The 274,198-nt window shown below is 40.8% G+C and overlaps 7 protein-coding genes and 1 non-coding gene across 27 annotated transcripts; 3 read left to right on the top strand and 5 right to left on the bottom strand.

Moving 5' to 3' along the window:
* Positions 1 to 2,218: 2,218 nt before the first annotated feature.
* On the bottom strand, positions 2,219 to 16,381 carry herpud1 (homocysteine-inducible, endoplasmic reticulum stress-inducible, ubiquitin-like domain member 1). Of its 2 annotated transcripts, XM_078257715.1 has the most exons (8): positions 15,954 to 16,370; positions 11,938 to 12,015; positions 9,727 to 9,804; positions 7,091 to 7,299; positions 5,361 to 5,471; positions 4,839 to 5,204; positions 2,854 to 2,959; positions 2,219 to 2,535 (listed from the first exon to the last, which is right to left on the bottom strand). In XM_078257715.1, the coding sequence occupies exons 1-8, from the start codon at positions 16,104 to 16,106 to the stop codon at positions 2,347 to 2,349; spliced, it is 1,290 nt and encodes a 429-aa protein (XP_078113841.1). In that variant the 5' UTR covers positions 16,107 to 16,370; the 3' UTR covers positions 2,219 to 2,346. The 2 variants fall into 2 exon arrangements, with proteins under 2 accessions (XP_078113841.1, XP_078113842.1); XM_078257716.1 differs by lacking the exon at positions 11,938 to 12,015 and having other exon boundaries at positions 15,954 to 16,381.
* A 13,068-nt stretch (positions 16,382 to 29,449) lies between these two features.
* LOC144522544 (BTB/POZ domain-containing protein 10-like) lies at positions 29,450 to 54,564 on the top strand. Of its 2 annotated transcripts, none has more exons than XM_078257714.1 (8): positions 29,450 to 29,595; positions 34,742 to 34,977; positions 35,151 to 35,472; positions 35,957 to 36,059; positions 40,305 to 40,425; positions 42,903 to 43,100; positions 44,963 to 45,073; positions 53,071 to 54,564. In XM_078257714.1, exons 2-8 carry the CDS (start codon positions 34,791 to 34,793, stop codon positions 53,541 to 53,543), a joined length of 1,515 nt encoding a protein of 504 aa, XP_078113840.1. In that variant the 5' UTR covers positions 29,450 to 29,595; positions 34,742 to 34,790; the 3' UTR covers positions 53,544 to 54,564. The 2 variants fall into 2 exon arrangements, with proteins under 2 accessions (XP_078113840.1, XP_078113839.1); XM_078257713.1 differs by lacking the exon at positions 29,450 to 29,595 and adding an exon at positions 30,647 to 31,036.
* Positions 54,565 to 86,301: 31,737 nt separating this feature from the next.
* On the bottom strand, positions 86,302 to 125,447 carry LOC144522543 (basic helix-loop-helix ARNT-like protein 1). Of its 3 annotated transcripts, none has more exons than XM_078257709.1 (20): positions 125,317 to 125,447; positions 116,334 to 116,518; positions 113,856 to 113,919; positions 112,221 to 112,368; positions 111,885 to 111,905; positions 111,649 to 111,681; positions 109,624 to 109,653; positions 108,862 to 109,019; positions 107,956 to 108,035; positions 106,872 to 106,964; positions 105,686 to 105,803; positions 104,178 to 104,327; positions 97,903 to 98,149; positions 96,658 to 96,764; positions 94,888 to 95,038; positions 94,309 to 94,388; positions 94,034 to 94,142; positions 93,093 to 93,186; positions 89,583 to 89,676; positions 86,302 to 89,474 (listed from the first exon to the last, which is right to left on the bottom strand). In XM_078257709.1, exons 3-20 carry the CDS (start codon positions 113,899 to 113,901, stop codon positions 89,317 to 89,319), a joined length of 1,917 nt encoding a protein of 638 aa, XP_078113835.1. In that variant the 5' UTR covers positions 113,902 to 113,919; positions 116,334 to 116,518; positions 125,317 to 125,447; the 3' UTR covers positions 86,302 to 89,316. The 3 variants fall into 3 exon arrangements, with proteins under 3 accessions (XP_078113835.1, XP_078113837.1, XP_078113838.1); XM_078257711.1 differs by lacking the exon at positions 125,317 to 125,447 and adding an exon at positions 124,994 to 125,149; XM_078257712.1 differs by lacking the exons at positions 113,856 to 113,919; positions 116,334 to 116,518; positions 125,317 to 125,447 and having other exon boundaries at positions 112,145 to 112,236.
* LOC144522797 (U6 spliceosomal RNA) lies at positions 102,357 to 102,460 on the bottom strand. The gene has a single exon (XR_013502452.1). It is a non-coding gene; the product is annotated as a U6 spliceosomal RNA (small nuclear RNA).
* A 2,323-nt stretch (positions 125,448 to 127,770) lies between the features above and the next one.
* ppfibp2b (PPFIA binding protein 2b) lies at positions 127,771 to 233,748 on the top strand. Of its 15 annotated transcripts, none has more exons than XM_078257691.1 (28): positions 127,771 to 127,985; positions 152,923 to 153,027; positions 160,992 to 161,200; positions 184,290 to 184,376; positions 185,994 to 186,014; positions 186,816 to 186,929; positions 194,544 to 194,693; positions 203,941 to 204,168; positions 205,233 to 205,325; positions 208,230 to 208,341; positions 210,055 to 210,116; positions 210,255 to 210,330; positions 210,464 to 210,546; positions 210,698 to 210,765; positions 210,849 to 210,914; positions 211,112 to 211,172; positions 211,474 to 211,521; positions 214,252 to 214,417; positions 219,362 to 219,497; positions 220,209 to 220,346; positions 221,138 to 221,288; positions 221,761 to 221,872; positions 221,972 to 222,060; positions 223,581 to 223,703; positions 224,378 to 224,503; positions 224,590 to 224,778; positions 229,156 to 229,221; positions 231,578 to 233,748. In XM_078257691.1, the coding sequence occupies exons 2-28, from the start codon at positions 152,946 to 152,948 to the stop codon at positions 231,833 to 231,835; spliced, it is 3,114 nt and encodes a 1,037-aa protein (XP_078113817.1). In that variant the 5' UTR covers positions 127,771 to 127,985; positions 152,923 to 152,945; the 3' UTR covers positions 231,836 to 233,748. The 15 variants fall into 15 exon arrangements, with proteins under 15 accessions (XP_078113817.1, XP_078113831.1, XP_078113818.1 ...); XM_078257692.1 differs by lacking the exon at positions 127,771 to 127,985 and adding an exon at positions 129,077 to 129,179; XM_078257690.1 differs by lacking the exon at positions 127,771 to 127,985 and adding an exon at positions 143,807 to 143,921.
* Positions 233,749 to 233,838: 90 nt separating this feature from the next.
* On the top strand, positions 233,839 to 236,234 carry rep15 (RAB15 effector protein). 2 transcript variants are annotated; one of them, XM_078257707.1, is made up of 3 exons: positions 233,839 to 234,374; positions 234,691 to 235,023; positions 235,124 to 236,234. In XM_078257707.1, the coding sequence occupies exons 2-3, from the start codon at positions 234,742 to 234,744 to the stop codon at positions 235,667 to 235,669; spliced, it is 828 nt and encodes a 275-aa protein (XP_078113833.1). In that variant the 5' UTR covers positions 233,839 to 234,374; positions 234,691 to 234,741; the 3' UTR covers positions 235,670 to 236,234. The 2 variants fall into 2 exon arrangements, with proteins under 2 accessions (XP_078113833.1, XP_078113834.1); XM_078257708.1 differs by having other exon boundaries at positions 233,839 to 235,023.
* Positions 236,235 to 240,310: 4,076 nt separating this feature from the next.
* poglut3 (protein O-glucosyltransferase 3) lies at positions 240,311 to 246,007 on the bottom strand. Its single transcript, XM_078257706.1, has 6 exons — positions 245,665 to 246,007; positions 244,974 to 245,171; positions 244,019 to 244,302; positions 243,115 to 243,319; positions 242,055 to 242,251; positions 240,311 to 241,198 (listed from the first exon to the last, which is right to left on the bottom strand). The coding sequence occupies exons 1-6, from the start codon at positions 245,900 to 245,902 to the stop codon at positions 240,761 to 240,763; spliced, it is 1,560 nt and encodes a 519-aa protein (XP_078113832.1). The 5' UTR covers positions 245,903 to 246,007; the 3' UTR covers positions 240,311 to 240,760.
* A 1,169-nt stretch (positions 246,008 to 247,176) lies between these two features.
* Positions 247,177 to 255,477, bottom strand: cyb5r2 (cytochrome b5 reductase 2). Its single transcript, XM_078256149.1, has 9 exons — positions 255,173 to 255,477; positions 254,728 to 254,871; positions 253,966 to 254,038; positions 251,942 to 252,048; positions 250,942 to 251,071; positions 250,680 to 250,763; positions 249,597 to 249,682; positions 249,375 to 249,474; positions 247,177 to 247,821 (listed from the first exon to the last, which is right to left on the bottom strand). Exons 1-9 carry the CDS (start codon positions 255,185 to 255,187, stop codon positions 247,649 to 247,651), a joined length of 912 nt encoding a protein of 303 aa, XP_078112275.1. The 5' UTR covers positions 255,188 to 255,477; the 3' UTR covers positions 247,177 to 247,648.
* Positions 255,478 to 274,198: the final 18,721 nt, after the last annotated feature.

The following is a 274,198-nucleotide window of genomic DNA, read 5'->3' as shown; positions in this document are numbered from 1 at the left end:
TGAGAGAGACAACATAAATGTGACTTGAGCAACCTGTCTCAAAGTTGTAAGTCTTCTGGTAGCTGTGCCAAGAGAAATCTCAATCATTCCCAATCTTGCAGAGACAGAGAGCTTCTTCTTCCATATCTAGAGATTGGCATGGTTTTATGTCGGTTAGCCTAATAGCTGGTTTGATTTGCATTGAGAGATGATTTTATGGAAAGTACCCCATGCCAATCTCTAGGTATGGTGAAGGGCATGTGATGATGTGGGGATATTTTAATTCCAAAGGCCAAGGGAACTTTATCAGGATGCACAGTATCCTGGCTCCATGAAATAAGTGGCCCTTAAAAATAAAAATCTGCCTGCCTCTATGGGAATTTAACATAGGGGTGTACTCACTTTTGTTGCCAGCAGTTTAGACATTAATGTCTGTGTGTGGAGTTATTTTGAGGGGACAGCACATTTACACTGTTATGTACTGTTGTACACTTAATACTTACATTGTAGCAAAGTGTAATTTCTTCAGTGTTGTCACATTAAAAGATATGAAATATTTACTAAAATGTGAGGGGTGTACTCACTTTTGTGAGATACTGTATATAATTTCTGAGATCTGCGCGACCTATTCAGAAGACTCAGATCAGTGGTGTAGCCTATGTACATGTTGGGGCGTGACAAAGGTAGAGACTAGAGCCAAATAAGGAGGAGCAACTCGGTGGTTCGTTGAGATTTGCCCGTTTTTAGAGGCAGTTTCAAATTGTGAGAAGAAATAATACTACACAAAAACGCACACACACTCTATATCTTTGTAAATTATGTTATTTTATTACAGGCATTGTGGCATGTGCAACAACTTCGCTGCTATAACTATCCACAGCTAAAACAAGTGCGACCCCAAAACTTCTCGTTGTGGTGTGTGTGTATGTATGTATGTATGTATGTATGTATGTATGTATGTATGTATATATATATATAGCTCAGTTCAGACCAAAGATTCGGGAGGAGACAAAACCATTTTTGAACGCTGCAGGTTGAAGCAAACGCTCAATCAAATGCTTAATAGGAAAATTCACCCAAAACAGAACTGGTAAAGAAAAGTCGTACAATGTTATTTTCAATTTTGTGAATCATGACTTTTGCTCATGATTTTACTTGTCCAGCTGTGTAAACTGAAGTTCCGGTCATGGTCAGTTTCTGCTCAACTGATTTCGGATAGATAATTCAGACAGATTGTTGTCAAAGTCAAACACTGTAACCAATTCAGCTCAAATCCTTTCAGGCTTTCTATGCTTCCAGTCAGAAGCTTGTCTGTCAAACAAGTGAAAACAACAACTGCCCTACTTTTAAAGCTGTAATCAGACCCAGGCTCCATGCATGGACAGTTTGTAAAGACCAAAACAAATCTGTCCCTGGAAAAACAGAATGTAGAGAAGTAAGCTATAAGATAAGTACCGAGTTCTGTCTGTGGGTGAATTTTCACTTCAACGGCCAAAATATATATATATATATATATATATATATATATATATATATATATATATATATATATATATATATATATATATATATATATATATATATATAAAAAAATACTTATACATGTATTGGGGCATCTGTGGCTAAGGTGGTAGAGTGGTCGTCTACCAATTGGAAGGTTGGTAGTCCGATCACTGGCACTGCAGTCTACATGTGGAAGTGTCCTTGGGCAAGACACTGAATCCCGAATTGCTCCCGATGGCGCAGCATCGGGAGCAATTCATGTTAATGGTGCCTGTAATATGTAAAAGCACTTCCAAGTAGTTAAGACTAGAAAAGCAACACATTGTAGTCCATTTATTGTATAAGAGTATTGATCTGGATCACATTAGTTATGAAAACTTAGACAAGCTGATTTTGAATTCTAGAGGATCAGAAAGCCCATGTATATAGATCTCCTCACAGTAAGAATAAGTTAGGCCCAATAGTCCAACAGTGTCAGCTAAAAGGTTTTTGCATTATATCCTCAGCTGCCACCTACTATTGTTTCATAGATAAGGGAACCGTCCAGGTAGCTGTACTTGTCTTACAAAGTCTTATCACAGCAAAAAAAACCTTGGTGTTGTGACCTTAGTTTCCAGTCCACATTTTTGGAAATTCAAAAGGGCTGGCATTGCTTTATTTTACTGGTGTTTTAACTTAGCTCAAGCTACTGTCCTGTTTCAATAGGGAGGTTCCAGTCATTGTTGATATGCACATGTACAATTCCCTTGCTTTTATTTATTCTTGAGTTGACAGCTCCAGAGAATATTGTTCCTCATTGTAAATATAAAAGAAAAAAGTCTGCTGTCTCTATCAATCGTCTTTCCTTGGTGGTCAGTTGGCCGGTCAGTTGGCCATACCCTGAGGTACCTCAGGTATGAGGGAGGAGAAGAAGGTTTTGAAGAAAACCCAGGCCGTCCACATGACTGACACTCTGTGAGGAGGCACTAAAACTGCCATCATTGGTCCTTGTCTGTCCAATCCGTCCAGTGCAGCAGCAGGTTCCTCCCTTTGTCTGTCAGCAAGCTCGTCTACCTGAATAGACGGAAAACAAAGTCATCATATAAATGATGATTCATGGCAGTGGGTTTTGAAAGTGTTTTTCAGCTAAAGTATACTTTTTCAATTCACAGATGCACCTATATTGATTTATTGGGCCTACATTGATTAGATTATATTCTGCGGTGGTATTGTGGTACATACATATGCCCACATACAGGTTATAGACTAGACCTGTAGCCAGAATGTCATGTTATGGAAACAGGCCTTAAATTACTGAGATAAGAGGATGTAAGTTTTATAAAAAAGGTAAATGGAGGTAAATCAGAGCAGAGAATCTGGGAATTTTCTTACTGGATTTGGGTTCCTGTTCTCGTTCTGCTGGACCTCAGGGGGTGGGAGATGGTTGGGTCCTTGGACCTGTACTCGCCTTCTGAAAGGAAACCAACCAACAGTGTGTCTGTGGAGGAGAAAAAAAGTAAGGATTTTTTAATTCATATCAATGTGAAAAAAGTCTTGCAAAAGCTTTTTGTGAACATCAAAAAGCAAGTTCTCGGGTTAAAGTCATCCAACAGTTATAAACTAAAAAGGCCATGAACTATCTTTTGAGGGAAACACTTATTTAAAAGAAATTTAAAAGAAACTTATCTAAAACTAGTAATGTCAAAATTGAGGCAACGTTTAATTTCCTCCACTCGACTACACATAAAGATGTGTAGATTTGCAAACTTTTATTAATTTTCCATTGGTGTCACATCACCTAAACACTGGTTGGGGTCACAAAACAACAGTTTGTCAGTGCAGCTTTTTTAGTATGCAGTGTAGAGCTCAATAATATGATTTGATAAAAAATGATTAAAAAAAACCCCAGTTGAAAAGTCTTTGAGGACACGTGACACTCTATTTGAAAGTGCTCTGATTTTTAGGGGTGAAAGCCCAAGAGGCCTAGGAGTCATGCTTTATTATTATTATTATTATTATTATTAGGGCCTTAGCATGAGTGCCATGGGCCCAACAGTCCCTAGTACTGAAAGTGCGAGGAACCTATTGTTTTGTAAAAGGTTATTTTGTCGCTGCGCAGAGAGGGAAAGTACAATTGTTTGACCACTATTTTAGGGAAGGGATTAGTTAAATAAAAAAGAATAAGCTTTCATGCGACACAAATACTATATAATGTTTTCACAAATGTATTTCTGACAAATTATTCCAGCAGATTATTTAAAGGTTAGAGGGTTCTCTCTTGACCCAGGGTCCGGGACAACTGAACAGCTAATGTTTTCCAATTAATTGACAATTTGTTAGTCTATAAAATGTCCAAGGTGACATCTTCCAATTTTGTTTTGTTAGCGAAAAACATGTCCAAAACCCAAACATATTTCATTTACAATAATAAAACAGCAGATCCTCACACTAGAGATGCTGAAACTATTGTTTGGAATTCTTCCTTGACAACTGATTTCAAAGTTTATGAAAATTGCTGCTGAATATTTTTTGTTAATAAACTTATTTTATTGACTAATCGTTTCACCTCTACTACTGTTACATGGGTTCTACCAGGCTAGTAAGCCAGCAGCACATGAGGACCTCAGTCCAAATTCAAAAAGACAGTCTGAAATCAGCATCAATCACCAAGCAAATGTTTACCCACACATCTTGTTAACTCCACAAAGCCACTATAGCAGGTAACTTACTGTCTGCAAGCTCTCTATTATTCTCAAACATATTTCACAAGACAAGCACTGTAAAATATAGATGTAGATACTTTTAACAATGGGCCACAAAAGTTGGATTTTTACTTTCACCACAACCAATACATTAAACTCTAACTGCTTTCAGTGGTTTGTTCTAATATAAAGCTTTGGTATAACAGGTTTCAAGGGTACACATCGTGAAGGCTGAATAGATGATGAAGGCTTATACATCATCTACTTTGTTTATTAAGTGAAACAGAGCAAGTTAATCATTTATACCAGAGATGCTACTATGCTCCTATTTCTAATGATTTTATACCTACATTTCACAATAAGCAGTAACATGTATGGCGCACTGCTGTTTAAAATCAGACATAGACAGGCTTTAGTGGACAACTCAAACAACCCTGCTTTTGAGTTGTTTTAAATGATTAATATGGTGAATTGAGCATTTGCCCTTGCTTTCGAGACTCTGGTTGAAAACACGAATGTAAGATAAGAGCCAGTAATGTTGAGAGCTCCACAGTGGAGTGCTTCAAAGTAAGTCACTCAACCCACAGCAGTGTAGTGAAGCATTTCAGCCAAGTTTGGTAGTTGGACTTGAAAATGTAAAAAGGTGCAAAGCTGTAAGCAACAGATTAAACTTACAGGTACATGAGGAGTAGGGTGCTCATCACCAGGATAAAGCGACTCAGGTTGGAGTTGAAGTACACAATTACAGCCAAAATGCCGAATCTTGCAGCAGAGTACAACCAGTCCAGCCAATCGCGCTCCATATTCTCCTCGTCCTCCATTACAGGCCCGCCCTGTGCGTTCATCCTCATGTTCTGGTTGGCTTCCCCGGGGTTGATGAAAGCGCCGCCCTGGTTCTGATTTGCTGGCAGGTTGTCGATGGGGTTCTGATTGGCCAAGGGGTTTGGGACAGGCGCTTGGTGGGCGGGAACAGGAGGATACTGGCCAATGGTTGTAACTGGTGCAGAGGGGACAGTGCCTGCTGCGACCAGTGCTGCGTGGCTGTTCAGAAATTAGACAAATATCAAAAGTAACTAGCTGGACAAAGTTGTCAACAGCCATGTCAGACCACAATGAGAGTGTGTGAGGCTAAAATAACTCAACCCTAACACAAACGGAAAAGTAGTAGGATTTAAAAGTTTATAAATGAAAACTCACTATTGCATGTAATACTGTCTAGCGTAGACATGCTGGAGCCACAGTAGCTGTTGAGGGCTGTACAGAGAATAGGTGGGAAAGGCTGGTTGGGTCATCTGTGGTGCTCCAGGCCTGCACGGAATGACAGAATGTTAATGTCTGTTCAACACTGTAACCTTTATACAGTGAAGTCTAAGAGACAGGTTACATAGTAACAACAACAAAATATATCATATCCACTTTTTATTTATACTTCATCTTCTATAGTTATATTAGAAGGGAGTGCAATTTTTTTATTTATTTAACATATCTAATTAGAGTATCTGCTTGTTTGATGTTTGCATTTGTTTGAGTTGCGACATCTTTAGGCAAATTAACTCAAACACGTCATGCTACAACTTTTTTGCTGCGTCATACAAAAGGAAAACTGAAAACTCATAATAAACCGAAAATATTCTTGCACTTCTTAGCGGCTGGGTCCGCGCAGTCTTAACTCGGCTTATAGCCACTCAGTGTGGGATGTTCCCCTCGTCTCCTCAGTTGGCCCTCGCAGTGCGCCGCACCTGGGTCGGCTTAAATCGGATCACCATTCAAATCAATTGTGGACTACAACATCAGGATTTTCCCGGAAACAACATGGTTACAACAGTGGTGTTCCCGATAGCGCCATTGAGCTAAAAGGGACGCTATGTCTCATTCTCAAGAGAGACCTCCCCTTGGCCCCCTGTGGCCACCTATGGGGGAGTTATTCTGAAAGTCAAACATAATTTGAATAGTAAAAACCCACAATACTATATTAATGATGAAATTACTATTCGATTGTTTTTTTTATAAAAAAGGTGTTGGCTGACATTAGCGACTCTCGCCCTTCTCACCTTGGCCTAACGTTATCCACATATGAAAACAAAATACTTTTGTAAGGGCATGTCTGGAGAACAATAAGTTAGCGGGAGTGAGCAACACAAGGCAGTGTGAGATCTTCAGGCACAGAGCTAACATTACAGTAGAGAGACCGATTGACGTTAGTAGAGAGGAAAGGACAGGCTGCGACTGGGAATCTAAAGAAGGATGGACGTACTGTTTTAACATGAATTTAAACTTGGCTTCCACCGAGCGAAAATGCTTATGTTATCATTAGCTCGTTCTTGTTACCTAACTGCGTCGCGAGTTATAGGGAGCTGGGAGCTTCTTGGAGACAGCTAATGCTAACCTTAGCTGCCCTTCAGCTGTCAGTCCGCTTCAACTTCACACATTAACTTCTAATAGTTGTATTCTCAGTAACGTGACAATCTGCAAGCAACAGGTTGCTTATAAACCACTAAAATAGTAGACTGACAGCAACGTTTGGCTTAGTTATCAATGCCATTAGGATGGTGGCTAACACTAATGTTACTCCGTTTAGGACGATCATTTCGGCTGTGCTTTCTAACATGCTGTCATTGTGCTAACCGAGCATCGTTAGCCTTTATATATTTGTATTATAGAGAAAGATTGACAGCTCTACTACAGAGTAACTTTTTCAGGCCATGCCTAAAGCCCTGATTAAGTGTGATTTGAAGTAAGAAAACAGCTTTGTTTTTAATTTAATAACAATGTATGTTGACATCAAATTTCTTTCAGTTGTTAAAAAAAGTAAAAAAAAAAAAAATATATATATATCCTAAACAGATCTGTACTGCTAAAATTTGATGTGTGGTGATGCTAATGAAACTAAATAAAATAAAAACATAATTTCTTGCATTATGACCTACATTCCAGGAGCAGACCATGAAGGAGTTCCTGGTGGAGAGGCTGGGGTATGCGTGTGAGCTGGAGCAGCAGCTGAAGAGGTCTGTCTCCTCTGTCTCAGCTTCGGTGTGCTGGAACTCTGGACTATGGTGGAGGGGCTGCCGGGACTGGGTGAAGCAGAGGCTGCCATGGTCCTCGGACTGGAGGGCCGTGGCTGTTCGGTCTCTTTTGTCTGCAAAGGCAAGAAGAATTTGTTTAAAATTTGAGCAATATCTGTTACCCAGCACTACAGCAAATCCAAAGTCTGTAGAGAGGAGTTTTTACTAAATGGGTGTACGGCCCTCTGCCACAGTGAATAATGACTTTCGTCCCATAGCTTTGACTTCTATCGTAATGAAATGCCTTGAGAAATTTGTAGTGTCCCAGCTTAAGGCAGAGGTTGAGCCAGTGTTAGACACGCAGCAATTTGCCTATAAACATGAACACAGTACTGAAGATGCTATCCTCTGCATTTCGAATCTTACCTCTAAACACCTTGAGGATACAAAAGCCTATACTAGAATATTATTTCTCGATTTTAGTTCAGCGTTTTAAACCGTACAAACCCTATCTGCTTTTACAGAAACGGAATGATATGCATGTTAACCCTGCCCTAATCCCTGCCCTGATCAAACGGTCATTTTTAACTAACAGGACACAACAGGTGATAGTCAGTGTTACGCTGTCAGAGGTCAAACATAGCAACACAGGGGTTCCACAAGTTTCTGTGGAATCACCCATACTTCTCACATTGTACACCAATGACTGCAGGAAAGCAGTCTGGCTATCACCAGACCAAGCTCAATCTTTTAAGATTGAACATTAGTCTGGGGAGTCTGCTCTGTTTTTTTTACTGCACAAGAGGCGTGATCAACGGGCATAGTTCAAATGACTCTGTACGCAATTGGATAGTCCTTCAACCAATCAGAGCAACGATCCGGGTGACGTAGCAGCGACAGTGGCATCAACGGGTTGCTGCTTGGTCGCTTCTCGCCGGCAGATCGGGCTGGGTTTACCCATTCTAGCACGAAAGTTCATCCAAATAATTAGATTATAAAATTTGCAGACGATACAGCAATTCTGAGCCTTCTCCAGAAGGACATAAACCCTTCTGTGTACCACGATGAGATAGACACTTTTATCAAGTGGTGTTACACTAACCATCTTATATGTCACAAAAACACAGGAGCTGGTCCTTGACCCAAGGCAAGTGATTGACCATGAGCCAGTAGTCATAAAAAAAATAAAAAAGAATCAGGAAATCACCCAGGTAACATCTTAGGTGTCCATATAGACAATCTTCTCTGCTGGAAAACACACATTGGCCACCTACGCAATAGACTACAGCAGAGATTATACTTTCTAAGGCGACTGAGACTGTATGGAGTAAGCAGCCAGAACATGCTCGTGTTCTACCGGGCGATTCTGGAGAGCGTTATCAGATATGGAATCACAGCATGGTTTGGCAACTTAACAGTGCAGCTAAAAAGAAGGCTGGTCAGCACACACAAGACAGCTATGAGGATAATAGGGAGGAAAGCGTACAAGCCTATACAGAGCCTGTACGAGCAAGCTGTTAGAAAACAAGCCGAAAGAATCACTGCAGACTCTCTATACCCTCTCTTTCCCGAATATGAACTTCTGCCATCAGGAAGAAGATTCTGTGTGCCGAGATGTAAAACAAACAGACTAAAGTTATCGTTTATCCCAACGTCCATCAAGCTGCTGTAATGTAGTAAATCTTAGCACAGCAGAGCAGGGGTGCAATAAATACACCAGCACTTTGTGCACGGTAGAGCGGTTGCCTGCCAACCGGAAGGTTGGTGGTTCGATCCCTGGCCCTGCAGTCCCATGTCGAAGTGTCCTTGGGCAAGACACTGAACCCCGAGTTGCCCCCGATCGCATGCGCATCTGAGTGTAAATGTGTGTGAATGTTTATCTGATGAGCAGGTGGCAACTTGTACCGCACCCTCGGCAACAGTGTATGAATGGTGAATGGTTCTTGTACTATGTAAAAGCGCTTTGATTAGTCGTTAGACTAGAAAAGCGCTATATAAATACAGTCCATTTACATTTAATTATTACAGTTAATTCTTAGGATGTTGTGCTGTCATGTGTGTCCTTCTTTTGTGTCCTAGGACACTTTGTTGATCATATGTTTATGTTGATTACATTTTTTGTTGATTTTAGATGTTTTTTCTGTTACATGTTTATGTTGTGAAGCAACAGATTGTAGCACTATGTCCAAGACAAATTTCCCCTCTGGGACAATAAACCACTCTGAAGTTTTGCGGCATTAGTTGAGGCAGAGCCGGACACTTGAAAGGGTTTTGAAACTAAAGTGCTTTAGCGGCTTTTGATCTCTAAACTGTAGTTGAGTTCTGCAGGACGACAGCTGAAGTCAGTTCTACTCCACTGTGGGCTTTGAGAAGGCTGGAGCACCTCTACAATCCCACAGAGCTGCTCTATGTATGTTTAATTCGTAAAAACACAAAAAAAAATAACTGAAGCATTTATAAAAACAGTTGGAATTGATATATTTAACAGCTAACCTTGATCTGGATTAAAACACGGCCTAGGTTCTGTGGAAAGTTGAATATAAGTAAACATCATCTCTCACCTTAGGTCTAGCTCCAAGGGGTTCTTGGGATGGAATCCTAAAAGCACACACCAGGTGCAGTGTGGGAATGGAGTCAGTCTGAGAGAGTGGAGATAAATGCCAGATTAGAAAAGCTGCATGATAAAACACACTGATACATTCAATCCTTTACATTCAACATAATTAAACCTATTAAACTTGTCAGTATGAAAAGACAACAGAGCAGGGCGGTGAAGAAAAGAGGGACTGTGTGTCCTTCATTCAACAGACAACAAATTCCAGGTCAGGGTGACACCCAAATGTTTTTGCAGTTTATCTCAACTAGTGTAGAGCCAGTTCAAAACATGCCTGTTGGAAACAGGTTGATTGCTTGGCCTCCTATATTGCTGCTTCCAGCTTTCTCCAGAACCATTGTACCCTGAAATAACTTACAGAAGGCCCCCAAAGCAACTGATATTCAACCCAACTATATACTACTAACTTACTTTGTAATACTTCGGAGGAAAACATTGTACTACTAGAGAGAAATGTAATCAGTAACATTTCACGTTGCAGATACAGATTTTACTACTATTCAGCATTATATTAGAGTTGAAAGTGCCACCTTGAGCAAACGTGAAGAAACTAAGTATACTAGCTGAAGATGCCTCTCTTTAACTTTTCACTTTAGGTATGCAGGACTTGTACTGTGCGGTATTAATAGTTGTACTATTAATAGTTTTACTTGCTCAAAACAATAAAAATGTTTTGAGTAGTCCTTCTGCCACTGCCAATGCCAACATTCTCAGAAAGAGAAAGGGTGAAAAGTAAAGCAAGACACAGTTTGCCTGGGGCCCCCAAATTATTATATTGAACATTTCAGTTAACCTAATCTTGCCAGAACTGCTGTGAGGAGGCCTCGGTGAAGACCCAGGACTAGGTGGAGAGAATATATCTCCACCCTGGCCTGGGAACGCCTCGGGATCTCCCAGTCAGAGCTGGTTAATGTGGCTCGGGAAAGGAAAGTTTGGGGTCCCCTGTTGGAGCTGCTGCCCCCACAACCCCACCCTGGATAAGCAGATAAAGATGGATGGATGGATAGTCTCGCCAAAACCAATAATCTTGTCATTTTAGTCAAAAGATGATTTCACGTAAGATTTTATCATATATATCTTATCATTATCTGATGAAAAACACAGGTGTCTACCGACAGCGCTATCCTCACTTCACATTCAACAATCCTGCTGTTATTACAGACACAAAGTAACCACATACACTCAACTGTCCTGCTATTAGTATGTAAAGTAACCACATACACGCAACTGTCCGGCTGTTATTACAGACATGTAAACCAAGCACAGACACTCAACTGTCCTGCTGTTACAGAGCTGTGAAGTAATCACAGAAATGTGTCTCATTAATGGACTCATGATGGTGCGTCACATACCACCCATCCGGCTTGTTTGACAGACAATTCAAAAAAATATGTGATAATCAACCCCCCGAATTAGGCCAAGTACAAAGACGGACTCAGACACCGCTGGCGATGTGTGAGAAAAACATTTCCACAACTTAGCCAGCTGACTGCTTTGAGGGAGTTAGCTTGCTTCCTATGCCTGGACATTGCATGTTTGATGGATTCAGCCAGGTTCTCTCATGTTTGGTCTCAAAATCAAGTTTAACAGACAACGTACACACATCACAGCCCTTCTGAAACACAAAACCCCACTCGTCTGTCCATGAGGGCTGACATGCCCGAACATTTACTTTAGCTTTCTTAGCTAGCGGGCCTGCCACCTGCGGGTCAAATGTGACACCTAGTGGTAAAACTCCCAGTGTCTGGCTTAAGATCAAACCGGTTAGAAAATGTTTACACAGGCCAAAGCCTAATGTAGATCCTATTATTACCGGCTATTTATTATCAAAAAAGGTCAGTGAGAGAAAGGTAGGCTAGATTGAACCTCTCTCGCCAATTTACCGCCAGTATAAAAGGCATATAATCAACTTTTGATGTTCACCAATATCCGGTTTTGCAGGAAGTACGTGTATAACTTCAGTGACATAAGGGTCTAAGAAAATGTATTCTAATTTTATTTATATAGCTCAATATTACAAAACAACAATTTGCCTCAAGGCCCTCTGTCCTTTGACCCTCGATTTGAATAAGAGCCCGCCAAAAATACCATGCCAAAGTAATGATTGTAAGCATAGCCATGTGCACTTGCAAACAGACAAACATATTGTCACACATACTTGTCTGAAGAGTTCTTTGATGTGCAGATGATCGGGCAGCAGTTTACCAGCATAGATGAGTCTCTGGTCACTCACAGCCTACAGAAAACAAGTAGGTTTCAGGTAATTAAAACGGTTATATTTCTGCAGATGCCAGTGATAAAAAAATAAAATAAAAAAAACGACAGGGCATGACAAGACAGCTGCTGAGTGGAACATTTGTGTTGTCAAACTTTGCCTGTGCTGGCTTTCATCTACTTAGTGACCATGAGCCAATCAAAACAAAACAAAGCAATGGCTTTGCATCAAGTTGGGTTCTTACTATGGGTCGACCTATACTGGTTTTCCGGGCCAATACCAATACCAATACCGATTATTAGTAGTTAATGAAACCGATATTTGGAACAGATATGCATTTAAATGTCAAAATGAAAATCTTTTAGTCAAAATTAACATTTTGGAATGGTACAAACTCCAACACACAACATTTTGTTTAAATGCTTTAAGCAATTATTTAATAAAACTGAAAATTTAAAACATAATACACAACAAAAATAGCTTCCTGAACTTCAGTTTGTTTGCAGGTGTTGCATACTGCTTACAGAGCTGTAGCGGAGCCAAAGTAGCACACTTTATAGTTAATTAACTTTATTTGTTAATAAAAGGCAAATAAAACACAGATACAGCTGATCAGCAAATTGCCAAATATCGGCCAGGTCGATAATTGGTCAAAAAATAGGGTTAAGACCCCGAAGCGGTAGAACCCTATTGAAAGTGCAAGGAACCTATTGTTTTTGAAAGGATTATTATTATTATTATTATTATTATTATGGGGCACGCAGCTTTATAATTGTCTCAATTATGTTTGCATGTTGGCCTAGGCTATTATATTTTAATATTACCTGCACTGCAGATGAGCCAGGATTTAAATCAGCCTAATACTGGTGACTCAGCCCTGTCTCAGCTAAAGCCCATGGCTAATTTTCCCAAGAAATGACAGGCTTGATCAGAAATCATTAAAGGAATAAGCCACCGTTTGTTGAAATAGGGTTATTCACCGTCTCCTCTATATTTGTATATGTGGGCAAACGCATTTTTGTCTCAGTGCATGCGTTGTCTTAGTCTGGCAGCGCCGCTGCTAGCTTAGCTTAGTGCAGTGAATGGAATCCTATGTTGCCGGTTAGCATGTCGTGAATAAAAGTGAGCCAAAAAATAAATAAATAACCTAATTACTTCTTGTAGCCTGCGTATTAACAATGTAGAAATATATTGTGTTAAGAATAGAATGTCTTGAACGTCTGGGAATCGCTTTCGCTCTCTCATCTTGTCTGGCCTGTGTAAGATAAGACATTTGCAGAAGGAGCAAATTGCTCCTGATAAAACATTTGGGACAGAATGCACCCAGTATAATATCTAATAGTGACAGACAATCTTGAGGCCAGGAGAGGAGGAGCGAACAAGAGTGATTCCAGGGCTTGCGCATATTTCGCTATCTTCACGGGGGACAGAACATCTGAGGTATAACCAACTGATTAGCGGCACTGACACCATGACGAAAGGAGGAACCTGGAGAAGGATAAAAGAGTAGGGCAGAGGATAGGACGGGACCAGATTCCCGGACAGACTGTTGGCGTTAGGACAAGAAAGAGCATATCTTAAAGGGGGTCTGGTCCTTATACATGGGTACCTGTTTGTCATGATGCATAAGTTGTATTCTGCTTGCAATATCCTTTACTAAAGCTTTGTTAAATTTAACTGAGCGAATCCTGAGTATTATTTTCTGGTCTACCAGTCAACGAACACAGAGGTAGCTTGAGAAGTGACCAAGTGGAGTCAGAAAACGCTGGCCTTTTGAGCCTGAGCAGAATCGGTCATATTTTTTCCTTCAACAATGAGTACAAATAGCACTGCAGATTAAGACTAGATGATTTCCTAGGCAGATATTGATTTGGGACTATACTGGGTGGAAGCACAGGCGAAGCACTGCTACTTGGGCGCAGAGATATCATGCAGCACCTGAAAACCCACAACTTCCGTCAACATACCGGCGTGAATATTAGCTGGCTATTTTTCCTACAGTAGACAGTGAATGGCAATGAACATAGCGGATTTTGTGAGAGACGAAGAGGATGAATTCTCAGACAGTCAAGATCCAGAACCGTACCTCTACAAACCAGAGTTTTCAGAAGAGGGGCTGCGTGCTTTGGAAATAGAACGACAGGAGGAGGAGTTTGCGATCGCTCAACAGCCTGAGGACGTGAGGATGAGAGCCAACACGAACTGGTGGTGTGAGTGTGGGGGAATATGCCAACCTATGCCGACTGAAATAGAGTGTCTGTGCTGTGGCGAGTGGGACAAGGTACTGCCATCGATGACGAGGCTCAACGTGTAGATCAAGATGAGCGTGCCCACAGTTGTGTCACAGCTACCGAGGATTTCTCGGCGTTGATCCATCCTGCAGTCCTCAACTTTTTTTCGGTGCGATAAAGTCAACTGGGAAAAGCTGAATGGACCCAATAAAAACAGCTGTAAGTGATTATTGGAAACATGACGCGTGGTTATTTTACGGGATAGATCGACCCATATTAGACCTGTACTCACACAGAGTTGCTGCGTGATATCTCTGTGCCAAAGTAGCAGTGCTTCGTCTGTGCTTCCACCCAATATAGTCCCAAGTCAATATCTGCCTACGAAATCGTCTAGTCTTAATCTGCATTGCTATTTGTACTCGTTGTGATTACGCAGGCCACAAGAAGTAATTAGATTGTTTGTTTTTTTGTTGGCTCACTTTTACTCACAACATGCTAACCAGCAACAAAGGATTCCATTCACTACGCTAAACTAAGCTAGCGGCCGCGCTGCCGGACTAAGACAATGCATGCACTAAGACAAAAATGCATTTGCCCACCTATATAAATATAAAGGAGACGGTGAATAACCCTATTTCAACAAACGGTGAATAACCCTATTTCAACAAACGGTGAATGACCCTATTTCAACAAACGGTGGTGTATTCCTTTAACTTTACCCTGGGACCTGGCTTGTCACTTGGATGAATATATTTGAATGCCTGGCCCTGCCTTATCTGTACACTTTGCATCAGCATCCCCTCTTTTCCACTGAGGCCTAGATCTATTCTCATCTGTCATCTCAACAGCAGCCAGGATGGACACTGTGCCCTTCAAGCCTGCAATTTTCCAGGGAGGATGAAACTTGGCTGCCCTACACTACTGGTCAAAAGTTTGGGGTCACTTAGAAATTTCCATTCTACTCCATTATAGACTCCAATATTATTTGGATAATTCGATATTCTCCAATGTTTTCTCAGTTAGCCTTTTAAAATGATATCACATTAGTAAACAGAAGGTGACTTTTGAACATTGGATGAATGGTTGCTGATAATGGGAAATGTATTGTATTGCATTAAAGATCAGCCACTTCTTTCTAAAACAGTCGAGAACCCTTCTGCAATTATGTAAGTGTATTATGTACACATAATGTAATCTGAAAACTGCTGCCCTGATTAAAAAAACAATGCAACTTAACTCAGCTAGTATTCTGTAATGGAGTCGAATGAAAATTGTTGCCATTTTATTATCATCATACACGTGTGACATGTGTCACAATCCAAGCCTCATGTTGGGATAAACAAAGCCTAAAAATATTTGGTTATATAGCAGGCTCATTTCAAACACAGGTGCTTCACACATATAAAAGAGTTTAAGAAGTAGCCTATATAATGTGAAGTCAACAGGTTATCCCAAACTATTTACAGTTATGACCTGCTTTTTCCTATAAATGATACCTGGTGGGGACAGTTTAACCTATAAAACGTTAACAGAAATCCTTAAAAAGTTCGTAATACTCGTGCAGGTTTGTTGTGAGCTGTGTGTGAGCCGTTAACTGGCAGCCTTCTTGACTCAGTCAGCTGGCTAATGTCACGACATTCCAGAACACAGCGTTGAGCTGCCTATCACACGAGCTAACAACTTCCGCTAAAATTGGCCAGTTAAGTTATCCACCTTATAATAACTCACCGGTTTAGTTGTGAAAACAGTCGACAAATGCGTCTTTAGGTCCTTTATAGTCCAGTCCAGATAGACGTGTTCGACGGTTCGGTCCTCCTGAGCTTGGTTAGGCGTTTTTATAAAAATAGTAATCGTCTTTTGTTGAGAATCTCCCACATCCATTTTTGCTGTTTCCCTAGTTGTAGTCTCGTTCTTAGGATGATACTGTTAGGCTACTCACTACACTAGCTAGTCGTCAAAATAAGAGTGCTCCTGATACAATTTATCAGCAGATAAAAGAAAACGACGCAAACTGTCTCGTCGAAGAAGAAACTTGTGGGACTTGGCTGAATCTAGACTGGTGTCTTTCTGCTGGCTGTCATACGGGACTTTTGTGAGGAGGAGGGTTGTTTCCAAACACGCTGTGGCTACTCCTGATTGGTTACCGTCCGCTCGTGCTCAGACGTGGAGGTCTGACTCTCGTCTCCTGCCTGGAAGAGAACATGCCGCCCTCACGTTCACCGCAAAACGCAAAACGTCGCAAAACGGTATACACCGTTTTGCAACGATTTCCTGGTTGAATGACGTTTCCTCCGAACGGTGTGAAACGGTGTGCAACTGTTTGGGATATGTTTTCTCTCGTTTGGTGGATGTTTCTCGTTTATTGGCTGTGTCACAGGTGCTACCCAATCAGCAGAGACGTGTTATTTCGTGGTAATAAAAAGGTAGAGCGCTTGCGCACACGACAGGGTGTTCAACGTAGCCTACCCAGAGCCATAGAGAGTCTTTCTCTATCACTCTGACCGGCAATTTCCACTGGATGCGGAACGTCTGCGGCCATAACCGCAGACTTTCCGCATCCAGTGGAAATTGCCGGTAACGGCTGCGGATCCGCTCCGGAACGTCGGCGGAGTCATTAGGTTTCCATTAAAGTCAATGTGTGTATTTCCACTGACTGCGGAACAGCTGCGTTCCGACTGCGTCCCAGCTCAGGCGGTCCGCAGCCCTCCGGAGCAGATACACAGAGCTTCTATTTTTGCCGGACGGAGAGCTCCGCAGCAATTCAGAACACGGCAGATAGTGTTGGGACAGGAAGTCGAGCACAGAAATGAAACAAAAATTCCAAATAAATAGTCATCTAACTCCATAAGTTTTTTAATTTATCTGGAAGAATAAGACTCACTACCTTCACAAATCTCAACTAGTCAGGGATTATGATAATGGGGGACTAAAAGCTATGGAATTTGAATCAGTAATTGCTGCTCTCAGGATGAAATGGTTAAAAGACTGTCTGTCCAAGCCTCATTCTATTTGGTATCACATTCCTAACAAAAACATTAAAGGAGAATTCCGGCCAATTTTTATGTTAATCTTGATCGCTATAAATATGCGAGTACTTTCGATTGAAAAAAAAAACGACCTGAATCGGTCCTAGCAAACTGGAGTTGCTGCAGCTACCTCTACGAGCTTCCACCAAGCTAAAATGGCAGTTGTCAGGGCAAGTTTTAGAGTGCCTTTGTGCCTCTTAACAGACACAAAATGCAATTAAAATGTCTGTGCAACATGAACAGGGCCCTTACGTGACAACAAGATGCATTTTCAACTCAGACATTGTTTAAATTCACCTACCCTGTCTCGATCCTGCCGGTAGGTAGCTCGCCCTGTTAGCTGCTAGCTGTTAGCTGCTAGCTGCCGTCCGTGATAATAAGTGTGTTCAGCTAGGCTTCTGTGAAAATAATCACGCAGCAGTTCCATGTGTATTTGTAGCTCACCCATTTTGTGTGATTGATCTGGTGTTGGTGAGTAGGAGGCTTGGCAGTGTCGATCTGTGTGGTAGTTCCCTTAGCCGCGCTAGCAGCCCCGACTGGCATCCATCCATCTCTAAGAGCTGTTGCTATTGGGTTTATTCCTCGCGCATGCGCAGTCGTGAAGATTTCTTTCGCGCCCTAGTGCCCCGCATGGGCCTCTCATACATCCGCAGTTACTGTATATTACAGCTGCAAGACGAGAGATCTGCTTCCTATTTTTCTTCAGCGACAAGCAGTTTGAAGACTTCAAAGAACAGCGGTGTCCGCCCGTGTACCGACTGATGGACCGGCTACATCCTGCCGGCGTGGTAAAAACTATCATGCTATCTTGAGTTCAGATAACAGCTCTGACGCCTTGCACACATGTTGTGCTGCAGGCGGAGCCACTCAGAATGTGCGGTGCTACACAGTCACTCCTCACCCCCCGGCCGTCTGAGCAGGACGGGGAGAGCTCTGACTCGATGACTGCCCCACCATGCATCTCCAGCATAGGTTCGGTTACGTAACATTTTGTTACGCCCTACCATGGGCTGTGAGGAACAAGCACTCGCGGCGGGAAGGGCTCGGCGCTCTCTGTTGCTATGGCAACAGACAACACATGGATGTGCGCGCGCCCTGAGGCTATACGCTCCAGTTTGCTAGCCCTCCACCTCGTTTTGCCGTCGTGTTGAAAAGTGTCATCTCAGATGGAGATAGATGCTCTGACGTTAGAGCTGGCAGAGCTGCTGGCAAAGGATGCTATTTCCTGCGTCCCTCCAGTGAGAAGAGAACGACGGTTTCTACTCCTGCTATTTTCCCACACCGAAAAAGGCGGGTGGTTTGAGACCCATTTTGGACCTGTCTCAATTCAACCGGTGCATTATGAAGCGCCCATTCCACATGCTGACTATCAGACACGTGCTGGACTGTGTGCGCCCCCGCAAGTGGTTTCACCTCTGTGGATTTGAGAGATGCATATTTCCACATATCCATCATCCCCAAACACTGTAAATGTCTGCGCTTCTCCTTCCAGGGAGCTCAATACCAGTACAATCGGCTGCCATTCGGCTACTCTCTAGCCCCCCGCACGTTCTCCAAATGCATGGGGACGGCCCTATAGCCGTTACGCAGGAAAGGGATCAAAGTCCTGTTTTACTTCGACGACTTAATCATTATGGCACCTTCCCAGGGGAGTGCTGCACTCCTACAGAGTAGAGTTTAGATTCTCTGCCCGAGCCCGAACTTGACCCGGGTTGGGCCGATATTTTCCGCCATTATCCTCGGGCCGGGCCGGGCCCTTGATCAAGCATTTGTGTTTTTTTAATCATTACTTTATTAGCATAATTGGGTGGGGAGAAAGCTAAGCTTCTCCCGTTTCTCTGGGTAGTGCGACCAGTTCGTCGTCCTGCAGACCGTGGCGAAGGACAGTATTAATTAGGTGACCGAGACAAGAAAGTCTCAGGGCTTTGATTATGTTGCTGCCTTGATCTGTTACCCACACTATTTGGCCTTGGGAGGGAGAATTCTAGAATTCTAAATTCGGATCCATTTGCAATCCATTCCATTCTGAAGTTTACATGCTTCGTCCTTGTTGCATTATTCATTAAGATATTTCTAAACAGATTTCTGTAGTTCAAAAAACTCGGAATTGTAGTTGAGAACGTCAGTTTTAACGGCCCACGTATTAAAAATTGTCGGGTTTAAATCGGGCTCGGGCTCATAATTACAGTTAATGTGTCAGGCCGGGCCGGGCTCGGACACAACGTGCACGGGCTCTGGTAGGGTCTCGCTTGATTTTTTTGGGCCTGATCTAAGCTCTACTACACAGTGGAGGTAATAGTTTTTCTGGGCGTGGACATAAACTCAGCCACTATGAGTGGAGAGTTCTCTGCTGTCATGCATCACGCCTCACAAAACAGTGTCAGCACTGTCAGTGATGCGTCTGCTGGGCATGATGTCCGCGAGTCACGTGGTGGTCCCTCTGGGAATCCTCCACATGAGGAAAATTCAGAGATGGTTCGGCCGCCTGCACCACGATCCAATACGGCACAAGAGGCGCATGCTAACCTTCTCTGCAGTCGGACCTGGCCTACTGGAAAAAACCCTGGACCCTGTCAGCGGGGTATTTCCCCTGGGGAGAGTGACGTCACACACCTGGGGGTGTACTTAAACAATAAGCTGGACTGGACAAGACACACCGAGGCTGTCTACAAAAAGGGCCAAAGTCGACTCTTTTTCCTCAGGAGGCTGAGGTCCTTTAACATCTGTCGGACGATGCTGAGGATGTTCTATCAGTCTGTTGTGGCCAGTGCTATCTTCTTCGCTGTCACATGCTGGGGCAGTGGGATGAAGTTTGCAGACCAACAGACTGAACAAACTGATCAGGAGGGCTGGTGATGTCGTGGGGGAGGAGCTGGACACATTGACGACCGTGGCTGAGAGGAGGATGCTGTCCAGGCTTCAGTCCATCTTGGATAATGTCTCACACCCTCTCTACGACACACTGGCCCAGCAGAGGAGCACCTTGAGCAGAAGACTCCTCTCACCCAGATGCACCACAGAGCGCCACAGGAAATCTTTCCTGCCTGTGGTCATTAAACTTTACAACGCCTCCCTCAGAGAGTCACACACCCCCTCTCTGTAATCATCTCATCTCAAACATAGACAATCATTTCTCTTTTTTATTGCATTATTTGCACATTAACATTGTACATTTCCTATTTTATATATTATTACTGTATATTTGTTTTTATTATATATGTTAAAAGTCTGGATAATATATGTTGTTTGTATATGTTGTTTGTATACCTGGAGTGGTAACAAAAATAATTTCCCCCTGGGATTATTAAAGTATTTCTGATTTTGATTCTGATTCTGAACAGTGTACACAGACACTTCTCTCATCAGCTGGGGGGGGCATGTGCAAATCGCAGGTTGTGGGGGGGATGTGGCCAGATTCTCCACCTCCTCACATAAATTGCCTGGAGCTGTCCACGCTGCTGAAAGTGTTGAAATACTGTTTTTTTCTCTATGAAGGCGCGAGGCTGGTCTCGTTTTTTCCCCCTGTCCCCCTGACTCCTCGTCTCCTGCCTCGCATTCAGGAAGAGAGCCCGGTGGCCATTCTAGTGGCACTAGAACACACGAGCGCACAGTGTTTTCCGACTCGGAGGGACGTCATCATCATGACAGCTGACACATGGCACAGGGACACACTGTCGCAGCCGGACTGTGCGATCTCCCACCCCGCAGTTATAGGCCAACGGCTTTCGCCCTGCACGCTGAACGGGAGCGCTTGGGCAGGCTAGGGTGTCCCGTTGCACTACTTAGGCAAACTCCACCCTGTGGTTAAATCGGGGATGTTGATCTGTAACAGCAGAGCCACTGTGTGAGCCAATATGCTGTATGTGAATACACGGAAAAGGAAACGGTATGACTAGTGGCCTTATTCATTCAGCGTGTTGCGCTTGATGGCGGTCTGCTTGATGGCGGTCCGCTAGATGGCGGTCCGCTTTCCAGCGCTGGTGTGTGGAGGAAGGCTCAGACACCACCTCATGTCCTCTGCCTCTTGTGTTCCTACCCTCAGACACTTCTGGATAATGATTTGGCTAAGTTTTAAAGCGTATGTGGCGGTCTTTTTTCGTCGTGCCACAAGGATTGTGGAGGGAGATGGGTTTTTGCGCATCCCTTAGTGAAGCGTTGTTGAAGGGGGTCAGACGACAGAAACCTGTTTTTCGAGCACCTTTAGGGGATTTAATCCCAGTGCTTCGGGCTCAGGGGTTCCTTTTTTGAGCCCTGTCACAAATCTCTCTCAGAATGTTGCTCCAACAGCGCTCCTCATAGCCTTGACACCGGCTAGAAGAGTGAGTGACTTATGCGCGCTGTCAGTTCCGCCGTCCTGCTTTTCTATTAGAGAGGACGGGAGCGTTACTACTTTACAGCCAAATCCTTCATTCATGCCGAAAGTCAAAACAAACAATTTTTCGGCCGAGAATTTCTTACCTTGAGGGTTTCTTGTTTCCGCCTCATAACAGAGAAGCGGAGTAAACATCTCACTGAGTCTGCCCAGTGCACGCGTCTCAGTAGGCCTATGTTTTACGCACGGCAGAGCAGCTGTTCGTTCACTAAATAACACTCACGTGGCTCTTTCAAAACAGCGGCTGTCTCACCGGCTGTGTGAGGTTACCACCCACGCTTTTAGTGTAAAGGGAGTGGCATCAGGGCACACTCCACGAGTGCGTTATCAGCACCCACGGCCCTCCTCAGAGGTAGGACAGTGGCTGGCATCTGCGCAACGGCGTCTTGGGCATCTCCACTTTCATTGTGCGATGTGTCCCCATGATTCACTCGGTCTTATCCACACTTAACGGCATGTGATGCACTATTAGATCTGGTATGCTATATCTCCATCCTCCAGCAACAGATTAACGTGAGGACTGTGCTTTGCATTAATTAATGATGATGATGATGTTAATCTTAATTATGTAGCATCTTCAGAATCCATGCAGCAAGGCCTCACAACGTTAAGCAGGCCAGTCGAGGGGATAGCCTATCAGGTTTTTAAGCAAAAAATATAATTTTGTTACATAATAAAACCTGTACAGTGTGGAAAGGAAGGGGAGCTAGTGGATTAGTATCTGCTTGTGGATTTTGGTGTCACAGGTGGCATTGACTACATCAGCTTCACCCTTAATCCAATAGCAACAGCTCTTAGAGGGCGAAGCATACACGAAATATAACTATAGTTACGTTTTGTAACTCCAGGTTCTATGAGTATAGGCATAGCCCTCTAAGATCCGGGCCACCTGCTTCACTAACATTGGCTGAAGAAAAATGCTGATGTTGTGGGCAGATCTCTGGTCTCGCAGCTGTAATATACAGTAACTGCGGACGTAAGAGAGGCTCGTGCAGGGCACTAGGGCGCGAAAGAAATCTTCACGACTGCGCATGCGCGAGGGATAAACCCAATAGCAACAGCTCTTAGAGCGCTATGCCTATACTCATAGAATCTGGAGTTACAATATGTAACTATCGATTTTGTTCTTCAGAGGTGGAAATCCTTGAACATTAATTTTTTTAATGTTCACATCGCAAATTGTTTTGGTCTGATGTCCACAGCTTGTTGTCTTTGAAAATTGACAATATTCCTTTATTTACATACAATTATGTATTATTTATTATATGGATACATTGAATGCTAACATCACAGATGTAATTAACTTTGTTATTATTTGGGGTAAATATATTCATTCTTGTAAATGGAAAAGCATCCACCCCTCTATCTCCTGTGTTATTTTGTCAAATATTTGAAGTCACTATAATGTATGGAAAAAATAGATAGAACAGCCAGAAAATGTTATTATAATTTGTCTACTTCCTTGCTAATTTAACTAAATAACTCTTGCCTTGCCCTTAAGTGCTCCTATAATTGTTTATAATAATAATAATAATAATAATAATAATAACAATAATAATAATAATATTATCCTGTTCTTGTAGCATAGCATAACAAATGTTACATTAAGCATTGTCTTTACTTGACATTGCTTCGTCATTCCACCATTATGATGTTCTTTACTGTAATTGATTGTATGATTTGCTTCCCTTTGGCTTTTGAATAGGTGTGACCGCACAGGGCCTCGCGCCTCTGGGTGCCTCGCGCCTGCCTGGTTTGTAATCATGCAGTTTTTTTCTCTTTCTTTTAGTTCTTTACATTCTATATTTTTGTATTTTTGTGATGTTCTTGGCTCGATGTTTTATAATGTTACGTCGTTACCATGGTTATGTTAGCGAAGAAAAAGGAGATGGTAGAAATAATGTCAGGTACACAAGAGCGTGACCGATTTCGCAAACACTGGACTACAAAGACTTTATTGCTGAGTTTGCGGGCAAGAAGGCAAGGAAAGTGACTTTCACGTCACGCTCCACTCGCACGAATTATGAATGCCATGACGGACGGCGGAATCACTATGCTGTAGACGGACAGCAAGCTAAACGCGTACGTTTTCGTTCGTGTTTGTGTTCTCAAATTCACAATCTGCAGAGTAATCCTCACCAACACAAGCATACAAAGTAATCCTCACCAACACAAGAATGTGTATGTATTGTCTTTCTGTTTTAAATGAGTGATAAATAAAATTATCCTCACCAGCTAGCTAGCTGCCGTGCTAACCAGCTGTTCCTGCTAACAGGTCCAACCCGATGATGACCCACATAACTAACATTGGTTATTCACTGACCTAGTTACATATCCAAAAAAGAAAGCCGTTCCCTTGATCATTTAACTTAACACACATACAAAAAAGATGACATGGCACAGAAACTAGCTTCAAAAAGGCCAAAAAAAACGAGTTAAATGCGGGTCTGCGGAGCTCCTACCCTGGCTAGCTGACAAGCTAGCTTTGGACTGCTAGTTAGCTGCTGCCCATCGCGACCGACCATGTCCTCTAAAAACATGGACTACGTGTTATAGAAATCTTTACTTAAGTAAAGAATAGATGTTAATACAAAATAAACCCTAGATTGATGTCTCATATTTGCCATTATGATGTACCTCCCCCTGCCGTTAGCGTAGCATCGCGTACCTGTAACCCAGCCAGCTACAAAGAACTGGTAAGTATCCAGACTTTTAAAAGCTTTGAGGTCAGCACCAGTATATGGGGATACCCCGTTTACCACATAGTGGTACAGATTGTGTGGACTGAAGTCGGGCAGACTCTGTGATTTAATGAGGTCCGTGAAAACGGAGGGAGAAAGAATTAAGGGTCGGTATCCAATCCTGCTATCTCCAACTTCTCCAAATACTGTTCTTTGTGAGCACCTACCAGATGTCCTACCTCGACCGATAACGGCACGACAACTTGTTGTTCAATAGAAGAAGCCATAAAGCCATAAATGCAGTTTATTTAGTGTTATGTATTGAAACTATGAAACTTTCCGCTCGTCTACTACTGTTGCTTCCACGCCTGTGCTTCCACCGTCCGTCATGGCGTCGTCACGTGGTTGTGGTCACGTGTTTGCAATATTTATATAGCTGTCTCAATAACAGCAGTCCCTGTGCGGGTTGACAGTGATTCTTACGTGGGCATCACGTTGTAGCTATGTCAATGAGCAGGGCCTCGCACATTAAAGGTTTAATTTCACCGTCGGAAAGATGAATATATCTTTAAATTGGGTCACTTATGTAGTAGAAATGTGAAATTTTTTTAGAAATTGGTGGATTCCAGAAAATGTGTTTTTAGCTCATGTGGATGAAAGACACCAAATCCCAGAATGCACTTGTTTCGCTGCTTTAGCGTCTACTCCAAAGCCACGCCTACCGTTTACAGACAGACAGTGAGACAGTCAACTCAACTCAAGTGTGTTTTATTGTCATTTAAACCATGTACATGAAACGTTTTCACCGTGGCTACACAATTAAAATATATAAAAACGACATTATATAAAAACGACATAAGAAACAGGCTACATTTAGTGCACACACATTATATGCTCCGTAAAGTTCAGCTAACACATAGCTACTAGCATTAGCGCTTGGTGGGCTGTAAACACTGAGTATAAACAAGTAAATAAATTTGCGTGGAATGTAGAATGGTCGGCATTTAAAATTTAACATTTAGTCACAAACTCCACCAGCAGTTAGCAGTTAGTTGGATACAAGCATTCCTGCACAAGGCAGTCCGTGTTAACACAGCCCACCTCGACTAGTTGGGAGTTTCGTTGAAGTTGGATGTAGTCCAGTTTGTTGTCTAATGAGCGGACACTTGCAAGCAGGATTGATGGAACAATTGGCCGGCTAGCGTTAGCTTTCCACCGGCACACTCGTTCAACGTTCCCCGCTGATGATGTCCCTTTACCGGCCAGATGCATCGAGCAACACCGCTGGTCTCCATAGCCGGCGGGCGAAACTTGCGTAGTGTGGCGAGTAGTCCATCTGTAATAAAGTGTCCTGCATATTCTCCGATCTGTACCAATGTATCCCGGTGGTACACGTGTGCGGTAGTTTGAATGCACATATTTGTTGTTCTAAAATTTCCTTTGGGATGAATAAATCTATCAATCTATTAGAGGTGTGAATCTTCACTGATCTTCCGATTCGATTCGATTACGATTATCATGTCTTCGATTCGATATCTCGATGCATCACGATGCGTCAAATACATTTTTACTATTAAAGCCATATAGAATATTTAATTCATAGCTTTTCAAGCTTCAAAAACAAAACATTCTGCAGTGCTCTAATACTAAATAAATTGGACACATAAAACTACAGCACTGAGCACATGGCACTTCCTGAATGTGCAAAACATAACAGAATATGTAAACAGAAAGGTTGTTAGGCATACATTAAATTGTAAACAGAAATAATCGATTATGGCCAGGCCGATTATCGATGCAACATCGTCTATGTCCACGATTCGATGCATCGATTATTTGATTAATTTCAACACCTCTACTATCTATCTATCTATCTATCTATCTATCTAAAAGTTTTCTGCTGAGAAGCCAGTAGCGAGGATTCAAGATGGCTGACGCTCGTTTTGCTTCGGCAATACTCGGAGAAAGACGACAGTCCAACCCCCTATGGGCGGGTTGAAAACATGCGGAAGTAGCTCCTACTAATGGCTGTAGTCCATTACCTCTGGGCAAAAAATCTTCCAATGACGCAAAAATCTTCCAATGACGCAAAAATCGTCGTTTTACGTCATCGGAAGATTTATTCCAGACCCACAATACAGAGATCTCTGGACATGAGGGAGGGAAGCACGGTCATTCAAAAATACTACCGTGTTTCTGCTGATACAAAGCTTAATGCTAAATCGGTGAAGTATCCCTTTAAGTTGGCACAGGGCCTCGCATCCCCCCTGTGACGGCTCTGAAAGGTACTGCTACTGATAAAGCAGCCGCACCGATTGGCCGATATTGTCTTATTTCAGATATTGCTATTGTTGTGTAGCCTAGTATATTTTGGAAGTAATTTATAATCCATGTCTCCATGACTTGGTTTGGCCCCTGGGGGAGCACAAATTAATTTTTCAGCTGTAAAATGTCCTGCCATTATACTTTTTATGTCCACTGCTCTTTAAATATGTCAAAATATTTCTTGTAAATACATATCAGCAGACATATTGTTACTATTTTTAAACTTCAAAATATGTATTGTTATATATACATATATATATATATACACACACACACATATCTGAGTAAGTCATAATTCTTCAGATGTTCAGAGATTCCAAGTTGACACGACATGCACACACCATTCATGACAACAGTGATGGCAACCGCATCACCCACTGACACAGTTCCTGAACTCCCACTTACTCTTTGATTCAGGATGTTTTCTTTGACGTCAGGTCATTGTAAAAGCTCTTTTAGGGGAGGCAAACTCATTACAACAATGTTAATTCTTGAGTAAAGTGCATATGTAACCAGGGAGATTCCCAAATGGGAGTCATAAATCCATCCAAATGTTAGCGCTATTGTTGTGAGGTATGCTGGGATTCAGACAAAAAGGTCACATCAGATGTAGACTAATAGATCTGGCCACTGATCTGAAGTAGGGAAAAAAATAACCGAGTAGCATGCAAAATTGAAAATGTGGAGGGGAAAATCTGCACCAAAAAGTATCACTTTATTAATAACTCATGTTTTAACATACATGTGATGATTCTATAATGTAGTGATACATGAGACATAAAATGTCACCAGACATCAAATCCTTGTTGAAATTACTAGATGTAAATGAAATACAGACATTCCTTTTAAAGGTTTGGAACTTTGGTTTATGTGCGTTTGTGCATGTAGGTGGATGTGAGGGTGTTTGGGTTCAACATGCAAAGCCATTAGTTTGGTCTGGTATGACAGTAAAAGCCTGACGCTCAGAGGAGGTGTTGTGTCATTACTGTCCTGCCCCCTCCAGGAGCTGGAGGTATGACATCAACAGCAATAATGAAGGCAGCTCATCAACTGGGCCCAGGGGCTATAAAAGGAAGTTGGGGAGCAGTGCTTATCATAACTAATAGGAGCTAACCACCAAACCAGACTGACTTCACTTTATATCCTGGTAACTTTTTCTTTTATCAGACTGAGGAGAAGTGAGCACCAGAGGTATGTTCAGCTTGTTATAGTCTGAGATGTAGGCCAAACACACCTAAACTATAGTTTATTCTTTTATTTATTTTAGATAAGCCTAAATTAGCTTAGACTGACACTGTGATATATTTGAATGTGGGGCTTTCAATATAAAAACAAACAACTTATATTTTAATAAAAATGTAATTCATGTTGGTCCTCCAATAGGCTGCTCACTTATTTAACTTAAGGCTAAAGGTTGGACATTCGAAATGCTGTTATTTATTTGTTTAATACAAAATATTGAAAGTTTTGAAAGCTTTTTAAATTTACGAGAAAACATGACGTTGAGAATATTTCTTTTTTTTTTTAAATAACAGGTCAACATGCGCAATCTGGACTATAAACTCGTGTTCATTTCACTCTGCATTTTACACCTCTTCACTCTCTGTGAAGCGCGCCCCCTAAGGTAATTTCTCCCTCCTAATGCCTCTTGCAGATCAATTAAGATCATTCACAAGTTAAATAGGCTACCTCATTTAGGCTATTTACCCCTCTTCTTAGCAGCACAGTCTGTTTTTACAATGTCAAACTAAGGTAGTCTACATTTTATGATCCTATGTACAGAAAAAGGACGGTAAGTGAGGTCCAGCTCATGCACAATCTTGGGGAGCTGAAGCAGGTGCAGGAGCGTCAGGTGTGGCTGCAGATGAAGCTCCGGGGAATCCACACCGCCCCGGCGTGGGGCAGCAGTGGGGAGGCACCGGAGGAGATCCAGTAGCCTATACGCTTTGAACTTATTGGAAAGCTCCTCTTCCTCCGCAGCGCTGTGGAGGTCTGGCAATGCAAGACTAGAAAGCTCGTGAAGTCAAAGCACTTATTTTGGTTGATTTTATTTGACCTTCGACGGTCGCAGCAACATTTCCAACACCCCTCTTACAGACTTTTAGACTACTTTATATATTTTTTTAAAGGTTTTTAGGTGACTGCATGTGTCCGTCTTTTATTAGAATGTGGCCTTGCCTACTTTTAAAGTTTTACATGTTCACTATAGGCCTATTTCTTTTTTATTTATGAAATTGATATTTATGAAACTGTCTGATAAACTGTCTTGACGAGGCAACGCTTTCGCGTTGTGTAGGCTATAGCACTTTTATTTAATAGGTGGTGGTGTAGCTAAATCACTCTCGAAGCTACTTACGCTACTTCATTAAACTGAAGGAGATAATTGAGTTGGACCATTTTGTTTATGATTTGGCAATGCCTGTATCAAAGGGCATTCACGTCTTCCATTTCAATTTCATTTAGTTTAAATGTAGTTTAAATGTAAATGAAATAGTATAGGCTATATACTATTTTTACATGTAGCCTAATTTTGAAGTAGGCCGTTTTATTTTTTATAAGTAGATGTGTCACAGTCTACGGTGTAGCTAATATGAATAAATAAATGCATGCATGAATTGAATAAAATTGTTTTTAATTATGTTGTTTTACCGGTTTTTATACATTCAGAAATGTCGCCCTACTGTTCTCTACATGTATGCTACAATAGACGTGTGCGTGTGTGATTTGCTCTCTTAATACATCCATGGTGTGATTGCGGGGGGTTGTCCCTTGGAATGTGCGATTGTCTCGCGATATGTTTCACGCGAGCTCCGCTTTCCCAAATGAAAACAAAGAATCCACAGCCAAGTGTAGTTAAAGTAAACGGAGGTTTCTACGAAAACTCTTGTCTTTTGTCTTACACGAATTGCACAGCGGACTGTTTAAGCAACCGGACAAAACATAAAATCGTTATGTAACGCAAGGAGGTAAATACATGTTGTCTATAAACTCTGGCGAGGTATTTAACATTAACGTTAGCTTAACCAAGAGGTTAACACAAAGTTACCAGGCTAACCAAAAAGTCTAAAATCCTCTTAGCCACTCTAAAGTCAAATAAAGCACGATGTCGAGTGACTTCTTGCTTTTTACATATACAATCACATTTTAAAAGCAAAAACGGTAGAATTGAATTTTATTCGGTAACGTTAACGTTATAGCCGTGTAACGTTAGCCTGAATATTCTGAATATCAGAATTGATGTTCCAGACAGAATAAATGTGTCAATATATTTCCTTTAGCGCTAACGGTAACGTTATCTGTTTAACTAACGTTAGCTAACGTTATACTTCTACTGAAATATAACGTTAGCTAACGTTAGTAGCCAAATCGAGGAACCATGTTTAGAGCTAAAATTTATGAATGTTCTTTTCATTTTTTACTTTATGTAGCTTAGCTAACACTAACGAATGATATATTAAGCTAACGTAACGTTTACACCGTGCAGATCACAAGCTCTTTGATGAGGTGGAACCAAATTTGGTCATACTTTAATAAATCTGGGCCCCTCTGTTTGTTGATTTATTGGAACTTGAAGTAACACACGCGTGCAGCCTACTTGTATCTACATACAAATTGATATTACAAGCATGTAACGTTAAAGTATAGTGTTTTCAATTAAGTAGTTTTTACGTTTTGTGAGGTTAAGTTGTGACTGTATCGTTTGCATATTATTTGATGGATGATCGATGTGTAACGTTAACGTGAACTGAAAACACCACATTCAGCCCAGTGAGTAAAGTAGTCCGGAGGTTGATGTTGTAGTACAGACAGATGTTCCGATGGTTAATCCCACACTGCATTATCTGAATACCTATTGATTTTTACTCTAAGATAAAACGACGGGAAAGACGGAGGTGACTTAAGTATGGCTCCATCTGGATCATGAAGTTTTAATTGGGAGTCTTCTGAGAAATGACGCTAAAGAAATCCTGCCTTATGCACCTTATGCCTTGATGACATACGCCTAAGTATCATCCCTCCATGAAATGCATTAATAGCAATTGGAGAACTCAGAAGAGGGAGCTTACAAGGAGCACGTGAAGGCAGCATCGCTCTGATTCAGTCAAGCACGCGGCCATTCACAGTTTAGTCCCTTCGATGACTCTGAATGACTAGCCGGTGCGCGTCTCCCTCGCCATTTAGCTAGACACATTTAGAACTTTTGGTCGAAGCGGTGGATTTTTACAGGCGAGTTAAAATCCAGGTTGAATGTGTGAAACGATGCTGATGAAGTTGGAAAGTAATGAGCGAGGATGAAGCTGCCGGGAAGCCCGCTTTGTTCGGAGGAGCACAAGGCTTTTGTGCCTCTGTCATCCCGCAGCTCATCCCCTGCTGCTTTGTCTTCACTTGGCCCTCCGATACCGACCGGTAGGTGCACGTCCGCTTTCAAAGCACCATTGTGTTACATGTACAGAGTTGGTACCCGGCTCTTGGTAGGATTTACTGTAATTATAATAGACTGACTGTATTATCCTTGATGGTACTCATTAGGGAGTAAATAGTGATTATTTATATATATATATATATATATATATATATATATATATATATATATATATATATATATATATATATACCGGTATGTCTTTTATGTTCCATGATATGATAAATTCCCATAATATTCACTAAAAAAAATAAGGATGCTTTTCATATTGTTGTTGTAAGGTTGTTTTTCCCTGTTAATATTTAGCACCCTTTTTAATGGATTTTTAACCCAGACTGCTGCAGAGAGCAGCTTCTCTGTCCTTGCCCGTCAGTGTGTTGGTGTCAGCAGCCGCTAAATAATAGATGGGACCCTCACCCGGGGCTCTCACCTCATGCTTTGAATAGACTGCTAGGATGCCTCTTTATCTGAATTATTGTGTCTTAGATGTGTTGGTGAACTTGACTAGTATTTGTATTTAACACCTTAAACGTGCACCCAGAGCTTTTGTAAGCACCATAAAGGCCATGCAGCGAAATAAGAGGGTGATTGTAATATCAGAGGGCTCGTGCCCAGTAACAAGAAAAATGAAATATTTGCCCCCTCTAGTTCTCTGCTTGTCTGAAATCTTGGCTGCTGTGTATGTGCATTGCCATGTGAAAGATGATAGGAGCTTCCTGCCCTGAGTGAAATATTGCTGCTTCAGTTCCTTTGTTCCCTATAGCCGGCTGGTCTGGCCACTGGCTGCCTGCCTATTTGGCGTGAAGACCTGCTTTTGTTTTTAGTATCCCATTTCTGCCAAGCATTCTAATCTCAAAAGAGATATAAAAAAATAACATGTATTTATTTATTTATACATACAACATATTATAATCAGTCATATCTTGCTATCTAGCTATGTCACTTAATTGTGGCAGTTTGCAAAAGAAGACCTAAATCTTTGTCAGTATTCTCATCAGTATATATTGTATAATCATGATATAATGAATAATAGGCCTGACTACTGTTCTATGCCTTTTATATGAAGAGCCTTGAATTATGTTTTTTTCACATTTTCAGTGATAGGCAGTGTATGTTATATGCTGGGAAGTTGTCCTCTGTGTGTCAGACAGCTCACCTGAACACGCTGAACCAGAAAGAGGTGTTTGCACATGCACTTGTGCATCTTTCGATCTTTCCTCAGCTGCTATGGTGACCTTTGTCTTCAAGGACATTGCAAGATTCTGCAGCAATGTTGTGAAGCTGATGTTTTAAAAACTGAAATAGATGTTTAATGTTTTACTCTTTGATTCCTGAAAGGTTACCCTTTTGAGAAGAGCTAAAAAAAATTATCAATTAATTTCACTATAAATCGAGGTGTGTGTGTGTGTGTGTGTGTGTGTGTGTGTGTGTGTGTCTCTCTCTCTCTCTCAAATATCTCGACAACCGTTCATCTGATCTGCTTCACACTTGGCTTCCTGGGCACCCAATGAACTTGGCGTTTGGAATTTTCAGCAGTTTGGACAGCGTTGGATATTAATCCACTGTGAATAAAACTAAACGATCACACCATAAAGGTTGAGGAAAAAAAGGACAAAAACAGTGACCTGTGTATAAAGGTTGAGAAATCTCTAAGATAATCTCTAAATGAGCCATAGCCAAACTGCAGCTGATTGAACCGCTGCAACATGTGACAGGTTGAGTTTTATAAAAACAAATTATGAAAAACACACAAATTCACGAGGCCCTTTACCTATGCCATATGGTAAAACCGCCTGTGACCGCACAGTACAAGTTCTGCTTTCAAATGTTTACTCAAAGTAAAAAGACAGGCATTATCAGCATAATGTACTTACATTTACTTAACGTCTGTTCAAGGTGGAGATTTCAACTGTAATATAATGCTGGATAGTTTAATGAATAATGCAACATATTTTAATTGTGATCTTTTGTGAGTAGAATCTGAATGTGCAACATTTTCTGTCAGGTACATTTTTAGTAGTACAATGTAGTCAAAGTTGCGACCGCTTTTTCGGCATTGCCCTGACTCCCTGAACAAGCTGCAGAGACTGCTGCACCCCGTTCACGTAACAGCAGCAGTTAAACTGTGTTTCATACTATGACGGTTACATTTGCAATTAATCCGCGGTTCACATGCATGCCGAACCATAGGGGCGGTCTGTTACACTGCTGTATATTCAACATCACAGACTATTTATTGATCAAGAGAATATAGGCCTATTTCAAAATAGAAAACATTACACTTCATAGCATTTTGTATTCATAAACACTATTGTATTATTGTACAAATTTAGTAGCTACCTTATGTAAATCACTCCTAAATCTGCCTCAATGAGCTCAGTCAAAGCTTTATGTGTTAGTGGTGTATTTAAGAGTCTGGCCATTTGCTGTGCAGAAGACTTTTTACGTCACTAACTTAATTTTTATCAAATAAAAAAAGAAGCCTCTCTCGTTCTGTCCTTACACCCCTCCTTCTCTCTGATAGCCTACAGCAGATGGTCATTATATTTCATAGCAGCTCTTTTCAAGTGAGCAAGGCTCTCTTAATTACTGAGACCTGGATGTTTCTGGCGTATAAGAGCAACACTATTGATCAGATAGCCAGCTAAACTGTCGCAGTGGAGGTGAAATGGATACATTCATCAACACAACTACAGGAATGTCATTTATCATAATACAACTGAATAATAATGTAGTTAGAAACGGTTTGGGACCATTCTTCCCCTCTCTTATATAGATACCGAAACCTTTAGTATCTGATACTCATTATAATCCAATTTTTTTACTCTTAAACAAGCAATATGTGTAATTTGTGAAATCGAAGAAGCTTGCGGTGACTGTCTACATGCAAAACCATACAAATTCTTTATTTTCTAGAATTGGGTACAAAAAGGATCAAAAACAGGTTTCATTTGACTGGAGAAGTCTCGATACTACTTTGTACTGGGTTTTTTCGGTCGATACCAAGGTATCGGGTTCCGATACCCACCCCTATACCTATCCTAAAAAATCTCTGAAAAAACTGTCTCTGAAGCAAGTAAACAGTTGAGGACCTTTCTATTTGTTGTCCTGTACCTGAGTGAATTCCGCTTACTCAAGATTGTCTCACATGGATACACACTCCAATGAATGCTGGGGCATTGTGTATGTAGGCTGAGGTTGGGTAATTTGGTGTCAGCCCTGTTTCTGCAGCACACTGCTACTGTAATGAGTTGACTGCAGAATTTTTACAGGCTCTCTTCTCGTTCCACAGCTCAGCACTCTAAAAACAAACCCTTTACCCTGAGAAATTTTTGCACAACTGTGTGTGTCAGTGTATACTAGATTTCATTATGTAGTCCTGTATTGTATTATGACAATAATTAGGGTTAGAGTTCAGAAAATTCACGCTTGAGTTCACATCATGGTTTTGGAGTCACAGTGTTCAGTTTGGTACGTTTTTGGTACAGAGAGGGGGCATTGCCAATTTTTACATGCTTTTTAATTTATTTATTTGGCAACTGTTTTAACTATTATTCTGACTAAGAACATACATATAAACACAGCAAAATGTTTTGCAGTCTGACTTTAAGTTGAGTCGCTGTTCAGCTGAAATGAAAGACATGTTCCTAACTTTTTATTTCCTCGGTGTGCTCTCATTTCTCCATCAGTGACCGCCAGTGTGGTTTGTCAGTATTGGACCAGCAGCAGGTCAGCACCATGAGTCGGTACGGTGCCGGTGCCAGTAGCTGTGCCGTCGGCGGAGCGAGAGAAAGAGGAGGAGCAGAACATTACCGGGAGCAACAGCGGCGTTCCAGCGACCGCTCACGTGACTCCTCCCATGAGAGAGGAGAGAGCCAGCTGACGCCCTGCATCAGGAATGTTACTTCTCCTACTCGGCAGCATGGTGAGGAGAAAAGAGAGAAGAAGTTATTATTAGTCTTGATTACACAACCCAAAAGTCAGTTCACTTGCCCAACACTGTTTTGTCCCAATCTCTTAACAACATACATGTATTAATGTATTGTTTGACTCAAAGCTTGCTTCACTGGTGTTCATATGTCCTTCTCTCTCCCATAGACCGTGAACGTGGCGATGGAGGCTCATCCTCCAGATCCTCCAGTCCACGTCCTCCCAGAGTTTCTATTCCGTATTCCCACATTGGAGGGGCCCTGATCGGGGGACACATACCTCGGTCCCTGGGTCTTCCTGAAGCAGACCACCACTTGAAGACACTGGGCCCCGGAATGTCTGATATGATCTACGTGTATGACCTCAGCAGTAAAGAGGGGCATCGCAGTGGACTGAGGCTGGGAGAGAGAGTAACGCTTATTGTGGATAATACAAGATTTGTTGTGGATCCTGCCATCTTCACAGCTCAACCAAACACCATGCTGGGCAGGTAATGACTAAGAGATAGGTTTATTGTAGGTAAACAAACTACAAAATAACTTAAATGTGAAATAGATCATGGAAAGCATCAAACTATTTTCAGCATGAAATTGCTTTTGCTCTGTTCACCTTTCACTCCCGTCTATCAAGTGCCATTCCCATAAACTAAAAGTGTTAACTGTATTAGTGCTGATAGAGCAGTGCCATCCTCTTTCGTACCTACACCTTTTTTTTGTTGTTGTTAGGATTACATACATTTAGATTAGTAAGAAGTATTTAAGCCACAACTTCAATGTCATAACATTTAACATCTTCAATGTGCCATTACAGCTTTGAAGCGGATCAGAACGTAAAACAAACAGCAGCAATACAATTAGATGATCACTGTTCTGCTTAGCTGTCCATTTGTTCTGATATTCAATTTGTTCTATTACCCAGTTATAAGTTAAAGAAACACCTGTTTTTTTTCCCCCTAACGTGTTGTTTGTTTTTAGGATGTTTGGTTCTGGGCGGGACAACAACTTTACGCGATCCAATGAAAAAGGGGAGTTTGAGGTGGCCGATGGCATCAGCTCCACTGTCTTCAGAGCCATTCTGGTGAGAATGATGAGTTTAGTTCTTCATCTGTGGCTGATGGTTCTAGCTCAGAACAGCTCTATATATTCTATACACTATACATTTCTTTACATTTTTGCTCCTCTTCTTTTCTCCCTCCCCTCTCTTGTTCCCAGTGAGTTCAGAACCCTCCTGAAACATACACTGCATCTGTGTGTTGTGTTTGTCAGCAAAACAATATAATGCTTTTCACAAACAATGATCCGTCATGTGTACTGTCGGCCGCAGCCTGAATTAGCGACCTGAACAGTGAACATGCTGAGAGATAACCTTATTCGCTGTGAAACAAAGTAAGTTCAGAGGGGCAAAAAGCACTTACTTCTTGCAGCTTGTTTATTAGTGCCATCCTGTGGTGTTCAGAGGACAAGGCACTGAAGCGCAGCACAGTGTTGGAAATAACAGATTCACTGAACTACATCCATAGCAACATAAACTATGAAACAAAATCACCGCAACACCTGATAGAGGTTTTCTGCCTTAAACACTCCCATAGCCCATACAGTGTTCCATTTAGTGTTTACTTCATGTATGTCTTCTTCAATTTCAATTTCAACTTCTTGAATTTACTTGAACAGTGCAGTGTTAAACAATTTTAATAAATAGAGATTTGAACCTTATTGAAATTAGTTTTGTGTAAATTGTTAATAATTGAGCAATGGGAAAATAATCGCTAATTGAAAAATGAATGGCTAGATTAATCATTTAAAAAATAATCGTTTGGGACAGCCCTAATTCATTCAGAGAGGCATGATTATTTTTATTTTTTTAAACTGAATAAAACTAATTTGTAGGGATAGCATTCCATTGTTTTGTTGCTGTGACAAAAAAAGCAGTTTTAGTAAATTTTGTCGAGCAATGTTTTATATTACAGTCTCCTCTCGTTGATAATCTTGTTTGTCTTATTTCACCATTTCATCTGTTAGAATAAATAGTTTTACGGGTGTTGGAGCCATGCAGTATCTTATAAAGTAAACCAACATTGGTCTTGAAAAAAAAAAAAAAATTCAAAGCTAAATACCTTTTTTTATTTTTTGTTTTTGTCCGGAGCTCGTTACAATGATTTATAACGTGTTTTGTATTGTTATGGGTTTTCTTTTCATTTAATTTCTGCTTATTTTAAAGCACTGCAGTTGACCTTTGTGGTATTGCGCAATACCAGCAGGAATGTATCGACTAAAGGTGTCAACAGCGTTTTGTGTGCTCGTGACCTTGCGAGTTCATTCTTCCAGGAACAACTGGCAAGAACTTTCTCCCTAAGAACACTAGACCGTTCCTTGCATTCTTGGAATTGAGAAACGCTCCTTGATTCGCAGTATGTAATCTCAAAGCGCTTTACAAAGAAAACAGCAAACAACATTCTCATGAATTGAATGATTGGTACTTGTAAATGTTACTGTATAAAGCCGGTGCATGCACTTGCTCGCCTGATGTGAGGAGCTAGACAGAGAGGGGAGAGGGAGGCCTGCAGGAAGATGACATTTTTTTTCAAATGCTACCACTCTAGCCATCTCACAAGCACACTCTTGGATTGAAGGCACCCCTTCATTCCTCCATCATCTTAGAAGAATCTGTCTGGCTATCATTTAACTAGTCTGGATCCAGCTTCTTATGTGCTTCTCTATCCCGCTTATGATTGACCCATCTCCTCGAACAAATAGTCTTGGGCTGAAAGGAACCTGGCTCCCTGCAATCAGACATACTGTAGGTTATCATGTATCCCGGTCCAAAATTCCTGGACCATGTAATTTAAGTAGTTTTAGGTTGTTTGCGAAATCAAAAGAAATATAGCAAAACTGACTACTCACTTAGTTTGCACTTTTATTTTGCAAACACAAAAAAGGAAAACGTAATTGTATGATGACTTTTCTTTTGCCAGAAGAGGGCACTACTGCTCTGTTGACAGTGGGGCATCCCATCTTTCTATCTAAAGTGAGACGTATGTATGTATGTATGTATGTATGTGTGTGTGAGGGCGTGTTTGGGGGAAGGTTACCTGCACGTCACACACATACACCACATGCAGAATGCTTTACAACACTGGGGGGTTCTTGCATCCAACATTAACTACATGATTGCTGGATATACCAAACTAACCTTTCTTCACTTTCCTGGAGGCCCTAATCTTTTCAGTGTCTATTATTTCGCTAAGAGGAAACTCAATAAAAAGCCATTTGCCAACACTAAATATCAAACAAAAGCCACAAACTATATAGTATTAAGTTGCTGTGAGCTGTAGCCTACATTCACTTCTAAACAGAGGCGGAACATAACGTAATCTCGGAGATTTTTCCTTCACAACGCTGTGCAATGCAAGAAAATCTCAGAGCTGAAAACGAGGCAGACACATCAGTTTTCATCACACTCGCCCTGGGTCGGGTTAATTAAGTCTACTGCTAACTTCTACAACACTAATCCCATTACCGTCGCAAAAATACCCCTGCGAATCAAATCCCTTACTTTACCGTTAACCGTCAAGCCACTAAACCTGAATGGAAATTAACACTTCTGCTGAAGTGTTAATCAGTGAATCTGCAACGTTCTCTGTCAGGTAAATCACTAGGTCAGTATTAGGTTATACAGTGGAGTTGCATATTAAGTGGTTTAGGGTCCTTCTGTAAGTCATTTTGGGGTACTATTTGGTTTTGAAGAATTCTACAAGCAGCAATAACACAGGCCAAGCATTAGGCCCGTTCCAAACAGCCACATTTTCAACGGGCACTGTACTAGTAATGTGAATGTGTAATGTTAGTCCTTAACAAAAACATTGTGCTGAATATTGTAAAGGCATGTTTTTTTATTATTTTATATGATAATATAATATATTGTAAAGTGTAATTTAACCTCTGGTTTCTTCTGGCTTCAGTCAGTATGCACTTCGAGCGGGCAGTATCCAAATCGATATCGTGATAAATATCGATGTCATTCAAAATGTGAAAATATATCGTGATCAAATGTTTTGCCATATCGCCCAACCCTAGTTAACATGCTTGCTTATTAATGCTGGAAGGAAATTGCAGCAACATGTTGTGTTCTTGCTGTGTTGATGTTTTCTATTTTAACTTTTGTAAAGTATCTTGAAAAGCCCTCTATAAATAAAATGTTTTATTAAGGCCCGAGTACGAAAGTGCCAGGGGCTTAACGCATGTTCGAGTACTATAGGATGCACAAACACTCACAAAATGTTGTACCCATGTTGAAACTACAAAATATTTCAGTTATTTCAATTGGGCTTGGGCGTGGCACGTCGGGTCTTAAGCGCCCCCAATTAGTTTTAACCTTTAAACACATTTTTGACGCCCTTGATATACTCAAACTCATGAAAGCTGGCACACACCTGTGAGCATTGCGGAACGATACAGCAATTTGGTTTACCGGGCTCCATATTGGCTCCTAGTGCGTGGAAGTTGCTCCATAATTTTACAAAATTTGGTACCACAGTGCTCTATCATTTTGGACATATTTCACATTTCATTAACTCTCCCCAACCAGATGTTGGCCATTTTGTGTTTTTCATGTATTTTCCAACTAATGAGTGAGCGATGCTAAACTGCACACCATTTAGGTACTTAGGGGCGGGTATGGAACATTTTCAAACTCCTTCTAGGCTCTCAATTTGCCTCTGATCTTTGTGAGTGCATTACTAAAGGGGTAATAATTACTTAACTGTGGTTATGTCATAATGCGTTATGGAGACAAGAAAGTGAGAGAAGTACAGAAAAAGAAGTGAGTGATGCCCGAGCTTTCTGTCCTGTGTGCCCAGTCTCTCATCCTTGTTTCCATTGCAGCCTTTTAGTGTTGGAGTAGAAACTCCTCCTGGGAAACAGCCACTGTGAGTGTCTTATTTGTCACGGGCTGCATAGAGACAACAAGAGGATGGAAAGTGGAGCAGGGAGGGAAAGTGACGTTAGCTTTTGCTCTCCACCCCTCCCCCTTCTCTTCCTAGTGTCTCTCTCTCTCTCTCTCTCTCTCTCTCTCTCTTGTGTGTGTGACGTCTCTGTTTTTTACTTTCATCACAGCTCACTCTCCATCCCTCCCTTTCCTCTTCCCATCCATCTCTCTCTCTCTCTCTCTCTCTCTCTCTCTCTCTCTCTCTCTGCCGCCTGTGTGATTGAAGCAGCACCAATAATGGCGTCTTGTTTTTTCTCCCATGCTTATGTGTACGCATGAACGCCCGCCATTCTGCCCGTTGATTCCATTTGTGTGTGTGCGTGCTGCTGAAAATGGCAGGATTACTACAAGTCGGGGATAATCCGCTGCCCTGACGGCGTTTCCATTCCCGAGCTGAGGGAGGCATGTGACTACCTCTGTATCTCCTTCAACTACAGCACCATCAAGTGCAGAGACCTCAGTGAGTACACAAAACTGTACATGTGGCTTGTTTAGCTGTTGATTCACTGTCTGAACTGTGTAGAGCTGCAGACTGATGTAGTTGCTGGTTTTGTTGACACGTTGACTTTGGTGAGTCTGAAGCAAGATCGTTTTCATAATTTTTGTGTTACTGAATTAGAGCAGAACACAAATAGATGTTGCTTTTTTTGAAGACAGAATGTGGACATAACTTTATATTTTGCATATAGTCAGCCACTACCTTTATTTTCATTTAAAATAAATGAAAACAAGTTAGCAGCAATATTATGTTCACAATACAGCAGACAATATCGTTGATAGACATAAATACGGCATTTACTGCAGCTGTTATTGTAAATGTGACCCTCTGTCAGAACTAAAACTAGGCACAGACCTTCCGATTATCATCATAAGTGCACAGTAGTCTAGATACCTGAATAATAAATTGTGACAGGCTCATGTGGCTGTTTGTTCAATGTTGTTGTTCCATATTTGACGTACTTGTGAGCACATACTGTTACATGGAAATGCCATTTTGTAGATGGTGCATGTCCGTGTGCATTTGTAATATTTGTGCATGTTCGTGCCTCTTGTTTGTGCCTCCGAGTGTGTGGGAGAAACAGCTTCAGCTCAACAGCTGTGTGTGTGTTTGGCTCTGAGAAGGTGGTGATTAGCAGTGAGAGCTAATGCTTGTTATGCGGCACATAACCAACCAAGGCGTGCAGGTTTTATTCTTGTACCAACAGGATGGGGTTTTTCAGGGTTTTATGTCATTAGTTGTTGCTTTTCAGTGTGTTTTTTTTGTGGTTAATTTGAGTCTACTTTAAATCAATCTCTGCTCTGGAAAGACCCACACTAAGGCTGTACATATAAGCCATGTTTTCTGTTTGTATATTTTAAGAGTTTGCATTCAGAAGTTCATTATATTCACATTTATTATGTTTAAATGTTTAAGCAGCTCTACACAGGTAATATTTAGGTCTTATCAGGTGCAGTACTGCCTGAATATAGTCAACTGTAGAGCAAGAAGTTTCCATAAATATACAGCCTCGCTCAGGTAAATTGGTCACATTACTGTTTACAGGAAATCTCCTTTAGCCTGTGTACAAATTAAGCCCATGACCTTTAGGGAGATAGTTGTTAACCCTCTGGGGTTGAGCAGGATTAGAATACATTTTTCATATATTTAGAGTAATGGCTTCACAAGTTTTTATCATACAAGCATGGCAAAAATATTGATAGAAACTTTATAATTTACACTTTCCAATGTGTCCACTGCCAAATAATGTGATTTTTGTGTGAATTAGTTAAAAGCTAAAAGTTTTCAACCATTGTTACTAGGGGTGTAAGAAAAAATCGATACACTTGAGTATCGCGATATTTTATTTTGCAATACTGTATCGATTTTCAAAAAGGCAATAACGATTTTGATTTTGATTTATTTATTTAATTTTTTCACGTACAAAAATATTTATGTAAGACAGTGGTTTATGTTGTGTTCAAACCCCCTACCACTAGATGGCTATGCTGAGACACACCACTAGTGTCCTTGCCTAACAGTACCTAGCAGTGCCTGACTTATTTCTAGAAGCTAACAACGTAGCTATGGCTGAACTTTGGCCTACTTTAGCATGTAAAAATTAGCTCACTAAGAACCTGTGAACCACAATCCCAAACTGGCAGTTTGATTTTCTGTGTACTGAATTGTTTACCTAAAGTAAACTTCTTTGACTTTTATGCACATCATGTCTTTTTTTTAAATATTAGTTTTTCTAAAATGATACTTTAAAAAAAATCCCAATATATCGCCTTACGCACAGTATCGAAATGTGACTCATGTATCGTGATATGTATCGTATCGCCAGATTCTGGCCAATACACAGCCCTAATTGTTACCTTATTGATTGGTTTTTTCTTACTTGAAGTTGTCAGTATTTAATAATCAGTGGTTTGAATGTCTCGTACTATTTGTTGTTGCATTTGTAACTTGCCTAAATACTTGGTGTCACACTAACTTTAAGTTGTGATTCCTTTTTTAGGTTTTTGTTTGAGCTCCTGTAATATTATGCCTCAAAAACGTGTGTGTGTGTGTGTGTTCTTATACTGTATGTGGATGCTGTGTTTAATAAGAAGTTGAATGTATGAATGTAGCCAACTGCACCTCTGACCACTTGCTTGATTGGGTGAAAATGTCAGTGCAGTGGACATGCAATTTCAGATTATGTACAATATTCTCAAACTTTAAATTCAATTCAATTGTATTTATAGTATCAAATCATAACAAGAGTTATCTCAAGACACTTTACAGATAGAGTAGGTCTAGACCACACTATAATTTTTAAAGACCTAATAGAAATAGTACTTGGCTATCCTAGTTGTTGGAGGACAAGTAATTGATTCAGCAAGGTGTTCTACATGCTGTCCTCTCTCTTTCTGTTGTCTTCTCTCAACACGGATGTCTTCATGGTTCCTCCCCAGGCGCCCTGATGCACGAGCTGTCTAACGATGGTGCCCGGCGTCAGTTTGAGTGTTACCTGGAGGAGATGGTGTTGCCGCTGATGGTGGCCAGCGCTCACAGCGGAGAGAGGGAGTGTCACGTGGTGGTGCTGACTGATGACGATGTGGTGGACTGGGATGAAGAGTACCCTCCACAGATGGGAGAGGAGTACTCACAGAGTAAGATACTGTCACCATCACCGATACTGAATCTGTTGCCAAAAACCTGGTTAAGATGCCTTCTTTTATGAAAACCGGCTACTGTGGCTTGAACACTTTCTGCAACTGCTGCATTCTTCACACTTTTTTACTTTCAGAGTCATAGTTCTGGCATTTTCTAAAGTTGCCAAACTTGAAGGTGGAGTGTTAAGCTGTTTGTCATAGGCTCCGTCCTGAGTGATCCGATCACAAGTGGACAGCTCTAAGTACAGGTGTGAATTCACCCAGGACGCATTGAAGATGCATTGAAATCAGATCACTCAGACCATATTGTTTTAGCAGTGTGTACAGGAATGTGCCCTGGACCACATTGAAGGGCCGCCTACTCAACTCTAAGCAGAACAACGTACTCATTCACTGGCTTTGGCCAATACAAAACGTCAAATAAACTGAATGGGTCCCAGTGACCCAAAGGACAACACAAGGGTTAAGTAGGGTTAGTTAACTTGGTGGACCTTTTTATTTTCCAACCTCACACAGACGCCTTTTGTTTAAAAGGATCATCACTCTAAATGTTCTAAACACTTCTCTATCAAAGTTACATTTTGACTTTGGTGCATGCCGGTTTAACGTTCATAACTTTGGCTATTATGCTCCTGTTAGCTGGGCGTCTTGCTCCAAGGCTAATTCCTTGTGTCTATGGCTAATTAGCTAGTTAACGTGCTAATAATGCTAACATATAATGTTAAATAAAATATTAGAATTTACTCACCGAAAAAAAAATGTAGCGCAGACTTCTTGAAAGGGTCTGTTAGTACAATTAAAAGCACAGCAAGCCATATTATATATATATTATGTCAGATATTTGCATGAAAAATTCTCCGAATGTCACACACACAGCCAGGCACTCCAGTGCAGTGACTCAACTAATGAAATGACGGGGACACCTAGCAGAGCTGCAGCCTAGCGGATAGTGAAGATGGGCATTTCCATAGACATAAAATGGACCAACAGATCCGTTGCTCTGGACGAAGACCAGTGAAGGATATTAGAAGCACTTTTCCGGTGAGCGCTGAGCGTTACTGCGCAGCCTCCAACTGAGAGAGATGACGTAAATGTGACGTGAGCCTGTCTGAAAGTTGTAAGTCTTCTGCTAGCTTTGCCAAGAGAAATCTCAGTCATTCCGAATCTTGCATCTTAACATAGGCACAGGCTAATTATTGCTAACTAAAATGCTAGTTAACATTAGTAATTAAACTTAAACAGCGAATGTAAATCGAAACTGCCTGCGAGCTTCTCCTGTACTATACGGTAATTCCTGCGGTGGTTATGACACAATCGTTAGCCTATTTTTACAAAAACGTCTACTACGGAGCCATAACGTGAGATACAAGGTAATGGAGCCTTTTATACATTGTCGTGTTTCTTTAGAAATAAGCAATGGACAAATAGAGTCTTTAAATACTTCAGATGTAAAGTTATTCGCTGTCAAAGTAGCGCCAAAATGAATGGCAGTCAATGGAATGCTAACGGTAGGTGACGGCTTGGTAGCATCAAAATGGCGCCATAATGGCTGCTGAAAATCCCCAACAAAATGCACTATTACCAACTTTTTGACTTACTGTGGTCAGCTGTTTTAGTGAATTACTAAACCTTATTAAAAAATGAAACTGTTTTTTTTTTCAAAGATTTATATCTTTAGTGGTAATCAATGGGCTTGAGGCTCAGTGCCACACTCCAGGTAGGGATGTCAGAAAGTATTAAGAAACATTGAAAGTATTGGTCTTTTTTTGGGATTCAATGACGATAACAAAAATCTTCAGCTGTTGCTGAAGGTAATGTGGTGGATTCATGTATTAAATGTCCCTCTTTTCCCCCAACAGTCATCTACAGCACCAAACTGTACCGCTTCTTCAAGTACATAGAGAACAGAGATGTGGCCAAGTCAGTGTTGAAGGACAGAGGACTGAAAAAGATCCGGCTGGGAATAGAAGGTACAGAGTTTCTCCAAAACTAAAAAAAAATAATTTACAATAACACTAATACATCTAATTGTTACTGGGGAGTTTTATCTCTGTTTCTGCTTTAGAATTTGAAATCTGGAGATTTGAAGAATTCAGTAGGGTAATCATAATTTTGCAAATAGGCCATTTCACAAGAATAAAGCTCAGAGCACAATATTTCATAACTGGGCTCTTTCATTTCTGAAGATGTTTGTCTTTAGCCGTTTTTCTCTGCAGTAGCCCAACTGTAGTGAATACAACACTGTTGGCCTCAGGGGACCTTTTTGAGTTAAAAAAAAACCCATAAACAAACCTAGAAGGAAGAACATTTTAGGTCATGGAAGCAGTTTCACTTGTTAAAGAAAAATACTGGAGCTTTCAAAATATGATTTGGCATCACTACATGTCCTCACGCTGGGTATGAACACCATGTAAAAGTGTCAATGGCTGAATTCTGAGGCAATAGAACACCAATAAAATGCTCTCCAAAAGTGTGTTTTTAGTAACCTGTTTTATGTAATGTCAAACCCAAGCAGCAATATTTTGCTGTTTTATGTGTTATGTGCCGGACTATTTCTTGGCCAGGACCAGTCACTTCCTAGAGTCTTCGAAATACCACTCCAACAAGACAGCTGTAGTCCCTAATACGCTTTTTTGGATTTTTCCCGTTGTTTAGTGTGTTATATAGTTTTTGTGTATGTAATAGATGTATAAAGTAAACAAAAAACACACATTTCACTCAAAACAGAGCTTTCTCTCCCATAGACAGCACCTTTTCTCAACTGCCTAAAAACGCGTTGCCCACATTCCTGTTTGAAATTCTTCAATTAGTGATGTCACTGATTGAGAATGCCAGCCCAGTTTTTTGTATGTCCTGCCCAAAGAGCTCAACAGTAGGGTTGCACGATTTTTTGTTTCATCGTCCACATCGTGATGTGCGCATGTGGATAGTCACATCGCAGGACGTTGCGATGTTGACGCTAAAACTTTTTTTGCTACTTAATAGAAAAGTAAACTTTCACCATTCTTCTTTTACGTGATTGTTACCGGCCGAGCCTTTCCCTTTTAAGAATCAGAATCAGAAAGGGTTTTATTGCCAAGTACGTTTTTTTTAACACATACAAGGAATTTGTTTTGGTGTTGTTGGTGCACGTCACACATTCTTTAGATGGAATATTAAACAATATAAGTATAGGTACAAACAATATAAGTATATTTACACAGTATGTATTAAGTTAAAAATAAAGAATAAATAAAGATATAAATAAAAAATAAAGAGCAAAGAGCATTACAGCAGAGAGAGAACAGTGGCATGCAGGTGGAGAGTCAGGGTGGTTTCCGGGCCTTGTTAATAAGGCTAGTGGCGGAGGGGAAAAAGCTGTTCATGTGACGTGAGGTCTTGGTCCTGATGGACCTCAGCCTCCTGCCAGAGGGGAGTGTCTCAAAGAGTTTGTGTCCGGGGTGGGAGGGGTCGGCCACAATCTTTCCAGCACGCTTCAGAGTCCTGGTGGCGTAAAGGTCCTGGAGCGGCGGCAGATTGCAGCCAATCACCTTCTCTGCTGACCGAATGACACGCTGCAGTCTGCCCTTGTCCTTGGCTGTGCTAGCAGCGTACCAGATGGTGATGGAGGATGTGAGGATGGACTCAATGATGGCTGTGTAGAAGTACACCATCATTGTCTTTGGCAGGTTGAATTTCTTCATCTGCCGCAGGAAGTACATCCTCTGTTGTGCTTTCTTCACGAGGGAGCTGATGTTCAGCTCCCACTTGAGGTCCTGGGAGATGGTAGTTCCCAGGAAGCGGAAAGACTCCACAGTGTCAATTGTGGAGCCACAGAGGGTGATGGGGGGCAGGTGGGGCTGGGTTCTTCCTGAAGTCCACAACCATCTCCACTGTCTTTAGGGCGTTGAGCTCTAGATTGTTTTGCTTGCACCAGGTCACCAGGTGGTCAGCCTCCCACCTGTAGGCGGACTCGTCACCATCAGAGATGAGTCCGATGAGGGAGGTCTCGTTCGCAAACTTCAGAAGCTTGACAGACTGGTGACTAGAGGTGCAGCTGTTGGTGTACAGGGAGAAGAGCAGGGGGGAAAAGAACACAGCCCTGGGGCGATCCGGTGCTGATGGTCTGTGAGTCAGAGACGTGTTTCCCCAGCTTCACATGCTGCTTCCTGTCAGACAGGAAGTCAGTGATCCACCTGCAGGTGGAGTCAGGCACGCCTAGCTGGGAGAGTTTCTCCTGGAGCAGAGCCAGGATGATGGTGTTAAAGGCAGAGCTGAAGTCCACAAACAGGATCCTGGCGTAGGTTCCTGCGGAGTCCAGGTGCCGGAGGATGTAGTGGAGGGCCAGGTTGACTGCATCATCTACAGACCTATTGGCTGTGTAGGCAAACTGCAGGGGGTCCAGGAGGGGGTCAGTGATGGCTTTGAGGTGTGAAAGCACAAGGCGCTCAAAGGACTTCATAACCACAGAGGTCAGGGCGACGGGTCTGAAATCATTAAGTCCTGTGGTCCTTGGCTTCTTGGGGACAGGGATTATGGTTGAGGTCTTTAAGCAGGCACGTGGCATGTCTCCAGTGAGGTGTTGAAAATGTCTGTGAACACTGGAGACAGCTGATCAGCGCAGTGCTTCAAGCTGGATGGGGAGACAGCATCCGGTCCAGCAGCTTTCCTGGGGTTCTGTCTCCTAAAGAGTCTGTTGACGTCCCTCTCATGGATGGAGAGAGTCGTCACTGAGGTGGTTGGGGGGGGGGGGGGGGGGACCTTTATGGAGGGCATTGGTGGGGAGGCCCAGGACCCTGCTGAGGTGGGGGAGATGGAGGTGAAGCACAGTGGCTGTAGCTGTAGGGAGGTGTTGTGGAGGATGGTGTCAGGACTGTCCTTTTGTCTTTCAAATCGACAGTAGAACTCGTTCAGGTCGTTGGCTAGGTGTCGGTCATTGAAGGAGTGGGGGGTTTTAGGCTTATAGGTGGTGATCTGCCTAAGACAGTCGCAGAGTCGTTCGCTGAGAACTGGCATTGGAGCTTCTCAGAGTACCGTCGTTTAGCCTCCTTCACTGCCTTGCTAAACTTGTACTTCGACTCTTTAAATCTGTCTTTGTCCCCACTCCTGAACGCCTCTTCCTTAGTCAGCCTTAACCTTCTGAGTTTGGCTGTGAACCAGGGTTTGTCATTGTTGTAACTCACCCTGGTGCTTGATGGAACACAGCAGTCCTCACAGAAGCTGATGTATGACGTCACAGCCTCTGTGTACTCATCCAGACTGTTGGTAGCAGTCCTGAACACATCCCAGTTAGTACACTCCAAACACGTCTGGAGATCCTCCACAGCCTCACTGGTCCATTTCCTTGATGTCCTCACTACAGGTTTGCAGAGCTTTAGTTTCTGCCTGTAGGCGGGGATCGGGTGAACCATTACATGGTCAGAGAAACCCAGTGCAGCACGGGGGACTGCGTGATAAGCATCCCTGACTGTGGTGTAACAGTGATCCAGAATGTTCTCCTCTCTGGTCGGACATTTAATATGCTGTCTATATTTAGGGAGTTCATGAGTGAGGTTCCCTTTATTAAAGTCTCCAAGGACAATAACTAGGGAGTCCGGGTTGGTCCGCTCCACACACAGTATCTGGTCGGCGAGAATGCGCTGTGCATCCTGCACGTTGGCCTGCGGTGAGATGTAAACACAGACCAGAATGAATGAGTGGAACTCACGGGGTGAATAAAAAGGCTTACAGTTTATGATGAAATATTCCAGGTCAGGAGAACAATGCTGCTGGATCACTGTCACGTCGTTGCACCAGCCGCTGTTGATGTAGAAATAGATTCCTCCACCTTTTAGTTTTGCCGGAGAGATCCGTGTCTCTGTCCGCTCTGAAAAGCTGGAAGCCTGCCAGCTGCAGCGCAGAGTCCGTTATTAATCCACAGAGCCACGTCTCCGTGAAGCACAAAACAGCAGATGAAGAAAAGTCCCGGTTTCTCACCAACAGCAGTTGTAATTTCTCCAGTTTGTTGGGCAGTGAGCGCACGTTAGAGGAATATTCCCAGGAACGGTGTGCGTAATCCTCGCTGGCGGAGACGCACAAGCGCACCGGCCCGTTTCCCTCTCCTCCGACGTTTCGCTGCGTGAGCATTAGGTGAGCACACCTTTGACCAGAATGTCCAAAATTTCCAGTGAAGGGAGAAGAAAAGTGGGAAATAAGGTGTTGTTCCCCTGAAGTTCACGAGCTCTTCACTGGTGAATGAGATACGGGTACCATCGCAAGAAACAAAGTTAAAACACAAAACAAAACAAAACCGAGCGCACCAACACACTGTGTCACCATTCTGCGGCGTCATCTTGGTCATCAGACAGGTAACCATGTGGGCAACATGTGTATGTGACATAACGTTAGTCCGACGGGGGTTGTTATGGGAAGTGAGGCTCTCTCGTGTGTAGAAAAGTACCATAAGCGGCAGCTGCCGTAGACACAGTGATGCACATGCCAGAAATTGTCCAGCAGCCAAGGATGGATGAAGCACAATCAGCAGGCCTCCTCACCCACCTCTGGTCTCTCTGTTTGTTTTTTATTTATCTGACCAAAGGGCAGTTTAGTTGCATTCTGTATACATGTGAAAAGACAGTACTGTATTTAATTACATTGAAGCATGTGTAAGAGCTGTGAGTGAGTGAACTGTGCTGCTGGGATATTGTCCCTTACTGGGAAAGTGGATTTCAGTCCCTCTTTATAGTCTGTCTTTATTTGGAGGCAAGTTAGTAAGTTGGACATGAAGATCCACTTTTTCTAGTAAATGTGAATGCCTTGATGAAAGGGTTTTTGTTTTACACAACATCCAGGTTTTAAGAAAATGATTAACTTCCTTAATTTTTTAACCCAGTTGATTTGGTTCCTTTTCCATGGGTAGTGAAGCTACAGTAGTCAGTGTTTTTATGTTCGCTGCAAAGACGAAATAAATCACCTGATTAATGCAACAGGGGGGGAAGGGGCGAAAATACTGGTTAGCTGATTGGATAAACCATCTGTCTATCAGCACCTTTGTTGGTGATAGACGGGCTAAATCAACCAATCAGATCAACGATATATCAAACTCTTGCCGAAACCAGTCGGGAGGAGCAAAAACATCTTTTCCTCCGAGAAAAGCCTCCAGTGCCATCTTTTTGCTCTTCTTTCAAAGACGGAATACTTTCTAATTCAGATAAAACTTGCGCGATAGCTATGCTCATCTCATCCGTGGAAGCCGCCATGATGTTTAGACTGAACAGTCGCTTCTCGTTGCGTCACACCTAAACCCGCCTCAAAACCAACGCTGATTGGTTGGTTGTTTGGCGAACCGCTCCAAATTTTCTCAAGATGCCAGACTGATCTGCGAGTGGAAACGGTCTCATGAGGCTAGCTGCTACCAGCCAGGCTAAAGCTAATATAGTTAGCCTAAAGAAACAAGGCGTCTGACCCAACTAACGTTACCGGTCGGAACCATGAAACTGGAAACGTAACACTAATCTACGACAGCAGTATGTGTCTGATATAAGGTAATTTACACTGATTTAAGTGTTCTTGGATACACAGTTTGCTGCTAGTGCATGACATGCAGGCTCTGCATGCACAGCGAACCACCAATCACAATCAGTATTGATGAATTTATCAAACAAACAAGCCGGCCCCGCTAGTCGACCACAACCTGAAATTTAGAGGAAGCAACATGTCTGCATTATTAATATCATTCACTTTAGCCTGGATTGATAGTATTTTATGAATACAATGGTGTCATGTCAGTCAACCAATGTTGACTGAAATGTTGACTAATTTTCCTCTCCAAAATAACTTCAGAAGAGTAGTCACAGGGCTTACTTGCTCTGGTGTATGTAAAGTTTTAAAGTTCAACAAAGAACGGTTCGATGGTCGATGCACTCCCCTACAAAATCACCCCGGTAGTCGAGAATGAGTTATTATTTTCAAATAGAGCTATTTGTCATCAAAAAAAATATTGCAAGTTCAGTTTTTTCCAATATCGAGCAGGTCTACTCAACAGGGACCGCACACTTTTTTAACGGTTCTGGTTCCGCAAGTGTTTATCCCCATTCAGTTGTTCCATTGACATTTCATCAAAAATCATGACCATGAAACATTTAATTTGGTGCAAAAAAAAACATTTTGAATACGACAAAAAAGGCAAAGGTACAAGACTGTACAGAAACTATCATACTGTAGACCTCAATAGTAGCAGCTCGCTCTAGGCATCCGCGGGTAGGGTAAACACTTCCATGGTAACATTGAGTTGGACCAATCAGAGAGGTCGGTTGATTTCATACGGACTTCTAGCTTTTACAGGAGCAGAAACTTGTGTTTCACAACCTCACAGCTCGTGGTCAGTCTACCTTGGATGCCCCCCCGTAGCGTTAGCGTAGCATCGCGTACCTGTAACCCAGCCAGCTACAAAGAACTAGTAAGCGTCCAGACTTTTAAAAGCATTGAGATCAGCACCAGTGTATGGGGATACCCCGTTTACCACATGGTACAGATTGTGTGGACTGAAGTCGAGCAGACTGCGATTTAATGAGGTCCGTGAAAACGGAGGCAGGAAGAATTAAGGGTCGGTATCCAATCCCGCTATCTCCAACATCTCCAAATACTGCTCTTTGTGAGCACCTACCAGAGGCCCTACCTTGACCGATAACGGCACAACTTGTTCAATAGAAGAAGCCATAAAGCTGTAAATACAGTCTATTTAGTGTTATGTATTTCAAACTGATTGTAACTATGAAACTTTCCACTCGTCTACTACTGTTTAGCTTGTTATTGCCGGTGATTTTGCCGTCCATCATGGCGTCGTCACGTGGTCATGGTCACGTGTTCATGGTCACGTGTTTGCAAAGGGTCTATAGGTGCTGCCTGAGCAAGCAAAGCCTGCCCAGTGGCTTGTTTGAATTTGGTTCACCAGTCACAACAGAGTGGGCCAGCTGACCAATCAGACAGCAGTTTAGGTGGAGGCACCGAGCAATGGGCAGTATGATATACTGTATGTGTTTTTTTTTCAACATCAACGCATGTAAACATAGGGCCGCACAATTAATCAAATTTTAATCGCGATCATGATTTTGGCTTCCCATGATCAAGCGATATTTAAAATGCTTCATTCCGTTCATAGAACGCTCTGTATCAAATTTTTTAAAGCTCCGTAAACCACTCTCTGATCACGTGCCTCCATGAGCCAATCAGAGTTGTTCCCTGCACCGCGCAGCTTAATTTAGAGGTAGACAGTCACAGAAGACAGAGTAACGTGAGGAAAATTCCACAACAGATAGCAGTTGGTCATAAGTCGTCACAAGGTTTACCAGTTTGTCCAGTAAACGCAACATTTTGTCCCGTCTGTGTTGTTTTTCAGACAACAGCAGTGACCAGTGCTAGTTTGATTCTTTTAGCTCATAGCTTTAGCGGCAGACTGTTGTACGTCTCGCTGTTGGAATCCTCTAAAATGAAATGCAGTCACACTACACAGTTTAGCTGTCAGCATTTTAGCCGTGTTTAATCCAGTTACTACTGTAGCTAACGGTAGGCTAACGTTAGCTGCTGTGTAACGTGTTATTAGTGGTTACTAGCTGGACATGCAGCAATGTTTCTGGTGCTTCTAACGTCTGTTTTGGAGCATCAGACATGTACGCAGACACAACAGACAACACAACAGCTGAAATGGCATACTCCTTCATAGTATCCTTCAACAAAGGAAGAATGTAGCACAATATGGATGTGAAAGCAGTTATAATTAGCCTATGCGACAATAAAATTTGTTTTGGTTAAAATCAACAAATATCGTGATAATTAATCGTGATCAATATATTGATCAAAATAATCGTGATTATCATTTTGGCCATAATCGTGCAGCCCTATATAAACCTATTCTAGTAGATCCCGAGTACAAATGGGATGCTGAAAAGGAGTATAATAGGGGCTCTCTAAATGTTCTTCTGATAAATCTTTGTTCTTTTGTTTTCTCCAGGCTACCCAACCTATAAAGAGAAGGTGAAGCGGCGTCCTGGAGGTCGTCCAGAGGTCATCTACAACTACGTCCAGCGTCCCTTCATCCGCATGTCCTGGGAGAAGGAGGAAGGGAAGAGCCGCCATGTGGACTTCCAGTGCGTCAAGTCGAAGTCCACCACCAACCTGGCCGCGGCTGCCGCAGACATTCCCATGGACCAGCTGGTGGTCATGCACCCGCCGGGGCCACAGGTGGACGAGCTGGACACTCTGCCACAGCCGCCGGGTATCAACGACCCCCATCAGCTGGGGCTCGGACAGGGACCAGAGAACACTGCAGGCCCACAGCTATCGCAAGGCTACGAGGGCCCGAACCAGCAGGCTCAGGACACTACGCACAGCCTGTCCCACAGCAACCAGCAGCATGGTAGCAGCTACACTCAGGCCACTTACCACTACGAGCCGGACACAGACACACCGTCACCCACTGCATGAGACTGGCTGCACACTTAATCCCTCCCTCCACTGCGGTGTTCACACTAACAGCAACAAGTGCTTTTATTTACATAATTTCACTAAGACAAATTCAGAGCTAGGAAATGCTAAACTAAACTATAACTAAAAAATAAACAACTTTCACATAATTGTAATGTGAGCATTGATTATCAACTTGCAGTCCTTCCACAAAATGTAGGAAATTAGAAAATAGTAACACTGGTAAAGAAGCTAAAAGCACAGACACCTGGCCTTTAACAGCCAATAAGCACACAAGGTTTAAGTTGTTGCCACTTGTTGCTTTCAGTGTGAAGGCAGACTTTGTTCTCCCGCTGCCCCACAGTCCTCCTCCCCTTCTCTTCTTCCTGAGTGGGAAAACACCACTTTGCCTTCTGTTGCACCTCCGCTGCAGCCTTTCTCAGTCAACACTGTGTCCGAATGAGCGGAAATTGTCCAGCAGCCAAGGATGGATGAAGCACAATCAGCAGGCCTCCTCACCCACCTCTGGTCTCTCTGTTTGTTTTTTATTTATCTGACCAAAGGGCAGTTTAGTTGCATTCTGTATACATGTGAAAAGACAGTACTGTATTTAATTACATTGAAGCATGTGTAAGAGCTGTGAGTGAGTGAACTGTGCTGCTGGGATACTGTACCTTACTGGGAAAGTGGATTTCAGTCCCTCTTTATAGTCTGTCTTTATTTGGAGGCAAGTTAGTAAGTTGGACATGAAGATCCACTTTTTCTAGTAAATGTGAATGCCTTGATGAAAGGGTTTTTGTTTTACACAACATCCAGGTTTTAAGAAAATGATTAACTTCCTTAATTTTTTAACCCAGTTGATTTGGTTCCTAGTTCATGTTGAGTCCATGTTTTCACTCTTTTGCTCCACTCCTGTTTGTGTTCTGGCTGACTTGCTCTGAAATTTCTGCACAGGTTCATCACCACTGCTGTGAGCACACAGGATGTCAGAAGAGATGTTGAACAAAATGTTTTTCTAATAAATGGTATTCACAACACTCTCCTTGGATGACCGACTCCCAAATTATTTATTTTTTTAGTAGAAAGTCAGGTACAAAGCATCTTACATTGTACACAAAACAAAGATCCACCAAACAGACAAACAAAAAGGGAGGAAAAAACAAAACATGAGTATGACCAGGGGACCAGTATAACAATCCCTCTGAAGCTTTTTTACTTAAAATCTGTTCTATATGGGTTGATGAACTCAAGCCATCCTTTCAACATTTCTCAAATATGCCTATCTTGCATACCTGTCAAAACATAATTTTTTTTTCCATTACAACAATGTCTTGCATCACATTAAATCAGTCTGCTAATGTCGGTTGTCCTTTATTTAACCATTTGTTCATAATGGCTTTTTTTTTTTATTGGTGACTAGCATTGTTCTAAACATGCATGCTTTAGAAAAGCCAAAAAGCTGTTGTAGCACTTACCCAGGTACTAGACCTGAAAACAAAAGTCAACCTTAATTTTTTTAAACTTTTCCCATGCTATCTCTAATCGTCTTCCAGTAGTGGTAAATCCCAGAGCATTCCTAAAATTCATGATAGTGATTTGCTCTCTGTCCCACAGCCTCTCAAGCATGCTAATGCAAACTTTTTCTGCAGGGCCCCCCATATGTAGATTCACATAAGCTTTTAGGTGAGGTATTTACAAAGAAATCCAAATAAATATTCAGTTCATTCCTGTCAGGCTTTGACATTTGCATCCAGCCTGTTTAGAATAAAACCTTGATTGCAGGCTACCCAGCGAATCAGTGAATAGAGCTCCTTAGGCCCAAAAGACTTGGCCACTTTAAGCCAGGTTTTGATGCAGGATCTAGCTATGTGTTAGGTTTTTTCCCCTAGGTTATGTTTCAAATTGCTGTCTCCAATAATAGCCTGTAGTGGGACCTTAACTGAGTGCTGGCATTCAATCGTCTTCTATATTGCTAAATAGTCAGGGTCACATACTGTATATTTACCAAGGGTTTAATATGGGCTGCTGCGGGTAATAACTTTTTAGGCAAGGGAGTGTCAGACCCCCTGTATTCCCAGGAACTTGGAGGGTCTTGTATCTAACTGTTGGTTTCTTTCCCTGCCACAGGGATCTCGAAATCAACTTTCTACAAATGTCTTATCTGCAATATCCACTGGTAGTGTTTGGAATAAATATACAGCAGCTTTGGTAGAATGCTCATTTTAACTATTTCTATATGTTGCTCAATCCCAGCAAAGACAACAGACTCCACCTAGCCAGGTCTTTTCTAATGTTAGAGTAGTGGGTCTTAATTTCCCGAGGCTAGCCTTTTTAGGTCCTTTGGTATCTGCACACCTAGGTATTTTAAACCTTAAAAACCTTAAATTTTAAAAGTCTACCTCCCTAATGGCATAATTGTGAAATCTGAATTGTTGACTGGTTGTATATTTAAATGTTAGCAGCTGGGATTTATGAGAGTTCAATCTGTACCCTGATACTAATCCAAACTCTAAAAGTGTTTGTAATAAAGCAGGAAGACAGTGGACCGGTGGTGCCAAATAAACCAAAACGTTGTCTGTGAGCGAAGGAATTGTGTGTTCTGCCAGTGATACTCAATATATTTTATAATTTTGCCTGATCAGTCGACTCAGAGGCTCTATGAAAAGCACGAACAGGAGGGGACTGATGGGACATCTTCGACGACATCCTCCTTTCAACTCAAAGGACCATTTGTTCTTGCTATTAGTGTGATATAAATGGCTTGATTTGTCTGTATGAAAGTCTTGTGAAACTAAAACATATGCAGAGTTTCCTATAGAAATGACCAGTTTACTGATTTGAAAGCTTCTTCTGCATCCAAAACCACTATGGCTGCCGCCGTTTGCTCCTGGTTTATCTGGAGAATCACATGTAAAATACTTCTGATGTTGTCTTGAGTTTGGCAATGTTTTATGAAGCCTGTTTGGTCCAAGTGTATAATTCCGGGCAGAATTTGCTCCAGTCTTTTAGCTAGTATTGATGCAGAACTCTTATAATTCTGGTTTAAAAGACTCACAGGTATATAATTTAAACAGTCCAGCCAATCTCCTTACTCCTGCTTAGGGATAACTGTTACAACTGCCTTTCACCAGAAGGGGTGGTATCTCCTCTTTCTGTAGCACCCAGGTAAATGTCCTCAGCAGTAGGGGGGATTAAAGGTTTCTAAGTATCAATACCATTTAGCTGTGTATCCGTCCAGCTCTGGCCTTTTATTGGTTTCTTCTCAATTCTCCACTTGCAATTGCTGCCTTTAAGACATATTTTGGGTATCAGACACTGTTGGGAGGTCCAGCCCCCGTAGAGTGTATTAAATGTTTTAAAACTATTACTGATGTCATGCAAGATTTGGGTACAAAGTTGTTTCTTGTTCCCTTTGTAGTCGTTTCAATTTTACTTCTAAATTAATTATTTCCTGTGTTTTTTGTCCAATGCAGCTGTTTTAGCAATTATTTCCCCTTGCAGCCCAGAAAGAAGGGGGGAGTAACCTCACCATTATCATTTTCTTCCTGATAATTTCTATTTCCCTACTGGTATAGAAGAGTTCAACCTCCATGATGAAATCCTCCTTTTCAAAATTAGGTCCATTATTCCTAAACTGCATGTTTTTACCACATGCACATCCTTGTAGAACATTAAAAAGTAATTGATTCGAGAGTAGGCAGAGTGGGGAGATGAAAAAAAGCTAAAATCTTTAATTAAGGGTTGAAGTTCTCTCCACATATCAATTATACCTGAGTCTTGTATACTTATAATTTTTCGGCAAAGTGAGCTGCCTTGAGAACTGGGCCACCGAGAAGAGCCTAGCGTGGGGCATTTAAGTCTCCTATACAAATGATAAGGCCCTGGGCTATAATTAACATAAGATAATATTTAAAAATGTGCTTAAAGAAGGACCAGTTTGCTCCAGGTGTGAATGACAGAGTCCAGTTTCCTAAAAAAGGATTTAGTAAGCTATATAGGTACATTTCGGAAAAGATAAAGAATTTGAGGCAGAAAAAAACATTTTAATGGCATTGATCCTACCCATCAAAGAAATTGGGAGTGTTTTCCAGAATTGGATATTGCATTGAAGCTTGTTTAACAAGGTAGGGAAGTTAGCTCACTTACAGATCACTGTAACTCACTCTTGGTGACCAATATCCCCAGGTAAGTTTGGTTATCTGATGTAACTCGGAATTCCATTGTGGAATTGTGAGGAATTAGCACAATATAGTAGTAGTATAGTACAATATAGCAAAATTTCATCTGCGTACAGGGAGATTTTATTCACCGTGTATTCTGTGTTATAGCCATGAATCTCGGTATGTGATTGAATTTTCCAAATCTGACGTATTTTTTCTTCTAGTTCCAGTTGTTTTGCTTTGTTGCGCTTTTTAAGGAAGGACTGAAAAGAAATATCGCATCCTCTCAAATAAGCCTTGAAAGCTTCCCACAATAGTGTAGGTGAGCAGTCATTTTCATCATTGGTTTCAAAAAACAATGTAATGTGTAATTCTAGATATTCACAAAACTTCACATCTGTGAAAAGTTGAGGGTTAAATCTCCAGTTTCTCTGGGTTGAAGTATTATCGCAGAGTTTCAATAAAATTGATACCGGGCTGTGATGACTATGGGTTTCGCATATTGTTGCAGGTAGCCCAGGTCATGGGAAGAATATCATCGGCCCGACTGGGTCCAAACAAAATGACCTCAGTTCTTTCTTCATTTAGATTTAAAAAGTTAGAAGCCATCCAGGCCTTCATATCTTTTAAACACTTTGGTAGAGGTTGCATGCCTTTAACGGCTCCACCCTCAGTGCAGAAGACCTATCCAGATAAGTATCCAAAACTAAGTTAAAATCCCCCTCAATACAAGGTTGGTATTGGAGATGTGTGGAATTACATTAAGAACCTTCCTAAAAAATTCAGGGTCGTCACAATTTGGACCGTATATATTGAGCAAAGTTATTGGTGTAGAATGGATTTCCCCTGCAACAATGACATACCTCCCATCCCTGTATGCTATTGTGGAGAGGAGTTTTAAAAAAAACTCTGCGGCTCAGAATGGCTGCCCCTCTAGCCTTTACTGAAAAATTGGAGTGATATATCTGCTGTATCCACCTACACCTGAGTTTGGTGTGGGATTCATTCTTCAGATGCGTCTTTTGTAAGAAAATAATGTCAGCTTGCAGGGATTTAAGATGGGCAAGCACTTTGACTCTCTCTCTCTTGACTGGTTCGTTAATACCGTTCCATGAACAAAATGTTATATCATCCCTCCTCATCTCTTTCTCTGTGTTGTTATACACTATGTAGGCTGATTACAGACAATTATTCTTGACCTCTTCTTTCTCTCTGTCAGGTATATGTAGCCATAAGTTGAATGACACTTCAACCGCCCCCCCTCCCATCCCAGATTTTAGTAATCCTTATGGAAATGAACAAAAGATTACAGAGCCTGTTCAAGCAGAAGAAAGGCCTCAGATTGTTTTTATTTATTCCCCCCCCCCCAGTCCCTTTCCTATTCATTCAGGAAACAAGTAGTCTAGAAAAAACAATCAACATTATAAAATGAAATCTGCATTCCAGCAGGTAGGCCTAGGTTGACGAAATACTTATTTTAAAAGTGAAAGGAGAGCACCAAAGCAAACAGACAGCCCTGAGGTAGACTAATGTAAATGATGATAAGTGGCACTATCCCTAAATATAGTCAAATATAGTTGCCAGTTGTTCCAAAGTACACTAGAATTGTAGTAGGCCTATTCCCTTAAATGTATGAAAGCATATGTGTTTACATGAGAGTGATTATGGGTGACTCTTCACACTGATTAGCCTCTCCTCATCGTTTGTCTAGTGTTATGTATTACCTGCGGCCTCTTACACAAATGTGCAAATCTGGTCAATGAGATGAATGATTCATCGTCTCATAGCTATTAATCACTGCCTTGTCCGAAGTGTCGTTCAGCATATAGACGGGCCTCCCATTCCGTGAATGTGGTCTTGTTCCCGTTGTGCGTCACTCATAGCTTGGCTGGGTACAACAGTCCAAATTTAACTCCAGGCCTGTTCTGCAGCAAATTCCTGGCTGGAGTAAAAGCTGCTCGGCGTTTAACTACAGCGGATGGGAAGTCCCTGAAAATCTGAATCCGCTGTCCTTCATATGTGAAGCCTTTGGACTTCATAACCCTCTGCAGGATGTCATCAAACACATGGCAATAATGTACCCTTAGGATCAAATGTGAAGGTGGTTTCGCCATCACTGGGGCACGCCTGCAGAGCCCTGTGTGCTCGGTCTATCACTGTTTTTTCATCCAGTTTTAAGACATCTGCCAAAGTTCCTGGTTTTCCACCCATTTTCATCCCCTTCTTTAACTCCAGCAATTCTCTCGTTTCGACCGACCCTCCAGGTCTAAGCACTTGTCCGAAAGTTGTTCTACCATCCATCCATCCATCCATCCATCCATCCATCTTCGTCCGCTTATCCAGTATCGGGTCGCGGGGGGAGCAGCTCCAGCAGGGGACCCCAAACTTCCCTTTCCCGAGCCACATTAACCAGCTCAGACTCCAGGTTGGAGATATAATCCCTCCACCTAGTCCTGGGTCTTCCCTGAGGACTCCTCCCAGCTGGACGTGCCTGGAACACCTCCCTAGGGAGGCGCCCAGGGGGCATCCTTACCAGATGCCCGAACCACCTCAACTGGCTCCTTTCAACGCCAAGGAGCAGCAGCTCTACTCTGATCTCCTCACGGATGACTGTGCTTCTCACCCTATCTCTAAGGGAGATGCCAGCCACCCTCCTGAGGAAACCCATTTTGGCCGCTTGTACCCTGGATTTTGTTCTTTCGGTCATGACCCAGCCTTCATGACCGTAGGTGAGGGTAGGAACGAAAACTGACCGGTAGATTGAGAGCTTTGCCTTCTGGCTCAGCTCTTTTTTCGTCACAACGGTGCGATAAATTGAATGTAATACCGCACCCGCTGCGCCGATTCTCCGACCAATTTCCTGCTCCATTGTGGGTTTATTTTTATTCTTAGATTTTTATAAAGCATTGGATTCTGTTGACCATCCCTTTATCTTGAAAACTTTGCATCATTTTGGATTTGGGGAGAAATTTATGAATATAATTGGGATGCTATATAATGGAATCAATAGTTCTGTAGCTCTAGGGCATTGCACCTGTCCCCGATTTGAGATTAAGAAGGGAATTCATCAGGGTTGCAGCATTGTACATGGGTGAATGGAAATCCAAGGGAATTGGGCAATTGCTCATTTTATGGAAGGTAATGGATTCTTGTTACAGCACAAGGAGTTTTGTAAGAAATGTCAACTTCAATGCAATGTCAAGCGTTATGATAGATAGTTGAAAGCTATACCAATGTCTCTAAAATCCATGGTGAGAGAAGACATTAGGTGCTTCAAAGTTTCTCCTGGTCTGAGGCAGCTCTGCATCAAAGGAGTTGATTTCTGTGACTATAAATGTACCAACAAAGTTTTTAGAAATATTATATTAAAGGAATATTATCCTAATCCAGTAAGAAGAAAATGTATGTTGAAAGAATTTGGTGATGGAGAGGTTAAGAAAATAAGGAAAAGTTATACCTCATTCCCTCTTCTTCGGAGGTAAAAGAGGTCAACTTTCAAATGTTAAATGAAATCTACCCAACAAACGAATTCTTAAGACTGAGATTCAATTTTGATACAAATAACTGTGTTTTTTGTGAAAAGGAAATTGAGAATCTAGAACATGTATTTTTTCTGTGTGAGTCAGTGCAATCTTTCTGGAGAGATCTGCAGAGCTGGTCACAGACCAGGGAAATTGAGATACCACCTCTGACAGTGAAGAATATATAGTTTGGTATTTTTGTTGAAGATAAGAAGGTAGATTTTGTTCTCAACAATTTGGTGCTTTTAGGAAAACATTTTATACTAGCCTGGTTGACACCAGACCCTAGCGGGTCAAACCATCACCAATTAAAAAAGCACTCTCTTCTGAGTTCAATGATACCTCACACAAGACTCTACCTTAGATGGGTCAGCATTTATGAAAGGGGGCGTGGCTTAAACATACGGGGTAGGCCAAACCATCACCAATGAAGAAGGAAGTCTCTGCTGAGTTTAATGATACCTCACACAAGGGTCTACCTTAAACGGTTTAAATGTTATGAGAGGGGGCGTGGCTCAAGCATAGGGGGCAGGCCAAACCATCACAAATGAAGAAGGAACTCTCTGCTGAGTTCAATGCCACCTCACACAAGACTCTACCTTAAACGGTTCAAATGTTATGAGAGGGGGAGTGGCCTGAGTAAATGGGCGTGGTTAAAGTATAGGGGGCGGCTCAGTATCACATGTTGACCACACATTATAAGTTTCATGTAAATCAGATGATGTTTGTTGTATAAGGCACATTTCCTGTTGCCAGCGGGGGGCGCTATAACCAAAAGTCAATTTTGGCCTGTAGATGTCCTCAGACTTGGACCCTTATCAATCGTGAGACATTTCGGGCAGATACGACAACGTACACTCAAGTTACAACAATTTCTTTGTTCATCGCTAAACACTCAAAACGGCCGCCACGCCGCCACGCCGCCACGCCCACACCATTTGACAAAAAGTTTTTCTAATAACTTTAACTTAACTTTTTCTTAATAACTTTTCATCTTTAAGGTGTTGAGATGGTACAGACCAAATTTGAAGTCTGCCAGATGAAATCTCTAGGAGGAGTTTGTTAAAGTATAGCACCTTGACTTTTAGGCCTACTTCCTGTTGCCACTAGGGGGTTTCGGCAACGCAATGCACAAAATGGCCGCCCCGCCACGGCCATGCCCTATGACGAAAAGTTTTTCTTTTAATAATTTTTCATCTTTAACGTCTTAAGATGGCACCGACTAAATTTGAAGTTGATCGGATGAAATCTCTAGGAGGAGTTCGTTAAAGTACAACATGTGGAAATGACCAAAATCGCACTAATTTCGAACTTTGAATTCAAAATGGCGGACTTCCTGTTGGGTTTAGGGTATGGCTCTAATGACGTTTTTTTATACGTCTTGACATGCTACATATGTGTACCACGTTTCGTGAGTCTACGATAAACACACTGCAGGGGCTACATTTTTTAAGTTTTGTAGGGGGCGCTAGCAAGCCATCTTTGTGCGCCTATTCCCGAAACCTCACACAAGACTCTACCTTAGATGGGTCAGCACTTATGAAAGGAGGCGTGGCTTATACATAGGGGGCGGGCCACACCATCAGCAATGAAGAAGGAAGTCTCTGCTGAGTTCAATGATACCTCACACAAGGGTCTACCTTTAAACGGTTCAAATGTTATGAAAGGGGGCGTGGCTTAAGCATAGGGGGCGGGCCAAACCATCACCAATGAAGGAGGAACTCTCTGCTGAGTTCAATGACACCTCACATAAGACTCTACCTTAAACTGTTCAAATGTTATGAAAGGGGGCGTGGCCTAAGTACGTGGGCGTGGTTAAAGTACAGCGGGCGGCTCAGTATCACATGTAGACCACTCATTATAAGTTTCATGTAAATCGGATGATGTTTGTCATATAAGGCACATTTCCTGTTGCCAGCGGGGGGCGCTATGACCAAAAGTCAATTTTGGCCTGTATATGTCCTCAGGCCTGGACTCTTGATTCTGAATAATTTCGGGCAGATACGACAACGTACACTCAAGTTACAACAACTTCTTTATTCATCGCTAAACACTCAAAATGGCCGCCACGCTACGCCCACACCTTTTGACGAAAAGTTTTTATATAACTTATTCGTATAAAAAGTTTTAATAACTTTTCATCTTTAAGGTGTTGAGATGGTACAGACCAAGTTTGAAGTCCATCGGATGAAATCTCTAGGAGGAGTATGTCAAAGTATAGCACCTTGACTTTTAGGCCTACTTCCTTTTGCCACTAGGGGGCGCTATGACTTTAAGTAAATATCGGCCTTTATTTGTCCTCAGGGTTGGAATCCTGAAAGGTTTCAAGCCAATTGGACAATGTACACTCGAGTTACACCCACTTCCTGTTTCGATGGCGAAACGCACAAAATGGCCGCCACGCCCTATGACGAAAAGTTTTTCTTTTAACAACTTTTCATCTTTAATGTCTTAAGATGGCACAGACCGAATTTGAAGTTGATCGAATGAAATCTCTAGGAGGAGTTCATTAAAGTACGACACGGGGAAATGGCCAAAATCACACTAATTTTGAACTTTGAAATCAAAATGGTGGACTTCCTGTTGGGTTTAGGGTATGGCTCCAATGACTTTTTTTGTACATCTCGACATGTTTCATATGTGTACCAACTTTCATGAGTCTACGTTAAACGCACTGCAGGGGCTAAATTTTTTAACTTTGTAGGGGGCGCTAGCGAGCCATTTTTGTGCGTCTATTCCCGAAACCCTTAAAATACATACATTTTCACCAGACTTGATGCGTCTGACAATTTTGGTGAGTTTTTGAATATGTTAAGCCCCTCAAAAAGCCAATTCACTTGCAGAAAATAATAATAATAATAATAATTCCTTCAGTTTCAATAGGGCCTTCGGCGCTGTCGGCGCTCGGGCCCTAATAATAATTCCTTCAGTTTCAATAGGGCCTTCGCCACTGTCGGCGCTGCGGCCCTAATAATAATTCCTTCAGTTTCAATAGGGCCTTCGCCGCTGTCCGCGCTCGGGCCCTAATAATTCCTTCAGTTCCAATGGGCTTTCGCCGCTGTTTGTGCTCGGGCCCTAATAATTGTAAACAAGTGTCTCTCTGCAACTCACAACTTTGCTGCGCTGTTTTGATGCAGATCTGCTGGGAGAAGCCTCTCTCTGCTGGCACACTGGAAACGGGTTATACGCATGCTACCATGTCCAGTTTGACCCACTCTGGATAGATTTTACCGTAATCCCAATAAGTACCTCGCAGGCTGTTGAGAAAGTCAAGCCTCCGTATCCGCGGAGAGCTGTCATCATATGGCATCTCAATGTGCATCTGTGTCATTAACGTTAATGAGTGGGGCTATAGCTGTTGCCGACTTGTCCTCGCCGGCAATTTCTTGGGCTACGTTAGACTGGCCGCTGCTTGGTGTTATGAAGTAATTCACAATAATTCCCTGTTTTGCCAGGGCTTGGGCTTTGACTTTCCCATTTGCATTTGTTGTAAATCTACGCTAGTCTTCTGCATTCAGTCAGAGCAAGAACGCGACATGTAGTTTTTCCTTTATCGCATATGTTACAGTCTACAGTCATTTCTAAATGAAAAAATATGATTGTTCATTGTTTTAATAAAACGAAAGAGATGAAAATAATGGTAGCCTATTTTAACACAATTCAAACTACCGGTCATTCGGACTGGAGACAATTAGAATTTTCGGTCCTCATCATTTTTTTCCGGGACAAAGGAAACTCAGATACCAGGGGTTGATACATAGGCTGTATAAGTGAACCCAAAACATCTTGATCGCCCCCTGGTGGCTAGCTGCAGTATAGGTCATAAGCCCCACCCCCTCCATGTTATTGAATGGGACATTGGCAAAACTAAAAAACCAAAGTATCCATCCATCCATCTTCATCCGCTTATCCGGGTCGGGTCGCGGGGTAGCAGCTCCAGCAAAAACCAAAGTAGGCTACAAAAAATATTATTTTTTTAGGTAGTTCTCATCACGCTGCACTTATTATGCCTATTACGCTTATTATGTCCTCTTTGGTTCAGTGGCTGGCGAACTTGACCACTATCAATCTTTACAAAGGCTCGGTGTGCTCTTTCCGGATGGTCGGGTAACAAAAGCCCAGTGTGCTCTTTCTATCTTCAGGTCCGAGGAGGGCGGAAAATATGGGTTTTCTTTGAATAACTTCCTATCAAAAGAAATCGCAGAGTGATTTTTTTTGTGCATGTTGTCTCTCCATATCACCAGTGCCTGATCATGCTCTGTGCATTGGCAATCAGCATGCCCACACTGACAACACCCCCAAACAGCAGTGAGCAGAGGAGGACAGATGGGCTTCACCCATATATACATATAGACTACGTAGACACGGCATCGGTTGCAGTTGATAATTGGAGCGATAGGATGACGATTTTTTTGGGGGGCTTTTCCCTTTATTACGAAGTGACAGTGGAAAGACATGAAAAGGGGAGAGAGATGGGGGATGACACGTAGCAAAGGGCAGTAGGTCGGATTCGAATCCGCGCCGCTGAAGGACTCAGCCAACATGGGGCTACCAGTCTTATTGGATGAGCCAGAGGCCGCCCCGCGGCCGCCATTTTGGGACAGACTTATTGCATATATGTTTATAGAGGCAATAGGTCTATCATAATCATAAATAAATCATTTCTCGTTCAAGATCCTGCTTTGCTACAAATGCCAACACATATTCATGATACAGGTTAAATTAAAAATACAGGTTTTCAAACCTTGTGTAGCTAGTCACAGTACGCGGCTTTAAGCTTTAATATAATTTAAACGGGTCAGTTATATAAAAATTCACCTTCCATACAGTTGTCATGAAGGGTGACATTAGCTATAGAGACCAAAGCCGTTTTTTTGTGCCAGGCTGTAAACATGTTTATTTCTGCTGTGAAGTTGGGATTTTTTAACATGAAGGTCGATGGAGATTGGCTCGCCTCAAGTGGCCAGTCGAGGACCTGCAGTTCAGCCACAGAGCTGCCGCTTCAATAACACACGTTATGACAAAACGTTTTTAGCATCTTACTGATATATTAGTAATTACTTTAATAAAAAATGCTTTAACTGACACAAGCTAGCATTAGCTAAAAATCAGTATCAGGACAGTCATTTTACAGTCAACTTTATGTTGTCTTAAAAAGATTGTTACAAGTTCGCTCCTTCTTGAAACAAGAGTAAGCTCACACGAACATATACTTAAAGGCTTTATTTGGCCCAACTACGAATGAGTGAGTGTAACATGAAGTGTGTGTAAAAGGAAAAAAAGATTATAAATGAAGTGCTGGAGTGTCCCCAGGGTGGTGTATGGTGAAGAGAGAGACCAGAGCAGAGTCTGCAGCCATCTTAAATTCATGTGAGCCAGGCCGTACAGGTGTGCCACATCTCCTCTGGCCTTGGCTCCGACTACAGGCACCCTGGAACACAGTTAAAGACACACACACCAAAACAGCATAGCACAGGGACAACCACAGGGTCATCACAAGAAGGATTAATGTTACCTCTTGTGAAATTAAATTCAGTACGTTCATAACAGTAAAATATTGTAAACACCGTTATTCAGTGTTGCTTAGTTTGGAATTTCTTTTGCATCAACATCCAAAAGCAGCAGAAAAGTATTTTTTCTATGAGTCCTCATGGGCAGAACGGGTCAGTTGTCGAATCACAAGCCGAATATGTTATCTATGTATATATAACTATGGATGATGACGATCACGATGACTGTGTTAACAGCTGCTTCCTGTCACTTCTTTCCAATGCCGAATGGGTCGGTGGTGGCGTGGCCGGCCGTCTTGTCCCCACCCTGCAGGGAGGCGCCGAGGTTTGCTGTCAGACAGGTGGAGAGGGCGCATCTAACTTTACTCAAGCTGTGGTGAGACAGTTGAAACCACATGTGAGACAGGTAAACATGGAAACCAAGGTGAGACAGGTAAACATGGAGACCACAGGTGAAATATGTAAACATGGAGACCATTGGTAAGACCACAGACTTTAAGCTCCATCTATAGAAATGGATATGTGGATGAATGTTATGTATTTATGCAAGATTTCATGTCAAAGTTGTTGATGTGCACAAAAAACAGTCACCTCCTACAAAAGATGGCTTCTCAGGATGCAACACTATTTGCCTGAAGATGGTCTAGTACCAAAACGATGCCTACTATTAAACGTTATATATTTTTTGCAAGTTAGACAGTGTGCAGGAGTTTTCTTTGCAACTTTTGACCTGCTTGTCCCTGTCCGACGCACCTGTCTCACGTTATAGACGGTGCAAAGTATTTTTCTGGACTAAGACCACAGACTGTAAAAATTTAAAATAATGGATGAAGCTTTCGGCTCTGAAAAATTATGCCAAGGCTTAAAAAATGCCCCTACTTCTGCCTTGATTTATTACCTCAGTAAACATTTTCATAATGAGTTTATGGTCTCAATCACTACTTTAAAATCTTTTTTCAATATAACATGGTGTTGATTTTGTAAATTATGGTCCCATTTATTTTAAAATAGACTATAAAGCAGGGGATGATTTAGGGTGTAGCTACACGCCGACCTGTCAATCAGGACAGCGGCTTAGCAATACCAGCCATGGGCCTGTGTCTATTAAAATAGACCTGAACTTGTTTTTGGGTGTTTTCATCTTAAACTTTGACCCTATCACTGTTTTTTCACTTCATTAAAGTTAATTGGAACATTCGGTCGCCTTCAATGTCTTGGTCAGCGTTATGCCAACTAAGCTAGCTAGCTAGGGTGACCAGATTTCCCGGAACTAAAACCGGGACGCTTTTTAACATGAACATGTGCCAGCCCAGGTCAGACATAGACACAGACAGATTAGACACAATTTTGCCAACAGCACACGTAGGCCTACTGCAAAATGAATTATCTTGGTATGTAGCCTACATATCTAAGAAATAATATTTAAAAAAGCATTCTTTTGGAAAATGTACCCACTGAACTTGTGAAAAACTTTGTGAAAAGGTATTTTTCATTGCATGACACTAAACGAATTATTTGGAATGAATTCATGCAGGAATGAATTCATGATTTGTGCATTACTTCATTCCTTTATATCATATGAACCATCAGGAATTGACATGAGTTCATAGCCTCTCATTCATGACCTCATGCATGAACAACACATAAACTAAAGCATTAGGTAAGGTGGGTAGCCTACATCATTATGCACAAGTTGCGTACATCGCCAAATTCATTTCCTTGTTTCTGATATGAAGATGAGACGTGTGTGACTCGAACATCCCACATTTACTAACAAAACGTACAGTGAAAGACCGTGCAAAACATTTCAGACCGTCCTGCCAACCTATATATATTTTAACATCAATGTAGACTGTAACGTTTTTTTCACTCTAAAGTCGCTGAAGCTGCTGCTGCATGTGAAAATATGTTGCTAAAAGTATTTGTTTTTTAAATGGAGTCTGGTGGGTTTAGTGCTAGCGACTTCAGAGTTGTTTCTGGTTAAATAGAAATGTCTCAAAGAGGTTTTAAAAAGGTCTATCTATGTAGGGATCCTTTCCATAATTTTGTCAGACATAATAATACAATAATAATCTAAGCCTTTAAGTGGCAAAGAAAGCACTTTTAGTGAACCAAACTGACGCTGAACATTTGTCCCATAGGGTTACATTGCAGCTGGTCTGTGGCTGCCGGTTACAGCGTTCACACTTAATACTGGACCAGTTTCAAAGGTTGTTGTTCCTATCAGTCACTTACACACAAAAACATAGGAAAAAAGGATACCAAAAACGGTAGTTACCCTTTGAAACCGCAACCGTTCTCTGGTTATTTCCTGCCACCGCTAGGGGGGCTAATTTATGAAACGCTTTTGTGGATCGTATTAAAGGGTAGGAATAAACTACTAAATCAAATCTGATCAAATCAAATCTGTACAGGTGAATCAGATCTGTACAGGTGAATATTTGCTGAATAAAAATGTCTTACACTTTGTCCAGTGAAAACACAAACCTGGAAAACAAACAAAGGCAAGTTTGCTCAGATATCTAAGCTGATTAAAAAAGTGAGAAAAAGAATCTACGTACATGAACGTAGAGATGGTCATGTTGTCCGCCATGTTGTTTGATGACACGTCTCTGAGGAGGAAATACATCATCTTTCTTAAAGCTGCGGCAATGTTTTCTTATAGTATTCTTAAGAACATTGGTTAAAATGATGATTTTTCTAATGAAGTTCAACACATCAAGTGACACAATGGACAATATTCTCAGTCTGCGTGTGTGTTTTACTTTGTAGTACTGTGTATGTGTTGTGTATATTGTGTATATTTGTGACCTTGTGTCATCCTCGGTGTTGTTGACATGTTGACGGGACTCAAACCTGCTGGCGAAACAAGAAACCGATTATTTCAGCAGTGTTTTACGGAAGACAAAATTAAACATATATACATTTGTATCTTATGATTTTAAGATGTATTCTTGTAACTGTATTTACAAACATGATTCTGAACTTATTGATAATTATAATAATCTCTATCTGTTAACGATGAGTCAGAGATTTCTGTCACTAAGTGATTAATATTATTATCACAAGACATTTCAATTGAACTTTATTTATAGTTCATAACAGACGTTATCCCAGGTCACTTTATAGATAGAGTAGGTCTAGACCACACTCTATAACTTATTTACTATTAATATTTTCTTATTACCTTGTCATAAATATGTCATGTTAGACTTGTGTTTGTCACAAGATAAGATCATAATTGTGAACTTTTCCTAAAATGATTTAACACCGTACAAGATTTTTTCTCACGTTATTTCTGCCTCTTATCATTAATGACGAATAATTATGATTAATCATGATATAATGTAATTACCAGGAGTGTTTCACATAATTAGTATTTCTTATACCTTTGTCAATGTTTAGATTTTATAATGAAGATGTTTTCTCATCATGTTGTGGAGATAAAGATGATGTCATGACTCACCTGGTGGAGTTTTCCTCTCTAATCTTCAGCAGGTGAGAAGTGTTCAGATCTTCACGCCTACACACAGATAACATCTTCATCGTCACATGTACTTTTCTACATTTATCTTATTATTATTATTATTATTATTATTATTATTATTATTATTTTATAGACCTGTCATCTCTGCATTGGCTTTTACATTTTTTTATATGGAAATTAATTATGGCTTTTCTTTTTCTTTTTTATTAATGTTGTAAGTGTAAAGTGATTCCTACATTCTCCATTTAGGCTACATAACATTTCAGTCAACTAAAATGTGCATCATAGCCTACGTACGTATACAGCCGGGTGATGTGTAGAAGTCTGTTCCCCCTGTTTTCCTTCCTTTTAAAATGTAGTTAGGGGAACAGATCTCCACGGGTTAACAGAGTTTGATACAACACCAGCACCATTTTCTCTAAATTTTGCCAAACCTCAATAGCGGTCTCCAGTTTCCATAGCTTTGGATTAAAAGTTTTAAAAGAAAATGAAGAAATTGTGTGTAGACAGATTTTAGCAAACGTCAAAAAAGGAATATTAAGACATTTCCAGAACAAAAAGTTTAAAAAGAAGTTGCTAAAAAGTATCAGACTGGGGATAAGAGAAAGCAGAGCAGTTGTACTTGGTTGTAGAATTGGATCAAATCTCCAAACTCAACTACTGCAAAAACAATTATGATATAACCCTCTCCACAACAACCACCAAAGACAGGGCCATTAAAAATTGCTACAAACATATTAATGAATGCTCATTTAGACCTACTATAGGCTAGTTTACACTTAAATAGACTGTTACCTTCATTATATGTTTCATATCTGTTTGTGGCTCAAGACAGATACCTTTTTTTTTTTGGGCTAAAAATGGCTCTTTGGATAGTAAAGGTTCCTGCCCTCTGGGTATCTAGACATGGCAACGGTCCTTGTCACCGAAACGTCAACCAAATAAATTAACCAATGCAGAGGTGACAAATGTGTGCAGGAATTTTCTTTCCTTTTTCTTTGAAAAATGATCTTCGGGGGGAATTGATTCCCTGCACTACAAACTTTCCATCCTCTAGTTTTATCTTCTGACCAGAGATTCATATTCAACGCATTTAAAGCTCACCTGTCGAATGAAGCAGGAAGAGGACCAGCGGAGACCCTCATCATCATCATCATCATCATTACCATCATCATCAGAGACAGAGCGGTAGACTGAACAGCCTTCATCATCTGATCCCCAATAGACAATAAGGGAGAGAGTGGAGGCGACTGAATTTATACTCTTAGAGTCAACACATCTGAGGGTCAGTTTAGAGTCAACACATCTGAGGGTCAGTTTAGAGTCAACACATCTGAGGGTCAGTTGGAGCTCTTCATCATCAGCTGAAGGCCTCTGTCTGCAGTATGAAGGACAATGGTTCTCAGTGTGTTTACTCTTTCAGTTCATCATGGGAACTATCCGATCCATCTGACCTGGACTCTGTCGCCATGGAAACAACTATAGTTTCAAGTCAGATAAGATAATGCCATCACGACATCAGCACGCAGAGTGAAACCTGCTCCTTCTTTTCTGTTCTTTAAATACAGTACATACATACATACATACATACATACATACTTACATACATATACATAAATACATACATACATACAGACATACATACATACATACTTACATATATATACATATATACATACATACATACATACATACTTACATACATATACATACATACATACATACAGTATATATGTATATACATAGATATGTTTCTTGTGTTTTCTAGCCAAAAACAGATATCTCTGTTTTCATTTTCCTAAATCCAGGAAATATCAATCCAATATCAATATCAACTGGTGTTGTTGTTTTGATAAGAAATCTCATTTTCATTAATCAGTATTGTTTTTATTTTGCATTCAAAAGGGGAAATCAATCTATCTGGTGTTAACAGGTTTATTCATTTAAAGAATGGCTTGTATCAGTTTTTGCAGATGACCTCTGCTCATTACCTCTTGTAAATTTGACATGTTTGTAACAGTAAAATATTGTAAAACACCCTTTTTATCTGTAAAATGTTATTCCATGTTGCTTAGTTTGCCATTTATTTTGCATGGACATCCAAAAGCAGCACAAAAGTTTTTTTCTATGAGTCTTTATGGTCAGATGTCCAGAGACGTACTTGTGGGATATGTGTACACTGAGGAAAGCCTTGCTACTATTTTTAGTGTAGCATGGAGACTGTGTCATTATCCCTTTTCTCAAAGTTTATCTCTGATTCAATGAAAAAGCTGACTAAACGAGACCAAAAAGTGAGTGTCGCTGGGATCGAAAAGTAGCTGATGGTAACGTATGCCACTACGGTACAGCGCCATAAAGCTTTGTTTATAGTCGGCGTGACACCATGGCGCGGAACTTCATAGATGACGTGCTAACTACGAGCATGCACAGACACGTTTAATGTATTGTTCGTTGCAGTATTCTCAAAAACGCTCGGAGACTTCCACAAACAAATTCATCTGTGAATAAGCAAGAAGGGTCGCACTTTGTTTTCCGGTACACTAATAAGACGTAATAAGACATATTAGGCAGTAAACAAACACACAGTTATAGCCTAATTAGACACCATATTCTATGTTGTAATTTGAAACTGCATGTAATGTCATACTAGACCCAAACAAACAAGAACTGCACCTCTGCTGTCACCCGCCAAGACATGTCTCAGTCCTTTCCCCTTCTGGGGTTCACCACTTGTTGAATTTATGTATCCTGTTCCGCATTTATCCTCTGTAGAAGCTGTGTCTCTTTATTTTTATTTTTATAAACTGGTCAAATGGTTTGCAGATTGTCTCATACACCCACAATTTGTTTTTTAATATAAATGTTAATCTCTCCATGGACATACATTGAGCCATATTCTTGATCAAGCACCGATTGTAGGTTCATAGTTTTATTGAATCACCTCTATCCAGAATGTTTTAATTTGGTCACACTCCCAGACACAGTGCATAATGGTCCTTTAGCCTCATTGTATTTAAAACAAAGGTCAGGTATATAAATGTTGTATTTATTAAACTATTAAATTTAATAATTAATTAATTATTAAATTTATTTAAACTCTGGTCGATTTAGGACTATGGTTAACCTTTTCTCAGATCTCTGCAAGGTAAATCCAGACAGCTAGCTAGACTATCTGTCCAATCTGAGTTTTCTGTTGCATGACTAAAACAACTTTTAAACGTACACATGTTCCACCAAAACTAGTAGCCTATTTGCAGCGGCACCACAGCTTTTCTCCGGTGCTTAGCACCATCCAAGACGATTGTGATTGGTTTAAAGAAATGCCAATAAACCAGAACAAGTTTTCCACCCATCCCCGAATGCTATATGGAGTAGCCAGACTCTCCTCCAGCGCGCTTTGGAGGAGGGTCTGACTACCTTATACCATACATCCATATTACTTTTGTAGGGTAAACAGTATGTGTTCTAAGTACTTTAGCTTAGCTGAATACAGGGACAAATGCAATGGTACCTTAAAGGAGCATAACTCCATGTCCATCCATGTTGGAGCAATTGAGAACATTTTAGTTCTCAATTGTGTTGCTAAATAATACCAATAAAAAATGTTGTCATTATAACTGCCCAACGCCATAGGCATTAATGTCACACTTGCACTTGAGAGACAATACTGTTTTGATTAAAAGGGGGGAAATATATTGTTTTGTATCCGAAGAAGCTGTTCTTAGAAGGATGTTTAAGGGTATGCCTAAATATTAACAAAGCTGATTTGTTTTAATAGGCTTATATATATATATATATAGACTTTTTTTTAAGATTCCTATTTTTCATTCATTTTTCATAATGTGTTCACAGTGAAGATGGTCTGAACAATTAATATTCAGAGTGGAGCTTGCAGAAGAATGGAACTCTACATGCAACCACGCTACCTCACTATTTACCTCACTATGAGGGCCAGTCATGTAGAATAGAAAAAAGCACGTAGGGGGTTATATTTGTGAAATTTCACTGGTGGGAATGCATGGGGGACTACAGGGTCTTTTGATTTTTGTGCACTTTTTTGTTTTGTGTTACTCCTTGACACAAATGACTAGTGTTATGAGGCAGCGGTGTGCTTCCGTCCTGGGTGTGTTTGTGTCTGTCTCTCTCCCCTTTTCCCTGTCTGTGTGTCTGAATTGCCAGAGCAGCGGAATGTAGGTCAAGGGGCGTGGCCAGGCGATCTATCTACCTGCACTGCTGCCGGCGATTCGTCAATCACATCTGCTCAGCTGTTGCAGATTCTCCTAATCAGGGCTGCAGTATTTAGCCCCGGTCGGAACCTGCCTTCGGCGCTAGATCGTTATAACTACCAAAGTGGTAACTTGGCTCCCAGTTGTTGAACTACGTTGTACTCCTGTAAGTTTTTTTTTTTTGCTCCTCGTGGTCGTTACTGATCTGTTGTTTTTTCCTCTCCTGATTCATACCGCCACTACTAGACCAGGGGCCTGTTGCACAAAAGTAGAATGAAGAAATCCAGGATAACTGAAAAAGCGCAGCTTGACTTAGTGTGATCCGCTCATCGCGGCTTAATCGGTTGCACGTTTGCCGAGCCAGGATGAGAAGGTGAAGCTACGTCAAGCCAGGTGTAGATAGCTGGGATAAGTGCATGTCCACGACTTTCTTAAATAGACCACGCTATCGATCAGATTTACTGATGCAGAAATGGAGAAGACGCGTGCGGCATATGTTTCACCCGCTGAGCAGCAGCTTTTAATGGAAAATTACGAGGAGGTGAAACATATAATATGCAAAAAGGGGAAATAGGCTACGGCTCTTGTTATCAGACAGAGAAAAAAAAAGCCCAACAGACAATAGCGGACCGACTGAATGCGTAAGGATTTAAAAAGCTGTATTTACTAGTCACTCCACATTTTTACAAAGTTGTGCACTCTGTTTTAATTGCTTTTAATATGCTTGTTTTATGTGTTGGTTGTATGGCTAAATGTGCTGGTTTTACTGTAAAGTGTCTTTGAGGATCCCGTAAAGCACTATATAAACAAAATGTTTTATTATTTAGCCTACTTTGCCTTAAAAATGAGCAGAGGGAATTAATGTTCCTCGGGAAATTTACCATAAGGACTAGGCTTAATTTCAAACCCGTATTCACAATGCGAGAATATGTTTTACAACCATATGCACAAATCTCTAAGCTATGTCTAATTTTAAATATCTTTCTACAATAAATGTTCATACATAACAAACATGACTGGACAAAAACTAGAAAAAGAAGTGACTTCAAGACACATTGTAAGCATATCTGTAAAACAATATAGAATATTTCTTCTCACTCCCAGATGCGTGACAGCACCAAAATAAAAAGATTAAGAAGCTTTGTGCCATTCCAACACATTCCCACTCCCATCTCGTAAAACACGGACGTTTGGTCAGGTGCCATTGTCGTCGTTATTGACACTAAAAGTATCTTTTTAGAGTCCGCTGCACGGTGTGGGAGGATCCCCCTGCCTCCCCCGCCTCTCCATGTTGCACGGGGCAATTTTCACGGGGAGAGCAGCGGAGGAAAAGCCCCTTTCCTCCGCATTGTCCCACTTTATCTCCGGTGCCAGTGCAACCATTTCTTACCATGTAAAGAACTGCAATAGTAGGATTTACATCAAACTTGTGACAGCAATAGTGACAAGTAATGCATGTTAATAAAAATAAAGCAGAACACATTCAGAAGACAACGGAATAACTGTTAAACACGTTTTATTTCGGATCAGGGCAGCAGCTGATTAACACATGAGACTCCAGGATTAATTTTAGCCTGGCTGTTAGCCTGCTCAGGAGCAGGCTAGCTGCAAAGAATAAATCTCCATGGTTACTTGGCTGGGTTTAATTCAACCTGCTTTTGTGCAACCAAGTCAAAGCTAAATTCATCCAGGATAACTTGAATATCCCGGATTAATCCCTTATCCTGGTTTTGTGCAACAGGCCCCTGGACTTGTACATTCACTTTCTAGATAGTAGTCTCGCTTTGCCAGACCCTCCTCCACAGTGCAGAGGAGGGTCTGGCCAGTCCACATAGCATTCTGGGATGGGAGAAAAATGTGCTCAGGTTTATTGGCATTTCTTTGAACCAATCACAATCGGCATGGGCGGCGCTAAGCTCTGCACCGCAAAACAGCCTCGGCAAGGAACGTTTTGGTGGAACGTGTACATTCAAAAGTTGTTTTAGTCGTGCGAAAGAACTCAGATTGGACTGATTCTAGCTAGCTGTCTGGAGTTACCCTGCAGAGATCTGAGGAACAGTTAACCATAGTCCTCATAAATCCACCGGAGTTTAAAATTCCAACAAAGAAAGCAAGCAAGCAAGAAAGAAACGGACATTGGCGAAAATACATGCATCCAGCAGCATTTCCTGCGCCACCAGAGCAATCCAATCCTGGAAGTGGAACGTCTAGGATATAGACTACCTAGATAGCGACTCCAAACAAAGAGGCTTCAAGACCCAACATTTGTCAATTTTCTCAGTGACAATATTGATAACTACTTATACAGATCAGATAAGTGCAGGCGTAAAATGGGAGGCGTTTGAAGGCCTATATTCGGGGTGTGATAAGATATACAAGCTTTAAGTCAAAGACCCACTGTAAAGAGCTAATCACTTTTTTTTTTTCTTTCTCAAACGTCTTATTAAAGCATACGATTTAACATACAATTCACTTGTACATTCTGAGAATCTTTTTTTATAACTAATTCAAAAAATCAAACGGTAAACTTAAAGTGGTACAACATTAAAGCAAGGCAAAGCAAAACAAGTCAAGTAAAAACGATACAAAAATGATGGCAAGAACACCACCAGGCTAACCATGATCCCCCACACTATCCCAACCCCCTATCCGCCCATCTAACCCCGCCCCCTGTATCTCCACCCCATCCACCCTCCCTCGCAGAGACCTTCACTCTAAAACCATTACAGTTGTCATATATCATGTGCAGGATGGGATAGGATGCGGGATGGGATAGGATGTGGACTGTTGTACTGGATTTGTAGTTTTGAGGTATAAGAGGTTTCCATGTTTTATTGAATAAGTTGAGCCTGTCTTTCAGCGTACACCTTATCCTTTCTAAATTAAGTGTTAGTTAAATCCTCTAACCAGATCTTAGAGGTAGGTACAGTTGTGCTCTTCCATAAGATGAGGATTAAGCTCTTTGCTATTATGAAACAATAAGAGGAAACACTGCTGTGCCACACGTTTCCTGAAGTTCTCCGATATTCCAAGAATGATGAACGGGCTCAGGTTTGATTGAAGTATTTATGACCTCAGACATAATGTTACATATATCAATCCAGAACAATTGGACCCTTGGGCATAGAGCAAAACTATGGAGAAGTGTTGCTCCGGAAGAGTGGGACTTATCACACATAGGTGACACCTCTTGGTATATGTTATGTAGTTTCTCCTTTGAGTAATGAAGCCTATGTATAATTTTAAATTGGACAAGACAATGTCTTGCGTTATCTGAACAATTATGTATTTTTCAAGACTTTCTTTCCATAAATCTGGAATAGATTCACCAAGTTCCTCTTCCCACTTACGTTTATAATTTTCAGTCGATGGGGAGCTTATTAATAAGAGATTGTAGATGCGGGATATCAATTTACTTTCATTAGGAGACAGTTTCAGACAGTCATCTATTTTAGATTGTGATTCAGTCTCAAATTCTCTAAGTATTTCCGAACGTAGTCCCTAACTTTTAGGTAACGAAAGAAGTTATTATTCTCCAGGTCATACTTCCTCTGTAGTTGTGTGAATGAAGCAAAGACGCCTCCCATGTATAAGTCACCCCTCTCACTCCATGTAGAAAAGGCTCCATCCAGACTGGAGGGGGCAAATGTGGGGTTTCTAGTGATGGGTAACAGAGGAGAGATTGGTTTAAGATTAAAGGTGGTCTTGATTTGTTTCCAGGTACAGATCATGCTACGTATGATGGGATTGTTATTATACGGGGATTACTAACCGCAGCCAGAGCTAATAGGACCGCGGCCATAGAATACGGGTGGCAGTCTTCCCGCTCCAGCATTAGCCAATCAGACATCGGTATTGATGTGTCTAACCAAAAGGTAAACATCTTAATCGCTGAGGCCCAGTAATATAGCAAAGTCTGGGAGTGCCAATCCCACCTTCGGCTTTGGCCTACAGAGATGTTTTTTGCCTATTCTGTGAACCTTGTGTCCCTACAGAAAAGGAACTATTAAAGAATCTAGGTGTTTTTTTTTGTTTTTTTTTAGAAACATTGGGATGTTTTGAAATAGGTATAACAATTGCGGGAGAAAAATCATCTTTATAGCATTAATTCTCCCAATTAAAGAAATTGGGAGCGTGTCCCAGAATGATATTCTAGTCTGTAATCGCGCTATTAGAGGGGGGAAGTTTGCCTGGAATAGAGAGTACTGCTTTGTCATTTCTATCCCCAAATAGGTAAATTTCTCTGGAGAGACTGTAAATGGAAAGTGATCTAGGTGTGCTAAGTCACTCATATTTGTTACTCTTTCAAAAACAGTAACTAATCATTAACTGCCTATTTTTTTGTGTACCTTATTGTAAAGCGTTACCGTTTTTCTTTGAGCAAAACAACATCTCCAAGTTTGGGCTTGTCTGTCTATTTCTGTCAACCCTGAAGAATGGCAAGGTACTCCCTCCTCCATCTCTTTCAGAAAGTGTCTACAAGACACTGAACTTTGTGATAGTGAGCAGGGGAAAGAGGACCCAAACGCAGGGAGAAGGCAGGCAGGCAGAAGGTTTGAACTCGAGGTTTTATTTAACAAATACACGGCAGCACAGGGGCTGGAAAAAAAACATGGGGGGGAAAAAAAACTTGCTGGGAAAAACTTACAAGAACAAAAGAATGCAGGGAAGATTCCAACAAAGGCACATGGCTGAGATGGTAGTATATCTCACGAAGAGAGTAGCAATGTGATGAGTATGGGGAATAATAAGTGGGTGCTTTTCTTCTTTTGTCATGTTGGCAGGTGCGAGGCGACCTCCGATCCTAAGTAATCCATCTTCAACAATGATGGGGTTGAGTTTTTTTAGTGGACTCTGCTTTAGTAATGTCTGCTTCGTTTTCAGACATTTGAATTCTTCCCTGAAGATTTCAGACTGCACAGTGAGAATAATTACAACTTCTGCAAGAAAGATCTCATTTATGGTGCTTGCCTCAGTGTAACGCTTCCATCCATGACTTTTCTTCTGATCTGAAGTCGTCTTGAATGATCTTGCCACACGGATGAGCAAAGTTAGCGCACAGTCATCCAATGAGGAAAACTTTCAAAATGACGTGACTTTAACTGTCTTTCTGAAGTTTTTGTGATCAAAGTCGTTACATTAGATCATATCTCCACATCTTCTTCAGGTTCCACTAGAGTGAAGATGTCAGTCTGGGCTGGTTCTGGGTTGGATTGTGTTAAGAATGATGGTCCCGAGAGCCAATTTGTGTGTTGAAGGTAAGAAGCATGGATAGGTCTGGTAGCATGGTCTGCAGGATTGTTCTCTGTAGAGATGTAATGCCACTGTTCAGGATGTGAAGACTTACAGATGCGAGTTACTGTTTGCAACATGTGTAAAATCTCCTAGTGCTGTTGTGAATGTATCCAAGGACAATCTTACTGTCTGAAGAATTTAACAGCATCCACGTTAATGTCTATCTCATCTCTGACTAGCTCATAAAGCTCCACAGCTAGAACAGTTGCGCACAACTCTTTACTTTAAGTAGGCGACGGCTCCAATTGCTATTATGGAGGCACCTGAAAAGATGCACAGCTCTTTTCTTTGGGCAGAGGACTGTGGGAACGGAACATAGCACCTTGCTATCTGGAGACGTTGGCGATCTTTGCGTGATTCTTTCCATTCCTCCTTTTCTGAAAGAAGTGGTTCATCCCAGTCATTCTGCTCAGCTGAGAGTTCACAAAGGAGAGCTTTTCCCTGCGTTGTTATAGGAGCCACAAATCCTAAGGGGTCATACAAACTGTTGACTGTGGCCAAAACACTTCTTAGTGTATGGTTTTTCGTCTTGAGACACTTTGGGCCCTATTTTAACGATCTGAAACACAAGTAACAAGCGCCAAACGCAAGTAGCTTTGTAGACGGATCTCGGGCGCTGTTGCTATTATACTGGCGGGATAAATGACTCTTGCGCCCGACGCAAATCTAAAATGGGTTGGTCTGAAGTAGCTACATTACTCATAGGTGTGGTTTGGGCGTACCGTGCAATAAACCAATCATAGCATTATCTCACATTCCCTTTAAAACATGCAAGCTTGTTCCATGATGGATTGCCATTATAATGGCGGATTTTCTAGGCGCACTCTCTTAATACATCCATGGGCACACGCCAGGAGCGGTTCACAGCCAAGGAGACCGACGTTTGCTATTGATTTTTCTTTTTGACAAAATGTAAATAAAAGGTCACAAAAACATACTTTCCGATGTTTTGGGCTCACTCTCACTGAATCACGAGGTTATGAATGCATGGTGACATTTTTGCAGTGTAGTCTTAACATTAGACTGAGATTACCTCACTATAGATGATGCAGCTCTTCTGTCTCTCCTCTCCCGTGCTGCTGCTGGGGCATTTGGGTAAAGTGGCATCGGCACATGCAGTTCAACATCACGTCTCCTTAAGTCCTCTAATATTTCCTCATTTATATCAACACATCCATGATTCATGGAAATGTGTGAAACAAGGTCATATTTTTCCTTGTATTTATGTATGGTTTGCAAAAATGGGAACTGCTGGGTCCGTGAGATGAGAGAAGCAAAGTGTATGCGCGGTGTGCACACTCTACATTATGGCTAAGCATGCACCCTTAAAATAGCATCTGAATAACGCGCCACTGACTTTAGACTAGGTTTTTCCTGGTCTGTGGTGGAATTGTTTTCTGGAACTGCAAAATAGCACTAGGGAACGTTTGTGCCAGAACACGCCTCCTCTTTTTGCTGAACCGCCCCCGGGAGCGCAAGTTCATTCCCTAATTTACCGACGTGAGTCTGTGGAGGGAAAAGTCTGCTGTGCGTCGGGTGCAAAATAGGAACGATACATGCGTCTGTGTACAAAGTAAATTGCGCTGGGTGCAACATGGGGCCCTCTGTTTCCAGGTTCCACAGGACCCCCAAGCTGCGCTGTAAGGGGAGATCATCTGACCTAAGGTCCAAATCCTTCAGATCCTTGTCCCGCTCATCAGCTTAAAAAGCTTCCATAACTTTGTGGCTGTTGGATGCTATCTTGTGCAATTTCAGGTTGGAGTCAGCTAGCATTCTGTGATCTTGTTAGGATGTCGATCGCTTCTTCAGGGGTTGATGCAAGTCTATCATCAACATGAAAATGTCTTTCGTCAAACTGCTTGGCATCAGCGCCATGCTCTCTCTCACCCTCTGCTGCAGCGCGCCTCATGCAATAAATAGCCACGGCTGGTGAGGGGCTACTTCCAAACACATGGACTTTCATTATGTAGTCCCTCACCCTCTTGCTGAGATTGTTGTCTTCATACCAAAGGAACATGAGGTAGTCTTTGTGTACAACAAAACAATTAAACAATTTGCTGTATATCAGCTGTGAATGCAATAGATTCTTTTCTGAAATGTAGAAGGACCCCCAAAAGGCTGTTGTTCAAATCAAGGCCACTAAGCAGCACTTTAAGCACTTGAATCAAATACCACTCTTAGCTGGTTAGGTTTCTGAGGGTGATATACGCCAAATGACGGTAAGTACCAGTGTTCTTTGTTTCTTCAGTGGAGGAGCAGGCTCTGAATGTTCATTTTCCAACATTTTCTGCATGAAGTCAATGTACTGCTTCCTCATGTCATGTTTTCTGTCCAGTGTTTTATAGATTCATCTACCAACCCTTATAGAACTGGCTCGGGTTTGCCTTGCACCAGCCAATTATGCTGTTAGGGTGGCACCTAAATCATGGTTGCAGCTGTCGCCATGGTCCTGCTCCGCGCCCTGCTACACCCTGCTACGCTCTGCGGTGCTCTGCTACTTCATGCTGTGTCCTGCTATGCCCTGCAGTGCCCTGCTACGCCATGAACTACTACAACTATTTGTAGTGATAGTTCCATTATTTTATTTTTATTTATTGAGACTATTATTGCCACTGTTCATCACACCCCCAACCGGCACCGTCAGACACCGCCTACCAAGAGCCTGGGTCTGTCTGAGGTTTCTTCCTAAAAGGAAGTTTTTCCTCACCAATGTCGCACTAAATGCTTGCTCTTGTGGGAATTGCTGGAATTGTTGGGTCTCTGTAAATTATAGTGGTCTTGACCTACTCTGTAAAGGGCCTTGAAATAACTCTTGTTAAGGTTGTGATTGATACTATAAATTAGACTTGAATTGAGAGAATAAAGAGATGCTTCATTTTTGTTACTTGAAAGGCACTGCCTGGTGGAGCAGAATGGTAATAGCGCCACCCAGCTGTTTGCTTCGTTTTGATAGACTTCTCTGTCCATTATGTCAAGAAAAACCTGATCTACTGAAAGCGCTGGCAGAGTAAGGCTTGCCAACCTAAGGAGGGCAGAGCGCATCTGGCGATGAAAGGAAAGAGACTGCAAACTACTTCAAGAATCCATTCCGCTACGCACGTGGGCTCCTAAAAGGAAAAGCCAGTGGAACACTGGAAGCCTCTAAAGAAGAGCTAGAGGAACACATGCACACTCAGTACAGCGACCCTTCAAGGAACGAGCCCCTAGGCCCACCAGGCTACATACCGAAGCCTACAGAACCATCAGCCCTGTTTGATGCATCAACACCCAAACTCACTGAGGTCCGGCAGGTGATCATGCGAGCAATATCAGCATCAGCATTAGAATACCGTACAAGTTGTATAACAACTGTCCAAGAGTACTGAAGCTCCTATGGATCCTCATGAGTTGCCTGGACCAAGAAGAGCATCCCATCTGTGTGATAAAGGGCAGTGGTGGGTTCTATCCCGAAGGAAGGCCATGGTAATGAACTACTTCCAGGACATGTAGATGTGCTTCACGCTGCAGAACTTCACCTTTTGCTGGCAGCATTCGAAATTACCGATCGTTATGGGATGTGCCATCTCCCTTATCCTGTTTATGGCAAAGCTTGAGGCCAAGGGAGTGTCAGCAGCTGTCAGAAGGCCTGGAAAAGAGACTCAAGGACTACATTGTACAAAGGGTAATGTGGACTCTGAAGCTGTGTGAAGTTGCCTCAGCCATAAGCAGGATGGACGCTAAGGCCAACTTCTTCATCTGTAATAGGGCTCCCACGGTACTTCTCTGCAGCAGGCCTATACTGGTTGGAACTCACTGCATACCCCTGAATTGTATCATCCTCTGATACATGCAGGAGAAGTCGAGACTGGTAATGGAGTTAAGGGACTCCTCCGACCAGGCAGTGAGGGATGCGCATGTCCGAATGGCAACAGAAAGGAAATGGAGGGCTGAGTAGATGAGCAGACTGCAAAACCAGGAGATGGTGGGCAGGATCCAGACAGGGCGGGCATGCCTCGGATGTTGTGACCCACTCTGCTTATGGTCTAGAGCAAACAAGGAGAAGAAGGACCTGCTTGTCTCCGAGATCACCAGAATGGAGCAGGAGGGCTACAAAGTGCAGGCCATGGCACAGGGGTGTCAATGTCAGTATGAGTGCACTAGAATTTTAGCTTTGGCTGATTTGACTACGGAGATCTGAGTGATGACTTGTTTGACCGCAGTTAACGATGCTAACGGCAATAAGGAACACACAAAAAACTGCAGAACAAAACTGCAGCTATTTCATTGGAATTACGTAACGTAAACAAAACTTTAATACATTAACTCATCTGTAAACGGATGCATTTAAATCCAGCAATGGTGGTTACCAATGAAGACAAAAATTCCCAAACTTCACGACGTCATCAAATGTCCGTGTTTACTTCCATGTTTTCAGTTGCGAGACCCCTTGCGGCAGAAAATTATATATTGTATGTTTAAGCAGTTATAGGTAATTATTAAATGTCTGATAGATGGTGCATGCCTACACAGTGTAGCCTAGAGGCTGATCAGAGTGGAATGACCTTTAAATCACAGAGATTTTCTGCATCCCCCGCTGGTGCAGTATTACCCACATCACTGCTGTCATCATATTTTGACAGAAGACATTCTGAGGGTTTTGGGAGCTCCTTTGTGAAACAATACTGTAACCAGATGTAGGAATATACTGTACACACAAGCAACAGGGAGTCCTGAACTTTGAACACAAATCAAACCACAAATAAGCTTACAGGGTTTCTGGCATTCTGAACTAAGTCGCTCTGTGGGTTTTTTTCTATAGCATGAGGGGTGTTCACTTGTCACACCGGCACTGGGCTCTCCCTCAGCCACGCCCGCTACACAGTCTCCTCTCAATCAGTATCATTGTTCTCTTTCCCCAGCCTATTAGCACTCCTCACCTGTTGCCTGTTTGAACTCGTTATGTCATCTACAAGAACCCTCTCCATGGCTCAGTTGTTGTCTGGTCTCATCACTACAGGACTTCACATGTCATTTGGACTCTCCCATTTTGGCTGCTGTGCCAGATCTTCCTGTGTTTATCTCCTGAGAAGTTAAATTTATCTCTTGGCCTTTGTGCTTTTAAGTTTATTACAACTATTTTGACTTTATGTCTCCAGAGTTTTCTGTGGTTTTTTTTTAATTTAAGGTTCCTGAGTTTTAGCCTGTATTTTTGACTGGAAGTTTCTTGAGTTTTTCTGTATTTTTGAATTGAAGTTCCGAGTTTTTTCCCTGTATTTTTGGGTGGAAGTTTCCAGAGTTTTTCTGTAATTTTTACTTATTGTACCCTGTCCAAGACCTCCATTAAAGATATTCGGATGGTATTCTGTGTCCTGAGTCTGAGTCCGTGACATCACTGACCTACTCACAGCTGCCTGTTTAATAAAGAGGCTTGTGAAAGCAATGCCAACATTTCCTTCAGCCTTTCTCTGTGTGTGCAGACCTTTCACACTGGATGGCAACATAATTTATAAATACTAATGGGCTGCACTGATTGGGAGAGAACAGATCACATGTAAACCATGAATGAACACACAGAGAATACTTTTACCCACTGAAAAAATATGTGGAGCACATTTGTATATGACGGACAAACAAGAAACAAAATGGAGAGGAAAAAATATAGTAGCACAAGGTACTGACAGATACCAAGTCCATAATGACAGGAACAAATAATTTTATTTTAAAAAATATTTCACTGCTGATACATACAATACACTCATCATACTCATATTTGCATAAAGTATACTCTTAACATGATAATATTTAAAGATTTGATAATTATTGTCAGGTGGGGAGGGGTATATCAACAAGGGGAACACTTTATTTTAGTGTGTAGCGTAAAAACATTGAAACAGAAAACCACTAGAACAGATACAGATGGGACCTCGCCAGCTGCTGCCTGATTGGAAGAGGACATGAGGGGGGGGGGGGGGGTATTTCAATGTCAACAGTAGTTTTTCAACCAAACTGTGTACATTGACTGAAGGATTTACACAGATGGGCAACACAGGAACTGCTGCAGCTCTTTGACTTGCACCAATTTGCATTCCCGAATGGAGAGATTTTCATTTCTCATTTTGAAGGAGTGCCAAATGTTCAGCCACAAATTGATATTGACTGATATTAAGCCAGAGATTTAAATCCAATACAGAAAGAAAATGTTTGCATTGCAAATGTATGCAATGCATGTATTCATATATGTCTGGGAGCAGCAGAGAGCTGGCGAGGTGTAAAGGTTGTGGTAAGGATATTCATTATCATAGAGGAAAAACGGACACTGAAATGAAGAATTCCACCCTGGCTGTCCCTTCTGACCTTGTTAACTGTCACAGGACATGATTAGCTCTATCCCCGTTACAAAGACCTACTCTACAGGATTACTGTCGCCTCCTCTCTATGACATGTATCGGTTTCTATACTCGCATCATCTACATTATAGCCTTCTCTGCTAACAAGATAGTTTTCATTGACAGTTAAATGTAGCCACAATACATCTGTGTATTAAGTGCTAAACAGATTTTTTTTTTTTTTTTTATCAAAATACAGTAAATCTGTCAGCAGAATTTAACTCAGAGGTGTTTATTTTTTAACTTCTCCCAACACCGGCAAAACAAGTTTGAAAGTAGCTATACGTGTTTTCATTTTTTGAGGGCTAGACTTCAGCCAAGGTACTGATGGCGGACATTTTAGATTCATTTTTTAAATATTCAGATTAAGTCAAAAAAAAAAAAAACTTTATTGGGGCCTGTGCTGTACCAGAATACTGATCCAGAGTTAGCCCTCCTGATGAGGGAATAGAGTTCAGTGACTGAAAAGTCTGACTGCATTATTAAGTGCTTCATATGGGTATTGGTGTAGATGGGTAGCCTGTCACCCAGAACACAGGTTTCTCTGTTAGCCGGACGATGCTAATTAGCCTGCCAACATGTGTTTACCTGTAGAAAGCTGTCTGTGAGGAGCAGACCTTAGTAAAATGGCAGTGAAGAACATGTTTTCTCACGGAGGAGCATTTAAATTGTCTTGGTTTGCAGTTGAATAGCTCTTCAGAGACATCAAGCGTGCCGTTACAGCCATGAACACACACCTGCACACTAAGCCGCTGCTGCCACCAGATTCAATTAACCTCTTTTTCTCCATTAAAGTCTGATTCTTTGTTGAAACAGTAGTCAGAGTTTCTCTACAGTTATTCATTCTTCTGCTGACTGCCTGCTATTAACACTCGTTAAGGACTTTCAGAGATTTTGCAGCTAAAAGGAGAACACTAGAGAACAAAGCACTAGAGGTCTTCACAGTTCCAGACAGTTTCTAATAACTGAACTGGGTCCAAATTGTATTGTGTAGGCACCCGTTGTATTGCCTAAGTGGATCTGAGCCGACTTGCTTTTAGATTTGATCACATATGCATGTGACATATTAATATATTGCTAATAATCATCATTAAAATGTTTTTGAGGCAACCAGATTATAAACTGTACAGTCCAGCCATCATCTACACCCTGTTATCCTTTGGAGGGTGTTTATCCCAGCATGCACTAGGTGTGAGATGGGGTACACCCTGGACAGGCCTGACGCCAAAGCTGTGTCCCAATTCCATGTACAGTATATATACTCTGTACTATTTTTTTTTTTTATAGTCATTTTAAACTGCTTTTGTTTTTTATTATATAAGAAATGATTAGGACTTTTCATTTCAATATGAATACAACTTCAGATTCTATTTTTGTTTTCTGTCTTCTTGTCTTTAAGTCTTTCTGAAGCTGTTTCATCATCAAGAATTACTTTAGATATTTTTTTTTTTAATGCTGTTTTAGATTTTTTTTTTTTTAAATGGGCATTTGCTGTGCCCTTTGAGCACTGACTTCTTGGAGAAAAGTGCACATAAAAAGCACACTCAAAAATCCAGGGATTTTAATATGCATGCTGACTGTTTTGAATATACTTTATTTGATAGCTTTTCCACTGTGAACACAGTACATTATGAAAACCTGCTTACAATTAGTATGGGATTGGGACGCAGCTCAACTGCCCAGGATCAGTGCTGGGCTGTGAGGTGATTTTGGTGTAGTGGCCACGGTTGGAATCGCCAGTCATGGTCAGGCGATGCACAACGGCCCAAAGAAACTTCAACACACACACACACACACACACACACACACACACTATACAAGCAATGGTTGTTAAACAATAAATACATTCATCTGAGTAAAGGGAAAACAGTCCAATATGACACTATGTATTTTCAAAATTTGAGCCATATGGTCCGATATCAAAAAAAAAAAAAAAAAAACTTACTTAAGTTAATTATTTTCCTGCCACTCGTGGCTAGGACAGTCCGTCAGATAGGGACTTGGATTCACAAGCTATATGGGTCTAGAAACATGGAAGTTCAAGTTCTTACTTACTTCATCTTTTAACTATATTAACTGGTAGCCCATCATGCTGCCAGTGTCTCTATTTTGTTGTGTGTGGATCGAATCACATTTTGGATCAGGTCTGAGTGTCCTCGCTTTGCATAAAAATCAATTTATGCACATCATGTTAGGTGTTGCACTGGTTCAATTCCAATGGAGTCCATCATTTTTTACTTGTGAAGACCTCTACTAAGCAAGTCATATGACAGCAAGAGCTTTGGGAGTATTGTTTTTGATAGCTTAAAATTTAACTTACAGGAAAAATACAGAAAATATAATTTAGTGAGGATGAATAGCTTATAGAAAAAACGAGATCATGTTTATGTTAGTTAAGGAAACAGCAGCTAGGTGGCTTTTTCAAAAAGGATTTTTTCATTATTTAAATGAACTGAAATACATCTGCTTGTGGAATTCTGTGGCTTGGGAATAAAGGACCTCTACGAATCTTCCGAGCAAATGACCAGAGGATAACTGTTGTGTGTTCATTCCCCATGCTGGAGATCAGCTGGCTAAAAAAGCCATTTTTGGGGGGAGTGCAACCACAGCCTTGTTTGTACGGCACCGACATCCTTCGAGGAGACTCGGACGTACAGTTAGAGATGGACGTACAGTTAGAGATGTTTAGATGGCTGCGGCAGGAGGGAGAAATCAAGCACTCCCCACCCAACACCACTCCACCCCACATCAAACTTCAACCACCATCTATGAATGTCTCAGGAGTTCTGTGTTGGTTCGGCGTTGGCTGTTGACCTGGCAATGACAGAGCCCAGAGCCACTGTTAGACAGAGTTCAGTCCATCAGTAGACACATTAGCACCGCAATCCCGTAACTTGAGATGCCATTTTCTGGACTGTTGTTAGAGTAATGGTCTCTAACCGTGGCAGAGACAACTAACACTGCAAACTGGATCATCTTAACACATCATTTGAAGGAGGGAATCCATGAAATCCAGGGTCTGCTTACAGTCTTGTGTGTAATACAAATCTTCAGTATCTGTAGATATTAAAATGTGCTAAGGTGGATTGTTTTTTTTTGCAGTGTAGTTGTGTACAGAGGGCAGGAAACATGACAGACAGAATTCAACCTGACTGAACTCTTTCATCAGTGGCTCTGGTGCTAAAGAGGGAATCTCCCTCTCCCCCTTTCCTTCTTCCCTTTTAGCTTCCTCACAAAGGCCAGGGCAGGTCGCTGAAGTCGACGGGGCCGCCCAGGCCAGCGTCCGCCTCCAGCAGGGACATGATGACCGCCATGGCCGCCTCGTCGTTGCTGGGGCTGCTGGAACCAGGCTCGTCCATGATGTCTATACTTAGGTGGGAGTTGTCACCTGAACAGAGGTAGAGTCATTGCAAAAAATTATGTTTGGAAAGGAGAAAACATCAAGTTAAAAAAACTCAGTAAGAAAATGTTCAGCGTGTGTGTATGTCCAACTCACTCATGATGGACTGGTTGGAGTAGGGGTAGCCTACAGAATCAGGGCCAGGAATAATCCCTGTGCTCGGCTGCTCGGGTGTCACTCCATTCTGAATCTATAGACACATACACGCACATATCAGTTTACTGTGAACACAGATCACTTTCAACCCGAGCTGAAAAGGTTTCCATTCTGTCCTCAAATATCTTTGTGTTTGTCCACAGAACAGACACTAAGGCACATGGAAAGAACAGATCAGTGTGAATGTGCTGTAGATGCATCAAAGTTTTCTTTACAACACTCAACACAGTCATTTTGTTGTTCTGTTTAATAATTATCAGGTAGCGTATACTTTTAATGATATAAGACTTTATTGATCCCCATGGACACAGTGGCTCGGTACAGAACAACCCTGCAACCTCTGCGGGACCATCAATGCCTCCCTCCAGCACGTCCTGTCAGGTTGCAAGACCGCACTGTCACAGGGTCGAATAAGATGGACTTGGGGTTTCGGGGAGCCAGACTGCACAAGGCAACACTTATAGGACTTTGCAGCCATATGGGAAGGATGAAGTGCGGTGGTGTGAGCCCCAAGCAATCTTGCACTGATCCGGAATGGGCAGGTCAGACAAGTGGGATCCAAGGCCATGTCAAAAACCACAGTGCTGATTGGGCCCAATGTTGCGGAGGCAGAGATGGAAGAGAGGAGGAAGAAAAGGATGCCGTTCACCCCTAAGGTGCGAACCCAGTAGCACCCCTAAGCAACCAAAGAATGGTGTCATGGCAAATTGTCAGAAGCCTAAAGATTCCAGGTCAAAAGAACAGGACCAAATGGCCAAAATCTAATGCAGCGGAGGAGAGGACAAACCTTGATTAACACCCGAGAGATCTAATCCAGAGAACCTTGTGTGGCCCAGTTGAAGCCAATTGTTACGTGTTGCATTTTGTTTTGTGTGTTTTCCTTTTGTTTGCCACTCTCTCCAGGTGTGTGTGCTTGCGTCGCCCCTGCAACTGATGCTGCTCAGCAATAACGAGGGGGAAGCGTTAAGTACCTTTTGCTGAGCCAGTGACAGGGGATGGGCTTCAGTAGAAGCCAGTGTGAGCCAGAGAGAGTGGTGTTCTTGCGTGTGCCAGGCTGGAGCCAGTGGGCCAGAGTGAAACCCGTGTCCACTCTGCTGTGTGCAAGTTTATTTGTGTGTTTATAACCTTGCTCTATTTAGTTTACGTTTTGTGCTAAATAGTCGTCTTCTTTCTGTTTTAGCAGTTTTGTTTAGTTTGTTAACAAATGATGATGAATAGTTAACCTTGAAGCGTTTCCGCCTTTCCTTGGTTTTCTTCCCCGGTTGGTTTTATTTAATTGTTACCGTCCTCCAACCCTAGACACGATAGGGACGTAACACCAAGCTAAACCTGTTTGGGGAAACCCTTTTGTAAGGATGCAGAGGCAGGTATGGCGAGGTAATCATCAAATAGGCAGTAGTGAGGACAGCGCTGGAGGAGGGCAGACACGTCCAAAAAAAAGAGGGTCTGAAAGTCCTCTTGGATGAGATCAGAGTAAGGCTTGTCAAACTAAGAAGGGCAGAGCGCATCTGGCAATGAAGGAAAAGGAAAGAGAAGGAGACTGCAAACTTCTTCAAGAATCCATTCCGCTACGCACGTGGGCTCCTAAAAGGAAAAGCCAGTGGAACACTGGAAGCCTCTAAAGAAGAGCTAGAGGAACACATGCACACTCAGTACAGCGACCCTTCAAGGAACGAGCCCCTAGGCCCACCAGGCTACATACTGAATGCCTCCAGAACCATCAGCCCTGTTTGACGCATCACCACCCAAACTCAGTGAGGTCCGGCAGGTGATCATGCGGGCAATATCAGCATCAGCATTAGAATACCGTACAAGTTGTATAACAACTGTACAAGAGGGCTGAAACTCCTATGGATCCTCATGAGAGTTGCCCAAGAAGAGCATCCCATCTGTGTGGCAAAGGGCAGTGGCGGTTTCTATCCCCAGGTCAGTGTGAATGTACTGTAGATGCATCAATGTTTCCTTAACACTCAACACAGTCATTTTGTTGTTTTGTTTAATAATTATCAGGTAGCATATACTTTTAATGATATTAAGATGTTATTGATCCCCATAGACATATTCACATGTCAAAAGCAGCAGAAGAAATTAAAAAAATTTGCAAACATTTATAAAATCCTGTTTTGTCATTATGGGCTATTGATGAGGGAAAAATGATTTTAGCTTAAGGCTGGAACATAAAATGTGTAAAAGTGAAGGTCTCAATACTTTCTGAATAGACTGTATATAAACAGTACCAGCCAAAGTTTTAACACACGTGTGTCCAAACTTTTGACTGGTATATACATGTACCAAAGACTGTATAAAATACATAGTCTCTGTGATGTCACCCATAGATTTCTGAGGAGCCAAAATGGAGTTTGCGTTTCCTAGGATGGAGAAGGCATGACCTGCCCCAATTCTGCCTCTGATTGGATAGTACTTTTTGCCTTCGTTGGTTGGATTGGTTAGATTTAGGCATAAGGAGTGAGATTGGTTAGGGTAAGAATACCAGGGTAAGCCAATAAGAGGCTGGACATGCCTTCGCCATCCTAGCAAAGGCAAATTTGCCTTCTGGTAACTCCACCCGTCGCCATCTTGGCAGTGCCTGAGGTCGGTTAATCAAAAAATGGGCAAATATGTGGAGCATGGATGGAGCTGAGACGGGCTAAACGAAGCCTTCATTCTATGCTCGCCTCTTGTGACAGCAGCCAACTTTTTTAATTTTTTACTGTAAAGTTGGGCATTTTAACATGGGGATTGACACCCTTTTGAAGCCAGCCTCAAGTGGCCACTCAATGAACGGCAGTTTTTAGCACTTGCGCATTGGCTTCATTTTTCACCACCGAAGGTTGCCGTTTGACATAAAATGTTTGACTTAAAAGTCACAGATTTCTACAGAGTAAGTCGGTAAAATGGCAACATTGCATAGAGGTCTGCTGTCGTAAAGAAGATCAACGCTAAAAAACGAGTTGGCTGAGGTGGACTAAACAGTAAGAGTACAGTAAAGAAAGTATCAGATTTTGATCAGCTTTATTTTAGCCGATACAATCCATTAAAAATGCCCGGATTGACCCAGATCTTGATACTTTGGATCAGCAACTTTCAAATCGATAGACCAGCATGAGTTTTTTAAATGTCAAATATCTTATTTTTAAACTTATTCACTTCTTCAGTGACTACCTGGAGTTTCCGCTGGTTGTCTGGCAACAAACAAGTTATGAAATGTTAATTAGTGATCTTTTAGACGTGCTGGTAGATGGATTCTTGCCCTTTTGACAGAGCCAGGCTAGCTGTTTCCACTTGTTTCCATTCTTTATGCTAAGCTTAGCTAACCAGCTGCTGGCTGTAGTGTCATATTTATTGTACAAACACTAGATTGGTATTGATCGTCTCATGTAACTCTTGGCAAGAAAGCAAATAAGCAAATTTCCAAAAGATGTGTGTGTGTCTATCTCTGCTGTGTGTTACCTTCTTGCCCCCTGGGGAGCATGTGTCAGGTGGAGGGGTGCTGGTGATGTTCAGAGGGCTGGAGCCACAGCTGGAGGGGGAGGAGCCTCGAATCCTGATAGAGACACAGATGGTTGCAATGACTCTGAAATACACTTTGCATTTCATAGATTTTATTTCCTTACCATCAACCTCAATTGCAAAAAAACGGCAATGAGTCATGTTTTTTCACTTGGGTAACAGGTGCAAATGTGACCTACATGCAGCAATTTTAAACACTTTTATTGGAATGTGTCAGCGTTGCTATGGCAATAAGTAGATAACACATATCAATGGAGACAACTGGTATAATTTTAGCACTACAGCAGCCATCTGAGTCTGCGTTAGTCTGGAGGACTCAGAAATAAGCGGGGAGTACACACACTGTCCTATTTTACACAGTGAAGAACTTCTGGTACTTCTTCATTTTATCGTCAAATGTTTTTTAAAGATTATTTTTTGGGGCTTTTCTGCCTTTAATTTGACAGGACAGCTAGGTGAGAAAGGGGAGAGAGGGGGGGGAAGACATGCAGGAAATTGTCACAGGTCGGATTCGAACCCTGGACCTCTGCGTCGAGGCATAAACCTCTCAGTATATGTGCGCCTGCTCTACCCACTGACACAACCTGGCCACGTCAAATGTTTTTTAAATGACCCAATATTATTCAATACATTAAATGTGAAATGTTCTATAAAAAGCTTGAATCCTGCACATTTTATGTCATACAAGTTTCCCATTTGTCAAGCATGTACAGCAGCTTCTGATGTGTGATAAATCGTGCCATATCACACGATCTGTATGTCACCTCTATCACCTTCATCTACATTAAAACCTAGACCACAGGGATTTTCCAGTCAAGGACCAACAGACTTTGTGAGCTTTACTGGTTTTGAGATTGAAATACACTGATTTCATCTCCCACCTCTGGATCTCCATCACTTCCTCTGCAATCATGCGTCCAATTTTGCCAGCTCCTGCTCTTGTGCCACCGGGGATGCCAGGGACCGTCTGCAGTGCCCGCCTTCCTCCACCTACCAATCAACAGCAATCAGGAAAAAGAGATTTTATTCATTGTGAAAGATAAATGATTCTCAGTGGGGGATTATTGAAAGTGGCTGTGGGTTTAAAAAATAAAAAAATATATAAAACAGCCAGGTGTAAAGGAGCGCTGTGCATTTGTTTAAATTAGTATTTTACCCTCTGAGGTGAGAACGCTGTCCATACTCTGTGGTGAAGCAGCGGATTGAGGATAATCCGATCCTTCCATCATAGGACACCTGAAGAGATTAACACACGTGAAATGTTCTGATATTTCACAGCCAAGTACGTACTTCATCAGTTGTATGAGGTGTGAGTGTTCTCTAGGGTTGGGCATCGAGAACCGATTCCTACTTGGAATCGTTTCAAAAATTACGATTCCAGTGGAATCGTTTCTTTATTGGAATCGTTTGGAGGATTTGGTTTCAAATCTGATCATGGGTTCCAAATTTAACATGCACAAGTTTTGGTTTCCGTAGCAGCCAGGCGCTTGTTGTGTTTACTGTGCTCCAGCCTTGGAGCACAGTAAGCGGAACTCTAGTGTGGCTTTATTTTACATTGAAAAAGCCCGGTAAAACTGCAACCCACCATTGAATCAAAATAAAACGTTCCTCTTATTTGTGAAATAAGCATGTGACCAGTTTCAATTCCACCCCTAAAAGAATCGGAATCGAGAATCGATAAGAACCGGAATCGAAATCCAAACGATGCCCAACCCTAGTGTTCTCGTCTACTTACGACACAACAGTGTTGGTGGAGACGATGTACTCCACCTCCTTGGTCCAGGGGTTCATGAAGCTAAACCATCGGCTCCTCAGCGTGATGAAAGAGCCGTCTTTGATCTTGAATTTGTAACAGTTGGTGTTGATCTTCTCTCTCATCTGCAGCACTGTTGACAGCATCATCAGTGTGGTAAGTAAAAACATACACACATTCAGTACGATATGACAATATTCCAAATTTGATACAGGTCATGTAAACAGCATATTCCGGTTGGATATTCCGAATAAGGCCTTTGTCCGAATATAAGACATGTGGGATATTCCAGTATTATTTGGGTTTAAGAGGCCTTCTTTGGACATGTATACAGCGCATTCGGAATATGCGGAACTTTTAAAATGTTGCAAAAAAGAAAAAAAATAGAAAATCCGAATTAGAAGCGTTTCCATCAAATGTTTAGAGCGAATCAACCTGACTACGCAAAGCGTAGTTTCGTCACAAGTTGACGTTAGGCATAGTTGTAGATTGCAAACCGGCTTGCTAAATCAAAGAGTTTAGAAGCTAAGAGAGGTAGCATTGTACAAGTTGGCCACCTGTGCAGAATACAGGGTTGTGGCAGAGACATTTGGTGTCAGCAAGACAAACGTTCACCGCTGTGTCTGTGTCAGTTCATGACTAAGACGAGACAACGCTGACTAAGACTAAAGTAACATGCATTATTGTTGACGAAAAAAGACAAGATTAAAATGTTTTGCATAAAATAAAAACTAAGATAAAATCTCTCTTCATTTTCATCTACAATCATCTACTTTTTCATCATTAGATAGAACTAGTGTAGTGCCTGTTTGGAGCGTGTGCCTGTTCCAAACAGGCCAATTGCTAACTAAGCGCGGTTCAATGAGGCGCGGCACGGCTGCGGCTCATCTAGAGATTCGGCGTGTCCCCTTTTTTTCGTCTAGCCGTCACACATCCAGGTAGCGATGTGGCCCGGACAGGGGAGGGAGGGAGGATGCCCGGTTCAGCCTGCTGGTGAAGCCGCTCTTAAGCAGCTTGCAGAACGGCCGGAGAAATGTATGCAACCACTGGCAAGAAAACAACGTGCTGTAGAGCCCAGGAGCCCTGGCGCTTATCTAACATACACGTGCACGATTGTATTTGCGTAAAGGAAGACCTTCGATATAAAACCAGACATGTTGAACAAAGTTGCATTCAACAAAAAGCATTCAACAAGTGTATTTTGTCAGGTAATTATGACATTTAACCAATATTTAAGATGTGTGAGAAACACTATTTGACTGAAATGGTTATCAGAAATAATCTCAGAAATAATTTATTTAAAAAGAGACTAAAATGTTTTGACTAAAACTTGACTAAGATACCTTGAGTTCTCTTGTTGACTAAAACTTGACTAACAAAAAAGGTTTTTGTGAATGACTAAAACTAACAAGGACATTTGGCACAAGACTAAGACTAAATTAAAAATAGGTGACAAAATTAACACTACATGTGAGTTACATGTTCGCTACATCACAACTTATTCGGCAAAGCTGTTTACATCTCCCATTTTGCGCATTAACTCTTTTTCGAAAAAGGCCACCTGAAGTGAGCGTACATTTTTTTTCTCCAAATTTTGCTGTTTCCATCAACATTTTCTAATGTGATACTTCAAAATGTGCATAAAAATACGTTGATGGAAACATGAATACTGAAGACTTGACTCATTTACTTCATTCAGTCACTTCACCATTGAAATCCATGAAGATATTTTGTCTATCCATCAGCAGGTACCTTGTCTGTGGCACTCTGCCAGGTGGCCAATGTCATCCTGGTGGAAATACTCATAGAAGGAGGTTCCCAGCAGCTCCTGGGGCAGGTAGGCTAGGATGGCTGTGGCTCTGAAGGGACAGACAGAGAGACAGAGAAAGGTTGTGTTTATTTACAGTTGCTGATGTGTGACAAAAGCAAAGAAGTTCTCAACATGTTAATCAGCAAAGACAACTCTTGTTTTGTTTTTTTCAAGGCCAGCAATTAACACCATAACCCACAGGCTTTTTAGGGCTACTATAACGGCCAAACCGACACTCTGAACGTTGGTATCCTTTTGTTTGCACTGATAGGCCATTAACACATCATCACTCTCCATTTCTTTAGCAGCAAGGAAGCACACATATGCAGCCCCCACACACCATACACAGCCAGCTTGAACCCACACAACACATCTATTTTTAGAAAAAAATATTTTCAAGCTGCCACCCGATGCAGTAATAGTCTGATCATTTGCGCTGTGCGTCGTTTAGTTTAGCAAACACAAAGTCTCCAACTCAATAATATCTCACTGGAAACTAATTTAAAATGCAATAAATTAAATCATATTCCTGACATTCCTGACATACTGAGTGAAGTTTAGAAAGAACGAAGAACACAGAAATCAGTCAGTATCATCCTTCCTCCAGTCCTCTGTCCTCCACCCTCTGCTGCTGTGATTCCCTGCAGCCGTCTCAGCCAGCAGCTAAGTTTACAAGAATTTGCCTAATTTTAAGATATGTGGCAAACTATGCTAAACAGTTAAACATTTACAGATCGACTTTTGTTTTAGCTTGTTTGTAACAATTTGCTATTAGCCGAGCCAGCGCGTGTATGAAACATATATGTTCATACACAAATGCCTCTCTCATCCACTACTGAATGAGACTGTGGACAGATCAGATGTATGATGTACAGTGCTGAGCATAATGCCCATGCTAAAGTTGACTAAAAAGAGGAATAAAAAAAAAAAATCATCTTTTGGAAATTGAACTTAATTAAAAAAATTAGGAAAAATCCTACCTTTAAGGACACCAATTTTCTTTGTGAATGAATAATGTATCGTAAATAAATAAATGTTCTTTCTTTAAAATACAGGGGGCATAAGTGTTATGTTAAATTCCCATAATATGTTGAAATATTATTCCTTTCATACAAATTAATCAGTAGTCTCAGCTTGATCCAAGATGAATCTTGCTGAATGTTCGCTGACACTCTCTTGCATCTCACCTCTGGTCAACGAAGACAAATTTGCCATCGATGGCGTGCCGCGAGACGTACTCTGTGGGCTTTACCCTGATGTCTGCCAGGCTGGGTTGGGGGACAATGTGGGGGTGCAGGCGGCCTATGGCTACCAGGCAGCTCAGGTTGCAGCCCTCATTGTCGGGCTCGTTGTCTTCGTCGAGACCCATCTTGGTGGGCGGCCAGCTCTTTAGGTATCCCGTGCTGTGAATAGTGCAGAAGCTCTTACGGTCCGCTGTAAAGACGGGAGGAGTGGGGCAGAGATAGTGTTAGAGGTTTGGCTCACATTTGAAACTGTAACGGAACCGGATTGAAAAAACCTATTTAGGATTTTTAATGCCGTCTTGAAGAGTTTAAATATGCTGAAACGTTTCCATTTATAATGATTTAAAACATATGAGATAAAAACATTCTAAAAACATACAAAAAAAAACTTTCCCATATCATGCTCATTTTCAGATTCATACTTGTATTTTGGGTTTATACTATAACATGTTTACATGCTATGGACGCTAAATTATCTAGGTTAATATGCACAGCATAAGGGACCCTTTCAGGGATGCTAGTTGAATCTCCTTCCAACAACTACAGTTTGACATTCCTCAGTCTAAAGGCTCTCCAAAAGATTCATTTCAGTCACATTTGCCAGGTGTCAGTCTTATTACATTTCTATTTGAAGTAAGTGCAGTGTCCCTTCGAAACGTGCCTGTTCGGAACAATCCGACTGCTTAGCCTGTGGTATTGCTGCTTGAAGCTTCTCGAGAACCGCTCATCCAAACAACTTCACACTCTACACTGCGCTTCCTTGGGTCCTGAGCAATACACCTGCCAAGACATGGTTGCGTCACATACCTGGCGCCTACTCACGGTCAGAAACACCGTTAAAATACACTCTGGTTCACAGGAAACTGAGAGTAGACTTAACCGTTAGGCAAGGTAGGCAACTGCCTATAAATGTATTAGCATGTATTAACAGCTATAGATTCATTATATTTAGATAATAAAATATTGAATATGTTACTATTCTAACTCATTGTACCCTGAAATAACTTACAGAAGGCCCCCCCAAAGCACTTACAAAATATGCAACTCAACTACATACTACTGACTGTGTACTTTTACTTCAGAGGAAAACATTGTACTACATTTACCTGACAGAGAAATATTGCCGGTTATGTTGCAGATTCAGATTTTACTTACAAAATACAACAATTAAAACATGATGAATTATTATTGATTAATCTATCCAGCAGTATATTAGAGTAGAAAGCTCATCTTTGAACAGATAGAGTAGAGTACATTTAAGTACATTGTACTGATAATGCCTCTTTCACTCTTCACTCGTAAGTAAACATTTGAATGCAGGACTTGTACTGTGTGGTATTCGTAGTTTAACTTTAGAAAGAAAATGTTTTGTGTAGGCCTACCTTTTCTACCACTGCAAATGCCAAAATTCACAGTTAGAAAAAGGGTGAAAAATAAAGGAAGACAGTGGTTGCCTGGGGCCCCCCAAAACACTAAATCTGCAGCTGAAAAACACGATTCGCTGCTACTCACAGTCAGAAACAAAGGTGAAACACACTAAGCAAAGGCATTCATTGCTAAATCGGCACATTAGTCGCTTGCTTTGACATTACCACCACAGTTTTAAAGTAATGTAATTAGTGGAGGTATTTTGGCAGCGGTAACGTTATAAGTGTTATAACTTAGTATGGTAAACTTACACAATTTGAGTTGCGAGGGCAGAGGGACGATGTTCCTGTAGGATATCCGCTTGTTCTCATTAACGGAAGAGTAAAAGTATTAGTTTTAAAGTTGGTATATCCAGCAGCAAAAGTGAACTGCTGTTTATTTACACAGTGGTCTCTATTGGCGTTTTTCCATTTACCAGAGGCCCATTTCAGAAAGCAGGTTTAGTGAAAACTCTGAGTTTGTTAACCCTGAGATGAGGGAAACGGAGAGGTTTTCTGTTTCAGAAAGGGAGGTTAATCAAACCTGAGAGAGAGGGGTAACTCCAGCCTGTTTCAGAAAGAGAGGTAACTTAACCTCAGAGTCAGTTACTATGGTAACTGAGCCTGTGAACCTAACCTGGTCGGGAGCAGGTTTTCTTCAATAAATCTCGAGTTTCTCTCAGTCCTCCCTCTGACACAGCGCTCTTTCATTTCCCCATTCATTCATTCAGTCTGTATCAGGCGCATTATAGCGCAGTTTGTTATCTGCATGAATAAAAAAACAGTGTTGGTTTATTAACCATGTTAGGCAGACTATATTTTTTCTTCCTCAAAACATGGCATTTCCTTTTGTCGACGATCCCGTTGATGAAGAAGCTGTATTACTTCGCAGGGAGTTAAACATACGTCGGGAGATGATATTGAGGCCCCGACTATAGATGCATTTTAATTTCCAGATACCAGCCTACCTAGCCTGGTTGACACCTGACCCTTCTCAGTTGTAACTGAGAGTGGGCCTGGGCAAGGTTCATTCGCAGCTCATTTCCAAAAGGGGCGTCACCAACGGACGCCGCTCAAATGCTTCTGGGCGCATTGGATAGTCCTTTGGAAAAATGGGCTTAAATGGGCTCTTGGCCAGACTGACTAGCAGAGCAAAATCTCCAATTTGCCGGAAGTTCGTCAGGGTTTTCCCTATTTGAGCGGTATCGTTTTTCTTCCCAGTCTATCAGTTATGTAGCCTACATAACCTTATCCGTCCTCATATCACTAACGTCACCCATCGTGGACATGCTCTACATCCCATAGGGCTGCACGATTATGTCCAAAATGATAATCACGATTATTTTGATCAATATTGAGATCACGATTAATTATCACGATTATTTGTTGATTTTAACCAAAACTAATTTTATTGTCACATAGGCCAATTATAACTGCTTTCACATCCATATTGTGCTACATTCCTGCCAATACATCCATATTGTGCTACATTCCTCCTTTGTTGAAGGATACTATGAAGGAGTATGCCGTTTCAGCTGTTGCGCGACCGCTTTCCACACATGCGCATTTGCTGTGAAAAGACACAGGCAACGCAATTTTCTGTTCTGTTCAATTTTTAACTACTAAAGGGAATTCACGCGGAACCGTCACAACTCTGCCGTCCTTATGTTAAGCCCGCCCACCGACTCTATACACGATGTTATTGGCCTGACCAAAATTGGGTTTTTCCAGCTCGCAAGCCAACGGAGAGTTGCTAGACTGACCCTGGCTGCAAATTACATTTGCTGCTGCTAGGGTGCGTCTAGATTTCTACGCTACGTTTCTTTCTTTCTACACTGAAACAAGTAAAGTCAAAACATCGTTCTGTTCTTATGTACACACACGTGAAAGAGTTGCTTCAGGTGGCAACAACCGAGTACAAGCCAGACATGAAAAGGATTGTGGATAACAAAGACTGTCAGGTTTCCCACTGAATTAATCTAGGTAAGAAAAATCTATGAAAACTGCTAAGTAGTATGACTGTCATTAGATCTGGAAGTCACTGTTGAAGTGTGGACGTGCATGTGTTGTGTGGCTCTTAGCTATGGTGCAGGTTTGTTTTTGGCTCTTTATGCTGAACTGGTTGGCCACCCCTGGTCTAGACCTTCTCTATCTGTAAAGTGTCCTGAGATCACTTTTGTCATGATTTGACACTATAAATAAAACTGAATCGTATTGCTGGGGAATGCCGTGCTTTTTCGAATTTAATGCAATTTAGACACGCGATGTTCAATATTAATAAACTCTGAATAAACCATAAGGACCACTCTATGCAGCAGCGGAGTGACTCAAGCATGTCTTCACCTGGCAGTTTTAACTTTGCTGCATAGTGTGTGTGTGTGTGTGTGTGTGTGTGTGTGTGTGGGGGGGGGGTGGTGTGTCAAAAGAAAAATAAACTGATGGAGTTGAAAAGGAGATCACATCAGCAGAACTTCATTCAAGACGAAAATAACAACTAGGAAAATAACAACTAGGCAAATATACAAAGCGGCTTTAATTTAACGACCAAATGTACTGAAAAAATTTGATTCATCATCTTTTCTGAATCTGTTCAAGCATCTCCTGGAATTTGGCAAAAACATAATCAGGTATTTACTCCTTTTCTCACCAGGCAGCACCGTGTTTCTCATTTTAACCTGAAGTGGACAGAAACGAAATGCAGTCCAGAAAAGAGTACCATTTTCTTCACAAACACCACTTTGACACACCATAGCACTTTCTACAGTTACTGCGGTGTCTTCCTAATTTTAACAGCGTTTCCCTCATCAACTTTTCACAGAAACGTATCTGAATTTATTATCATTATATGGGTTTTTGTTTTGGTTGCCTTCTCCCGTGCTGCAGTACCACTGCAACTAAACTGTTACTAATGCGCTGGCAGAGGGTGCCCTTGTGCCAAAACAAATATCACTAAAAACCAATGGGGGAAAAATATAAAAAACATATTTAAATGAAAAGTGAGAATACTTCCCAATTGTGCGTGCCATCCTTGCACCAGGGGCTCTACTAATCTTCTTTGTATTGTTCCCAGTTTAATACATGTGAAGGGATATGAAGCTTTTAAGAGACCACCAGAGGAGTACTGATGATCTCTGTTGTTCGAGGCCCGTGTATGCATAGTCAGAATAAGCGGTGGAAGAAATATATTGGTAAAACATGTTAGTAAAACGTCTGCATTCAAAATCCTACTGAAATGGAATACAGCTAAAAGTCAACAGTGTATAATTTTTTTTCCTTGGTCTGGACCAAATGAACCGAACTATAGGTATAAAAGCTCCCCCATTTTCCACAATCTGCCAGCAATTACTACTTTTAACTAATTTTGAGATCTACTCACATTTTAGCAGAGACACTGATGATTTAGTGCTATTTTTTTTATTTTTGTACATCTCTCTGGGCAGTATATAACCCGTTAACGCTTTTCTGCCATAAAAAGGGTTCCTGTATTGTTGAGTTACTGGTAGTACTGTGTGCAAGATTTTGCTTTTGGCAGACCAGATAAGGTTAATAAGGGTTAAACAGTTAAATAAGGGTTAAGTTAATGAACATATAAAAAAGATGCGATTAAAGATGCCAACCTCCTTGGTTGTGTAATGGAGATGTTCTCATGCTAACTGAGGTGTACTTCCTTGTTTTAATAAGGATGTGCCTCTAAAAAATAAAATAGAAGAAAAAACAGAAGAGCACCAGGAAAGCAGGGCTTCTGCTTTCATAAGGTAACTGAAAGACTGAAAAAAAAAAAAAACAGTGTCTTAAAGGGTAACTACTTTTTTTTTTAACCGTAGGAAATTTTCCTATGTTTTTGTGTCTAAGTGACTGATGGGAACAACAATCTTTGACATTTGTCCAGTATTAAGCGAGATCGCTACAGTGGGCAGCGGCAAAACAAGCTACAATGTAAGTTAATAGGGCAATTGTCCAGCTTGTATTTACGTTCACAAAAGTGCTCGTTTTGCCACTGACAGGCTCAGATTCATATCCTAAGTGTCTGACAACATTATGGAAAGGAGTTCTAAGGAGGTCGACCTTTCTGTTAAAGAGTAAGATCCTTTTTTTAAACAAAAACATCCACAAAATTGCGTTCGCTAAACCCACCAGACTCCATGAAAAATAAACAGTAATTTTAGCATCGTAAAATACACTTCATTCAAAGTCGACAGAAACAAAATAAAACTATGAAAAGCCGTTTTGGGTCGTGTTTCCACTTTTCCAACCATCACAACTCTAGTTCTGGTTGAAAAAAAAACACAGTTTATCGATTTCCATGTGAAAATATGTTGGCTCTATACATGCTTAAAGTATTGCTTTTTTAAATGGAGTCTGTTTCTGGTTAAACAGAAAGGTCTTAAAGAGGTTTTAAAGGTCTATCTCTGAAGGGATCCTTTCCATAATGTTGTCAGTCACTTCACTTTTGTGAAGGTAAATACAAGCTAGACAATTGCCCTATTAACTTACATTGTAGCTTGTTTTATCTCGCTTAATACTGGACCAATGTCAAAGATTTTTGTTCCCATCAGTCACTTAAACACAAAAACATAGGAAAATAGGGTCCAGGTCTTTTAAAAAAAATGGTAGTTACCCTTAGGTAAAGGCTGAATGTAGAGAAGAGCCCTTGACTGGCACTCAAAGATGAAAACTGATGGGGAGATGCTTTGAGTAGGTCAAAGCTTCCTCTACAAGGGAAGCAGCCTTACATGTTAGGGGAAGAGGATGATTGTGGGTGAAAGAATATCAGTTTTAATTCATGTTTTAGGAAAACAAACCGTACCTTACCTTTTTTCTTAGAGCAGGTGGAGGGAAAGTCTTTATCCTCTACTTTGACAGAGGGCCTGTTGCACTTCATCCTGCAGAAAAATGACCGTCTGGCTCCAGAACAGAGTCTAGATGGGCCGGGGGTGATGTCTGTCTTCACTGGAAGACCAGCTGCACATACACAAACATACATATAGTTAACATAGCGACAGGTTGTTTTTTCTTTAACATAATTGTTTTTTGTTTTTTTTAAAGTTTTTTTTGGGGCATTTCAGCCTTTAATGGAAAGAACAGATAGATATGAAAGGGGAGAGAGAGGGGGATGACATGCAGGTCTCAGGTTCAGCCTCGAACCCTGGACCTTCTGCGTCAAGGTATACACCTCCATATATGTGCGCCTGCTCTACCAACTGAGCTAACCCAGTCATAATTGTTTTTAATGTTCAGTGCAGATGCTTTTAAAGCGTTATTGCATTATTGTCTGCAATATGAAAGCTGACATTTTTTTCATTACTCTCAGAACTTACAAAACTCTAAATGTATTCTTATAACATCCATCAGTCTGAAACTCCTGTAGCCAAATTCAATTTGTCTTTCTATTTTCAGTGCCTATATTTTAAGTCTTGAATGATGCCCATTTCAGCCATTTGCATCCATGCAGTCTTAAAATAGTTTTTCCATTAAGAAAATGTATTCAACTATTACTCGCCATTGGTCCTCTGTGGGGGGGAATCTATTTCACACCATTTCCTTGTCATAGCGTTTTTACTTACTTTCAGTAATATTTCAATCACTTCCATCTGTTCTTTGTAAGATTCCTTTTGCCAAATTACCAAATGAGAGCTCCTATATCTCAGAGGAACAGCAGATCGTTTGTGGGAGTTGCTACATCCCTAAAAGGCTCATTGATTGCGGTTCACCGGCTGTCATGCCAGAAAGTGATTGCTGTCTATGCTCCATGCAAATTATAAAAATTAATCATACACAAACACATGGTACATGAACGCCCAGGCTCTCGGGCTCTCCAGCACTCCGGCCGTTCTGCGCACGGTTTAAGAGCGGCTTCCCCGGCAGGCTGCCAGGTTCCCTCCTTCCTCCGCGCGGGCAACATCGCTACCTGGAGGGCAACATCACTACCTGGATGTGTGACGACTAGACGATAAAAGGGGACACGCCAAATCTCTAGATGAGCTGCAGCCTATTGTTGACTGACTGAACCGCGCTTATAGTTAGATAAAGTTGTGGGGGAAAAAATTCTGGTAACCAAGCAATGCAGCCCGTTCCGAACAGGTGGGCACGGCACTAGCTCAACAAATAAACAATACAACCAGGTGCTGTATTTCACAATAAATATTATTTTCTAGAGACATAAGGCAGCCTTGAGATTGCTGACAGCTACAGTTTTGCCTGCTAGCATGAGGACACAACAGATTAAGATGTAAGCTCAGAGTGAAAGGGTGGAATACACAAGAGATCGACATTAACTAGATTCCAATGCTACACAATAGATAATGTGTGTTTGGACTTACTTTTAGCGTCAATGAGTCTCTCTCGTGGGGCCGTATCGGAAGAGGACAGCTGCTCCTTGACCTTGGCAATGTCCTTGGGGTGTAGGTAGTCAAACAGGCTCTGACCTATCAGGTCGTTCTGGATGCAGCAGGTGGAATATATGAGTGACAGACAAAGAGAATCAAGGGAATGACGTGAAAGGGGAATAGGGGCAAGGAACATAAAACAAGATGGGCAAGGACAGAACTACTAACTAAAAACATCTACTACTACTTCCATAAACAACATTAACTTCTCTAAAGTCAGCGCTGTGATAACTGCTACTTTAGTTATTTCATGTGGTAGCTTTTCTGGTAAATTGCAAGGCAATTTAAATCTTTTATATCAAAATTGGTCTATATCCTTGACGTTCCACTTCCGGGATTGCTCCGGTGCGGCAGGAAATTCTGCTGGACGCATGCATTTTCCGCTTCCTTCCACTTTCTTTGTGTTGGAATTTTAAATTCTGTGGATTTATGAGGACTATTGTTGACTGCTCCTCAGATATCTGCATGGTAGATTGAGACAGCTAGATGTTGTTGTGCTTGGTTTAAAGAAATGCCAATAAACCAGAGCACGTTTTTCTCCCATCCTGGAATGCTGTGTGGAGTAGCCAGACCCTCCTTCACTTCGCAGCGTGTGGATGGTCTGGCAAAGCGAGACTATATAAAAATGAACTACTGAGAGAAACAGAATATCCAACTCAAGTAATGAATGAGCTTGAATTTGATTTTTCATGGTGAAAAAATGCCGCTGATTTGAGAAAATCCTTTTATATCTTTTTTTTTGCCAAATAAAAAGGTCAACACTATGGAATCCTGTGTAATTTGCAGAGTGACTGATGTGATGAAGGATATAAAAAATGTCAAGTATGACACATACTATAAGTTGTTCTTGTGTTCTATCCTATTATTATTTCATGTATATTGTATGTATGTATATTGTATCCTATTATTTCATGTATATTGTATCCTAGTATTTCATGTATATTCTGTGCTGTATCTATCTATCTATCTATCTATCTATCTATCTATCTATCTTCTTCAAGGCTGAGAGGCTTAACAATTACTTAAGCTGGCTAAACATATTATCAACACTACCTTTTTGAGTAACACGCAGTAAATGGACATAAGTCCCTTTTTCTCCAATTCACAAATACCTCCTTACCTGGCTGTAGTTGAGGATCTTGTAGACTGATTCGGAAACAAAGAGGATCTTTCCGCGGTCGCACCCAACCACAAACAGGAAACCATCAGCAGCCTGCATTATCAAACACACAAAACACTGGAATAAATATGGGGCATTCCACAAATTAATTTTCTTCATAGAAAAGACGAAAAAAATGAATTCTTTAAAAATGCCTACTTTGGTCCAATATTAGGATACACGGTATGATTTAGCTTTACATTGCTTCATGTTTTGAGTACCATAATTAGTAGATAAGACTGGCGACAAATGATGAAAATGAATAGTACAAAGAGTACCATGCAGACTGCATGGCGAATCAAGTATTGTGCTACTGTAACATATCCCTCTTGCATGTTATATTAAATAGACAATTTAAGCTTTAATTATTTTTGTCAGTAATTTTACCTCTATTTGGTAGTGAATGGTAGGTGTCCATTTTCGTGCTATTTTCATATTTTTTTTGCTGTTATTTTTTTATTTCATATTTAATAGTTACAGTACCTAAGGTAACGTTGCAGCTATGAAGCCCATCACTGGGGTAACAAGTCAGAACGGGCTTGTATCCCGCAGATGAGTGTGTGACTGTGATGAAAACCTGTAAATATTAATGTACAGCCTATCTGAGAGACAGTAACTACACCCAGAGTAATCATTTATGTGTAAATATCCACCTGTATCATTAGTATCTTTGGGTGAATTGTAATGTAGTTTTTTTTAACGCTAAAAGTCTTTGATCCTGGACCGTTGATCCTATACGTCAGTTAGTATAGCATATAGTTTGGCTACAGAAATCATTCATCAGTGTTGGAAGTTTCCTTTGCTTATTATTTTATTTTATACTGGCTAGTTTTACTGAGGCCGGGCTTGTATCCCTCAGATCCCGAAATGCTTGTAAGCGATAAATCATCATTAGTGTTTGTTCCGTTGGGAGTCTAACCGTCAGCCATTAGTTCACCACCATCATCACTACACAATGCAGAGAATCAGGAGTTTAAACTTTTAAACAGTTACACAAGTGACACTGTGTATGTGTTGGATGCCTAATCATTTGAACTGCACTCACCCTTAATATCAAGTGCTTCAGTTCATCATCTGAGAGGAAGGAAGGCTTGTAATTGGCCTCTGTGTAGGGGTTGGCTGCACCTGAACACAACAGTGAACACAACAGTGAACACCCCACTCACACCTGAAGGTATTCAGACTGAAAATGCACACACTGTAACAGCTCACACAGTTTGTGGGCCTTATTAAGTGAAAGTTATAAGTAGATATTCTTCCATCTACTTTAAGTAACCCAGCATTCTAGTAAACAGACATGTTTTACTAAAAAATAAGTTTGCTATTGCATATATTTAGATGGTCAACATGATTGTTGATTAGTAACACGTGAATCATTTATTATTTGCTTAGCTACTGAAGTCTCTGGCTTTTATAACCAATTGTCTTCCTTTATTCCTTTTTTGTAAAAAGCAATCCTTCATCTTCTTTGCTGCTCAAAGGTGATCACAGGCCACTTCCGCCAGTGTATTGCAAGCGCGCCAGGCTTAAATTGACTCCCTGCCGGGCCTTATCATCTGGGCAAAAAGCGAACTTCTTTAGGAAATACCTCAGTGCCAAGGTTGTGTGCCTTGCCAGAGCTGAAGCAGACAAATTAAAAAAAATCTTGTTTTTGTCAGTCAACTAATAAATTAATTGACTAATCGTGCCGTTATATCTCTGATCCAATCTCTATGTGAAGCTTTCACCTTTATTTTCCCATTCATGAATAGACACAGTAAGGTGTGCCAAAGAGCTGTCAATATTGTTGCAATTCTTACAGAGACATTTCCCTAGTGGCACTTTTCACAGTTGTGTACAGTACATGAATACAGTATGAATATAGTATGTTGGCAGTATTATTTTCAGGCAGTACCAACCACAGCTTATGTAAACCCCTCATAAATTGAGCTATCTCCAGCGATTTACTAACCTCGGAGTGTCTTCATGTGCTGGACAGCCATGCGCAGGACCGTCAGCTTGTCTAGTTTGCGGGACATGGCGTTACAGGTGGGCACCAGTGACGCCAGCTCGTCGATGAAGCTGTTCATCTTGTCCCTGCGACGCTTCTCGATCTGGCTGTGAGCCTCTCTGTAGAGGAAGAAGCATCAGACATTAACAGACAGTGATCTTACACTGACTGTTCTCCTCTTTTCCAATCTGTCTGGCATAAATCCAAAGGAAAAGAAAATCATTTTGGATTTGTATAAAAGACAGAATCTTGCAACAGGATTGCAAGATAAGGCAAGTTATCCTTCAATGGGTTGCATTCTTGCACTGCGAATTATCCATCACCTCGCACTCTTGTCTACCATGATGATGAATCTGCGCTAAGAACACACTGCTCTCTAAAGACGAAAGATGAAATGCCTTGGTGTTATGTCCATCTTTGAGGACTGTAAGAACACATCCGAAGGTTTATCCAACTTTTCTGTTCTGTCTTCACTAGCTGCTACTAAAGGTGGTACTTTCCACGCAAGACAAAGAGAGCTTGTCATTAGCCATTAGGAATGCTCTTACAGTCCCTTACTTGAACATAATGCTTGGATCTATACACTTCAATGTATAAAGTTTCTCATTATCAACGTACACAAAGCACTCTCTGTTCCCAATCAGACAGAGGGACATTTAATGCATGCAAGAACGATTAGAAGGCGGGGGGAATGAGGGAGAGAACGGAAAGGAGTTTTTATACCTGGCATTCTTAATCCTGCCCTGTTGGTCACTGGAAAGACAAACAAAGATATATTAGAGAGGGGAAATTGGCAAAAGGGAATGTTTAAGAGAGAAGAAACTTTAAGGTTTTTGGTTGCTTGACTGCTTCAAGTCAGATTCACCAAATTCTCTTAATACATTTTAAATCCTCATAAATGTGTCTTATAAATGTTAACTTGGTGAATGCCTACAGTTTGTGAGTAAGTCTGTGTTCCTGAAAATTGATCATTGCTATATACAGTAAGGCTACGTGGTTCACTCTATTTGCAGGCAAGAATTCGGCTATTCACAAAAAAACTTTTTAAACTGCTGTTGGAAATCAGCAGGCAAAAGAAGTGTCCGAAAATATAACTACAGCTGTCAACATTGGGTCATTGCAGAGCAGTACCATGACAGGAAATCCTAAATTGCAAAAAGGCCATCTACAGTGACTGCATCATGTGTGTGTGCCACAAAAGGAGAATATGAGTTGGCACCACTGAATTATAAAAGTTACAAGTTACTGTGCCAAAATCCTTAAACAAAAAACAAATTCTCACTAAATTAACAAGCCATTAACACACATGACACTGAACTTATATGGCAACAGCAAATGGACATTCTTAAATCAACAAGGTTTTTCCTCCTTTGGAGGAAGGCAGACAACTTGGAATGCATCTTGTACAACCACTCAAGAATTTTGTTTGTTCCTAAGAGAATATCTAAATAACTGAAAAACGGGTTTAATGTCACAATTACTGGTATATGCAACTTATGAACAACTCTGTTTGTATGAGTAGTTGTGTCTTGAGGCCCGTTCCCATACAGACAGAAGTGAGCAGGTCCAAAGAAAACTGTCAGTGAGGTATGTGAAAGGGAAAAAGATTTTCTAATGTTCAGATGTTGCAAATACTTTTTGAAGACCAAATATGGTTTTATAAAGAAAATCATTTTATTTGAAAATAATTCTAATACACATTGAATAAAACACGGTAGGCTGTTGTTTTTAACATCTTTTAAATAAAATAATATTTTCAATATATTTTTAGATGAAAGTGTCCCATTTAAATTAACGGTAAATATTTCCAAGGCCTTCAGCTGAATGACTGCTCTGGTAATGGGCATCCCATCATTCCGTTTTTCAGTCACATAATCACACACGCTTTGAGGACCACGGTAAGATTTTCTCTGGCCGTTTGCATTTTTAGACATGACTACACATCGTTGTACTTCCGTTCTAACTTCCGACTTTTTTGTAGCTGGATGTATCATTTGTTGCGTCTAAATATGAATGTGGATAACGTTAGTGATAGTGAGATGCTTGCTACAGTTACACTTCTAGTGATGAATCAGCATTTTATTTCTCTGAGTCACGGCTTTGTTCTAACGCCTCTGGGCGCTCTCTCTCTATCTCTCTTGACCATATAACGTTACCGTGCTTTCGGGCGCTCGTTGAGGCTCCGTCTAAAACTCTGCCATTTCGACCAGCTGTTTGTAACATTAAAATAAAATGGATTATGGATCATTTCTATAGTTTATGGCTGACTTTACTAGCTGACTTCTCTATTGGCTGTTGAAACAGGTGACGTGCCTTACGTTCTTAAACCAGCCTCTGCAACTTGGAACAACTGATTTGTAGCGCGACCATCAGCTGGCTTGAGTCCAGCTGAGACTTTGTTCGAGACGATCGCTGTGTCTCTCCATGTTTCAGGCCCTGGCACTAGCTAGCTGTGAGGGACGGTGACTCGCTTCAGTTAGGAGGTTGCAACACGCGTTTTACTCGTTTTGTGCGGTTGTTGTGGGTGTATTAACATAAAAAAGTCTAGACCCCAAATATAAGACGACCACACTTTTTCAGACGTATTTACAGCGGGAAAAAAAAACGTCTTATATTCGGACCAATACGGTATATCACTAGTGAAACTGGATCATTTCGACGACGGGGATGATAAAACTACAGCACATGCGACAATGCTTGAATAATTAAAGCACCCAATATATTACCATGATAATGATGGCCTCTTACCTTCCCAGTTTATCTTTGTCTGGGTCCATGTCACTAAGGAGGAGAGACAGGAGGCATACGTTTCAACAAGAACAACAGAGAACATCAAAGTAACCAAAGGTTTACTGGGTTCAGTTGTTTTTCAGCGTATTCATTATTTCATGGTGCAAAATCAATTGTGGGTCATTACTAATTCAGATCTTTATAAATTACACTTTGTGCTAAATCTACTAACATTGAGTCATGTTTGAACTTACTCAAATGAGAAGCCATCAATTCTGCAAAGAGATACAAATGCATTAATCAGTTTCGGTCATGAAGGTATTGTGAGGTATACAGTATGTGATTATTTACAGTGTGGAAAAAAAAATAACTGATTGTCAGCGTTTAATAGTACACATTTCTTTCTTTCTTTCTTTCTTTCTTTCCACCCTGCCTTTTTTTCTTAATGCCATTTGTTGCCTTTTTTAAAAATATTTTTCTTTAAATTCACTTTCTTTGTTTCATTCTCATTTACTTGTCATTATGTCTTTCCATCCTTCCTTTATCCATTTTTGTCTTTCCTTCTTTTCTTTACTTCCTGGTGTCCTTACTGGTAATCGGTAGTGCTGCCCTTCCTCTTGCGGGTGTAGTCCATGCTAGGAGTGCTGATGGAGCTGGAGATGAGGTCAGTGGACCCTGGGGACATGAAGTCAGTCATTGTAGACGAGATGTCCATCCTTTGGTCTGCCATCAGGTCATCTGCAGAGCAAAGACCAAAATCTCTTTCATTCAGCCTAACCATGCCTCACCGACTTTTCTGAATGGAGTAGGTAAGAAATGGGTGGGCTACAGGTGTTTCGTAATAAGGTAAAACCTTTAGGAGTGAATGTATGTGTAAAAACACAGTGCAGTACAAACTGTTTCCATGTATAACTAAAACGCATATCACAGAAGAAAATGTAAATAACATAGAAAGGACAGTCACTCTTAACCAGTGTTGGGGAAGTTACTTTTAAAAAGTAGTGTTTGCTTGTTACTCGTTACTTCTTAAAAAAGTAATCCGTTACTTTACTTAGTATGGAAAGTAACTTTTTACTTTACTCGTTACTTTTACGTTACTTTTAAAAGCAGGGGTCTCTAGCAGAGACTGAAGTTAATTATACAAAAACTATCTTTGACCATAAAGCCAATCTCTGGTTTATCAGTGAAGTGTCTGAACTACACTGCATACTGGATTCTCTACTCACAGAGTGATGGCTGATTCATTATGAACGAGTCCAGCGCGGATTGAATGCACGTCGGCAGGTCATCGGCGTTACACTACTTTTTACGTTACGTTACTGTAATGCGTTACTTTGTAACGTGTTGTTACACCCAACACTGCTCTTAACCCTTGTGTTGTTGGTTGTTTTACGTCGTTTCTGAAGCTTTTTCCGACATTTGTGTCACTTTTTTTTTTACGTTTTGTCACTTTTCCCGAAGTTCTTTGTCACTTTTTCCGATGTCTTTGTCGATTTTCTTTCTGCGCTTTTGACATTTTTGTTGTTGTTTTTGACATTTTTAAGCTTTTTAACATTATTTTATCAATTAGTTTCTTCAAATGCTATAAAATTTATTAAAACACACATATTCAATGAAAGTAGTGAACTGATCGTGGCCGGGTTAGCTCAGTTGGTAGAGCAGGTGCACATATACACGTCATTCCCCTTCTCTCTCTCCTTTCATGTCTTCATCTGTCCTGTGGAAATAAAGGCCTAAAATGCCCAAAAAAATCATCTTTTAAAGAAAGTAGTGAACTGATCATTTGTTTTACTTGTAAAGAGCGTTGCACAGAACCATCCCCGTTATTTTTTTGACAATTTGGTTGAAAGAAACACACATTTCTGATATAGAGCTTTTTGAAAATGGGTCAAAAACATCAGGAGGTTTAAATATGGCACGCATAAGTGAGCTAGATTAATAAGCACTCCAGTATTTATCATGTGGGGCTGTTGATTGTAATGGGTGCGTGTTGAAATATGTAACTAATTACTAATAACATGAGGGTTAGCCATGGTATCTATATTGACTGCAGTACTGGCTGACAAGAAAACCCCATTAAAGTTAAAAGACAAGATCAAAGCGGCCCCTGTGGAAAATATCCGCAGTTAAGCGGGTTTCAGACATGCATATTTCTTAGGATGGGTCAAACACATTTGCTGTTGTAACAGGGAGAGTTTAATGGCAGAATAAGAAGTCACACTCACCACAGATGTTCATCACAGCCTCTGTGTTAAAATCATCTCCTTCCATCCACTCTGGAGCCCACAACTGTGAACACACAATATCACGTTTACAATTAACTGTCAGTCCCAGCAGGAAAGGAGCTATTCTGAAACTGAGCAAAAACATTAAAATCAAAACACTGAAAGAAAACGCAGACACACAGTTTTAGTGACCTCGAAACATGCGGCAAACATCATGGAATCTAGGTCAAATGTGGAGGCAGAATGAACAGGAAACCACTATTGTCTCAGTAACTGCATGTATATGCACAGTATGTCACAGTTAATATTTTCCAAGGAGATTTAGGTCATACGATAGCAGTTACATGACACACACAAGTCATAGTGATGTGTCATGTGTGTTCCCATTCCCTTATTTCAACCCAAAAAAGTATTTAAATTATTATTTAGTATTTTCTCAACTGAATCTGACCTAATGTTAAGAAGATGAACAACTTTCGGAGTAGGGCTGGGCAATATATCAATATTATAACGATATCGTGATATGAGACTAGATATCGTCTTAGATTTTGGATATTGTAATATCGTAATATGACACAAATGTTGTCTTTCCTGGTTTTACAAACTGTATTACAGTAAAATGATGTCATTTTGTGAACTTACCAGACTGTTCTAGCTGTTCTATCATTTGCCTTTACCCACAGTCATTAAATCCACATGACTGATTATATATCAAAAATCTAATTGTAAAGATATTTTGTGAAAGCACCAAATGTCAACCCTACAATATCGCCGCAATATCAATATCGAGGTATTGGGTCAAAAATATCGTGATATTTGATTTTCTCCGTATCGCCCAGCCCTACTTAGGAGATAATGACATCTACTCAAAACTCTGTGAGCCTACTTTATGAGACTTGGGCTCATAGTTGGGGGTTCAAGCCCCACAGGGGCGCCTGGTTAGCTCACCTAGTTGAGCGTGCGCCCCATGTTCAGAGGCTCAGTCCTTGTCGCAGTGACCGCTGGTTCAGATCCAACCTGCGGCCCTTTGCTAAATGTCATTCCCCCTCTCTCTCTCTACCACTTTCCTGTCTTAATCTGTCCTATGAATAAAGGCAATAAAAGATGGTACATCGTAGAAACGTGAAAACGCCACCAATGGTTGGAAGTTGTGTGCTGCTCAAGAAATATGAACCTAATCAGCCACATGGTGGGGCTGTGAAAAATAAAGTTTCCGTTGTTGCAAATATCTCGAAAACGGCATGGCTTAAAGTCTGAATTCTTTCATCCATTTAATCTCGCTATTTTTCTGCATCTTTGCTTTAATGGTCTTTTGCTCTAAAAAAAAATATATATTCTCAATTATCTAAAAATGTTACAAGCATAAGACCACTATCGTCCCAAAAACGGTGTCAAAATAATCTACGGACTTCGCTGTTCTTATCAAAGCAATTTTAATACGTAAATTTGTGTCGATTGTACAATATTTTTTTTTACAAAAGATAAGTCATTTTAGAGAATTCTCCATATCTCATGAACGCTTTGAGGCATCAACCTAAAATTCGAGACACATGTTCAAGAGTCTTAACCAAGCCTACATTTACAAGCGCATTGCGAGAAGGGGAGCCACAAATGCAAAAAGTTGATATCTTGTAATTGGCTGAATGGAAACTTCACTGTGCACAATCTAGGGTTGTGTCTCAGCCGATAAAGTTTGCTAATAATTTATTAAAGTGGGCATGGTTTATTACAAAAAAAAAAAATCTAAATTTTGAGACATTTCACATTCATTAAAGAAATCTAAATAAATCACCAGCACGGCCTTCAGAGCTGACATTTTTTCCAGCACATCCCCTAACTGGTGACAAAAGTTTGCCATGGTGCAACCCAGTGGTTCTGAAACTTGCAGAGGCCCCTTTTTGTAGATAAATAAAATTCCTTTTTTCTTTATATATTTGATTAGAATGTTATAAAGCTCTGACTACACTTTATGCTTGTTACTCATGTGCATTAGTCAATGTATGCACGTTTGATTTTTTTTTAAGATTATGTTTTTGGGCATTTTCAGCCTTTATTTGGATAGGACAGCAGAAGACATGAAAGGGGAGAGAGAATGACATGCAGCAAAGGGCTGCAGGTCGGAGTCGAACCCGGGCCCGCTGCGTCGAGGAGTAAACCTCTATATATGGGTGCCCGCTCTACCAACTGAGCTATCCGGGCGCCCATTTCACACTTGCTTTGGCAATTTAAACACCGGTTTCCCATGCCAATAAAGCCCCTTTTAGGTATAGAAAGGCCCTTAGGCCCTTAAAGTGGGAGTAGACAATAGGATGAATAAGTACCAAAAAGCTCTGTATTTTCTGTTTATGCATTCAACTTCCTGGCAGTTCTCACATGAGTCAGACTGATGCATAAGATCAGTAGGCTTGGTTCAAATTCATCCTCTCGGAAATATGAGTGGGAGCAGCATTGCACACGGAACAGAGGTGCTTCAGTTACCTGGATAGGAAACTGTAACAGGCCTCGTGGATGGGCTGGGTATAGTCTTGATCAGTCTGGTCTGCTCCGTTCTGCTCTGGTCTGTCTGGTTTGATTCAGCCCAACCTAGTTTCATCCGGTTTGATGTGGTCAGTCTGCCCCGCTATGATCCTGAGCCTTAAGCAGCTGGTGAAACCCGTCTACCCCTGGAGAGAGACGAAGAGAAAAGTAAGTCAAGCGCAAATCTAATCTTTCACAAATATAGAAATGTAAACAAAACTAAAAATATGATGACACATTCTGGCAACAGCGAGCAATGCCAACAGCGAGCTATGCTAAAACCAACTTGTATTGCATTAGCAATAAGCAATAGTTTAAAAAGTTTATAAACTGAGCACATTTGTGTTTGTTTGTTGTGTACACTATGTACTCACTTGTGTAGTGCATAAATAGTTGTGAAAGTAAGGTAGTGTTGCTAAAATCACGCACAGACGTTATGCACTGACTGGAAATTACTTTTTCTTCGGTTGTTAAATGGTAAATTGCAGCCGGGCAGAGCATTACCGCCACCTATTGTCGATCGCTGCAGCTTCCTCGCCCGCCACATTCACAAGTTTGAAAATACACTGATGTATGAGAAGCCGCCTTGGCCAAAATGTAATACTTTACTTGCACATACATACAGCATATATACTTCACTTGCACATACATAAATACTTCACTTTCGCATAAAGATATACTTTACTTGTGCATTAGTTCTGGGAATCACCAGAGGCCTCACAATACGATATCATCACAATACTTGTGTCACAATACGGTATATTATCATGATTTTAAACATATTGCAATATTCTGCGATATATTGCAATTTATAAATTTTTTTCCAACTTCTAATTTTTCCCAATTTCAAATTATGTCCCCAAAAGGAAACTTTGTCAATATCTGTTTTATCTAAAAAGACACATTTCTCTGTTTCTTCATCTCACTTCAATTGTATTGCTGCAAAATGGGATTGTCAAGCAGACATATTGACCAACGCATATAATAATAGATCGATACTTGGCACCTGTGTATCAATTCAGTATTGTCAAGGAAAATATCGCGATACTATGCTGTATCGATTTTTTCCCCCACCCCTATTGTGCATACATATATACTTCATTTGCACATACATTTATACTTCACTTGCACATACATATATACTTCACTTGCGAATACATGCATACTTCACTTGTGCATACATATATACTTCACTTGCGCATACATATATACTTCACTTGCGCATACATATATACTTCACTTGCACGCACATCACATGTGTATGTATGCATATGTAAATACTTATGCACAAATACATACAACTGCTTTTAACATGTGCCATTCACACAAACAGAAAATTGCATTGCCTGTATCTTTTCACAGCAACCCTCTATGGAGATTTATCAGCCTACTTTAACTAACAGCGACAGTAAAATTGTATTTCACACTATTATTGTGGTTAAACTTTGCAATGAATCCGCGGTTCACATGCATTCCGAACTGTGAAAGTTGATCCGCACGGACCAAGGATCAACTATGGTCCGTTACACCACTAGTGAACAGGGCTTTTTAAAACAACCTGTAAACCCACAAACTGTTATTATTTGTTAACTAATGATGTGCTCCTTGGCATCCAAAGTAAAGTTAGGATCTTTTGTAGATTACGTCAGATAAGGCTGCTGAAATATGAAAAAAAATCATAATCACGATTATTTTGGTCAATACTGAAATCACAATTATTTAACATGATTACTAATTGTCTTTTGGAAAAATTTTGCAATTATTGAACTTAAAAAACTGTGAAACTCTGCTCTGGTTGAGCGTGCGCCCCATGTGCAAAGGCTTAGTCTATACCGCAGTGCATGTCATTAATTCTCTCTCTCTCCCCCCCCTTTCCTGTCTTCATCTGTACTAAGAAATACAGGCCAAAAAAGCCACACAAATGTTTAAAAATAAATTTTAAAAATCAACATTCTTACAATTTAGCTGTTTTTTTTGGTCTTTAACAGGCTTACAAAAAAACACTCCAAACTCTTTCTCTCTTTTCTATTCTATTTTTTTTTTTATAAAAAGGAAGAGATGGTGCAGCAAGGCCCCAAAAAAGTGCCGAGGTCTGGCTGGGGCCGTGCTGTCAATGGCGAGCCACCTTCACCCCGAGCTTTTTCAAGCCAAACTAGAGCCAGTCCCAGCCTATGGCTAGCGCACAGCAATGGTGGAAATGTGCCCAGCGAGACAGAGCTGGGGAGACGAGGGGAACCTCCCACACCGAGCGCCCGTGAGTCGAGTGGAATCCCCTTGGCAGACTGCACAGACCCCCACCCGTCGAGAAGTGGAAAAATATTTCCTGTCCATTATGAAACTGTGATGGGCTTACCCAGTCTGGAGCTATTTAATGGGAAACACTGGATTAGTCATAGAAAATGAGAAATTGCGAGTTCAGCATGATGTGTTGGAGTTAATTTGCCTGATGTGACATCACACGTCCTGCGACTATTGCGCATGCTCAGATCGCAGTGTCGATGCTGAAACAATATATCGTGCACAGCCTTAAGCCCCATGTACACGACTTCAACATGTTGAAAAATTGAAGAGCTGGACAGCTGCTGTGCCTAGTTATGGTTGTAAAACTATGATTAGACAATCACTGTTCAGTTGGGGTGTTGGCAAACAATCAATCCATAAATTGGAAAGATTGACAATTCTGTAGCCATTACTCTCCACTTAATTGTCGCTTCTGGTGTGAATTTTGGGTTACTCAAGTAGGAATCATACTTACCTTAACTAATTAAAATGTGAAAATGTGTCAGGTTGTTTCTGGAAGTGTTATTGTGTGTCTGCAGAACACAATCTAGTAGGAGTAGGAACCATCGGCATTAGGTGTATGCACCAATTTGCTATTCAGACAAACAAGAGGCTACCTGATCAATTAAATAAATAGAAAATCTTAAATACAAGTACACAATCTTGCATTCTTAATAATGTCCAACTGAACCTTAAAGCAAACCGTGACTGAATTCTATAAAAGTTCTGAAAAAATGTAAAGCTATTTAAATGTTTAATGTACAGTAACAGCAAACTGCAAAGCTCAAGAAGCACTTTTGAAGTAAGCATACGGAGTTCTAGGTTACGACAGGCTTGGTGAGCTAGGCTGGGCTAGAGGGGTGGGGGGGTGTGGGGAGGGACCCACTATGTCATGATTGAACACTGAAAGGAACTGGTGCTGGAGTTGAAACTGGGTCAGCCAGTCTCTATGGTCTCAAAACCAGCCAGCCTTAATTTCCATCCACCACTTACGTACTTCTACTTTGTCAGTGAGTCAGCAAGCCATTGAGCTTTGTTTCCCTGTTCTACACTTTACACCCACTCAGATAGTCAGGAAGCAGCCAGCAAGCCTATTGATGAAATGTCAAGGCAGCCATTTAGCCGCCCAATTTCCCAAATCACAAACACCACCCTGACCAGTGATGGAAATAGTTTTGAAGAGGAGGGACAAGATTTTATCAGTGTAAATAGTTTGATAAAATTCCAAAATGTTGGGAATAAGGAAGTGATCAATTAACTATTACTTTTTCATAACTTTGGCAGAAATAATAACAAACACAGCCCAAAGTGGTGGTGGTGTGTACATAATCAATGTTGGCAGAGTGAACACACAATTAGTAATGCTAGTTTGGCTCACTCTACCTTCTGTGTTTATAATAGCTGTAAACAATGTGTAAACACTGCAGGAAAGAAATCATGGCAAAAGGTGGTAATACAAACTAACTTGCAAGCCCACCTGTGAAAATATCATGCCACCATTGCTGCACAGATGGACCATACAGCAAAAAGGGGTACAGTCTGGCCTTCTACATCAGAACTATCCATCAAAGGGACATTTAACAAGGGCATGAAATACAAACAACAGTGCTAGATGGAAGGAGGAGTACTGAAGCAGTCACCACATTCATTGCCAAAGAGATGGTGTCTTTCAATACAGTGGACAAGCTGTCTCTAAAATCCCTGCTCAAGACACTCTACCGTTAGATGGTTCATTTCATGAACAAAGACTGGAAGCTAATATGAAAATGCTTGCAAACAAGCTTCTCCAGACTTGGCTGACACACTTAAAGAAGCCCAGCGTGACTGGCAATAACAACTGACAATGCAGCTAATATTGTAGCTACAGCCACATTCTGCTTTTTGATAAATCAGGCACAAGTTGAAGGAGCTGATGCAATAACATTACACTGGAATTGTACCTCGTCCGATTGAGGTACAATTCCAGTGGAATGTTATCCCATTAGCTCCTTCAACTTGTGCCTGATTCATCACTCCAGGAATTTGCAATGTCGCGAATGCAACAATTCACGCAAATGCAACCAATCTCCGTGAATTCAGTGCGACTCGCAATTTTGACCAATCACAATAACTTTACCGCAAATTTGACCAATAATCCGAGTTTCCTGCGACTTCAACCAATCACAGCAGTCCCACGTGCCAGAGTTTTGCGTCAGTTAGTGACGCTGAGAGCCACTGACCAAGCAGGAGTGAGAACGGGTTGACGTAACACACGTACGTCGCCAAATTCATTTCCTTGTTTCTGACATGAAGACGTGTGTGTGACTCGAACATTTCACAATTAACAACAAAACGTACAGTGAAAGACCGTGCAAAACATTTCAGACGCCCTGCCAACCTGTATACATTTTAACATCAACGATTTTTCACTCTAAAGTCGCTGAAAGCTGCTGCTGTTTCAATCCTGTGGGTTCTCTGCAGCGGGTGGGGCTGCTGCTCCGTTCTCCAAACACACGCACGCACGTGAAACCGCCAGAATCTTTAAAAATACCGTGATACAAATGTTTGGTCATACCACCCAGCACTACTGAGCCTTTTTAGTAAGGTTACTAGGAAAACTCAACTTATACAGTATACCAAAGATACAGTATACCAACTAAAAATATCACCACTTCTTTTTGCAATGTTCACCATCTCCCACAACAAAATCAGGCATTTTGGGTCTCAACAATCTCAAAAAAAGTCCGTGAAATCCTGGAGGGACTGATTCATCATGAAGAAGAATGTGGCTTTCAGATTGGCACAAAGTTAAACACTGCAGTGGTTTAAAAAACAAACAAAAAAAAACACTCCAGTCCTGCCTACTTGGAGCAGATGACCAGTCATAAAAGGCCGGCTTAAAGTTGCGTAACACTTAGCCGAGAGTAGAAAAAACTGTTGAAACTGGAGTGTTCAGAACGGTTGGAAATCTGAACGTTTTAGCTCACAGGGATTTGTCTAAAATACGTTTACCTCATTATTTGAAGTTTTGGCCACGTTTAACATGAAAATCCAACATTATAACATTGTATATATGACAGAAAACATGGAACTCATAATATGTGACCTTTAATAAATGTACCATGTGACATGTAAAGTAGCCTACAAAACAGTGAGTTTATTACGATCCCCAAAACACGGATTAAAACACTTTAAAAAACAAACTATGATCAAACAAAAAAATGCTTTAACTTTAGATGTGGGGGGGAACTGCGTGCTACACAAAACGTGCCGTCTGTTTTATTTTCATTGCCGTTCATTAAGTTAGGTGGGCTTTTTTCTTTCAACCATCGTCCTAAAATTTATTTTCATCTTCCCCAATTCTATTCTTTCCCGGCCCCGGGACGGTGGGACGTCCCTAAACTGGAGCTCTGATGTAAGTCTAAATCCCGGGGCTACAGCGCTTACCTGAGCAGCGCTGGTGTGTCAGCGGACAAGTTATCAATTTGGAGCAGCTGTGACCGGGCCTTTAAAATGAGAGAATAAGGCTGACCAAGTCAGTGAAGCTGCCCGGAGCTACAGGTAAGTACTCATGATTTCCATCAACTCTTCCCACCTGCATATGTATTTTGTTACTCTTTGTTTTCTTCCGTTTGGCCTTTCACTTGTATGTATAAATGTACAAAAAAGATTCAAGCGGGATTTATGCTTCTGCGTGGGCTCCACGCAGAGCTTTCGATGTTGCCTACGTAAGTGGCCTGAGGTTTATACTTGTGCGCTGGTGTCTTGCGTCGTTCTAGCGTATCTCTTTAAGAGAATAGCACGGCCAGAATGTGTGTACGCGTGGGGACTGTGTGGTAGAGCGAGTGAGAGAGTGAAGGGGATTAGTTTTGGAGCGAGTAGCGACTCTAGAGGCGTAGTGGGAGAAACGAAGTGTCTCCCCTGTGCTTTCTGTCCACGTCGTAATGCTGTAGCAGGAAAGGTTAACCCTTTCCTTGATTACATGTTTATGGAGAAGGAGAACCCGGAAAAGAGTAGGGGGAAAGGCGACGCCACAACCAAGCGGACCAACCACAGTCGCTGCGACGTGTAGTTAAATTTTTTGAGAGGTGAACGTCAGGCTACGGCGTAGGGTCCATATCTACACGTACGTACCCACTGCATCAACTTAACGCAGGAGCCTAAATTGGCCTTAACATGTTGCTGATTCACCATCTTTTCCCTATGAGGACAGTTGGCAGCCAATGACATGGATAAGGCAATTGGAGCCGCCTGAGGTTACAGGTAATTACTAATGCTTTTCTATTACACCTTCCATCTATGTATGTACAAAATGTACAACGCACAATTACTATGGCCTTAACAAATATACCATATTATTACAGCTTCTACACCAGAGCCATCAGATTGCTGCCCCGCCCCCTTCCAACACTCTACAGGACTAAAACTGTATTATTTTTTTCCATACTGAGGTTACACAATAAAATACCTTACATAACGATATGTGCAATAACTCTATATAACGAGCAAACAGCATGGAGAGAGTGAGAGTTATCACCAAAACAAAAAAATAATGAGTTCTTAAGCAAAATGCAAATCCGCTTTACAAATATTTGCATCATACAGGCTCGGTGTGCACCCCAGCGGAATATGGTGACAACGGACAACCCCTCCTACCACACAAAACCAACTAAATTTCATGTACTTACACATCATGACAGCACGCACACAGCCAAGTAACTATTAGCGACACACACTTCAGAACCACGGACAGTGAACAGCGATCACGGCATTTTGGAACCCACCACCACAAACAAGCAATACTGTTAATAAATAATATTATTAGATTGGCACAGTGGCCTTTTAAATATATATGTTATGGTTTATTTGGGAAAATGGTCATTATGCAGAATTACAGTAAATGTGACTAATGTTGGGAAATGTAAGCTTGATTTATGGTTCTGCGTTGAATCTACGCCGTAGGTACGTACATAGGTGGTTCGCGTAGAGATTTTTTTTGTGTGCTTTTTCAAATATGCACCTTTCAACACATCCTTCCTAATTCACAGTTAATACTGTTTGGAGTTCTGCCCTTTGCACTGGATATTTTAAGGGGTAAGGCCAGAGGGCCAAGGGGAATCAGGAGAGGTTGGGGGGGGGGGACGCAACAGAGAGGGCTGAGGTACAGGGGAAAACGTTTCAGGAGTCAGGTGAGGGAAAAAGAATAAGCACATACTTTTAGTTACGATAATAAAAATCACCCAGGCTCTAGGGTAGTCCAACATCAGGCTGTAGCCAGATCATCACCAAAACTCTTAGATACACCATAGCAGGATACCACCTACTGCTACAACATCCCTTTCCCTCACATATCCCCTTATTTGTTTTAATCTAATTAACATTTTATAAAACTTTCAAGAACACTCGGTTTCTTTGCAGAAATTACGCTTTTGTCGTTTCGTCTTCATGATCAACAGGGTGGTTAAGCGAGGCCCTGCTAAATCATCACAACAAACTTCTGTTTTGAAATGCCTTCATGGCAACATCAGTCAATACAGATAAGAACTAGTATAGGTTGCTTACTCTCGATGAGCAACAGTAACACTTCAGTCCAGGTCTGAAGTTCACACTGGATGTCTTTACGGTCATGAAAAGGTTAATTATGAACTACTAATAACACTGTCGTTGATGCAGATTTTGAGAACGAATATTGCACAAGTTGGTTGCAAAACACAAGTTGCACCTTTAACAATCCATAAAAGGCAACTAAAATATATCAACATAAACATAAAAGCCACTGTTTACTGCAGACTGAATCAATATTTTCACCAGGATTTTCACATCAAGGATCCCAATGAATCCACAACAGAACACGGATCCCCATGTGAGGATACATGCTGATTAGTATGACTCAGACAATTAAATAACCACGATACGCAACTAATCATGGTTCTTCCTGAGCCCAAGTTCGGGATGCCCTGCTGCAGATCACACAACAAATGGCACAATGGTGCACAATGTAACCAAATCCTAAAGCCCGATATCGTGATCTTCGTTTGGCAACACTGCGGCGACAGCGAAACCGAGCGGTCCCCACACTTCCACTGCCAATGCCAACACTGTGTCAAAAATTATAAAATAAACAAACATGTGCCTGCTGTTTCGAAAAAACATAAGTTCTCTTTATGGGTTGAAATCACACGTACTCTATTCGCGATGATGACATAGATGTTATCGCAGCAGGATGGATGCTGCTGAGGAAACCGTGTGCCAGATACCCACCAAGGCCTGTTTACATTGCTAGCGTGATAGCATTAGATAGCATCGTTCACTTAGTCGCTCGCATGTAGGTCAAGTTTAGTTTACATTTAACAAGCACCTACCTATGCACGAGCTTCCTTCGAGTCCCGATAATTGCTGACAACAGTTAAAGATAGTCTGTCATATTTGGAGCGGTTTCCCCACCTGTTATCCATAACAGCATTTAATCCCGTTGGTTGACCAATCTTAGCATTACTGCTACTAGCTAAGGAACTGTCAAGACATGGCCAGCGAGCTAACGTCCCTCCTCCTGCTCTAGAAAAACCACATTGACATGACCATAACGCTGTGAAAACATCGACACATCCAATATGGATTAAAACCCAACAACGTCACCGCGATGCAATTTCGATAACCTGTAGCCTTGTTTTCATTTTATACTTACAGTAGGTCCAATGAGATTGGCCTATCCATTGAAAGCCACTGGTAATATGTAATAGCAACCCACAGAACTGTGACATAAACGATTTTCAATCGGTGACCCAGTTTCTCTTCACCGTCATGCCTGTCGGACCACTAACCTAGTTTTTAAACCAATGGCGTTGGTGCTACCGCCGTAGGTGCCTCTCTAGCCAATCAGACAAAAGTTCAGGCTGGGGAACTATGATGAGCGTGCTAGCTGACCAATGACAGCCATTGTTGAACGGAATGCGGAGGTTACTTTTATGTTTTTTTTTTTTTTTACTTGTGTGTATTTGCATTACGAGTCATGTGGTGGTAGCGAGTGATAGACGTACAAGCGCGCTTGCCCTGTACCCTCATACTGTTATTTTGACACATTGGTTTATTTCTCTTCATCTTTATGTTATTATTTTATATTGTATATTTATGTTATTATTTTTCATTTTTAAATATTCCATCATCATACTACTGTCTGTGCTGTGCGATACCAGTCACCTACGTGGGAACACTGGTATAGCTGTTTTTGTGTGTCTGTAGTCTTCCTTTTATTGCGTTAATTGTATGCTCTTTTTTTTTTAATGTTTTCTAACAATAAAGCTATAACATAACATAATTTATGTTGAAACTATGAATGCTGCAATTTCTGCAACTGTACGTTTTACTGTGTCATTTGTGTGGCTGGATCTGATTTGGAACACAGACTGGTTATTAATGACATTGCTTATATTGATGTTGTTACGCTATCTCCACTGCGCAAGGTTTAGGTATCATGTATATTATTGTTATTTTTACTAGTTGTCCTTTAGAGTGTGTGTTTTTTCCATGTCATCATCCCACAACTGCAAATGCTTATATTTATGTTTTTTGTTGTCTTTTGTCTCCATATTACACCGTATAATTGGCTTATACAACATTAAACGCAGGCTTCTGTAATTTGTCAGGCTTGGAATGAGTTAACAGTCAGCTTATTTGTAGTTTACAGGTTAAACCAAAGTATGGTGGATTAATACGGTTTAAAAACATTTACATTTACTTGTATACATTAATATACATCTGCTGTATTTTCTTGGTATTGCTATTTCTGTATTACCTGTCCATCTGACCTGTAACTGTTCTCTCCACACACTGACTGGTATCACTGTGGAAGTGAAACAGTGTAAGTTGCTAAAACCTACATACAATGTAGGGTAGTGATGTTATACGTTATATAACTTATGTAATACAAAGTATATTTACTCATATAAGACAAAAATGGCAACAATATATATTTAATGATATTTTGGATGGAATGTGCAAATTATACTACAGTCGGTTTTTCTCTTCTGTCTTTTTTTTAATTTTTTTTTTTTACATAAAACATTCTAGCCAGACATATACAAATCCGTTACACCAGAAACAAATGCTATGCATCTACATGTCAAAAGAGATGGTATTGTTATTTGAGTGCTGTGTATTGCAAACATACATTGTGCCACTAGATGGGAGTGTTGAGTCATATTAAAACATCATATGAAGTAAAAGTTAAATTCATACAGTTTTATTTCCCATGTTGTTTGGTTGGTGTTGGCTGTTGAGGCTGTATATTTGCTCTATTATTGTTTGTGACAGATATGTTTACAAATTGTTGTCTAAACCTCTTAAATATACTAGAAAAAAACCTAAATATTATTATTATCTTCAGTAGAGACTCGTGGTGTCTGTTCCATTAGAGTTAATAATCGCGTATCAACATATATTCTTGAGGGGATACAGGCCTAGCCTAGTTGTCCGTGTCATTTGTGTGGTATTTTTAAATTTCCTTAACATATGTGAGTTTGTTAGGTAGGCAACCTGAAGAACGTATTGGAGGAGGAGTTTAATGTCCCTAAATGTCAAATTATCCAGCAAATTATTCGTATTACCTTTTACTGTTATTTTGCTGCCTACATGTACTATCGGATTTATTTTACTTTTTATATATTGTGGTACCGTTAAGGTAGCAACACATTTGTAAATTAGTTAGGCATGTTTGTGAGGTCTGTGTTGCCAACATGCAATGGTCAGAATATCAATATCATATTACGAATAATAATAGCTTGGAATAACAATAGCACAAGTAGGCTATGTAATGTATATTTCAGTGTGGCATTTGAATATTGATTGTCATTATGTGTAAAGTATCAACTTTGCTGTTTGTTAGACCGGTAGCCTTAGCCTAGACACTTATTGCAAGTATTTGGGTTTGCATAAAAGTAGTAGTTACGGAATTGACCTACTTGCATTGCACCTGTATTCATTCACCGATATAGGCTACTTATTGCGCATCATATCCCTAATCTTTATTAGGCTATAACAAAAAGGTCCAGTATAAAACTGCCAGGCACTTGAGCAAAGTAGATATTACGAGGCGCTCCTGAAGGCATCGTGCCTATCACATGGCAGGTGATAGATGAAGCTCGCGCTTCACTACAGCGCATAGTAGCCTACAGACTAGGGACAACTCTACAGTTCAGAGCACCTAACATGTGTGAACGTGTTTTATGTGTGTGTGAGGGGCATGTGTGTGTGTGTGTCTGTATGTTTGTGTGCTCACTTTATCTTCAAGTGTCTCCCGCAAACAAAATTAAAGGATTTTGTTCGATAAAGCCTCAGCATCCCCTGAAGTCGCATTTCGTAAGTAATATTAACTGCATGAAGCCACTGTAATTACTAAAATAACCTAGTCTGCGTCTGTAACGTTAATACAAATGTGTCATTTAAAGTTAGTAAGGTTATTGTTAATTTCTCTTGGGATTTGAATATTATAGTGATACTGTATCAGGAGATAACTTTACTATAAACTTAACGTTCGCCAGCATGAGTGTAACAAACACTATAGAAGTCCATAAAGCTGGAGTTAAGGGACTGTCATGAGCATTGTGCGGCTTGCCATCTTGAATAGTTTAAACATCCGGGTTTCTTTTTTAACGCAGTAAAAGGGACTTCATGGTTCATGAACTATTGTGCCTAAGGAAAAACAATGATAATATACCTTAAATATTTATATCTCGACTGTGGCATTAGCATACCTTACATCCTCTGTAGCCTACAATATGAACTGTAATGTAGGCTACTAATGGTAATAGCCTACTAGAGTAGTAACTCAATAGTAAGTTTATGAATCCCTATGGTCACCACACTTTAAATATTGCTTACGTGATCAATGTGACATGCCTATAAATGCATGTATGCATAGCATGTACAAGATAGGTGTGGAATATTTAATATGCAATTTTTTCCACAGCACATTTGGCTTGTGTACAAGGACCCTAGAAAACATGGTACTTTTATTGTGACAGTGGTGCTTCTCCGCTTGCTCAGTCATGTACTGTCAGCTTGGAGCTATTAAATGATGTTTAGTTGCACTGACACATGCTGTGTAATTGCAGATCATCAATTTCTGACAGCGTGAGTAAAGGAGGGAGGGAGGGAGGCAGAAAAAGAGGGGATGCTGATATGCTAATGAAAGAATATCAAGGCTGATGTGTGGCTCCTCTCTACTGAAGCATCTGCTGCATCGAACACTGGAGATAGTGTACATAAACACAAACAGGCATGCACGCGCACATGCACATACATCACAGACAGGCGACTCGAGAGGGCTGAGGGAGCCTCCTGCCACTGAATACAGCTGGCTGGTGCCTCTTTTCTATTGCAAATCTCATTTAAAAGGGAGAGAGTTGAAAGGCATCAATTGCCGCTGACGACAGTGAATTGATTAAGGCTGCTTTGGTTGGCAATTGAGTGGCATTAGCACTTAGAAACAACAGAGGAAATAAAAACAGGAGCTGAAGTGAAGTGGCGGTGGATAAATGCCCTAAATAAATTGTGAGTAACAAATATATTTGTGTAACAGTTATAAAACAGTAGGTTTCGACAGTGTTATTAGCCTACTTTGGAGTAGAGGTATATGAGTGCACATATGCATGCATGCATTGGGCACACACACACTGGAACAGTAGAGGCAGGCATTTATTCCTGTGATCAAAGCCGCTTGTGTAATACCAAGTGTCCTTTTTCTCTGCAGCCATATAGGTTCAGATGATTGCTCTGCCATCTTAACTACTGCTGCTAATCACACCACTACTGTAGTTCGTTGGGGGTGATCTACTATTCCCTGATGGCGAGGACAGACAGAAAAAGAGAGAGAAGAATAATAAGAAGTAGAGATACAGTATAGGTGAAATTAATGCAGAGGAATAGCTATAAAAGAGAGATGAGAGGAGCAAAAGGAGAAAAAAGGGTAGAGACAAGGAAGACAAAGTCAGGCTGTTAATCTACAAGGAATAATCCTCTGCTTGCTGAGAGAGTGGAAGAAAATATAGAGAGAGAGAGAGAGAGAGAGAGAGAGAGAGAGACAGAGAGCGAGAGAGAGAGAGAGAGAGAGAGAGAGAGAGAGAGTGAGAGAGAGACAGAGAGACAGAGAGAGAGAGAGAAATCCAGGAAAATATAAATGACTGTAGTTTATTAGAGGTTATCTTTGGTTTGCTGTCACGGGAGAGAAAAGCGGGGAGGGGGGAGGAAATGAGGAAAAAGGTGGTGAGAAGAGCAGATTATAGATGCTACACAGGTTATAGTCATATTTCTGTTAAAGAGAGACATAAAATGGTAGTAGATTTCTGGAAAAGAGAGAAGAATAGAGAAAAAGTAAGGAAATGGATTAGGTTTTTAAGTTATTTTTTTTTCTAGACATTTCTTTGCTTATTTGACAGTCCACACTACAACAACCCAGAATATAAGTAGGTGAGGTGAATTAAAGGTTTAACATATAAAAAGGAAAGTACTGTGTTGGGGGAAATGCTCAATAACCAATACAAATATGCAAATATAATGTATCACCATGAAGTGTCATGGAACTTCACAACAGCTTTAATCCCCTTTTTGAGTGTGGTTATTGTGCAGCCTGTGCTGTCTGTATGTAGATTTCAGCATCTCTCTTAAAATATACTGTACAAGCCAAGAGAGAAAAGTAGGTAGAATGAGGCTTGAGATGACTTACTGGAAGATGTTTTACTTTAAATATGTGAACGCATTTGTGTACATTCAGACACAACATGCAACATTTAATAGTCAATAATCATACACAATAATTAATAAATGGTTACAAAAAAATGACAACCTGCGGGTAGGAGTAGAGGGGTAAACTGACACACATAATGAGATGTTTTATGACTAGGCTGTTTTTCGAAATTCAACAGTTTAAGATTTACACCACTGAACTGTCAGTGTCAGTTGTCACATTAGCCGCTTTCCGACCAAGTAGTTACAGGAACGTAGTTATAGGAACAGTCCACTTCTAAACAGTTCTACTAACTACTCTCCCCCAAAACCAGTTTTGCCATTTGCATTCGCACTGGCCAAGTGGCCAGAGGAACTGGTAGGAGGGGTAAGGGAGTGACGCGAGCACGGCAACGGTCTTTACAGCGTCGTCACTTGACTTCAGAGCTACAATAAAGAACAAACGGAATTTGAATGGCGGCGTTTAAAGACTAGGCTGGAGTACTTAACAGAGAAACACAGAAGACGAAGGCTCCAGCGTAATATGATCCTAATTAATATGATGGAAGAAGATAGAAGAGCAGAGCGCAACAGGCAAACAAAACGACGGGTAAGTTTAACTAGCATTAACAATTAGCTGGTTGAATGCATGATGTTTGTCTTATGAGTTAGCATACGTAGGCGAATTGCAACAGACAGTGAAGAATATGTACTGTTTGTGTTTCAGACGTTGCTAGGTCACTAAGGGTTTCTATGTGGAAAAGGGAAAAGGAAAAAGACCCTGCCCTGAAGTAGGAGCTGAAAGAGTTACAGGAACTGCGGTCAGAGGAACTTAATAATCCCCAAATTGGTCCAGTCGGAACACAAGAAATAAAGTGTTATAGGAACGTTATGTTCTAGGAACTGCAAAAATCCCTCCTCTCGGAAAGCGGCTATTGTTTGAATGTCAAGAAAAAGTGAAAAAATAGTCAGTGAGTTGCTCAAAACCTTTCTTTTTAGTAAACTCTGTGTACACAATGTTCTCAATGCTTTTGTTAAGGTGTAGAGCCCCTGGCGATACTTAGAGCAAAGTTTCATGTTGTGTCGAGCCTTCTTAGTGTTTTAAAAATAGCTATTTTGAGGCTAGCATAAAAGTGCCCCTAGCACTCCCATTCAAAAGGCCATTTGCCCGAAAAACGGAAAATACGGTAAATCTTAAAAGTGGCAATTCTGTCCTAATTATGCTTTTAAACGAAAGTTTGACTCAGTTACATTCACAAAAAGACCCTAGATTGCATTTTGGCGAGAGTTACGCTTTAAAAGCACATCTTAAGATTCTGTGAGAGATTTTATTGAGTAAATATAACTCAAAACTTTAATAGTGGGTGAGACATGTCGCCTTTATCCCCAGTAGAAATTACACTCTTTAAAAGACCAAGCATTAGACCTAAAGACACACATCAGGTCAATTGTAACAAGTGGGCTTGGGTATAAGCAGTTATCAACTGCTTTATAGCCAAGTTGCCTGTCAGCTTGGGTATAAACAACAGCTGTGAAACTGTGTTGTACTGTACTGTTGCCTGGTTGTCGTACATTTAAACATATTTTCAGAATGGACTCGAGAGGACCTCCATTAAGACACAAACATTGATTGATTGATCTGTGACAACTGTTAAACCTTAAAAGCTAACAAAAAAGTAATCATCTTAGTCCAGGAATGAATGTGAGAGAAATAAAGGGTTAGCTGAGGTGAGGACAGGAAAGAAGGGAAATTAGCTGTATTGTTAACAAACGACTGGAGGATAAAAGCTTGCATTATTTGATTTTGTTTCCATCAGCTCCCTTCTGTTCCCTGAGAAAAAAACAGGGAGTGTTTGTGAGGCTGTTAGATGATGTAGCCCAGTGGTTCTCAATTTTTTTTGAGCTAAGGACTCATTCTAAGATAAAGATTATAAATGATATAAAAAATCTATAAGTTTCTTAATATAAAAGTATATTGATATTACTGTTCATATTCCTGATTTTCACATTATGCAAATTAGCCAAAACAAATCCATCATGGCGGACTTTTATGGTCCAAGAGCCTTTTTTGTAGAGCACATTGAGCTGGACTTGTGTGATAAATTTCAAGTCAGTTGGACTCACGGTGTGAGTGGTGTGGCCTTTCAAAGTTTTCACTTTTTTGGTGTTAAATTATAGTGCCACCGAATGGCATCATATTTTATGGGAAGCATTAGCACCATCATTTCCAGTTATGGTGACATTTTCTATGTCTCGAGCTAGTTCCAGCCCACAGCAACTTGAGAAAAGGCATAATAAGGCATATAATGCTAGATAGGCCACACCCCACATGCACCAATCAATATGACACTTCAGATTCTAGTTAATACTGGCTCCCAGAACATGTGCACACATTTTGGAGAAATTCTGTACACCAGGTTTTGAGGTACATATTCGTGCTATTGTTGGTGCCCCTTATGGGTTGAGCTCAAAATCTTTTTGTAGGCCTATTCATCAGGACAGACTGAAGATGTTACCAAATGTATAATGATTGGACAAACCGTTAGTAAGTAATGGACAATTTTCCTGCTAAGCCCCGTCCTTTGCAATGTTCTTTGATTGATTGCGGCCATGTTTTTTCACCAATCTTGCTCATTTATAGCAAGCCTCCAGGATGAGTGTAACATTACGTGATGCCCTCTGGCCCAGAAAGACTTTTCCCATAGACTTTACATGGCAAAAGGCACGTCTATATATCAGCGGATAATATGTTTGAGGTACATCAACTTACCAGTCCGAACACTTAAATTGTCCTTATTTAAATCATTATTTATGTTTTAAAAGTTTCACTAACTAAAACATGCACTAATAGCCGGATCCAGGGTTATTCAACTACGCAAAATGAATGCACTTAAAGGAGAATTCCGGCCAATTTTTACGTTAATCTTGATCGCTAAAGCTACACGAGTACTTTCGATAGAAAAAACCCAGACCCGAATCAGTGCAGGCAACAGCTGCAGTTACGTGTACAAGCGTCCCCTGAGCTAAAACGGCAGTTGTCGGGGCAAGTTTTAGAGTGTAGAGTTTTTAAACAGTAGTCTATACAATTTCAGTTTTATCCATTTAAAATTAAAGTGCATTATTTTAAATACAATGAAATGAATGTAGTTTTAAAAACAACACTGCTCTGTTCATTCTTTTTTCATGTTCCTCTGCACGAAAAATACTGTTCGGGATTTACTGTGTTGCTAAAATGTCCGCGGATATTATAATTGTACCAACGGGAACCCCCACTAGGCCAAAAACATTTCTTTTTTTTGCCAAAAATAAGGCCAAATATTCATTGTGTTCCCACTATATATTCAATCTGCAGTGCGAACCACCATGAACTGCAGCAATGCACAGCTGTGAGTCCATGAACGAGGCAACCGTCTGTGGTTAATTCACATCTGTAACAGCAGGACAGTCAAGTGTGTCATCTAAACTGCTAAAGTCAGTTGAAAAGTTGTCGGTAGCCTTCCGGTTACAAACAGGTGTGGTAGTGAATGGCACGCTGCGTGCTGACGGATTCGCTGTTTTTTTATTTTAGCTGAGAGAATATACGGTTAAAAATGATCGGTGATGCTGTTTTGCCCTCATTGTTCTCTCTCTGTGAAGTTTGCTGGAAGTGATGTAATGTAGCACTGCGCCAGAAAAAAATTGCCTTTTAAATGCGACATTGCTTGTAAGGAAATAATGGGAGTAACTGGTGGAACCAGCTTTAAAAGTGACATATTTTCTTTTTAAATAATACTGTGCAGTGGATCCAATTCACACTGTCGTGAAGAGTGGTTAATGTACATTTCAAAAAGTAACTAATAAATTTTTTTTTTTAACTTTAAAGTGTTAAATTGAGAACAGAATTTGATGTGGTGGTCTGTCTGTGCACCTGCTTCTTGATGACATTTACCTGAGACCTGTTAAAAGACAAACCCACACAGCCTATGCTTATGTGACTGTAACATAATCCTGTAATGTGAACTGTCTTTGTTCTTTTCTAGCAGGTTGTGACTCTATAAACTCTAGTCTCCTGTAGCCAAGGTGCTAGACTCTGAAATGTAGCACTTTACTGTTTACTGCCTGGCTGTCATTATAGAGATATAAGTTTTTACCACCCTGCAAGCTTGTGTTCAGTAATTTTTCAGTGGGTGGAAAATTTTAGACAGAATTTGGATGAAGACTAGTCAGTGCCAGTGGACTTCACGCATAGGCTTGTGCATGGGCAATTTATACCCTTTTTAGGGGGGCTCAAGCCACTGTATTGCCAATGAGGAGTACCTCTCAGCCTGTGAAAATGGTTATATCGTGTCTTATGTGGTTTTGGAGGAGCTTTGTCAAGTAAAAGTAACAGAATAACCAAGGGTGAACTCAGTTTGGGCTTAGAGACTACAAATTTACAGTTAAAACTGAGGGTGTGGAGCATGATGAGCAGATGTGGGCATCTACCAGACAGGGAGGGTAAAACAAAATGATGCTATTAGTGTAATAATAGGAAATGAGTATTACCAAGGAATTTGTTTCAGATTTACCCATGCTAGGGACACAAAATATGGATTTCTCAGCCTCTGTTGCTTTGATTTTTGACCTTCTTTTTTCAATGTCTGGTGCGAGGCCCCCAACTTAACCAAGTGATCATGCTTAAGAGTACCAATCAGCATTACGGGCAAACAATTAGTTTTGTTAGTGGTTTAAAAGCTGGGAACTGTTGGAAAAGTTGTTTACATGAGGTTGAGAGCATAGAGCGCCGAAGTCACGCCCTTCTACTTCCGGTCCATGGGACCTATCTTTGAATATGAACGGGAGTCAATGGAGAGATAATAATTATTTTTTGATCCTGTTTGAATTAAGCCATGAATTATGATGTTCATCAGTTTAATAGATAATTTTGCAAGTCAAGAAAGTCTCAGTTTATTGTTAAACTGCTGAAGTATAAGACTGTGAAAATACGTAATTAGAAAGACTACACACTTCAAAGTCGCATGGATGACGTCTCGCTGAAGCTACGATGTCTGTGTGTATCGTACCGGGGATGTAACGTTACTCAAATGAGCAGCGGATCTTGTCAGCATGTTCTTTTGCTTATCTCCTGAAAACACATTAGGTAAGATGACGTTACATGTGTTGTGGAACAGAGCTAAGCTAGCTAGCTAGCGAGCAAGTTGAGCATCAAGCTAGGTGACATAAATTGTGTGAGACGAGAGATGTAGTTCACTGAGCGGTTTCACAAAAAACTAAGTGGTCATCAGTGTTGGGCAAGTTACTTTTCAAAAGTAATTAGTTACAATTACTAGTTACTTCTTCCAAAAAGTAACTCAATTAGTTACTCAGTTACAAATTATAAAAGTAACTAGTTACTTCAGAAAGTAACTATTGCGTTACTTTCAAGTACATTTTTAAATGCTCAAATGTGACCCCCACCTCCACCCCTCTTTAACGGAACTTAAAATACATGTGCATGTTCAATTATTTATGATAAATCTGAATATTATAATGAAATGGACACTTAATACAATACATTATTAACAGAAACAATGTACACAAATTCTAAACTATTTTAATGTTGCTGTGGGACAAAGTGAGAGTAGCCTCCAATCAAATGCCATGTATGTCGATATTATGTTTATATAGTGGATCGATACAAATAACACAATAGATGTTTTGGAACTTTTGATATTTATTGCCCCTCAACAGGCCACAACTGGGCAAAATTAAATTTAAATTTAAATTAAATTATGCTTGTTAAGCACTATACCAAAAATAAATAACAAATATATACACTCTTTGTAGTGCAAACGGATCGGTTCTTTCTGGAGGCATTTTGCCAGTTCATTCCAAAATAGTAGTTCATCTGGGCCTGCAGTCAGTGGGACATACTGTATGAGAACATTTGCACACATTTAAGAAAACACGTTACAGATATTATTATTATTATTGTTATTTAAAGTTTGAGTAAGTTTGAATTACTTGACACTGACGTGGATAGGCACTTTTGCCCAGGGCATAGTTGTGCATTTCACAATTACATTCCTTTAATTTCTTGGAGGGAAAAGTAATGGCTACACTTCCATTTAAAAAAGGCTACTCTTGGATTATTTGGGCTCGTCATACCTGTCTCTCGTTGATTGACTCGCTTGTGATGTTTGTTGTGTGTCCGACTATGCGTGCTTCCATTTAGAGAAGGATACTTTTGGATTATTTGGGCTCGCCATACCCATCTCTCATTGACTGACTCGCTTGTGTTGTTCGTTGTGTATCCGACTATGCGTGCTTTCGAACACCCGCCCAACTCTACCTCTGATTGGCTTACCATGAAATTTTACTCAACCTCAGCCAATTGTCAGCATTTATGTGCTTGTCTCATGCACTGCCCACTAACCAAGGAAGAACAGTAAAAAAAAGTATTTTGCTCAGAGATCTAGTTGGTCTGTTGAAAAAAACTGCTTCAATTATAGTAACGCGCCACATTTTTTGGCAGTAACGGTAACGGCGTTATTAAGATGGGAAGGGTAATCAATTAAATTACTTGTTACTGAAAAAAGTAACGCCGTTAGTAACGCAGTTATTTATAACGCTGTTATTCCCATCACTGGTGGTCATATGACAAACCTACGGCTAACTGAGACTTTCTTCGGTTGAAAAATTATCTTTTAAATTGACGAACATCATATTTGTAATCCATGGCTCAATTCAGATGGGATCAAAAAATAATTTGCCTCTCCCCGTTCACTACCGTTCATATTTTTTCCGAATTAAGGTCCCATGAGGTCCACCGGAAGGGGAGCGTCTTCGCCTCTCTATTGGATGTGGATTGATGTTCTATCTCACAAACAGTTCAGGCCTTTGACTTCAGTCTAAAGCCACACCAGCATTTACAACAGTAAAAACTTGTAGCGAATTAACTTTGGTTAACATTGACACCCACATTTGCGCCATTGTCCAATATGAAAAAAAAGACGGAAAGTCCAAAACAGAGAAGGCTGGTGTAGCTTATTAGCTTATACCATCTACTTTAATTTAACCTCCTCACTAAGAGCATAAACTGCTCTACAACAGAGGGGTGGCTTGTAGACAAGTTATGAGACAATGGTAGAAAAATATCTCTTTAATAAACTATGAAAAAGTTATTGTGCTGTTGCTAGCTGACAGTAAGCTAGCACACTTTGGGAACTATTGTAACTAGAGCTAGCATGTTATAGCATTGCTAGTGTTTTAGCAGTTAGCTCACCAGCTACAGTAGTTCGCCAACTAGACCTAAGGCTACGTTTTGGTTTAAAAACGAATATCTTTTGCTACGTTAACATCTCCGCATTCACACTGCTCTGGCGTTTTAGAGCCCCTAAACCGCAGAAATTTGAAAACACTTGTGACCCTGTTTTGGTTTGGAATCTCCGGGGTTGTCTTGCAGTCTCAATGGCTGCAAACGGAGACCTTTGGCAACACCAACACTGACGCCAATGTTTCGCCGCCTGATTGGGCCTGAATATGCCAACTCACTGGTTCTGTGGGAATTTCTGAGTCTGAAAGTCTGTAAATCTGCCAAATTATGCCAAATTATTACTTGACTACCAAGATGGCCAAGTGGTGAAAATGAAAAAAGAGAGAGGTAGATTTTTAGGCTGATCTAAAGGACAGAACAGGGAACATCCTCATCTTAAATGTCACTGGTCCCGTCGCATTGATGTTAATTTGTGAAGAATCTGGTGTTTCTTGTTGGCTTGACTCCACTCACACACACACACACACACACACACACACACACACACACACACACACACACACACACGCACACACACACAAATACACACACAGTTGTATTTACTCTGTGTGACAGGAGGGCCTGGAGGGGCTTAGGTCTGGCCTCTAGCTGGTGACACTAATCCAAACAGGCTAAGCCAAATGAGGAAGAACGGCAAACTCACACACCCCTTGCTGTGTGTGTGTGTGTGTGTGTGTGTGTGTCTCATACTTCTCATACTGTGTCTCTGTGTTAATGTTTTACTCTTCTTCTCAAATGTACAGGTTCACGTGCATTCTGGCATTTCCTGTTCTCACAGGCTTGTTCCAATAATTGATCCTTCTGAAATTGTTGGTGATGGTGGAATTTCGATGTCAAGGTTTCTCATTTTGCAAAACAATGACAGCTTTCTGTAGATATTTGACAAGTAGGTTACTTAATATTTGACATGTAAAAATCCCTGACTCTCTGCATGTGTGTTATTGATTAATTCTGAAGACGTTTGTGTGCAATGAGCTTTCATCACTGAGTTAAAGGCTAGTTTTGGTCACTGCATGTAGTATTTTGCTTGAGTGTGATATTCTTACATAACTGTAAATACTTTTTTGAGGAGATTTCATCATTTGCATATGCATATCCAAATGCTGGAATAATGTTCCCAACCTTCTGTTCCTGTCAGGCAAGTTAGAAAACAAACTGCAGATGGAACATTTTTCTCCTCATAGATGTCAACATGGTTCACTGCTTCACTTCCCTAAAATTTCCCTTCATGTTATAATCAGGAATGCAGTGATGGGTGAAACCCCCTCTATATTTGTAGGAATAAAAAGTTAAAAAAAAAGAATATTCAACATGTATGACAATGCAGCTCAAGAATATATTTGTATGGTCCTATGGGGGGAAGCCATTGTATTTAGCATTAGTTGGACAGTGCACTTACAACTACCTACATTTTACACAAACTTAAGTAGTTAGGAGCCAGTACTGTCATCTGTTGAGAAAAGTGTTTGATTAGGCATTACACAAGAACTTAAGGAATCAATATTGATACTTAAAGGGTAACTACCGTTCTTTTAAACCTTAAAATTTGTCCAGTATTAAGCGAGATTGCTGCAGTCGGCAGCGGCGAAACAAGCTACAATGTAAGTTAATAGGGCAATTGTCCAGCTTGTATTTACCTTCACAAAAGTGCTCGTTTTGCCACTGACAGGCTCAGATTAATATTCTAAGTGTCTGACAACATTATGGAAAGGATTTCTAAAGAGGTCGACCTTTCTGTTAAAGAGTAGGATCCTTTTTCTGTACTTATAAAACGAGGCATTAGGAAGTTTGTAACTACACCAGAAGTATGTAGTAGTAGTAAGTAAATACTGCCCGATAGCCGAGAGGAGTATCCATCAGGCAAATGTTATTTAAATATACTTCTGGTGTAGTTACAAACTGTCTAATGCCTCGTTTTATAAGTACAGAAACTATTTGTACTACTGTAGAAGTTTGGTATCATTCCAGCCATTATTAGTGGGGTAATTTACGAGATACAAACGTGGATCCATTAGCCCCTGCACTAAGCTAACCAGCTGATAATGCTAACTCGACCAACGTTAAGGGAAAAAAGCTTATGGGGGATTGTTTGGCCTCAAGGTCAATGTGCAAAGCAGCCTAGGGTGAAATTATGCCAAACCATCACTTTAACTGTCAGATCATAATTTTTTTTTAAAGATTTTCTCTGGAGCTTCTCCACTCACTAAATAAAGAGTGGGCAGACATTCTAGAAATTTATGTGAAAACTAGTATTAGTATAACTCACATAAAGCCACATTGAGTGTGCCTGTGTGTCTCCATATTCTTCTGATCAAGTCAGTTTGATGATTAGTAATACGCTATGCTTATGATAATAGTCCAGAGGCTATGTGCTAAGTGTCATTCATCAATCTGCTCAGTGTCAGCTCATATCAGCTCTGTTGTTTGCCTTTGTTGGAGGAACTCTGGCTTTCTGGAGGAAATCTTTTTACCACTGTCTCTTTATAGTTGATCTCTTCTTCACTTTGGCTGTGCTTCTTTATCTTTCTGTTTCTGTCACTAGGTATATCTGTTTCTTTCTCATAGCACATTAAGTTGCATCAGGAGCGATTCTGGGATCAAACCTTTAGGGGGGCTCAGCCCCTAATGAGAATGTGACACGGTGCCTTGCAAAAGTGTTAATCCCCCCTGCTAAACCAGTAATTTCATTAGCCAATTATCTTTGAGCCAGCTACTGAACAACAACATTGTTTGACACAATGTTCTAACATTCAGCAATTTTAGTTGCTTACGTTTCAATTTGGGTTCTAATCTGCGCCATGAAATGACCAACTTCTTCACAACCACCTCCAATTGGCCAAAACTACGTTTCTGTTAACCCTTTCCTTGACTGGGTTACAGGTGCATAGCATTGGCGACAGCGACACAGGATATTAAACCTGTTTCAAGCCCTTTTAACCTGTAATTGTCTGTCCTCTGTCACTAACAGACGAGTACACAAACTCTCACTTGTAGCACCAAAATTGATTTAAAAAAAAAACAAAACGTTTTTTTAATATTATAATTTTTAGGGGGGCTGAGATGAAATTTAGGGGGGCTTGAAAAAGGGGTCTAACATCGCCCATGAGTTGCATTTTGTTTTAATAATTTAATATTGATAATCATTACATCCGGATCCAACGTTGCCCAATGCCATTTAATATACTAATGAGTTGGAATACTTGAAATTAATTCATTGCGCTGGCTTTTTATTATTTTTATATAAACAATCACCACGAACACACATAGGTCTTTCACCAGTTTAATCTATTGATTTTAGCTGTTGGTGCCCTTGGGCAAGTTGTAACACTGATGAATACTGTAGTCAAGCTGCTCTGCAACCGACATTACAGGAATGTAGTAAAACTGGACAACAGGTGTGAGAGTGTGTATAGTGTAACGATAGCCCTGTACACTCTTCTTCTTCTATTCTGCTGCTACAAGGTAAACGGTGTGCAGTCAACTTGTGTGTTTATTTATTAAGGTGGTAATTTGTTTCATAAGTCTGTTGTTGCTTCACTGTAATTAATAACCATAACATTACTAATGGGTCTCTAACCTTTACATGAGAAATGAAATCCCAATGAATCATTATAGGTTACCCTAAAGGTTTGCAGTATTGACACTTCCTTATGCAGGACTAAACAACAACAACAAATCTCTTCCCATAAAGGTTCCTGGGACACAGTCATATTAAAAAGTGGTTATATCTGTTTGAACGTCAGAGTATTATAAACATTTGAAAGCACACGGTAAAGGACACAGGACCGTGTTGTGATGATGTGCTGTGGATATTCTGACTTGTTTGTTGTTTCTCTAGCCTTCCTGTGACTCTTGTCAATGGCACGCTAGTACAGTCATGGAATGACCAAATCACTGTGTGCTCAGCGCGCAGCATTATTGTCTGTGCTGTTGTGTATTAGTGTTTTTGAGAGTACACTAGTTTATATCCACGACGTTCCACTTCCGGGATTGTTCAGGTGCAGCCGGAAATTCCGCCGGATGTCTCTCATTTGGGCCGGATGTCCGTTACCTTCTACTTTCTTTGTGTTGGCATTTTAAACTCTGGAGGATTTATGAGAACTATGGTTAACTGCTCCTCAGATTTTTGCAGGGTAAATCCAGACAGCTAGCTAGACAGTCGCTCCAATCTGAGTTTTCTGTTGCACGACTAAAACAACTTTTGCACGAAACAAGTTCCTTCCCGAAGCTATTTTGCAGAAGCGCCGTTGCTCTGTGCAGCGCTTAGCACCGCCCAAGACGATTGTGATTGGTAAATAAACCACATCACGTTTCCCTGAATGCTGTGTGGACTCCATAGACCCTCCTCAGCAGCGCTGTGTAGGAAGGTCTGGCAATGCAAGACTAAGAGTACACCAACCTTACCTCAGTTTACCCAACTTTTTATTTCTGGATTTTTCCCATCTGACATACTCTTTCCTGACATTTATTGTACACATTATTGTAAATGACATCAAGCTGATGACAATTGTGGGGTCTTTTAAAGGAAAAAGATTTTAAGTAATGTTTAAAATGTTCACATTGCTGTTTGTTACTCTCATGATGATCATTATACAAACAAAACAACACATGACTTACAGTCATGTGTTGTTTCGTTTGTATAACGGTTCATTACCCTCACTCTAGGGCAAAATAGATTACAGCGCAAATGAGAGCAGAAGTCAACTGGACTGACCAGAGTGTAACACAGAGCACAGTCAAGGAGAAAAGAATTAGATAATACATAGAGAGAGAAGAAAACAGAGCCATATATCCAACTGAGCAGAGCAGAACAGAGTTGAATGAAATGCACTTTAGCAGGACTAGGACAATAAAGAGCAGAGCAGTTCAGCACAGAGCAGTACAGATGAGTGGAGCGCTGGGAGTCACATGATACTATATATTCTTGCACCCGCAGCAGCCATGTATCAGCCACAGTTCACAGATCACACACTGCCCACAGTAATACACTAGAAAAGATAATCTAACCAGTGTTCAAGCCCACAGACTTAGCTGTAAGATGATACATTTTGTATAGCTTTTCTCACTCTAATGTGTGTGTGTTGGGCTAGTAGTGAGCCTGGGGAGAAAGTAGTCCACTTATAGAGAAATAATCTTACTAAATAAAAAAGCTATGCAAATCAGATACTGCAGTGTGTGGTCATGCCAGTGGAAGCTGAGGTGTTCAAGAGCAAGAGCTGTCTCAGCTGTGAGGAAATGTGTAACACAATATTATTGTATTTGTTTGTTATTCAATATTTTGTCCAAAGCACTTTTTTTTTATCATGAGTGTGTACATATGCAGAACGGTTGACCTTAGTGAAACTCAAAACATAAACTGTGGTGGTGTTAGTGCCTTGCTGTACCTACTATATAAAGCTCTATGCATGTTGGCAACAGTTTTTTTTCTCAATTTCCACGCAACCACAGTTGGAGCCTGGGTTTGTCAGTAGATTTGTTTATATATTTTGACTCAACTTTTAGCTCATTTTCTCTGAACCCATTTCAAAACGCAGCCTGAGTTTCCTCAGCCTACTCGGTATGCTTTTCTTGAGTCCGACGGCCACAGCTGATCAGGCCAACACATACTATATGTACAGAAAAACCATATCATAACTCATCTTGTCCGCTGTTTGCTGAACTTAATCATATTATTTGACTTTTCCTTAGTTGCTGTGTTTTGCTGTGCTCCTATGTCCACTGTTCATATGTCTTTAGTCACTTTTGTTCTGAAATGTGCAAAATAAATCAGGTTGACTTATATGTTCTGATTAGACAATCAACATGGTGCAGGTCCATGCAACCCTCAGCAGAGATTGGCAAATCAATAAGGATAACAGAAGGCTGTGCATCAGAAGTGTATAAAGAAGAGTTGTTTACAAAATTGCTCATGACATTACATTAAACCAGTAATGCACTGAGACCTTGTGATAGTCCCGATGGCGCTAATCATAAAGCTGATAGTAGCGGAGCCACTTGGCTAGCAGACAGTGAGATAGCCATAGCTTCTGGATTGGTGCTTACTGTCAGCTGTGAGCAGTTGAGCACATAAACACACAGACACACTCGCTTCCTAATCACTCTTACCTCTCCACTCATCTCCTCCCTCTCTCTTCCTCTTCTCTCCTTCCTGTCTGTATCGCACTCTCATAGAGAGATCTCTGTGTGGTAGAGTTGGACCGAGACTGGAGGGGATAGGAGGAGTGAGGTTGGAGTAAAGCAACGGACACACTGCTTTGTTTTGTGTTCTCACAACACAGGTGCAGTACATGGAAAAGATCTCTTGATATGATTGTTTGCATACAGGCGCCTAGCAGATGTGTGAGTTTATCACATGGCATGTTCATGGATAATATGGCTGGAAAAGTGGACTGTGTGTTGAGACATTGACTGACATTCCAAATACCTGAGTTTAAGTCCAGCATTGGAAACTGTTCTGGGGTCTGAAAGTTGAAGCTTTATCAGTGTTTATTATGTCAGTAAACTGCAGTAAGGTGATGATCCATGCATTGTTGTCAGTAAACTGCTTTGTCAACACTGAAACATGGTGTCTGCAGTAAGTTGATGATCCATGCATTGTTGTCAGTAAACTGCTCTGTCAACGCGGAAACATGGTTGACCTGCTTGCTTGGATGACAGGCTTTAAAGGATTGCGTAGCAAATCCTGTTGGTTTTTAGATTGAGGCTAACACAGTTTTTAACTCATGCCATAGGAGCTCTTGGGCCATTTTGACTTACTCAACCTTGAATATCGTGTAAAAGAAGGTATTATATTCTTCAGTGTTAAGTGCTTAACTGAATGACAAATGTGTATTTGCATGGCAATACTTTTGAGAAATGTACATGCTGCCCGTTACAAACAGCAATCCAAACAGTTCTCGTAGCTATACAAAGTTTGCGGACGCAGACATTAGACGATTTGATATGTCCTATTAGCACCTGATTAAAAAAGAGTTTCACTCTCAGTGAAGCTGTCCGTTTTTAACACAACAGGCAGATTGTGCAGAGTGCCAACTTCCCTTTTGACTCAGGAGACACAGCTGTCAACACTGGAGTGGGTGTAGCTGTAAAAAAAAACAGGTCACATATTGTCATGTTTGACTAACTCGTTTTTCTGGAGTGTATTTCTATTGCTGGTAAAAGGCATGTCTGTTTCTACATCCACTAAGACATGATTAAATCAAGGAGCACGGACAATGTGACTTAACCTCAGTAACCACAATCCTGTTCTTCAGTTTGACAGGGATGATTGTCTGAATGTATTTGGAACAATGCAATGCTATTGTCATGGTAATTATTATTATTTAGGGAGTAATCCACAACAGCTACTGTAAACTACTGTAGCTGTCATATCAAAAATGCTCTTTAATCCTTTGACTATACAGTAATGCAACCCGCTATAAAGTGTGGTTTAGACCTTCTCTATCTGTAAAGTGTCCTGAGATAATGTCTGTTATGGTTGGACACTATGAATAAAGTTGGATTGAATTAAATTCATAGTAGTTTTTATATTAACACCCTAAATAAACCCTTATGTATTTAACGTATTATTTTACACAGGTATGAAAACTGCAAAATACATTTTAATTTGGAACATAGTCATAAAGCAATGGTGGCTCTGAGAGCTTAATGCATTGCAACTTAAGAAGACACCCAAATAGACAAAACACAAATGAGGGAATCTTAACCAGGTTGACAACACATGCATAGCATTTAGAAAGAAAGAAAAAAAACACTGGAAAGTGAGTAAACACAACCACATACAGAAACAGGATGCAAAAACAGAAAACACAGCCAAATACAGAAATATTCTGCAAGAAAAAAACTGAAAAGCCCTGCAGAAACAGAGAAGACAGAATCCCTTTGGTGGTTGTTATTAATATGAAATTTCATACAAATGCTGCCCATGTTTTCTGTCAAATTGATAAATATGTTTTGTTCTTTTTCGCATTTGTTTTGTCCACTTGCATGTTATTAAATAAGTTACCATCCATCCATCCATCTTCGTCCGTTCGTTCATTCTCAACTAAAATACATGGCTAAAGAAAGCATCAAAACATGATGTCACAGTAAAACATTTGTATGACATTTTTTTGAACAGTTCCATTCATTAGGCATTCCTTTATCAAGATTTAACCAAGATCATGAGATATCCAGAGAACCTCACACACACAGACACACCCTCTCTACTCACTCTCCTCTCTCTCACTGTCTTTCCCACAAGCACACACACGCACACACACACAAACACACACACACACACACACACACACACACACACACACACACACACACACACACACACACACACAGAGCAGTTGTACAGATTTCGCAATATGGGAGACAGTGGACAGGTTGTTACAGTTTGCCTTGTCCGCTCTGTTGGAACAGGACAGTAATCTATAAATCAGCACCTTAACATACACACAGTTTCACAATGGAGCACACATGAAAACCCACATTTCCCTTGCTTACACACACTGTCTTTTAAAAAAAAAAAACACACACACACACACACACACACACACAGAGAAAGACAAAGACACTGTTGTCACATTGCTGTTGAACAGAATCAGTCAGTCATAGTCTCTGAATTGTGCTGTCACCCTCTGTCTCAGCAAGACTAATACGGAGGCATTTTATAATCATTAACACTACTAGTGCCACGCTTTTTTCAAATGCACACAGTTGCAGTCATGCATAATTGGCACATGCTTTGACTTAAAAATGGGAGAATTGTGACAGCGTTGTAATGATGGCATGTTACTTTAAGTCCATTGCCAATATGTAAAACTGACAGCTAGCGTTTACCAGTTTTTTTTGTCGTCACAACTGAAGCAATGTGCAAAACTCTAACTACAGTCTGCATTACCAACAGTCACCTGAACTAAACAGTTCAACTCATTCCAAGCAACACAACTCTTCACACATGTCTCAAAACAGGCTTAGTGCAGTGAAACACTGTGAACAATCCTCATTGAGACAACACACACACCGTTACTCAGAACACACTGGGGGCCAGATGTATTAACGCTTTTGCGCCCACTTCAGGCGTATTTGTTTGGTAACGTGCGCGTAAAAGCATGGCGAGGTATGTAAAAACAGGCCGCACTGAGGTAAAGGCACAGACTGCCTGTCGCGGGAACTGAAAATTGCGCCTTTTCATGTCATGCATATGCATTCACGGGAGGGTCAAGGGGAAAGTGGGAGTTTCCCATAAAGAGATGGGAGGGGAAGCGTAAAGTGCGCATAATTATGTATTCCGTGGTATGTACAAAAACCGCCCGTGAAAGCGCGCCTCTATTTTGCGGTGAAAATTCTCCGCCTCTTAAAAGCAGGTGTAAACCTGGAAGCGGATTTCCTCGCTGGTGCTTGCGACACTAGTTGCAGTCTTCTCCTGAACAGCGGTGGCGCTAATGAGCAAAGGCTACCGACGTTGCTCTTTCTACGGACTAGAAGAAGAAGAAAAAAGTAAACAACGGCAGAACTGGCTGCAGCATTGCCGTCAATGCTTCGATTTGATTGGATGACCTACTTGGTCGGATCAAGCCTTTCATTCACCATAAAAGAACTCATCTTCACCCAGTAAGTTTAGCAGAGAGACTTGCAGTCACTCTGAGAGTCCTGGCATCCGGTTGTCTGCGAACCCATTCAGGCCTCCCGTTTCCGCTTTGTCGTGCGCGACTTAAATCCATAAATCGGGTGCGCTGGCAGGATATTACATCATTTTGATGTCACGACGGCGCGCACCACCTTGGATGCGTCCAGTATAATTGTCGCTTAAGTCCACAGTTTCACTATAGTAAAGGTAGTGTTTTTCACGTTTTTTATATGTATGTAACCTCAAGATCTTCTTTATTTCTAAAAAAAAGTCTTCTATATATATATATACACACAGTATGTATTCACTAACAAGTCTTTCAGTTGAAATTGCAATCAGCAGTGTTTGAAATGCACCAGACTGAATCCACAGTGTTTTACAGGTGGTGGTTAAAGTGGGATAAGTGTGTAGAGTTTTGAAAACTGTGTTCAAGCAATGAAAAACAAACTAGAGTTTGGTTCACATGAACTGCTGCTGTGCAGACTGTAATTAGAGTTTTGCACATGTAGCTCCAGTTGTGCCCACTGTCGTTTAGCACTCGAAAAAAAAAAACCTGTAAAATAGTTACTGCAGTTCAAATTCAAAATACTTGAGAGTTGCCTCTCCTGGCCCCTCCTCCCCAGACTCGAAGTTCACGGGGGTTACCAGGTTGAGAACGCAGCATCCAACATTGTTGCCAGATGCTAGTCTCACATAGCCAGACATTCCTCCACAGCGTAGCGGAGTAGCTAATGTTGGATGCTGGCTATGTTGACAGTCACAAAAACTCGTGCTCACGCGGAGCTCTGTACCCGACTGACAGCCACACTTTCTCGGCTTAAAAATACGGCAACAACCGCTAAAAACATCACAACCCTGCTGTCCTCTCTACCCAACTGACAGAAACACTTCCTTAGCTTAAACTGACTCACCGTTTGTCGGCTACAGCCGCTGAACACGGTTGTTTTGCCAAAATTACATTGCATGTTTCCATTATGAGGAAGTTAAACCAGCGATTTCTGTCATAGGTCTGTCACGGTGGTTGTAAACAGCCGTGGCCCGCTTGCCTGTTCCTCAGGTAATGTAAGCAGTTATCGCGTGTTAGCATGAGGTGTTACCCCGGACCAGTCCGGTTCACTTCACTCGCTGTCTCTCAGTTGTTTTTGCGAGTAACTATCTTGAGTACTCTATATAATTCAATGCGAGTACACAGATGTTGAAATGACTGAAAATGCCTGTCCCTAGTAGCCGTGATAAATTAGCCTGAGGTAAAATTCAATGTTCTGTCCTTTTGGGCTCGAAGCTGTCTTCCTCTTTTAAATACATCTCCAATATTTACCTGGGTAAATTTACGTCTCTGTTCATGCAACTCTTTAGAAAAGTTTTTTCGGTGGGGTAAAATCTATCTCCGTTGATCCCGTTCGTTTGTTTGCTGCTTCCATGGCTGTAGCGTGCTGGGTTTGCGTTCTTACAGGTATATCTGGCAACCTGGCCGGGCTGTCAAAATGGGCAGTTGATAACAACACACAGGCCAAAACACAAACAGACATTCTGTCACGGAATGGAAATTTTGAAGGAGAAAATACTGGCTTTAGCATCGTTCTCAGAAAAGATAGTATTTCAACTTAGCAAAGTTTCCTTAATATCTGATGACATATTGTGGTCATTTTTGGATTTAATACAGTAAATATATTACTTATTGCAACTTTAATACAGATTGTCAGTGTCAGCGTCATGATGAGCTGTGGCTGTGAAAGTTAGTGCTAATGTAGATGGGCATTAGGGTGCTGTCTAGGGGGTTTATACTCCCAAGGCATCAATAGATTACATCACTGTCCTTCCCCTTGATTTCAGCATGTTGATGTCTATTTGGCTGTAAGTCAGCATGACAGCATAACAGAAGAAAGAGAGCCTTGAAGGAGATATGTCAGAGAAGAGATGAGTGCCAGGCAAAGAAGGAATGACAGGAGGAAGGATGGGCACAGTGAAAAGCAGGAAAGAGGGATGGCAGGAGATGGAGGGGCAGCCAGAGGCAGCGATGACAGATGAAAAGTCAATCCTGCTTCAAGGAATAATGTATTTAATTGTTCCTGGCTATACTGTACATGTACGCTTTATTCTAGTGGTGGTTTTGAAAGACGTGTGCATGTATGGGTTAAATGTACGTATATTAGGGCTGTAACGATATGCGATATGAAACCGAAATCGCGATACTCAGATCCACGAACCTGTGAGTGAGAAGGCAGAATCGCGACACACCTCTTCCAACTCCCAGAGTTATCCTTCACGTCCAGATCCAATGCTACCAAATCTTTAAATTACTATTAGTATTAGTCGTTTTGGTGCCTTATCCCCTTTTTGTCGGGTCATTTTAGCTTCGGTCCCCCTACAGGTTGGAAGCGGAATTGTCCATTACTGTTACCATTACCATTAGTCTCATTCGAACGGGTTAATGTACCACTGAAACGATTTTGGAAACATTATTTTTAGGTACAAAAGAATCTTTGGTTTTGGATCGATCGATATTGAAACAATCAATATCAATAAATAAGGTCTCTGTTGTATGACTGTGTTGCAAAGTGCCAGAAAAAAAGTAGTATTACGTTTACTATGTATCTTTTTTTTAATATCTTTTGGCTCTGGGCAAGCACGTCATCTAACCAAAATCACTTATGCTTGTTAGATGGTTACCAACTGGTAACCCAGAAATGTTCTGGGTGGTTTTAATCACCTGCTGCAGAACACTCGTGTCCTGGGCCGCGCACCAACCATGCCAATTTGTTTACATTCAGGATGCTTTCTATTAGCCTGGTCCTACCAGACTCTCGTACATTTCATTTGTACAGAGAGTCTGGCCACTCTCCATTGACAAGTGTTAACCTCCTTGAAGGCGGGTACTCTGTTGAAGTTTAAAACTATTGGATCTGCCCAGAGCCACTCTGGTAGTCTGGCTCCGCCCTCCTACATACAGTATGGTAGGACCAGGCTAACAAGAGGGGAGACGACAACAACTATCGGCTTAGCATCGCAAGCGTTCGCCTTAGCACACCCCTTCATCACTAACCGAGTAAGCTGGAAAATCGAACATTTCCCGAACCCCAAGGGGAGGAGGGCCACAACATCATGGCCACCAACAAAACTCAGCAAAGATTGTTCTTGCTCGGGCTTTAACTTCTGGATATTCGGTACTACAACTCAAACTAGCGCACGTCATGACCTCACCGTCATCGTTCTCAGTAGGGATGCACCGATCCGACTTTTTCAGTCCCGATACCGATGCCAGGGCTTTGTGTATCTGTCAATACCCGATACCGATCCGATACCATTGTTGAATAAATAATAAACTGTATACCTTCCACCTTATACCTTCCTTCTACCATGTGGAAGAGACTAAAGGCACCAGACCTTCCTAACTAAACATTACTTTCCTAACTAAGACAAAATAACATAGATGTAATGTATTGAATTCTTATTTGTTATTTAAAAAACAATTGTGCGACAATATAATGTAATCAAACTTAAAATAAATTTAAATAAATAATAATGGGCATTTACAGTGTCTCACAGAAGTGAGTACACCCCTCACATTTTTCGTAAATATTTCATTATATCTTTTAATGGGACAACACTGAAGAAATTACAATTTGCTACAATGTAAAGTATGAACATTTTCACTTAGGGGTGTACTCACTTTTGTTGCCAACGGTTTAGACATTAATGGCTGTGTGTTGAGTTATTTTGAGGGGACAGCACATTTACACTGTTATACAAGCTGTACACTTTACATTGTAGCAAAGTGTAATTTCTTCAGTGTTGTCCCATTAAAAGAATTAATGAAATATTTACAAAAATGTGAGGGGTGTACTCACTTTTGTGAGATACTGTATATAGGTTTATAATGGCTTATTCTACTGCCAGGAGTACATAGAATATCACAAAAACATTTTAATGTCATCATGTTTACTAAAAGCTTTGATTACTAAAGGGTTTGCTTGGCTCCACAACATTATACAATAAGGTTATATGAAGGAGAATGCATGAAATAGTTACAGAATCTAAACTATTTTTATTGTGCAAACTGCAAAGTAGTAAAATAAACTTAAATCAAATGAATACACATACAAACAACTTTAACATTGTTTCCCTTTCAAAACAAAATAGTTGTAAGATAGTTGTACAAACACTACTTTGGCCACAGGTTGTTGTAGAAAAGTGGGCGACTGAACGTAGCTCCGCTGTCAGCCTCCTTCGGTGTTTGAATAATGTTAGTAGGTTGGCGGACGTATTTCAGCGAGGCAAAACATCTTAAATCCAGTGTTTTAATCATTGCTTTGAACCCGTCTTTCTCCCGTCTTTCTCAACGGTCTGTAGCGGCAACGTAGGTGGATTGCGTTCATAATGTTGCTCCGCTGCATGCTTGAAGTGACATGTCTTTAACGTTAGCACGGCCGAGTAACGTTAGCGCAACTAAGTAATGTTAGAGCGACAGGCACCAACAGTGGCTAAATTATGTCCGATTTTTTTGAAACAAAAAACTTCGGAACAACAGACAGCTCCTCTCTTGAGCATACGTTGTTCTGGTGTATCTCCGGTCTTTCTTCTCTGTTCTTGAATGTGCAGTAGCAGCCAGAGCCTCTCCCAGCTTAACAGACTGTTATGCTACCTGGCTAGCTAGTAGCTGTAATATTTACCCAACATGACGTTTGGCGGTGTACATTTGTAAATGTAAAATTATTAGTGTTAGAAATTGATTAAGTCACAAATTGTTGTGTGCTATGATGTTTTATCCTGTTAAAGAGAGTTAGTTGTGGGTTATTCATTGTTGTGTTATAAAGTTACTACCATGAGTGAGAAGGGTACGCAGTTAACAGGGGTTCCGGTGCTGCGACGGAGAAAAAAAAACCTGGATCGGCCCGTGGATCTGTTAATTTTTCCGATCCAGGTATTTTGTCAATATCGGGGCCGATATCCGATCTTAATATCGGATTGGTGCACCCCTAGTTCTCAGCCACTCCCTCTGTTCGCTGATTGGACTGCCCAAGATTTGGTCGGAGAAAACCCAAGAATATACCGCAAACCCAGACAAAGTACTGAAGGAAAATGAAAATTGAGCGGAAGTACGTAGGAGGGCGGAGCCAGGCTAGTTTTCTATTCCTCCTTCCTTCTACTCCTCTGTAAATGTTAACAAGAACTTGGCATGGAATTCTTTCTTTCTTTACTTTCCTTAAGAAATAAAGCCATACAAGCTTTTTTTAACCAGGGTGGAAATGTGAAATGACCATGTCAGGTTCTATGTGATGTCTGTGAAAAAATCCTCAAAGCTTTGCTAATAACCTAACTTGTTGCATAGAGAATAGTTTTATGTATTTGACAAAATTAAAGAGGCATTTGAAAATCTTTAAACTCTTAGGACCTCTGTTGTAGACCAGTAGAAATGGCAAGAACATCAGTAAAATCTCTTGCTCGTTCATTTAAGTAATCACTGAGTCATTTGTATTTTCAATAACCATATTTTCACTGTCTCAAATATTTTATGGTAAGTTAATTACCTGGAACCATGCAGAACAGGAGTGGGCACACTGTGCATCACCAGTCAACATTCGTTGCATACTATACTGTATACAAAAAGACTGTACAGTAAGCTAATAAACCCAATTTTAATTTTTTTTCTTTTTCTACAGAACATCAGAACACCTGAGATCTGATGCTTCCCGCCATCACCATGGAAACGGAGGCCAGTCACATGCTGGAGGCGGCACTGGAGCAGATGGATGACATCATCGCAGGTAAGAGCTATGAAGTAGCAGGCAAAAGTGGCCCAAATCAGTTCTTTTTGGGGGTCAAGTGACCAGGTCAGACTTCTTCAGAAGTAGTGTGAATACTCAAATCTTGCCCAGATCAAATCAGATTTAGACCACTTCCATATGTGGTCCTGAATCAGACCCAGGTTTGATTTTTTTTCAATGCGGCTGCGGTGTGAACAACCAAGGTGGATTTGATGCGACTTTTACGTCAATAACCCTCGCTGCGCCCTCTCTCCCCGTGGGGAGGGTACGGGGCCCCCTGCTCCCGGTGCAGCTGTCAACCGGGGCAGACTGTCCTCAGTGTGCAGCAACCGCGTCTCGTCGCCAGGGCGGGGATCGGCTCACGTAAAAGGCGTCAGGGGTCTACAGCGATGTTGGCAACCCACCCGACCCCTCCTGAAACACGGACCAAGGAGTCTAACGTGCGTGCAGGTCAGAGGGTTGATAAAACCCTGTAGCGCAATGAAAATGAGGGCCGGCGTGCGCCGGCTGAGGTGGGATCCCGGGCCCTCGGGGTCGGGCGCACCACCGTCTCACCCGCACCATCGGGGAGGTGGAGCGTGAGCGCGTGCAATAGGACCCGAAAGATGGTGAACTATGCCTGGGCAGGGCGAAGCCAGAGGAAACTCTGGTGGAGGCTCGTAGCGGTCCTGACGTGCAAATCGGTCGTCCGGTCACACAGACCTCTGTAGTGAATTTGCAGCCATAAACCTGCAAAAGGCCAAAATAGCCAATTTGGCTCTCTTTCTCTTCATTCTCTCCTCCTCAGCACCTGCTCATTAATGTTAAGGCTGCCATTACACAAACATTTTGAAATAAAAGTGAAAATACTTACTTCCTCCATAACCTCCCTAACTTTAGTGCAACAGCATGCTGCGTCTGATGTCATTGTTATTGTTCTTTTGCGCATGCTGGTCAGTTCGAAACCGCAAACAGTTCACACTGGAATCTGATATAGGCCACATTTTAAAAGGTAATGTGAACAGCGAAACAAAAAATCGGATCTGAGCAAAAAATCCAAATTAAGCATTAAGACTTGTGATGTGAACGTAGCTTATGAGGACTTGTTAAAGTACGCCTAAAAATAGCGAAAAATGCACTAAAATTGCACAGTAAATTCAAAATGGCTGACTTCCTGTTGAGTTTATGGTACACGCCCAAAAGGCTTTTTTATAGGTCTCAACATGTTACATACGTGTACCAATTTCTGTTGTTCTACGTGAAAGTTAAAGGAGGGGCTTTTACTTCGAAAATGGTTAGGTAGCACTCTTGAGCCATTTTGTCCCACCCAAGCAAGAAACCCATAACATTTCAATTTTTCACCAATCCTGATGCATATGCACATTTCAGTGAGTGTTTGAACATGTTAAACCCCTCAAAATGGGATTCATTGCACTTAATAATAATTCTTTCAGTTTCTATAAGGTCCCTTTCGTTGCTCGGGCCCTAACAAATGGTTTTAAATGACTTTGCTTGGATTTAAAAAAAAATTAAAAAAGAAGAATTTTGGTAGGGGTACCCCCATATAGGACATATAACACATATACCTTCAGAACAAGTCATATCTGATGGTTGTATGTAAAGGAACACCATGGAAAATGAATGTATAGATTTTTTTTTGGATGTCCCTTGGGATCACATAAAACCTTGAATGACTACTATTTTAATGACTATTAGTTATGTTATGTTATGTTTAATGTGTTATAATTCACATTAAACTGAACAGTTCCATTGATGGTAAAGTGAGACAAAGTGAATGGGACTTCTTTGGGAATATTTATGTTGACGTTTTGTCTCGTTTTCTTATCGCTCAGGCGCTGCAGTTGACACACCAGAGGGCTATTTCACAAAAAAGCCTGCTCCTGACAAGGCTAACAGCCAGGATTTATTAATCCTGCTGCCTTTTCTGTTCACTCAGCAGTGCTTTTATCCTATTAAAAAAAATCAAAAAAACTTGTGCATATTGCTGTTCATTTAAGTACTGCTATTATTTAAATTTGTGACCATTATTTTAATAATTATTCATGTGACATTGTTAAACGCACATTTATCTGAATTACTTCAGCCTGACTCGACCTAGTTGCTCCTCCTCAGCCTGGCTTGGCCTTCGTGAAACGCACCTAGCCAGGATGATTAGACTAGGCCAAGTCTCGCTTTATCGTTTATCCTGGATTTAATAATTCTGCTTTTGTGAAACAGCTCCCTGGAAACACAATGTTACAATGTAGGCTAACTATTGTCCCTACGGCTGAAGTTACTGGGTAGCGATCATAGACTGTATATGAAGATGTAGCGATAGGCGCTCACCAGACCTGCTACCGTTGCCTGGATTGGAGGATAGAATCTTGACATGTAATGAAATATAAATAGGCCTATCTCTGAGAATTACAGCAGTTGTTTTCAACAACAATAACAGACTGATTAAAAGAGAGAGAGAGCTCATAGACGAGAGAAAGGTGCGACAGACTTTAGTGTACAACCAGGGTGCAATTTGTCGGGGGGGATGCGTGGGATTTCCCCCGTTGCTGGTCTACATGTCCCTGCCTCTGCTGAATAATTTTTTATCCCCGGTGGGGACAAAATGTATCCCCCCCTCAAAGTGATCAATGCTACTTCACCAATAGACCATATATTATATACCTAAAATAGAAGTATTTTAAACTAAGTAAAGCGCTATAACATGAACCCATAGTGCCAGATCGATAAAATCCGAGCAACAGTTGCTGGCTGCATTTAACCGCTACAGAGCTCCGGGACGCCGGCTACCAGCGGCAGTTGTTTAGCTGAGTAAAAGTTAGCATCATGCGGCGATGACCGTTAAGTTTAAGTACCAAAACGACTAGTTAAGTTTAGGAAAACATGTTATTTTTCATTGAATATTGAAGCTCATAAATGGCTGTTTTGGCATGGCTGGCCGAGTGGCACTATATCCATGGTATTGCAGTAAAAGGGGGATTTAATTTTTGCATTTTTTGTTTTGTGGTGCATGATCAAAAAACATCCCCCCCTCTGCTTTTTTCAGAATCGCACCCTGTGTACAATACAACAACTTAATTTGCTCATGAAGCCGATTGTTACTATACAATTAAATATGCAATTATCAGGTTTATCAGTGAAGAGTATGAACTACACTGCAGACTATATTCTCTACTCACAGAGTGACGGCTAATTCCTATGAACGTGTCCAGGGCTGGTTGAAGGCGCATCGGCGGGTCATCACCGTTAGACATAGTCTTGTGAATGAAATGTCTCTATTGTCACTGTGCTGCATTTTTATTAACTATGACAATCTGGTCATGGGTCACATCTCTCGCCAGCCAAACTAGGCCTGCACGATTCGGGGAAAAATATGAATCACGATTTTTTAGCTTAGAATTGATATCACGATTCTCTGCCACGATTTTTTTTTCACAAAGTGTAATGTTTATTGCACACATGAACCATGACAAAACAAAACAAATTGGCAGTACCAATTGGCAGTAGTTTTTTTGGCACCTATAGCACATTGCGCATCACCACAAGCATGTAAGCATAGAGGCTTCAATGAATAAAGAAAATAAAGTATATACTGGCCATAGTAGGCTACCAAAAATAGTGACATATAACACATTGAACTAGATATGGCCCTGATACAGGCTCTATCTGAGCTCCTTGAACATGTCTTTACATAATTAAAACATGTTAATGTTAATGTCAAATGCTTTCAATAAATTAATTGAAGGATAAAAAATTAAATCGCGAACAGGGGTGAATCGAGATCACGATTTTATAATGATTTATCGTGCGGGCCTAAGCCAAACTATATCGAAAAATATTTCAAATGTAGTTTGAAAATATATTGATATAGCCTAAACAGTTGATATACTGCCCAGCCCTACAGCAGGTTAAGAAGTGATAAACTAAACTAGTGTACTTCACCTTTGACACTGCCTCATTTACTGTGTTAATATGTGTGTGTTTGTCTGTGTGTGTGTGTGTGTGTGTGTATGTGTGTGTTATATACATGTGTGTGTGTGCTTTCAAGTGTGTAACTCGTGTCTATTTGCTGCAGCCAGTTCAGCCTTGTCCAACGAGATTTAACTAACAGTGGAGTAAATGTTTAATGTAGTCCACATTAGGGAAGGTATGTAGGAAAACAACGATTGATCCGAACAAAGTATCTCTTTAGTCACAGAAGAACGGAGACAGAGACAGGATATGGAGGTCTGTGATAATGACCCGATATACGAAAAATCACATTTTTGGCTACGTTTCTTTTATCCCATACAGTATAGCACAAGTGAACAAAAGAGGGTTTACAGGTACCAGTGTCACATCTGAAGCTCATCAAGTTACCCCTTGTTTGCCCAAATCACGCTGATCTCATTGAGTGCTCTGAGTTTGCTATTCCGCCTCTCAATGACCACAAATAGAAATACATTAAAAATCCCATTAGCGATAACATCAGCCAATCACCAACAAAGAAATCAGAGACACTTATCAACATAATTTAGATATGTTGGTCATATTGCTTTCCATAATGAACAGAGTTTTCTCTCTGGTGTCTTGTGGGAATACTAGTGAAAGCACTCAACTGGTTAATTACTTTAATTTTTGCTATTGATTGATTGAAATAGTACTACCATCTACTGTTCACAGGCAGCGCAGTACTAGACTTAGTCCCAATTCTTACTATTAACCCCTCTCCACATTTTAGAGTGATCTTCAGAAAAGAGAGTTGCCAGGGATCATTAGAAAAATAACTTTAATATGGAAAAGAACACCACACATCATGAAATCAGCAGCAGACAGTGAAATAAAACTACATATGCAGACCTTGTTCCAGAATAAAATTGCTGAGAATGCTTCTGAGAGTAGTGGGGTGCACTAGTAGTAGTTGCAGATCAGACAGTGTGGAATGGCTAAGGAAATAAAAATTACCATAATGCTGATACAGTGGCATCACCACAGTATGTTTCTAATTACAAAAGAATGCAAGGAATTATAAGCAGATGGCACTACTACAGCAGAACATAGTATGTAATAGCTGTATCCCAATTCCATAATACTACTACTGCAGGTTTTAAGTATACCCAAATAAATAGTGGAATTTTGAGGCAGATACCAATATTAATATTTTAGATTTTGTGATTAACAATTTTTATATATATATATATACATACAAAACATACAACTCGCAACAACCCCCCCCCAACACCTGTTTGTCATCACCACCCACCCAGACAAAAATCAGATCAGACAGTTGCAGGCAGACAGTTTGTGACACGGGTGATTTGGGTCTCTGATACTCCTTATGGTTTTCCTCCTTCGCCGCTTGGTGTTGAGGTCCTTCATGGCTGGCAGCTCCATCCTGGTGATGTGCTGAACAAGTTTTCAACACCCTCTGTAGAGCCTTACAGTTAAAGATGAAGCAACTGCCATACCAGGTGGTGATGCACCCAATCAGAATACTTTTGATGGTGCACCTGAAGTTTCTGTATCCTGGCGTCTATGTTGAACCTCCTCAGCTTGCGGAGGAAAAAGAGGCACTGTCTTGATGATGATGTTAGTGTAGTGAGTCCAAGTCAGGTCCTTACTAGTCTGGCTCAATGGATGTACATTGCTGGGATAAAGCCTGACATCCGGAGCATACCTCCCCTTCTGCTATCTCTGTTATCCGGGCTTTGCGTCGCCCAGGACAGTTGTGATGGGTTTAGAGAAATACAAACAAGACAGAGCGTCGTTCCTCATCCCAGAATAGACACACCGCTGACACAGCGCTAGGGAGATAGATCTGGCAATGCGAAACTAGGCTAGAGTATCCGCCTGCAGGGGTCCTCTGTGGGGCGCTTCCATTGCATTCTCCACTCTCAAGTCAGCTCCACTGTCAGGACAGGAAAGGCACGCACAAAATACACTTCAGCTAAAATACAAAATACATCCTGTGGAATCAATTTTGTTCTTGATTTATATTTAATTAAGTCAAGTCAACATTGTAACGTGAAAACTATTTATTATTTCAATGAAAATACAACATGAAATAGAGTAGACACTTCTGGTGGAAGCAAGTTTGTTGTTGATTTATATTTCAGTCAACATTGTAACATGAAAACTATTATGTACAGCATACTGTATATCGATTTTGCCTATTCTGTCTATGTAGCACGTAGCCTGGTTATCTATGCCAGTGTGGCAACATAAATCGCTCAATGATTTTATCAGTAACAGTATCTTATTTCTGCACACTATTGATTTATTTGTCAGCAAACGTAATGATGGTGTTAGAGCTGTGTGTGGCCATACAGTCATACGTGAACAGGGAGTACAGGAGAAGGTTGCACGCATCCCTGGGGGACTCCAGAGTTGAATGTCAGGGTGGAGGATGTGGTAGAGCCTATCTGTACAGCCATGTCAGGATCTAAGCTTAGGATCCAATCACAGAGGTTGGCGTTTAATCCTAGGGCCACATCCACACTACTGCGTTTCCAAGCCCCTAAAACTAAGACAAATCTCTGGTTTTATTTTTCGTAGTCACACTTTGCCAGAACATCCACACGCTGCGGAGCGGAGGAGGGTCTGGCTAGTCCACGTAGCATTCCGGGATGGGAGAAAAACGTGCTCTGGTTTATTGGCATTTTTTTAAACCAATCACAATTGTCATGGGTGGTGCTAAGCTCCACACGGAGCCGCTGTGAAATAGTTGTGCGAGAGAAAACTCAGATTTGACAGATTTGACGGATTTTCCCTGCAGAGATCTGAGGAGCAGTTAACCATAGTCCTCATAAATCCACCGGAGTTTAAAATTCCAACACAAAGAAAGCGGAAGAAACTGGACATCAGTGAAAATACATGCATCCAGCAGAATTTCCTGTGGCACCGGAGCAATCCCGGAAATGGAACGTCAAGGATATAGACTATATTTTTTGCCATTGCTGCTCTTAGTATTTTATGCAACTAACTAAGCAATTACGGTCCAATGAGTTGACAGCGTGTGAATAATGTTTTGTGCTCTGGCCCACACACACTGCATGGATGTATGGCGGTGATGAATGCGTTCATGTTCTGTTTGTTTCTATATTTATATTGTACATGCTCATGTTCACTTCCCCTCAGCCAGTCTAAAGTTATTTGTTAATATAATGTGCAGTAAATGCAGCAGTGAGTTAGTGCACAATGTCTCACTGTCACTGGTAATACTTCATCTTATGAGACCCTCTCTGCTCTTATTGAACTCAAGGTTTCTTCATATCCTATATCCTTCATATGAGGTCATACCTGTGTAAATAGCTTTAATAATAATAATAATAATGTATACTTTATTAATCCCGCAAGGGGAAATTACAATGTTTGTAAATGTAAAGTGTTGCTTTGGACTATTTAAGATGTACAGTGATAACCCCATGGATTAGATGTGACCTTTTTTTCTTATACTTCCTTTGATTTATAGCTTTCAGTTCTTCAACTCTGAGGCTCTGTTGCTCTCTGGAATAAGACATTCAAGCAGATGTTGTTTTCAATATATGCTCTTCATTATCTTTGGACTCCAAATACTCTATGGAGGGACTTTAATGTGTGGCTGTTTTTCAGAGTCACAATTATTTGAGTGCATCCAGATGTGTGTGTGTGTGTGTGTGTGTGTGTGTGTGTGTGTGTGTGTGTGTGTGTGTGTGTGTGTGTGTGTGTGTGTGTGTGTGTGTGTGTGTGTGTGCCAGGGAAATGATCCAGGTGACACATGGACATTTTGGAAATATTCAGGAGGATGTATGGCTCTAAATAAATTCTGCTTTCTTAGTTTCCAAAGCTCCATTCTCGGTCCTCTTGGGGTGGAGTGGCTTACTAGATAGTAGGTAATATACCTAACAGATTAGTTTTGTATTGCAGTCACGTTTTAGTTTTGAATAATGATATAAATAATCTTTCTTTAAGTAAGTCATTGTCTCTCTTCTCCCCTTCTGCCCTCTGTCCAGGTTCGAAAGCAGCAGCGGTGGAGTTTTCTAACAGCATGTATGACCGGAGTTCTCCCATCAGCGCTGGTCCTCTGCAGGTCGTTCAGTTAGCTGAGGACCTCAAACTTGCCTTGGAGCTCCAACCCAACCAGGATGAGAGAGAAAGTCTCAGAGCACAATTACCTACAGAAACAGCACATATTCTCATAGACTGGCTACAGAGTGGAACTGTGAGTACATTGTGTGCTAAGCTTCAAATCAGTGTTGTCTTATTTGTAGTCTTAAGATGCAATTTGTCTTCTGCATTGTAGTGTTCAAAAATCTAATTGCAGCCACGTCAACTGCAGATGTCACACTTAATTTATCTGCATCATCATAATGTGTTTATGTAGTGTTTGTCCTTTTTGAGCAGTCAAAAAGAATGTCATTCCAGTTTGTGTAACATTATTTCAGCACGATGGATTGTCTGGGCTTTTTTGACGTTGTGGATTCTGCTATAATAATAATTTTTTTCATGCTTTTCAAGCATGAGGAACTGTTTCTTTATTCCTTATGAAACATTGTGTTTTGTTGTTTTCTCTAGTTGCAGATTCTGTTTAGACTCTCAGTGAACCACAGTTCTCTTGAAGAGTTTGTGTGTATTTGTAATTCTGACACACCTAATCTCGTTATCAATGAAGTTTTTAAATGTAAATTTAAAAAAGTTGGTTTACTCATTAAATATGTGGCCTTAGCTGCATGATGTTTTTTTCTTCTTCAGTTTTCTATCATTTCCCCTGAAGCCTAATGAGGCTAATATCACATTTTATAAACATATTATAATTTATTCTGATGCTGTTTAAAACCACTGTTGGAAACCCTGAAGTCATGCATTCAGAAACCTAATAAATGCATAATGTTACTACAGTAATAAGTATTTTTGTGTAGTACAACTCTGCCTGGAGTGTGCCTTAACAAATACCCTCCTCATTAGCTTATAAGATAAAATAAGATGTTGGGTGGTCTTTTACAGCCATATAGCATATAGGTAGAGAGCTTTGTATAACCCCTTATTGACTAAGAGAAAAAAAGCTTAATAGGCTAGTCCTAAATGTAACTGTTGAGTCCCTAGGCACAGAGTTGGCACCTTTGCCTCTGTTTATTCATTAAGGGACAGTAATAACTGTTCACAGTTAAAAGAAGTTTTGGTTTCAATAAGACTTGCACATGTCCGCCCAGGAGGTGTAGCATGAGCAACGCGTTAGTGGAGCTGCAGCTTCAGTGTTTCATCTGTCTATGCGCTAGGCAAAGTATTGATTGTACTGTAGGTCACTGTAGGCATTTTGGCAGTGCTCAGAGTGTAATACACGACTGTCGTCACGAATGTACAACAAAAGAAAACAGCCTTACATGTTTAATCAAGTTAAAGTTTTTGGGGCCAAAACGTGGCCTGTGTAGACAGTTTGCTGATTAAAATAAGAGTGTCTCTGTTCTGTTTGGTGCGCAATAGTCTCACATTTCTTTCTTGATTCAGAGTAAGGTCTGGCCCATCTTCACATACACCCCTGGATAGGAGAAAAACACTGTTTGTCTGTGTTGTTTGCGTTCCTTTAAACCAATCACAACGATCACTTATCTCCGGTCGCAAAGACGGTGGATCTGTAAAATGGTCTCGGGAAGGAACTTGTGTTGGTGCACCCCGCAAAAGAAAACGTCACATAAAATATTAAATGAAGTTAACTGTTCACACAATACAGTAACATGAGCTATATAAATTAGCTGGATACATAATTTGCTCTTACCAGTGTATTGCCGTGTGTATTTTGTCCAGGAGCAATTCTAGGATCCAACCTGTAGGGGGGCTCAGCCCCTAATGAGAATGTGACACAGATACAGTGCCTTGCAAAAGAGTTAACCCCCCCTGCTAAATCAGTAATTTCATTAGCTGATAATCTCTGAGCTAGCTACTGAACAACAGCGTCAGCTAACATTTTTTGACACTATTAACACTATGATGGAGCTAAACCTGACACTTTTTAAGTCACGATAATAACCAATTTGACACAATGTTCTAAAATTCAGCAATTTTAGTTGCTTACGTTTCAATTTGGGTTCTAATCTGCGCCATGAAATCCTCCGGTGACTACCAACGTTAAACTTCACAAGCGCACTCTTGCTCTCCCTCTGACAGATCAGATAGAGTGAGACTCAGCCAAAGGCGGGAGTCTGGCACAACCAACTCCAATTGGCCAAAACTACATTTCTGTTAACCCTTTCCTGGACTGGGTTAAAACTTACAGGTGCATAGCATTGCGACAGCGACACAGCATATTAAACCTGTTTCAAGCCCTTTGAACCTGTAATTGTTTGTCCTCTGTCACTAACAGACAAGTTTGCAACTCTAACTTGAAGCACCAAAATTGATTTAAAAAAAAAAAAGGGTCTTAAATCCCAGCCAATAGGTCCCAAAACGTCCCAGTTAGAGAGATAATGCCGTAAAGATATTCTTTGTAGATCTTTACAATCATCGGAACAACCCGGTAAATGAACCGTTGTCGATCCATACTATGCGCGCAATCATAATGCTAACATGCTTGTGCTTAGTAGGTAGACTGATGAGAACGTTGGTAGTTTTGCAAATATTTTGTCATATAGAATGTTGACTTGAAGATGGTGCTACCTTTAGGGGAACATTTAGAGGATCACCAAAGTGATTACAATCCATCCTAAGGGGAACATGAATATTCGTTCAAAATGGCAATTGGGCGCCTAGGTGACTCACCCATGTGCAGAGCCTCAGTCCTTGACGCAGCGGCTCAGGGTTTGAGTCCGACCTGTGGCCATTTGCTGCATATCTTCCACCTCTCTCCCCCCTTACCCGTCTACAGCTGCCCTGCCTATTAAAGGCTACAATGCCCAAAAAATGATCTTCAAAAACAAAAGTCATGGCAGTCCATTCAATAGTTGTTGAGATGTTTGATGTTTGTTGAGATTACCAGGGCTATAAAAATTACAGCTTGTAAACCTCTCGAGATTGAATATTTCTGTGTCAATGGGTTTACAATGCTGCTCAATTCAAATGTGTGCCCTTATCACAGCTGGGTTAGAAATCACACTGTATGCTCAGTGTTCATGTCTCAGCTAATAAAAGTTGTGTTGACTCGCACTTTGAACAGGATGGATTGCCTGCTAATGCACAAGTTATATAAGTGTAGTATATCCTTTGTGATGTGTTGGAAGTTGACAGTGTCTGAAAAATGGAGTCAAATGTGCAACATGCTAATCATAAGTACCAGCTGTTTTATGTTGAAAGACTTGTTCCAGCAGGAAATATTTATGTTTATAGTGCACAATGTTTTTTTTTTCTTCTTTCAAGACCATAGAAAAGAGAGGCTGGATTCATGTGTACATTAAGCAGTAATTAGAGCAGGAGGCTGGTTTCAGGGAGTGCTGGTTCAGTATCACAAAGAAAAATCTGCTTTCATAACTACGTTTATCTACACCCATAAGGTGACATTCTAGGGTCACAGAGATTCAGCTTTATGCTTCTGTTTTTTTGTGAATTTGTTTATTAAAACGATGTTGCACACCAGGTCTGCATCACTTCACACATTTAATCAAACAAATCAATTAGTAGAGGCACAGTCAGGCAGGGTCAGCTGAAGGGTCAGAGGGAGTGGAGAGGAATTTAGCTGCTGTGTTACAGAACAGCTATTCTCTGCTGCAGTAGGTTGGCATGTCTCTGTGAAGATGGTCTTTGTCCCAGTCTTACACTAGCCTCTACATCTGTTTGCATGTTGTTGTTTTTTACTTCATTTTTTTGAAGAAGAATAGGAATACAACAAATATAGAATAAACAGTTGGTCACCTCACCTAATCATTCATACACATATTAGGCCCCTTTTCCCCCGGACAAATGACTGCAGTAGTCATTACTATTATTTTCTCAGCTCTAATTGGCAGTAATGGAAACATGGGTGTAGACACAAATTTTTGCCCCTTTTTCGGCCTTACGCAATGACCCGCATTGTCCGTTCGTCTCCATAGGCCAAGCAGTCAGCCTCTTCCCATACAACCCATTCACATACACCGATGGCTGCGGAGTAGTCTCGCTTTGTCAGACCTTCCTTCAAAGCGCTACGGAGGAGGGTCTGGCTAGTCCACACAGCATTCCGGGATGGGAGAAAAACGTGCTGTGGTTTATTGGCATTTCTGTTAAACCAATCACAATCGTCATGGGCTGCAAAAAGCCTCGGGAAGGAACTTGTTTTGTTGTTTTAGACGTGCAACAGAAAACTCAGATTGGGCAAATAGTCTAGCTAGCTGTCTGGATTTACCCTGCAGAGATCTGAGGAGCAGTTAACCATAGTCCTCATAAATCGACCGGAGTTTAAAATTCCTTCGAATTTCCGTCGTCAATGGAACAATCCCAGAAGTGGAACGTCGTGGATATAGACTAGTTGCTGAGCTGCCATGCAAGGCACTGGCCCACTACATGACGTGGGCCTCGCTGCTACTCCTCAGTCAGAAGTGACAGAGAGAGGCGACCTCACGCTCGCCAGACAATACCGGCATCTCTCTTCTACAGAAAGTCACTACATTTGTCGCTAGTCACTTCTTTGAAGAAAAAGTTGCTAATTTTTCATATAATTCATATTAAATAATTCTTCCTGACATGATGTTATATGGCCGGATTCATCCGTAAGGTGTTCCTCATAGTGCCAGACCCACAGATTCTGCAGTTCCCCTCAGCTCTACAGAGCGCCTCAGCGTATTTCAGCTGATTTTATTTAAAAAAATGACGATTGTGATTGGTTTAAAGAAATGCCTATAAACCAGAGCACATTTTTCTCACATCCCGGAATGCTGTGTGGACTAAGCCAGACCCTGGTGAAAACTAGCAGGTTGCTAACAAGTTTGCCATCTCAACTTCATAATGATAACACTGTAGGTCAGTCACCATCAGTCACCATGTTTTCATTGCTATCCTCATCATTACTATGATATTGTGCCGTTTGCAACTACAGTTGCAGTGTTTTTCTAGCAAGGGGAGGAGGGAACGAAACAAGCGGAGAGGTTTGGGACGAGTTCCATTACGTTTTCCTCAGAGACACTATTACAACTCAACTATGGTCAACTTCCTGCACTGAGCTGCCTCCCTCACACCCTCTGTCTGTCCTATGTTAACCGTTAACTGTATACCTCATCCCTCACTATGTTACCTCTCTCTCTTGCTTATCCTTTCTTTTTCACTGCATACTAGCACTCTCCCCTCTCATTGCTACTCTGCATGTTTGGACAACCTCCTTCAACTTTCTGACATGAGTCTGTTTGTAAATTGGGTATGCCAGGCGCTCTTGTAAGAAGATTGCATTGCTCAAGACTGTTAAAAGGTAAAGTCAAACTGAATTCTAAATGTTTTGGTTTTTTTAGCCATTTTGCAACCTCGTGACTGAATTTGATGTACTATTTTTGCTTCGTATTGTTCAGTCAGAAGGTCTTTTTTCTGTTTTTGCCAATGACAAATGCAATGATTTGAATTTATCTTTTGTTTTCTGCTGAAATCATTGACATACTGTACAGCTGCTTTCAGATGTATGAGATTGGTGCTGTTGCTGAGGGCTGTTTTCTGCTCAAAAAGCAATGTAGAGTTTTGTTTACAGTGATTGAGACGGTTGAGACTGAAAAGGGGAAGCAGATCTAGGATCCAGTTCAACAGCTTTTTTGAGCTCCTACATTGTTTCAACAGCAGATGTCTTGCATGTTGCACACAGTCACTGGCCTACCCTCCCTCTTTTTGTTTCTTTTTTTTGTTTCTCATCGCGGTGAAATCTCAAGTATCATTAATATTTAACCTCAGAAGGACGATCAATGAGTCGTTTACAGTGTTGTGAAGTAATACAATGCATTTTGAAACTGACTTTAAAAAGTGCTTCACAATTTAGGATCAAATTAAACGATTATTAACAGGGAGGTGATGCTCAAATGTAAAAGAAGGAAAAAAAAGAATGATGAAATCCATCTTTAATAAATAATTAAAAATATTTATAAATTTGCCTTTGACATTTAACACAACGTTGTGTAGCCTACAACAATAATAATACAATAAGTGATCTTGATGTGCCAATGCACAACCCCATCAAAATTGACAACACCAAAGGCCAAGTGGCCTTGCCTCGAAGATTAGGGAATTCCGGGCCTGGTCACAGCCCCTGGGGGGCAGTACTCAGAGATCTGATGTTTAAGGTGCTGCTCACAGGGCGATCGTTGACCGTTGCCCTTTCTTCCTTCCCAGTGTCTGGGTAGAGTCTCAAGTGGTAGGGAAACAGGACATGATAGAACATAATTTAATCATATATATTTCCCTGTGGAGAAATCATCAAGAAAAATGTTTTAAGTAGTGCCCGTGTTACGATTTAGGGGGATCTATTGGCATAAATGGAACATAATATTATTGTGTTTTCATTAGCATATAATCTCCTGAAACTAAGAATCCTGTTTTTGTTAGCTTAAATTGAGCCCTTCATATCTACGTAATAATAATAATAATAATAACTTTTATTTGTATAGCGCCTTTCAAGAAACCTAAGGACACTTTACCAAATTACTGTGGCTAAGCTAAAGGAGGTTGAATGCTGTGGTAAACAGGGGGTGTTTCAGGAGTTTTTCTAAAATGTCCAGGATGTAGCATTTCGGATATCTGCAGGGAGGGTGTTCCAGAGGGATGGGGCTGCAACACTAAAGGCTCTGATTCTGAAGGTACAGAGTCTGGTGTAGGGAATGCAGAGCAGGCCAGCATCTAAGGACCGGAGGTTTCAGGGTGGAGTGTATGGATGGAGGAGGTTGGAGAGGTACTGTGGGGCTGGGGCATGGAGGGATTTGTAGGTGAGAAGGAGGATTTTATATGTGATGTGGGACTTAATTGGGAGCCAGTAAAGGTGGATGAAGGTTGGGGTGATGTGCTGCCAGGTCTTGGTGTGAGTGAGAACCATGGCGGCAGAGTTTTGGACATACTGGAGCCTGTCTAGGGTTTTGCTGGGGACCCCAGACTCCATTGCAGTAGTCCAAACGGGAGGTACATAGGTAGCGGTTCCTGTTCCACGAAGCCTGCCATGTTGCACCTCCAGTTTTCTACAGTAGCCCAGAATGGTAAACCAAACACTGGCTCTAGAGAGGGTCTTTTGTCTTTTTCGATTTCCTGAATTCCACTATACACGCTTGGAAAGGGAAGGCTGAGGAAAGGGGTGTTCATTTGGTTGCAATCTGCAACCTCACCGCTAGATGCCACTAAATCCTACATACTGGTCCTTTCCTTTATTCTGGTTTCTGCCCAGAGAACGTACATTTACTGTAGTAGAAGTCTTTGTATCAGACCACAAAGCTGTTTTTTTTTTTTTTTACTGCCGACTCTGCAGCCAAATTCAGTGACACCTTTTCCAATTGTTCTAATCCCATTCCAACACTTTAATAACATCCAGATGATGTATTAACTTCATGTACAGCATAGGTTTAAACTTGTGTTTAAATAAATGCGGCAGCTCCTCAAGATCCAAGTCAACTGTATTATTTTACCCATCAACAGTAATCCTTCATTCTGCGAAACGGACACTCTGCTCTGTACAATATATGCTACATTAGGTATCTGCGTATGTGCAGTTGATGCACTTCAGGCATGTACAGTCCATGTAATCATACTTTTTGGTGTGCTCATACTTTTTGGGTGCTGTCCTAAATGACCAGATGACGAAAAATATACTTCAGAGAAACCCTTGTAGCTCTGCAAATGTGGAATTATTATTTGGGCTCATCCGTGTACAGTACAGTACAAAACACAACAACAAACACAACACAAACTCACACACACAAACACACACACACACACACACACACACACACACACACACACACACACACACACACACACACACACACACACACACACACACACACATACACACCAATGCACATAAACTCTAAAAACACTTCAAATAGCTCATAATCTACGAGCAGTTATTTTATATATATATAGTGTTTGTCTTGGTTAATTGTGGTTGTTGATGTGTGTTGTTGTTGTTGTTGTTGTCGTTAGTGTGTGTGTGTGTGTGTGTGTGTGTGTGTGTGTGTGTGTGTGTGTGTGCGTAAATTAAACTGTGGAAATGGCTAACATTGTTATGGTGAACGGTTTTGTAAAATACACAGGAAATGGAAACCTGAGTCAATGGGTTTAAACATGAAGATGATCAGACCCAGAAAGACGGACAGATGGGGGGAGAGAGAGAGAAGTAAAGAGACATGGAGGAGGAGGGAGAGAGAATCTCACTTGTGCTGAATTCTTTTTTGTAGTGTCTCGTCCGGCACTGTGACTCTAAGTTATTTAAAAGAAAGCACAAGCCAGGGGAGAGCTCTGGCGTGGTTTGGGTTTGTGCTGACATTGCAGCCTGTTGCTGCTTTGTTTGTGTGTCGGACAACAGATGCTGTTGGTTTAGTGTGTGTGTGTGTGTGTGTGTGTGTGTGTGTGTGTGTGTGTGTGTGTGTGTGTGTGTGTGTGTGTGTGTGTGTGTGTGTGTGAGAGAGAGAGAGAGAGAGAGAGAGAGAGAGAGAGCTGGCAAAAATGGGCCAAGACTCAACAGACACAAACAGATGACAGAGAAAGAAGAAAAAACGACAAACCCTCCCACCACCACAGTCCTTTCTGGGCTCGCCCATTTGGCTGTCAGACGGACCTCAGCAGGGAAAGACAAGAAAAAAATAAAAGAGAGAGTAGGAGAAAGAGACAAGTGACTGGAGGTAAAGGAGGAGAAGAGAAAAAAAAAACATGCAGACTCCAACCAGAACAGATAAAAAGAACGGGGTGTGGAGGAGGCAGGAAGTCTGAGAAAAGAAACATAAGTGGGAAAGGGGAGAGAACATAAAGTCTGGAGAAAGTAGGGAAAGAGAGAGAGAAAAAAAAACAGAAAGAAAGAGAGAAGGTTGAAGGAGGAGGGGGTTGGAGGAGGAGGGGGACAAAACGGGGGAGTTGTCCCACTCAGACAGCAGAGATCGTAAAACGCCCTCCTCCACAGCTGTTAACATCACAGTCACACACACATTCACACACACTTACATGACATTGCTCACATGCTATAGCAGTCTGCTAACTCAAGAATCCACTCTTACTTTGTCCTGTCTGTGGGCTGTGCTTAGACACACACACACACACACACACACACAAAAAAAACACAGAGGAAACAGGCAGAGCAGCAATGGGCTGGGAGCATGGAGACTCCCATTGACTTCTACAGGCACTTCTCCTGGCTCAAAAAGGTGAGCACTTAGGTTTCATTTGACTTTTTCATCTTTCATTTTTCATTTTGTTTCGTAATCGATGTCCCTGTTCCTTGTAATACATCCCTTATGTTTGATTTATGCCTTGAAAGAGTTTCCAGTATTTTCTTTGGAAAAAAAGAGAAGAGCAATGTTTTTAAGAAAAAAAGGAAGCTCCTCTGTCTCTAAGAGAAAGTATTGTTCCAGCTCTGATGCATTTCTTACTGTGTTATTTCCGAGCAACATACTGATTTTTGATGTAATTTCCCTGTGCTGCATCTTAACTTGTGGTATTGTTCGTGTGTGTGTGCGTGTGTGTGTGTGTGCGTGTGTGCGTGTGCGTGTGTGCGTGTGTGCGTGTGCGTGTGTGCGTGTGCGTGTGTGTGTGTGTGTGTGTGAAGGCATGCCTCACAAGGACTGTGTTATCAGATTAGAAGCATTATCCATCAGCTGACTGTTGTTAACAAAGCAGTGTCTGATACCGCTGGATTCAATCAGAGAGAAATTTTGCCATGTGTTGTTAGGACATGAGGTTTCAGGAACAAGAGTCTTGAGTTTGGGCTGGGTTTGGTGTTGTCTTGGAGTCATATAAGCGGATTATTGTAGATATAGATCAGCCCTGCCAAGTCTGTCCTTTTGTCAGATGCTTTTACATTGGGCTTGGAATATTTAGCTCTAACACCATAAAAACTATGCTGATTTATTTTTCATTTCTATTTTTGATAGCATTATATAATTTAGTAACCTTTAAATTAACATTCACAACCCTTTCAAAGGGATACCATACTTTGAAACCACTATTCAAGCTAGGCAATTCTCACACAGACAAGTAAAAAATATAATTTATCATGCTCTGAATTTTTTTCATACAAATCTGATATTTTTAAAAACAACTTATGTTGTTTTACTAAAAAGCATCAGCATTGTAGAGCTCACATCAACTTACAGTAATGTTTCTCTGAATGACTTATCCTATGAATTTACACACACATATTCACATAAGTACAAATAGCTGGCCAACTATTATGCAAATCTGTTAAAAATCCGTTGAAATTACTGCACGTAGTAGTCTCTTTAATTGGCTTCTTCAGTTGGTAATACAATGAGTAACACAATGTACATCCACATTTGGACCTGTACATTTTGCCTGAGTCATGTCATGCTGCATTCTGGGTATGAATTAACAGGGCTCTGCCTCAAACACTGTATCCAGTTCTTATTATACATACATAAGAATACATATACAAAGAATACATATGCATATACATAGTAAAGGAGTGTTAATAAAGTGTTTGGCTGGTGTTCAACATTTTCTTATAAAACCGAGTTAGGCAAACCTATAAAGCAGTGCTTCTAAATCCTGTGACCCGCTATCTATTTTTGGACAGCCGGCTCCCACTCGCAGCAATGTTAGAAAATGCGCATTTTCTGTGTGGCCGGGTTAGCTCAGTTGGTAGAGTAGGTGCACATATATAGAGGTCTATACCTTGATGGAGAAGGTCCAGGGTTCAAGTCTGACCTGTGAAAATTTCATGCATGTCTTCCCCATTTCAGAGAAGTCCTATCCATTAAAGGTTGAAATGCCACAAAAAATTATCTTTAAAAACGAAATGCGCATTCTCGCGAGATTTGTGTTGGGTCCTGTGTGTCCCGCAATGCAGTCCTTTAGTTTACTGTTTGTGAATGCAATGGTTTCGTCTTTATTTCCTGTCAAAGTGAGGGCCCAGTTATTGCTGTAACATGCCATGTACCCACCACCACCCACTGCACAGAAACTTCTGTTTATCCTGTGGTTTTACAATGGTTTGGTGCACTCTGTAACAGTAACAGCAGTTTTTATCTGTTGTTATCAACATATGTAACATAATTAAGCATGTTTAGAGCCTGCTCAACACTATCAAGAAAAATATATTTCAATCTACATGTAGATCTGCCGGTACAGTAAATGAAAAATTATCCTGAGTGCCACCAACTCACCTTCAAATTCAATTCCCGCGCCTACTGGGATTGTTGATTGTCAAGCTGTACAGACATACAATTGAATTGGACCAGCTTTTAAATTAGATTTATAGACACAGTGGTGTGAATAAAGAGTCTACCTAAGCTAATGTGTTACACACGCTCCAGGACCAAATCAAATTAACACTCAACACTGAATTTAGAATAGAAAAGAATAGAATCGAATAGATCTTTATTATCATTGTTTTCAACAACAAAACAGTTTATTTAACAGCAACAAGGACATTTAAGAAATAAAAAATCCTTTAAAAGTAGGTGCTAGTCCTGCGTGGGACTGTTTTTTTTTTGTGTGTATCGGTTCCCTCCTATAATATATATTATTGAACACAGCGGCTTAACGTAGTGACTAAACAGTAGAATTGCAACTCACGGCCCTTCACGTGATGCCCTTTGGCCCAACAATACTTTTTCCTATAGACTTACATGGTGAAACAGACAGCTGGAAATCAGTGGATACATTTTGTTGAGCATCACTAAATGCAAAATGAATCATATCACTATCAGATTTTGATCCATTTGGTCCAATACCATTTGGAAAATCTAGAAGAGCCACCATTAAATTATTTTATCCCCATTCAAGTTAGTGGAGCGCTTAACCAGAAGAACCTGGCTCAACCAACATTAAAAATGCCCACTCCTGTGAGATTTGTGTCCCACTGGACCCACAGGATCCCAATCCCAATCCAGTCCTCTACAGTAGGTGCTGTCCTGGATGCATTCATAGACACTGTATGTCATTAGGAGTCCCACCCACTCCACTTGCTAGCGCTTCCATTGGAAAACTTTTAGAACACTGCACAGCTTTCAAGAGACAAACAAATCTCTTCATGCAAATGGATTCATTTAAGAGTCATTGTTATTATATAGTGTTGTATACCTTCAACTACTGTCAGTTCTCTTACGTACAACCTTTAATAATTGCTTATTAAATAAAAAATGAGCTACGTGTTTCGTTCGTCTTGAAAAGAAATGCCCCCAAAAGTGATAAACCTAAAACGTATTCTGCCCCCAAATCTTTTTCACTCTCTTGTCTCTTTCCATACCCACACAATTCACTAGGCGATGACCGATAGTAACAGACTGGCCTGGTTTCCTTTATCAGCCCCTTTAAGTGCTCTGTCATTTCCCTGAAATGGCCCTGCTTCTGCAGTCTGATGCTAATATCTGCGATTACAGTACATTTGAAATACTTCCTGGCTTCTCCCACTGGAGTGACAATAAAGTCATACTATAACAGTACTGCTAAACCTAAATTTTTGCCATACCTTTGGTGACAGATAATCCAAACGGTTTCAGTAAAGCATAAAGTAAGTTTTTTGATCTTACACATTCTTTCCCCTTGTTTCCTTGTCTCTTTCTCGTTTCTTTCTGTGTTCTTAGACAGTCAGATAGAGATGTATGGTTTACTCCCAATATGTTTTACATTGTGTAGACTCTAGCAAGCTAAAGCTGCGTCTTCTCATATGCCTTTTATTTTAAATGTAATACAGTATGTTAATGAAAATGCTACCAGGGTGCTAACCATTGCACTCCTTATTTTCGGTTAGCTGTTAGTTCTGTTGGTCTTGTACTTAAAGCTTCTTCTACAGTTATTGTTCTGTAGGTAGCATCAGATAAGAGTTCCAGCTCAAAGCCTTAAATGCAGATGTTTACATTCTCCTCTTCAAAACTAGGTCATCATCATCATAGCAGGAACTGCCACTTACAAGCAATTACATCTACACTGAGCACGTACTTTAAGTTCCAACCTTTTACGGAGTGTAAAACTATTTTAGGCAGTGTGTTTTGGACATAGTTTAGACAGCTGTATTGATTACTGTAAACAAGTAATGGTTGAGGTGATTGGTAGCTGCCATTTCACACCAGCTTTATTGTTACTAGTTACTAGTATTTCTTAAAATCTCTGTCCCCCATAAATCTTGCCACCAGTGCTTTTGGCCACTTAGGACACGCAGGAACAACCTGTAAACACAACACTTTCATATTATCACCTTATAAAGTCAGGTGGCTAACTTGTTAGGAAACTTGCACGGAGCAACATTAGCATTCATTTGGAATTGTATTTATAGGCATCCAATATTCATCTTTTAAGCTTGATTTTGGTCTCCACTGTGTTCACTAGCTAGTCTAACCTTGTCTGTGTGCTGTTTGATGCTAGGTGGGTAGTGCTTAGTGGGTTTATCCAAGTTTTCTTGCTGAAAACAGCTGCTTGCTAAATTTCAGTTATGGTCTTGAGATCATTTAAAGGTGAAAGGATCCTGCTGTGACTGACTGCCGTTGTGCCACTCTTGTGGCCATTTTGTGTATTGTGTTGTGATTTGTGCTTGTTGCTGTTTTCCCTGTGCTCTGTGGTTACCTGTCTTTCATGTCTTTGTCGCCGCCCATTATATGGTCTGCACTTCCTGTCTTGTTAGTTTCCCTCCGTTTCGGCTCTCACCTGTTCCTTGTTACTGTCTTGTCCAATCCTCTGTCTTTCTGTTGATTGGTCTGTGTATTTCTACACCCCTCTGTGCCTTTGTCTCTTGTCGGTTCGTCTCTCTGTTTGTTCCTGTGAGAGTCCTGTTCGTTTGTAGGCTTGTAGTTGTGAGTTTGTAAGTTATAGAGTCAAAATAAAGCGTGTTTGTTCTGCACATCTGCCTGAAAGAGTCTTGCATTTGGGTCCTCCTGCTGAAACCATGACAAAAGGCTGAGACCGCTTAGATCTTCTTGAGATACATTATGGTTGTCCTTTGCAAAAGAAAAAATAATTAATAGGTCAAATATATGGTTTTAGTTTTGTGCCAAAAAGCAATATAGCAAATCCCCTTGGCATCAATCTAGTGTAGCTAGTGAATTTATGTTGCTAGTGAATTTTACTGGTCTCATATCCAGTGCCTCAAAATTTGTAGTTATATAGTTTTTATAATTCTTTTTTGGTAAAATGTGTTGCATACTGCATGTAAAAGCTACGTATCAGTCCTTCTGTGTAGGGGAAAAGCCCCTATGATACAATTTGATGTCATAGCATTTCAGCTAAAAGGGTGGAACTTTCTGAAAGCTTTAGTGTGTAACTTTTTGATATTAATGAATGTCCATTACATTCAAGCCATTGCCAAATGACTTGCTACAAAGCTAATTAAGACTATCAGCTCCACACAACTGTGTCTGTCTTTCTCAGTATGGCTATGTTCAGAAGATTGTGTCGTCCGGTGACTTTCGCACGCAGAAGCTCGAGTGAAGATAATTACCTCTTCTGAGTCCATGTTTTTTCCTGTTTTTTTAATCCTCCGTGTCCTCCTTGGCTACTAGCAACTGCATGAAGGGGTGGGGGCTGTGCGCGATCACGGAAGGCTTGTATCATGTGGACGCTAGGGATGCAAAGGGGTGATAGAATGATTATATAGGGTATTTTACACTGTTCCTTAAGGTCTCCTAATAGGGTATGTAACATTGGTTGGGCTGAAAATTACCCGAATGCTATTTTATTAGGCCCTTAACTACCCTGTGAATATGGCTCTATTTGGAACAAGAGCTTTTCTTCCAAATATGGTATGCTCACGTAATTCGAGTATATTTACAGTTTGAATTTCGTCACGCCACTTACATAACATCTACCCCAAGGTCTTATAAAGCAACAATGGTGTCCGATTTCAATTTAATGAATTTTTGTGAACATTAGGGGTTTCGTTAGCTGCAACTGTCCCTTCAATCCTATGGGTAAAGATCGCGGCTAGCTGCAGGCCCTGGAGCAGGGCCTCGGCATTTTGTAGTCTGGTAACCCAGAAACGGTGACTGTGTACGGGTATGGCTTCCCTTCGTGACGGAGATCCAGCTAGCTCACAGCGAGCCGGGGTCTATGAAGTAGGACACGCTGGGCGGCGAGGCAGCACCGGCCGCTGTCACGTAGCCTGCTGAGCTCCTGCGGACAAAATTTACAATTAGCCATAAATTTTCGTAAAACGGCCCATATTTGACCTCTACATAGTTGATTTCTTGCATAAAAAAGTCTCAGAAGTGAATTTAGTCATGCAAGAGCAGGCGAACAATGTAAAAAGTGTCTGAGATTTGCGCGACCTAGATTTAGGAGACTAACTGACCTCAGATCAGTTAGTGGCCTATGTAAATTTTGGGGCGTTACAAAGATAGAAGGTAGAGCCAAATGAGGAGGAATTGAGATGTTGACGTCAACTTTTAGCTTTGTTCAGATTTGCGCGTTTTCAGCAGCAGTTTTTTAAAAAAAAGGTTTTGCATTCTATCACCCCTTTAAAACGTCACGGTTAATTAATCGTAAAGGCTCCGCTATACCGAGTGTTAACCTACTGCAAGTTATGTGTAGCAGTGTGTGTAGTTCTTATTAAACCTCCTTGACAAAAAAAAAAAAACTAGTCGGTAAAAAGTCGGTAAGCTTACTAGCGACTTTATTGTTTGTTAACCTTGTTGTTAAGTGTTTTGTTAGCTTATTAACGTCACCAATTAGCTAACGATAGCCTGTTTAATGTTAACAGTAACGTTACAGTTAACAGCTAACAAGTCAGAAGCTGACGTTTGCTTTTACAGTGAGTGCACTGATGATAATGTTACGTTCGTATGAGGCAAAACTCAGCAACAGCTCAAACATGTCACTGACGTTACCACTAAACGTTACTTACTTACTCCTTTTCATCCCCTATGGGACATAAAGCGTGTTTTACAGTAACCGCAGTATAACGATTTCATACATTAGCAGTGAAATTAATGAATGCATAATAATCGTGGTAATCGTGAAACCATGATTATTTTTCAGACTATAATCGTACCAACAAAATCTATAATCATTGCATCCCTAGCGCCAACAGTGATGTTGTCATTACTTAGAATTCCTCATGGGGTCAACAGAAACTATGCACTATAGCTTTAAAGCACCTAGGCAGCTACCAGCAGCCTTAAATATTTGTACTCCAGTTTGTTTGGTAGAGCTGTTCTCAGCTTGCTTGAAGTCTTTTAACATCAAAAGATACTGTATTTGTAACAAATCTTGATAAATGTAGTTCTAATTAAACTGAGGATTTTTGAGCATGCTGTATGTGAAGGGACTGTTGAGCCTTTCCTCTGCTCGGAAGCTGACAGAAGCAGAAACATTATCTTATCAGGTCCAGGCTTCATAGCTGGATAATAATGTTTTCCTCACTCTCAATTTCCCAGCAGCAGCAGGCTGAGTAGTTAAAGAGTCAGCAACCCTGGACACAGACACTCAAAGACAGGATAATCTGACTATTTAGAGAGAAATGGAAACTGTACTGACTACATCATTTAAATTAGTTTGAGTTGTGGAACACACATTCGGCTATAACCTTAAAAGCTAGGGACTATAAAACTGGCAAAAGAGCTTCTGACCAAAAGGAAAGATCTATTTCACGGTGTGTAAAAACATATTACAAAGCATTTCTATTTCTAGACAAAGCCTGAGACATCATTTTCTCCCAATTGCCTGTGTGGCTGCTAAGAAAAATATCTGTATCTCTTTGTTTTGTTAGCCTCAAAGTGGTCAGAGATGGGAATGATATGGTCCCGTAAAAAAATATAAATTTTTATAAATAGGAGTCAGATAAGTCAGATGATCTTTCCTAACTCATTATCATGTGCTTTGTTGTTTCTATATTGCAACAGCATCATCTTCTTGTGAACAGACCAATCCTGTTCATGATGCCTGCATCAGTGGATCAACATGCAATTAATGTGGAGCTTACATCTACAGTACTCTCACTCTTATGTTCAGGATTTTCACTTTATCTAACATAGTGTGTGTGATTTATGATCTGACAGAGGTGTCTGTCATTTCTGGGAAAATCTGGGCCAGCACAACGCAACAGCCACAGGTCCCTAAAAAAGTATTAACTTTTCACTAGTTTTTTTTAAAAGCTAATGCTATAGCTAAACTGGATTGCTGGTTAAAAATGTGTAAGAAGAAGGTGAAGTTGTAAGAAATGTGGAAAAGTGATAATTGTTCTAATAATATATCTTTAAAAGTTGAATAATAGCCATATTGTATGAAAGTTGTTGGTGTTACAACAGTGGCGCAGCAGTGGCAAGTGAGCAGCATCCTTTCGGCACACATTGCGGCACCAGAGTGGTAAACATCCGCAGACTGGAATCAGAACAGGACGAAGAAGGCAGAACCTCTCGGACGGCCAAGCAGGACGTCGAGGACTCTGAGGCGGCCGTCGGCGGAGATGAGGCAGGCAGGCAGGCAGAAGGTTTGAGCTCAAGGCTTTATTGACAACAACAAAAACGGCAGCACAGAGACTGGAAAAAACACATGGAAAAACTCACAGGAACAGAAGAACGCAGGGAAAATTCCAAACAAAGGCACATGGCTGAGACACGCTGATGGGGCACAAACTGACAAAAAATTATCTGACACAGGACAGGGGGAAGACAAAGACTAACCGTGCATTCATGGACATTGGAAAAACGTTTTTCCGAGTGAAAACGTCATCAACGGGAACAGAGGTTGACTGGGGTGCCGACAGGACACGAGGGGCAGGAGTAGGTCTGACCGCCGACAGGACACGAGGGGCAGGAGTAGGTCTGACTGCCGACAGGACACGGGGGTCAGGAGTAGTTACCCTTCTGAAAAAGAGTAACTACTCTTCTGAAAAAGGGTAACTACCCTTCTGAAAAACAGTAACTACCCTTCTGAAAAAGGGTAACTACCCTTCTGAAAAACAGTAACTACCCTTCTGAAAAACAGTAACTACCCTTCTGAAAAAGGGTAACTAACCATTCGTTACCCTTCTGAAAAAGGGTAACTACCCTTCTGAAAAACAGTAACTACCCTTCTGTAAAACAGTAACTAATCATTCGTTACCCTTCTGAAAAAGGGTAACTACCCTTCTGAAAAACAGTAACTACCCTTCTGTAAAACAGTAACTAATCATTCGTTACCCTTCTGAAAAACAGTAACTACCCTTCTGAAAAAGGGTAACTACCCTTCTGAAAAACAGTAACTACCCTTCCGAAAAGGGTAACTAATCATTCGTTACCCTTCTGAAAAACAGTAACCACCCTTCTGAAAAAGGGCAACTAATCATTCGTTACCCTTCCGAAAAACAGTAACTACCCTTCTGAAAAACAGTAACTACCCTTCTGAAAAAGGGTAACTAATCATTCGTTACCCTTCTGAAAAACAGTAACTACCCTTCTGAAAAAGGGTAACTTTTTTATTTTTTTCATTTTTATTTATCATTTTTTTTATTTTTATTTTTATTTATCTTTTTTTTTTTTCAAACTTTGCTCCAGGTCACTACTTTAAACACTAACTCACATGTCATGGCAACGACGTGAGAGGACGCTGGCGCTGTTTATTCTCCGCTTCTCCGTCTGCTATTCTCTTGTGTTCCTGTTTGTTTGTGTTCTCTGTACCCCTACCTCTGGACAGCCTCTGTACCTCTGGACAGCCTCTCAGCTGGTTCCCGAAGCCGCTTGGGCTCCTTGACCGGACTGGCTGGCTGCCCCCCTTCACTCAACGCTTGGCGGCTAATCCTAGCTTCTACAGCGGCTAACCCGATTGCTGACCTCCTTCTCACAGGAAACCTCCACCAGATGCGGATGCAGATCATTTTGGCACTCACATCAGTCATCCACCTCTGTGCCCCTAGTCCACAGCTAACCCCTATCACGGAGCCCTCAGTCCCTCCACTCAGCATCATGTTCAAATATTCTATATAACTCTGCAACTAGTCGAACTCGTCAACTACTCCATTCCATCCTGCATCCCAGTCATCAAACAGCTCGGACTTCTACGTCGACCCAGGTACATCCACAGAAGCTCTCGCCGCAAGTTTTTTTTATTCCACCACGGACAATCCATTCCATCCATCTGGTCACCTGCATGCTCACGTCATCAGAATGCTTCACCCACTGGATCACATAGGGCTGAACGCACCGTCAGGCTGCACAGAAAACCTGGACTGGACTACAGTGCTTTCCGCACTTCACATACACTTAATCATACTCTCCAATCATTTTGCAAATCCGCTCACTGTCCCCCCTCAACTGCAATACCCCCACACCCCACCGACCACACGCACTGCTAACCGGGACAACCTCAGATCTTTTCATCCCACCACCCTCTCACCATGCCAACTTTGCCCTCCTCAACACTCGATCGCTCAACAATAAAGCCCCTGCCCTCCATGAACTAATCCTCGACAGCACTCTGGACTTCCTCCTGCTCACCGAAACCTGGCAACAACCCAACGACTTCTTCTCCCTCAACCAAGCATCCCTCCCTGGCTACAACTACATCTGCAAACCCCGCCCCTCCCATTTACCGGCCACCTAAACCAAATCCCTCCTTCCTCTCTGATTTTACTGAACTCCTCACACTAGCCTCATCTCTCTCTCCACGTTTGCTGCTACTCTGTGATTTAAACATCCACATGGACTCCCCCACCTGCAAGCGCTCATCAGAATTCACCATTTTACTGGATAACTTCTCTCTCACCCAACATGTCACATTCCCCACCCGTGAAAAAGGACACATCCTCGACCTGGTCTGCTCCACAAACCAACCGGTGCTCGACCTCCATCCATGCCTCTTTCCCCTCTCTGATCACAAACTGATACGTTTCACCATCCCTTCTCCAACCCCACGCCCCCGCCTCCTCAGAGAAATCACCTTCCGCAACCTCAAATCTATTGATCCCCACCATCTCTCTGACCTGCTCTCCACCACTCTCCACCTGGACTCAACCCTCACCTCACCGGATGACCTCACAAACCACCTCAACTCCACCCTGTCTACCTCCCTCAACACCCTGGCCCCCATCAAAACAAAAAACGTCACTTTTAACACCTCTTCACCCTGGTACACACCTGCACTCCGGAAAATGAAACAAACTGGCCCCCAACCTGAACGTCTGACAATAAAATCATCTCTCACAGTCCACCATGAAGCCTACTAATTCCACCTCACTGCCTACAAAGACGCCCTCATTGCTGCTAAATCTGCCTACCTCTCCACCATCCTCAACCATCAAAACCCCCGAAACCCTCTTCTCCACAATGAACAACCTCATCAAGCCTCGGACCAACACCCTCCCTACCTCTACTCCGGATCTCTGCAACTCACTTCTTCGCTGACAAAATCAACATAATTTACAAATCTCTATCCCCTGTATCTGACCTCCCAAGATCTACTCCAGCACCTACCACGACCCCTCTTCTCCCCATCCCTCCTGACCTCCCGACCCCTCCTCCACACTGCCTCCTCTCCCAGTTTGACCTGGTCACCCCTCCTGAAATTTCTAAACTCATCAGCTCCTCCAAACCCACTACCTGCTCCCTTGACACCCTCCCAACTCCACTCCTGAAGTCCTGCCTCCCCGTCCTATGCCCCTACCTCACTAACTCCTCATTGTCTCTTGGAACTGTCCCCTCTGCCTTTAAAACTGCTGCTGTCACCCCAATCCTTAAAAAACCTGGTCTGGATCCCTCCTCCCTCAACAACTACCGCCCAATATCCAACCTCCCCTTTCTGTCTAAAACCCTGGAACGCATAGTCGCCTCACAATTACAAACCCATCTTCATGCCAATAACCAATTTGAACCTCTCCAATCTGGTTTTCGCCCCCTCCACAGCACAGAAACCACTCTCCTCAAAGTCCTCAACGACCTCCTCACCTCTGCTGACACCGGTTCCCTCAACATCCTTATCCTCCTCGACCTGAGTGCAGCCTTCGATACCGTGAGCCATAACATCCTGCTCACCAGACTAAAAGACCTCGGTATCGAAGGTACTGTACTCAGCTGGCTCCACTCCTACCTTATCAACAGATCCCACTTCATCTCTTTCTATAATCATACCTCTGCCACAGCCACAGTCACACAAGGTGTTCCCCAAGGCTCCGTACTCGGCCCCCTCCTCTTCATCATCTACATCCTCCCTCTTGGTCAGATACTCCGCCACTTCAACCTGGACTTCCACTGTTACGCCGATGACACCCAGATCTACCTCAGCACCAAATCCCCTCACAATCCTCCCCTCTCCCACATCAACTCTTGTCTGTCAGCTATTAAAACCTGGATGCAACACAATTTCCTCAAAGTCAACAGCGATAAAACAGAATTCCTCCTCATAGGCTCCAAATCCACACTCAGCAAAATCAATAACCCCACTCTCACCATTGACGGCACCATTGTCTCCCCATCTCCCCAGGCCCGTAACCTTGGTGTGATCTTTGACTCCACCCTCTCCCTTGAGCCCCACATCCGTCATGTCATTAAAACCTCCTTCTTTCACCTCCGCAACATCGCCAAAATCAGACCCTCTCTCACACCCCCCGCTGCTGAAAGACTCATTCACGCCTTCATCTCCTCCCGACTGGACTACTGCAACTCACTTCTACTCGGCATCAGCTCCACCAACATCAACCGACTCCAACTGGTCCAGAACTCAGCTGCCCGACTCATCACCCGCTCCAAATCCTGGCACCACATCACTCCAGTCCTAAAACAACTCCACTGGCTTCCTATCTCCCACCGGATCATCTACAAAATCCTGGTCCTCACCTACAAAGCCCTCCACCATCTGGCCCCCTCATACATCACTGACCTTCTCTCCCCGTACCAACCATCACGGTCTCTCAGATCCACCTCAGCTGGTCTCCTCTGCATCCAAAAGTCCAACCTCCGCAGTTTTGGGGACAGAGCATTCTCCAGGGCAGCTCCCAGGCTCTGGAACTCCCTCCCCCAAGAGATCCGCACCTCTGAGTCCCTCACCATCTTCCAGTCTCGCCTCAAGACCCATCTCTTCACCACTGCCTATCCCTAGCCCCACGCCCCTCCCCTTTTTATCTGTGCCTGAATCTTGTTTTCTGTTCGTGAAAAGCGCTATATAAATTAAATTTATTATTAGTATTATTATTATTATTATTATTAACTACCCTACCCTTCTGAAAAACAGTAACTACCCGTCTGAAAAACAGTAACTAATCATTCGTTACTCTTTCAAAAACAGTAACTAATCATTAACCACCTATTTTTTGTGTACCTTATTGTAAAGTGTTACCGAACATTTTGATATTTGAATGTTTTTTGTAGCTGAACAAATGCAGAAGTTAGAGGCGACCAATGAAAGTTGGAAAATGAAGAATCGTATAACAAGCTACAATGCAAGTTAATAGGCCAATTGTCGAGCTTGTATTTACCTTCACAAAAGTGCTTGTTTTGCCACTGACAGGCTCAGATTAAGTGTCTGACAACATTATGGAATTGGATTTCTAAGGAGGTTGACCTTTCTGTTAAAGAGTAAGATCCTTTTTAAAAACATCTGCGAAATTGCGTTCGCTAAACCCACCAGACTCCAGTGGATTTATGAGGACTACAGTTAACTGCTCCTCAGATCTCTGCAGGGTAAATCCAGACAGCTAGCTAGACTGTCTGTCGAATCTGAGTTTTGTGTCTACGTCTGTGGTGTACAACAGAGCTGTTTTAACATTGATGCTTAGTTGGTGTAATAATGTGATACTGTGTCTGATCGTATACACATGCATACACATCCAAATCCAACATATCCGATGTACAGCAGTGGTGTTTTGCTTTGGTCATGTTATGACGGCAACTGACAGCGGTCTACATTTTTGTAAGCAAAAGTGAGGGAGGGTGTGTGTGTGTGTGTGTGTGTGTGTGTGTGTGTGTGTGTGTGTGTGTATGTGTGTAAATTTACCATAATGTTGTGTTAATCTTCATATTACTGTCTGTAGTTGCATTTGACTGTCTGGCGAAAATGCTGCATCATACTTACTAATCAGTGTAAGCCCCGCCCAAGACGATTGTGATTGGTTCAAAGAAATGCCAATAAACCAGAGCCCCTTTTCTCCTATCCCGGAATGCTGTTTTATCTAGCCAGACCCTCCTCCGCAGCGCTGTGGAGGAAGGTCTGGCCATGCGAGACTAAAATAAAGCTAACTCAGTCATTCATGTATGAAGAACAATGCCCAACAGAAAATAGTGGTGCTCAGTTTTTTTACCTCCAAGTTTTTATGTGTCTTTATCCAGGTAAACCTGTGTGTTCCAGCCAACAATGAAACTTACCAAGAACGACTGCTCCGCCTAGAAGGAGACAAGGAGTCTCTGGTGCTACAGGTCAGAACTGTGTGTGTGTGTGTGTGTGTGTGTGTGTGTGTGTGTGTGTGTGTGTGTGTGTGTGTGTTTATCCTACTAACGCTATGTTCCGTTTACCTCGAAAGTCTGAGGTGGGAACTGTGAATGTCATCATACCGGAGTTGACCACGTTCTGTAACAAGTCAGAAAACGATTATATTTAACGGGGTGGGGGGGACTCTAGCCAGGTTAGCCATTGTTAGCAATACCATTTGATAACAACGCATTATGTGGTATTTTACAGGTACAAACACTGTACCAAAATGCATTTTTCTGTGTATTTAATGAGACAGAAGTGCTAATAAACAGTGTATTCCTACAGCCTATACTACTGTTGATGCTGGGTGCAGCCATGTTGGATTGTGATGTCGGGGTTGGTGAGGTTCTCTCGAATTTCCAAGTTGGAAATCTGACTTCATGGGGCATTCCAAAATTAAAATTTCCGACTGGGAATTTGGAGATTCCGACTGTCCAGTACAACTGGAACGCACCATTCCAACTGAGAGAGAGACTGCACAATCAATACATTTCACCAGTGTGTTCTGGGACTGTCCAGTCTAAAATATATACCATGGAAACACAAAAGTCCTTGGTTTGATTCCAGCAGCGAACTTGTGTTGCATGTCATCCCCCTTGCTCTACTGCCAAAACACATCTGGCTGCCTCTGCATTGGATTCAGTGGGACTTCTGTCGTCCTACTTCTGCTAAAAAATGAAAACCCCACAATCAAAGAGAATCATAATTGTAATTCTAGTACAGATGTGTTTATTTTGACATTATTATTTGAATTCCTACTATGAGTAAATGAGCCAGGGATTTGTCTGGAGGGATTAATGCCACACTGGAAAAAAACATCTTAGTTTCTAGTCTGTAATTCTAGTTCTTTAGATATTTCATAACAGACATGCCCAGACAGCTTCAACTGTCTAAGCATGTGTTTACTGACAACTTTTACAGTAACTTTCAACATCAGCGCTACCGTGGTAAGGCAGAAGATTATATATCTCGTCATTATATGATGTCAACAGGCTCTCGCTGCTCTTAGATCACCTTAATAGCTGGTTCATAGAGCTGTGATCCTTGTACCTTGCTCTTAACTTAAATCACAGTTCTCAAACTGCTCCTCAGGCTCTCTTCACCTGTGTGTATGTGTATGTTTATGTGAGTGGATATTTTTTTTAAATGTTGAGTTAAAATGCACCACCTGCCTGGATCACTCCGGTTCATAAAGTTGTCAAAGTCCATATCTCGTTTCCCACCCACCACTCACTCACACACCTACTTTTTACACATTCTGCATCTTGCACCAGCTGTGATTGGTTTATATACAAGGTGACTTGGGCTTTAAGATTTAACAGGCTGTTGACAGGTTGCCTGCTTCAATGTATTTTGCTTTACTTTCTCTTCACCTGCTTCTCCTTCAGGACTGTTTATGTGAGGTGTCTTGCTTCAGTGTGTCTGTGTTAGCATATACACACTCTGTGTATAGTAACTAACTTCCCTGTAGCCTAGTAGGGACCTTTCACCTACATTTGTGTGTGTGTGTGTGTGTGTGTGTGTGTGTGTGTGTGTGTGTGTGTGTGTGTGTGTGTGTGTAGCTCAGCAGCAGAACACAAGAGGTAAGAGAGTCTTTCTCTTCAACATAAGAAGGTTTTTACAGTCATATCAAAGTCATTGATATGTTAACACTGTGTTAGATGTGACTCATTCACATACTTGTTCATTCATTTACTCACTTCTTTGTGGGCCACCTAGTCATCGTTAGTGCAGGCTACCAGATCATTCACACATCTCTGTAACAACACATGTCCTTGCTTTCGTTGTAATCTGGATTTTGATACATGTTGAGCCAGAAACTTTGCACGAGATTCTTTATTGCCAGAGTGCTTTGAGACAGGACATGGCTGCAGGGGTAACATTCAGAGAAGCTGAAGTGACAGCTGCTGTCAGAGCGATTTCGCATAGTTTAGGAAAACAGGAGAATTGTAGTGTGTGTGTGTGGTGTTTGGCAGGAGGTGAGCATGTTCTCAGGGAGGTTATACTAAATGTGCAACGCATTCCTGAGCGACAGACTGCTGAGTAAATGTGTGTTGGAGTTGATGTATGCCCGGATGAATGTGTGTTTGTGTGTGGAGTGAAAGAAGAGAAAGAGACATGGTGATTCGTGTACGAAATTAAATTTAGATTTGTGTTTGTGTGCACGTTAAATTTGGGTAGGTGGTGTTTTTTTAACAAAGAAAATCCTTGCCACTACATTATTGTGTGGTTCGTCGGTTTCTGAATAAATATGTGTATATGCATTTGTTTTCATGTCTCTGAGTTTCCATCTGCGACATCACTATGCATCTTTTTCTGCATCTGCACAGTTTGGCTCTGTGTCTCAGTATGTGTCCTAATAGAGAATGAATGTCACCCATTAGGTGAGCATTCTGACCGACCAGGTGGAGGCCCAGGGAGAGAAGATCAGAGACCTACAGAGTTCTCTGGAGGAACACCGGCAGAAACTAGCCTCTACAGAGGAGATGCTGCAACAGGTAATGCAGTGTGTGTGTGTGCGCACACACACACACACACACACACACACACACACCACACACTGTTTTGACTTAGACAGAAATTGCAATATGTAAAAGTCCTGTTTAATCAAATGTGTGATAGATAATTCACAGGCCTCCAGGTGGCTAATTAGTGTTCCTGATACTCCATTGTGTGTTAGAAGGCATTTCCAGTGTGGCACACTTGTTTCATGTTCTTTTTTTTTAAAGTTGCACTGAGGAGTGTTGCTCACCACACAATGTGTGTATCCTTGAGATCTAACAAACCTTTCATCATAAAGCATTTGTAAAGCCATGGAATTGGGTATTGAATGACAAGGCATTTTTCGATACTCAATACTTCAGAAGCAATTCGGTTGGTGCCTAAAAAGTATTTAATGCGGAACCCAGCCCTAGTTGTGACCCACCTCAACCTGCCATTAAATGGTAACTGAACTGGCAGAAATTTGGCCCAATTCTAAAATTAGCTGGGGACAACCAATTCTGGCCTAAAATCGGGTGTAATCTGCATAGTAGATTCCCGGCTATAGAAGAGATATGAGTGTGTTGGCCAATCGGATCAAGTAATGTCACTTTTCTGCCAGTTAATATTTTAACAACTAAACTACATTATTTGCACATATTGAAAACTTCACATATGTTCTCAGATGTTCCCAAATCATACCTAAATTAATATTAAATTATGACAACAGCTTGACATATTGCTTTTAATTGAAATGTATTAGCAACTGATCTCAAGTAATGGCATTTTTGCCAGCAGTCAAACGCGATAAATATAGACGAGCAGTTGAATACTAATAGCAGTAAAGTTGTTCTCTATATGAATAAATAAAGGAGTGGCACAGTGTGTCATTCAGAGCATTCCAGCTTGACTGTACTGTTGACCTCCTCTGACTCATTACCTGTTCAGTTATGTGCAGGGTTCAACACAAACAACAAGAATAAGTAGATTTTACAGGTCAAAGCTCAACATTATGCTGTTTCTTTAGATGTTACTAGATAGGACAAAGTTTACTTCTAAAGCAAACTGAGTTTGAAGATGACCTTTGTAGAACTGTGTACTGCTCTGTTACTGCTGTTGTTTTATACTCAGTTTGAAGCACAAATATTGGCTTTGCATAACAGTATTAGGCCTAAAATATTCTGTTTTTGGTCCAATGTTATTGTACCTGAAGTAGAAATGTCTATTCAAAATGACAGGGTACATAGATTTGCTTCAATTAGAGCAAATAAATAAAGCATTCCATATTACAATACGGCAGCTTGATAAATGAGACTAACCGGAATTAGCAAGAATAACATTTGGCCAAAGTTTCCCTGTGAAAACCAAAATAAACTGTTTAACAGGGCACTGCTGGTCAAGTCAAGCATGGATTTTTCGAAAATGAGCCAGCTTTCTCACCTGCCTGACTATTTAACATCATATGATGAAACTGTAAGTGCTGTCATAAAAATAAAAAATTTTAAAATTCAAAAATGTATTGTTTGAAGGTGAGTTTACGGCACAGGTGTATGTCATAGATGGAATTATGGTGGAGTTATAGGTTGCTACACTGGGCGAAAACCTTGTATCTGCAGAATAAACAATGAATGAGCAATGAAAAAGAGAATTGTTTTTAACATCAGACCAAGTTTCCTATAACTTTCTGAGCCTACAGAGGTGTGTTAACCCTTATGTTATCCTTGATTCAAATTTGATTTGTTTTTTTTTGAAGTTTTTTATATCAGAAATATGGATTTCTTTCAACCAAATTGCCCAAAAATAACATGGATGAACATTGTGTGGAACCCATACAACATTCTTCGCAGGTAACATTAATTATTACTTTCACTGAAATTAGAATTTGGGGTATTTTATTCGATTTTATAACATTTGAAAAACATATATATATATAAATGGTCTCCTGACTAAACTTTGACTTGAACCAGTCTGCGATCCACTCAACATCCTAAATTAGGGCCATACATTTTTTTTTAAAGCGTTGAAAAAAGTGACTAAAACGTTTTAAAATAGAGTCATAAGTGACCGTTCGGTATTTATGGAATGGACCACCGGAGGAAAATAAGTGAGGGTCATGTCTTTTTATTCTTTGTTGAGGGGAGGGTCACCCAACAATTTTTTTGTCTGGGGGGGGGGTCCACCCAACTTTTGTATTCATGAAAACATAACAATTTCAAAGTGGCTTGTTTGGTGCATACTTTTCCATGTAGCTCTCAGTCTCGGCCCCCCATTGCTAGCAGATGGGTCTGACCCAACAAAAATCGCAACATGACAGCAACACGAGTTTGGAGTTGCTTTCTTTGAGAATGCAACCCTATAGCTAACTGCGCCACCTGTTGCCAAAGTATCGTCACTGACATGGAGCTGGAATATAATGAAGCTGACTACCTCAAAGGTTTCACATTGCATCGAGCTCGAGCACCCACGGAAAATACTGAGCATCCACGTGTGCCAGACTGCCTGTAGGCTACATTCATTTAAAATGAAACATTGCAGTTGGTGCTAAGAGGAGCGTGTTTGAGCTCTACATAGTTGATTTCTCGCATTAAAAAGTCTCAGAAGTGAATTTATTGATGAAATAGCAGACGAATAATGTATAAAGTTTCCAGTTGTTGGCCACAACAGCAATCCATGGTTGTTGTGATTGTTACAGCGCTTTGCACTTTCTGATTGGGCGGGCCAGCTGTCACTATGTGTTACCCAGTGTGCTTTGTTGAATGGTCTTAATGTTTTATTGTTTTATATCATGTGAATACTAGTTTACTACGTAGAGCAGTAACTTAGTATTTGAAGCAATGCTGTAATGCAGGAAGTGTACATTTAGTTTCCATGCTTATTGTGTTTCCACACCGTTCGTGAGTAAATCTACTGAAATGGCCACCATAACAATAATTTAATAATTTATACTCTTTATTGATCCCCAATGGGGAAATTACAATTTACACTCTGTTGTTATTACACATTACACACAGGCCTGAAATACACACACACACACACACATGCTCAGGTCCTTTTACATGCACTAATGAAGAGATGTCAGATTGAGTGGGCTGCGACTGCTGAGCGGTTCGGGGGGGGGGGGTTCGGTGCCTTGCTCAATGGCACCTTGGCAGTGCCCAGGAGGTGAACTGGCACCTCTCCAGCTACCAGTCCACCTCCGTATTTCGGTCCGTATATGGGGACTTAAACCAACGACCCTCCGGTTTGCAACCTAACCCTAACCCTAACCCTTGATTGCCAGTATAAAGTAGTAAAGTAAAGTATAAAGTAATATCTGCAAGTTTTTCCTGCTAAGTTGTTATACTTGACGTCAGTAATGAGGCAAACTCATGAGCTCTGCCAGGCTGGACACCACAAGACTACAGCTTTGTTTATCACAGAATCTGCCCTTTGTTTAGACTCCTCAAAAAGCTCTTTGTCCTGTTCGTTGTCAAGACGGAGGGTAAAAAGGTTACAACCCCAAAATAAATACTGTTTTATCATCTTTATTCTGCTAGCTTTTATAATTTATTAATTTATGTTCTCTGTACTGAACAAAAACAGTTGCAGGAACAAAAAAGAGGCTCTTCCTTTTTTTTAAGTAAGGGTTAGGGTTCTCTTCTTCTCTGTTTTCTGTCAGGTGTAATTGAAAAACTGAATTTGTAGCATGCTACCATTACAGTAAAATTGATACATTTTTTAACAAATGTGTGAATTGTTGCAACCACAAATGTTTTCAGAGTATGCAGCATTTCAAACAGTCAATCTCCACCTGCCACTGCACCTGCTGATCTTATTGCTGTGTGTGTGTGTGTGTGTGTGTGTGTGTGTGTGTGTGTGTGTGTGTGTGTGTGTGTGTGTGTGTGTGTGTGTGTGTAACGCTGTCCTGTTGATGACTGCTGGTCAAATAGCTAATGTGATACAAGGTGTTTGCTGAGAGACATGAAGGTGGAGTGTGGAGAAAGATAGCAGTTTTCTGGGTTTGGGTTGTATTGTGTTGTCTTTTTTGAGTATTTATTGTCTCCCAAATCTATTCCTCTTAAATAATTTCCTCAATATATAATTAGAAAGCAAGTTTTGAGGATTTAAAAGGTGACAACATGTCTGTGTCAGGATGTCGAGAGAATTAGAGAGAAGAGGAGGAAGAAAATGACAGCCATGTAACATTGTGCGTCAGTGCCTCAGGGCTGCTACTTGCCGTGGGAACCACAACTAATCTAATAAGGCCTTAGTTGGCGCGCGCACACACACACATACACACACACACACACACACACACACACACACACACACACAGTACAATGTTCTCATGCTAGAGGGGATCCACCCACACATGTAGTCATACTGTGACAACATGTCCTACTGTGCCTTTATGTAGACAGAGAAATAACTATATTGAGTACATTTCTGTGTACTCGGTTTACAGTTTTGTTTTTACAACGTATCATTAACAACACACAATGCATGGATTTATGCACGCACACACACATGCACGCACACACAAAGCTTCAGTCAATGGCCATTACCTTTTTTATGTATTCATAGATAGAATTAATCCACCTTTTGTCAATCACTAAAAAGTCTTTTTACCACAAACATGCAGCCATCAGGATGCCCCAAACCTCAACCATTTTACAGTAAATCAAGAAATTACCAAATTTACAATATCTATGTTTGCCTATTACATACAAAAGCGGTGGCACTGAGACTGAGAAGAACAGGCTGCCACCCTGCTTGCTGTTATTGGCTGGGGGTTACACACGCATGTGGGGCCCAAAGGCTCTTTGCTGATGGCCAAAAACTTCCCACACACAGCAAAATAAGAAGAAAAGAGAAAATACAAGGGGCCTGTAGCTTCACAGTTTCAGTTCAGTCTCACCATTAGAGCTGGGCGATATGGAGAAAATCAAATATTACAATATTCTTGACCAAATACATAAATGGCGATATTGCACGATATTGTAGGGTTGACGTTTGGTGCTTTCACAAAAAATTTACACAATGAGATTTCAGATAAATAATTATCAATAATGTGGATATAATGACTAAGTGGGTAAAGGCAAATAACAAAACAGCTAGCAGAGTCTGGTAAATTCAGAAAAGGACATCACTTTACTGTAATGCAGCCTGTAAAACCATGAAAAGACAACACTTGTGTCATATCACGATATCCAAAATTTAAGATGATATGTAGTCTCATATAGTATTAATATATTGCCCAGCCCTAATGACCACTTTCATCTCACCCACTGTACACTACCTGCCCAGCACCAAACAGGGGCTTGCTTAAGCTTGCAGGAAGAGGCAAAGTTAGGTGACATTTCAAGTTGCCGGGGTAGATTAAGAATGTGGTCACTCTGTACAGATTGCATTTACACCTGGCTCCTATCACAATGCGATCCCAACCACCTCCAAATTTGCACTGGCTACTCCGATCCCATTCCTATCCCAGCACGTACACCTGGCATTAACATACGTGTTTCCTTATCCAGATAACATATCCAAATACAGATCACATGTTAATGCCAGGTGTAAATGTGGTATGGGTGTCAGCATACCTACATAGAGGTCACATTTTGCTTCTTTCAGTCATTTTCTAAGACTGGTTGGTCTTTCAAATTGTGGATTTTTTCATTTCAGTTATTAGGAACTGTAGTCCAGATCTATGCTGTGTAGCTGTGCTATTTTTAACACAGTTCAGTTTGGGAGATGAGTGCCACAGAGATCCATAAATGCTGTAGAGTATGATAATGTGTCACCTGTTGCTTTACATAATTAAAGGGAAGCAAATGTCAGGCAGCTTGGTTGTGGTGCCATGACCACAGTGTTCTGATAAATTACCTCTAAAGACTGTGGCTTATCCTGCTGTAAGTGACACTGGTGTTAGATTGCAAACTGACAGTCAGCTGCCATAAGATGTTCTTTGTGTGTGTGTGTGTGTGTGTGTGTGTGTGTGTGTGTGTGTGTGTGTGTGTGTGTGTGTGTGTGTGTGTGTGTGTGTGTGTGTGTGTGTGTGTGTGTGTATATTGAGCTGGAGTGATTATGGGGTTTTAGCTGTCTGTCTGTGGCTGTGGTGTTGACACAATTTGTTTACCATGTGATCTTTCTATTTGGACGGCATGGTATCCCTTGTGGTCAAAGAGAGTTGTCTCTTAGTTTATATGTGACATCCACATATCCTGTGGAAAGGGGAAAACGAAAAATATACATGTTAAGGACTTAGTAGTAGTAAGTCGTAAGTAAGTGTAACATAATATTCACATTCAAATACATAGATAAGGTTGAACATCGGCACATTTTTCCTTTCAGGTCAGACCTTAATGAAGGGACAATAATCCACTTTATTTCATCACTTACATGTCATTGTAAAATTTTATAAAATAGTTTCTTTTGGTGGAAGGCGCACACATGAAGATTCAGTCTGTGGCTATTTCAAACAAAAGCACCAATGATCATCTTTATCCCATTTATTCCAGTAAAGGTTTGCATAATAAACTGTAGACAGGAGGGAAACCTGAAATAGAAAGTCAATGAATTTGGTTCTAATCTGTCTCCAAAATCATCTCAAAATTGCACTATTTCTCAATAATAGTGTAATCTGTGTAAAATAACATCCCTATGGATAAGTCAGTCAATTTGTTATCGGCTCACAATTCCCCGTTTTCTTAAAACAAGTGACATCAGATCACTCGATCAAATCCCCAAATGCTAGAGAAACAATCTACTGTATTTCAATATGTGGTCACTTGTTTCATGACAGTTTAGTGTAAAACGGTTCAAAGAAAGTTAATTCCTTAATTAACTGGCAAATTGTTTTCTTTGATCTGTCTTAAAGACAAAAAGATATAGGTCGTGTGTTAATGCATCTGTAGTTGAATGGAATTAGTATTTTATGGTATAAAATGAATTGCAACAAGGATCAGACTAGTGGGTAAACTTTTGCAGGATCATTTTGTTTTCAACTTCCTCAGAAATGTTTTTTCTCAACAAGAGTAAGTGTAATAAGATGGATGTCAGAGGCTTAAACAACAATCTGAGGCCAACTAAATTTTAGTTTAGAGAAGAGGAAGTGGGATTAGAAGTAGTTTAGATGAGGAAACGAAAGCAACAGACACTCTGAGAGTTGGCAAAAAGATGTGTTTTGTGTGCGTCAGAGAAAAAAACACTTCTTCATGTTCAGCTCTCTCTCTCTCTCTTTTAGACACACTTTGTTTTTCTCTCTCCCATTCCAAAGAAGCACAGAGATGTATTAATAGATCCCTAGCCCGCCTGTGCGTGTGTGTGTGTGTGTGTGTGTGTGTGTGTGTGTGTGTGTGTGTGTGTGTGTGTATATTTAGCTTTGTGGGGTCTGGGGCCCCGGCCTAGCCTGCTCTTTTAGTGTGGGAAGAACGTTTCACAGAATGGAGAAGGATGCTGGCTTCTCACTGCATTGATCTCCAATATCTGTGTGTGTGTGTGTGTGTGTGTGTGTGTGTGTGTGTGTGTGTGTGTGTGTGTGTGTGTGTGTGTGTGTGTGTGTGTGTGTTTGACATTTCTATAGGTGTGGTTTGTAAAGGCTGTTCAACTGTTGCTTTGAATGCATCTAACTTACAGTGTCTGTGTGTTTTTCCCAGGAGCTGATGAGCAGGACCTCTCTGGAGACTCAGAAGCTGGATCTGATGGACGAGGTGTCCTACCTTAAACTGAAGCTGGTCAGCATGGAAGAGCCACACACCAACACAAACCCTCAAAATCCCGTGAACACAGAGCAGAACAAAGCCGAGGTATGGAAAGTTAACAAACTGTGTGTTTTACAGAGCAAATGCTGCTCAACTCATTAAACACTAGCAGAGCTGCTGTGTCTTGGATCCAGGGATTAATCATTTAAATGCTGCTTGTATATAAGTTGCTAGGCAGAGATCCCTGCGGCATTTGCCTGAATGAAAGGTAACACATGTAGTGTTGAACAAAATGCAAGTTAACTTTCTTCTTCTTTCTGGTTTTCTTAAAACACCTGACTATCATATAACACACACACATATATATATATATATATATATATATATATATATATATATATATATATATATATATATATATTGCAATATTGGATTTACAAGATTTTTTCATCAATGTGATTAAGCACAAATGTTACAGGTTTCATTTCATATGATTATTGTGGCGGCGTATAAGAGGGGTTAAAGATTATTTTCTGCTGCAGTAGCTGCAGTGCATACCAACAACCATCAGGTGGCACATGTGAGCAGTCAAAAACGTATTTGAAAATGAGTCACAGCACTCTTTTATATTATATATATCCTTGTACAATTATTTTTCCCATCAGTCACTTACACAAATGCATGAGAATATTGGGTCCAGGTTGAAGTTAGCTTTAAATATTTTGCTCATATGATGCAAATAGTAAATGGACTGCATTTCTAGTCGACACAAATGAATAACACAACACAATACATTCTGGATAATAGTCGAACAATCGAAAACTGATAGAAAGCTAAATTACTGCATATTTTCTTTTACTAGTTGTAAAGCATAAAAGAGTACTCAACCAATCCAGCATTCTTATAACATTGTTAGAATTACAATTGGCAGTTGACCACAGACACTTGGGTAAAGGAATTGCGTGTTTTATGCTAGCAGTAGCGGCTTATGTAGCATCAAGCCTCTAGCTTCCAGCAGTGGTGAGGAGTGTCAGAGGACGAAAACTCAGTTCTTGATAACTCCACACCCCCAGATTTTTCTCATTTTCTAAATTGTAGTCTTCCTCTTCAACTGATGCTGACTCAAGTGACATCACTTGGGGCAATGGTTTAGACTTCACACAGCTGTCAAGTTTTTCACAGTGATGTCACTAACTTTCTTGCACCAATCACAATTCAGCAACGTTTAAATCAAGTCTGATGAAAGTTGTGGGGTTGTTTGCAGTGGTGGAGGAAGTACTGAATCTCAGTACTAGTAAAAATACAAATAACCAGAGACATATTTACTTTAGTAAAAGTAGAAGTACCACAATGGCAACCCTACTTAAGTAAAAGTAAAAAGTACCTGATTTTAAATGTACTTTAAGTTTTATTCTCTCAATGTCTATATTCTAATAATAAAAAAACAGTAGGCCTATGGGCTGTGGCATTTTAATGAATTTAGTTTTAGGTTAATGTAATTGTGCTTACCATCTGTGGCCCAGTTTACATTCTGACTTACAATTCTGGTTATCTATCAGGGTGATCTGCATGAAGCTCGACTTTGCATTTTTTCCCACAGGACAGTGAATGCTGCACACATTTATCTAGCGAGAACACACCGGCTTGAGTGTTGAGTGTTTTTAAGATAGCTTATTTAATCATGAATATTTAATGTTGCCAAGAAATACTTTAATCAAGTTTTCTGAGACTTTAAGAAAATGTACAAATGAAACTGTCACAAAAAAGTAAAATTAATAAATCCAGATAAAGATAATGAGCCTCAATACTGCGTGGCTTTTTAAAACGAATCATTTTTTGCAGGGTACTACATGAGGCCAACCTCAACACTCTGTCGTTCACCCGACCAAGCTCAATCTTTTAAGATTGAACATTAGTCTAGAGAGTCTGCTCTGTATTTTCTCTGCACAAGAGGCATGATCAATGGGCATAGTTCAAATTACTCTGTACGTAATTGGATAGTCCTTCAACCAATCAGACCAACGATCCGGGTGACGTAGCAGCGACAGCAGCATCAATGGGTTGCTGCACTTCGGTCGCCGGCTTGTTGAATGTAAACAAAAAGCTGCTTGTTCGCTTCTCTATCGTCATCGTGGTAGAACCGCCAATGGCACGCCAGGTGGATATGCCAGTTTGTGATTGGTTCCCGCAAATATTTAACGGTAGCAGGATAGATAAACTTACAGGTTTCCAGCCTGAGCTGCAGGGCAAAATCAAATCGCCAGCAGATCGGGCTGGGTTTACGCAGTTTATCGTCCCCCTAATAAAAACACAAAATTTGCTCACCAGATGAATTTTGTGACTTTTTGTGTCGTAGCTGCTGCCTCAGATTCCCAAAACTGCATTATATCCGCTAGAAGCATGTTAGTGTAATGGTGTGATCCCTTTGCAAGATAGTCTCTAGTTCTTACTTATCACATACACAACTAATGGAATGCACAAACACACACACACATGCACACCACTTTCGTCTAGTTGAGCAGTTTTTGCTTGTCTTTATTAGTTTATTTGATTGGACTTTGTTCATTGTGGCATCCAGCTGCTCCCCACTGGCACCACAAGAAACCGGTGCTGTGTGTGTGTGTGTATGTGTGTGTCTGTGTGTGTGTGTGTGTGTGTGTGTGTGTAGCTATCACAAGGCATCCAGCACCCACAGCCATGCTTTGATTGAATAAACACGATGAAGCATTTTTGACATGCAGAGGCCCATGTTTTGCACACACACACATGAATGGAGCATGATGAGCATCAGCAGGAGTAGACAGAGGATGGAGAGAAAGGAACAGACAGATGGAAAGAGATGAAAAAAAAATGAGATGATGTACTGTGGAAATATCGGTGTCTGTCCTGCAATGGCGAAACACAAAGGGAACACGCAGGACATTCACAATCCTGTAGGACGTAACTGTCAGTGACGTCTGCCTTTTTAAGAAAGTGTGATCTAACTCTACTCTGCCGAGCTCGCGTGGAAACAACATTCTGAACTTAAGATCCTTAAAAGTATTAATTTCAGTTCTGATGCAAATCAACACTTGTTGCTGTGATGTTTTCACACTGTGGTTCCAAGACATTGCTGTTGTTTGGCCATTATTTTATATAGGTTACAAATATATTATTATTATTATTATTATTATTATTGTATAGATTCACTGTCTCTGTGGTAGATTGGATTACCAAAACCATCCAGAATGCCATAAACACATGAACTGCCTACCACAAATGCAGACTGCAGTCTGGAAACATGGACAATTACAAAGCAGCAGCCTACATTGTGAGAAGATAACGAGGCGACTGGAAGAAAGTGGAACTACAGGAAGAAAGTGGAACTACAATTCCAAGAGGGCAACCCCAGAAGCAAGCTATGATAGATTACAAACCCACCCCCTTCTCCTTGTCAAGTGCTGATGCATCTACAGTATATCAAGTTGTATGCTTTATTCAAGGCCATTGGAAGACAATGAGCAGAAACAGCAGAGGTTATTTCCCTTTCTGAGCATGATGCCATGAGGGCTTTCAAGCATGTGAACACCAAGAAAGCAGCAGGACCTGACGGTATCAGTGGGTGGGTCCTCAAATTGTCTGTTGATTAAAGGAGAATTCCGGTCAATTTCAACCCGTAGCTCTGTTGTCTGTACATTTGGAGTGCTGTCAGTAGCGAGAAAAACTAAAACAATCGGTGCTGCCTACATCGTGTTATCCTCCTGCTAGATTTTGCAGCCAACAGGCTTAAACAGGGCAAGTTTTAAACTTGTTTTTAGCCTCTAAACATGTTTGAAATGTAATTACACGTGAGTACCCATGTGCAGTTATTCCTACCGAGGGAACACAGCGAATTTGACTACAGTAGCTGTGACAGAAATGCATAAAAGTTGTGTTAATTCATACCTCTGTTTATTTCCTGGTTTCTGGTGAAGTCCACACTAGTCGATTGCCAAACTCATACAATCCAATATTCCAAAACTTATTTTCCCCCCAAAAAAACGATTTGCCATGGTTATTTCCATAGTAATGACTGTAGCAACAAGCTGTAACCTGACACCACACCACGGCTCAGCCTGCAGAGTGGCCGGCTGGAGTTCAAAAGTTCAACAGCTATATATAAGGTAACCATAGCAACGGTGGAGCTTGTTGGCAAAAGCAGAGAGAAGCTCACAGAGCTGACAGACGGAGCTTGGAGTTAGATCAGGAGGAATATGAGAAAATGGTTTGAGTTTGTGTTATATGAGCATGTTCTAGACCTAGGAAAAGAGTACTGAACTATTTTATCTTTGTACACTTCAGACTATGTTGCGGCATGATTATTCAATTCAATTCAATTTTATTTATATTATCAAATCATAACAAGAATTATTTCAAGACACTTTACAGATAGAGTAGGTCTAGACCACACACTATAATTTACAAAGACCCAACAATTCCAGTAATTCCCCCAAGAGCAAGCATTAGCAGTGGCTAATGCGACAGTGGCGAGGAAAAACTCCCTTTTAGGAAGAAACCTCGGACAGACCCAGACTCTTGGTAGGCGGTGTCTGACGGTGCCGGTTGGGGGTGTGCTGAACAGTGGCAATAATAGTCACAAAGATAATGGAACAGTGACTACAAATGGTAGTCGTAGTAGTTCATGTCATAACGGGGCACTGAAGGGCGTTACAGGATGTAGAGTGGCACAGCACAGCATGGGTGGACGTAGCAAGATGCAGACACTTGGCAAGGCCGCAGCTGGACACTGCAGAGCATCGCCGGACACTGCAGGGCATTGCAGAGCGTTGGACCACAGTGACAGCTCCTACCAAGATCGTGGTGCCACCCTGATCCAAGGGAATATTCTGGGTGGGAAAAGAAACATAAGGACTCCAGACACTAGGTTAGTAACAAGCATTTCTGGGGCAAGGATGCACACAAATGGAAACAAATGGAAAGAGAGAGGAAAGAGCAGCTCAGTGTGTCACAGGAAGGAAGGAACTTCCCCTGTAGTCTAGAACTATAATAGCATAACTAAGAGAGGCAGGTTAAGGAGAGGAGCCTGGTCGGGCTAGAACTCTCCCCAACCGGATCGGGCTGTACTGGCCTGCCTCCCTCTACTCTGTTCGCTCCCTAACTATAAGCTTTATCAAAGAGGAGTGTTTTCAGTTTATTCTTAAATATGGTGATGGTGTCTGCCCCCCGAACCCAGACTGGGAGCTGGTTCCACAGGAGAGGAGCTTGATAGCTGAAGGCTCTGGCTCCCATCCTACTTTTAGAGACTCTAGGAACCACGAGAAGCTCTGAATTCTGGGAGCGTAGTTATGTATTAAATTATTTTTTTATATATATATTTTATACACTTATGTATAAAACCACACACTGCACTGGACATACTTTACATTGATTGTGTCTAGATTGTGATATTGTAATTTCCTTTTTGTTGTTGAAGTAAAGACACAAAAGCACAAATGAAATGTGTACTGTTATATTATAAAACCATTGATAACAGACAGGTGTTAGCAATATATTATAGAACTGTACAATTTACTTATTCTTACAATTTACTTATTCAACTTTACTTGTAAAATATACATATTCTTACTTTTTCCTAATAGAACTGTGCAATTGCACATCGGATTGGGATGAACTATCCATCTGAGCTGATATTCTACACTGACACAATCTCGTTATTATCCCAAAACTCTGTGTCCGTCTCTCTCTCAGCTTAGCTGACAGTCTGTGAGTAAAAAAAAAAAAAAAAGTCTATGAGTCTTCACCGTTGCTATGTTTACCTTATGCGCAAGAACGATACTTGTTGAACTTTTGAACTCCAGCCGGCCACTCTGCAGTAGGCCTGGCAAACACTCTGAGTCACTCACTAAACTGATCCGGGTTGTGCGAGTCACTTGAGTCACTTGAGTCAGTATTGTATGCAACATGCAAGGCGAGCTTTTGATTTGGATAAAATGCCATGTTTTCATTTAGAATCTTTTAATTTTATTTGGAATAAAAAAATGACATGAAATTATATTTTGAAACTTTAATAGGACTGACAAATAAGAAAGCCATCCGGACAACATTCACAATGACTTACAACCTCTTTAATGTAAATTCCATGCGCCCCTTTTTCATGTATGTATGTATGCATTTAATGTTTTTTGTATCTGTACTTGAATAATAACGTTTTTTAAAGACAAAAAAAATGAGTTGTCGGCAAGGTGAGCTTACGGACTGTCTGCTCGCCCTAATTGCATTTTAACAAACTACATTTATACACCAAACCTACAGTAGGCCTAGCTAGGCTACATGCAGAACATTTTATGTTATTTCAGAAGTGAAAGAATGGCTTTTGTTGATTTGCTTTACCCTGAGCTCGAGGAGAGACCTCACTCGTCTGAATCAAATCACTCATAATAACAACGTGGGATTGACTGACTCCCACGAGAATTCACGAGTCATCAACAACTCACGAGTCATTGAGGACTCATGAATCACCGACAACTCATGAGCCCTCGACGACTCGTGAGTTCTCGAGTGAATCCCATGGTCTGCGAGCTTCCGGCTCTGAGTCTGTGGGTCGGGACTGTCTCTCTGCTCACTCAGGCGCTCGAGTTGACTTGTGGAGTTGCTGTTGCCTACGAAATTGTAAGTTATAAAGCTTTTTGCAGCTAAGATGGCTAGGAATAGTAGAAGCTAATGTTGCGAGAGGTGTTGCAGGCTGAGCTGTGGTGTCAGGTTACAGCTTGTTGCTACAGTCATTAATATGGAAATAACCACGGCAAATCGTTTTTTTGGGGGAAAAATACGTTTTGGAATATTGGATTGTATGAGTTTGGCAATCGACTAGTGTGGACTTCACCAGAAAACAGGAAATAAACAGAGGTATGGATTAACGCAACTTGTATGCATTTCTGTCACAGCTACTGTAGTCAAATTCACTGTGTTCCCTCGGTAGGAATCACTGCACATGGGTAGGCACTTGTAATGACATTTAAACATGTTTAGAGGCTAAAAACAAGTTTAAAACTTGCCCTGTTTAAGCCTGTTGGCTGCTAACTCTAGGCAGCACCGATTGTTTTAGTTTGTCTCGCTACTGACAGCACTCCAAATTTACAAACGGTTGAAATCGACCGGAATTCTCTTTTAACTAGCGCCGGTATTCACAATGGAATTCAACTTGTCACTGGCTCAGTCTGTCATACCCACATGCTTCAAGGAGTCCACCATCATTCCTGTACCCAAGACAACAAGACCAGCCTGCCTTAATGACTACTGCCCAGTGGCACTCACCTCTGTAGTGATGAAATGCTTTAAACAACTGGTCAAAAATGACATGATTGCACTTGAGTACAAGTGTTCTATCATGTGTGGCCCCCATTACAGTTTGCCTACTGTCCCAACTGATCAACCAAGACCAAAGAGATGATAGTGGACTTTGGGAAGACGCAGGAAAGGAACTATGTACCCCTTAATATCAATGGGTCTTCATGGAGAGGGTGGCCAACTTCAAGTACCTTGGTGTCCAAATCACAGAGGGTCTGATCTGGGCACTGCATACTGACTCAGTGGTGAGAAAGGCAAGGCAGAGACTGTTTCATCTCATCAAATAAAATACTGAGGAATTACTATTCCTGCATCATTGAAAGCATCCTGACGGGAAACATCACTGCCTGGTATTGAGGACATTTGACCCTAAAGCCACTAGGATCCTAAATGAGGACACTACCTAAGACTTGATTGAAGTAGTGATAGCAAGGACACTTTAATACTTGTTTTGTCAGGAAAGAAATAGCTGCACTTATTCATTTTCTTTAGTGTTATTCTCCAGCTGGATCACTGGATCGCTGAGCTTGAGGCTCCACCACCTAAATCTCAACATCAGTTCTGCGTCTGTGGTGTACAACAGAGCTGTTTTAACATTGATGCTTAGTTGGTGTAATAATGTGATACTGTGTCTGATCGTATACACATGCATACACATCCAAATCCAACATATCCGATGTACAGCAGTGGTGTTTTGCTTTGGTCATGTTATGACGGCAACTGACAGCGGTCTACATTTTTGTAAGCAAAAGTGAGGGAGGGTGTGTGTGTGTGTGTGTGTGTGTGTGTGCGTGCGTGCGTGCGTGCGTGCGTGCGTGCGTGCGTGCGTGCGTGTGTGTGTGTGGTTTGTAACAGCTGCAAGGCTCCAGGAAGAATGGCAGGCATCCAGTCTAAGCATTCCTGAGGGCCAAACACTTTCATCTCAATTGAAACTACTCCAACACCACACACAAACTCACATTTGTCTGATGAACACATTGAATTAAAAATAACAGCTTTTCAGAAACAAATTGATGTCCATGCATTTTTGTTTTATGTAACTGGCTGTGAAAAAGGTTAACAAGTAATACACATCATAGAACACTACTGTATGCATTCTTCTGTCTTTCTTTGTTTGTCTGTAGTAACTCTCTCTTATTTTCCTGTCTTCCTCTGTCTGGGTATACGTTCCAACAAGTCCTCCAAACCATACAACGATATTGGTTGTTTTTTCTACCCTCTTAAACGTCCCATAGGAGCATTTCATAAATTAGAGCCTGTCTCGGTTTTAACCATGTCGTTAAAGTTGTGAAACAGTCACAGTTTGGTTAGGTTTAGGCACCAACACTGCTTGGTTAGGTTTAGAAAAAGATTGTGGTTTGGGTCTTCTTCAGGGAGTGGAACTTTAATTTGTAATAAATGTATAATATTTAACTGACATGTGATCTCTTAACCCTAGTGTAGAAACTATAGCCCAACAGGTATTGATATTTGGGAGTTTAAAAGAAATTATAAAAATACATTGGCTAATAGATAATTTTTTGGACAAAAACATAATGCTTACTAATGCCTTACATTCGTTTACTTGTCGGCCGATATATGCACTGATTTGATTAATCTGCAATAATTGGATAGTTGTATTAAGGGAAGCTACTGTTGGGTTCTTCAGTGGTGTTATATGTTGTAGTGTGTCATTTGTGCTGCTGATGGTTATGTCTCCTCATCCTTAAGTTATTATGATCTTAATTTTTCTTCTGCTCTCATTTTCGCAAATGAATGTTTTGTATGTTGTTCAGATGTTTTTTGAGTGTTTTTCGAAGTTTTGAGGTTCCTCAGTAGAAGCCAACAGTCTTTGAGATATGGAAACAGGCATTCCCAAATGCTGACGAGATTAACAAATATGTTAATCTCCTCTCTCCTCTCCTCTCCTCTCCTCTCCTCTCCTCTCGCAACTCACTTTCATTCATATCTCTTTTCTTCTCTTTATCTCACCAATTCATCTCTTTCACTGCCCTTCATTTGTGCTCCATCACTCCATCCCTCCCAGTGTGTGGTAAATCTCATCAGTGAGCTTCAGGAGCAGATGTGCAGGTTTCAGGAGGAGATCAGCACTCGTATCCAGGAAAAACGGGCTCTGGAGGAAAGGGAGGCCCAGCAGGGGGAGCCTGGAGGCAGCCAAACCCCGGGCCACAGCCCTCAGGTTGGGTTAGCCAGCTCAGACCTGGGCCCGTCTGGCTCTGACGCCCGGATGCACAATGGAGGACAGACTGTACATGTAGGGAGACTTGATGGATGAACTCATCTCCCCGTCCTTTCCCATCATTTCTTCTCTTCTTCTCTTCTCCCTTTTTAACCAGTCCACACACCACCCGGTATTTGGAAATTTCCACAGAATCAAACTAACAACTTCTCTTGTAGTGTGTCTGCAGAGTGTCTGTGTGTGCACTGCAGGATGTTGGGGCCATGCTCTACTCTGGGTCTTGCAAATATGGAGACTTTGATTGGTTTTCCAAATAGTTCTAATCATTTTAAGGGGTTACCAAGGTTGTTGAAGCTGAGTCTGTAACAACATGGTAAAATAAGAAACCCTACAATAGCTACAAGTAGTATGACCTACTGTAATTGTTTGTAGGTACAGTAGATGCTAAGGGCATATTAATTCAGAAACTTGCACCTTTCTCTGCCTATTTCCTTAAGTATTTGAAGCATTTGGAAAAACACATCTCAGTCCTGATCTGAATTTTGTCTTTTTAAATCCTATAAAATTGGCAGGCATATTGTTATTATTTCATTATATGTGGTTTGCTTGCATGACAGTGGTTCCTCCCTCTACTAACAAAGTTGACATCTGTGTTTCCTCCTACACTGACCAGGTGGATGGGTCATGTATAGTAATATGTATTGTACAAGTTTTCCTTTGGACAGTGGCAATGATGGCAGCCTGGAACAGCTTTGAGTCTTGTTCTGGGTCTTTGGGTTCATCCTTTTCCTGGTTGTTGATAACTGCACGCTGTGGCATCTGTTTCAGGAGGATCACGTTTCCTTTATTAACCACTGTACCGCTCAGTCCTGGAGACCTTTATAACTGCACTGAATGTGAACCTGATGTTTGAATACCCTCCCAGTTATATGTTGGCATGTGCACAGTTCAGTAATATTGTTGATTTTGACATTTACTGTAGATGTGATTTTTGTAATTTTCAGAATTAATAGTTTTTGGAATTTCAGAATAATTGTGCACAAGTAGGCAAACTCACCTGCATGACTGTTTAGACTGCTAAATCTGGCTTTCAAGAAGTCATATGCAGTAAGCAATGCTGTGTTTTGGTTTTTCTGCAGGATTTGCTACAAGAAATGAAGCATCTGAAGAGCAAAGTGGAGGAGCTGGAGGGAGAGAAGGGCCAGTATGAGAGGAAACTAAGAGCCACCAAGGTACTTGTTAAACCAACACATAGCACAATAACCTCACATCTCTGTGATCAGCCAACCTTAACCAGTTTTACATATAGGTAATATGTTGTGTATTATACGAGTAAGAAATATATATTTGTACATATAGATTCCAGCAGTCTGGATGGAAGAATTGGTAATGTGCAGTGGACTGTACATAGGTATTGAAGAAACATTCAGTTACATTCAAGTTCAGCTGCAGGGTTAATGTGGAATTACAGTAAGATAAATCGTTATGAAAGCTTACAAAGTAATGTACTGTACTGTACCTATAGCCAGCATTGCTACAGTCATTACAACATACATACTGAATACAACTGAAAAGAACACTGGCATTATTTAACTTACAGCAACATAACCCTAACCATTTGGAAATAGGAAAATAATGCAATCAAAATGCTGAAATTAAAAACGTGCTGAAAACCCCTAACAAATTAAAAATAAAATGTATATGATACTAGGTTTTGGCTTTCTCTAGAGAACTGTAAAACTGGACATGTTGTCACGAATATCTCACACAAAACCATGGAATTGTCACACCAATTTGTTTTACATGTTGCATTCTAAAAGTTTAAATAATGGTTTATGAGTTTGAACTAAATTTGGTTGCACATAATGGCTTCATAACGATGGACCAATAAGAGGTTAATAGATTTTCATGGAAAAACATCTGTCTCCTAACACATGGTTTGTTATTGCAAACTGCCTTTGCTTTCTCTGTGCTTACAGTACTTCCTTCCTCCTCTCGCTCCTTCACTTTCTGTATCTGTATCCTCTGTTCTTCTCTACTAATCCCCCCTCCCTCATCATTACCCTCTTCCTGTGTCTCTGCTTTCTCTAGCTCTCTATCTCTTACTCTCTCCATGTGTGTTACCAGTCGCTCATGACCCAGCTGTCCAGCCTCAAGCTGACTGTGGAGCACACACAGCTGGAGAAGCAGCACTGGGAGGAGCGCTGGCGCAGCACACAGGTGCCTTCTCTTCTTCCTATTCTGCCTCTTGTCTTCTTACTCGTCACTTCTGTGTTTGTTCCTTTACTCTAATTAGTACTATAGAGTCATTTTGCTAAAACTCTGCCTCCCTCTGTATTCCTCCTTTTCAACCTCTTCCCCACAGTGCTCTCCTTTGGCCCGTATGCTTCTCAACTTCCTCTTCTTCCTTATTTTGCACGTGCAGCCTTTCTTCATCCTCCTGATCCTCCTTGTTTTTCTGTTGTTGGTCTTGTGATGTGTGGCTGAACGTCCCTTACAAATCACACATATTCATGTAGGGAGGAATGGGAGTTAGAGAGACGAGAAAAAATATAGATAGTAAAACATTCTGATTTTGACAAGGTATATGTGCTTATGTGAAGAAGCAGAAAAAGGTCCTCCATCCTCCTTCAGAAAGGAAGAGAGACATTCAAATGAATGTCTCTTTTCCTTTCTGTCTTTTTTTTATGAGAGTTTGAATGTATAATGTAAATCCATACGATTGTGATGTGTTTGATTATGCATATTACAGATAATTATTGCTCCCTCTATTAAAGTTGCACCAGGCAATTTCTCAGTGTGAAGATCCCAGCAGGCAGTGAGATGTACCCATTGACAGATTGTGTTGAAAGTGGATGGACTTAATCATAATTTGTGTAGGCTCTGTAGACATTATGTGCCCTTCAACATGCTAAACTGATGGAAAAAAAACATCATTATTTAGGAACATACAGGCTACAAACTAATAGCCATACCATAACTCTACAGTCTCTTTGAAATACCCTGTGCCTCTGCCCACTTCACCACTCTATCTTACTTCTGTTGTAGGCTTCTTTGGCTTATAGGCTTTTATTGTGAGGCAGCTGGAGGAGGTGTTTAGTCTGCATTTATAGCATACCACTATTGTAAACATGCAAGCTTGTGCACACACCTGTTTTCTGACACCTGTTGTCTCCAGCTGTCATTCTTCAGCAGCTTTGTCCCTATTATGTGTTATCCTTTTATCTTCAACTCAGATTAGGTTGATGAAAAACACACCAAGTCTTCTGTTTTCCCTAACTAGGTGCAAGCAAAATCACAAGCTCAGAAATGTGGCACACATTGCTAAATTTCGCAGTTGTTGTTTGCAGTGTTAACCAGAAGTGAAAGTGCTAAATTCATAGAGGAAATTATTTTCATGCCTTTATTTGAAGAATGACATTAAACAAAAAAAACCTGGCCGTGCACAAACTGTTGACGTTGCTGTTCATGATTGACGCTTTAGCCCCTAGGCCATCAGGGCACCCTGATACAGATGAACGTTTTTATTTTTGCATTTTCTATTGTACAGTCAATAATGAAGAGGACGACAGCAAACAAGGGGAGATAGAATGGGGTCAGAATCAAAGAAGGGTCTTTGCGGCACCAAAACCATAAACACATTCTTAATTCATAAGTCATGTGAGCTGGAAGTGATGAGAAGTGAAATCTGAGCAATCTCAGACACTGGTGCAAGTGTGACCAAGCCATTAGCTGTTAGTCACAAGGCAGTTCAGTCAGTCATCTGAGAGTCATCAAAACCCCATTAATAGAGATGGGAACTGATGTTGGACAGCATGGTGCATTTTAGGAATGGCGGTTCTGGTGACACACATGGACTCCTCTTTCTAATAATCTGACTTTTTTGTGGCCTGTATATGAATTGCTCTCTTCAGAGGAGTGTCCCTTGTCCAGATGGTGGCTCTCACATGAATGCCATTAAACATCAACCTGTAAATCACATACAGAATTTGAATTCTGCCAGTAGACCTGATAAAATATGGTTGTTTTTAGAGGACAAGTCCAGTTGCCTTAGACTTAAACTCCTTACAACTCCTAGTTATCCAATGACCTGGAAGACTAACACAGTTCACAAACATGTACTCTTTCCTTCACAGGCAGAAATATCAGAGCTGCAGCAGCTCCTGGCCTCCAAAGACACTGAGATTGAATGCCTGCAGACCCAGCTGCTGGCCAGAGGCGGCACAGCCAATGACAACACAGAGAGAGGTACTCACAGCTAACCAATCACTTCAGATCCACATCTCTCAGTGTGGATATGTGCATGAGAGTCACTTACTGTAACATCTAATCAACATGTCCCTCTCTCCTCTGCTGTGCACTTGACTTGTTTTTGTCTCTCTGCTGACCACTGCTGTAGAGGAGCTGTATATCAAGCAGCTGATTAACAAATGTAAGGCATGGTGTGCCGTTGTTATGGGTCAAATTTTCAACCAACATGCTCTGCCTATGTAGCCACTTGACAACTTGATTTCTCGGTTTTTGTCATGATATGTAGCTTCGTAAGAAATATTTAGTAAGAATAGTGTTGTAAAGTGATGCAATGATTTTGGCTCATATCTCAACAAAACCAAAACATGAAAACAGAAAGTAGCGCCTTTAAACTTTTAAGCTTAGTAGCCTCCTAATGAGGTGGTGGAGTGTTTTGATTGAGATTGGACCACAGCCGGGCTTCAGTTTGTGTTGGTCGTTCATTCTGGCTTTATCAAACCAAAGTGCAATAAGACTACATCCTTTCAAACCTTCCGGCTGGCATGATACCATAGCCACTTACCAACAAAATGGCATATTTTGAATCAAATTAGAAGAGTTTTAAAATCCTTCTGAAAGTTCTGAAATCAGAAGAATAGAGAATAGCTCTGCATGCTGCTACATGATATTGAAACTCCAGCTGAGATAACATCACATATGCTCTCTCTCTCTTTCTCTCTCTCGCTCTCTCTCTTTCTCTCTTTTTCTCGCTCTCTCTCTCTCACGCAGGCTGCCATCCTCTGCCACAGACACATACACATACATAAGCCCTATTGTTGCTGCCTTTACCTACAATTTAATACTGCCACATTAACAAACTGCAAACAAACACCTGCTTCATAGGTGTCAGTTTATGCTGTCTCAGTGGCCGTGGTATCAGTGTGTATAAACCTCAATGTACAGTTCCATCTAACATGTCAGATGTTAGTTTGAGTCTCTTTTGGTTTGCCTAAGCCATATTTTTTGAAGGGGTAATCCAGCAATTTAGTATTTACCAATTCAAGCCAAGATAGCCTGACTTTTAGTCAGGGGTCAAGCTCCAAAAACACTGGTTAACCACAATGCAACCAATAGCAACTTTTTTCTGACAAATGCTGTACCAGTTGTGCGTTTGTTTCTGTTCTAAATTTGTAGGCCAAGCTGAGATAACCCTGATGGCATCGCTATGTAATATTTAGGGTTATTCTCGCAGACTTGACAAAGCTACTCCAAAGCCAAAGAAAACATAATACAGCTGTATTAACAAGCTGAGTAGTATTAGTAAACTGACCTTTATTTCTAAGATTGGTGGAATTCCTCTTTACGATAAGTTTTTGTATGTGAAAGGACATTGAATGACATCCCAGATTTGTGTATGCGTTTGTTTGTTTGTCTGTATTGTGTTGCTTTCGGAATCCAGAAGCGAACTCTGTTTTATGTTGGTATTGGCATAGTCGCCATACAACACCAGTTATATCACTATGAAAAGCTGCAGTGTGTGTCACAGGTGATGGTGTATGGGCAGTCGCGCTGTCAGTGTATATTTGTTTGGCTTGTTTATTCGCATTAGCATGGCTGTCATGTCTGTCGCCAACATCGCATCAGGCACCCATCAGAGAGCCCTAAATCAATAAGACGTGAGGTTACCGTGAGTCCAAAATAACATTTCAATACCTTGTTTTTCTTTGTTAGACCATGAATACCAGAGGCTGAAGGTGGGGATGGAGTCTTTGTTAGCTTCAAATGATGAAAAGGTAAATGAAACCTATTGTTTTTACACTACTGCTGTGATGAAAGTTTCTTTAATGTTCAGTTTGAGAGTTGTTTTGATGACGTCCTATTATTTTACTTGATTTACAAAAGCCAAAACATTTGTGTCTCGCTGATATCAGGATCGGCGTATAGAGGAGCTGACAATTCTGCTTGGCCAGTACAGAAAGATGAGGGAAGTCATGGCACTCACACAGGGTAAGAATTACATCCTTTTCTCTCCTCAAAAACATGTTTTGGATGAAAGTAATAATAACATAGGAAACACTCTTCTCTCCTTCATAGTTTTTTTTATTGTGTTGTGTGTAATATTTCTGTGTTCAACAACCAGGGAGTAGTGAAGAGGAGCTGAGTGGCAGTTTAAGACTCAGAGCCATCACGCACAAAGCACAATCTGATATTGTCAGGTCAGAGGTGAGATGATGAAGTGTATACTTTTTTACAACCTCTAACAATTGAATGCGATTTTAAGCAATACTGGGAATTGCCTCCCCAAAAATGGACTATTTGCCTAGAGATAAGTTAAGAAAAACTGAAAAAACTAATTGTTTTTGTCTCTGGATAGATGTCATCAAGAGGGTCTTCTCCGCTTATGCTACTTGCATCTCCTTACCAGAGAGAATTGGACTCTAGGTATAAACACTCAAAATACACTTGCACACACACATCTCACAACTTACTATTAATCTTACCCCTTTGTGTACCGTTTGTTGTAGTATCCACAACTCTATGGACACATCACTGGTGTCCACAGGGGATACAAGCTTCTTTAATGGATCATGGTAAGTAGAAGCTTTTTTGTGTTTGTATGACTTCTGTTGAACGTGGCAGAGTTTTACGTTGTCCAAAAATGAAATGTCGCTTTTACTCAACTTAAAGTGTAGGCAGACATCATATGTGTGCTAATGGAGTTTATATGGTGGCATTCATTCATCATTTCATTTTTTTGAACTCTGAAGTCTGTTTTTTTTTTTTTCAGGCATCAGCACAGGTTGTTGTCCAGCAGTCTTGAAGAGTTGCAGAGTGGATCCTTACAAAAGGTTTGTTAGTGCATATAAAATCACTTTACTGCGACTGATTGACTTTAATAATACTTTAATTTAACTGATGAATGTGATTGAATCCAACCTGCTACATCTGCTGCTGCCTCTTACATATCTGATCAACATGCACACTAGCTTTGTTCTTTCTAAATAACAATAAACATTCATCTTACTTTAATCTGATTGTGTGATTGCTATCCTACTAACTTGTTTGTTTGTTTGTTTGTGTATGTGCGTATGTGTGTCTGTCTGTGTGTGTGTTTTTTTCCTTTCTCTCCTGTATCTGTGTTGGCTATAGGCTGTAGAGATCCAGCCAAATGAAACTGAATCAGACACAAGGGCAGAGGTACTGATCTGCTGCATGACTTCACACAGCCTAACCTTTACCTAACCATTAGAAATACATACACTGTGCAATTAAACATTACTCTTCATAATATAGCAAGGATAGGGTCCACTTGATTTTAATTCTTCAGTCTTCACTGAATTCAAAATAAGATATTTTTACTGTAAACCCTTGATGTAAATGTACAGCTAAAATTTCACAGTATCTTACTGTTTTAATGTTATACAGGATCATACAGCACTATCTGTGAATTTTACATTACAGGTATTTAATGTTAATACCAATGCATCTTGGGAAAATAAAGATACACTGCAGCCAGTATATTACTGTGAATTCAAATAATACAGTAAGACACTATATGTCTATTTACAGTAAAATACCTTAACATTTAAAAACAGTATGCTTACTCTAAATAAACAGTAGTTTACTGGCGAAGCTGCTGCCAGTATATTAATTTAAATTCAATTCAATTGTATTTATAATATCAAATCATAACAGGAGTTATCTCGAGACACTTTACAGATAGAGTAGGTCTAGACCACACTCTATAGTTTACAAAGCCCCAACAAGTTATTACTGTAAATTTACGGTAAAAAGTTTTACAGTGTAGCTCTTATTAAAAAAAACATTTCTTGATAAAACCTTGTCAAACTTCAAAGCCTTTAGTGAATAAAAGATTAATTGGATCCATCACAGTTATACAAGTACTAAATGTGTCAAGGTATTCATGCACATGGGATGCAAGGATGTTCTCAGAAACGTTTCTACATATTTACATCATAACCACATAGGGTGCTTGCTTTTCTTTCTTTATTCACCCATTATTTTGAAGTATCAAATTGTTCACCTGGGGCTGTATTACAGATACTTCCTATCTTAATTCTTAAGTTAAGAGAGGAAGAGTCTAAGATCGGATTTTTCCCTATTTGGTATTACAGAAGCAAATCTTAACTAACTTTACGAATCCTTTCTTATATCATTAGAAAATCCTAAATACCCAATCCAACTTCGGTTACCAACTTGTATGTTTGTTACCTACAGTAGCAACTGATGCTATACTTTCTCATCTTGCCGAGCTATACAACTTTGTAACCGTCGTTTCTCATTGAAACATACATTGAAACTAGGGATGCTAGTTTTGATGGTTTTTTTCTGTCCGATAGCTAAACCTTCATTAACCGTTAACCAACAAGCAGGTAACAAAGTCCCAGTTCACCCGTCCGGGAGGCTCGGACATACTTATGGCATCCTGCGTCTGTGGATAGCTGCGGGCTTGTACCGGTTGCTCAGCCACGATGTTGCCTTTAGAACTGCTTGCACGTCCACACGATTGGTACAAGTCTGCAGCAATCTGGGACACAGAACGTAGCCCATGTCCGAGCATGTCTCCACCACATCCGCCTGCGAGGATGTCAGCCCTGTGCCTGCCTGGCATGTTTGTAGGACACCCGATTTAACCCGCCAGTCCTCATGGATACAGTGGAATTTGTCACAGTGCTCTCTGTTGTGAGCGCCGTTTAGCAGTTGGTCGTGAGAGCCACGAACTTAGCAGAAAAAAAGGGTTAGGACAGCTCAACGGTTATCCTAAAATTAGGAGAGTTTATTTAAGATTATGGGAAGTTAGGATGCTTGTGTAATACACTTTTCCTATCTTAAATTAGGATAGAAACTTATCATGTTTAATGTTTTTTTGTCCTAAATTTGGTCCTAACCCTAATTACCATGGCTACCAAACAGTTGAGATAGGATCTGCAAGCTAAGAAGTTTTTGTAATACGCCCCCCTGGGGTGCATTTTGGGCTTTCTGCTCTCTGACAGAGAGGTCAAATCGGACATTGTGTAGGTTGTAAAAAATTGGATTTATGGCTTAAGTTGTTTGTATTCTACAGTCGCTATGGAAATTATGTACTGGATTCACAACAAACAAATGTGTGCTACACAGAGGCTTAGTGCCTATGCTGCATTTTATTAAGTACCTCCAGATATAAAGTAGATCACCTTTCTGAATTTTCTTCTATCACTTTTTGAAATTGATTGTTGCCAGTGAAAAGCAAAAAAGTTCACCCTCTGAGTGCCTATTCATGCAGCACACACATGATCATACTGTGACGCACACACACACACACACACACACACACACACACACACACACACACACACACACACACACACACAAAGGGCCAAGACCCACCTGAAGTGGCTGTCAGTAGTGCTCAGCATCATTGCTGCCTCCCAGATGTTTCTCTATGCTGGCCTTTCTCCTCTTATTCCTTTAGAGCCCCGTGACTTTGATGCCTGGTCAGATTCTGGCATCATCAGAAATTTACCCTCCATAGGACACACCGTTATGCAACAGAGCAAATGAGCAAATCAAATCATGACTCTGCTGTTATCTTATGAAAGATATTTAGATGGGACTGACCAGCCTGTATATACAGTAGATGTAGAGGAAATGCGTTATACATAGAACTTATATCTAAAATCACTGAGTTACAATGTATTTTATAAATTGCCATATAGTATCAGAAGCAGATAACTACCAAATGCAAAGAAAAATGTGTCCACTTCATCAAAGTTATCTGCTAAGAAGAACTTTGTACATTTGAATTCAAAGCAAGAATCAGTGAATTCTGAGGCTTCTGTTCTTTCAACAGATATTGTAATTTATTTGAAATGTGGTGCTAGACTAGACTAAGATATAACGCACTGTTTTGTTGTTTATATTCTCCAGAATTCTCACATGGAGCTGAGCAAGTACCAGACTTTGCCGGGGAAACTAAAAAGTAAAAAGAGCGAGCCGATGGCCGAGCTGAATGGCCACAGACAGAGAGATGGAGAGAGTTTATCTCCTGTCCAGCTCTCTCCTGTCCACAGCCACGACCAGGACTACACTCTCAGTGAGTTTCTCTTAATCAACAGGGGACATAAAAATCTCTTTCATTATTTTGCCTGTCACACTTTGGAAAGATAATTTTCAGTATTTTCTACCTTTGAAAGAAAACTGTTTTAATGAAAGGTGTTGACAGTGAAGTCTGTAGATTCCCCAGAGGAAGTGGGACATTGTGCCTCATGCAAGAACCATTATAAAAAACAAATTGGTTGTTAAGTGCGTACGAGTTATTTAAGAAAATTTGTCGCATTCACTAATTTTCCCTTATGCAGAATTTTTGTTTTGTACTTCCATAGTACAATAATTTTCACGAGTGGTCCAGACCGGTCGTACAAGTCACAAGGGACACACTCTTGTCTGACATAATATAAGGAATTATAAGTCCTTGGTCAATCAATCAGCCGTTTTTCACGTGCAAATGTGTACAAATAGCACAGAATGGATAATGCAACACAAGCCACAAGGAATGATGTGGTTGAGAAAATAAACATACATTATTCATAGTGACATAGTTAACTAAACCAACTAAAATAAAACTAAAAACCAATTATTTGAAAGAATTCCAGATGAGTGGCTATGAGTCGCTCATCAGGATCGGGAAATCAACTTGCCAGTCTCCTGCCGACTCTGTGACTATTACATCCCTGCCTCTAATATTAGTCGTTGACCACTTAGGGCAAGACGTTTTCTACCATCTACCATTCCTTATTTTTTCTGTCACAACACAGAGCTGCCCTGATGACACATTGTTGGCAGCTTATTTATATTTTCTAAATGTTAACTACTAAATTAGTTCTGTTTCGGACTTTAAAGTGCTCATATTATGCTTTTTGGCTTTTTCCCTTTCATGTATTGTGTTATATCTGTATCTTTTTTGTGCATGTAGTAGGTTTACAAAGTGAAAAAGCCCAAAGTCCACCCCAAAGGGACTTACCATCTCCAACAGAAAACACTGTTCACAAACTGCTCCAAACAGCTCTATTGTAGTCCAGCCTTTACTTCCGTGACGAACGTGTGTCACTTTGTAACACGTTATAATGCTCGCCTAGGCTAGCTGCTAGCGTGGCACCCCCTCATACCCTGCTTCTGACTAGCTTGTAGTGCTGACCTAGCTACTGCGTATGTGTGACTCCCAACAAAGATGGAACAGAAGTGAGATGCCTCACTCTGTAGCTTAAACAGAGAGCTCAACACACAGGGTGAAAAGAGGAGCTGCAGCAATGTGTAGTACAACAAAAATATGGTCTTTTTTGAAAATTAAACCATTTAAACCTGTTCTGGTACAACCTCTAAATACAATTATGAACTTGAAAATGAGCATAATATGAGCACTTTAAGCTCCGTTTGTGTGAAATTCTTCTTTTTAGTCCTGTGTAACTCTTGGGTTTTTGTGACTAAACTTGCCCACGAACAAGGCAGAACAGACAGCCTTATACTGTAAAGCAATTGTGGGACATCGATTATACTAATGATCAGGGCCACAAGGAATCTGCGGATGCAGAATTCTGCAGAATTTTCTCTTATCTTCCGCAAATTTTCCACAGATCAAAAAAAATTAAACTCAGAATGTTAACACATCTCCACTCTAAGCAGAAAAATAGTCTGCTAATTAAGAAGATTTTCCTTCTGGATCACCGCTGAAAATTATATAACAATCTGCAGATTAAGTTTAGGTCTGCTAATGACCACATCTTCCCAACTGTCACCTGCTAGTATTCATCAAGATGAAACAAGTAATTTCTAACCACTTTGTACAGTTAAGAGGTTTGGTGTATCTGAGTTGGAACACTCTAGCAGACCTCACAGAAAAGAAGACGTTTGAGATAAAGACACAAAAATATTCTTGCACAAGGCCCATTGTTTCTGAAAAGTTGCTGGTTTTCAAATGTCATTTTTCACTGCTGTTAGCACAACAAATGAACTTCAGTTCACCTCAGTTGTATATGTATATATATATATATATATTCATTCTCAGGCAGATAAATGAAAACCACCAAAATAAAATACCACAGGGGTTAAGTGGGAAAACATGTTCTTGAACAGACCTTAGCAAAAAACCTAATTCAATAAACTGTAACCGTTGAATAACAACTCAAGTAAACGTCAACTAATTTTGCTCCAACTGCTCCCTTCTCTGTGCCCTTTCTCCCTCTCTCCTTCTCCTTTCTGTTTTGCTGTCGGATTGCTCTTTTCTCCGTTTGTCTTATGGCTGCAGTTCGCTGCAGGAGTGCCAGTGCTCCGGCTTTAGGTACTGTATGTTGTTGCTGTGACTCTGAAGCCACACAAACTATTATGACACATAAAATCCTGTCAATTCTCATAAACAAAACAAGATTGACAGCCATACCTCAGAGGTGAGCAGAGGCATGGTGAGCCGGGATTATAAGGACTCCTTCATGACTCAGAGAGCTGACAAAGCCTGGCTCTCTCGCATCAGCATTAACTGAAACACACAAACGCACGCACACACACACACACACACACACACACACACACACACACACACACACACACACACACACTTAAAGCTAATAGGCATATAAGCACACAACCACCCATGTATCAGCCTACACAAAGCCAGAGCTTGAAGCAGGAGGGAGAGGGCGAGGAGTGCAAGCTTTAGGATGTTTGCAGTTCTATATCAGATATTATGCGAGAAAAAATAAAAACACAAAAAAAGGAAAAGAATGTGTGCAATTCAACTAGCTTAGACATCCAAAGTAAACAAAGAAAAATGCAACCTGACATCCCCCCTTTGCTCTCTCTGCCTCACAGAACAAACAAACACACAGGATGTCTTAAGCAGGATGTCACTGAGAAAGAGCAAGTCGAGCAAGTGCAAAGTAAACAGGCAACATGTAATGAGGTGGTAACAGAATTGCGCAAGTTTGTTTCAGTACCACCTTGGTTAAACTCCTCAAGGAGGGAGTTCTCTTTTCAGCCTCTGGTCAGGCTTTTGATAGGGATGTTTCAGGTTAAGAATCAAGAAAGAAAATGGGTGTGGGAAGACCTCATTCCTCTTTAGATCATCCTGTCAGCCCAGGTGACCTCTCATATATGGCTTGGACACTGATGTACACGTATATATTTATTTTGGAGAAAAAGAGGGTGTGGCTAATCCTCGCTTCTGCTTTATTTCTGTTTGCTTTCATCTCATTTCACTAATCTCCTCTGCCTCAGGATCCCCTGGAAAACATGACCTCTATAATGTTGGTGGGTATTGCATCTCAAGCCATGAACCCATCCACCTTCTGTTACCATCCTGTTAAAATCAGTGATCTTGACATGAGATTAATGAATAATATACCCTGAGTCAAATGTACCTTTTTGTAGTGCAAGTGTATACAGCATAGAAAATAAATCATAGTGGCTTCATGGAAACGTACATAGCACACATACATAAATACATAGGAACATACATGCAAGAAATCATATTTATATACAAAGAAAACTCAGCTAATCTTTACTCTGAAAATAAAGAAATTCACAACTCAGTATCCCATGTTATGTTTGTTATAGATATAGTCTTAGTCATAGCTAAAAAATAGATACAAATGGGAGACAGGGGAAAACCTAATTAACATCAGGTCACTCCTATGTCACAGGTCAGGGGTCGAGAAGATCTATTTGACCCTACTACATCACTAAACCTGTCCTGTGTTTAAGTATGATTATGTGTGTCTCTAGAGATTGAGGAAGTCTAGGCCGCTGCAATATAAGTAAATGTTGTGTTCCTGGTAGGGATGTCACAATACCAAAAATGTAGTAGTCGTTACCGATACCACCAAAAGTACACGATACTCAATACCAAAGTCGATACCAAGGTGTGTTAAAACGAACAATAATACTTAAACATTAATTAATTGGGACAGTCTTATGTCACTTTTTTTTTGTTTCAGTTTTTGTTTTAGTTTCAACTTTCTGTCACAGTTTTTTTGTGTTGTTGTCAGGTCCGGACGAATTGCATTCCCCGGTACCTACGGTACTGTAGAAAAACGAGTGCGGTCACGTTTTCAGAATTTTGGTAACGACTTGGTACCGAAGTACCGGGTCTCGTGACATCCCTAGTTCCTGGACCGTCTCCTATTAAGGTCGATGGAAAGGGGCCCCCAAACACACCTTAGCCTATTCCTCAGAGAGAGATCTGAACTGAACTTGCAATACAACAGGATTTAGGTGAGCATTTGTGTTTGGGGTGCCTATATTAGGACTACTAATATCTTTGCCTCAAAGTCTCCCGAACTACTCCTGAGTTTTTTCATAACAATTTGTGACACTACGAAGCCGGGATAGGTTAAACAAACATCACTGGTAGCAATTTTTATGTACACACTGCACACTTTGCACTACTGCCTCAACCTGTCTATATAGTTTCTGTTTATAGTGTGTATATATTGTTTGTTTTTGTTGTTTGTTTTGTATGAGTAAGCACATTGTGCGCAATGTATAATCCAAAGCAAAATTCCTCGTATGTGTCCTCATACCTGGCAATTAAAGCTGATTCTGATTCTGATAAGGCAACTATTAAAGCTGCATCAATTGATTTAGATGTAAACAAGCTAACATTATCCTATTTCTATATCCATTAGATATGGAGCAACATTTGCATGTTGTATGAGCTATTCTCTAACTGTGTCTGTCTGCTGTTTGGTGCATGGCAGGTAGTGTACTGTGTTTATCAGAGCTTACAAGAAATCCAAAACGAATAAAAAGCTCCCTAAAGCTGAGGGAAACTGTCAAGTTGTTTTGTATCCACTATTGTTAATATCAACAATAGTGATGTGCTGTTTTAAAGTACTAGTGCTTTCCAGGAATCTGTAAACAGGCTACCAATGTAAGAAACAGGACAAATGTGTGCTTTACCTACTTATTTAGGTAATTTTGCATCCCAGATTTCTACTTTGCTGAATCAGAGTGTCAATTCTTCTATGCTTGTGTTTTTGTCTGGCAGGGCATCCAGAGAAGCTAGAGGAGTGTGTTCTGACAGACCAGTCCCCCCTGTCATCTGGAGTGGACTCTGGACAGCAGTCCCCTGTCTCACCAGAGAACAGGAAGAGTCAAAGAGGCATTAAGAAACTCTGGGGGAAGTAAGTTTTGAAGAAATGTATGTAGATATGTAGACATGAATATGAGGGGCCATCAGGGACAATATTCACAATTACCTCACACACATACAAGTGAAATGCTCTCACACACACTATTGAAAAGCTTTCATATACACTACTGAAACACTCCTATAAGCGACTTTGAGTCCTTGAAAAGCACTTTACAAATTCTATTTATTATTATTATATACACTACTTAAATGCTAGGATTTCACTTTCAATAGTGTATATGAGAGTGTTTCAGTAGAGTGTTTCAGTAATGTGTATGAGAGTGTTTCAGTAGTGCATATGAAAGCGTTTCAGTATTGTGTATGAGAACGTTTCCGTATTGTGTGTGAGAGGATTTCACTTGAACATGAAGGCGTTTCACTTGAACAGGAAGGCGTATATGAGAGCGTTTCAATAGTGTTTGAGAGCACTTTACTTGTATGTGTGTGAGGTTTTAGTATAGTTTCAGTATAGTATGTGAGCGTATCTTTTTTCAGTAGTGTATATAAAAGCCTTTTAGTAGTGTGTGTGAGAGCGTATTACTTGTATGTGTATGAGGTAATTGTGAATAATGTCCCTGATGGCCCCTCATACAAACAATGCAGTAGTTACACTTAAACAGTATCTTTTTCTGTTTTGCCTAACACAGCTACATTATCTCAGTCTCTTTCCCTTTTTTCTATTTTTCCTTCACACACTTATTAGTGTTTCCATTGTACCCAGGATTCGTCGCAGCCAGTCAGGCAGTCCTGCCCAGGTTCACTACCCTGAGCTGGTAGAGTTCAAGAGGGGAGGTTTCAGAGCTACAGCTGGACCGAGATTGGCCTGTTCAGGGACCACACGGTATAAAAACACAATTATATTTACACATACAGTTTTTTTTTCATACATATGTGTAAAATATCTTGTGTGCGAGAGGGAGAAACACTGTATTGAAGATAGTTTCAGAGCTTCAGATCTCTGTTCAGCTCGTATTTGAGCAGCTACATTGCCTGCATAACCATTAACATTCACAGCACAGGCTTTCCCTAATATCTTTGTAAATCACAATGAGATAGTAATGGAGTAATGGCAGCCTCTAATGTTTCCTGGTTTATGATGTTTGGCATAATGGTACATTCATGTGCTATTACATTTTTACTACCTTCCTACTTGGACATAGCCTTTTGAGTCCAAAAGCAAAGTTTACATGATTCTTTTCACAACGTCCACTTTCACTGTCTTCCATGTTTGATTTGGTTATATTTTAAATGCAGGAAAACTGCAGGTATTCAAGGTACACTTTCAACTGTATTAAAACCAATTCCCCATCTCACTGGAGTTTCACATCTCAGCACAGTGATTTTCATATTTTTCTTGCATGAATATAAGCTGTAGCTACCTGGATGGTAGGAATAATGGATTGAAAAAATCTACTACACATTTGTTCAATGGCCAGCAATAATTTGTTGTATATAAGCAAATATAAATATACAAAGATTCCATTGTGGTCATCTTTGTTATATATCACATGCCTTTAAAATTAGCTGGAGTCCAACACTATAAAACTGTATGTGGTTCTAGGTCCATTGGTCTCATTTCAAACTTGTTTCTCTGTTCAATGTTAATATTTTGTCTTTTCTTCTCCATGTCAGAGACCTGAAGATGCCTTTTTGTAAGTGGAGCACGGAGCAGGTGTGTGACTGGCTTGAGGAAATTGGACTTGGTCAGTACAGCATTCTCGCTTGCCAATGGGTCACCAGCGGTGATACTCTACTGTCGGCCACCCAGCAAGACCTAGAGAAGGTACATACACACACATGCACACGCATACACACACATGCACACACAAACACGCACACACACACACAGATCATCTACTCTATATGGAGCATGTTTCATAAAATCGTGCATCTGAGACATCTGTCTGGCTCAGTTGGTTTACCTGACAGAAAATCTTCCGTTGAGCATGTCAAATATTTTTCAGTTCTACCTGTCTAATCATTGCTGCTGTCTGTCTGTCTGTCTATTTGGCATTTAGCAATGCCTGTCTCTGCTTTTCAACCTGGTTGTTAGTTTCGCCTTCAACACTCTCACATTGTCCACCTCAGACCCCCCAAGCCTCTCTGTCTCTCTCATCAGGATCATTTTAATTAGATAATTCACTCTAATGGTGGTATATTCTTTCTTTCTTGGGTGAACATGTAAGGTTATCGGTTAGATTTAAGATTTAGCTGTGACAAGATGAAACAAGATATTTCTCTCACTGTGTCTCCAGGAGCTGGCGATGAAGAATCCGCTTCACAGGAAGAAGCTCCTATTAGCCATCAAGACGTTCAGCAGCAAGCAGTCTGAGAAGTCTGCAGAGCTGGATTACATCTGGGTCACTCGTACGCACTGAAAACTACACACTGCAATAAAACACTCACTGACAGAGCTTCATTCTGATATTCCCTTACATTAAAACTGTGATATTTTATTTTACGAAGGTTGGCTTGATGACATTGGACTTCCTCAATACAAAGACCAATTTAATGAAGGAAGAGTGGATGGGCAGATGCTGAAATACCTCACCGTGGTGAGTTGGTATTTAATAATCATTAGGGTTGGGTACCGATTTCGATGCTTCATTTCGGTGGCATTTAAATGCCTGCGCTGCACTCTGGTGCTCCGAAACGGACGTTACAGGCAACAGAAGCATCACTGCATGTGACGCTTGTTAGAAGTTATTGTTATTACATTTTACATAAATCAATTAAATTCGACCATATGGCCTTAACAAGCCGTTCTTTAATGTCGTTTTGTGCTCTCTTTTTTTTTTTTAAGTATCTGTTCAGGCACCGTTTAGGCACCGGCACCATTTTAAAAGTATGGTTTTAGCACTGGTATTGGAAAAACCCTAAACAATATCCAACCCTAATGATCATGGTGATCATGATCATGATGATTGGTCAAATATATTTGGTGGAATAACAGCTTTAAAGTTAAACCAGGGTTCAGGGAATTCTGGATAAGAAATCGGTTGCCCCGTCCGTCCGTCCCATTCTTATGAAGCGATATCTCAGGATCCCTTGGAGTGAATTTCTTCAAATTTGGCCCAAACATCCACTTGGACTTAAGGATGAACTGATTAGATTGATGAAAGTCAAAAGGCAAGGTCACTGTAACCTCACAAAAGAATTTTTGGCCATAATTGAAGAATTCCTACGCTGATTATTAGGGCTGCATGATATGAGGAAAATATCTAATTGCGATTATTTTGGCTGATATTGCGATTGCGATTGGAAGTGATAATTTTTCTATCATTATTCTTATTTTCATTAAAAAATATTAAAATGAAAAAAATTTAAATGATTACAGTGTGATTTCTGCGAGCATCTGTACCAAACAAAGTCTGTTTAGTCTGTAGGATATGATTTGTAGGCTGGGACGTCTCTGCAGCACCACAGTACTTTGTTCAGAATGGTTTCGCCCGCACTTGGATATTGCACTAGTTCATATCGCGATTTCGATAAATTGCAATTATGTGCAGCCCTACTAATTATGACAACATTTCACACTTATGTCTAATAATAAGGATGAAATTATGACATTTTATGAAAAAATGCTTTTCTGGCCTTTATTCAACGCATACTCAGCAACACAAGGGGAGACGTTTGGTCGGATACTGAATTGGTGAAACTAATCTTGAAACGGCAGTAATTGTTTAGCTCTTTTGTGCTGCCGGGTTGAAAATGCGTGTGAAGCATCCACGTTTTGCTAATAAAAAATACACTTAATACCTTTTTTATTAAATTGCTTTAAACTCTTCACTACATATATTACATGAGTCTGGACAGGAATGAATGTAACTACTACTACTTGACTGGTTGGCGGAAGCATACAACCGCAAGGCAGTGCAGCTTTGTTGTCCTTGTTTTTAGCCGTGTGTCTATTTCTGTGTGTGTACTTTGAGAGCAACAAAAAGCCGGAGTCAAACGTATGTATGTGTTCACACTTACTTGGCCATTAAAGCTGATTCTGAATGCAGAGAGTAGATGCTCACTTTCTCTCCCCCTGGTCATAATTGCACTCCTCTCTATCTTCTCTCCATCTCAGAATGACCTGTTATTTCTCAAAGTGAGCAGCCAGCTGCATCACCTCAGCATCAAGTGCGCCATTCATGTTCTCCATGTCAACAAGTTTAACTCCCACTGCCTCAAACGCAGGCCCGGCAATGAGGTAAGTAGATGTGGTATGTTTGTGTGACCATGTTGTTTAAAAGAAGAGCTGAAGTGTATGCTAGTTTTGGCTTGCTAAGCAGTGTTCAGTTTCTATGCACCACATATATGAGCAAACTATAAAACTTGAGGTCTGCTCCAAACTTAACTGTAAATGGCTTTAAACGTTTCGTGTCTTTTAGTAAATGACATTTTGGACTATTTATTAATATATTGCACCGTAACTTTTATTCTCCCGTATTCTCCTGGTTTTATTCAATTTGAGCTCTTTTCTTTCCCATGTTTTCTTTTACATTTTAAAAAAGAAGACGGTATTGGTCTTGTGAGTGAATGTCTCAGCTTTTGTTTACTCTGTTGCTTCCTGTAATCTGGCCAGAAAACTCATTCTGGTCAGAGAGAATCCTACAGCTTCTTGTGAGCTTCTTCTAACTGGACATGAGAGAACTTTTTCTTCCACAGAAACTCTGTCTTAATGCCGTATGGCACTTTGAATTACTATACAAATAAACTTCACTAAATTAAAATATTTTTTTTTACATTTCAAAACTTTTCTGAAACACATTTGGATAGTTTGATATGGTTAAAATGTGTGATTTAAAGTATAATAAAAACTTGCACTCATTTGTGTATTTACACCACAGTGTGTGCCTGTGTGTGTGTGTGTGTGTGTTTCAGAACCACTTCAGTCCCAGTGACGTGGTCCAGTGGTCCAACCACCGAGTCATGGAGTGGCTGAGATCTGTGGATCTGGCAGAGTATGCACCAAACCTGAGGGGCAGCGGAGTGCACGGAGGGCTGGTAGTAAGTACACACAATCCCACAGTTTATGGGACAACAAAAAACTAATTGCTACAGAAAGCATCTTATATTTGTCTCTCCTCTCATAGATGCTGGAACCTCGGTTTAACTCAGACACGCTTGCCATGCTGCTGAATATCCCTACTCAGAAAACACTGCTGAGACGCCACCTAACCACCAACTTCAACAGCCTGGTGGGAGCACAAGCTCATCAGGAGAAGAAGGAGTACACTGAAGCCGTGGGGTATACCCCACTCAGCATCACAGCTAAAGTCAAGGTAAGATAATACAAGTACAATAATAAAATGATAGTAACTTCATTTGTATTGCACCTTTCGTACAAGGAATGCAGTAAAAAGTGACAACGATAAGGAAAATGACATAAACTGAGCATACACACAGAGAATCTATGTAAAATAAAAACAGGGATAGAGTACTATAATTAATGGAAAATAGCATAATAAGATAATAATAGAATACTGCATAAAATATAATGGAAGGTAAAACCATTACACATATTCATATCAGTGCCCATATTTGTGGCATCAGAATGTGTGTGTATGTATGTATGTGTAGATTTGAATTTTTAACACGAAAACTAAGGAAGTATTTCCCCAAGCACCTCTCTTCCTGCTTGTGTGAGAGAAAGCACCTTAATCCGAGGTGAAACCTTGGTGTGTCAGCACAGTTTAAGCTCTGAGCCTTTCAGTGTTTTTAAGCCTGTGAGAGTAGAGTAAACCCCAGACTGCACTGCTCCTCTTCGCAGCTTTAAAACCCAGCTATCAGCTGCAGCCTCAGCTTTACAGTAAGTCCCTCTGTGCTCTGCTAAAGAAAAATGGAGGAATAATCCACCCTAAAACACAATGCTGTTGGCCCATTTATGACCTTGGACACTTAGATCTTAAATTCCTTATGCAACTCTGTGTGTTGCATAAGGAATTTAAATATTTATGTGTATGGTTTTTGTGGACAAATATAACCTCTGCGTGCGTGCGTGCGTGCGTGCGTGCGTGCCTGCGTGCGTGCGTGCATGTGTGTTTTTGTGTGGATTTTCTCCCTGAGGACCAGCCATCTACCAAGTGATATCCTATAGAGCTTTCTGATCAAATCACAGTGGCTTTAGTTAGTTAGAGCAAGCTTATAGACCACGTTTATAGAAGCTGCTGTTGCCTGGTATCACGTTTTACTCACATGCAGTGAATGCAAAATTGTTTTGGAAATGGATACAAGAAAACACTAAATACAGATGTGATGTTTAGATGGAACAAAATACCTCCTTTCACCTGCCAATAACGTGTAACTTGTATCAAATCAGCTTGATTTCATGTACTCAACATATTGAAATTTCTCTTTTTTTCTCAACATAGTGCAGATTGTCTCTCATATCTCCCTTCATTCAAATTGTAATTATGTATTACAATCATATCTGATAACTATTAATATCTAATCTGCCTTTGTGCCTGTTTGCTTGTGATTGGTTTCAGTGCACTAGTGCAGTGCCCGTTGAAAGTGTGCCTGTTCGATTGCTTGGCCTGTGGTATTGCGGTTTGCAGTTTTCTCGAGAACCGCTCATCCAATCAACTTCACACTCAACACTGAGCTTCTTGGGTCCTGAGCAATACACCTGCCATGACTTAGTTGCGTCCCCCTAGCTAGCCCCTTGCCAACAGCTAGCTATTTGGAATTTCTGGGAACAAAAGTATTTATTCCAAAAGTTACGTCTCTGATGCTTGAAATGTTAAAATGCCGGCGCATTAAGGTATGCGTTGTTTTCACGGATTGGATTGCCCCGCTTCCCAGCATTGCACACTAGTGGGCTTACTAGTTTCTCTTCAATGACCAATGACAAGCAAAGAAAACAGCGAGAGGCTCTTCAAACGAAAACCCCACAAGTGTAATACATTCACTTGAGAACAAATATTTGCCCTGTTTTTTTTCTGAATGAATGACATAATTATCTCAGAATTTTTTAGATAAGTTTAATTGAAAAAAATCTAATTTTGTATTTTCTGACCTACCACTCCTATGCAGCAAAGTTAAAACCGCTAAAGACAGAAAGGTGAAGACCTACTCGAGTCAAGCTACGCCCCTGCTGTTATTCAAAGTTTATTAATGTGTTGTGTGACCAAACTGCACCAAATTTGACACGGAACGTCATTGGGTACAGAGCAATACAGCACCCAAGTGTAGATCAGATTCAACACAGTTCCTTTAATCCACCATATTTGTTTTTACCAACATTTCCGGTGCACCCTCCTTGGGTTTTGCCTTCAAATAAAGTTGTTCAAATTATAAATGATAGCCCAAACTCCGAAGAAAATGTTGTAATAAACTAAAGTTATCCTTGTCTAAATTTAGACTTGTGATTTTAATCACACTGTGATTTAATAATTTTGCCGATCAGCTGTTTTCAGTCCAGACCGCTGTAATTCAGATTAGTCATAAAATATTAGACAGTCATATCCCTTTTTTAATTTTCATTGCAGCCGAAGAAGTTGGGCTTTTCTAACTTGACTCACCTCAGGAGGAGGCGGCCGGATGAATCCACAGCCTACGTTTGTCCAATCGAGTCATCCTCACCTCAGTCAGGAGGACAGTCTGCAGTGAATGGGGTGCAGGTGCGGCCCTACGCCGGCTTCAGAGGCCTGAGCCCAATCCTGGACAGAGAGCCCGACCGCCCCAGGGACCAGGTGGGGCTCGACAACAGTAGAGCTGACTCATCTCCATGATAACAGCTGTGACAACAACATGGCAAAACTGTGTCAACTTGCTTTCTATCAACCAATTTCTACTGCTACCACTCTGCTTACTTTGCTTGCGGCCCATAATACCTCAGCCCATCCCCTCCCTGCTCCTCTAAACCCCACCCATCAGCCCGACCCTGTGCCTTACGAGGGAAGAGATTCAGAGACGCCCAGATAAACCTGCTTGACTGTTTAACAGCCACAACTGCTTGTCATGAAGGGTGTACTGAGACGATGAATCTACACTTGAAGTATTTTGATTTAATTTCCAGTCAGATGCTTTACTAACCCGACCTCCGCCTCAAACCTGTTCCATGATATAACTCATCATGAGAGAACACAGCATCTCTATGGACCACTTCCTGTGACATCACTTCCTGTAATCCATACAGAATATATGGATATCTCTTGTTGTATAGTATTAAGCCATTGCTCTAACATTTGTGCACCCCCATAAGATAATTTTATATGTGTGTGTGAACCTGTCATTCATTCATTATTTACAATTTTGATTTTACAGTTTATTACAGTTCTGTCACGTAGTTGAGATGAACTTGTGCAATATTTGCATAATATTATGGAGGGCTTCTATTTAATATTTATGTAATTGCAGAGCAAAATATAAAATAGCATGTTTAGTTTGAACCTGAGGTGGTGATTTTGTATTGTTATTTTCATATTTGCTGTAATAGTATTTTTATAGAAGAACATCCTGCTCCGCTAAAGGAAGCTTACATGTGGTCATGTAAATGTAAAAAGATTTATCAAATCATTTAATAAACAAAATTATACGTGTGTAAACTTGATTCCTTCTTTCTACACAAAAGGCAAGAAAGTCAGAGTAGAAGTAGCCATATAAAGCAGTGGATTTCATTTTTTATTCATTTATTTTGGGAGTACAACGTATTAGGGACATGCATTTTCTTCAGAAGCATACACTATATCCTTTATTTTTCTTATTAAATAAATCCTAACGATAAAGGAAAAACAGATGTGGACAGCATGCCTGAGTAACCAACCACTAACCTGCTTTTATCATCATTATCATCATCATCATCATCATGTTGGCTGTCATGGCTGTTTATGACGCCCACGCCCCCCTCGGCGGACCAATCAGAGTCAAGATAGCTGCTGACCATTATATGGTAACCCTGTTAAAGATGACATGGGAAGTGCGTGTTAAAGTATAGCTCAGCATGCAGTTGCAGGTATAATCCTCATGCATTACTCCAGTCAATAATGTATAGTACATTTCTGCATAGTTACATAAATGCAAATTTGATTAATTGCTACATAGCAGGGGTCTTCACTGTTTTTTAGGCCAAGGACCCCTAACTGAAAAAGAGATGGAGCAGGGACCCCCTACTACATTTATTGAATAAAATTGAGTTGCATATTAAATTACAATAACGTGTAGGGCGGCCTAAAGCCTTTACACATACCTTTTTATGGTGCATATAATACCAAGCTTTTAAAAATAATAATTGTTGGCATGTTCATATATTTAAACATCATGTTTAATGTTGAAATGTGGCACATTGAATCTTTAAGCTTGACTGTATCTGTGGATGGCTACCTTACCTATAGGCCGGTAAGCCTATCATCAATGTCAATCTATGTCAATTAAAAAAACATTTATCTTTACTAACAATATGTTGGATTCAAGTTAATGTATATTTTCAGACATATTTTCTTTTTAAACCATCGATCAGTAATTTGGTGGCCCCCTGCAGCAACTCTGAGGAACCCCCAGTTCTCTGCTATATAGTAAAGTCTAAAAGACTCATCATTGTTTCACTGAAAGTATGTCTGTAATAATTATAATGGGTTCATGATACCCGTGTGTGTGTGTGTGTGTGTGTGTGTGTGTGTGTGTGTGTGTGTGTGTGTGTGTGTGTGTGTGTGTTGCAGATGGCGATCACAGAGGGTACAATGTTGCAAATAGAAGCTCTGTCTGAAAGCATCAACAACCTCACAGTAAGCACCAACACACACAAGCTGCTGCTAATGACTTGTGCAGCTGATTAACACACCAAGTAACTGCTCCTCAGACGTTAGAGTCAGATGGAAAACGCTGGAGATTATCTGAGGGAGAAACTCATTAAAACAAGTATTACGATGACTTCAAGAGTGAAACCTGCTCGCTGGTACTTGATTACTTGCATATGCCAGTCTTGGTTCTTTTGCTCCTGTTGTGTTTGCTGAAGTCATCTAAGTAATTGCACCCTAAGGGCTTTGGATAACAAACATGTAAAACCACTTCTTGATAGCTGCCTAAGGCAACATCTCCAGTGAACCAGTTGAGCCTTGAGATCTTAGAGGAACAATTATTGTATTACTGCTAAAATATATTCATTTCAAAGTGAAATATATAGTCTAAACCTCTAAAGATTAAATCATTTTGACCTTTATTATTTTTGAAACCTTTTTTAAGAGCAAACATATGACATGAATTAAACCTTTCATTTATTATTTCTAAAACAATTCCAATGTTTATGCTTCCCTTGGTACTAAAAAGGCCTGTGGCCTAAACTAATCCAGTTGACTGATAATGAAAATATAGAATTATTTTTCACAGCAGACATTTTGAGATGTCAAAGCATGAAAGGCATTAATGTGTGATTAATAATTTTAATAACAGCTGCATTCTGTGTAGGTTTGCCAGTTCCATGGTCCTGTATTGTGCATGCTGGCTTACTGAAAGGCAGTAAGTCAAAGTAATTAATAAAGTAATAAAGGTATATAATACCACAATGTAAGAATACAGTAAAAAGCCTTCATTCAAATTTTCAATTAAATAAATCGCTTAAGATTTTGGGAAATATGCTTAGTTATTTTCTTGCAAAGAGTTAGATAACAAAATTGTCATCTGTACGGTAAACATGTAGCTGCTGGAGCCAGCAGTCATTCAGCAGAAAGACTGGAAACAGGTGTAAACAGCTAGCCTGGCAATGTCCTAAGGGAAAAAGATATTTCACCCACCAGCACCACTAAAGCTCACTAATTACTAATTAACATGTTATATCTAGTTTGTTTAATCCGTACAAAAAACAAAGTATTAAAATGAAAATTAGCTGTTTAGTCATGTGCCGTGAGCAGTAACTCTCTAGAGTCTCCGCTGGAGGTCTGGGAATGGCTGGCAGTTTTTGTCACCTTTGGAAAGAGTCAGGCTAGCAGCATGTTTATATCTATTTCCAGTCTTTATGCCAAGTGTGGCTGCAAGTTCCAGCTGCATATTTAGCACACAGATATGAGAGTGGCATTGATCTTCTCATCTAACTTTTTGGCTAGAAAGCATGTACACATATTTCTCAAAACATAGAACTATTTCTTTACATTAAAGTGCACAAAAATATTTCACTAAAATGATCAAAATGAAAAGTAATTAAAGCTTAACTTTTTGATATTAATGAATGTCCGTTATATTCAAGCCATTGCCAAATGAGTTGCTACAAAGCTAATTAAGACTATCAGCTCCACACAACTCTCTCTGTATTTCTCAGTATGGTTATGTTCAGACGATTGTGGCGTCCGGTGACTTTCCTGCACAGAAGCTCAAGTGAAGATAATTACCTCTTCTGAAGAGTCCATCATATTTTTTTAATCCTCCGTGTCCTCCTTGGCTACTGGCAACTGAGTGGAGGAGGGGTGTGGGCGCGTGCGCAATCACAGAAGGCTTGTATCATGTGGACGTGCCGACAGTGTTGTTGTCATCACTTAGAATTCCTCATGGGGGCGACAGAAACTACGCACTATAGCTTTGACATGTAAGCAGCATTTTATTGTTCTAATTAAGCTGGCCGAGGTGGAGCTAATTGTAACTACTTAATATAGTTAATGTATAATATCAAGATGATCTTGTGTTTTGTATGGAAAAATCTGAAATCTACAAAGTAACAATAGCTGTCAGAGGATTCTCTCTAAAATATAGTGGTCTTTAATTGTATTAGTTCCACCTGTCCTTTTCATGCTTTGACAAGTCAACAAAATCTGCTGTGAAAATGCTTATTGTTGCTCAACTCTACTGCAAAGCTGGTTGTGCTCTGACTTGGGATACGTTTTCCTCATACATCCTGCAAGATGCTATTTGTTATGTGTAACATTTTAGACAAAACTGGTATCATTACCATAACAAATGAGACCTATGGTGACACAATTGGAAGTATTTCGTAATGGTACTGCCTTCCAAATCAGTTTACTCTTGAAATAATGTGCTGTTTGTTCTGTTTTGTACCATAAAGCCATTTGACATAAGTAAAAAGAGTCTCTGATGGTCTTATTGGTTTAGAATATTGTCACATATACTGAAACTAATTATGTTAATTGATCCCAGCTCAGTGGCAAACACCAACTCCCAAGCTCTCTAACCCATTACCACTCCCATGATGCTTTGCTTCCAGTACCTGCTCAGCCGAGACGAGCCGCGGAAGGAGCTGAGGCACTCTCAGACGGCGCTAGTTTGAAGGACAATGACCCGACACTGTTGGCGCACTATGTCACTCAACCACAGAGACTTGTAGCAAGCAATCTGACACCTGTACTGTATCTCAAGCCCCAGCCTAACACTGCAGCATGGAGCTATTTCTACTAGCCGCTGATACCTCATGTAACACCTACAGTCACCCTGAAGTCACAATGAAGTGGACTTACACAATGTGGAAAACAATCATCATATGTTCCTTCCAAAAATATATATTTTGTAATTTCCACAATAATTAACTGAACTTTAGTCATAAGCCCTGTAGGGGATTTCTTTTTTTACTGTTTTGCTTTTTTTGTTTCTCTTAAATGCTCATATTAACAACTGTGTACTGTTTATACTGTAATGGTACGCTATAGCCGCTTTCCGACCGTAGGGATTTTTGCAGTTCCTAGAACATAAAGTTCCTAAAACCCTTTTTTTCTCATGTTCCGATTGGACCAATTTGGGGATTCTTAAGTCCCTCTTGCGAAAATTGATGCCGAATTGACAATTTGCCTCAAAGTTTTCGGAGTTGAGAAGCTCCATGAAGTGAGGCAACAGCCAGCAGGCGACAGCTCGGCCAGTCATGCTCAGAGACCCCGCTGTAAAATGGAGGTCTCTAAGACCGGTCTCGTAAATAAGAGGCTTTTATTTCGCCGGTGACGGTTTGTTTGTTTAAATATCACAACACATGTCCATCATAAGATTAACAGGAACCTGTGATTAACTGTCTTTTCGGAGTTAAGCTCCACAAGCGTGTCCTGCGGCTGGCCGGCCATCACACACACACACACACACACACACACACACACACACACACACACACACACACACACACACACACACACACACACACACACACACATCCACAGCGCAGCAGGTAGAGGCGGGGGAGAGAGAGATACCCGTTTCTCTTTGGGACACTTGTTTAAATTATGACAAATATGCTATATACATTAGATTTAGTATTTAGTTCATACTTTATTTGTTTTCTGATTGTAACGCTATAAAGACCGTTGCCGTGCTTGCATCACTCCCTTACCCCTCCTACCAGTCCCTATGGCCACTTGGCCAGTGCGAATGCAAATGGAAAAAATGGTTTTGGGGGAGAGTAGTTAGTAGATCTGTTTAGAAGTGGACTTTTCCTATAACTACGTTCCTGTAACTACTTGGTCGGAAAGCGGCTAATGTCAAAGGGGAGAACAGGACCACATTAGTCATTTCTTGTTCTATAGGCCATCATATGATATGCAAAGTATAATATATTTTTGATGGAGTCTGTGATGTAAGAGTGCCCAAGACTGTAAGAGCCAGATTTAAAATTGATTCAATCAATGGCAAGGAAACACACACATACACAATGATTGTTCCTCTGCATGGTCATTTTGAGACACATTACTAGCACAATATGTGGATACAAATTGTTAGATCTTCTCAGAGGAGATGGTGAAAAGGCTGAATAGGACAAGAACTTACCTGTTAGTGGCTGTGGCTCAGGAGGTAGAGCCGTCCTGTACCAATTGTCTCCTTGTCAAATTCTTCCTTGGACATGATGAAATCATGATGATCATTTTGAAGCTGAAAAGCCAGATACTATTTTCTCAGGAGTTTGGGCTAGAAGGAATCCTAGAAGAAGAAGATGATGGCTGGAAGAAGGAGTTTTCTTGGGTGGTAGTAGAGGATGTTGATGAAAAAACAACAAGGGTTTGCTAAGTTTTCCGCAAAGTCCAAAGCAGATAAAAGTGGATAATTTTTTTAAAGGTCTAAACGTCTTCATGTAGAAAACAAGCTGGAGTGCCAGGATAAAAGCAACCAATTTGTATAGGGGCCATTAAAAATTTACTTTGGGCAAGTAGAATTTTTTTCTTTTCTTTTTTTAAAAACCTTAACATTAAACCCTGGCCAGTGTTCACTGTATAACTGGCCTTGTCCATTTAGGAAAGTAGTAGAAAACCTACTCTTACAATGTATACATATGACTGCACAAAAAGTACAGTAGGAATTGTTATGTTTGGTCGGCAAAATAAAAGCACTTTGACAGATTGAGTGGTAAACAGCTAATATTAAGGGTTTTGTAAAGTTACCTCAGGCTAACATACAGTATATGCACTAACCTGCATTAATACACTGCTACAGTAAAGTCAATGACATATCCTACAACTGGACTACTTTACAAAAAGATGAAGTCAAAACTGGAATTTCAACAAGAACAGTAAATGTCAGATGTGACCCTTATGTCTCTTCTAACCATCCAACCACACTCCCACCCCCATTTATGAATTTGAAGTGAGACTCCCCTCCCATCCTCGGCCAAACTACATGTCTCTCATTTGCACTTCTTTCTGAAAAGAGAGTGTTAAGCATGTTTACTCATCAAACCCTTCAGGCTTACCGCAGTTAACTGGTAAGATGAGTGTTTTGTTGGCTTACCTAAAATTTGACAAGTTACAAACACCACACCCATGCGAACGCTGTTGGCAGGAACTCCCACTCGAAACCTGGGATAGAATCCTCTTTATTCCACTAAAAGTTCTGTACATGTTGGGAGACTAAAGACTGAGCTTCACATACAGCACCATACACACACTGTGTATCTCAGCAGGAAAGGGGCCAGGAGTGGAGGGCAGGTAGTGTACTTGGAACTACAGAAACTTCCAGACCCATCCTGGTGAGTATCTGTAATTATTTGTAAAGTCCTTTTTTTGTAGATATCAGACCATGTTATTCCTGCTGTAGTGCATTGTATAGGTGGATAGAAAAGTGGTATATCATTAATGTGCAACATCGACAAAAAACATTTATTCCTAGTTAAATGAAAGACTAGACAGTAGCAATGGTTCCATATGGAGGCACAGCATTAGTACAGATAAGGTTTTTCTAATGTACCTCAAGAACACAACTATCAAAATACTAGACCTTTTTACCAACCATATCTTCATTTCAGATTACACTCTATACTCTAATGGTACAAATGTTCTTTCCAGTGTATCAGGGAGACCACCCTCTGATTTTCCGCCCTCCATCATCAGTCCACCATGGGCCAGACCACCAGCAAACCCAATTCTAACCTCTTCCAGAACTCCAATTTCTTCTCCTCTTTTAAGCGTGGCTTCGCCAGCAGTCCCTCCGACGATCAGAACATGTCCATTCGACCGAGCATCTTCTCCACACTAAGGAAGCCCCCAGGCTCCAAACCCAACGATTTCATACCTCTATTCAATGATTGCATCTCTGCCGCGTCATCCAGAACTCAAGAATACCTCCTCTTCAAAGACCCAGAGGACAAATTCCACCCAAGCCCTGAGGTGCTCACTCAGGTAAGAAACTTTATACTTCCAAAAAACTGAAGACAGCAACCCTTTAGAATTTCAGAAAACTTATTTTAAGTGTTCTTTAAAACATATTGTCGTCCAACAGGTCTTCCTGATGACCTACATCTCTCAGAGCGTCAGCCTCAATTTGACAGACGCCTTCAACTGCACGGCCATGACGCCTGAGCAGCGCATCCTCCTGGGGGCTGATTGGGTCTGGGCCGTGCTGGAGAAGCCCACCAAGAACCCTCAGATCCAGATTGCTGTGCAGGTCCTACACCTGCCTGACAGGGAGGACATCGAGGAGAACGGCATCCCCCCGGAGGCCTTCAGCGAGACTGTCCAGATTGCCCAGAAGGAGTCCAGCAACAAGACAATGTACGAGAGGATAGTGGACTTCTGTACATCCATCGGCAAGGACTGCTACACCCTCTTCTTGTTCTTGGGGAGGAAAAGCGACAGGGAGAATATCTATGGCGTACTCAGCAACAACTTTGAGGCTGCCATCGGGAAGTGCGACAAGATTGACAGAGCTTTTATTGAGAACTTCTTCAAAGGTTCAAGGTATCTCCATACACCTCAAGGAATGATGCAGGCCATTGTCACTAAGAAAGAGGGAGACCCTCTGACTCTCATGATTAAATTCAGCTAAACCAAAGGAACTCGTAATATATAATGGCTAATAAGATGATACTGTAATACATTTTATGTGGTAGAAATGTGGGAGCTATTGATGTATCGCTTGAAAAAACAACCTCCAGACCTACTAAGATGTTGAGTTTGATAATGTACAAGGCCTTTAAGAGACAGTACTGGTTTTCAATATATCCTAGTTGTTGTACATAGTGTTTAAGTTTACTGGATAACTGGTAACTGGAAAGCTAGGCAGATGCTAATGCAGTGTGAGACACTAACACAATGGCATTCTCAAATGATGAAGATATTAATAACATGGAGAGTTTTAGAAAAAAAAATTCTCCTTTATGTTTTCTTATCTAATATAATATTGTTTAAATGCTGTTATATTAGTAAACAGTGGGGTCAAAAAAGGTACACAATTAAAATATTTCTTTTCGTCATGTATCATTATTTGTGAAATAAATCAAACTTTTTGATGTTTAACACATTATTGGATGAAAAAAAAAATTGTAAATCTCTTTTATTATTGTCACATAGTATATATCATTTAAAAAATACACATCTCAACATGTATCTCTGTTCTTCTTTTTTTTCTTTTTATAAAGAATTTGCAAAGCTAAAAATGTTTTCCACGTGCAAGATCAAAGGTTTCTAAGAGGGCTGTAAAATACACATTGGAAAGAAATAGCTGGTTAACCTAAAAAGATGTGTCTATCAAGCTAACAACGTTGTGAAACAAAAAGTAGCTGCATACAAGATATTAAGCCAAATGAACAAAGAGCAGTTTGTCTGTACATAATACTAATGTAGTATAAGAAATTATGCTGTGCTGCTTTGAGTGAAGGCCATGATGTAGGCAGTGCACCCACCTTTTTTTACCATAAGTAAATACATTATTGTGGAGACATAAAGTAAAAAATGTGTCTTTAGCAAGCGGCAACCTAAGTCTTTTCTAGGATAGACCTCAGAATTAAAATGTTTACCTGTGATGAGCTACACCTCTTCAAAGTGCTCACTGAAAAGTAAAGAGGGATTACACTTCTTTCTCCTGATGTTCAACATCCACTGATTCAGCGGTGACTGACCATTTCTCCGACGCTCCATTGTTCTCTCAATAACCTGAAAAATTCCCTTTGGTCCTACAGCCCATTAGTCCGACGTCCCGCTGGTGGCGAAATTACGAATCCCACTATGGCCACGCCAAGACCCGCCCTACGAAATAGCTCGATTGGTTGGGGTTAGACATTTGACCTTGAGTGGTTAAGGTTAGGGTGAGTGGGCTGTAGGACCAAAGGGAATTTTTCAGGTTATTGAGAGGTCGGAACAATGGAGCGTCGGAGAAATGACATGGCATATGATTCAGCCTGGTTTTGTATTGTTTTGTATTATGCCTTTACATTATAGTAGTGTGCTGTAGGTAATCATTTCAACCAACAAAGCACATCTTAAAAGGTGTGTCTCGACTGACATAGCAGCCCCTAACTGCTAAGTGCTAAAACGAAACCCCTTTGGGCAGTGGCTAATTTTGTTCAGGAAAGTTAGGTTGATAAGGGATTTAAATGGTTGTGTTTTAGCCACAGAAATTATTCTGCCATCGCTGTTGTCCCTAACGTTGTAAAGTAATGTTAGTGAGCAACCAGTAGTAAGCTAAACCTAGCTAGCTATTATCAAGCTAAGTTTATTATCAAGCATTAGCTTGTAATGCCTCAGCATGTGGATGTAGAGAAACACAAAATGCAAAGGCCCTACTTTAATAAACTGTGTGCTGCCTGTAGGTAATCATTTCAACCAACAAATCAGCATATAGGGCTGGGCGATATGGAGAAAATCACATATCACGATAGCAGGGCTCTCAAGTTTTGAAGATAGGCAAGAGTGACATTCTACCCCCCACCTGTTATCCCCCACCCTGTCAGGGGGTCAAAGAGGGGGGGCGGGTTGGACGGATCGCGGGAATGGGGGTGTTTCTTATTATTAGTGTTTTTGTTGTTATTAATAATTGCTCAGACTTGCAGAAGAAAATATTTGACACATGGCACTGACAATTCAACCAAATACAAAGTATTTATTCCATTTCCGCATGGTGACTAATGATGTGGGGGGGTCTGGGGGTCCTCCCCCAGAAACATTAAACACTTAATTTCCTGCATTCTGGTGAATTTGTATGCACCTATTTCTACCTTTTTCTGAATCAATGTATGCTGGAAATATCTTTATGTAAAGGAAAACATAGATTACAATCCAAATATAAAAACATAATGGAAAATACTGCAATACGGCTCTCAGGCATTCTGTATTGCTTTCAACTATTTATTCATATCATAGCATCATTTACTCTTACCTTCTCTTTTGCATCTTTTGTTGAGGAAGTAACCTCCTTAAATGTGCATATGACAATTATTCACCTCAATGATACATTAATCATACATACATTAATTCATTTTAATTTATTAATAAACCCCTGTACTGTAATATTGTTAAGTTTGAGCAAGATTTCTGCTCATGTTCAAAACTTTGTGCACACTCAAAATATATCTGTGTTCTCTGAGATTTGGAGCAGTCGTGATATTTTGAGAAAAATAAAGTTATAATAGTCACTATATTTGATTCCTGCCGGTTCGATAGTGAGAGCGGCGCGCCAGAGAAATTTTGGGCGCTGCGGCATATTAAATATATTATAAAATAGTTTTTCCGCGTGAGAAATACAATGTGTGGCGGGAGTGCGTGACAAAAGACCGAAATGAGTGACTGTCACGCTCAATGCGTGACACTTGAGAGCCCTGTGATATTTTTGACCAAATACCTCGATATCGATACCGCAACGATATTGCAGTGTTGACTATCGGTGCTTTCACAAAATATTTACACAATGATATTTTTGATAAATAATGATCATTAATGTGGATATAATGACTAAGTGGGTAAAGGAAAATAATAGAACAGTTACAGTCTGGTAAGTTCAGAAAATGACGTAACTTTACTGTAATGCAGCCTTTAAAACCAGGAAAAGACAGCACTTATGTCATATTACGATATCCAAATCTAAAATCTAAGACGATATCTAGTCTCGTATCACGATATCGATATAATATCGATATATCGCCCAGCTCTAGCAGCACATCTTAAAAGGTGTATACAAAGGTGTCCCGACTGACATAGCAGCCCCTGAGAGGCTGAACTTGATTAGTGCTAAAATGAACCCCTTTGGGCAGTGGCTTATTTTGTTCAGGAACGTTTGATTGGGATTGAAATGGTTGTGTTTTAGCCACAGAAATTATTGTGCCATGGCTGTTGTCCCTAACATTGTAAATGCAATCGATTTTTCGCACAAAAAAACATACAAATGTGAAAAATTATTGTGGATTTTCATTTTCACGTCATCATTTTAATTAAAGTGCTCATATTATGCTCCGAAAACACCATATATTTGCTGTACTGCACATTGCTGCAGCTCCTCTTTTCACCCTGTGTGTTGAGCTCTCTGTTTTAGCTACAGAGTGAGGCATCACACTTCCCATCTTTGTTGGGAGTTGCACATGCGCAGTGGCTAGGTAAGCACTGCTAGCCAGTCCGTTGCAGAGCATGAGGTCGTGCCATGCTAGCAGCTAGGCGAGCATTATAACGTGTTACAAAGTGATGCACGTTTGTCACGGAAGTAAAGGCTGGACTACAATAGAGCTGTTTGGAGCAGTTTGTGAACAGTGTTATCTGTTGGAGATGGTAAGTCCCTTTGGGTGGACTTTGGGCTTTTTCACTTTGTTAACCTATAACATGCACAAAAAAGATATATAACCCAATACAGGAAAGGGGAAAAGCAAAAAAAGCATATGGGCTTCCATACAAAATGACATTCCAGCTGTTTAAAATGTACGGTCTGCAAGCGCAAAAAAAACAACCTTTGATGTTGTGTTCCAGAAGACCCTCTAAAGTTCACTATCAGCTTGCCCTAACGGTAAACAAAGCTAATAAATAATAAAAAAAAATAGAGGTGGACACACGAGCAAGCAAAGCCGTGCTGATCCGATAATCACAACACAGGGACATATAAAGACTATACTGAAGGGTAGGTTACTCTCTGACCACTGACAGATTGACATTGAATCTGATTAACAGAAAGACATTGCTGGCCTCACATGCTTACACTAGTTACAGCTCACTTTATGACATTACTTTACAAGGGTTACGTACTGTATTAAACTTAGCAACGGGAACAGAACGGGCCAGCTGGGCTGGTAGTTAGAGGGCTACTGGAAACCTAGATGAAATGGGGAACGCACCCTAGTCACACCCCCACACGGCTCTTTATGTACTTAATAGCAAAACCCAGCTGCCTGGCCCATTAAATGACCAGAGCCGTGTATGTCAGGATTCTCACACCCTTCTCCCTAAGAGGGGTTTAGTGCCATTTTCACACATTTGGAAAAGGGCCGAGGAGCCAGTGAGTTTCGGAATGGGAAGCAGAGAATGGGCGCTGACAGCAGAAACAGGTGTTGTGGCCATTAGAGGCCGGGCAGCGGCAAGGAGCAGACTGCACAAAGCTGTGGGTGACTGTGAAGTACCTTAATCTATGGTGGGCTTGTGTTTTAGTGTGTGATTGCAACCTCGAGATTGGGCGATGAGTGCAACAATCTGTCTCAGGGTGTACAAATAGAACTGAATGTTTATGATCTTTAATACGGACTTTACAGAAAACTACAATTTATCTAAGATGTATTTATTTTAAGATAATAATGAATACAAATATCCAATGCAAAGGTATAAAAAAAAAAAATACAGTAATTTTATCCACAGTTTCTTGCATTACTAACCAGAGCTTTACAAAAGATACAAAAAAACAACACAACAGTATTAAAAACTAAGAGTGGCATTGTCCTGCAGTTTTGACTTGAAATGGCTGAGGACAGAATTTTTATTTGAAATTATTCCTAAAACTGCCTTTACTATCCAACATAAAGGCAAACATTATAATTGTAATGTTTAATTTAAAACTGTGAAAATCCAAAAAAGTTTGTGAGGATCAGGAACATTCAATTACATTTACTCTTTATATGACAGGAATGTTTCAGAGAAAAAAAAACTAATTAAAGACTAAACATCAATTGCATCATAGTTCATCTTTCATATTGGTTTCTTTGTGGATTTTACCCTCACATGTACACACGGCAGTGTGGTCGTCCGGCTGAGGTACCAGCTCCATGTCTGCATGCTGTGTTGGCTGTCCTGTCTGCCGCTCTGAGTACATGTGCATCACTCTGTAGTAGTAACAGTACAGTCTGCTGGGCTGCAGCAGCTCTCTGACCACTGTCTGACCTGCTCTAGCAATCTTATGTGCTTCAGCGTCGTTCTCTTTGGCCCATTTGATTTTCTCCAAAAGGTCCGACAGGTTTCTCCTCACGGGAATGTAGTGAGTGCCTGCTTTAAGTTGGCTGTAGAAATATTCATAATATTGTGAGTCCTGCTTCAGGACCAGACTGTTCCCGAGCATCAAGTAAGGAAACCGATACGCTGCCACTGTTCCATCCACGTTCACCTGGTACTTGTACTAAAAGAGGAGGAAGCGTAAAACTATTTTTATTATCAAGTGTTTCTTTGATTGAGTGTATTTATTTAAAGGGTAATTTCATTTTCCCATGCATTGGCGTCTAAGTGACTAATGTGAACAAAAATCTTTGAAATTGGTTTAGTATTGAGTGAGAACGTTGAAACTGTCAGCAGCTCCGAAATCACCATTGCCAAACCCACCAGATTCCACATAAATACTTTTAGCGTGTATATTTTTGACCAAACCAGAGTAGTGATTGTTAGAACTGTGGAAAGACGAACCTATATAGCTTTTTATTTTTGTTTCTGTCAACTTTGAAGTGTATTTTATAATGATAAAATGACTTCGTATTTAAATGGAGTCTGGTGGGTACATGATTTTTAACAGTTTCATGTTTACAAAAAGTTCAACCTTTGTAGGGATCCTTTCCATAATGTTGTCAGACACTTAGAACAATAATCTGAATATGTCAGTAATAAAACAAGCACTTTTTGTGGACGTAAATTGAAGGTGCGCAATTGGAGCAAAACATTGTAGCTTGTTTCACCGCTGTCGACTGTCGCGGTCTTGCATAATACTGGACCGATTTCAAAGATTGTTGTTCCCATCAGTCCCTCAGACACAAAAACTTAGGAAAATAGGGTCCACGTTGTACAAACTCTAAGTTACCCTAATTGTGTCAAGGTGAGGCTGCTTGAAATTACATAAAAAACAGACAAAAGTAATAATAATACAGTTACATAAAATGAAGGGCAACGAACCTGCCTCAATGAGAATAGTTGCACATTGCAGCTTTAAGTTACAGGATAAAAGTGATTAGAATAAGATATTCATTTATTTATTTATTTTTCCTTACCTTAAAGAAGTCAAAGAATCCAACAAGTGGTGCTTTGCCGACATGTTTCTCCCTGTCTCTGAAGAAGAACCATCCTGTGATGCCTGCATCCAGCATCTCTGGGTTTTTCTTGGACAGAGAGACCAGGTGAAGACGCTCCTCTCGACTGTCCCGGCCACGGAAAAACGCTTTATCTGTTTTGTTAATCCATGGAGGCCCTGGAGAAGGCGATCCAAATGTTATCCCCAAAAGGCAGAAAATGTGAAGATATGAGGTCCAAAGAGCTCTAATTAATATAATTTAAAAGCATCAATTTTAATAAACAATTAGACATATAATAGGGAATATTGAACTAACAATAGTGTATAAAAGTAGGACTTTAAGGACACATAAAGCCTGACACATTAGTTCAAATTCAAATAACTTTCCAATTTTTTCTCACACTATTCTGATTAAAATGCATGTGGTTAGAATCCACATACACAATTGATGACTACAAATGCTGTGAGAGAAACAGAATGTGTGTACAATATTAAATTCATAAGTATTTAAACCACACAAAGAACATCATCAGAATTATTGATTTATTCATTTGAATTTAAATTTAAGGTGGAACTTTTTTGATTGAAATCCATGGTTACATCCATAGACTATCTGCCAACATGATGGTGACAGACAACAAATCAAGACGTTTTCATGCCGAAAAATAGACAGATAACGGTTTAGTTTTTGATATATTATTTTGAATTTAGTGAACAAAGGTTCTGAAAAGACATAGCCGTTCCAGACTTGATTACAAAGCTTCTGAAAAGCCTACAATCTTACAGGAGCACTTTTTGGAACAGGTAAGCTTTCATCTTCCAGGCAAAAAAAAACAATTAAGGCGCCACAGTGATGGTATATCGTTTTGTGTAATATGATAGATGATTTCATCATTGTGTATTTATTGTAAAAAAAATAAATAAAAAAATGCTCCGAAAAGACATTGGATTACACAGCTTCTGGAAGGCCTACAAATTGCAAGAGAGACCCCGCCGCAGATCTCAGCTCCCTAATAAAAATAAAAGTGTGTTTGTGTTACCTGTGTTTCCCTGGACAGACAGCAGGTCATTGGTGACACCTCTCATGGTCTCCAGGGTGGAGTGTGTGACCTCGTAAGTGGGGAGGACAATGTCCCGTGTGTCTGTAGAGCCACACCATGACAAGACTGGAACAGCATCAGCCCTCCTAGTCTCTAATGGCCAGTCGCCAACATTTAAGTAAAACTCCACATCAGGCACCCTTACCTTCATCAGCAAATTAAAAAAAAAAAAAAAAAACAGATATTGAAATCACCAACCACATGATGCAACATGCAGTCTCTTAACAGTTACATTAAGAAATTACTAGAGTTGTTCCTATACCGATACCAGTATCGGAAATGCCTAAAATGCTGGTATCGGGGAGTACGAGAGTCTTTGCTCCAATCCGATAATACTTAATTTAGCCCCAAACAATATCTACTTTAAAGTAGTTTCCCCTGGATATAACAGTCGTTTGCAAACTTGTAAATTGAGCTGCACTTGAGTAGTATTATTAGTAGTATAATGGAATTGCTATGTATTCTTAGATTTATTTATATTTCTTTTTCTGTTATGACTGACTGTCAAACTAGATGATGGCATTCATTCTCTGTATTTGTTCCTGTTTTACAAAGGGTTTAACCTAAGCTAGGCCATACAACAAAGATAGCAATCATATTACATCTACACAGGGCTAGTAGTATACAGTTGATTAAAAAAGAAAACGATTTCATTTTTTTTAACGCACTGGTATCAGATCTTTACTCAGTATCGCTTGATACGCAAGTTTATATATCGGAATGGATATCTGGAAGGAGAAAATGGTATTGGAACATCTCTAGAAACTATGTAGTAAATGTGCCAAAACATGCAAAGACACCATTATGATCCTTTAACATCCCTAGAACTCACACACAACCTTACCTTTCTTGTTAGAGACAGCAGCATTTCATCCGAGAACATCTTAAAGTCGGTGTATTTTCCAAGAGTGCGGCGGTACAACTTGTTGTTGATGATGGCGTAGTGAATGAGACCTCCCCGGTTGGCGAATCTGGGAGGCGCTTCCTGTCGGAGACGCTGCAGGTCGATTGTTGGAAAAGCTTTAAAGTCTGCCAGAATTTGAGGCTCCTCAGCGGGACACTGCATGATGCTCTGCCAAACGGAAGCATTGGGTTCTGGACAGTCGCAGTATTCATGATAGACTGGACCTGAGCGTTAAACATTGAGACACATAGGGTTAGACAAAGGAGCCAGAGCATGTCAAAGCAAGGTGGCATTTGTTCTATCTCTTCTGCATCACATTTTACTGTTGGCACCCTCAGAATTAATGATGCATTTTATTGATCTATACGTATAGTATTAAGGAGTTGGTGTTAAGCTATTGTTATGGAACAGCCAGTCTAGCCTTTTTGAGACAGGATGGACTCATGTTGCACAATTTCTCCACATTTCAGAGCATCTGGTGTGCTTTTTTGAGGGGATTGTGATGTGAAGTGAATTGCAAATTGGCCACAATATTATAATATATAATAACAATTTCATTTGCATAAAAATGACCGTGACAAACTCAGTGAGGCTTTGTTTTTTTCTCATCGTGCATATATTTGTCATACTGGTGATAAAACATGGGTTTTCTTTTGCAACACAGCTCTTTAGTGTGTGGTGCATGTCTGTCCGTCCTGGAAGAGGGATCCTTTCTGAGGTTTCTAACTTTTTCCTCCTGTTAAAGAGCTTTTTGGGGGGATTGAGGGACAAAGGACAGAGGGTGTTGTGTGCTGTACAGATTAAAAAGCCCTTTTGTGATTATGGACAATACAAATAAAAAATACTTGACATGAACCCATGTCAGTGTTTAAATAATGCATAACACAACACAAACCTTGGATGATGTAAGGTGACTTGGCAACAGCAGCATCTTGGTGGAGGACTTCAACTTCCAGTCCCTTCAGCACAGTGCCATAGAGCCGGTACCTTACCAGAAAAGACCCGTCTCCCCTGTCCAGAGGTGGAGGGACGTGGATACGAATGTGCTCCTGTTTGTCTAGCGGACTTATCTTCACTTTAAATGTGTCTTTACCTAAACAACACATATAAAGACAAATACAGTGAAATATATACTTAATTTCATTAATTAAGTGTTAATTAATCCATAGCTTCCATAATGTTTGCACAAAGGCACCTGCCTTGCCCTGATACATGGCCATTTGTTGTTAGTTGACCAAAGTCACCTCTCGAAAATACTTTTTCTAGGGTTATGGGACACCGAGGATGATTCAAAAGAGCACTAGAACGGATTTCAAGGCTAAGTAACATTAGTTATGAATATGATTATTAAACTATAGTGTGTTTACTAATCAGTTATCGCCGATAATAAGACGAACAAACCAGTGTTGAATGTAGCTAGTCTACATTTGTTGATTATGTACAAACCATATGTTGTTGCCAAATCAGTTTGGGGTTTAACGTTAGTCGTTAGCTAGCTTAGCTAGCCATTTGGCTGCAACCGTTCCAGTGATCCTATGTTTAAAATATGACACTTTTAGCACATACAACGTTTGTGGTCGGTTTACCTGGAGATAAAGTCAGGTTTTCTCCGTTTGAATTGACTGCGTGAATAAAGAAGTAGCGGACTGGTAAAACTGTGTCGGGGTTCAGCCCTGGACCCCAGATGAGACATCTCTCTGAACTGATTCCTTCACAGTCAGAAACCCGAAAGTTTATGCTGATTAATACCACTAAAACTATAAACCTACATAATACACCTTTATCAAAAGGCTTAACTAAGTCAACGCTACGCGTACACACCATATTCCTCCAATTGCTAACTGCTGGACGTCTGAATTGATTAAATATTGACTGTAAAGTTTTGATAAAAACTCCTCTCCTATGCCGACATGTTAGTGAAGAGAAACACGCCCATTTTCCGGTGGTGCCTTCATGGATGTCGGACAAAATCGGTTGCGAATAGCAATAGCCCTATTTAAGAACGAATGACTGTATTCAGTCTGTGTTATATTATACGTAATTATTAGTATGAATTATATACGTTTAATCCTTAACTACTATTGTAGTCCATTGCTGTAGTTTGTTTGGATGTAATTGCATGACCTTTGCTATTTTTGGGTTGTATCCATATGAAATGAAATATATTTGTTGTAAATCGCTGTGAATGAGTGTCAGCTAAATAAATGTAATGTAATGCAATAATGGTCTGATGGGAGATTTTTGAATAAATAACTTACAATAAATTAAATAATGTGTTTATATTAACGTAAAGCCTCCAAATCTGTCTCTGTGCTATGTTAACGGACATCGTTTGGACTACTACTGCTGTATTTTGCACATATTCTTTATACTTCATACTGCAAACCTTTGCATTACCTGTTCAATATTTTTGCACATTCCTGCACAAACCTGTACAGCTTTTTTTAAAACAGATATATTGTAGGCTAGATATTTCTATAGTATGTGTTCATATTTGTATTGTAGATTTTTCTATTCTATATTTAGGTTTCCTGACTTTTGCAGTAGGCTACTTGCTTTTTATTTTTCATTTTCTCTTACTATGTTTTTTGTTATGCACACCAAGGAAATATTCCTTGTATGTGAAAACTTGGCATCTTCTTAAATTTCACCTTTTTAAGGTATTTGCATATAACTGATCCCCATGTGTTTCATATCAAAATGTTAAAAACAAACTCAGCTTTCCTTAAAGTTGTGCACACATTTTTTCCAGAGCAATGTGCAAAGAGATAATTTGGCGCTAAAGCTGAAACAATGATGTTTGCTTTTTCAAATTCCTCAAATCTCTTTTAAAAAAAACCTTAACTTATGATGTGTTGTACTAATTGTTTCGGTGCTTTAAATTAGTTTACCAAAGATTTTATGTTCACAAAGAAGTGTAATAATAAAATTAGTAAATAAATGTCTGAAATGAAATTTTGTAATACTGCTTTTTGAATACAAGTGTTGTCAAACATCGCTTGGACTTGCCAGTGCATGTTTTCTCCTCAGAGGGTTAAAAGTGACTGTTGATTGTACAAAAGGTAGTCACAGAACAGGAAGGTTTTTTTTGAAAGATCTTTCTTTTGGCATTTTAGGCCTTTATTTGTGAGTGGACAGCTTAGACCTAAAAGGGCAAAGAGAGGGGGAATGACATGCAGCAAAGGGCTGCAGGTGGGAATTGAACCTGTAGCCTCTGCATTGAGGACAAAGTCTATGTATATGGGCTAACACTCTACCAGGTGCGCTACCCAGGTTCCCACAGATCAGAAGTTTAATGAAATACTGGATATAAAAGAAGACACCTGAGTCCATAGAAATGTTCATAGTGATGATACTGGTTGGTCCAATGATGGTTAATTTTGATGCCAATTGTGTACCAACTTTATGGTACAGGTTTGCAGTTGTACTGGGATCACTGCCATCAAAACCACACATGCCTAAATGAAAAGCATGATAGTATTAGGCCATTAACGGTGTTCATACAGTGATTTTTGGTTTAATGATTGGATGATTACAGGGAATAAAGACATTTTGTAGTCAATCAAAACACTAGTATGCAAAAATGTTTTCTGTTCTGTGTCCCAGCTTATCCAGATTTGGCAGACTGGCTTTCTGGATCATCGGTGGAGGACCGCAGAGGACAACAAGGACATCAGTAGATGGAGCAGGAAGGTGGTCCTTGATCATGTCATCGGTCACAAACCCTGAGCTGTAGCTCCAATCTTGAGGAAAAGGCAAGCGAGAGAAAGCAAGATCAACCTTCAACTTTAGAGAGATGTTTAACAACTTGCAGCTCAATCTTTTTTTTTTTTTAGCTGACAAAATTCAGAATGAAAACATATTTTTGCTAAAAAAGTTCACTTTTTGACACAGTTGTTTGGTCTTCATCCCTCTTCTGTGCTGGCATAATGTGGTTTATAATATGGCTTATTCACCGGAGAAGACGAAAAATGTGTACTAAAATGATCTGCTTAGTTTTTGTTTTCTCCACGAGAAGATTTCAGCTGTTGGTCACTGATGCTATTATCAACAAGAAACATGACAAGGTTTGTTGAACTTGTGCTTTCATCCACAGATAGTCATCTCTCCCCTTAAGGCAACCAAATAATGACACCGCTAACAAAAAGCAACACCTGTTTTGAATGAATAATGATCAAGGACCGATGTGTTTCTATTCTGTGTGGAACTAATGAAAGACGAGACAGAATATGAGTTGCATTCAAGGCCCTCACAACAGAGATTACGTAACAACATTATGCTCATTAATAATTTCTGCTTCCTCAAAGAATTATGCAAAGGAAGACATGAGCGTTTGCTAAGCCACTGTAACACCTTGTTGGAACTATCTTCTTCCTCAGCCTGTGGGGATTTTCTCCAGCTGAGGAACCTTTGTTTGGCTTCCCACTCTGAATATCCCGAAGTGAAATTAAAGAGCCAGGCTTCGAGGCTTATTTATTCAGATTCATATAGCCTGGCACTGCACTAATATATGTACTGTATGTCCTTTATGGCAACATGATAAAATTAGTCATGGAAATGTTTCCACCAGTTCCCACATTATGGGAAGCAAGCATAAGTTAAGTGTCTCACTATGTCATGTTTTGCTCCCTTTTAATATGATATTTCTATTTAAAGTCATGTTTTTGGCAACCTGATAAGTGTAAGTCCAATATTTACTCTCCTTTTAGCCATAGTTTTGTCTCCACCTACTCTTGAGAAACATATCCTTGCTCTTTAGCTGCTAAATGCTCCACTATGTTCACCAGCTAGTTGCCAACTTTGTCTGTCTGTCGTTTGGTGCTGGGCAGGTAGTGTGCAGTGGGTTTATTACATTTCTGCTGCTGGAATGAGATCAATGAGAGCAGTGGGACTGAACTAAAACCGGGCCGTAAAATCAAAACAATTAACTGAAATATGGTAAAAGTTCTTCACAGCCGAGGAGAACTGGGTGATCATTTTCTGTGCGACCCATCAGGCGACCCCTTTCACATTATACATTGTCATTTGATCAGCTGTTAGCCTAAAAATATTGATGAGTGCAGCTTTTAAGCATATGTCTCATGTTAATATATGCAGTGCTAGTTGTTTTTAAATTAGGACCACATTACACATAACTGTTGCTTCTTTGGTCAGAGGTCATAAGAACAATATCTGTTTAAAGAACAGCACCTGTTCTGGTTGTTAAAATGCTTCAGAGTGCACTTTTAAAACACAGGACAGCTTATATTGAGTAGGGCCCCACCAGCCAGACCGACCACAAGAAATGCTGCCTTACCCATCGGAGGTTTGTCCAGTGTGAACCACAGCTTCACTTTATCAGGGTGGTTCTTCTTTACCTCTTCCAGCTCCTCCCTCAGAAGGATGTCTTTCTCAGTCTGAGAGGGAGTAAGTAAAAGAGATTTTATTTTTGAGTATTTTCCATTTATGAACAGTAATACTTTTAAACAATGAGACAGAAGGAAAGATTTCCCAAAACAATATACCACACATAGCGGACCTGGTTGGCAAATATGAGGGAGCACTTGGTGCTATCAGTGGGGTCTGCTGTGATGCTGCGGATCAACTGCAGCATAGGAGTGATGCCTGTGATGGTAAAAGTCATTGAAATTAGTCTCAGAGGATGCTTTGTGTCTAACTGAGGGTACTATGGGAAGGTATACAAGTACTACATTTTCAATAAAATGATATTGTCAACAGTGAGGCTGCAAAGGTGATATCCTCAAATTGTCTTGGAAGTTAAACTACATTTACTTTTACTTTACATTTACTTAAGCATCCATGTTCTGTTTACAGAACCACAGGTTTACAAATCTACTCTAACTAAGTTCCCTATTGTGGATAAGTGACGTGTTCATTACTGTGCCTTTAAGTGCAGTGAATGAATACTGAGGTCCTGTCAAATACATTCTGACCAATACCCCGGGGCGAATGTCCATGAATCAGCCATTACAGTCCAATAAGCTTCCGCCAATTTACAGTCATGTGAACAAATTAGAACACCCATGCTAAAGTTGACTAAAAAGAGGAATAAAAAAATCATCTTTAGGAAATTGATCTTAATGCCTTAATTAAAAAAATTAGAAAAAAAATCCAATCTTTAAGGACACCAATTTTCTTTGTGAATGAATAATGTATCGTAAATAAATAAATGTTCTTCCTTAAAATACAAGGGGCATAAGTAAGTACACCCTTATGTTAAATTCCCATAGAGGCAGGCAGATTTTTAAAGGCCAATTATTTCATGGATCCAGGATACTATGCATCCTGATAAAGTTCCCTTGGCCTTTGGAATTAAAATAGCCCCACATCATCACATACCCTTCATCATACCTAGAGATTGGCATGGTTTTATTTCAGTTAGCCTAATAGCTGGTTTGATTTGCATTGAGAGATGATTTTATGGAAAGTACCCCATGCCAATCTCTAGCACACTTAGGAAATCACTTTATGTCTCCCTCAAAAAGAAGAATATTTCAGAAGAAGAGAAGAGATTTCAGCCTGCTGAGCCTGTGATGTTCAGTGAAATATGTTAATTAATGTACATTAGAATGATTGAGAGTTTATAGAAATCTTAGTGCACCTGTTCCTCCAGCGATCATTCCAACTTGCTTAAACTTCCGAACTTTCGGCCCTGACTTCTTGTCTGGTCGGATGGAAAACTGACCTGACCAGGAGAGAGTAAGATTCAGCATTAGTAGGCCTATGTGTTTTGCAGCCCAAGTTGCTTTGACAGTCTTATATTGTACCACAGTGACATCTGCTGGTGGCAGCAGCTTAACAAAAATGAAGTGTTTTCATTATTCTTTATCTTTCTTTCTTTTCTTTATGCACACACGCCGTACCATTTCCCTGATACACGAGCAGTCCATTGGGTCCTCTGAAGTCAATGCTATCTCCAATAGCCATGTTGTCCAGGTACTGAGACATCTTCCCTCCCTCTGGGAAGGAGGGGTGGCAGTTCTTGTAGTACACCTTGAGTTACAAAAAAAGGACACAACCAATTTTAACTGTTTTTGGCTCATCATTGCTTCTACGGGGCATTAAAAAAAAAAATCACCTCTTAGCATTGTTAGCATAGCCAATAGTTTGTCCTGCTAACAAGACAATAGTAAGGGTCCTGAGTGTGGGTAACTTTTGTTAAAACATTTTGCTTAAACCTCCACGTATTGATTCTTTTGTGAACATTAAGTTGGCTTATTATCAACTCATAAAGGTGTCACTGCTAACATGTTAGCAAACAATTGATTATTCACACATTGTGCAGATAAGGAGCAACATTCATTTGGAGTCGTGTTCTAGCCAATGTAAGTCCATCCATTATTCACTCTCCTTTTAGCTCTGTTTTGGTCTCTCTAGCTGCTAAATGCTCCACTATGTTTTAAATTGTACCTTTATTTATCCAGGTAAGTCAATTGAGAACAAATTCTCATTTGCAACAACGACCTGTCGCATTCACACATTTATACCTGGAAGCTGACCAGTACAACAAGGGCCTTGCTCAAGGTCACCTCAGTGGTGGTAATGAGGGAGGGACAAGCACCGCTCTTTCACTTTCCCCACCCAGATTTTACCCTGTTGGTCTGGGGATTGAACCAACGACTTCCCGGTCACAAGCACGCTTCTTTTAACTTTTAGGCCACCACTACCCTTAGGTTCACCAGCTAGTCGCTAACTTTAAAACTTTAGCTGGTATTTATCCTATTGTAGCATGACACTTGGTTTTGTCTTGGAATTCCTTAAATACCTTCAATCTTTCAACCCAAATAACCCACACAAAAACCTCTGCAGTTATAGGCCAACCATGACGTCTGTGCCCTATATCAGTAATGTTAAAAACAGCACCTTGACCACAAGGTCGACATATCCCTGGTCCTCATCACTGGATACTGGAGTGTAGGCTCTGACCACCAGACTGCCGTTTACCTTGGCTGACAGGTACACATGCTGACCTGGTGCAGAGGACAGAGGGGAGGACAAGCAGGGAGTGAGGTGGTGGATTTGAGGGAATAAGAGGATGGGGAAAATGAAGCATGAGCAGTGGTGGAAAAAGTATTCCGATCCGTTACTTAAGTTGAAGTACTAATACCACATTGTGAAAATAATCCACTACGAGTAAATGTCCTGCATTCAAAATCTTACTTAAGTAAACGTATGTAAGTATTATCAGCAAAATGTTCTTTAAGATAAGATAAGATAAACATTATTGTCGGAAATGTGTCTGCTGCATACAAACACATGCATTAGTTATCAACAGACAGTACAAGACAAGACAAGAAAAACATAAAAATAAAGATCATCCACTAGTTGAGAGGATATTGAACAGGCCCTGATATAGTAAAGTATTGCAGGTGCCCCATACTAAAATAAGTTGCGCATAGTACGGGAATTGCCCAAATAAAGAATGCAAATTGTGAATAAAAGAAATTGCACATGGTGAGTAAACATACACAGGTTACATTGGTTAAGGCCAGCACAGTATTATAGTGATGAGGACTGGACTGGTTGTTTGTTCAGTAGTGCTATCGATGTGGGGACAAATGAAAGCTTAAGGCGGTTGCTTTTGCACCCACTGGTTCATTTTCACTGAAGAGTACAGTATGAGTGAAGGATCTTTCAGGATCCTGCGTGCATGTGTGATTACTTTAGGTATTAAAAGCAAAAGTACTCATTCATTGTGCAGTAAAATGTTCGTTCAATGTTTAGCTATTACATCTTTCTGAATTCATATTACTGCTGCTTCATGTGTATGTTGCAGTTTACTTATGTTTAAGGTAGTGCTCATTTTGACTCCTTTATATACTGTTGGGTAGTTTAATCTACAGAAATGCATCATATTTTATGAGATCATCATATGTTTGTAGTGTCCCTGTCCTGTGAGAACCACCTAGCTCTATAAAGTCATGGTGTCAGAAATTCCGCCGTTTTCAGCTTTGTGACGATGCATTTTCCAGCTGATCTAAGAGACTTTTTTTTTAGCTTAAGAAGGAGGAGAATTTTCTCAACACATAAAGGAACACTTCATTCTTCAGTTAATCAGAAACATTCAACATCAACACATCTGGAGATACATGGTTTTCACTGGACAGAAAGGGGATGAAAAATGGTCATCTGAAAAGCAACTAAAGCTGTCAGACAAATGTAGTTGAGTTAAAAGTACAGTATTTGCCTCTAACTTGTAGTGGAGTGGAAGTATAAAGTTGCAGAAGATAGAAATACTCAAAAAGTACAAGTACCTCTAATTACTTAATACTTAAGTAAATGTACTTAATTATATTCCACCCCTGAGCATGAGAGAAGTATTTGGACTGTGATGGAAATAAGCTGTATGTAAGCTCTTTTAACTACTTCTCTCACCCCCCCAGTGATTGTTTCACGTGTTTATTCTACAATTTTCTTGCAATTTGGGACTGTAATAAATCACTAATACACCAGCATATATGCTATATTTAGAAATCGTTACCTTTTATTGCTCCATATCTCACCTTTTACCCAATTTTACCTAGTATCATTTGATGTGTTGCAGTTCATTCATCTGCATCTGAATCATTTAGAGGTATTACATTATTGAGAGATCTTTTATTAAGACTCTGATCCTGCTGATCTTGTGTTATCATGTATGGCCATATTTCAAGAATCAAAGATCAAGACGAGTCAACACTCAGCACGTGTAAGGCCTGAAGTGCTGGAGATTCAGAAGAGGTACAAAGAATGCAACTGCTGCTCATATATGAATGTGTAAAAGCTTACTTCTCACCAATATGCTTTTAAACATCTTAAATCATTGGCAGAAAACCTTTATAGTTGTGAAGAATCTTATCTGAGGAGAGAACAGAAGAGAAAACAAAAAAAGAGGGCAGTTTCAGTACCGACTGGCAGTCCAAGGATATGAGTTGCAGATGAAAGGCCAAACCGAAATTTCTTTGTGTCATGGCTGATTTCCTGTACAAAGACACATACAGGTTAGAAAAAACAAACAAAGAAATAGTACAATATCCTCACAGCTTGCAAAATAAATGTTCTGAGACTTCAATTTGAGACTAGGTGGGTCTTTAGTATATTTACAGTATATTTAACCGAGGGTGTGACTTTGGTTTGAGAAGTGAGGGGGACACAAAACAGGATGTCTGGGGGTGTTGTACTGGTGTGGTACTGTTTCTAGTTTTCAAAGGGACAGAAAGTAGTTACAATGAAAATGTATGACAATGTGTTCTGTGGATCATCCAGATTAACATTTTCTGGAAAGAGATGCTAATTATTTTTTTGTGTCAATGCTGTGAGCTTCACAATCAAACTCAATTCACCTCCACCAGCCAGAAGTCTCAGACTGATACCTCAAAAGCTTGATTCAAAAATTAAAAATCCAAAACGTTTTGCATGGCTAGATACCACTGGAGGAAAGTAAGAAAATGTGTGTTGGTGAACCAACCCTTAAACTAGATGAACAGTGTGTTTTTCGTTAGTTCATGATGGTTAGTACACTGGTAACAAACAAAATGAAGGTTGTATGGAATGATTGTTCTAACAGGTGTATGTGAATATAAAGTTACTGTATAATCAAGTTTGAAAGTGCCTGCAAGGATAAGAAGTACTGATTCTTGGTTAAATGTTTGTGTCTCTATGCAGTCTACCTGTTTGTCTATAAGGGGAAGGGAATATTTGACCATGGTATCCTGTAGAGTGACAGGCAGCTTCTTCTGTCCTGCAGAGCCTCCCAGGAGGAAGTACAGCACAGTCACTACCACCACAGAAACAGCGGCCACCACTGGGATTGTCTGCAAGACAAAGATCACATATTGTGGAGACATACAGTGCACAAAACTAACAGTCATGTTCTAGTTTTGTATTAAAGTTTCCAATCCTTGTTCATTTTAATGTTGCTATATTAACATGGTTTATCAATGAGTTACACTACAGTAGTTAGTCAACATAAAATATGGAAATATAAATGTTGAGCAGAAAAAATAGATTCAGCAGTTATGCAAGAATGATAGCAACTTTCAGGCACCTAAAAAGATTTTTTTTAAAAAGAGTGGAATAATTAAAAAGGTAAATGAAGGAAAAGTTCATTCTCACCAAGCTCAGGTCCATAGTTTGAACATGTGCCAGAGTTTCTTCTCCTCACACAGCCTGACAGACCAGAGTCCACACACAAAGTCTCAATTCTCTCTCTGTCTGTGTCTCTCTCTCTCTCTGTGTGTGTGTGTGTGTGTGTGTGTGTGTGTGTGTGTGTGTGAGAGAGAGAGAGAGAGAGAGAGAGAAAGAGAGAGAGAGAGAGAGAGAGAGAGAGAGAGAGAGAGAGAGACACACACACACACACACACACACACACACACACACACACACACACACACACACACACACACACACACACACACACACACACGAGTCTACACTGGGGGAAGGGTGACACAAGGTCCAAAGCACCAATAGGAAGACAGATCTCACCATGACACATAGTACAGTGGTGGTGCTCAGGCAATGAGGAGCAAATCCTTAAAATCACACCACTGAGAGAGGGGAGGAGAAACACACAGAGATTACATAAAAAAATCACTGAAAGTTTTATTCTTTACAGAGAATAATTAAAAAGTACTTACATTAAAAAATGTCAACAGTTTTCTTCAATCTGGCCTTTTTCCTAGGGCCTTAAAGTAGTTCTATATAGAGTATAAAGTAGATTATATAGAGTTAAAATCAATAAAGGGTTTGAGTGTAGTCAGCTGACAAAATCTTTGAACATCTATCTAATAAATCGGGAAGCCTCTGTATGTTTGTTTTCACACTTGGTTTCCTGGGTACCCAATGAACTTGGGGTTTGGATTTTGGAGCATTTGGAGCAAATTTGACAGCATTGGATATTGGATATTAAAAAACTGTGAATAAAACTAAACGGCCAAACAATAAAGGTTGAGAAAAAAACTGCCGTCACAGCACGCAGCAGACTGTTGACACCAGAGAATGTCTAATAAGGGGAGAACTTCCATTCTCGGGAAACTTCTGGCTTCTGAACTGGTTGCAGTTCCACTCTGGTTCCATATGAGGGCGCTCACGGTCAAGTGCAGAATAAATGGAGGTCTATGAAGCTATAGCCCTCAAAATCCACTTTTCTCAGGATATCATTTTTTGTCTAGTAATTTGAATGTTGCATTCGAAAGGGGAGGCAAAGAAAATACACACTGCTGGGTGTTTTTTTTTTAGGTTAGGCTCTCCCTGTCAATACACGTGCTAGAAAGAGTTTTGGTTTGCTAATGTTTTAAAGACCACGCCGAAATATTCACACACACACACACACACACACACACACACACATATATATATATATATATATATATATATATATATATATATATATATATATTTTATATGTATACTTATATATATACTTATATATATATATATATTCTTATATATATACATATATATATATGTATATATATATATATATACATATATATATATATATATATATATATTTACATACAGACAGAGAGTTTTAATGGTCATTGGGGTCAGGTAGGCTCGGTGACATAGCTGCTATCGGCTGGCTATCAACTATGTACCTAGCCAATACACGAATCCAGCTACTGAAGATTAGTGAGTGAAAGTGTGGAAAAAGAAGAGACTGCACACAGGGGTTGGATGAAATTAAAAATGTATTATAAGTGCAAAATATTTTGATAGCAAGTGTCAAATAAATAAATCTACAGACCATCACCAAAACAGTGTCAGCTGTTATTTTCTTTTCTTTATAGGTCAAAGCCCTGTTCCTTACTCTTATTTCGGCCCCAAGCCTGCACATGACAATTTTTTTTAATTGAGATTTACTCTAGGAGGCTGGCATGTTTAGAATGGGTGCTGAGGAGGCTATTGAAAGCCCCCAGCCTCCCTAGAGTCATCTCCATATTGTTGGGGATGTTGGTGTGAGGCCAGAAGGTGTCAATGTTCCTCCTCCAACAACTGGATGCCCGTAAAGAACTCCACCGTTATCCTATTTTTGTTGAAAGGTGCACTATGAGTTCCTGCATGGTCACTTCTCTTGACGTTCCAAGTAAATTTCAAACAAAACAGAGCAAGCTCGCCCCTCCCCCCATGTTTCTGTAACTGTCATGACTAACTGACTAACTGTCACTAACCCCCACCCCCTCCCTCAACCATCTTGTCGGTGATTGACTGGAGTGGTTTGTTGTATTTTGGTGCACAGCCTGTGCCCCTAGTGTTTGTTTGAAGTTTGCGACCCCTGTGTTGTTTCCCGAGACCAGGCTTTTTCACAGTGTATTCAGGGGGCAGGCAGCTAGCGGATCAAGGAGAGATGCCTACGATTTGAGACAAAAATTAAATAGCGCTGAAACCATGCAGGAACTCATAGTGCACCTTTTAAAGGTTCACACAGAAAAAGGTTCTTGTTCTTTTTTTTTATAGGCCCATTTCCACTACTGAACCTGGAACTTGGTGGACGTTTGTGCACGTTTCTGCGCATTATTTCTTTGATGCCCCCATGTACATTGCAGCACACCAGTGTCTACATTCATTAATTATTTGTTGATGTTTAGGGGGTCTGGTCAGCAACGTTGGATTGTGTTCATACTGGGTAGCACCTGTGAATGTCCTTTCCTGTGTCTCTTCCTCAGTCCTGTCTCCTCCACAATTTCCCTCCCTTGTCCCTGCACCCTTGTATCTCTCATGCTTTCATATGCTGTTCTATTTGGTGTGGAAATGTCAATAAATCACCCCTATTGCAGAGTTCAACATCTGATAAAGAGAAATCAATTTTGTTCAGGATTAAGTGATATGGTGTAGACTTCCATCTATGCAAGGTCATTAGGTCACATTATAGAGTAACTCCGAAGAAACCCATTCAGTCTGTAGAGGGTGATTCAGTGAAGTAGTTAACGTAGTTAAAATATTCGAGCTGACTGGGCGAAGACAACAGTTTTCATCAGACTCACCTTGTGTTAATGAAATGTGCTACTAACTAATAGCATTACCGTCGGCAAAATACCCCCGCAATTAAATCCATACCGCAACGTTAACCGTCAAGCCACTAAGCCTGTTTGGAAATGAACACCTCTGCTGAAGTGTTAAATTCCTTAAAGGGGAACTATGCAGTTTTTTTTGGAATGGTTATATGACTTTTTTCGGGTTGAATGGTGGTCGTCTCGCTCCCCTCTAGTGCCTGTGAGCGGAAAAAACACCCTTGCAATTTTCGACTGGCGTACCACCGGCCTCAGCATCAGGAAGTATCGTGTGATATCAGGTCTCACGATGGAACGAATTGCTTCATGGCACTACACACACAGGAACTGGCTAGCTATAAGAACAAGGTAGCGATGGAGTTTTTCACACTATCGTCATGGCTGAGCCGACAAAAAAGAAGCAGAAAGCTAGGAAAGCATTGTCGGAGGAACAGAGAAAGAGAAAATGGCAGACTGACCGAGCGAGGAGTCAGACACAAGTAAACATAGGAGCTGCCAAATATCTATTCCGAAGCTGTAGGGGGAGCTCTATAGAGAAACCTACGAGCAAAAAGCGAGAAAACAGCGAAGAAATTGCCAAAACTGCATAGCGCCCCTTTAACGATAATAATGACGACAACTCCAGTCATTAAATGCTGACTATGGCGATATCAACATGTAGGCCTATAGCTGACGAAAAAGACAACACTAAAATGTAGTTGAACAAAAACTCTTTATTTACATTGCCTTCCACCTCTCTATCACAGACACACACACACACACCCACACACACACACACACACACACACACACACACACACACACACACACACACACACACACACACAGAGTCCGGTGCCGGCTGACTGCGTCTCTGTGAGTCAAATGTGAGTCCATCTCTGTACTCGGTCCGGTTCTGGTGGTTGATTAACACAGCTTTTTGCTGATGACTCTCATAACGGGCCGGATGGGTTACGCACCGCCATGAGTCCATGAGGCAACTGTCTGATTACTCCACATTTTGATTATGATATTTTGTTAAAAAAGAATACTGAATCTGCAACGTTCTCTATCAGGTAAATGTAATAGTACAATGTCTTCCTCTGATGTAGAAGTACACTATAGTGGGCTATACAGTGGAGTTGCATATTAAGTGGTTTGGGGTCCGTCTGTAAATAAATTTGGGGTACAATTTGGTTCCGGAGAATGCTACAAGCAGCAATACCACAGGCCAAGCAATCGGCCCGTTCCAAACAAGCACATGGGCGCTGTACTTGTCTGTTGAATGAGAAGATTAACTTGTAACTTCACTGTTACAACATTAGAATGTTCAACAGTGATTGATTTAATGATTTATTCATTGTTTGTTTAATTTGGCAGGGGAGCTCTGTAAACACAGAGAAGGTGGAAACAAGGAAACACTGGGAAATCTGCTGAGACATGGCCACGGCTATACACATTGGTCAACATTAGTTAAGCATTAGAATTTTCAACAAAGATAAAGAAAATTATTATTACATTATTACATGTCATTTAGCTGACGCTTTTATCCAAAGTTAAGTGCGTTCAACCTTGAAGGTTAGTAAGAAAGTAGTAAGTGCAAGTAAATTAGCTCTAAATAGGTAATGCTACAAAGAGCCATATGAAAAGTGCAGTATCAAGAGAGATATATATATATACAAATTTATTATTATTATTTTATTTTTTTTCCTTCATTATCCGAGGTATAGTCGGAAGAGATGTGTTTTTAGCCTTCGGCAGAAGATGTGTAGGTTTTCGGCCATCCTGATGTCAATAGGGAGCTCATTCCACCATTTAGGAGCCAGGACAGCAAACAGTCGGGATTGAGTGATTAATTCTCCCTCGCTGTGAGGGGGCAGCAAGCAGGTTGGCTGATGCAGAGCGGAGCGGGCGGGTTGGGGTATAGGGTTTGACCATATCCTGGATGTATGCCGGGGCTGATCTGTTCGTGGCCCTGTATGCAAGTACTAGTGTCTTGAAGCGGATGCGGGCAGCAATTGGTAACCAGTGAAGAGAGTGGAGGAGCGGTGTAGTGTGAGAGAACTTGGGGAGGTTGAAGTTAAGTTGAGCTGCTGCGTTCTGAATGAACGTGCAGGCAGGCCAATCAGGAGGGAGTTGCAGTAGTCTAGACGTGAGATGACTAGAGCCTGAACCAGAACCTGAGCCGCCTTCTGCGTTAGAAGGGGACGTATCCTTCTGATGTTATGCAGCATGTATCTACACGATCGGGTAGTTGCAGCGATGTTGGCAGTGAAGGTTAGTTGGTCGTCAAGTGTCACACCCAGGTTTCTAGCAGTCTGGGTGGGGACTACCACAGAGTTATCAATTGTTATAGTCAGGTCCTGGGTAGGAGAGCCTTTTGCTGGAAGAAAAAGGAGCTCAGTCTTGTCAAGGTTGAGTTTCAGATGGTGTGTGGACATCCAAGAAGGGATATCAGTCAGACAGGCCGAGATACGTGCTGCTACTTGAGTTTCAGACTCCGGAAAGGAGAGAATTAGTTGGGTGTCATCTGCATAGCTGTGATAAGAGAAGCCGTGCGACTGAATGACAGAGCCGAGAGAGTTGGTGTACAGAGAGAAGAGGAGGGGACCCAGGACTGATCCCTGAGGAACCCCAGTTTTGAGTGGGCAAGGTTCTGAGGTAGATCCTCTCCAAGTTACCTGGTAGGTTCGGTCTGCCAGGTAAGATTTGAGCAAAGAGAGCGCAGAGCCTGAGACATCCAGATCCTGGAGTGTCGAAATGAGGATCAGGTGATTCACTGTGTCAAATGCAGCAGAAAGGTCCAGAAGGATGACGATGGAGGAGAGAGAGGCTGCTCTAGCAATGTGAAGCTGCTCAGTGATGGCAAGGAGAGCAGTTTCTGTTGAGTGGCCAGCCTTGAAGCCAGACAGGTGGGGATCAAGAAGGTTGTTCTGGTGGAGATAGGTAGATAGTTGATTATAAATGGCACGCTCAAGAGTTTTGGAAAGAAATGGAAGAAGGGAGACGGGTCTGTATTATTTACTTCAGATGAGTCGAGTGTTGGTTTTTTGAGTAGTGGGGTCACTGTCTCACACTCCGCTGCCCGTATAGTTGATCTTTCAGCATGCACTGAGTCAGATAACCACGGAGCTGGGGAGGACTTGCGAGCCTGCCGTGAAGTAAGAGGGCAGAGAGAGTCAAGAGAGGAGGATAGAGTAGAGAGGAGAGTGTCTGTAGCAGCGTTGGGAGGCATGAGTAAGAAAGAGTCAGATGGAGGGAGGGTTGATAAAGTACATAACGCCAGAGAAGAAGGCGAAAGTGAACGAATATTATGGCGGACAGGTATAATGTCTATTGAGATATGGTTGTGAGCTTGGGAAAGTGGGAGAGAGTAAGAGATGAAGAAATGATCTGAGGTATGGAGTGGCGTAACAGTGAAGTTGGTTGTAGAGCAGTTTCTGGTGAATATGAGATCTAGGTGGTTGCCAGCTTTGTGAGTGGGTGGGGAAGGAGAGAGTGAGAGGGCAAAAGAAGAGAGAAGGTGTAGAAAGGCAGCTGACTTCTCTGTCAGTATCAACGGAGGGCCAGTTTCAGGGATGTTTGAAAGAAGGACATCCAGCTCCTCCAAAAACTCTCCCAGAGGACCTGGTGGGCGGTAGATAAAAACAATGACTAGTTGTACCGGATGCGTTATGGTAACAGCATGAAGTTCAAAAGAGAGTGGAGTGAACTGTGGCAGTGGGTAGAGAGAAAATCTCCACTTGGGGTTAATGAATAGGCCTGTAACCCCGCCTCTACCAGTAGGTCTGGGTCTGTGGGTGGAAGAGTAGGCAGAAGAGAGAGCAGCAGGGGTGGATGTGTTAGTCGGTGTAATCCAGGTCTCAGTGAGAGCAAGGAAGTCAAGGGATTGCAGGCTGGCAAAGCCAGAGATGAACTCAGTCTTGCGAATGGCAGACTGGCAGTTCCACAGGCCACCTGCGACAAGGTGTTGGGTATGTGTGGAGCGGGTGGGGTAGGTAAGACAGGTCGGATTGCGGAAATGTTGCAAAGTTATGCGAGGTTTGTAGTATCTCCGACAGGATACGCAGACAGGAATGGAGAAGCAGCACATTTCCGGATAAAGACACAGAGCGGTGTAAGTAAGGTATTAGATATCAAGAAGATCAAGCCCACTTAACTTCCCACTTAGCCTCCCGCGTAGACTCCTTTGTCTTTGTCCTCCGAGTCTTCGTCCGATGAGTCTGCCGCTGAAGCTTCACGCAAATGCCAATATTAAATACAAGGGGGTGATTGGTGTTGGAGGCCCCACCCAGCTAATCAGTCAACAAAGCACCTGCACAGTCCAGTCCCTCCAGGATTTCGCGGCCTTTTTTTGAGATTGTTGCAGCCCAAAATGCCTGATTTCGCGGGAGCTTTTGTAAAAAATTGCGATAAAAGTTGCAATGTCTTTTGTATGTTTGTTGCAATGAAGTTGCGTGAGACAGTGAATGTTGCAAACAAGTTGAGATTTCTTTATTTAGTATAGTTAGTATAGTATAGTAAGGAAACTTGTTTTGGGGAGAATAAAACTACTCTGGGCTGAGTTTTCCTAGTAACCTTACCAAAAAGGCTCAGAATGCTGCAAAAGGTTGGTATAATATGAAAATGGCTGGTGGCTTTAAGACAAAAAATTTATTGAATGAATCAAATTTCATATGTGTCAGTGGCTTGTAGATCTTTACATGGTTAGTTAATTTCTTAACCTGGCCTGGGACACACATTCATACGGTTTGATAAAGTACTTAGTGGACTTTAACTTATCATTGCACTTACAATAACAAGCGCAGCTGTCCTCAATTTAGGTCATTGTGTTGTCTCATCTCCTTTTTCTTACTGCATCCACCGTGTGTGTTGTTTGTGTGTGTGTCTGTGTGTGTGTGTGTGTGTATGTGTGTGTTTGTGTGTGTGTGCAAGTGTCAGTCGCGGGGGGAACGGAGCTGCAGCCCTGCCCACTGCAGATAGCCAACAGGATTGAAACGGCAGCAACTTTAGAGTGAAAAGTCATTACAGCGTACATTGATGTTAAAATGTATACAGGTTGGCAGGACGGTCTGAAATGTTTTGCACGGTCTTTCGCTGTACATTTTGTTGGTAAATGTGAGATGTTCGAGTCACACACGTCTCGTCTTCATATCACAAACAAGGAAATGATCAACCGGTTCTCACTCCTGCTTGGTCATTGGCTCTCAGAGTGCACGTGGGACTGCTGGGATTGGTTGAAGTTGCGGGAAACTTCAGGTTATTGGTCAAATTTGCGGAAAAGTTGTGGTGATTGGTCAAAATTGCAAGTCGCACCAAATTCGCGGTGATTGGTTGAATTCGCGTGAATTGGCGCGATCACGACATTGCGAAATCCTGGAGGGACCGACAGCCGTTAAAACTACACTCCCAACTACACACTTTACACTTACAGTTGTGTTAAAAATAATAGCAGTGTGATTTAAAAAAGTGAATAATGCTCAAATCCTTAGAATAGCTTTTAATTCCATAATATCATTGCATTGGGAACACTGCACATTCAATTCCAAATCAAAACATGACCAAAATTGATCAAGTTTGTGTTATACCTTTACAGAAAGTGAAGAAAAAGGAATATTAGGCTTTCTTTACAAACTCAAACATTTACTGTATTAACTGAAAAATGTCTCAAGGGTTTGCTTTACTTTGAATCACTGCACTAATATTTAGTTGCATAACCATTATTTCTGAGAACTGCTTCACATCTGTGTTGCATCACTCAATCGACCAACTTCTGGCACCTGTGAACAGGTATTCGCCCAGGACGATTGAACTACTTTCCACAATTCCTCTGCATTATGCTCTGTTCGGACCAATCAAATTGTAGGACAGATCAACAGTAACAGAATCAACCACATCACCAAAGAGCGCTTGGGTTGAATTTGTTTACAACAGGTGGCTGCCGCGGGAGAATTGAGATGTGTAGATTACACCATCGCGTCTGTTACAGAAGATATTGACTTAAATCATTAATTTTAAAATCCTCAACCGGCCTGTCTCAAACTAGCTGATGGCGTGGCTGCGACTCAGCTGTTCAAGTGGCAGAGGCTGGTTTTAGAACGTAAGAGGCTTCACCTGTTTCAACGGCCAATAGAGAAGTCAGCTGGTAAAGTCAGATATAAACTATATTAATAAAATGATCATTAATCCATTTTATTTCTGCGTTACAAACAGCTTTAGGAAATGACAGAGTTTTAGACGGAGCGGAGCCTCAACAACCGCCCGAAAGCACAGTAGCGTTATATGGTGGAGAGAGATAGAGAGAGACTGAAGAGAGGGAGCGCCCAGCGGCGTTAGAACAAACCGTGAATCAGAGAAATAAAACGTGTTTTCGCTGATTCATCTCTAGAAATACAACTGTAGCAAGCATGTCACTATCACTAACGTTATCCACATTCATATTTAGACGAAACAAATGATATATCCAGCTTAAAAAAAAGTCTAAAAGTCGGGAGTTCATTGTGCAAAGAGTGGTTGCTATGGAGACGAAACACCGTCTCGTCTGTTGACAGTTGAGTTGAGTTCCGTTGCTCTGATTGGTTGTAGTAGTCTATCCAATGAGTGCAGAGGAATTTTCTTTCCCTGTTCGGTTTGAAAACGCACCATAAAAGGTGCTTTGATAGTACTTGTACTTTTTAGAGGAAAAGTACACTTCTAAGCAGTTCTAAGAACTACTCTCCCCCAAAATCTTTTTTTCCGTTTGCATTCCCACTGGCCAAGTGGCCATAGGGACTGGTAGGAGGGGTAAGGGAGTGACGCAAGCACGGCAACAGTCTTTATAGCATTGTCACTAGACCTTAGCGCCACATGCAACAACAACAAATGATGCTAATACTTGTGCACTTTTCCTATATTAAATGCACGTCCATTCTTGTAGTAATTCACGTGATGTTTTGCTCAACACAGACGGGGCTTTATTATACTCGGAACAGACTCCGCCTCTGCCTGCTACGCTGTGGACGCGCGCGTGTGTGTGTGTGTGTGTGTGTGTGTGTGTGTGTGTGTGTGTGTGTGTGTGTGTGACGGCTGGCGAGCCGCAGGACACGCTTCTGGAGTTTAACTCCGAAAAGACAGTTAACCACAGGTTCCCGTTAATCTTATGATGGACATGTGTTGTGATATTTAAACAAACGAACCAGCAAAATAAAAAAGCCTCTTATTTACGAGAGCGGTCTGAGAGACCTCCAGCTTACCGCAAGGTGTCTGAGCATGACTGGCCGAGCTATGAGCTAGAAGCCGGGGCAGGCGCTTGCTGGCTGTCGCCTCACTTGATGGAGCTTCTGAACTCCGAAAACTTTGAAGCAAATTGTCAATTCGGCATTAATTTTCGCAAGACTGCCTATATTCGAAATCTAAACAGTTAATTTCTTGCCTAAAACGTTGTCAGAAGTGAATTTAATGATGAATAAGATGGTGAAAAAATGTCCCGTTGTTGCTCTGTCTGCAAGTTTCCGAGTTGGCAGTGGGCGTGACTTATAAGTTCGACCAATCAAGTACACCTAGGAAAAGGGAAAAGGGAAAAGACCCTGCTCTGAAGTAGGAGCTAAAAAAGTACGCTACTGAGGCCAGAGGAACTTAAAAATCCCCAAATTTTTCCTGTCGGAACATGACGAAAAAAGTGTTCTATGAACGTTTAGTTCTAAGAACTGCAAAAATCCCTCCAGTCGGAAAGCCCCTAATCACAGCCCAATTCGCCTTATTCACCTGTCGGCCATTTTGAAAACTCGAACGCCGTTGATGGGTACACAAACCCGGAAGTTGGACTCCGATACGGTACTATCAATCAGTAGCAGCAATGGAAACTTTATGGACTACGAATCTTACCGGTCTGCCTGAATTAACAATGCAAAATGTGTAGCAATGGGCCAATACGGACTGCAACATCCCCCAGGCTGTGTTACTGAAGGGATACAGTAACTGGATCGAAGGATATATCCACAACGTGGAAGGTAAGCAAACTTACTTACAAACTTTTCCGCTAGCTTGTTATGCTAGGATAGTTAGCTTAGCTGTGATATGGAGTTGTCGACTGTCTGTCTGCTATGTTAGATTTTTTAAACACTTAATGTCTTTAATTGACAGTTAGTAGGAGCCCATCACACATTTCCGTGAGGGCAAGGTCTTTTCCCTCTGTGCGAAAAAATTAGGCACCTTACACCATACAGGTATCATAGTGCTATGTTCTTCTGAACAGGCTTAAAGTCGAAACTGTGAAGGTATGACACAACAACTTTAAGCCTGTTCAGAAGAACAAAATAAACCTATGTTACCTGTAATTGATGTAATATCACATACGTCTCATTGATATCTTCTAAAATATGATGTTGTTTCAAATTAGCAAAGCAAGACAGGGCTAGGTGCATGTTTGTGGTTAAGGATAGTATAATGATAGTATAACGATCAGGTAAGTGATATGGTAAGGTAAGTAACATTCATGTTACTGTAAGATAAGAGTTGCTCAGTTCTTGGAGCAGTGTATCCAGGGTCGAGGAAGGTTCTTCAAAATGTATTTAGCTTTAGGTTTACAAATCACGTGTCTGTTTAAAATTGACATGACATACAATGGAATGTCATTACTTAAAATAACACAAGTAACTACGTCATCGGGCTACTCTATACTCTGGCTCACTTTGTCAAGATAGGCTACACGTCTGTCCCCCCAATGACTAGCAAGACGTCATTGCCTCAAGCCTGGCACATTCCATCAAGGGTGTCAGTCCAAGAACGGTGAGCTCTGTAAGTGTTTCGAAGCTGAAACCACCAGTGACCAATGCACCCCCGCCAAAGAGGCAACGCTCTTCTGAAGGGGTGATGTCAAATCTGTACTTCCCTGTGTCACTGCCGCTTCCATCAAATGCCTTTGCAGAGAGCCTACACCGAAAACTGAGTGCAATACAGAGCAAGAGTCAGATGTTCAAGCTGCTGGAGGAGAACATAAAGCAGCCTGCTGCTCTTGTCTCCACCGACTTTGGAGACCTTCCAAAGGGATCTGTGCCTACCACACAGCACAGTCTACCAGGTCTGGTGATGATCCCCCGTTTCCTCTACCATCACAGCCATGCTCATTCAGCACAGTCACTCAGGCTGTTGCAATACAGCTGGAGATCCCTGACATAACCGAACCAACCGTCTTACCTCCTCTTCCTTCAAGAGGATTTGTTCAAGGGTGGCAGACTTCAAGGTTTTAGCTGACAATCTGAAATAAAAGACAGTGCAGACAAAGGCGATGAAGCGAGGCCTGGAGCTGGAGCCTGTTGCTGCGGCCGACTATCAAGACCTCACCGGGTTTGAGATCTTCCCCTGTGGTTTTGTCATCAACCACCACGCCCCACTCCTAGGTGCCTCACCTGACTGAAAGGTGATTGACCCCAGTGCCTCACCAACGCACGGCCTCCTCGAGATCTAGATCCAAGTACTTGCGCTGCAACGCTGATGGTAGTCTTAGCCTCAAGACCACACATGAGTACTATTTTCAAGTGATGGGGCAGATGGGCATCACTGAGTTGAAGTGGTGTGACTTTTTTGTGAAATGCAAAGATGACCATCACTTGGAGCGGGTGCACTTCGAACCAAAGGAGTGGGAGAACATGAAATGTAAATTGGACACATTCTTTTTCACCCACTTTCTGCCTGCTATGTGTAACAAAATCATGTAATACATCACTGATAATCTGTTTATGTATGTAGTTCTCTTTTGTTAATGTTTTTTAATTGTTTGTTCCTAATTTTCTAATGTTCTGACCTTTTCCGGTACGTTTTTCCACACTTACAATATACAAGCAGGCCATTTGTATTCCCCCATACCAATTTTTATGTACAAAGTTACCTTTACAAACCTAGACCAGTGTGCCTATCAATGTTTTTGAATGACCTCTTTCTGATGTTCTGACCAGTTCTGGTTCCTTTATACTAAGTTGTAAAGTTATGAAGGACATCATCCATGTGTAATAAAATTGTACTTTATTCTTTAGCTAAATGAACATTTATTTATTCGGAGGGAAATTCAGAGGGAGATCCAGTAGCTTCTACATACACATATCTCCCACACATAAAAAATAAATAAAATCAGTCACAGGTATATCAAAGAGCATGTTAAGTGAGTACTAGGCCAGATTCGTAAAAAAAAAAATGGAACAATAAAAGTGAGTTTTGTATAGATTCGTAAAGATGAACAATAATAGGGCCTAATGGTTAAGGTTTTTTACACATTCATAAAAAGATTAGCACTTCTTAAACAAGGTATATTGTATATACTAATATAATATATTCATATAAATAAATTTGTGGATATTAACATTACAGTTGCAGATATTTAATAACATTGATAAATATTTACATACCATTGGTAAATATTTACATTACAATTTCAAAAGAGAGGACCTTGGAAATTAGTTAAAAGGGCACAAACGGCCCACAGTTGGTTGATGGAGCCCACCAGTGTCATGGGTAACACTTTATCAAATATATGGTACTCTTTAATCCGCCTAATGGCGCGCTCTACATGGATTCGCAGTCTTGCTAATGCTTGAGTCTTTCGAACTTCGTCTGCAGTGAAATGCCCACTTGGGCCTAAAAAAGGAGGGATTACAAGGGAGACATGTATTTCAGAGAGAAGGTCCTTGATGAGAAAGCCTTTATCAGCCATGACCATATCTCCTTCTTCAAGCACAGAAAGGATACCTGATTGTTTTGTAATCTCCTTGTCAGATATGGAACCTGTATATAAGTCACTGACAAAAGTTACTTCACCTGAGGGTGCAATGCCAATTAGACCCTTAAATGTGGTGTTACCTTTGTAGTGTGAGTAAGTCACTGAGTTAAGGACCTTGGAGCTAGGTTTCTGTACATGAATTTCTGTGCAATCCAATATAACTCTAGTACCTGGGAACGTGCATTTAAAACAATCTGGCATAAACTCATCCACAGTTTTCCTTGAAGGCCAAATTGGAAGTGTTCCCAACATAAAATACAAAAAGTTGACCCAGGTCACACAGATCCTGCTTACTGTTGACTGTGATATATGGAAACGGGTTGCAAGGTCCTGCTCAGGAAATCCCTGCCTCAACCTGCAAAAAAAAAGAAAAAACTGGTCCATAGTGGACAATTTAGAGGCGCTAAAGCCTTGCCGAATTACCTCCACATTTGTATGTTTGAGTTGCTGAGCCTGACTCCATCCCACCATATTTTCTGCAGTAGGTTGCAGGGCCATAAACACAGTTTTAAATGTAGCATAATCTGGGAACCCTGTATAAAATGATACTTGTTTATCATCACCTTGAAAATTTGACACCATAAACTGGTTTTATTGAAGCTCTGCTATTAACACTTCTTGCTCACAGATGGTCTTGCAAGCTTCCTCAAGTTGATCTTGAAGTGAGGGAGGCAGTGCAGCATATTCATGGTCTGGGTGCGAGGGGGCGTCTCTTCATTGGAAGTATAAGAGAAACATATTGATGGACACATTAGGTCTTTTAAAAGGATACACGGATTAAACATGTTTATGGATTAAAACATGGATTTTTATGTCACATATACTGTAAAACGTATGAAATAGCATTTGGATGTTTGTAATTACACTTTACACTGATATAATTCACGTTAGACCACCGTTCATCAACAGCAGCATAATCATTAGCTCAGTGACAGTGTTATAAGCACATACATGTGTTGCTCAATATCATGTAACAAATTACACCTTCACATACCTCAACACATTCACACCATCAACGAGGTCCGTGGATCTCATTACTGGAAAAAATCAGCAGAGAAATAATGTCACTACACAGTTAATAAAGGCATTACAAACTAGTAAATTCACTCATCTAAATACTACCTTGCAGTTCTAACAACGATCCTCCTCTCTGGTCTGAACGAACTCAAACACAGTTGGCACAGCACCTTCTTTCAGCTTGGTGATGCCAGTCTTGGTTTTTACAAGGCAGTCTGGGAGGAAATGCTCAGAGCACACTTTTGTGTGTGTTTTTATCTGCACCAATAAAGAAAATGTAATTGTTTAAATATTTTTACGAGAATAATTTTATTGATCAGACTCGACGTGACTCCTGAGCATCCTCTTACTAGCTAGGGTCACTTATGTGAACACCGATGTTCCCTAGGTTACCTAGCTAGTGACTAGAAGCTAATACAAACAAGCTCACTCAGAATATACTTATATACGAGTGAATCTGTGGTGGTAGATTTAAATAGCATACTACTAATTTTGGACTAGGCGGTAAATGTCAACAACCTGACTCTCTGCCTTAATCTATCTACTAAAACTTTAACTTGCTAGTTCTACCTAGCCTGGTTAGCGATACAAGCTAGTTATGGAGACTGACTCAAAGCACCAGCTATCTGAAAACTTACCTTAAAATTACGACCAGGATCCCTTCTGACATTTTTTATCCACTCTCGACGTAGTCCCTTATCCTCTGGAAAACGGTGAAAAGGTTTGTCCTCTGTTGGATTTTTTCCTGTGTGATGAAGTACACTGGGGAACACAGCAGTGCTGCGCCTTTGCCGCTAAGAGAAATCGCAACGCGAGAATTCCCGGAAGTGGTAGGTGTACCCCTCAAGCTCCTTAGAACGTTCGAGGTGAATAAGGTGAACGGAGCGGTTTCAGACTCACATTCTGACTAGAATCTGAGTATGACCATGTCAGGCTAGCTTTGGATGCCATTTCAAGGCATTTGGAATCATTTTGGCTGAGCAACCTGTAATTTTCTGCACGTCTTTACATGTTTTCCCTTCTCCAATCAACTTTTTAATCAAAGTCCGTTGTTCCTCATTGCAATGTCTGGAACGACCTATTTTGCTGAGTATTTCAGTGTGAAATGCACTATATCCAGCATGCACAACATTTGCTTCCTTCCTTCCTTCCTTAAATATGGGCCATAATTGACACCTGTTTCTTCACAGAATCAATCACCTCACTAACTGAACACAACACTATTATTTTGAACATGCCCCTTTCAATTACACTAAATTACACAGAATGAGCAGCATGCATGTCATGACTGTTGGGTCTGTTGGGTTTCTATGACTCTACAATACTTACTAGTAAATTATTTGCCATGTAGAAATATCACTTCTACCAAAAAATTAGATTTATGAGGTTTAGTGATTTTGGACTGCTATTATTTTGAACACAACTGTAGCTAGATTGAAACTAAGCAGTTTCAGTCACTTTAAAGGAGAATTCCGGCCAATTTTTACGTTAATCTTGATCGCTGTAGCTACGCGAGTACTTTCGATAGAAAAAACCCCGACCCGAATCAGTGCCTACAGACGACTTTAGACTCTGTTGCTCCTATCAAAAAGAAGATGATGAAGCAAAGGAAACTAGCACCTTGGTATAACTCCCAAACTCGCAAATTAAAACAAATCTCACGAAAACTTGAAAGTAAATGGCGTTCCACCAAATTGGAAGAATCTCGTTTAGATTGACAAGACAGTTTGAAAACATATAGGAAGGCCCTCAGAAATGCCAGATCAGACTATTACTCATCATTGATAGAAGAAAATAAGAACAACCCAAGGTTTCTTTTCAGCACTGTTGCCAGGCTGACTGACAGCCACAGCTCTACTGAGCTATCTATTCCCCTAGCTCTTAGTAGTGATGACTTCATGATGTTTCTTTAATGATAAAATTATAACAATTAGGGATGGAATTCATCACCTTTTGCCCTTAACTAACGGTTCACCTTTGAATACAGGAGTGCTAGAAAGAACGACAGGACCTGACATATACTTAGACTGCTTTTTTCCTATAGACCTTCAACAATTAATGCTAAAGGTCTCTTCAGCAAAGCCATCTACCTGTCTTTTAGACCCCATCCCAACGAGGCTACTTAAAGAAGCGTTATCTGTGGTTAACACTTCATTACTAGATATGATCAATATGTCTTTATTAACAGGTTATGTACTGCAGTCATTTAAAGTAGCTGTGATAAAACCTCTTCTGAAAAAACCCACCCTCGATCCTGAGGTCTTAGCCAACTATAGACCTACAGTGGGGCAAAAAAGTATTTAGTCAGCCACCAATTGTGCAAGTTCTCCCACTTAAAAAGATGAGAGAGGCCTGTAATTTTCATCATAGATACACTTCAACTATGAGAGACAAAATGAGAAAAATAAATCCAGAAAATCACATTGTAGGATTTTTAATGAATGTATTTGCAAATTATGGTGGAAAATAAGTATTTGGTCAATAACAAAAGTTCATCTCAATACTTTGTTATATACCCTTTGTTGGCAATGACAGAGGTCAAATGTTTTCTGTAAGTCTTTACAAGGTTTTCACACACTGTTGCTGGTATTTTGGCCCATTCCTCCATGCAGATCTCCTCTAGAGCAGTGATGTTTTGAGGCTGTCGCTGGGCAACACAGACTTTCAACTCCCGCCAAAGATTTTCTATGGGGTTGAGATCTGGAGACTGGCTAGGCCACTCCAGGACCTTGAAGTGCTTCTTAGGAAGCCACTCCTTCGTTGCCCGGGCGGTGTGTTTGGGATTATTGTCATGCTGAAAGACCCAGCCACGTTTCATCTTCAATGACCTTGCTGATGAAAGGAGGTTTTCACTCAAAATCTCACGATATATGGCCCCATTCATTCGGATCAGTCGTCCTGGTCCCTTTGCAGAAAAACAGCCCCAAAGCATGATGTTTCCACCCCCATGCTTCACAGTAGGTATGGTGTTCTTTGGATGCAACTCAGCATTATTTCCCCTCCAAACACGACGAGTTGAGTTTTGACCAAAAAGTTCTATTTTGGTTTCATCTGACCATATGACATTCTCCCAATCCTCTTCTGGATCATCCAAATGCTCTCTAGCAAACTCTAGACGGGCCTAGACATGTACTGGCTTAAGCAGGGGGAAACGTCTGGCACTGCAGGATTTGAGTCCCTGGCGGCGTAGTGTGTTACTGATGGTAGCCTTTGTTACTTTGGTCCCAGCTCTCTGCAGGTCATTCACCAGGTCTCCCCGTGTGGTTCTGGGGTTTTTGCTCACCGTTCTTGTGATCATTTTGACCCCACGGGGTGAGATGTTGCGTGGAGCCCCGGATCGAGGGAGATTATTAGTGGTCTTGTATGTCTTCCATTTTCTTATAATTTCTCCCATAGTTGATTTATTCACACCGAGCTGCTTACCTATTGCAGATTCAGTCTTCCCAGCCTGGTGCAGGTCTACAGTTTTGTTTCTGGTGTCCTTTGACAGCTCTTTGGTCTTGGCCATAGTGGAGTTTGGAGTGTGACTGTTTGAGGTTGTGGACAGGTGTCTTTTATACTGATAACAAGTTCAAACAGGTGCCATTAATACAGGTAACAAGTGGAGGACAGAGGAGCCTCTTAAAGAAGAAGTTACAGGTCTGTGAGAGCCAGAAATGTTGCTTGTTTGTAAGTGACCAAATACTTATTTTCCCAAGGAATTTGCAAATAAATTCATTAAAAATCCTACAATGTGATTTTCTGGATTGTTTTTCTCATTTTGTCTCTCATAGTTGAAGTGTACCTATGATGAAAATTACAGGCCTCTCTCATCTTTTTAAGTGGGAGAACTTGCACAATTGGTGGCTGACTAAATACTTTTTTGCCCCACTGTATATCTAACCTTCCCTTTCTCTCCAAGATCCTTGAGAAAGTAGTTGCTAATCAGTTATGTGACTTTTTACATAGGAATAGTCTATTTGAGGACTTCCAGTCAGGATTTAGAAAGCATCATAGCATAGAGACAGCACTGGTGAAAATTACTAACGACCTTCTAATTGCTGCTGACAAAGGACTTGTCTCCATACTTGTCTTATTAGATCTTAGTGCTGCATTCGACACTATTGACCATACCATCCTTTTACAGAGACTGGAACATTTAGTTGGCATTAAAGGAATCGCACTAAGCTGGTTTAAGTCCTATTTCTCTGATCGATCTCAATTTGTCAATATCAACGATAAATCCTCCAAGTACGCTAAAGGCTCAGTGCTTGGACCAATTATTTTCTCCTTGTATATGCTTCCTCTAGGCAATATTATTAGGAAACACTCAATTAACTTTAACTGTTATGCGGATGACACCCAATTATACTTATCAATCAAGCCAGACGAAACCAGTCA

The sequence above is a fragment of the Sander vitreus genome, chromosome 8, assembly GCF_031162955.1.
Source record: "Sander vitreus isolate 19-12246 chromosome 8, sanVit1, whole genome shotgun sequence".
Lineage (NCBI taxonomy): Eukaryota > Metazoa > Chordata > Actinopteri > Perciformes > Percidae > Sander > Sander vitreus.
The sequence above is the reverse complement of the archived record's forward strand: the minus strand, read 5'-3'. Positions and strand labels throughout refer to the sequence as shown.

Excerpts from the sequence above, each read along its gene's own strand:
- herpud1 (XM_078257715.1), bottom strand. The coding sequence starts at position 16,106 with ATGGATGTGGGAGATTCTCAACAAAAGACGATTACTATTTTTATAAAA. Across the intron at positions 9,805-11,937 it reads TCAAAGAACTCTTCAGACAA|ACTGACTCCATTCCCACACT; the intron begins GTATGTGTGACA and ends CCACTCTCTCAG. Across the intron at positions 2,536-2,853 it reads AGAACAGGAACCCAAATCCA|GTAGACGAGCTTGCTGACAG; the intron begins GTAAGAAAATTC and ends CCGTCTATTCAG.
- LOC144522544 (XM_078257713.1), top strand. The coding sequence starts at position 30,912 with ATGAGCGAGGATGAAGCTGCCGGGAAGCCCGCTTTGTTCGGAGGAGCA. Across the intron at positions 34,978-35,150 it reads TTCTCCTACTCGGCAGCATG|ACCGTGAACGTGGCGATGGA; the intron begins GTGAGGAGAAAA and ends TCTCTCCCATAG. Across the intron at positions 35,473-35,956 it reads CCAAACACCATGCTGGGCAG|GATGTTTGGTTCTGGGCGGG; the intron begins GTAATGACTAAG and ends GTTTGTTTTTAG.
- LOC144522543 (XM_078257709.1), bottom strand. The coding sequence starts at position 113,901 with ATGGAAGGAGATGATTTTAACACAGAGGCTGTGATGAACATCTGTG. Across the intron at positions 109,654-111,648 it reads GACAAAGATAAACTGGGAAG|TGACCAACAGGGCAGGATTA; the intron begins GTAAGAGGCCAT and ends TTGTCTTTCCAG. Across the intron at positions 89,677-93,092 it reads GCTCCCCAGGGGGCAAGAAG|ATTCAGAATGGAGTGACACC; the intron begins GTAACACACAGC and ends ATGTGTCTATAG.
- ppfibp2b (XM_078257691.1), top strand. The coding sequence starts at position 152,946 with ATGCTTCCCGCCATCACCATGGAAACGGAGGCCAGTCACATGCTGGAG. Across the intron at positions 204,169-205,232 it reads ATGGAGGACAGACTGTACAT|GATTTGCTACAAGAAATGAA; the intron begins GTAGGGAGACTT and ends GTTTTTCTGCAG. Across the intron at positions 221,289-221,760 it reads CCCAGCAAGACCTAGAGAAG|GAGCTGGCGATGAAGAATCC; the intron begins GTACATACACAC and ends CTGTGTCTCCAG.
- rep15 (XM_078257707.1), top strand. The coding sequence starts at position 234,742 with ATGGGCCAGACCACCAGCAAACCCAATTCTAACCTCTTCCAGAACTCC. Across the intron at positions 235,024-235,123 it reads GCCCTGAGGTGCTCACTCAG|GTCTTCCTGATGACCTACAT; the intron begins GTAAGAAACTTT and ends GTCGTCCAACAG.
- poglut3 (XM_078257706.1), bottom strand. The coding sequence starts at position 245,902 with ATGGTGTGTACGCGTAGCGTTGACTTAGTTAAGCCTTTTGATAAAGGT. Across the intron at positions 244,303-244,973 it reads GTCACCTTACATCATCCAAG|GTCCAGTCTATCATGAATAC; the intron begins GTTTGTGTTGTG and ends TTTAACGCTCAG. Across the intron at positions 242,252-243,114 it reads GTCTGTCCAGGGAAACACAG|GGCCTCCATGGATTAACAAA; the intron begins GTAACACAAACA and ends CGCCTTCTCCAG.
- cyb5r2 (XM_078256149.1), bottom strand. Across the intron at positions 252,049-253,965 it reads TATCCTTGGACTGCCAGTCG|GTCAGCATGTGTACCTGTCA; the intron begins GTACTGAAACTG and ends CCTCTGCACCAG. Across the intron at positions 251,072-251,941 it reads ATGTCGACCTTGTGGTCAAG|GTGTACTACAAGAACTGCCA; the intron begins GTGCTGTTTTTA and ends TTGTAACTCAAG.